Here is a 211,251-nt window from a genome sequence, read left to right as displayed (position 1 = left end):
GAGGCCATCCATCTCCAGAAAATCTCCATTACCCCAAACGGAAACCCGGTATTCATTAAACTATAAGGCCCCCTTTTCTGTTTTACTTGCTACCTGGCAACCACCCATCTACTTTCTGTCTCTGAATTTGACCGCTTTAGGGACCTCATATACGTGGAATTGTACGGCATTTGTCTTGTGTCTAGTTTATTTCAGTCAATATAATGTCTGAAGGTTTACCCAGGTGGCAGCACAGGCAGGATTTCTGACTTTTAAAAAAATATTTCCTTATTTTTGGGGAAGCACAGGTGGGGAAGGACGGTGGGGAGGGAATGGGGGGAGGCACCAAGGAACTGCAGCAGGCTCTGTGATGACAGCAGTGAGCCCGATGTGGGGCTCCAACCCACAAGCCGCTAGATCATGACCTGAGCCAAAGTCATGATCTCACAGTTCAACCGACAGAACCACTTCAGTGCCCCTGGGTTTCCAACATTGTAAAGCTCAGTAAGATGCTGTCATATGTATCTACCACAGTTAGTTTATCCACTCATCTCTAGACAGGCATTTGTTTCCACCTTTTGGCTCTGGTGACTAATGCTACGTTCAGGGGACGACGATAGGGGTATCTTTGAGTCACTGCTTGCATTTCTTTGGGGCATATACCCACAGGTAGGGTTGGCTGCACGCTTTGCATGTCCTTCCTGGGTTTGGGGAATTCCCCTCCTATGAGCCCTGGCTCCCCAAGGGAGAAGTGACTCATTTTCACAAGCTCCTTGGGAATGAGGGCCCAGGCACATGACGGAGTCTCAGCTACTAGGACCTTCGTTTGAAGACTTAAATTTGAAAGGGAATAATGTGGGGGGGGGGGGGGGGGCCTGGGTGGCTCAGCTGGTTAAGCATCCAACTCTTGATTTCAACTCAGGTCATGAGATCTCACGACCTCATGGGATGAATCAGGCTCTGCACTGGAATCTCTCTCTTTCTGTGCCTCCCGCACTAGCACTCTATCTCTTTCTCTCTGAAAATAAGTAAATGAACATTTAGAAAAGAAAGAAAGAGAATAATGTGAAGAAGGACGCGTCATGCAGACCAAATCGGATCTGAGGGTCACAGAGTCACACGGGGCTTCAGGCCGCAGCAGGGGCGAGCTCTCCAAAGCGCTCAGTGTCCGGGGTTCCTGGGCCAGAAGCCTCGGCAACAAAGCGCCGCATCATCATTGGGGTTATTGGCTCACTACCAAGCCCCAACCCTGATTTCTCCCCAAAATTCTCCAAGCCACTTACTCAGTGAACTCCTTTTCTGTTTAAACCAGCAAATGTATTATTTGCAACTGCAACATCAGGGAAGGAGCACTGGATTTAGAGTCCATGGACCCGAGGTCAAATTCCCGCCCAGCTCCCACCCCTCAGCATGACTTCCCACGAGTCAGCCTTACCAAAGCTCAGTTTCTTGTCTACAGAATGATGGTCATCATCTGTACTTCCTCAAGCAGCAGTGGGAAACCCATGCTGTCTTGCAAATGAAATCCCTTGTGAAGGGCAATAGCAACTTTAGCTCTTTTAATGTTTGTTTATTATTGAGAGATAGAGACAGAGCACGAGCAGGGGAAGGGCAGAGAGAAGGGGAGACACACAATCAGAAGCAGGCTCCAGGCTCTGAGCTGCCAGCACAGAGCACAATGTGGGGCTCGAACTCACAGTCTGCAAGATCATGACCGGAGCCGAAGTCAGACTGGGCCACCCTGGCGCCCCGAAATGGGAAGTCTTATCAATGTGATTCCAGTGGGGATCTAAGCTGCCCTTACTTTTAAATGCTAAGAGATTAGAGAAACCGGATTAAGCAGACTTCAGGGCAAAGTCCTGAATACATTTGCACCTGGGGATCTGAATTAATACACTTAAGTGCCCTTTTGGAAACTGATTTAAAAAATTGGTAAAGGAAGGGAGATGAGAGATTTTTATTAGGCAGCACCTGATGATCCAAATGGCCAAATGCAGAGCCATAATGCCGATGGTGAGGATGCTAGTAACAGTTATGGGACAGCAATTTTGTGCCATGCTCTTTTGCTGTCATTTGCATTGGCTCATATAATCCTCTGAATCAGGGGTTGGCACACTGTAACTCATAGGCCACGTCTGGCCCACTGTTTGTTTTGTGAATAAAGTTTTATTGGGACACAGCTATGCCCTTTCATTTACTGTTTCCACGGCAGAGTGGAGTAGCTGCAACAGTGTTCATTTGGCCCAAAGGCCTTACGATATTTGCTATCTGACTCTTCATGGGGAAACGTGCTGATCCCTGCTCTAAATGAAGACTGAGAGATGGATATTATTATTCCACCCACTTTTCAGACTGGGAAACCAAGGGCTAGAGATGTAAAGAGCTCATTCTAAAATCCTCAACCTAGTAAGTCCTCAGTTTCAGGCTCGAGTTCAAAGACCAGGCTGCAAGCACTAACTTTTAAACTTCCAGTCATTTTATGGCAATGATGTCTCCTTTCCATCCCCCATTCTCTCTGGGGAAACTGGTGCGTGACAGTCCCTGCCCACCTCCTTCAAGTGACAGCATCGGGCCTGGATTGAAATGTCCGCTCTCCGCCTCCGGGCTCTCAATCAAAACTAGATGTTACTTCCCCAGAGATCACTTGCTGCATTACTGCTTTCAAAATCAATCCGTTCCCCAAAGGCACTGTTCTGCTACATGGTAGGAAGTCTTTTTTCGTCCATGAGCTGCAGCCAGGAACCCGGAGTAGCACAGCTCTGCCAGGCAGGGGCTTTGTGGCGAGGCTTCCTTCCAGGCACACATGGTCCAGGTCTCAGCACATGTCACCGTGGTGTCCCTCCGGCACACCCTGCACATTAGGGAGCCCTGAGCCCCAGAGTCCATTTCGGCATCTGCTCTCATTCTCCCCTGAGTGCCCCACTTACTTGGGAGGGACCAGTCCCCGGCCACACACTAGGTGGCCACCACAATGTGCTGCCCTGGCGGGGGGCTCTCTGGGCCAGGCAGCTGCTCGCTGCGTCGGCGCAGAACTGAGCATGGAGGGAGCCAGTGCGCAGCCCCGTACAGGGACGAGCGGTCCTTGGAAGCGCCTACTCAGTTCAGTGGCTTCCTCACCTCTGTGCTTTTCTGTCAACTTTGTCATCTCTGTTTTGGTGTCTGCGTGACTCATGAAACATTCCAAGGGGAGACAGGTGATAGGCAGCGGTGTGGAAGCCCAGGCAGACCCCCGTCCACACGAAGCCTGCGAGAGGGGGCTTGTGGCCAAGCTCTGCTCCGAAGCCTCATGCAGGCAAACGAATGCTGGTGGAATGATTTGGTTTTCCAAATGAACTCCCACAGCCCTTGCTCCCGCTCAGAACTGCGGTGTGCCAGAGAGATACTTTGTTGTGCACAACCGTTCCCAAAGACAGACTGCGTGTCCCCAGGGCAAGATCCACGTATGAGACCCTCCTCTGTGCCTCAGCAACCCCGCCTGTAAAATGGGAAGGCAGCTGGTTGCCAGGGAGAACCCTAATTCCAGGGAGCCTGGGGCCCAGCAAACACGCATGGGCTGTGGCAGCACCAGCAGCAGGAAACTTCTGTCTCCAAGAGGGAGGGCAGGGCGCTCCAGAGAGCCTCTCAATAGGCCTTACATCTTGAATAAATTGCATGTTGGAATTTAATTTGGAGTCCCTGCTGTTGCCTTGATGAACGCAAACCACACGGCAATTAGGGTGATGAAGCAGGCCGATGCCCCTCCTGACAGCATCATCTGTCTGAGCGAGGAGGGAGGGGACGGCGGTTGGCAGGTCGCTGGTGGACCTGTGCCAGGTGTGTTCTGTACATTTCCTCCCCTGCCCCACCGACCCGAGAGAAAGGTACCCAGGACCAGAATTGTCCACTCTAACTCAACTCCAGGGACAGGGTAGAGGGAGGGGGTTGGGGGACATTCTTGGTTTGCGCCCCATGGCTCACGACCCCACTGTGGCCCCCTGCTGACACTGGTACAGCAGACTCCGCTCAGAACCCAAGTCTCAGAATCTCACCTCCTTAGCCATCCCCACGTGGCAGGAAACGAGCATTTAGCCAGCACTTGCTCTGTCCCCGGCCCTGGGCTAAGTGCTCCAAAGGCGTGATCTCATTTAATCTGCTCGGCCACTACCTGAGAGAAGCTCTCATCATCTTCATGTCAGACGAGAAGCCCGCAATGCGCAAAGATTAAATATTGCACACAATATTTAATTGTGTGGGAGGTGCAAGGAGACCCAGGGAGCTCCCAGAGCTGGAAGCGGGGGAAGAACAGAAGAGATTCCACCAGAAAGGCCACATGTAGGCGATGGGTCCAGAGCAGTAGAGCAAGTCAGTGGACCCCAGTTCAAATCCTGCCTCAACTCCCAGCTTGCCGGGTGGCCTTTCTGAATTTAACTGCCAGATGGGTAAAGGAAGAAAGTCAAATAAGTAACTCTTAAGGCATTAGAATTCAGTGAGTCTAGTGCGACTAATGGACATATGAAAACCCAAAGCAATAGGTCAAGGGATCCTGAGTGCTCTGGATCCAGAAACAAATGGCAAACATCTTGGGGCTCAAATCCAATCATTCATTCCACAAACAGACAGTAGAGGCCTGCAGTGTGCCGTCAGTGCCTGGAGGTGTGTGGTGCTATGGAACAGGAAAGCTCCTGTTCCCATGGGACCACGGTTGACGGACGGGACACCGCACAGCCCGCCGGGCATAGCCCAGGGTGGGGAGTGCACAGAGTGTAAGCATGCGTGGCTGGCCACATGCAAATGCCAACCCTCTTGATTTTGCTGTGAGGATGAGGGTAGAGGCTTGACTGCTTGACTGAGACCAAAATAACGCATGCTCAAGCAAGGTGGATGTTTATTTCTCCCTGTGTGACAGACAGTCCAAACATAAGGCATCCGGGGCTGTTACGATGACTCCACGATATCAGGGACTAGATGTTTTCTGTCTCGTGGCTCTGCCGTCCCTGTGTGTTGCCCTCAGCCACGTGGCTGAAGATGATTCACCACCATATCCACTTTCCAGACAGCAGGAAACAGGAAGAGGAGGCAAGGAGGGTGTGACCCAGAAGACACATCACTTCTGTTCATATTCTCTTGACCAGAGCTTGATCGGTGGGACATACCCAGCTGTGAAAGAGTTTGGGGAGGGTAGTCTTCTGGGCAGCCACGTGAAGAACCCAGCTGAAGGTCTGGGATTCTACTACTATGTAGGGGAGAATGTAAAATTGAGAACAAGTCACTGCTGCCGTACTTAATTTCCCTTCTTTTAAACCATGACCAAAACCACATGGAGGTGACTTAGCCTAGCATGGGGTCAAGTGCTGCCATCATACTCCCAGAAGACAGAGTCCACACCCTGAGAGCCTGTAGACTGATTGGAAACCAGAGAACGTAGGACTGTCCGCAGTGCCTTTGTAGGAAGAGGGAAGTTGGGAAATTAGCCACTCTAGGGATTTCAAACAAAGGGCAGTTAGTACAAGGAACTGGTTCTATGGATGATGGTAGAGCTGAGAAGCCAGACAACCCAGAGATTAGCCACTACTAGGAAGGCATTTCACTCCCAGGCCAGAAATGAACAAGGGAGGGGCCCAGTATCAGGAACCAACTGGCAGGAGACAGAGTCATGGTGGATGATCCCAGTGGGGCCTGGAACCACAGAAGGAAGGAATTTCCATCAAGAAATTGGCCCAGGAGGAGTTGCGGCCACAGCTGGAGATGCCCCCTGGGGCGGAGTGAGCAAGGGAACTATGGTTTTTCCCCTTTTCCCACCTGTCAGCACTGCCTACCGGCCAAAACTAGCTGGAAGACGTTTGCAAGGAGGTTCTTGAAAATGTAGTTCTCTGCAGCGTGGAGCAGCGCAAGGGAAGGGCGGTGGATAGACTGGAGCGTGAACAGGTTTACACAGACTAGCGCAGGCCTGGAAACGCCCCTGGGACAGGCCTTGGAGTGTATTATTGGAAAATCGTATTTTCTCCGGGCTAGAACCAATGAATGTAACAAAGTGGGTTTTGATGTTTATGGAATAAAATAGAAGCTGAAGTCTTGATTTCAGAAAGGGATAAAGTGAAAGTAGAGGCCCTGGTACTGCATTAAGAAACCTTAATGCTGATGGGCTTAGTGGCTTATCTTACAGTACTGGAGATCAGAGTCTTAGTCTAACTGAAGTGGCCTTCCTAGGCTAATGTCAAGTTGTTGAGGGGACTGCATTTCTGCTCATGGATCCAGAGGACAGTCTATTCCTTTTCTAGCTTTTAGGGGTTGCCACATGGTTTGTCTCATGGCTGCATTGCTCTGACCTCTGCTTCCGTTGTCTTTGGAAAAGCTCGAGACCTCACTGTCCATCCTTGGTGAAACCAGGGGCCCAACAGGCTTGGACAGGGGGAGCTGCCTAGGGACCCAAAGCATGGATGGGATGATTGATGAAGGTGGTGGTCATGATCAAAAACAGATATATAAGGTGAGCTCTATCCTTACTCCCATTTTACGGAAGAGGAGACTGGGATTAGTAAATATGGCCTCCTTCAAAGTGAGACCGCTACTAAGAGCCTGTTTGGTCACAACGCCTTCCCACCTCCTGGAATTCACTTTCCAAGATGAGACCATCCAAGAGCACATATCTCCAAGGACTAAAGGCTAGAGGAGGAATGTTCTGAGATCATTTATCCAAGTGATGCCTCCACTCTCCATAATCTGCTCTATGTACAGGCTCAGTGGAGTTAAAATGAGCTCAGGAGAGTCAACAGGCACACCGCACACTTAGCTTTGTCTCATAGTTTGTTAGTCACCCCCAATCCAAAAGCACTTGTCATTATTAGATCCAGCCCCGCCCCTGTGGTAATGGGTATTTTTTTAAATAATGCAAATAGAAAACTCCATCTCTCACTTTCTATGATGTAGTTTTTCACTGTAAGAAAAATTTTAAAAATAAATAAAAACAAAATACTCAGAAAAAAAAAAAAAGAAAGAAAAGAAAACTTCATCTTCCCTGTGGCTTCGATGGGTCAAAATTTGGAGGTCAGGGCCATTCATTCATTGAACAAATATTTATTGTGCCCCTACTGTGCATCAGGTACAATTCTAGCTGCTGGAGATCCAGTAGGAATAAAAAAAAAAATCCCTGTTCTCATGAACTGTATATTTATGGGAAATAAGATGTCACAAGCCTAAAGAAAAACAGGACCTACTCAATAAATGGTTGTGAACATGAGCGGCCTTGAAGAGACCCTCCGAGAAACTGGGGAAGCAGGTTGTTGCGAAATGCAGAGCCCCTGTTGGCCAGCTCAGACCCAAGTTCAAGTGCGCCATGCTGGTTTCTTCAATCTAGTGCAGTGGTTAGACATAGAGGCGTGGGGTTCCACGCATCGGGGTCTGAGTCCTGTCTTTCCTACGTACCCACTCTGAGAGCTTGGCTCCATTCCTTCACCACCCTGAATCCCATTTTCCTTACATGTGAAGCATGGATAATAATACTGTCTCCACCAAAGGGTTGTTGTAATGCAAGACACCTGATGCATAGGAAGTGCTCAGTCATAGTGGGTGTCTTTGGGGCATCTTTTTTTTTTAATGTTTATTTTTGAGAGAGAGAGTGTGAGGGAAGGGCAGAGAGAGAGGAAGACACGGAATTGGAAGCAGGCTCCAGGCTCTGAGCTGTCAGCACAGAGCCCCATGCGGGGCTTGAACTCACAAACTGTGAGCTCATGACCTGAGCCGAAGTCGGATGCTTAACCGACTGAGCCACCCAGGCTCTTCTGGCATCATTTAACCCACGTCAGAATCAATGTGAAAAACTCCCCTGGCTGGACCGGGACTAAGACATGCTGGCATTTTGTGGCTGCTGGCGCGCGGCCTTTTCGAGCCTTCCAGATGTGCTTGTCTGCCCGGCTCTCTTGTTAATCAAATACACAACTGCCTGCCGGGAGCTGCCTTTCCCGCCGAGTCGGCCTCCATCTGGATATCACAGGGAGCACCGAGAAGGGGCCATTCGCCAAGGCAGGAACAGCTGGGGCGGAGGCCGGGAGCGTCCCGGGCTGCAATCTGTTTGCTGCACAGTCATTTGAGATGCATGGCTTTTGGCTGGGAACAAAATAGCCTCTCAGGATACAGCCAGCCACCATCTGCCCTTCTCCTCGGCGCGCAGGGATCATGGAGCACGGGCCCAGTTTTGACTAGTGAGCGGATCTGTTGGCTGAGTTTTGACCAGTGAGCGGATCTGATGGCTGAGTTTTGACCAGTGAGTGGATCTGACGGCTGAGTTGTCTGCTTGGAGGAGAACTCAGAGAGCAGGGGCCCGCACGGGACACAAGAGGGCGTTTGCACTTGCGGTGCGTGGTTTCCTTCTGGGGCTTCTGACGCCAGATGCAGGAAGGCGGACTGTGAACAGGAGTTGAGTGGGTGACAGCGTTCGTTTGTTCGTTTAGGAAGCGGCAGGCCCTCCCCCGGGCACCAGAACTAACTGCAGAAGACGGAAGCTGTGTAAGAGCGCAGCGCAGGGCTCTCACACCTCAAAGCGGCCCAGAACCACCTGGAGAGTGCTGATTCTGTAGGTCTGAGGGGCCTCAAGCAGTGGCCTTTCTAACTCGTTCCCAGGCGCTGCAGCTGCTGGCCCGGGCACCACAGGCTGAGAACCACTGGCACTGGTGGCTAAGGGCCTTGGAGTCGTGCTGCCTGGGTTTGAGTGGAAACCAACGTCCCTGCTTCGCAGCTGCAACACCTTTGACAGCTCGGTCCGTCTGGGAATCAGTTCCTCACCTGCAGGGACGTACGGGATGGTGATGACAGTAGCCACCGCACAGGGCTCGTGGGAGGGATAAAGAAGCTATGCATACAAAGCACTCAGAGCGGAACCTGCCCTGTAGGAAGTGATTAACACACATTAGCCATTATGATCTGTAATGTTTAAACATTTTACACGGAGAACTGTCACGTGTGTGCTTTTGTGAGCAAGGAGAAGATGAGTTAAGGAAGGTCCCTATGTATTTATGCGTAAACATGTTTGGATATGATCTCAAAGGCTCACAGACCCCGGAAAGCGCATCCTCCTTGATGCCCCTAGTGGACTAGAGTGTAAGAGCCACCGGCTTTTGAATCTCACACTGTTGCGCGAAGTGTGGCAGGTAATTTACATTCTAAATTATTTCATTTGGTCCCTCAGTCACTTTGTAAGGCCGCCGTCATTCCTGTTTTACAGGCGAAATAATTGAGGCTTAGAAAATGTGCCAAGGGAGCACGGGAGACAGAATCTGCACCCAGACCTATCACACCTCTGTCACACGGCCACTCTTCATTTCCTTAGAGCCATTGCATCACCGATTTCTCGACAAGAATATATTTAGTAACGTCCAAGTGCTCAGCCCCATAGGGTAGAAATTAAAGGTTGCTCTTGACCTCAGAGGAATCTCACTGAGGAATGAAGACCGTATCAATATGCAAAATAGCATGTAATTAAAGGCTGAACGACAGATTGCAGCAGAGGGTTTCTGTGGTTCAGCAGTTACTTGCTAGCTCTTCACATTTCCCAGCCTCCCTTACAGTTCCGGCCAATGAATGGGGGGTGGGGTGGGGGGGCATGATAGAACTTACTTCCAGGCTTGACCCTTCTAAACACGTCACATGATCGCTCCTTTGTCTTGCAGCAGTGATTTCGGAAGCCACGTGTTCTAGGTGGCATAGCTCAGAAAATGGAGGAGGACCACCCAACTGGAATCAGATTGAGATGGGAGGGAGAAATGAACCCTTGTGGGTTAAGCCCCTGAAATTTCTGGTCACTGCTGTATAAGCTAGTGTCCAATAACTAGCCAAATGGGAGAGCCACCGCTGTATCCTGACGAGTTCTGGGAATATCTGTGAGTCCTGAAATATTCGGGGGTTATATCAGGGGTTATATTCTAGACCTAGTGAGCCAGAATATTGAGGGAAAGGTCTTAGGAGTCTTTATTTTTAATAAGGTGACACTGGGGGCGCCCGGGTGGCTTAGTCGGTTAAGCGTCCGACTTTCTCCCAAGTCATGATCTCGCGGTTCGTGGGTTCGAGCCCCGCGTCGGGCTCTGTGCTGACTGCCAGCTCAGAGCCTGGAGCCTATTTCAGAGTCTGTGTCNCAGCTCAGAGCCTGGAGCCTATTTCAGAGTCTGTGTCTCCCTCTCTCTCTGACCCTCCCCTGCTCATGCTGTCTCTCTCTCCTAGAAATAAATAAAACATTAAAAAAAAAAAATAAGGTGAAACTGAAGATTGGCCAGTTTGGGGAGCCTGGCCCTGTGGTCTGCTCAACATCCCCTGGTTAATCCCCCACAACAGAAGTGTCATAAGGTGACCATGCAGAAGGCAAGTTTTGGGGGGAGAAGGGTGTGCCTGGGAAAAATCCTGCCTCCGTCTCCTTCTGGCTACATCACTTTGGGCGATTAAAGTATCTACTTCATAGAGTTTTTGTGATGATTAAATGAATATTAGTTATCTATTACTGCGTAACAAATTACCCCAAAACTTGGTTGTGTGAAGTAGCCATTTATGATCTCTCACAGTTTCCCTGAGTCAGGAATTCAGGGGTGTTCCACCGGGCAATTCCGGCTCAAGAAATCTCCTGAGGGTACAGTCAGATGTTGGCTCCCACTGCAAAATCTAGAGACTTGCATGGGGCTGGAGGACCCATTTCCAAGATGGTGCTCTCCCAGAGCTGCTTTCCACACAGTGATCCAGGACACCAAAGAGGAAGCTGCAATTCTATCACACATTGTCCCTTCCGTCGTATGATTTCCTGGTCACACAGGTCAGCCCTGATTCAGTGCGGGAGGGGGCTAAGCAAGGGGAAGAATATCAGGAGATGACATGGGGGTCACATGTAAGGCTGAACAGCATAAGCATTTCGATTACTATCCCAAATGCCCCAAATGATGCCCACCCTATGAGTAGTTTGTAATAAGCATTAGCTATTTTGTATTACTAACAGAGTGATCAATAACCTATAACTTGCAGCCCCAGCTCCTCTACCGTGTTATTGTTCTTCACTCATCCCTCAGCAGCTCTCCCGAGTGGACCCCAACTGCATACCCATCTCTGTGTGGCTGTTATACCAGGTTAAGGGCTGAGCACTGGGCTCCCAGAGGGCAGGACTTCCATCTGGGTCCCTTGGTATCCCTGGAGCATAAGTCCTGTCCTACGGGCATGAGTGATGCTGGAAGCCAGGAGAGAAGAGGTTGATTAATAATGAATTATTAAACGGGGTTGTCACATCTAACAAGCCTTCATGCTGATTACCTTGCTTGAGAGCCACACGGTGGGGTGGTGCTGTGCATAGTCTGGAATGAGACAGCCTGGAGCAAAAACTCTCGTTCTCATTTTTATTAGCTGTGTGACTTGGGCAAGTTACTGAAATTCCCTGGGTCTCAGTTTTCTTATCTGTCACAAATGAGAATAATAATAGATCTTCCTTCGCGCGATTGTTGTGTGAATTCAACATCCTAAGCATTTAAAGGGTTTGGAATAGTGTCTGGCTGATAGATGCTCAAAAATATGAGCTGCTATTCTTCCTTCTCAAGCCATCCAGGGATGGAGGTCAAGGACGAGACAAAGCGACAAGGAAATAAAGAGCCGTGTGACCTGCTCAGACCCCTGCATCCCTGACTCTTCAACAATTCCGAGGCAAAGCTAGTGTTCAAATGTCACTTTCGTTGCGGGACTTTCCCCCCAGCCCCTCCAGCTTGGCTGAGAAGGCCGGCCACGCGTGCAAGCTTGCCTGAGCGTGTGTCGTGCAGCTGTGAGCACCAGGCCAGGGCTGGGCACCCTCAGAGATCCCTGGCGCAGTCTTGGCTGACTTCTGCGGCTGGGCCTCCGGGAGTGCTGTTACCCATCCCTCCCCGTTCTCTGCCTTTGTCTCTCTTGTTCCTTTTGTGGATTTGTTCCTCAGTGGATCTTGCCCTCCTTTGATGGGGGAGTGGCAAGCAGATGGGGCTGGGGCTCAGCAGGCAGGTGGAGGAAATCAAAGGGCTCCACATCAAAGGAGAGAGGGGCCGATCAGCTGGAGGATTCTCCGTCCTCTGAGACTGGATCTGCGCTCTAATTTGTAAATTTTAGTTAAGTTTCAGAAGCCAACACTAAGGGGCTGCCGGACCTCCTGCTTCATGAAGGTGTTTGTTGAAAGGCTCCAGGGATGTGACCACGACACAGCTTTTGTGGGGCTCCACGGAGGAGGGAGTGCGAGTTCTAGAAGGTGGGGACGCCACGGTGAACTTGACACACAGGTTCATACGGTGCCAGAGCACGCCCTCCACGGGGAGGAGACGGACGGCACAGGCCAGAAGACTTCAGTGAGCTGCCACGGGACGGGGGAGTCGGGTCCGCTGTGGGAGAAGCCTCGGGGAGCGGGCTGTGTGGGGCTGAGCGCTGTGAGCAGCTCGTGCTGGTCTGTGGGGGAGCATTCCAGAGAGGGATGAGCTGGTGCAAAGGGCGCCTTACGGGGAGGAGTTCGACGTCATTCAGGGGGGCATGCAGGCTGGCCTGGTTGGAGCAGACGGACGGAGGGTAGGCCCCACAGAGAAGGGGACAGGCTGGGGGCTGGGCCGAGGCATTGCCGGGATGAGCCCCCGCGGCTGGCTTAAGTGCAGAAATGACGGCCCCTGATGGGTTTAAAGGGATCCCTTGGCCACCAGGAAAGCACTGTCTTCACGGGGCAGCAGCAGAAGCGGAGAGACCCGTTAGGGGACCCTGAGGAGTCCTAATGAGAGACACTCCCATCCTGATTTACAATGCATAGGACACTGGGAACTGAGGAAGCGGGAGGTGGACCCAGAGACCTTGCTGGACCCTGCATGTGGCCAGCGAGGAAATGGACAAGTCGGTTAGACTTTGAGGATTGGGGCTTGAGTCCAGGGGGCTGTGCATCCGCACCGGGCCTGCCTCTGGGTTCTTCTCTGCCCTGTGAGCTAAGTAAGCAGTTGGAGCCCCAGAATGACAGACATGAGAACCTCTGCTTACAGCTCCGGGGGACAGGACGCTGAGGCCCCTCCCCCGATGATGGCACAAGGTGGAGCTCTGACAGAAGGGCGCTGGTGGCAGCCCGTCCTGCACTGTCCAGAGCAGAAAAGGCTTTGGGGAGCGTCCCTGCTTCCGGCCCCTTCCCCAACACGAGCGATCTCCTCCATCCTGGGTCCCGGCACATGGCAGGTTTGGGCGGCCTTTGGCCTTTCTGGCTAGTACTTCTCTCATTGGAGCAGAGCTTGGAAGTGAGCAGCTTTGCGAGGATGGGAAAAGAGACATGCGGTCAAGGGGAACTGGGGTTCTGTGCTGTTGTAGCCTCTGGGCCCTGGCAGCCCCCGCCCTGGGGAGGGTTATCCATGCGGCTTCAGCCCCTGGTCTGGATGGAGTGCCGAGAAACCTCGAAGAGTCTGTTCACCTGCAGCAAAGTCCAGAGGGGTCAGGTACCTGGAGGCGGCCTGAAGGAAGTGCAAGGGACCTGGGGCTCACCCATCTTGAACATCTGCCTCCTCAGGGGGAACAGCAAGGGGGCCTCCCCAGACCACAGGTGCTATGGAGGCAGGGGTCACCACTGGCAGAGAGGGCGAGGAAGGGAGAGGAAGAGGCCGCATGTCTGGCACCAAGACCACCGGAGACTTGGTTTTCCTCTGGCAACTGTCTCCAGACTGGACTCTCCCCCCAAATGCTCACTCACTCGCTCACTCACTCAACAGTATTCAAGATGCCAGCAATATAGCCAGGAGGAAAAATGAGGAAAGACGGAGGAACAGGAGAGAGAGTGGGAAGAGGGTGGGTAAAGGAATAGAGCACAGGCTACAGACTGAATGTTTGTTTCCCCCTAATTCATACGATGAGAACGAATGCCCGAGGTGAGGGCATGAGGAGGGGGGGCTTCTGGGAGGTGCTTGGCTCATGAAGGTGGAGCCTCCATGAACGGGAGCAGGGGCCTCAGACCAGAAACCCCAGAGAGCCCCCCTCGCCCCTTCCACCACGGGAGGACACCCCGAGAAGACGGTCCTCTGGGAACCAGGCAGCAGGTCCTCACTGGACACCGAATCGGCAGGCGTCTTGATCTTGGACGCCCAGCCTGCAGAGCTGTGGGAGACAAATCTCCGTGGCTCTAAGCCGCCCAGTCTGTGGGGTGGTGATGGCAGCCCCGAGCAGGTGGGATCTATTGCTGCACAGGCTGTAACAGCAAAAGGCTGGTGACAACCCAGCTGGCCATCCACACAGCAGAATTCCACGTGCCTTGAGTCATGAATGTAGCTGCTCTGATTGATACTGATAGAAAGAGGTCTTCGGGATTGATCAGCGAGTGAGTAATGGATTTGATTAAATTTTGACCAAACTTTCTGTAAAGGGCTAGATAGTAAATATTTTAGACTTTGCAAATCACAGGCCACCTCTGTCTCATATTCTTCTTTGATTTTTTTGTTTGGTTTTGTTTGGTTTTCTTATAATCCTTTAAAAATGTAAAAGCCAGGGGAGCCTGGGTGGCTCAGTTGGTTGAGCATCTGACTTCGGCTCAGGTCATGATCTCACGGTTCGTGGGTTTGAGCCCTGCATTGGGTTCTATGCTGGCAGCTCAGAGCCTGGAGCCTGCTTCAGATTCTGTGTCTCCCTCTCTCTCTGACCCTTCCCTGCTCATGTTCTTTCTCTCTCTGTCTCAAAAATAAACTATAAAAAAATTTTTTTTTTTTAAATGTAAAAGCCAGGAGAGCCTGAGTGGCTCAGTCAGTTAAGCGTCTAACTCTTGACTTTGGCTCAGGTCATGATCTCACATTTCGTGGTATTGAGCCCTGCATCAGGCTCTGAACTGAGATCAGGAGCCTGCTTGGGATTCTCTCATTCTCTCTCTCTCTCTCTCTCTCTCTCTCTCTCTCTGTCTCACAAAAAAAACAAAAACAAAAACAAAAACAACCCACTTTTTAAAATGTAAAAACTATAATTCCCTCTCAGGTTGAACAAAAACAGGCTGTGAGCTGACCTTGGCCTTGGGAGGGAGCTGAGCTGACGTCGGCTGAGCCCTGGATGAGGGGAGGCTGTTTGTACAGGCAAAATCTACATGAGCGAGAACCCCATACCATCCGTGCCCATGGAGAGGAGGCCTGGGGACTGGGGTGTGGGAGGGAGTTTTCATGTGTGCACTTTTGTTCCTTTTGATAGTTTTGATCATGTAACATGTTACCAACTTAAAGATAAAATAAAATACAATGAAGCTTCCTGCCGGTTCCAGCCTGACCCTCAGCGGCCTGAAATCACATATATCGGCTTCGAGGAGAGCGCCCTGTGACGGGGGTCCCCCATTCCACCACCAGGGCACATGCCGGCCATTGGCTGGCTGCAACACGGTCTGGTGCCCAGCGTGAAAGTGGAGGTACCCCCCCCCACCCGTGGCAGATGGACCCAGTGGGCTGGTTGGAAACAGATAGGTTTCTGAGTTTGCAATAGAGAGGCTCCCGCAGCTCCGGCCTATGGCTGGCAGAAAGGCACCTTGATACCCTCAGCTCCTCCTGGACACCTCGCTCCCGCCTCCCTCCCCTCGTGGAGGCTGGATGTAATGTGGGGCACAAGGCTGGGCTCGGAGGCCGTCCCCAGAGCCACCCACACTTAATGCCTGCCAGCAATGCTTCCTAGAGGGACTGACCCGGCTGAATGCCTTCCGGCCTGCAGGTGCCTAGTGGGGGCTGGGTGCGGGGGAGGAGAAGCCCCAGCACAGGGCATCTTTGCAAGGAGCCGGCAGAGATGGGTTTGGTCTGGCAGACAAGTGTCTCGGCGTGGGGAGCAGAAGAGAAGCTGGGCCACCAGCTTTCACCTGGGGCAGTGGGGGTGGGGTGGTGGTGGTCGTGGGCAGGTAGCCCCCTCCCCTGCTACCTAGAGAGGCTTCTCCTTCAGAGGGACCAGACCCCTGGGGGCTTTCTTGTGTTCTTGCTGGACCTCTATTGTGGCCAGAGTGGGAACAGGCTTGCTGGTCCCCAGCACACGTGCTTTTACTCTTCTCTGGGGACAAATGATGTGCCAGGAGGTGTTGCGCTCTGGGGCGGGAGCCAGATGGGGCTCGTTCCCTGCTTTCAGATCAGCTCATGTTGAGGACTTGCTCTCTTGCTATTTGGATGCAGCCCGGCCGAGTCAGCTATGGGGAGTCTGACCTCGGTGCGTCCCTTTCAGCCACACCACAGCAAGGGCTGCCTGCTCGGATCTGGGCTGACTCCTTTGGCTTCTTGGTCCCGAGTTGAATCCTTATAATGGTTTGAAACAAAACAGACATCACACAGTTGAAGCACTGCCCAGGGTCTGGAAGATCATTTGTCCAATGTCCCCTTTACTTCACTTTTCTTTTTTTTTTTTTACCTCCTTGTCCAATGTTCTTGTTGACACCATGACTCCTATTCTGGCTTAACCCCTTCCACTTGATTGACAGCCCATAGGCTGGCAAGGAAGCCAGAAAAAAATCAGCTCAAGCAAGGTGGTAATGGGGGCCCTGGGGCGTTCGGAATGTATCCTGAGGACAGTGGGGGAACCAATGACAGATGAAAACAGGACAGTGACATGGTGGGTCTCCATTTGCTTATTACATGTGTTTCACACGTATTAATTGAGCACATACTCTGTGCAGGCCTGTCGTGGGCCCTGGGCACATCGAGTTGAACAAGACAGACAAGCTTCTCACCCTCATGGTACGTTCTCATGGGGAAACAATGACAAGTTAAATAAACAAGTAGACACATACATTCATTAAATTAATAAGACTTTTATACTGAGGAGCGGGAAGGAAATAAGCAGGATTCTGGGATCGAGAATACAAGGTAGAATCCTCTTTAGAGAAAGTAGGCTACCAAAGTGACTTCCTAGCTGAGCCCTAGAAGGTGAGAAGAAGGCATTCTCATGAAAACTAGGGGAAAAACCATTTCAGGAGGGGTTGGAGGAGCAGTCAGCGCAAAGGCCCTGCAGCAGGAGATTCGGGAACCGATGGAAGGTTGGTGTAATGAGGAAAGTGACAGGAGACCCAGAGGCAAAGGCTGACGGATGTCATCACGGGTAGACTACTGGGAAGCAGGTGGCCATGAATGACGTTGGTGCAGTGATGGAGAGAAATGGGTCTGTGTGAACTCAGAGCCAGAGCCAGGGGGTTGCCAGTGGATGGGATGGGGGTGAGGATGCACGTGGGCTGCACTGTGGGGAAGGAGGAGGCAGTGGTGTCTCCCACATCTCTGCTTGGAGCTGTTTGTACTCGGATGAAGCCTGGGAAAGGGGGGTCGGGTTCGGAGGCTAAAACAAGACCCCTGTGAAGGCTGGATTAGGGGAAGATAGGCCCCGGGCAAGGGAGCCAAGTTCAGGGCTGGTCTGGTATTCCAGGTGGGAGACTGGGAAGAGGGCAACCTGTGGGGGGCGGGGGGCAGTAACAGAGAGGAGGGTGGGACACCCCATGTCCCTGCTCAACAAGCAAAGAGCTTTCTGCTTCTCCAAAGGCTGTGGCCTCCATCCAGCCAGAGGGAGGAGTTCGTTTTGGAGAACCCTGAAGTGAAACCATAGACGGAGAAGAGTGGAGGCCGGTGACGTGGAAAATGGGGTCACAGGAGGGACAGAGGCAGAGGCTGCAGCAATGCGGCGTCTTCCAAACACCGGACGCGCCCCATGTGCACCAGGGAGAAGGCCGCCCCGGGAGACAGACGCCAGGCGGCCATGCCCAGGACGCTGGCTAACGGGAGCGGGGGGCTCAGGGGGCAAACGCAGGGTGACCCTCTTGGGAAGCTTAGGGCAGAGCATTCAGAGAGGCTGTGGGCATAACGGGCTCTGAGATTTCCGCCCTCGATGCCACCGTACGTCCCCCCAGACAAGCTCTCCTCTCCTTGGCCTTGCTGTCCTGTGGCACTTCCCCTTCCAGCCTCGGAGGTTAGTCAGTGAGGGACGGGGCTAGCCTGGCAGCTGCCGGGGAGAAGGTGGCGTGGCCTCTTACGGGCCCAGGGCAGTGTGTGGAGCACCCCAAAGGTGGTCCACCCTGGACCCCGTCAGGATCCTCGCTCACCTGCTCACCCACTCATGCCTGCGTCCCCTCAGCAAATACTGACTGAACCGTGGCAGGCAGTGTGCCGGGGGCTGGGGACAAAACGGTGAGCACCCTCCGGCCTGTGTCCCCGAGGAAAGGCAGATGAAGAACGGGCAGCGCTGGCTACCAGCCCCCTCACTCCTTCCTTCCTCTCCCTGGCCCCCCTTCGGTCTCCGGGCTCAGCCACATTGGCCGTCACCCAGGGCCCACTCCCTCCAGCCCCTGGACTCCAGCCACGCTGTTCATTCTGATTTAAACCCCCTTCTTTGGAGCTCCTGGTGGCTCAGGCAGCTGAGTGTCTGACTTCGGCTCGGGTCACCATCTCCTCGCCGTGGGTTCGAGCCTGGAGCTTGTTTTGGATTTTGTCTCCCTCTCCCTCTGCCCCTCCACCGCTCATGCTGTGTCTCTCTCAAAATAAATAAACATTAAAAAAAAATTAAACTCCTTTCTTTAATCTTGTTTCTTTTTTTTAAAAAATTTTTTTAATGTTTTTATTTATTTCTAGGAGAGAGAGAGACAGCGTGAGCAGGGGAGGGTCAGGGAGAGAGGGAGTCACAGACTGAAACAAGCTCCAGGCTCTGAGCTGTTAGTCAGCACAGAGCCCGACGCGGGGCTCGAACCCACGAACCGCGAGATCATGACCTAAGCGAAAGTCGGACGCTTAACCGACTAAGCCACCCAGGCGCCCCTTTAATCTTGTTTCAAGAGACCAACACAGGGGTCAGAATATAAAGAACGCTGAATGGCATTTTTCTGAGTTTGGCATTTATTCTGAGAGCATTTGAAAAGCCTTCTACGGCATGTTTTGGGCAAGGGGATGGCCTTGGATTTCAAAGCACCTACCCTGAGGAGGGAGACAGGAGAAGGTCAGGAGAGAGGGTGCGGGCGCCAGAGGCGGGGGGAGCAGGCAGGGGCCCTTTGCAATAATGGGGCTGAGAGAGAACAGAGCTCCTGGGCGCAGCCAGCCCTCACCGCCGACCCCCTCACTCTCCAAGGAGAACCGGGGAGCCTCCTCCCTGCAGAAGGGAATCTGTGAGTTTCAAGTTTACCCAACGTTGGTGGCCGGCTTCCGCTTCTCAGACGCCTTCGTGTAGGATTAATCCCCTCCAGGCTGTGTTGTCGGGAGACAGGACACTCAACCTCTCTTCCTTAGAGACGAAGAAACCGAGGCTTGGTTTCAGGTCCACCTGAACTTGAGTCCTCACTCGGACACCCGCCCGAGGAGTACAGCTAGACAGTCACACCACACGGGGCCCCTTGTGGAGTGCTGCACCTGTGGGTGTGTCTCTCACAAAACCGGTTTCTGGCGTCCACCAGCCTGGGGTAGAAGCCAGGAGGAGACAGTGGGTGCTTCTGAACCTGGCAGCTTGAACAGGCCCCCTGGGAGGTGGGGTTGGGGGGGGGTGTCTGTCCTGCCCCACCTTCCTTCTCTCCTTTGTCGCCCTAGGCCTGAGAGGGACGGTTCTGTAGGGGAAAGGGCCTTGGCAGGAAGCCTCTCCCCTCGGCGGGGTCCTGGGAGAGGCCCGCCGGCCCCCCCACCTTGCCCACTCTCTCCTGGCCTTTGTTCCCACTGTCAGGCCAGGGAGGGACGATAAGGAGAGAAACCGCGCCATCTGCTGGCCGTTCTGGGCAAGCTCCAGCCACGCCGGGGGAGCGGCAGGTGGAGGCAGCTTGCCTTCCGCGGGGGCGTGGGCATGACAAGGGACGAGTGACTGCTTTTATAGGAGTGACCCTGGGGACAGGACCCCACTTTAGACGGCAGCAGGAAGCTCTAATGACAACAGGGGCTGCCTATGATCTGTGCACTCAGGGGATGGGGATACAGTGAACAGTATGTGTGTCGGTGGGGGGGATACAAAGACAATTACAGTTGTGTTAATTACAGTGCAATCTGGTAAGAGGAATGATGGAGAAATACAGGCGGAGAGGAGGGGCCAGTGGAGTTGACTTCCTAGGCCCCCGATATGTGCTGCTCCTGAATCCAGACGGTGAATAGGAATTAAACCAGGGTTAAGGGAAGACATTTCAGGGAGAAGATAGAGCAAAACCTGCAAGTTTGTGCTGCCAAAACCAGCGTGCTTGGGAGACCGCCCTGGGCAGGCATCCCCGCCCCCACAGATCTGAAGCCAGTCTAGGCTGGAAAGCATGGTGCACGATGGGAGAATGGTCCTGGTTGGTGACTTAGCGCCCACCACCAAAGGTCCCTCTGCAGGTGTTTGAATGAACTGATCTGGGGTGAAAGGGGGCACTGCTGAGCTAGGTTTGGGACAGGTTTAGGAAGAGCAACTCAAGTCAGCGTTCATTCCATCAGCCTGCATTCTAATCGATTCGGTATAATTCAGCCATCATTTACTATACAGGTCAAATCCTGTGTAGGTTTGTAGAAGAAGGTGGGACACGAGTGAGCATTTATCGGGCAGGCTGCTGTGTGCTGGGTAGGCGCTGTGGTAGCTCCTGTGGAGAGCTAGCAAGGAGACATGGTCTTCATTCTCAAGAAGTGCCCCCATGACCACCATGGTCATAAACACCCACATAGCCTTTTGTTCTCTTTTCTTCCGCCATGAAACCTACCGTCAGGAAAGCAGCTGGTAAATTAGGCCGCACTGAGCAGCTGAGCAGGTGTTTATAACTGGGCCTGAAGTTGTCTCTCACTATCCTTTCTCTCCTTATTTTAGTAACGAGCACCCCACACACACACTCCTTCCCGCCACATCCACCCCCTGGTTTTGGCTAGACATGTGACTGCCCAGCCAGAAACCATATTTCTCAACCTACCCTGAAGCTAAGTATAGACCCTGTTGATTATGACCAATGAAGTATGAGTGGAAATAAGTGGTAACTTTTGGGGTACGCCCTCCGCTTCCTCTGTCCCTGTTCCTGTGGGCTGGGATGCAAGCAGGGAGTATAGTGGTGAGCAGCTTTGCGCCCGTGGGGAGGGCCCACACCTGATGATTGGTGAAGCCACAGGGGGACCCAGGTCTATGGAGCAGAACTATCCTATCTCCTCAAGCGTCTGCCGGCCCAGACTTTGACAGGCAAGAGAGAAACTAAGTTCTTTCACCCATGGAAACTGAGTTTTTGTTGAAGCAGTTTCAAATCCGCTTCCGACTATAGTGAACCGCCCCCCCCCCCCCCCCCCCCCCCCCCCCCCCCCCCCCCCCCGCCGCAGAAGTTGAATACACTGAAGGCAGAAGTTGAACACACTGAAGGAATGCCTTGAGTAGGAGCTTTCTCAGAGTTCTGAAATCCTACGCAGAGGCCACCTCCTGGTCTGGGGTGTCTATAACAATGATCTCAGGGCATCACTCAGTTCATTTATCATCCACTTGTTGGGACAGCAACATATTTCATTGTGTGGCATGTCTAAGGTCACATGGCTAGTGCAACATTGATGCCAATAGCCAAGGAGGTCGCATTCTTCTGTCAATGGGACCACTCCATAGTTTACTGTGAATCTATGACGTGGTACCTAAGGAGTATCTCATCGCCGCTTCCAGAAGAGGCATGAAAGCCTGTCAGACAAGAGCCTGGAGTTAATAGAAACTCAGATTCTCAGACTTACCTTTAAGAGCTCTTGACATTTCCTCAAATTAAGCATGGTTTTCTCTCCTCGGAGATTAGGGTCCTTTGGCACAAGCCAGGGAATACTATTAAGAAATCTTTTTTCCCCCTTTTCTTAAAGTAGTTGTGAAAAGGACAATTAAGCCACAGAAATGCGAGCACTAAAGAAAGCAGGAAGTTAGACTAAAGGCAGCATCATGCGGGTCAGGGGATATTTAGTAATTATTAGCATTTGGAAGTCAGTGGTTACGGTTCAAAATAGTTCTTGTAAATGTTCAACCACTGGAAAGTCTTCAAAATGCCATGTAGCCAATAGTTTCTAGATGAAAGTATTTTTGTAAAGTAATAAAAACTCTCTCTCACTTCTGATAGCATCTCAGCTTACTGAGCGAAATAATGAAGAGCCTTTCACACCACACTGGACCCACTTCCTAGAAATTCGTAAATACCAGGCCACAGAGCGTGGCAAATAACTCCCAGGCAAGATGGCCACTCAGTGTGTTTAGAGAAGCAGCTCGTGTGGGAAAGACCCAGATGCCTGGCCCTCATGTCAATGTCCTTGGACCTAAGAATCACCAGAAATGGAGGCAGGTGGAAGTGGTAAGGCAGGGCCAGAGAGGCAGAAAGTGGGAAGTGGCCCGATTGAGGGGGAGGTTCAGCTGTCCGTGAAGAGTCCAAGCGTCCTCTTCCCAAAATCGAAGCAGGGCTGGGGAAACATGGCCATTAAGTCAAAAGACCCAGATTTGAGTTCTAACTTGGCCCTGGACCTGCAAGCTGACTTCTAGGTAGACACACAACTAGCTGAGGAGCAGATCCCTGCTGACTGCAGAGGTTAATGTGAAGAGGCAGTTAAGATATTTGGGGAAATGTGTCAAGTGCCACACATGACTCACTATTCTTTTGTTTGTAAGTGCAAATCAGTGCAGGCACAAAAAACAAAAAACAAACATCTTTTGGTTCAGGTGATGGTGGGCAGTGGCTCTCAGAGCTGATCACAGCTCCCCATATCCTTACCGGTGTATGAAGGACTGAAGTCCTCTGCTGCCTTTAGTTACGTGTCACCTGGGATTTGCTTGTCACTTCCGGGCAGAAGCCATCTGCCACATCCCCTCATCCTACCTCAGTGATTGTGTCGGGACAAAGTTTCCACTATCCTCAGTGACTATGGGGAGGACACTTGCTCGCTGTCCCGTCGTCATGGGCTGGGTAGCAAAAATCAACTTCTTTTAAAGCTAAAAGCCGCTGCAGCCTTGGGAGTGTTTGTTACTGCCGCATAACATCACACTAACTGCATTTGATTTTCTGTATTCTTGATGCTCTGGCATTTGGGGCCTTGACCCTGGAGACCCTCTCTCCCTGTGCTAATTCCTACCTCCCCTGAGAACGTGACTTTGATACAAAAATCAACCAATCCACAGCCACGCTGCGATGTCTTTTTACCAAACTCTCACACACTGAACAATAGTCCCCCTGGCCCGAGTCACCCCAGGACCAAGTACCGCACAACGAGGGACCAATTCTGTGGTCCGGAGCCTGCCGTAATTGTTCAAACTGGCCAATCCTGCGCTTGCTCGATGGACCTATTCTGCCTTGCCCATTCCTCCCTGTGAAATGCCAATAAAGGCTCCGGGCCATGCTATCCCCTCGCGTCTCTGCCTCCTGACCATCTCCGGCCTTTCCCCATGTGGCCCTCACGCCTTCTCATTCTAGGGATCCCTGTGTATAAACTTCTTCCTTCCTGACAGTCATTTCCAGTCTTACTGTTCCTGATAAAAAGAAATGCCGGGTTCATTGCAACACAGGAGACAGTAGGAGGAGGAAGACGGATTGGCATCAGGCCCACTGGATTTGCCCACCCTCTTCCCACCCTCTGGGCTCTGCTTTGCTCAGGGCTCATCTCTCCCCTTGCACATGGGCTTTCTCTGTGTGGCAGGAAGCAGGACCAAGCATCCTGGCTTCCCTAGCGGCACCCAGAGGCAGGAGATAATTTTGGGGCTGATTCCAGCAGAAAAAGCCATAGGGACACTCAGATTGGCCCACTTTTGAGTTATGTATGATTGTGACACAATCTGCGGGCCAAGCACATTGACTGGGATTGAGCACGCACTCCGCACCGTGGCCTGGTGGGTGGGAAGTGCTGGGCAGCCAGCAACACAGGCACGGTGACAGACCCAGCTCTGCCCTTTGTGGGTGGAGTCTGGACATCAGAACCTTGCCATGTCCTACGGAAAGGACTGCCACTCATTACACAAGGTACTGCTGGAAATTGGACAAGCACTGAAGGAGGGAACGTCCTTTGAGCGTCACAGAAGCTAGGAGGTCTTTCTGAGAGAGATCAGACCAACTAGGAACACGGTACCCACCACAATCCACCCTCCCTGTCGGTGGAAAATAAACCCCTTCAGTGAGCACATGAGGTGAAGGGTAGCAAACATTTGTTGAATTTTCCGGTTACTTATGGAATGCCCTCTGTAGAGACTGCACTCAGGTGGTTCTGTTCAGGTCACCTTGACCGAAGGAACGTCCGACTGCCCAGACACCAATGCTGCTTCAGGTTATTTTCCTATGGATGCCCATGGGAGCCCAGAAACGGGGCTGGGAGATTCTGACTGTGGGTCACAGGAACTAAAAGGGAAACAGAGGGGTTGAAATCACAAGGCTGATTTTAACCTAAGATCAGGTGCTTGCTCTCAATCTGGAAACAGTGGGCTGGCTTCCAGGGTCCATGTAAAACATGGAAGATTCATTTCCTGCAGAAGGGACCCACAGCTTTCATAGACTGTTGATGGGTACAGCCCCTATAAAGTTAAGAACTGACATTTTAATGGGAAGTTTGCTCAGCTTCCAGCAAATGGCCAAGAGGAGCTGGGGATTTTTTTTTTTTTTCTTGAAATTCCTAGTATCTCAGGAGTAAGTTTTCTCATCTTTCCTTCAGTTCCGGTACTTTCCAAATGGAGCCAAAGTCACAGACCTCCACGTCCCTTGCAGAGTCCCGTGTGGTAGAGAGAAAGCGAGACCGATCTGGGCCCAGGTCCTAATGAGGCCACTTCCCAGCAGGTGACTGAACCTCACTGAGCAGATTTCCCCACTGGTGAGGAGGGGGCGTGACATTTGCTGTCCATCGGCCCCGCCAAGGCAGATGAAGCAATGCCGCAGTCAGCTGTCCAACCTCCTTTCCTTTAGTAATCAGTGCTAACATGACCGAGCCTTTCTGCACGAAAGCGCTGCAGAGTGGGTGCTTTAGTTAATTGCCATCTGAGTTTTAAAAATGGGAGGGGGTGGGCTGACACTTGGGAGGTCCAATACCTCGTCACTGAGGCAGAGCTGGCTTCCGACCCTGGCAGCATGTCGGGGGCGCGTCGTCTCCCCACCCCACCCCTGCACTCATGCACACTGCCCAGAAGCCATCAAAACGGGAACTCAGCAGGCGGGCGCTGCCGCCGTGGGGGGAAGGGGATAACGAGGGGGCAGCCTCACACAGGGGCCCCGGGATGTGGCAGGCACGTGCCAGGGATGGCTCCGCTCTAAGGGGCACTTCCACGCTAGCTCTTAACAAGCACACACTGTCAACCTCGCTTTCCTTTGCTCTACGTGACAGGCAAACAGGGAACATGGGGAGGGTCACAAGCCTGGTTTCAGGTCACACCGTGCCCACGGGCTTAGCTGGGAATTAGGAAGCTGGGATCATCTTTATGAACATGAGGCAGCACTGGCCTAAGGCAAGAACTCCGGCTAAGGACAGAAGCTTCGAGAAACAGGACTAGAGTCATAAGGTTGTTAGAACTGTTATTTATTTCCAATCCTTCCCACTGCTTAGTCTGCAACGGCGACACAGCACCAAGGGTGGGCCCTCTGGCTTCGTGCAGGAGGGGATCGGCCCCCCTTTCAGACCCCCTAGGCCGGAAGGAGGGCTGACAGGGTGGAGGGGGCTCGGGGAGGCTCTGGGTGGAGGCTGGGGTGGGCCACACTGCAGTGGCCCCACTCTGGGGACCCGGCCAGCTTCCCCGACGGAGGAGCGGGACTGCCGGTCCCCTCCCTGTGTTTCAAACTGCCACCTCACACCTGCTGCTGGGAGGGAACGTGCTAGATGAGCTCTACCACATGGGCCTGGATTTCCCGTCAGCCACGCGGGGCGGCTGCCGGAGCCGAGTCCCCCTTACAGGTCACAGTACTGGTTACACCTTCCAGCCATGGAGGCTCAGCCAGCTTCAGAAAGAGGAAAGATGGGGGAGGAGAAGGCGTGGGGCAGGGCTGCTTCCTCCCCACCCGCCCAGCCTTCTGGACGGCAGCCCCTCCCCGGCCCCATCAGCGGGGGCAACGGCTGGCTGGGCTCATTTGCTGGCCACGGCGGAGAGCTGGTCTCGGATGCGGCCCAGCCCGTCCAGCATGGTGTCCAGCGTCTCCTTACTCAGCTCCACGGTGACGGCCGAGACGGCGGGCTTGTCTCCGCACAGGCTAGGATCCTCCCGGATCTGAAAAGAGAACATGGCCCAGAGGTCAGAGCCGCCTCTCTTCCCGTGGCGCTGCGGGTGAGCGCTGGACCCGGGACCCCTCCCCAGTTCCCGTGAACCTGAGGACAGGCTCTTTGCTCCACACGGAACCCCAGCCCTGGAGCCGTTTAGCAAATGAGATTCCCTGAAGCTTGGGAAAGTTCTGTCCGTGAGGATGCTCAGGGAGGGTATCAGAGGAGCTAAGGCGGGCTCACCCCTCGGGCCCCTGACTCTGGGCCATGGAGTAGGAAGCCGCTGCTTGACCCACACTGCTGCTCTATGCAGGGGGTGCTAGGGGTACGCGGGACTCACCGGATGCAGAATATAGAGCTTCTAGTTAGGGGTATCTGTTTCTTTAAGAAAAAAAGTAAACTCTACTGATCAAGACTTCGTTGTTAGAGGCACCCCTACTTTTTCATTTTCTTACAGGTCCGATTTCCTGGGTGTGAGGTTAAGTAAACCCAGCATCACTCAACAGACCCTAAAACAGACGTGCGGTTTAAAAAGACTCCCAAGAGAACTGTACAGTGACGGTAACGCCGGGGAGGCGACAGTGTGCGAACAAGAGAAAGAAGGACCACGGCTGTCTGGTTGCTAACAGGGGCTCCCGCCCAGCGCTGCTACACACAGCGGGGGCCCAATCCACAGGACAGGCAGCTGCCCGAGGTGAACCGAAATGATCCCGAGGGCAATCTGAAATATGACGGCAGCCCCCCTGCCTGGTGAAAGCTGAACCTCCCCAACAGTGTGTAAGCTAGACTTCAGGGATCAGCAAACCATTTTTAAAACTTGTGTTTTGTGTCTGACTTACATTTTAAAATGACTACTTTGGGTCTGTGTTTTATTACGTGTATAATATATGAATACAGTCCTACTCTGTAGACTTGACAATAAAGACCCCACCTGGGGGTGCTAGTGTTTCCTGCGGGGTACAGGTCCCAGAGCTGTGGACACCCGTATTTTCGATTGCTGGCGGGGCACCAAGCCACTGCTATCCCGTGGTTCCTTCTTGCGAGCGCGGGCGTACCTTCATCTGGAGCAGGCAGGTGGGGACGGCCATGCGGCTCATGCTGTCAGAGGAGGTTTTGATGTCCACTCTCCAGTCTAGGTCGACCAGGCGCGGCAGGGAGACTGCGAAGGAGATGGCCCCGCTCGGAGTGCACGCCTCTCACGCTCCCCGGCCCTCACTCTGACAGCGCCCCCGGTGGCTGTCCTGCTACCCAGCCACAGAGCAAGTCTCCGCAGGAAAGCCAAGGCCGGGTTCCTGACCTCACAGGAAGGCACGGGCCTTCCCTGCCACCGCAGTGCCGCGTGCGCTTGGCGCTGCTTCAGGGTGGGCGCCCGGCCGGGCTCCTGCCCACACATAGCGCTCCAAGGCAGAGAAGATGAGGCTGGGCCTGAGTCTAGGAAATGTGTCGCTTTGACGACAGTGGAGAGTCGGCTCGAAGACGGGTTCTACCACTTCTCTAAGCTCTGGGCCTGTTCCCTCCTCTGTAAAGTGGGGATAATCTTAGCCTAGTCCCAGGGGTGGGGTAGGGTGGGGGTGGGGAGGACCCAACGAGTTAATGCTGTCGACACTGTGACTGGCTAGCAAGTTTAGTAACCATTCATAACATACCCACTTTTATTCAATCTTTCAAACTAATTCAATTCCATTACTGCTTTTTTCCTAATGGAAATATGATGGGTTTAGGTACTTCACTTTCTGCTGTGCATATTTCCTTTTTTTCATATAAACAATATGCCCTTATTACATTAAGTTTACAATCAGAAAAACAATGAAAAAGTGATTATTAAAAAGGAAAGCACAGTGGGCTGCTCACTGGGATCAGGTTCACGGACGCTGAGTTCTGGTTATAGGCCCGGCCGCCGGGCAGACGTAGAGCCGCGGCCGGAAAGGACAGATTGGTGGGGCGGGGAGGCAGGTTTCTCGGTACTCACTCTGATTTGCCTGGGCTTCCGTTCGCCAAGTGGAGCTGTTTAGAGGGAAAGATGAGGAAAAATTAACGAAAGAGGGATGAGAACCAGTAATGAGAGGGGCCCGTGGACCTGGACCTCTTCCCCTTCTGGGACCTTCAAGCCTGTAATCACTTCCTGACAGCAAAGGACCACAGAAATGTTTGCCGGCAAGAAGCAGTTTTTTGTTTGTTGTACACAACTCAGTGACGTTAAGGCCGTAAGTGTGAGTTTTCATAGGTTAGAAGGGCGCCGGGGTGGCTCGATCAGTTAAGTTTTCAGAGCTTAGGGGGGGGGGTAAGAAAAGGCTTAGCGCACTGCAGTCCTACTGCGTTATCGTTCTCAGAGACAAAACAGGAAGGGTCAATCTGCCGCATCAAGCATCTATTCCACAAAGTTCTGCACCTGGGCAGACACGGCCAAGCAGACCTGTCTAATGCTACCGCACAGGGCGTCACCGTGAGGTGCCAGGCAGTCAGGACAAAATGTGGTCACGTGTGAGAAAGTCTGAATAAACAATAACACCTCTGGCAAGCAGGCAGTATCTGTTATTCCCATCTGAGAATTCTGTTCAAGACTGCTGCTAAGCAGTGGCTATCGGTTCTGCTTAAATTGTATGTACCTAAAGGATTTTCCCAGAAAATGTTTAGATAATTCACAAAAGAAACAAAAATGACCGGTTAGACATATGAAAAAGAGAGGGTGCCTGAGTGGCTCAGTCGGTGAAACATCCGACTTCAGCTCAGGTCGTGATCTCGCAGTTTCTAAGTTCGAGCCCCGCGTCAGGCTCTGTGCTGACAGCTCAGAGCCTGAAGCCTCCTTCAGATTCTTTGTCTCCTCTCTCTCTGCACCCCCCCACCCCTCCCCTGCTCACCCTCTCTCCTCAAAAGTAAATAAATAAAAAAGAATTTAAAAAATATGAAAGAGACTTTTGACATCAATCAGAGATATATACACTGAAATGAGGTGCATTTGGCATCTGTGAACTGGCGAAAATGGAAAACGAACTCTCTCGGTGCTGACGAGGGCATGGGGAGGGGAGCTCTCCGGTCCCGCTGGTGGAAACGGCTGGTGCAGTCTTTCCACCGGCCAACCTGAGACTGTAAAGCAGAGCCTCACTACGGCCTTTAACCAATAAGGAAATGATTAAGCATGTGAGCAAAAGTTCCACAGTAAATTTTTCACCGAAGTGAAAACTGCCATTAGCCTAAACATCCAGCACTTGGGAATTTCTTAACTAAATTGTACACAATTTCTCCACATAAGGAATACATTTCGCCATTACAAATGAGATTGAAGGTAAATATTTACTGACCCACAAATTCACTATGAAAGCGTTACAAGGAGCTCTCAAGAAAAGAGCACTCACATGTGTTCTAGGATGATTTTCGTCAGCAGGTGTTTGAGGTTCTGGTGGAAATTCTCGGGAAAGAGAGCCAGGATCTCCTCGGCAGAGGACAGGTCACGGAACACGGCCAGCCTGGTGAGGCGGTGCAGAGCCCCGAGCAGCTGCAGGGCAGGGTGGTGAGAGCAGGGGCTGGGGGGTGGCGGCAGGGCCCCGTACGCCCCGAGGGCCCGCCTCTCCCTGCCCCGGTCACCCCAACAGCCCCATGGGTCCTGACGCCCACGGGCCTTGGCCCGCCCCTACATCCCTGCTGCTCTAGAAGACGGGTGCAGCCTCCTGACCTAGGAGCCTGTCCACGAGCCAGAAACTTCTGCTTGGGAACAAGGGGTTAGTAAGTCCTCTCTCCTTGTGCACAGAATCTGACCCTCAGTTCACTTTCCAGCCTATTCTCTGGTAACATGAGAGAAGCGGCGAGTTAGTGTGTTGCTAGGTGACACTGCCTCAGGTCACTGCCTGGGGTCACGGCCTCAGACTTCAGTCCGCGGGAACTCCCGAGCTCAGCTTCCGGCTGCCCGCTGCCGCCCCACCGGAAGCTGGGCATTCTGAACTGTCACCAGCGGTACCGGCTCCCGAGGGGTCTGGCCTTCTAATCCAGGGTGTCCCTGTCCCTAGGCTGTCAGCCAGGAGGGCAAAGAGAACAAACGGATGGGGCGGGCTGTGCTGACCGTGCTGGGGAGGAGTGCCCGACGCTGGCCTGCTAGGCCGGCGTGTGCCACCCTCCGCCCTTGCAACCCGCAGCCCGGTGTGGCCCGGGTCGTCCCGGGGACAGGACAAGGCTCAGCTGAAACCAAGGAGACTCTCTGGAGGGAACTGCTCTCGGATGCCCTGGGAGGAGGCTGGGCCGCAGGGCACAGCCAAAAGGTGAGGGGGCCGGCCCTCCCCTGATGAGGGTGCCTGTTAGGGGCCAATGCCCTGCAGGGTCCCCAACAGCCCCGCTGCCACCACAGTACCCAGTCATCACACACCCTTTCCCGGCTCCCTCTCCTTCCCTGCAGGACTGCCCCACTCCCTCCTTTGTGCTTTCCAGACTCACACCTCAGGGTCTACTTCTGGGGAGCCCAAAATAAGTCCCACTCGCTTCCATAATCTGGCTTCTGCCTTTCCCGTTCTATTGCCTTTCCTGTTCTATAGCTGACTTCAATGAACAGAGCTCTGGGTTAAAAATAGCAATAACAGTAACGTAGGTCTGTTCGGATGAACTCCGGTTTTAAAAACAGATGTGCCCTAAAAAGAGCAGGCTGTGAATACTGCATAAAGTCGCTCTTCCTTTTGGCCACCCGCTGAGGTCAGGTGGGGGCCCAGGAGCATGCCCCACCCCCCCATCCCGCCTCACACTCGGGCCTCAGCTCCCTCAGCTCGGAGCCTCTGCCCAGTGACCCCTAAGAAGTCTGTCTGAGCTCTCTGGCTGACAAGCTAACAGCAGAGGCATGTTACAGGGAAAGAAAATCACAGAAAGGCTGGCTTTTGTCCACACTGTCTAGGGAACAAGTCTGAAAAGGAAATGGCCGGGACCTCTGATTCTAGGTATAATTCTCCCATCCAGGCCTCATTTATCATAAGGAAGTGAAGGTTCAAAGACAATAGCTTTTACGTTCACTAGCATTAAAAAAAAAAAAAATCTATTTTAAGTTTGTTATAATGTCAACAGACATTTCAGGGGAAAAATTTCCTTGGATGTGGCAATGACTGGGAAGTTAAGAAAGACACTAATGAGCTGAGAAGCCAGCGGCCAAAGTTCATTTCTGACCATACTTACTTGCTCCGCTTCCTCCTGGGTCACAGACAAGCTGGAACACGTAATATCCAAGAGTTTTTTTGAGCCAACGGCTGAACTGGAAAAGCTCTCTTGGCACAGCTGTCTGACAACATCTTTTGAGGAGGCCTATGAATTAATTCACAGATGGGGGAAGAAACCAATTCAGACTCTGAAAATACATGTTTTAGAACATAATACTGTCTCAGTCATCGTGGGATACCTCTGGGACGCAAGATTTAAAGGTGCATTGGATATTTCCATTTCTGGAAGGATGCAATAGACGGACTGTTCCTTCTGAGCACAACTAAAACCACCGGGCACAATTAAAACCGCATACAGAAAACATAAGCTAACTCTGAAAGGGGGAGGGGAGTAGAGGGACCTGCTGTGGACCTCACGACCAAGAAATGACACGGTGGTAACTTACCGGGATTTTCTTTCTGTTTGTAAATCAGACTTTGAACTGAAGAACAGGGCAACCCAGAATGCTAACAGGTACACAAAAACTCCAAACAAATACCTGCTCTCTTGAGCCAAAGGACCAAAAAAGCTTCGCAAGACAGAGACCTTTTAGGTGATAACTGCTCTACCGCAGCCGAACACCACAGAAGAAAACTAGAGCCCCACTGCTGCCTGTGTCAGCAAAGGCTGGGTGGGGGGGTACAGACTTCCACCTGTTGGAGACTGCAGTGCGGTGTCCCAAGGCGCCCACCAGAGTGGTGCCAGGGAGGACCAAGTAGGAAGCGGGGGCCTTCATCCCACCGACTGGCAACAAGTCCCGGCACCACATGGTATTAATAGGGACCACCTGGGGCCAGAACTCCCACCCCTGCCCAGTGGCCACAAGGAACCCCCACTTTGGATTTCAGTAGGAGCCAGTGCAGAACCTGGAATTTTATCTCCATCTGGAAGTAATGAGGCAGAAATCCTTTCCCCCTACCCAAGCAGTGTCAGAGAGAGCCAGCTAAAACAGAAGATCCAGAATCTTAGGGTATAATACAAGAATGCCCAGGTTTCAACTGAAAACCATTCATCATACCAAGAGCCAGAAAGACCTCAAACTGAATGCAAAAAGACAATCATTAGGTTGTCCACATCAAGGTAAGAGATGTCAAAATTACCTGACAAAGATTTTAAAGCAGCCATGATAAGAATGCTTCAACAAGTACACAGAAAGACACCTGAAACAAATTAAAAAGCCAGAAAGTTCCAGCAAAGAGACAGAAGATACAAAGAACAACAAAATGGAAATTTTAGAACTGAAAAAATACAATAACCAAAGTTAAAGGTTTGGTAGATGGGCTCAGCACCAGAATGAAAGGGGCCAGAGGAAAGAATCAGAACCACTCGACAGTACCCAATCTGCACACAGAAAACAGACTGAAAATAACAACGGAGCCTCAGGGGTCTCTGGGACTATACCAAAAAATCTAGCATTCGTGTCACTGGCGTCTTAGAAGGGGAGGATAAAAGAGGGCAAGGCTGAAAAAGTACTTAAAGAAATAATGGCTTAAAACTTTCCAAATTTAGCTACAGACACAACTGTACACATTCAAGAACCGAAGCAAATTTTCAAAAGGATAAATCCAAAGAAACCCATACCAACACATACCATCATTAAACTCCAGAAAACTAAAGGCAAAGAAAAAAATCTTGAAACCACTAAGAGAGAAACGATATTTTATCTCTATGGGATCATTAGAATAATAGATTTCCAATCAGAACCCACAGAAACAAGAAGGCAGTGGCACAATATTTTTTCCACAATATTTAAAGATATTGAGAGAAAAACTATCAACCTGGAATCCTACACCAGCAAAAAATACCCTTCAGAAAACGAGGAGGAAATCAAGACATTGTCACATAAAAGGAAACAAAGAAAATCTGTCACAAGACAAAAGAAGTTCTCTTAATAGAAAGGACACAATAAAAGGAACCTTGGAACATCAGGAAGATACACAGAATACAACAAACAAAAATAAGGGTAAATACAATAACTTTCCTTCTCTTGAATTTCTAAATTCTGTCTGAAGGATGAAGCAAAAATTATACTCTGTCCAATGTGGCTCTAAATGTATGCAGAGGAAATATTTAAGACAATCATATTATAAATGGAGAAGGGATAGAAAGGAAGGTAAGGTTTCCATACGTCATCTCTAACTGGCAAAATGATGACACTGAGAGATTGTGATGTTATGTATATAAATGTAGTAACTAGAGGAACTGCTAAAAAGATTATAAAAAGAAATATATTTTAAAATGTTATAGATAAGAGGGAATGCCAAAAATATGTTCAAATAACCACAGGAAAGAAGGAAAAAGTAAAAAGAAACCAAAGAACATGAAAGAGCAGATAAAGAAACAAAAAAATTAACTGGCAGACTTAAATTCTAACATTCAATAATTATATTAGCTGTAAATGATAAATTAAATATGAGCTGCAAATATGACTCAATTAAATGCTGTCTATTAGAAATGCTCTTCAAGATGTGGTTTATCTATACCATGGAATACTACATGGCAATGAGTGAAATCTGGCCATGTGCAGCAACATGGATGGACCTTGAGGGTGTTATGCTGAGCGAAATAAGTCAGGCAGAGAAGGACAAATATCATGTTTGCACGTATAGGAGGATTAGGAGGAACTTAACTGAGGAACTTAACTGAGGAACAAGGGGGAGAAGAAGGGGGGAAATGGTGGGGGAAAGGGAGAGAGGCAAACCATGAGAGACTCTTGAATGCTGACAAAAACTGAGGACTGATGGATGTGGGGGGGAGGGGGGGAGGGGCATGGAGGAGGGGCACTTGTGGGAATGAGCACTGAGTGTTACGTGGAAACTAATTTGACAATAAACTATTTGAAAAAAAAAAAAGAAATGCTCTTCAAATATGATAGAGACAGATTAAAAGGACGGGAAAAGATACATCATGCAAATATTAATGAAATAAAATCAAGACTGGCTACATTAATATCAGACAGAGTAGACTTCACAGCAATGCAGTGGTGCTCCTTACCAAAAACAGAAAGGAACATTATATAACGATAAAAGGTTACAGCTCCCAAGAAAACATCCTAAATACGTATGCACCCAGAAAGAGAGCTAGAAAACACAAGAAGTAAAAACAGAACTGACAAGAGGGACAGACAAATCCACAAGTACAGTTGGAGACTTCAACAACTATCTTTCAACAACTGATAGAACTAGACAGACGTTCAACAAGGACGCAGAACATTTCAACAACACCATCAATCAGTCTAATCAACGTTCATGGAACAGTAGCCAGCAGCAACAGAAGATACATTCTTCAAGTGCCCGCTGAACATATACCAAGAGAGATCATATTCTGAGCCATAAAACAGACCTCAACAAATCTGAAAGATCTGAAATCAATAGAGTGTGCTCTTGGTAACCACAATGGAATCAAACTAGAAATCACTAACAAAAAAGACGTCAAGAAAATATTCAAACAGTCGGAAACTTAAATGATCTACAGAACAAAGAGGAGCTCAAGGGAAATTTTAAAAATTACACTAAAGGCATAAAAACGAAAAACAAAACCCAAATTTTGGGGACACAGTCACGACAGCATTGAGAGGAAAATTTACAGCATTCAATGAATATATTATAAAAGAGTAAAGTACTCAAATCAATAGTCTAAATCCCCACCACAAGAACAAAGAAAAAGAAAAGCACGATAACCGAAAAGAAGAAGAAAGGAAACAACAAAGGACAGAAACCAATGAAACTGAAAGCAAAAAAAGAGAGAGAGAGAGAGAGAGAAACCAATGAAACAAAGAATTAGTGCTTTGAGGGGCGCCTGGGTGGCTCAGTCGATTAAGCAGCCGACTTTGGCTCAGGTCATGATCTCGCGATTCATGGGTTCATGTGTTGACAGCTCAGAGACTGGAGCCTATTTCGGATTCTGTGTCTTCCTCTCTCTCTGACCCTCCACAGCTCGTGCTCTGTCTCTCTCTGTCTCAAAAATAAATAAAGGTTAAAAAAATAATAAAAAATAATTAGTTCTTTGAAAATATCAATAAAATTGGCAAACTTTTACCAAGGCCCACAAACTTAAACAGAGAGAAGACATAAATTACCAATTTCAGGAATGAAACAGAAATGTAGAGCACCACAGATTCTAAGGACTTCAAAAGGAAAATAATAACTGCAAACAACTCTTACAACATGTAAATCTGGTAGCTTAAAGTGGAGAAATTCCTCAAAAAACACAAACTACCACAATTCCCCCAACATGAAACTGATCATTTGAATAGCCCTATAATGATTAAGGAAACTGAATTCATAATTTAAAACGTCCCAAGAAGAAATCTCCAGGCCCAGATGGTTTCACTGGAGATTTCTTTCTTTTTTATTAAAAAAAAAATTTTTTTTAATGTTTATTTTCTTCTTGAGAGAGAGAGAGCAAGCGAGCAGGGGAGGGGCAGAGAGGGAGACAGAGAATCTCAAGCAGGCTCTGTGCTGACAGCAGAGAACTTGATGGGGGCCCGAACCTATGAACCGTGAGATCATGACCTGAGCCAAAGTCAGATGTTTAACTGACTAAGCCACCCAGGTGCCGCTTGATGGAGAATTCTAACAAATGTTTAAAAAAAGAACTAACTAGTCCTACACAATCTTTTCTAGGAAACAAAAAAGGATACCATATTAATCGGCTCAGGAAGAAAATCACATGATATCAATGAATGCAAAAAAAGCAGCTGACAAAATTCAACATCCATTCTTTGAGAGAATCTCAAGCAGGCTCCATGCTCAGTGCAGAGCCTGATGTGGGACTCGAACCCACAAACAGTGAGAGCATGACCTGAGCCAAAACCAAAAGAAAGTTGCTTAAATGCCTGAGCCACCCAGATGCCCCTCAACATTCATTCTTGATGAAAACTCTCATAAAATTAGAAACAGAGAGAAGACTTTCCATAACTTGATATACAGCATTTACAAAAACCCTAGAGATAGCAGTATACCTAATGGTGAAAATCTAAAGTCAGGAACAAGCCAAGGATGTCTGCTGTCACCACTCTTTTTCAACATAGTGCTGAAAATTCTAGCCACTGAAATAAGAAAAAGAAATAAAAGATCAGAAACGCAGAAACAAAGCTGCCCTATTTTCAGAAACCCTGACTGTCTACACAGAAAATCCCAAGGAATGTACAAAAAAACCTACTAGAATAAGTGAGTTCAGCATGTTTGCAGATATGAGATACATGTAAAAAATCAGCTGTTTTTCTAAATGTTAGCAATGAATGTGTAAACATTGGAATTAAAAATACAATATCAGGAGTGCCTGGCCGGCTCAGTCAGAAGAGCATGCAACTCTTGATCTTGGGGATTGTGAGTTTGAGCCCCACACTGGGTGCAGAGATTACTAAAATAATAATAAAACTTTAAAAAATAAAAATACAGTATCAGTTGTAGTTGCTCAAAAAAAGAAAAATACTTGGTATAAATCTAGCAAAACATATATAGGACTTGTATGCTAAAAATTACCCAACACAGATTAAAGATATCAAAGATCTAAATAAATGAGGAGCTATATCATGGATTGGAAGATTTAACACACTAAAGATGTCAATTCTTCCCTAAGTGATATACAGGTTTAACACAATTCCTATAAAAAATTTCAGCAGATTCTTAAAAACATAGACAAAATCATTCTAAAATGTATATAGGAAGGCAAAGAAACTAGAATAGCTAAAACAGTTTTGATAAAGAATGAAGTAGGAAAAATCAGCCAATCTGATTTTGAGACTTATGACATAGCGACAGTAATCAAGACTATGTGGTATCATCAGAGGAATAAACAAATAGATAAATGAAACAAAATAGAGAATCCTGAAATAGAACTTATACAAGCTTACCCAACTGATTCTTTTTTTTTTTTAAGTTTATTTTTATTTATTTTGAGAGATAGAGAGCAAGCAGGGGAGGGACAGAGAGAGAGGGAGACAGAATCCCAAGTAGGCTCTGTACTGTCAGTGCAGAAAACAACGCAGGGCTCGAACCCATTAACAGGAGATTATGACCTGAGCTGAAATCAAGAATCAGTTCATGTGACTGAACCAACCAGGCGCCCCCCAACTGATTGTCAACAAAGTTGCAAAAGCAAGTAACTATGGGAAGGACAGCATTTTCAACAAAGGGAAATGGAACTGACCATTCACAGGCAAAGAAATAAATAAAATCAATCTCAAACTGTCTCTCACATGTTATACAAAATTAACTCAAAATGGATCATGTACTTAAATGTAAAACGCAAAACTATAAAACTTTATAAAACACCTGGAGTCCTATGGCTTGGCAAAGAGTTCTTAGCCATGACACCAAAAGCACAATTTATAAAAAGAAAAACTGTTGATAAATCGTACTTCATTAAAATGAAAACTTTTGCTCTGTGAAAGTTCCTGTTATGGACTGAATGGTGTCTCCCTACAATTCATGTCAAAGTCCCAATTCCCAGAACCTCAAAATGTGGTCTCATTTAGAAACAGCATTGTTGCAGATGTAACTAGTTAAGATGAAGTCACAGAGTGGACCCTAATCCAACAGGACCCATGTCCTTATTTTAAAAGGGAATGTAGACACAGAGATGCAAAATGGGAGAGCACCATATGCAGATGAGTGCAGAGATTTACAAGCTAAGGTACACTAACTGTTGCCAGAAACCAACAGAAAGTAGGACTTAGCCTGGAACAAATTGTTTCCCACAGCCCTCAGCAGTAAGCAATCTAGCCAGCACCCTGGTCTCAGACTTCTGGACTTCACAACTGTGAGAGGATAGATTCCTGTTGTTTAACCACTAAATCTGTGGTACTTTGTAAGGGCAGACCTAGCAGTTAATACACCGCTATGAAGAGGAGGAAAAGATAGACACAGACCAGGAGAAAATATGTGTAAACCACGTATCCAACAAAGAACCAGTATCTAGAATGCATCATCTCAAAACTCAAAAGTAAAAAAGCCAACAATGCAATTAAGATGTGGGCAAAAGACATAAAGAGATAAGTCACTGGAGAAGATATACAGATGGTTAATAAACATGTGAAAAGATGTCCAACATCATTAATCATTAGGAACATGCAAATTAAAACCAGAATGAGAGGCGCGCCTGGGTGGCTCGGCTGGTTAAGCGACTGACTCTTGGTTTCGGCTCAGGTCATGATCTCACCATCATGAGACTGAGCCCCGCACTGAACTAGGCAAGTGTGCAGCCTGCTTGGGATTCTTTCTTTCTCTCTCCTTCTCTCTTTCTTTCTCTCTCTCTCTCACTCTGTCTCTCTCCCATTTGTGTATGCGCACACCTGCGCTCTCCCTTTCAAAATAAACAGTAAAAAAAAAAAAAAAAACCCACATATAAAAACAAATAAACCCATCAGAATGGCTCAAATAACACACAGTGATGACCACGAATGCTGCAAGGATGGGGAGAAATAGGACCGCTGATCCGTTGCTGGTGAGAATGTAAAGAGGTACAGCCACTCTGGAAAACAGTTTGGCATTTTCTTAAAAATTAAAAAAACAAAAAACCCCACAAACCATGCGACTACCAAATGATCCAGCAATTGCATTCCGGGGCTTCTATCTCAGATAAACGAAGACTTTCGTTCATACAAAAACCTGTACAAATGTTTTTGGCAACTTTCTTTGTAGTACCAAAAAATCGGAAACAATCTACATGTCGTATCATGGATTACTACCTAACAATAAAAAGAAAATAACTATTGATACTACATGGATGAAGCTCTGGCGAAATGGGCTAGGTGAAAAAGCCAATTGCAAAATGTTATGTGCTGTATGATTCCATTTATATAACAGGCGTCAAATGACAAAATTATAGAAATGATGAACAGGTCAGTGAATGCCAGAGGGCACGGAGAGGGCGAGGGCAGGGGGAAGTGGATTTGGCTATAAAAGGGCAGCATGAAGGCATGTGATGAGGGCAAGGTTCTGAATCTCCACCCTATCAATGTCAATATCCTGGTTGTGATATCATATTAACTGTTTTGCAGGATGTTACTGATAGAGGAAACTGGGTAAAGGGTAAATGGGACCTTCCTGTATTCCCTTTTACAACTGCATCTAAATCTATAATTACCTCAAAATAAAAATTTAAAGTGATATTTACAAAAAGAAAATACACAGAATAATAGGAATGAAAATGAATTAACGATTGCTACATAATGGCAAGAAAAAGCAGCCAGGAACAAAAAATGTATATGCTGTATTATTCCTTTAAACTCAAACATGGGCAGTAATAAATTGATTCTGAAAGTAAGGACAGCGATTACTACCGGGTCGAGGAACAACAGAGATTTCTGCAGCACTGGTCATGTTTTGGTTTTGACAAACGTGTTAGTTACATAGGTGTGTGATAAATCACCGAGATGTGCACTTTTCTGTTGCACATTAATGATAATTAATGACTAATGATAATTTTTTAAAGTTTATTAAAGAAAAAAAGTCCATACGATGAATAGGTAACAGGGTGGTCAGAAGAGCCACAATGAGGGTGGAGAGGCCCAGGGTGGGAGCTGAGAGCCTTGGCTTCCAATCCCAGCTTTGTGACTTCACTCATTGCCGTATGCCAGGAGTAAGGATACTTGCTGGGGATACACTTGTCAATAACACAGAGCAGATGCTTTTAGCGAAGGAGAATACAAGTGCACGCTGATGAGACCAAGGCAAAAGAGTGGCCACTGCAGGAACCAATCAATGACGATGCTGTACCATGAACTGCCTAGTATTATGAACTCAGCCTTCTTCATCTGGAGTTAAGAAAATAAAATTAGTCCCGATTGGATCTTCCACTCTGTAAGAAAGGCAGAAAAGTGTCTACAAGGGAAGAAAAAGCCGCCCCTTCTGCCATAGGCGATGTCAGAGTTAAACAAGTAATCCATCATTTCATTTGGTTTTAAGAAGCCTCACAATCTCGCAAATAACTCTCAGGAGAGTGTTTTGGCCCTTACCCAGGTCAGAGCAACTACAGAAAACTCGGGACTCCGGAGAAGAGAACGCACACTTCACTTGGGGGGCTGTGTGGGCGCCGAGGAGACAGATTTGCCAACTACGGAACGAAGAGCTGCGGGATGAAATGGGGAACTCGCAACGCGGATCTAGCACTTTCCACCGCAACCAATCCCGAAAGCCAGCCCTACAGACTTTTAGTAGGGGGCATTTGTACAGTGCCCGCACGTCCGCTATCTGATTTGTCCCTCCACCATCAAGGCAGGGCGGTATTAATTTCATGCTCACTTTCAAAACTCGGAAAGGCGCAACTTCGGGGTCACCCCAAGAGGTAGTGGCAGAGCTGCGGCTCCAAATCAGGGTCCATTTAGTCTTCCCTTTCCTTCCCAAGGTCCCGGGGACAAAGACTCGCCTCATGCTGTCCCCACCCCTCCAGTTTACCTTCAACAGGCTCTGGAGCGCGGCGAAGTTCTCCACTGTCAACGCTGCCATCTTCCCCGAGTCACCTGACGGCGACACGCGGAGAAACTCGTCACGTGGCTCCGAGGCCGCCGCAGAGCATGCCGGGGGCTGTAGTCCTTCAGTTAGTGGCGGCTGCCCGGGTGTGGCGCTGCAGGATGGGAAGGGGCCAATAGGCTGCGACCATTGGATGGCTCAGTCTGGGGACTCCAGGACGGTGGAGTTTGGAGGGCTCAGGCGCGGGATGATTTTCCCTAGTGGACCTTTGCTTGGCTTGGCTACTTACTAGGTCCAGGAAAACTGATTTTCCTTGACCCATGTGGGTGGGCTGGCTGATTTGGGGAATGCACTTGCAGGAGGTATTCACACCCATATGTAGTCCCCTCCCACCTGTACCAGGATTGGTCTGTGTGGCCAATATCAGGTGGCAGAAGTAAAGGTATGTCACTTCTACACTTATTTATAAAAGACTGCAGCTTTTGGATACCCTGTTTTCTCTGCTGCTTTTTCTTGACCCTCTTGCTCTGGGGAAAGTAAGCTGTCATTTTGGGAGCAGCCCTCTGGAGAGGTCCATGTGGCAAAGAACTGAAGCCTCTGGCCAATCGTCAGCAAGACACTGAATCCTGCCAACAACATCATTACTGAGTTTATAAAGCAGCTTCGGTAGCCTCAGTAGAAGTTTGAGATGACAGTAGTCTTGGCCAACATTTTGACTACAACCTCATGAGAGATTCAGAACCAGAACTACCCAGCTAAACCACTCCCGGATTTCTGGTCTTCAAGAACGGTACGGTTAGAAATGTTTCTTGTTTTAAGCCCTGAGTTTGGTAATCTGTTCCATAGCAGTAATAACTAATACAAGAGGTAATAAGGCATGGTGGGTTTAGGATTTGAATCCCAACTCTGCACGTTATTAACTGTACCTTGAGCAAATCCTGGAACTTCTCTGAGCCTCGGTTTCCACATTTGTTAAATGATTTTGATCACACCTACCGCGGAGAGCAGAGCTGATTGATCGGTGTTGCCGCATGGAGGGTATGCCGCTGTCCTCGCCCTTGTGGGCAGGTATGATATGAGGAGATCCCTTGGGCTCCAGTAAGTAAAAGGCAGGGCTTACAACCCTGGACCATGTCATCCCATTTTGGTAGAGCTGCCCAGACTGTCACTACCATGATCAATTTAAAGGTTTGTCTGTGGTCTGTAGAGCTTCCAGCAATTCCTAACCCGTTAATGTTTTCATAGAAAGGAACAGAATAGAATGTCAAGAGTTTATTTCCATAATTTGGTCCCGCTACTCAGAATTTTCCCCATTTTACATATGAGGAAACTAAGGTACAGAGAAGTTAAGTAATGTGTCCAAGGTCACACAGCTAAGTAGTGGCAGAACCCAGATTCAAACTTGCAAAGTTGGGTTCCAGAGTTTGTGCTGTTAACTCCCAAGCCGTACATGCCTCATTGTCTTCACATAGCTGAAAACTCATGCTCCTTCTGTCTGGATGTCTGACTACCTTCCCAAGGGCGCAAGAGCCATCTCAAGGTGTTCCTGGACAATCAGCCCAGTGGTGTGATGAGACACAAGATGATGGGTGGAAGAGGTACCTTTGGAAAAAGACTCAGGTTCAATTCCTGGCTCCTGTGTGCCTCTGGTAAGTCACTCCATTTCTCTGAACCTCAGTTTCCAAATGGGAACAGCAATTAAAATACTTTTTGACCATGATGGGTAACTCAAGGATGACTTATACCCCAAAGAGGGAAGGGTTATTTATTTGGAGACTCCATTTTAGCCACTGGCAACTCTAAAGGGCAGAGCATTCCTGTGCTATGAGAATGAGTTGCCAGTAGTGATCACCCATCTCAGTTGATCCAAGAATGAGGGATTTCCTGGGCCACAGCACTGACAGTGCTAACACTGGGACAGTCCTGGGCAAACCAGGCTAGATGGTCACCCTCATGTGACCTGCGAGCCTTTGAGGGAAATCATCCTTGGGGAACCTGTGTTCTGCCTTCTCCAGTGGGGCTGATGTGAGGAGAGCAGTATGGATGCAGAATTTTTTTAATAGAAGGTCATTAGGGGGTAACAATCATAGGTTGTGAGTTCTTTTTTTTTTTTCTAATAGCTTTATTGAGATGTAAATCACATACACAATTTACCCACTTACAGTGTACATTTCAGAAGATTTGGGTATATTCACAAGGTTGTATAACCATCACCACAGTGCAAGAACATATTTACCACCTAAGGGGCTCCTGGGTGGCTCAGTCGGTTGAGCATCCGACTTCGGCTCAGGTCATGATCTCACGGTTCGTGGGTTCGAGCCCCACGTCGGGCTCTGTGCTGACAGCTGGCTCAGAGCCTGGAACCTGCTTCAGATTCTGTGACTCCCTCTCTCTCTGACGCTCCCCTGCTCACGCTGTCTCTCTCTCTCTCTCTCTCTCTCTCTCTCTCAGAAATAAATAAAACATAAAAAAATAAAATAATTCATTAAAAAAAAGGAACATATTTACCACCTAAAAGAAAAAACACGCCCTTTAGCTAGCATCCCCCATTCTCCCTCCACTACACCCCAGCCCCAGGTAACCACTAATCTCCTTTCTCTCCTCTCGATTTGCCTGTTCTGGACATTTCATATAAAATGGAATCATACGTGATTGTTTTTATCAATTTCCTCCACTTAGCCTGATGTCTTTAAGAGCCATGCATGCTGTATAGCATGTATCAGTACTTCATTCCTTTTGATTGCTGAGTATTTCCCATTGTATGGCCGGATGACATTTTGTTTATCCACTCACCAAGTGATGGATAGTTGGCTCATTTCCGCCTTTTGGCTATCATGAGTAATGCTCTGCAAACACTCTTGAGCAAGCTTTTGTGTAAATTCATAGTTTCCTTTCCCTTGGGGTATATACCCAGGACTGGCATTCCTGGGTCACAGGGTAACTCTGGGTTTAACTTTTTGAGGAACTGCCAGACCGTTTCCCAGAGCGGTTGCACCATTCATGTTTTCATCAGCAACATCTGAGGGGTCCACGTTGCCCACATCCTCCCCGACACTTGTGATTATCTGTCTGTCTGATTCTAGGCATCCTGGTGGGTGCGAAGTGGTGTCTCGCTGTGAGTGAGCTTGCTTCCAGTTGAAATGTGCATAGCAAGCACATCTGTCATTTAGGCTCTGATGGTCATTTGAGGTGACTGGTGGAGATTATGGAGGCTTAAAGCCCAGCCTACCCTTTGGTCCTGCCACCAAGTCCGATCTGCCTTCTTCATCAGAGGAACGCCTGCAGGAGGCAGACTAGGCCCAAGGGCCTGTGGTCCTTTAGGGAGAGCCCCTCATTTCCCTCATTTCCCTTTTTCTCTCCCCTATTTCATGGACTGAGATGAGGGCAGGTGTCCATGGAGAGAAGGGGCTCAAGGGTGGCTTCACCTGTTCGGTCTGATGCCACCTGCTCTAAGTCAAAGACTGGTTTTGAAGTGGCCTGATCAGCTCAGTAGGAGCCTGCAGGCAAACTGGGGACAGAAGGCCTGAAAATGACAGGTGCACACTGGCGTGGACATGCTATCTGTGTCCCGACCAGGCAACGCAAGCTGCATGGTCTGGGGCTCACTTTTTTTTTTTTTTATAGAATACTCCTTTATTTTATTTTTTTTACAAATAGTTTATTGTCTAATTAGTTTCCACATAACACCCAGTGCTCATCCCCACGAGTGCCCTCCTCCATGCCCATCCCCCCCCCACACATCCATCAGTCTTCAGTTTTTGTCAGCATTCAAGAGTCTCTCATGGTTTGCCTCTCTCCCTTTCCCCCACCACTTCCCCCCTTCTTCTCCCCCTTGTTCCTCCATCAAGTTCCTCCTAATCCTCCTATACGTGCAAACATATGATATTTGTCCTTCTCTGCCTGACTTATTTCGCTCAGCATAACACTCTCAAGGTCCATCCATGTTGCTACACGTGGCCAGATTTCATTCTTTCTCATTGCCATGTAGTATTCCATGGTATCGATAAACCACATCTTCTTGATCCATTCGTCCGTTGATGGACACTTAGGCTCTTTCCATGTTTTGGCTATTGTTGAGAGTGCTGCTATGAACATTGGGGTACATGTGCCCCTATGCATCAGCACTTCTGTATCCCTTGGGTAAATTCCTAGCAGTGCTATTGCTGGGTCCTAGGGGAGTTCTACTGTTAGTTTCCTGAGGAACCTCCACACTGTTTTCCAGAGGGGCTGTACCAGTTTACATTCCCACCAACAGTGTAGGAGGGTGGGGCTCACTTTGTACTAACGGTGTCTTTGTGAATGCAGTATTTCAACACTGGGAAACGTGACATACAAATCCAGATTCCTGGCTTTTCTCTAAAACTGGACAGGCCTAGGCACGCTGCTCCCACCTTGCCACATGGCAGCAGCTGGCTGGGGCTGAGCCCCGGCTGCCCCCCGAAGACGGGCATGGGCTCCCTCTGCATCCCCGCTGTCCCCACTGCTCCCTGTTATGTCACACTTGGCCCTCTGCACACGTGGTCACCTGTCTCATCCCTGCCTGAGAGTATTCATTAGTGCCCAGCTTCCCTCAAGGACCTAACTGGGTAAAGCTAGGCCACAGTCGATGCCAAGGCTGGGTGTGTATTTGTGATCCTGGGGTTCCCGCTATCCGCGTCCTCATCCTGAGTCCAAGCAGTCTGCAGGTGCGGACATCTAATTTCCCATTCGTGCTTCCCAAGTGACTTGTACGGGCCAAGCGCTGGTCTAAGAGCTTCGCATGTGTAAACTCATTCAGTCGTCTCAGGGGCCCAAGAATAATCCCAGCTTACACATGGGAAAACTAAGGGTCAGAAAACGAACTCACAAGCCGTGGCTAATTAGTGGCAGACCAAGGATTTGAAGGCGGGGCAAAAAAGGTCATTGTGTGAGCTCACTCATAATACGGTGCCTGGTCCGGTGCCTGGTCCGTTAGGGGCTCTCAGTGGAGGTTCCCGCTTGAAGAATCACCTGGCCTTGCAGCTGTTGTCTGCTCCCTGAGTTGGGCAGCCCTGGCCAGGTGCCCCTCGGGGAAGCTGGGAGTTGGAGTAGATGACCTATGTGTTTGGACAGATGATGTCTGTGATTCTTTTCAGCTCTAACTTGGGGTGGACCTCTGAAAGCTAGCAAGAGAAGAGGGGAGGGAGGCGAGAGGGGCATTTTGGCAATTTGTGATGCCTGGAAGACTAGCATGCATCCAGTCGGCCACTCCTGAGGGAGTGCCCTGTCTTTCCACTTGAGAACGCCGTGAGCTGGGAGTCCAGAGTTCCTCTCCCGCCTCCAATGACCCTGGTGGGTATGATTAGCAAAGTCCAGAGTGCATGAGGCTGGGAGGGCCCTGTGGCCTTGTTTCTCAGCCTCCGTCCCCAGGAGCAACCCAGAAGTGGCTGGTAACACACAGCATTGTCCTCACACACAGGCCCTCTTTGTTTCCCGATACACAGAGAGGAGGCTGTAACAATGGCCTTGAATGGCACTTTGCTCTCCTTTCTCCAATGTTATACTCTTTTCTTTTTTTTTTTTTTTTAGTTCTGGAATCAGCTAGACAATTATTTCCTGCGGGAGGTATCAGCTTTTCATCTTTTCCGTCTGCTTCTCTGTCAGTCCTTAGTTAGGCCCCAGCTCTGTGGAAACTGAATGGAGAGCTAGACCCAGAGATAGTGGGGCCCATCAAAATGTCACCTTCACAGGAGGCTGGAAAGCGATGGCACTTCACCTCTCCTCTGCAAGGTGGGACCGGCCCTAAAGGAAGGAACCAGACCAGGTAACCTTGGAGACAGATGGGCTGAAAGCTGCTGATGGGGAGGGAGGCCTGGAGGCAATGGCTGAGGGGAATGGGTTTCTGTTTTTAAGATACCCTGTTTGCTAGAGAGCCACTGTCTGCTGGTAAACACATAAATAAGCAAAAGCAACTGAGGTCAGGTTAGCAGCCTCCCAGTTAGGAGAACACTCTGCCTGTCTGACCGTTATTCAATGCCTCTGATGTCTTAGGGTGACAAGAAACTTCAGGGTCCATGTAGAGCTATTGTTCCCTTAATATTAGCTGCCATTATTAAGCTTTTGCTGTATGTACTATATTTGTATATATATTACTACGTGTATCTTACTGTATTGATAGCAATTATAGCAAACACTTATACAATGTGGTTTCCATTCTTGCTTGATTCAAGCCCAGCACTCTGGTCCTAGAGTCTGTGTTTTTCATCACATGCTTCTTGTATAATGTTCTTTACACGAAATCAAGGTTATTCCAAGGTTTAATTTTGAGAGGTAGTGATGTATAATGATAAATGTATATCGAGTCCTTTGCCCCCTGACAGGCAGTGTTCCAAGTGTTTTGTTTCTGTGTCCTTCTTTATTCCACACAGTAACACTATCAGATGGGTACTTTTATTAACTCCATTTTATTGATAAGGCAATTGAAGTACAGAGAAGTCAGGTAACTCTCCCAGGGTCACACAGCTGTCAAGTGGCAGAGCCTGGATTTGAACTTGATTCTCTCTGGAGTGTTATGTGGATCTAAAGCCTGCCCAGCCCTGTGGCTGGTTTGGAGTTAGTGCCCTCCTCTGCGTCATGAGGTCTAGAGGGTGGCATTTTGTCCTGGGCTCTGTAGAGCATGGGTGTGAGGAATACAGAAGATCTTAAATGGCTTGCCTGTCGTGGTCAGCTTTCGCCTTGCCTGACGAAGATGGAATTGCCAGTGGTGGTAGGGAAGGAATTTGGAGTGAAAATCACTCAACAAATGCTGACTTCTACTTTGCCAGAGACTGGGCTCCGTTGCCACATATGTAGGAGAATGTATGTTAAATAAACAGGACTCACAGCACACAATCAGGAAGCCAGCTTCATTTTTGCCTGTTACTGCCCCTCAACTTTTTTCTGTGGTGTCCCTCTCTTTCCTTGCCCCAGGATGAAAGTTAGGGCAGGCCCCTGACTCTTCTGGCTACGTTTCTAGTTCTGACACTGACTCAGTTCAGTAACGCATATGTTCAGGTGTGTGGAATACTCCAGACCTTCAAACTCTGTTCCAAGTGGAGACGGTCTTCCTCCCCCAGCTGGGGCCTGGAGCAGGGAATGGGAGTCCGCAGGCGATTTCCTGCTTCTCACCTATGCTTCTGTCAGGCTGAGGATCCTGACCCCCGACCAGGACCAGAGGAGAGGAGAGGAGGGCAAAGAGGAGCAGGTTATTTGCTAATCCTGCTGTTACCTGGCTGGGCCTGGTGGGTGTTTACACCTGGTTCATTACCTCTTGGCACAATTGTGTAGGTACTTCTGAGAACACCCTCCTTCCTGAACTGCTGAGGCCTTGAAGCTGGCTGCCTCAGCCTCCTTCTCCTGTCCCCAGTGCTTATTAGTTTGGTGGGGCAGCCAAAACAGATACCACAGGCTGGGTGACTGAAACAACGGAAGTTAGTTTTCTTACAGTTCTGGGCGCCGGAAGTCAGAGATCAAGCTGTCGGCAGGCTTGGGTTCTTCTGAGGCCTCTCTTATTAGCTTGGAGATGGCCATCTTCTCCCTGTTCTCCACACGGTCTCCGCTTTGCGTACATGTCTCTCTGGTATCTCTCCATGTGTCCAAATCTCTTGTAATGAAGACACCGATCAGACTGGATTAGGGTGACGCTAAAGACCTCATTTTAACTCAGTCACCTCTTTTCATCTTTTTTTTTTTAATTTCTGAGAGAGAGAGAGAGAAAGAGAGAGAGAGAGAGCATGAGCAGGGGAGGGCCAGAGAGAGAGGGAGACACAGATTCTGAAACAGGCTCCAGGCTCCGAGCTGGCAGTCAGCACAGAGCCCGACGCGGGGCTCGAACCCACGAACCGCGAGATCATGACCTGAGCCAAAGTCGGACGCTTAACCGACTGAGCCACCCAGGCATCCCTCAGTCACCTCTTTTAAAGCCCTGTCTCCAAATACACTTACATTCTGAGGTACTGGGAGTTTGGGGGGCACACCATCCAGCCACACGGTGCTGTCACCTTCTGTCTGTGACGAGCTTGCACTCCTCCTGGGGACCCTCTCAGAGAGGATCTGCACACCCCACGAGGTCGTGGGTTGCACGCCTCTGGCTTATCAGAAACACTCAACCCCTCTTTCCCCGGGCAAACCCCAAAGCCGCCAGGCCCCCTCACCGCAGCTGGCCGCCCCATCTCTCCTCACTTTGAGCTTCCAAAGCACGACGCAGACGTTAGTCCTCAGAGATGTTCAAGCTCCAGGGACACGGTGTCTTCGAGATCACTCTTGGGAGGCGGGGGGTGGGCGGTTAGGGTGCGGAGTGCGCCTCCTGCTCACTCCGGAGCTGCTCCTCTGCACTCCCACGGTCTCCTCACCCAGCCCTCCTTGGCGGCCTGCGCATGGTCCAGTAAGGTGGAACTGGTTTCTTTCACAAGTCCCGCACGACAGTCACATCTCACTTGGACTATGTCATGTAATGTGCTGTGTCTTCAGCACAAACTGAGACTAAAATAGGCTTCCCACCCTGCTACCCCTAGGATGTCTCTAACTTTGATGAAGAACCCTATGAGGAAGATAATAGTGTCCACATCTAGCTGCAGGAGGAGAATCTGGAGCTGAGAGCGGTGCAGGAGCCCCCACCCCCCCGCCCAGGTAGGCTGTTGAGCCAGTGCAGGGGAGGGAAAGGAAGTGGAGATCCGTTTTGAGCCACTTTACTGTCCCTTCCTTAGGCCTTCCCCGCCAGGCTTCTTAGAGCTTTTGACTGTGGACCTTGTTCTGTGCGGGGAAGAATTTCCTTCTTAGCAGAATGTTAACAAGGGTGAAAAAGGTAAAATCCCTGCCTGTGCACCAGTCTGAATGCAGGGGCCGGTGCCAGGGACAGCAGGGCCATGTGAGATGGGTTCCATGTACCAAAGGGATCTTCTTGAACCCTCCGCCCCTCCCCCACCATAACTTGATCCAGGTAGTAATGATAGAGCCCTGGAATATCTTTCTTTGGGCACCAAAGCAAAATGGCGTTCTGAAAATCTTATTTGAAGCAGAAGGGGCCATCTCATCTCATCTCTATGTCTCCCAAAAGGTGCTTTACCTAAAGACTTCAGAATAGAAAGATAGTTTTTAAGCTAACTGTTTTTTGTTTCAGTTTCAAATTATTTTCTTTAGCTATAAAAAGCCCAGGCCTGCCTTTGCGCATCCTTGCACAATGCCCTAGGGAAGTAAGAATGCCAAGTGGGTCTGGCCGCTGTGTGCCAAGGCCGTGCCCACCGTCCATCTGGAGGCAGTGGTGGGCTGGGCTGGGCTGGAGTCTGGGCCCCCGGGGACTGGACAGACCTGCTCCAGGGCTGCAGCTGACTTAGGCCAGAAAAGAAGGAGAGAACACTATTTTTTCTCATCTGCTCAGCAATCATTTAGTGAACACCTATTATGCCAAAGGTTTTTTTCTGCCAGGAAGACACGGGTCGTTGAATGGGCCCTGGAAAAAGTGAGGTCTGAGATTCTGTTTGAGTTCTCAGAAGAAGGTGAGGCACTGGAAGGAGAATGTTTCAGGCTGAGGAAAGGGAGGCATGGAAGAGCATGATGCCATAGGAGACCTGCACGTGGTTTTGAATGATCAGAGATCAAGGGTAGGGGGTGCAGGAGTCAGGCCAGGGAGGAGGAAGGTGGGAGATGCCAGATTAGAACTTGAGGCTGGACGGAGGAGCTGGACCCAGGTGGGGACACGGCAGGGCTTTACGCAGAGAGGGGGCCTTTAAAGAGGTTGCCTTTTAGAGAGAGAGCGCTGATGGGGGCAGAGGGGTACACGCTGGAGCATCAGAGGCATCAAGATTCAAGGGGCTGGGCAAGGAGGGATGAAGGGCTCGACCAAAGCCCTGGAATCTGGAATGTTCCTCTGGTTTCTGACTTGGCCCATTTGCCATTCATTACCAAGATGTGTGTGTGTGTGTGTGTGTGTGTGTGTGTGTGTGTGTGTAAGAGAGAGAGAGAGAGAGAGAGACAGAGAAAGAGAGAGAGAGGAGCACAGCTAGGCTGGGATTGGAATTGGCCGAAGACGCTTTTTAGCAGGAGGAAGTAGGGCATGGAAGTTGTTCTTTCTTTCAGCAATTAGGTACTCTGGGGCCATGGGCTGAGAGCCGGGAAGAGGCAAGCAGAGGGGACACATTCCATTCCACTCAGAGCTCACAGCCCAAGTGAGGGAACAATTCAAATGTAATGTAGCAGAAAGACTGTAAAAGGGAATTGGGGAAGGGCTGGGGAAATTTGGGTACTGGCCAAGCATTTGGCGACATCAGAGAATGAGTCATTGCTAAAAGTGTGATTACGGGTGTTGTATTTTAGGTGGGAGTATACTCCTCAGCTTTTTTTCCTTTTTTGGAGGTGCGAGTTGACTTGTTTAGGGGCGAAAGGTCATGATGTCTATAATTCACTTGGAAATAAAGTAAGTACACAAACAAAGAGAGAGAAAATATGGTAAAATGTTACCAGTTGTTGTGAGTGTATGAGAGTTCACTGGATACACGTGATTGTTTTTTTGGCTTTTGGGTTTTTTCCTGCGAAAACTTTCAAAATAAAAATTTAAAAATACAGAGTAGCAAGTGTGTTGATGGGAAGTAAGGGTGTTGTGGGAACACAAAAAAAGGCCCCTAATTGGAATTGGATGGGTGAGAGAAGCTTCCCAAAGAAAATAGCATCTAAGAATAGAGAGATGAATGGTTGATGGACAGGAAGATAGGGAAGCACTTTGGGGAGAATGTGAAAGGCAGCATGTGTGAATGCTTGGTGGCCTGTTTTGTGAGAGGAACAGTAAGAAAAGACATTTAATGTGACTGTAGAATGTGAGTCAAGGAGTTCCCAAGAGGTGAGGAGGGAAATTGTCACTAGGTGTGTGGATAAGTTTGGGCTTTGACCTGACACCGGTGTAAGCAGGGGGTGTGTTTCAGCAAGGCGAGGCTGCTGTGTGTTGAGCTTTGTGTCTGGCAGCCATTGTTGGAAGCCCTTCACCTGTGTTCCTTCACTTAACCGCCCCCCCCCACCCCGACTTCCAGGCGCCTAGAAATCAGCACTTGGATTTTACAGATTAAGGCAAACTGAGGCTCAGAACAGCTAAGGAATTGTGAAGGTCACAAATATGGAAGATCCAGGATGGGAACCCAGGCACCCTGGCTCCAGAGCACACTTTTAACCCACGAGGCCACCCCACCTCTCAGGGCCAGGCTGTGCTCTGCAGAGAAAGGGTTGGAGGAAAGCAGGACTTGAGGCAGGAAGAACACTTGGGAGGCAGCCGCGCAAGCCGAGATGAATGGCAAAGGCGACTTGAACTGATAGAGTAGCCATGGAGATGGAGAAAATGGACAGGAGGGAGTTGTTTTGTAGTGAAATCGGTAGGACTTGGTGATCAGACAGTTGTATGTGGCGGGAGTCCAAGATGGCTCCCCGTCTGCACCCCACTGAGAACCTGCCCCACTTTGGCATGACAGAGGGGACCTGGTCAGAGGGTGTGGAGCTATCCTCTGCATAGCACACAGAGAGGGTGTTAGTAGATCCCTAGGACCACCTTGTCACACTTTGTGACTCACACTGCTCTTGTCTTGGTCTCTGCTAATTTTGTCACCTGTAGGTCATCCCTGGACCCTACGTTTCCCGGCAGTTAGGCCACAGCCCCTGGCCTCTTTCCTGTGTCTCGTAGCCCACCCAGCACACCGTTAGCAGCGAATGATACAAGGTGGGCACCTGTGCTGTTTCACCAGGAGCCCTTGTTCCTTGGGCCCCCTTCACAGGGCTCACCCAGGACGACAAATTAAACAAATATTGAAAAACAATAAAAAGAAAAATGCTTGGCCATGTCCTTCTAATGCTTATTGATTTTTAAGATCTTCTCAGGCATGAAAACAAGATTCACTGCTGTCATTTTGCCATTGGATTCCTGTTAGCTGGAAGAGTGGCTTATCAGTCGGGGTGGGGGACCCAGCAGGGCCAGTATGGGCCCATCCCCTGACCAGGTCATCAGCCCCAGTGACGGAACTCAGCTGGGAGGGAATGGTACCCACTCCAAGTGAAGGGCATTGTGGCCTGGAAGGGGCCTCATGGCATCTGGGAAGCCCCTGAGGCCACTTTTAGTTTCATGCCAATCTCCAGGGGGCTTGCTTTTTTTGTTGCAAAGGGCTTTCTTTTCGTGGCTGAGTAATATTCCATTGATTTGTATCCACATCTTCTTTATCCACTCCTCTACGGATGGACCCAGGGGTTGTTTACACATCTTGGCTATTGTAAATAATGCTGCAATGAACATAGGAGTGCATGTATTTTTTTGAACTAGTGTTTTTGTTTTCTTTGGGTAAATACCCTATAGTAGAATTCTGAGTCATATGTTAATTCTATTTTTAAGTTTTTGAGAAGCCCCCATACTGTTTAACACAGCGGCTGCACCAGTTTGCATCCTCACCAAAAGTGCATGAGTGTTCCTTTCTCTCCATATCCTCACCAGTATGAAATAATTCAAATAAATCAATCAGAAAAAGGCAAATAGCTTAATGATTTCACTCATATGTGGAATTTAAGAAAGAAAACAAATGAATACATTTTTTTTAAAGGCAAAAAAAAAAAAAAAACAAAACCAACAACAACAACCCCAAAACCCCAGACTCTTAAATACAGAGGAGAAATTGGTGGTTGCCAGAGGACAGTGGATAGGAGGATGTGTGAAATAGATAAAGGGAATTCAGGGTACACTTTCCATGATGAGCACTGAGAAGTATACAGAATTGTGGAATCATTATATTGTACACCTGTAAAATACAACACTGTATATTAATTATACATGAATAAAATATTTTTATTAAGATTTTTTATTTTTAAATAATCTCTATACTCAATGTGGGGCTCGAATCCACTACCCCAAGATCAAGAGTTGCCTGGTCTACCAACTGAGCCAGCCAGGAGCCCCCCAAAATATTTTTTATTTAATATACATATGTTTTATTTTAGAGAGAGTGCGAGTGGCAGAGAGAGGCAAAGGGGGCGAGAGAGAATCTTAAGCAGGCTCCATGCTCAGCACGGAGCCCGATGCAGGGCTCAAGTCCAATAACCATGAGATCATGATCTGAGCCAAAATCAAGAGTTGAACGCTTGACTGACTGAGCTGCCCAGGCTCCCCAAAAATATTTTTTAATTTAAAAATCCAGAACGGGTAATAATTATAAAATATTTTTAAAGTAAAAGTACTCTCTATCTCCCATTCACCGTGGGAATTTCACCCTTTGCAGGCTTTAGTGATTAAGATGGGACACCTTATACTCATCCACCCTAAAAAGACACAGCTCCTTCCCATTGTGAAGGTTTTATTGTAGCAGCGAGAGGACAGTAACATATGGAAGTACAGAAATTGCAGTGATTATGCCAGGTGTGGACTTTCTTGGCCAATGGTACCCAAAATATCATACCTGTGGGTCCTCTGCACCCTTGCCGGACACCAGACACCAAAAGTGTGCAGATACCTCACATGCCTTGTCACTGAACCCTCACAAAGATTCTGCAACATTGGGACTAAAAAAGGAGTTAGAGAAATTAAGCAATTGCCCAAATGCACTGCTAGTAAATGGCTGAGGTAGATATGGGTAAAGATGCCTGTAGGAGGGAGTCCAGAGTCACACACCTGCATCTTGTATTATCTCATCTAAAAGTAAGGATGCAGTTAAGACAACCTTCAGGGGAGGCGGATTCAGTAGTCTGGTGATGTTCTTAGGACACCTGTCCTTTCCAACTCTCTCTTCTGCCACCTTCCTGTTGTTTTCATCTTCAGGAAGAAATAGGACGCTAGCAGGAATATCTAGACAGAGCAGGGTTCAGAGAAAGAGAGTCGGTTTCTTTCTGGGGCGTTCTCTTCAGAGTTAAGTAACTTTTTCCCGAAGCCCATCCCCACTCCTTCCAGCAAACTTTTCCCACAGGAATACTCTGTCTCATAAGCTGACTCTAGGTCACTTACCTATCCCTGAGTCAAACATGGCCAAAGGGAATGGAATTACCTCTTGACCAGTTTGGCCTATCCCCTGGAGTTTGTGTTGCATGGGTCATCGTTCCTTGGGGAAGGGAGGTCCCTGAGCAAAATTAGGAGTGTACATGGAAGGGAAAATGGTAAATGGATGTTGATGAGTTTGGTGGAGGAACCAATGTGATCCAACATAAGGAGAGACTTAGGTTGTCGAAGTCGAGAGTGTCTATTTCTAGTTACTGCACTGTTCTGCATCGTGTTTAAAACATCCATGGCTAGAAATTGATTTTTAAAGGTGAAGCTTATAAATCATGCACATCTACCCCTTCTCTCTGCCTGCAAGTCCCATCCTCTATGAAGGGAGGCTTGGAAGTTTGATTTAGGGCAGATCACTAGGAGTGAAGTGGTGGGTTTTTTAAATATCCTAGAGGAAACTAGGTAATTTCCATCTTGGGGACCTCTAGTATGGGACACTGCCATTTCACATTCCCATTAAGGCTCTCAGGAAAGGTCTCCTCTTGGCAGCTTATGGGACTGACTTCATTAATAGGACAGTGTCAGTTTGTGGATTTAGAGGGTTTCAGAAAGAGGTATTTTGCCTCCCTTCATGGGAATCATGTTTTTAGCTAATGTGATAGATTGAAGTGTTATTTAGCAACTTTTCGTTCACCTCCTTGCAGCTTAGGACAGAGTATATTTCTTGCCCTGCTGACTTTGGGCTTGGCCGTTGACATGCTTTAGTCCATGGAAGATGAATGGATGTGACTCTAGCAGAGGCTTTAAATAGCGTGTGACTGCTTGGCTTCCCTTGTGAAACCCCCATGAGAAGAACACACCTTAGATAGCCACTGCCCCTTCTCTCTGCCCTCCGAGGATGAGCCACACGGAGCAGACCCAAACTCAAACTGAAGCAGAGTCGCCCTAGCCAACCTGCAGACCAGGGTGCAAGAAAAATAAATGCTTAGTTTCCTAGGTCACAGGAGTGTAGCACAGAACTGACTGCTACAAGGGATGTTTCCGAGTGCTGCCCAAAGTGTCTGGGGGGTGTGGCAGACATGAAGGACAAGCTGTGAGAACATGTCCCATCAAAGCCCCTCCTGGAATAGCATGTGTTGAATATAGCTCAGGGAGAGAATGAACTGGAGATATTTGGGTAAGCTTCTTGGAACATCCCAAATTCTAAGAACTTTTATAAGCTGTTCCCTGGCCCCTTCTCAACAAAATAACTTCAGGGTCAAGAAATTGCTAAACCACATGTTTCATCATCAGTGCTCAGTATAGTAGAATGTAGAGGAAAGAGTGCTGGATGTGGTGTGGTTCTGGACCACAGGTCAGCTCATGTGTAGTCCATGACTTTGGGTAAATCACTGAATGCCTGTGAACTTCACTTTCCTCATCTACAAGCTGGGAGTGGTTACAAGAATAAAATGATCATGCATATCTATGGTTTTCACATTGTACTTCTAGTGGGTGAATTTTTTTTAAAACAAAATCAATATATAAAACTAATAACTGTTTTTAAATATTTATTATTTGGCACCAAGTCTTTCATCATTGGCAGAACATGCTGAGGTCTCAGAGCCCATAGGATTCCACACAACCTGCTGCTTCAGAATCACTGCCTTAAGGATATTTCTTCTTTTAAATGCACTTCCCTGGGCCCTATAAGTCATTCACACTTTAATAAGAATTGGTTCCTCAGATTCTTTCTCAAGAGTATTACATGAGTATGGAGTAGTGTGTCTTAGTTTGGGTTCCCCCAGAAGCAGACCCTGGAGACAAGGATTCACATTTAAGTAGTTTACTTGCAAGGTGATGGAAGCACTATTATAAGAGAAGGGAAGTAAAGTGAACAAAGGAAAGTAACCAAAAATGGGTATGCTGTCATTCAAACTACTGTGTGGGTGACTGAAGACAAATCCCACTAGGAAACCCATGGAACACACATCTTACAGTTATTTCAAATCCAAGAGGAAAGGGAGTTGGGGTATTTACACACCAGCTTACTTGGTCACTGGGTAAGAATTGCTCCCAGGGCACTGATTTCCTGACTCTTCCAGCCATGTGCAAGAGCAGAGTGTACCCTGCTAGTCAAAAAATGTCCTTAGGTAAAGAGATGCATCGAAATGATAAGGCTTGAACATGAGAGTGCCAGCTACAGTCCACCCCTTGTGCCATTCTGATCTACCGTGTCATCTTTGGAGTTCTTTCTGTTCTGTCGCTGATTCTTCATGATGATGGCCAATCATACTTCCTTTAAAGTAAAGTAAAAGATTAAAACCAGAAAATTTGTGGGACAAATTCTCATGCTAAGGGAACTGAAGTCCTCACTGCTACAGTTGGTCCTACAGCCATAAGTGATCATCATCCACCCCTGCCCTTCTGCCCTATTCTCATTCCCCTGATCCCCACCATCACTTATGTCGCTCAAAGTTGCTTATACATTGAGGCAATCTAGACCTCCATCCTCAAAGGATCTGAACCTTGGATTATTGTGTCTTTGGCAAGCTGTGGTTGCCCATTCACAGTTATCACTGCATGAGGAAGCACCACAGGGTGCTCCCACTCTCTGAGTTCTGGATATACTTCTCCCTCCTTTCACTAGGTTCCTTATAAAAATCAAGATTGACAGCTTTGCTGAATGGTAACTTCTTTCTTTGCACCCTGGTTTACTAGCAATTAGGTACCACATATTACCAGGCATCAGCTATAGTTTGGATTTAGTGTGTAGTGTGCTTCTTATTGTGTCCTTGGGAGAAGCATTCTCTTCCTCTTGCACCAGGACCTAGAAGTTGGGAGAATGAGAAGTACAAATTCTCTTAGTGGGTCACTGGGAATGATGGCAAGAGAAACTACTCTTACTTAAACTCCTTGGTATGCAAACCCATGTAGTCCAAGCTATAGGAGACACAACACCATATGGTGGCCACTGGTTAAAAGTATATGCCACATCTTAAAGCACCTCATCACTCCACCAAGTGTCATCTCCAAGTTGCATCCTACCTGCATTTTTATGAAGTCATTCTAATCCTACATTAGGCAAACAGCTTCTGGGTGGAAGCTGTAGATCGTGTGCTTATTTTGATACATTCTGTGTTATAAAGCGAGTCTTTTGGCAAGGCAATGTTCTGCAGATCCCATGACAATAAATCAAACATTCTATGAGCCCTCTGACAGTAGAGATAGCTGAGGCACTGAGCCAGGAAACGCAAATCCATATTGGAATACGTTGTCAATTCTAGTACCCCTGTCCTATCAGGACCTTCACTTGAGCATAGAAAACTTGCTGGGGCTGTGAATTCAACATGCTTTGCAACTTTGCTGTTCACACAGTCAGATCCTATGCTTGATTTTAAGCACATCTGCTGTCTGGCTACAGGAGAGTTCTTTTTAAGGGCTTTAATAAGGGCTTTCTGGCTTTTGCACAGTAACTTGAGCTGATAGTTGATGAATTGAGCCTGCCATTCTCTTTCAGTGTTCTTGCTGCACTTAACCTCTAGGCAACCAACCAGCCCCACAGTCCTTATAATTACCACCCCCTCTTTTAAAAAAATAGGCTTCATACCCAATGTGGAGCCCAACATAGAGCTTGAACTCATGACCCTGAGATCAAGACCTGAGCTGAGATAAGGGTTGGATGCTCAACCAGCTGAGCCACCCAGAGGTCCCCGTAATTACCATTAATCCTATATATCTTCAGTCTTACTGCATTCTTCTTCGCCTGTGTCCCAACCCAATTCTAAGACTACCCATAGTCTTAGTTCCTGTGATGCTAACAGGGATTAGCAACACCTCCCTTGCCAGCAGCAGCTGGTCCTTGTTGCCATCTGTGATGCAATTCCCAGAGACACTGCTTCTCAGGAGAACTTCTCTTACCAAGAAGACCTTGAAACAAGGATTTCACTGTCCATAGTTCATTTGGAAAATGAAGGAAGCACCATCAGGGAGTGAGGAAGTGAGACAAGAAAAGGAAGACCAGTAAACGTCATATTATCAAGCAAGTTACCGTCGTGAGCTTAATCCTGCTGGGGGGCACTGGAAAACAGTACAGAATGCAATCCTTAGACTTACCCCCCCTGAGTGGCAATGGAGCTGGGTGACTTACTTATACCAGCTTTGGTCCATCGCTGGTTGAAGGTTGCCCGGGCAGTCGTGGTAGTGGTATTAATTTCTGAGCCCTTCCAGCCCACCTTGTGCACGTACAAAATGGACTCCGGTAGCCGGAGAAAGCCCTTAGGTAAAAGACGCAGATCTCAGTCATTGAAAATCAGACCAGAGTGCCCTAAAATGTTACCACCTGAAAGAATGTGGGTAGGACACCAGCAATATCAATTACAGGTTTGGGGTGAGGGAGGAGGCATGGGAAGATAGCTTGAGAATGTGGGGAGGAGAGGATGTTAGGACAAATCAAAGAGCACCCAGATTGTCCTAGTTCTCATTTTTTAGTGCTAGTATCATTCTAAGGGGTGGCTTCTTGGCACAGCTCTTTTTAGCAAAAACCTTAAAGGAATAGGAGAAGAAACACATACCATTCCTTGGTGACAAATCTGGCACTGACATGACATTTTCACAGCTGCTGGCATGCATCTCCGACTCAGTTGGGGGAGGGCTGGGGAAGCAAATGTCTTAGTGGAGAGGACAAGCACTTAGCCCCTAATGGGCCCAGTCACAGAGGCAAAGGCCACCCTACCTGGCCTTCTCTTGAGTTGGTAGGCGAGGCTGGGTTGAATTTTGTATTATCTTAATGAACTCCTTGAAATCATAGTCTTAAAAAATACTCCATGTGTAGATCACCTAATTCAAGATGTCACTTTTTCTCTGACCTAAAGAGAAATGGAATATTTGGGAAAAGATAGACATGGCAGTCTCTCCTGGCATAGAAAGGTCTTCTTACAGTGAGGCTTTGGCTGAGTGTGTTTTACTTCTTTGTTCTGACAGATTGCAGGGGTGGATAGTGTTGGAATTTGGGGCTGCCCATCAACCTCCCTCCTCACTGAGTTCTAACCAATTGAGATATAGACACAAAGAGTCAAAGCACCACTTATAAATAGCAAAAGGCCGGAGACAATCTGGATGTTCATTAATGGGTGAAAGGGTAAATAAACATGGTATAACCATAAAATGCAATACTGTGCAGCTAAAAAAAGGAATAAAGATGCTCTGAGGATTCGCATGGAAGAGCTCAAAAAAATGGGAAGGAATGAGGGGAGGTAACATAAGTGTGCAGTGTCCTATGTATACATAAAGTTTGGAAGGAATCACAAGAAAATCCTAGTAGGTCGAGCTTGGGGGATGGGCACAGGGCAGGTAGGGGCCTGGGTGGGAGAGAGACTTCTTGCTGAATATTACCTTGGGGAAACATGTACATTATTATCTGTATGAGGTAGAGACCTAGAAAATGACTCAGAAGGGGAGAACATAGATGGAATGGATTAAAATAGTTGTTTTGGGGGCGCCTGGGTGGCTTAGTCGGTTAAGCGTCCGACTTTCGCTTAGGTCATGATCTCTCGGTTCGTGGGTCCGAGCCCCGCTTCGGGCTCTGTGCTGACTGCCAGCTCAGAGCCTGGAGCCTGTTTCGGTCTGTGACTCCCTCTCTCTCTGACCCTCCCCTGCTCACGCTGTCTCTCTCTCTCCTAGAAAAAAAAAAAAACAACAAACATTAAAATAGTTATTTTGCACTTCCTCATAAGTCACCTGGATGTCTTTTGTCATGACTTTGGGAAAGGGAAGGGAGAGTGGTGAGGGGGGAGGGAATACGAGAAGGTTCAAGAGAAGAATGGAGAGTGGGGGGCAGTACTTTTCATGAGGGTAGAGAGTACCATCTGCCCCCGCTGACTACGCCAGTGGTGTGCTCCCCACATCTCAGTTCACTGGATATGCCTTACACTGAACAGGTGCTCAGAAATACAACTGCTAGGGTCTGCGCTTGCCAGGACCCTGAATAATCTGTTGGCACAGCACTTTGAGGTCACCCACTTGGGAAGCAGTGTAGGGTGGTGGTTAAGAGCATGGGATCCAACGTCAGAATAAAACTGTATTCTTGGCTCTGCCACTAAGTAGATGTGCGGGCATGATTGTCTAATCCACCCCTTCCTCACTTGTAAAACAAGCGAAATATTCACACGCACCTCCTTGTTATGCACAGAGTGCATGGGACAGCACCTGGCCCTTTATGGTTGCTCAAGAGCTTCTGGTATTTATTTTTGCCAAGTTAGTCATTTATTTTTGCTGTCAGCAGCACAGATCCTGACTCTGCACGTAAGACTCAATAGAGTCTACACTTTCTTGCATGGGCAACCTGCGCCTTCCCAACGTCACTGGCTGATGCTTCCAGAGAAGCAGCCACTTGGCCTTTCCAGCGTCCAAGGACCTGGTGTGGGGCCCTCCAGGAGAGCTTCTCTGCTGGCAGATGTGTCCTCTAGGATTCCAGAGGTAACGCCAGATGTTGGCATGCAGCTGTGCTCAGAGAGCACCCTATCAATGTTTATTCCCTGTATAATTGCCAAGTAAATGGCTTAATGTTATTGTGGAAGTGACTCTAAAAGTTAATGGCTCCTTTAACAGGAGAACTGTCTTCCCTCCTCCCATCTCCCAACCTCAGCCTTTTTTTCTGTTTCATGGAAAGGAGCAATGGACCGGAGTGCATCCTAGGTCAGAAATTTAGTTGGAGCTCTGTTTGTGATGACGTGCTCTTCGTTGGGGCAAGAAGGTGTTAGCCATGCTATCGGAGAGCTCCCTCAATTAATTTTATGTTTTTACCATGCCTTGTGAAAGAAGTTTTTAAGCCACAGCAATGTCCAAGGTTCAAAGAGTTAAGTGTGTTTCAGGTTTTAAAAATGTTTAATACATCACCGCTAGTTTTGTCCTGGTCCCCATGTTCTGGTCAGAGACAAGCTTTGCTTTGTTGTGTTGCCAAATACAGTCTCTTTTTGTAGCAGCAGGTGAGCAGATGACAGACAAATCTGCCCCTTGGACATAATCAGGCAGCAAAGGCTGTGCTCAGAGCAGAGCAGGACCTGGGGACCAGACATCTGGCTTGTCAGTTTCAGCTCATCCCCAATGACTTTCCTGTATGAAGAATCCAAACATGTCAAAATAGGTGCCCAGCAGCAGCCAAGCGCCCTTGACCTTATCTACAAAGCCAATTTAATGTACCTTGAGGAAGAATACTAGATAGAGTATGGACATTCTGGCCAACTCAGCTACTAGAGATTGGAGGTTAGGGCCCTGCAATTCCCGCCATTCCCCTCCGTGCACTATACTCCAGGCAGCGTGCACTGGGTGGTTTAGTGCAGCAGTCCAGATCATGGGCTCTGAAACTGGTCTGCCTGAGTTCAAGTCCCAGCAGTGCTGCCTACTAGCAGCTGAGTGGTTTTGACCCAGTCACTTAACTTCTCTGTGCCTCAATTTCATTCCTGTAAAATGGCACTCATAACGGCAGCTACTTCTAGGGTTGTGGCGAGAGTAGATGACTTACTACAAAACAGACACTGGGTAATGTGCCTGTTTTGTAGTAAGTGATAGAGAAGTTTGGTCTTTTTTCCTTTTCCTCTTTAGAACCTGGCACTAAAGAGTATTCAATTCAGTTGAATCATGTGGTTGGCAAGAAGGAAATAAGTTCCCTGTAAATGACTTATGGGTGGATGTCCCTAGGCCCCTTGGGCTTGTGCTTTTGCATCTCCTTATACATCACTGAGCAAGGCAGACTTTACTGACAGTATTCTGGTGGGGTGTGAGGAGGAACTGAGGAGAAGAATATTGCAGTGCACGTGCACGCGCACACACACACACACTTGTGCACACACACCACTGTAAACAACTTTCACGTCTCCTTTAGGATTTCTTCCCTCTAAGGTCCCCACTTGGCTACACTTCAGTGATTTCCCTCGGTGCCCTTTTCCCCACACCAGCCTCCAATGTTGTTCTCCTCTCTCTGCCTCTGGGAACTTCAAATCCCTTACTCTTTGTAGTAAGCAGAACTGTTTGGCACGGTCAGTTCCAGCACATACTCACCCTGTCAAATACATGATGGCCCAACATCCCCAACTTGATTCATTTGAAGTATCAAGATGGAGCATCAAAGCATTTTGCACACATCCCAATGCCCAGACCCATGTTGAGTCCCTACTGCTCTGTTATTTACTGACTCTGTGATGGTGGACAAGTTACTCAACCTCTCTGAGGCCCAGGTGACTCATCTGCAAAATGAAGCTAATGATAGGCCTTCAGGGGCAGTTGTGAACAAAGTGAAATCATGCCTGCAAAACACAGAAGAGTGCCTGGTGTTTCCTAGTAGGGCAATCTGTCCTTTTTGAATAAACAATAGCCTCACCTCTCACAAAACCTAAGCGGAATTTCTCCCAGCAGAAGATGGGTATTTATAACTTTTTAGGAGATATGTATAAGGCACGATGGGACATAAAAGAATAAACACATGAGTCTATCTAGATGGCGCTGGGAGCTTTTGCAGGTTACTTCATCACTCTGTACGTTAGTTTCCTCCATTGTAAAATGGGGATAATAATAGTCCCTATTTATATGGCTGTTGGAGGATTAAATGAGATAATGCATGTAAAAACAGAGCCTAGTCCAATTTAAAAGTTTAGAAAACTGTAGCTATTATTATTAAAAGTTTATGCCTTGACTTGAATACTAGGATAGGAACATATATTTGCCTCCTTCCCTAAATTCAAATTTGCAAAGTTCGGATGTAGTTAGGAAATCCCAGTGCTACTTAACTGAATGCTTTCGTCAAGACAGAAATTGATTAAGTTAGCTGATAGCTTTGGTTTTAGAAATTTTAAATCACTACACAATTCATAAACTTACTAATGGCTCTCTCTTGATATTTCATTTTGCAAATCTTAAATTCTTCCTGGGCTGTTAGCTTTGTAGTAGTTTCCTTTCATCAGCTACACATTAAGAATTAATTCGGGGTACGAGCTAATAGCTCAGCGGTTCTGACCGGTGTTCCCTTTGATTTCGTATAAACTGTGAGCAATTGGCCATGTTCCACGAGCAACTGGTTACGAAGATGGAATATGCATGAGCAGAGTTTAGTGTTGGGATCAAATAAGGCTTGCAACAAACTTAATGTGATGTTGTAAAGGATATGCAAAATCAATATTGTGCTGTGGGATAATTAGACATAAATGCAGTTCACACAGATGACTGTAGTTACCTTGCTCCCAGACAAGTAAGAGGGTGGGTTTGGAGCAGAAAGCAGCTTTGGGGCCCCTCACAATTCTTCCGAACCCAAAGCATCCAGACAGCTCTCCTTTGGGATAGGCCCTGGATGACCAGAAAGCTTGCTTTTAAGAACAAGGACGTGATGAATGCAACCTCATCCAGGTCCTTATAGGGGTTTGGCTACAAGGAAAGTTTATTAGGCTAGGCCAGGAGTCAGCAAACTTTTTCTATAAAGAGACAGATAATAAATGCTGTAGGCACTGAGGACCATATGGTCTGTGTTCAATGACTCAACTCTGCCGTTGTAGAGCAAAAGCAGCCACAGTGTATTCATAGACTAATGGATCAAGCTATGTTTCAATAAAACTTTATTTATTTGTTTGTTTGTTTTTAATGTTTATTTATTTTTTGAGAGAGAGAGACAGAGTGTGAGTGGGGTTGGGGGGCAGAGAGAGAAGGAGACACAGAATCCTAAACAGGCTCCAGGCTCTGAGCTGTCGGCACAGAGCCCAACATGGAGCTTGATCTCATGAATGTGAGATCATGACCTAAGCCAAAGTCAGACGCTTAACCCTGCCTGAGCCATCCAGATGTCCCTCAAGAAAACTTTATTTAAAGAAACAGGTGATGGGCTGGATTTCTCCCCTAGGCTTTCCTGGAGTCCTGGTCTAGGTTAAGGCTCTGAATGGGAAACTGGAGAAGAGCATTCAAGCCAGCACTTCCTTGAGGCAGGCTAGCATATGGGTTGATGGATGAAATAGGAGTGTGGGAAGTTGGGGTGCGGGTGGAATTTCAAAACCTGTTTTCTCTTCTTTTCCTTTATAGGGCTTGCCTATCCTAATGTAGGTGATTGGCTAGAAAGGTGGTACATAATGGGTAAGAGTATGGGGACTTACTGGGATCAGGTTTAAACCCTGTCCTGATTTAGCTGTGTGACCTTGGGCTTTTTTAGCCCTCAGAGCCCATCTGTAAAACCGGGGTGATAGAACCTGTCTAATAGACTTATGAAGATTAAATGAACTGTGTTTTGTAAAGTGCTTAGCACACACTAAACAGCAGGTGTAGTATATCTGAATACTGTATGTTATGTGCAATTTAAGAAAGCCCCAAGAATAATTTTGCCTTTAGGGAATTTTTCTCCACCTCTCATACAGACTTTATTTTTTAAACTTTATTTATTTTGAGAGAGAGAGAGAGCAAGGGAGGAGCAGAGCTAAAGGGAGAGAGAAAAATCCCAAGCAGGCTCTATACTGTCAGCACGGAGCCCTACTCGGGGCTTGATCTCATGAACCGTGAGATCATGACCTGAACCAAAATCAAGAGCTGAATGCATAACCCACTGAATCACCCAGGCCTCCCTCTCATATAGACTTTAGAATATAACTCCCCACAAGTTGGGTCTGTGTTCAGCATTATTTAATTAGTTCCCTGATATACCCAGAAGCAGAAATGCTGAGTCATAGGTTGTGCGTGCTCAGCTTTGGTAGATATGAAATTGATTAGTAGATGTTAGGTAGTTTTCCAAAATGGCTATGCCTATTCACAGTTCCATGAGCCTTGTTAGAAGAGCTTCACTTGTTTATCATTCTGGTTTCTGGTGGTTTTCACTGTCGTCTTCCAAGGAAGTCATGAGTTTGTGCACTTGACATCTACATATTAGTCATATGTGTATCCTCTTCTCTGAAGTGCCTGTTTGAGTGCCCACTTTTCTTACTGATTTGTAGGAGTTCTTTCTATAGCCTGGATATGAGAACCTCAGCCTTTACAGATGTTTTCTGACAAACAGAGCCTTGATTTTAATATAGTGCTATCTATCAATCAGTGCTTTACTGTCTTAAGTTCAAGGGCTTAAATAAATTACTTGGTACTATTTAAAAAAATTTTTTAGTGTTTATTTATTTTTGAGAAAGAGAGAGACATAGTGTGAGCAGGGAAGGCGTTGAGTGGGAGGGAGACACAGAATCTGAAACAGGTTCCAGTCTCTGAGCTGTTAGCATAGAGCTCAACATGAGGCTCAGACTCACAAACTGCAAGATCATGACCTGATCCAAAGTTGGATGCTTAACTGACTGAGCCATCCAGGTGCCTGTTGGTAATATTTACATACCATTGCTTGTCATACTTCACACAACTGATCAGTACATACCAGTTAGGACCGCTGGATTAGCTAGCTAATTTCTTTTAATCCTGAGATTTGATGAATCCATGTAACTCAACCAGTTGGTACTAATTTGGGTTCACTTTCAACACACCTGAAAAGGATGGATATGGATGCTTGGAACTATAAATCATTTTGTACATTGAGAGTGAGAAGTGTACGCTAGGGCAGGATTTCAGGGGTGAGGTGAAGTGCTATAGTGAAATGGAAGTTTGAACAACCATGCAGTGTAGCTAGGGGAATGTCCTGGATATCTGAAAAAGTGAAAAATAATTAAGATGGGGTGAGTCACAGGATAGAAGGGAGAGAAGAGAGATGAAAGGAAATGATAGAAATTTGGAAGCAAATGTCAGAGACTCAAATATAACAAAAGAAAGTGTTCATAGGAGGTTGGCTTCAAGCGTGGTTTTCTTAAATTTTTCCATTTTTTTGATTAGAAGGTCCGAATAGTCCAAATCACATAGGAAAGATTTCTTTTTCTTTTTTCTTTCCCTTTCTCTTTCTTTTCTTTCTTTCTTCCCTCTTTTTCCTTCCTTCCTTTTTCCTTCCTTCCTTCCCTCCTTCCTCTTTCTTTCTTCCTTTCTTCCTTTCTTCCTTTCTTCCTTCCTTCCTTCCTTCCTTTCTTTCTTTCTCTTCCTTCCTTCCTTCCTTCCTTCCTTTCTTTCTTTCTTTCTTTCTTTCTTTCTTTCTTTCTTTCTTTTCCTTCCTTCCTTCCTTTTTCTCTTTCTTTCTTTCTTTCTTTCTTTCTTTCTTTCTTTCTTTCTTTCTTTCTTTCTTTCTTTCTCCCTCCATCTCCCTCTCCCTCTCTTTCCCTTCCTCCCTCTCTTCCTTTCTGATAATAGAGGCACTTCATACCCAGCACATTTTTCCTTTCCTGATGGGAAATAAAATGGGTTATTAACTTTTAAGTAGGTGCTGTATAAAATAAGTTATAAAGGAAATTTAGAAGTGGAAGCCAGCACTGCGAAGAATATATATCTCAACCCAAAATTATAGAACTAGTCCAGCCTAAATCTTTCCTTTTCTTTGAGGGTTCTGTATAAATCGTATTGGGAGGCCCATTCTATTATAAAGAACTCTTGTTTACAAGTGACTGAAAACCCAACTTGAAGGCTTTAGTGATAAAAGGAAAATTTTGACTCTCATAACTGAGAAGTCTAGAGTGCATGCTGGCCTCAGTTGAGGCTTTTTCCAGCAGCTTGAATGACGTCACCAAGGACTGGGATTTTCCCCATTACTTGCCTCTATGTTCCCTACTGCTGCCTTCATCCTTTGCTTATATGCATGGTCACTTCCACCCCCTGGTAGCTTCCCACTGCCTCCTCATAAGAGCGAAATAACTAAAGCAATTGTATCCCTCCTCCGGCACTAAACACAGAAATCCAAAGAACCTCTTCTAAGGTCTCTGCTGAAGACCTGGGATTCACAACCTCTCATTGGCCCACAACGGGGTCACGTGCACATGTCTCATCCAATTACGTGGCCAAGAGACAAAGGCAGGCTATCTTTCTTAGACAAGATCCGACCTAAAGTTGGGTGTGGTCTTGGTCCCGTCCAAACCGCAAGGCTGAGAAGGGGGGTCGTGAATTCTGTAATAACAGGAACGCCGCTGATGCCGGGGTGGCATCAAACAAGGCCATCATACCTAGCAAGGGAACCTGGAGCGTCGGGGAAGCTTTGTAGACAAAGAAGAGCTGTGTGATTTAGGAGCCAAAAGGCAACACAGTGCAGCTTCCTTAACGAACTGCCAGAGTTAGGAGACCTTGCTTGCATTTTGACTGCAATACTTAGTGATTAAGTTTCTGAGTCTCAGTTTCTTTATCTGTCCAGTGTGGAAAGGATTTCAGTCCTCTTGTTGCTGGAATAGAGACTGGAAGAAATGAGAGAATGTTTTCAGGCAGGCTTTGGACCATATAAAAAAATACACGGATATGAACCTACAGGTTTTACTACTAAAGGTCCTAGTGGGACAAATAAATCCCAAATGCCGAGTTTCCATTGAAAGTTGTACTTCTGAAGCTAATATTCATGCAAAGTAAAATTTTGGTTGGGCCATCGATAATAACGATCAGAATCATAGTATTGATTATGATACAAGTACCAACCACCAGCATCTATAAGGGCTTCCTGAGTGCCAGGCACTGTTCTGAGCGTTTTTCATATATTATTTCACTTCATCTTCAAATAACTTGATGAGTTAAGCACCGTTATTATCCCGTTTACGGACGAGGAAACTTAGCTGCAGAGAGGTTAAACAACTTGCTCAACATCGCCAGCTAGCAGTGGTAGAGCTGACATTCAGATCCATGTTCCCAGAATCTGAACTCTGAACCGCCATATTATCCATAGCTAAGGGTGTTAAAATCTACCACTCTGCAAGTCAAGTGGAGCCCAATTAACCAACACCATTCTGTGCACGAACAAACCTAGTTAATAGAAAATAACATTAAGTAGACTCATTAGTCTGTGAAAATAAAACCTAAATGGAAGCATCTGTTATGTTGGTATTTTTCTTGGTTCTTCAGCTTTGACCTGCGGCTGTGTGGACACATCCCAAGTCGAGAGCATGTTATTTGTGGGATTACGGCTTGTTGGAGTAGAAAGTTTGGAGTTAAAAGACTAAAGTGACAGGGACAGCTCAGTTACCAACTATAACCACTTCACATATCTTATTTTCTTATTCATAAAGTAGAGATGGTATCTGCTCCAGAGAGGGAACATGAGGCCAAAGTTTTCAAATCCTTTGAAAGCTGTCAAGAAGTGTATTGAATACATTTATTACTTTTCTTATTAAAAGTGCTTCTAGGGACCACTTGAGCTATCAATGAATGATGTTCCCTGGGAAGAGCATTTATTACTTACCTGTATTTCCATGGTATTGTGCTTTTCAACTTCCTTGGAGTCTTGCCCTCCTAAGCGGTTTGATTTCTTTCTGTGGAGCTGTCTGAATCAGCCCTCAATGTGACTTAATAGGTTACTTTACCTATTTCAGGGGCTCACCAGAAGTCAGCATAAGTCGATACTTTATGGAGGCCCTTGAAGGACAATGGGCGGCTATATAAGCACACAGAAGTCTAGCCTCTCATGGCCCAGCCTCTGCTTAGCACTTTTGTTGGATTCGCCTACTGATGTAAACATTTTGTTTCCTTAAAGCCACATGCCATTTCCCATCTTATCTGGTTTATCAGTTACTGTTCATGGCAAATACTTGAATGGGCTTTTATTCATTTGTTTTGCTTACTATTATCTATTTATTTTTAAAGATTTTTTAAAAATTTTAATGTTATTTATTTTTTGAGAGAGAGACAGAGTGCGAGTGGAGACACAGAATCCGAAGCAGGCTCCAGGCTCCAGGCTCTCAGCACAGAGCCTGATGCGGGGCTGAGACTCACGAGGTGTGAGATCATGACCTGAGCCGAAGTCAGAAGCTTAACCGACTGAGCCATAAAGGTGCCCCAATTATCTATTTATTTTTATTCTGGTAAAAGAAGTTCTTATCATGGGTTGGGTGAGTTTAACCCCGTGCTGCTAGGGCTGGCGAATAAGAGCCAACTGTTAAGTATAAGCCAGTGGTCAAACGGCCATTATTAAAAATTAAATTATACAAATGTGTAATTAAATAGCATGCTAAGAGCAAAAGTGACAAATGCTCAAAGTTTATCACTTCCTAATCATTTTGCTACATTTCGTTCTTATTTTTGCCCTTGAGAATGTGTGTTTATTTATCTATGGTGGAAAGACCACAGAATGGTGGCTACCGTGTATCTCTTCCCAACTTTGCGTTCAGTGACATGTGAGGGCTCAAAGTCATGAAAGGAATATTTACATTAGGGAAGTCTGCAAATGTAGCAAATCAGGGCATTCTCCCCCAGAATCCTGGTTTATCCCACTCTCAGTTCCAGGGATGAATCCTAATTGACTTAAACTAATCACAGCTCTCTAAACACAGTGAAAGGCTGATATGGGCTGGTGAGTGGCTGACCTAAGGCATTTATTTGCCTGTGGAGGGGATGAAGCTGTTGTCTCTGCTTGGGTTGTAACCACAGGGGACAGTCAGTCTAAGAATCCCGCTCACTTGGAGAGAAAAGCAGCCAGAAGTTGAGATGGAAGGCCTGGGTTTTGAAACTGTCATTGAGAGGTGCCTGAGTGGTTCAGCCAGTTAACCATCTGACTTCAGCTCAGGTCATGATACTTTGCCTTTTTCTTGCTGTAGCATGAAGCAGATTATTTCAACCTTTAGAACCTTTGTTTTCTCATTGGTAATATGGACATAGTAATAGGATCCTCTTCATGGGATTGTTGCATAGATTAAAGGTACTGCACACAGCATGCTTAGTACATAGTAGATAATCTGGAAAGGGTAATTGCTAATTGTAATTGCTTATAATGATTTATTTGGTTTTTAGAAATAGGCTCCTCCTAGCAAGTTCCTTCTGTTTTTTACTGTTCGTATTATGCAATTTTTCAAAAGTAATTCTTTGAATTTCAGTGCCGTTGCCTGCTTTTAGTTACTTCTCTAAAATTACAAAGGTAAAACATGCCTGTTTTTAAAAACACATTTGATTTTCTAACCATTCAAGTAGGATGCTTTCAGTTAAAGTAACAGATTTATATAAGAAAGGGCATTTATGGTCCCTTGTCATTATAAAGTCCTCTCAACCTTAATACAACACTCAAAAATGTCCTCAAAGATAATTTTCTTCCTCTCTATATTCTGCCTTCTTTGGGGACCATGAAATGGTAAAACAACGTCAAGTCATGACAATAGACTGGAACCAGTAGATTCAGGGGCTGCCTGCTTCCTCCTCCACATTTTATAGAAAGAAAAAAGTCTCTCCAAGTGGCTCTTTCAGAAAAGCAAGAAAGTTGCTTTCCCGTAAACCTCTAACAAAAGTCCTCTCAAGCTTCATTTGCCCACATTGGATCATGAACTCATTCTTGAAAGAAATTGTGCCCATCGAGGTTAGGCATCACTAATGTGCTTAACGCAATCCAGGTGAACCAGTGGAGCTGCCTGAGCGCCCACACAGCACACCCGAGAATGCAGGCGGGGTGTGCGTCCCCAGGAGCCTGCACCGTGACCGAGTGGTAAGGCCAGAGCACTCACTCCAGTCCACAACCTGTTTTAATCCTCTGTGTTGTTTTTAAGTCCCTGTATTAGTCCGCTAGGGCTGTCATAACAAAATTCCACAGACCGGGTGGCTCAAATAATAGAGGTTAATCTCACAGTTCTGGAAGCAAAAAATCTGAGACCAAGGTATTGATGGGTTTGGTTTCTTCTGAGGCCTTCCTCCTTGGTTTGGAGATGGCTGCCTTCTTGCGATTTCTTCTTCTGTCTGTGTGTGTTTGGCCCAAATCTCCCCTTCTTAAAAGGACACAAGTCATATTGGATTAGGGCCCATCCTGGAAACCTCATTTACCTTCATTACCTTTTAAAGGCTCTATCTCCAAATTTAGTCACATTCTGAGGTACTGGGGGTTGGGATCTCAGCATGTGAGTTTTGGGGAACACAATTCAGCCCATAACAGTTCTCAACCTCCAAGACTACTCCTCAGAATAACTTTCTTAATGGGCTGGTACATATGTATGCTTTATAATTGTTCCAAAATGGTCTCTGAAATGAACCTACACTGATATTGCCTCAGAAATTAAGGCCACCATTTTATCCATGAGCATCTCTCAACAGTCAGGAAATCTTTCATGTGCCTATTTCACCTTAGATAAGTTTTAAGGCAGGTGTGACCAGTAATTTAAGAACCTATCTTTAAAAACTATCTCAGTAAAATGCCCACACGAATATACTCCACATAAGTACTTAGTGAATCTCTCAAAATGAATTAGTAATAAATATAACCCTAGAACACTGAATGATTTAACCTAATGATTTAGAGCAAACTATGGCAACTATTATTTTCATCTGCCTATCACACTTTGGTCATACCTTTTCTTTTGGTTCTCTTGGAGGAATTCCTTCTCTACTTCAAGTGAACTTTGAGTATTAAACTGTCAAATCATTGCCCACTACCACTACTATTCCGGCCTCACATGGGGTTAAACATGTGGTTGCATCCTTGGGACATGGTGCTTAGTTGAATCACTGAAAACATGGCCCGAGTCAGGATTTACTGGGGTGTTAGGAACTGGCGAATGAGAATAGCCATCGTGTTGTGGGTCAAATTGTGTTCCCTCAAAAGATATGTTGAAGTCTTAGCCCCCGTTACCTGTGAATGGGACCCTATTCAGAAATGGGGCCTTTGCAGATATAATCAAATTAAGAGGAAGTCATTCTTGGCTAGGATGGGCCCTAATCCCATATGATTGATGTCCTCTAAGAAGAGCAGAAGAGACATGAGGGCTCATAAGGAGAATGCCATGGAAGCAAAGACTGGAGTGATATTACAGCCAAGAAGCACCAAGGATTGCTGGAAGCAGCAAGACCTAGGAGAAAGACATGGGGCAGATTTTCCCTGAACCTTCCTCTAGAGAGAGCATGTCCTTGTAGACATCTTGATTTTAGACTTCTAGTATCCAGGACTGTGAAAAATGAAATTTCTTTTATTTTAAGCAATCTAGTCTGTAGTACTTTTTGTCACAGCAACTCCAGGAAGCTGATACACCGCCCCTCCCTCCATTCTCTTAAATAACAAGTGGAAGCTGAGGATTCTGGGTGGCTACCATCCCCAGCCTGTGGAGGCCAAAATAAAGAGATAAACAGAGATGAGGGATGGACCACTAAGGAGTAAGTTTAATCTGCTGGCCTGGTTCCCACAGCCACTCTTTATTGTGCTACCTGTGACCTACCTCAGAGCTTCTCAACCGGGGCAGCAAAGGCAACGGGGTTATAGGTATCCTAGGAAATTGGTCTCTTCAGGCTCCTGAGTGGTCAAGCTGGGATGAGATGAGCAGGCGGCCTCCAACTGCAACCAGAGTCAACTCAAGTTAGTATTACCCCATGCACTCTATACATATTGTTATTTTCTAACTATACTATGACATGAAAATGTTGAGAAGCATTAACCTACTCCATAGCCTTCCCAGAGACATGGACCAGTAAGTTCCTGTTTTTGCTGATGCTAGTTTGCCCTGGCTTTCTATCACATGCACTTAAAACAGCCCTGGCTAATCCTACATAGTCAGCTATCAATCTGCTTAGCATTTGGAGAATGTCTATTAAAAACTATTTGGGCTAAATTTTAATAGACTGATACTTTGCAGGGTGGGAAAGATGTGTAGCACCTGAAAGTCTTGTTCCATTGTTGGCGGAGAGATAAAATGGTACCACCATCTTGGAAAAACAGTTTGGCAATAGTTTTACTGGTTAAAAGATTAAATAACTTAAAAGTCATGAAAAGTTCGCCCATTATTTCACTCTTAGGTATACACCCAAGAGATATGATCGTATATGTCTACAGAAAGACTTGAATAAGAAAGTCCACAGAAGAATTACTCCCAGTGGTCAGTAACAGCCCAAATACCCCAGAAACAAGATAATAAATATATAAATTATGGTATACTCATATAATGGAATTCTGGTCGGTTAGCAGAAAAGACGGGATCACTGGAGCACACAAAAATATAGATGAATCACTTATATTGTATTGTGTTACAAAAGGCAGACACAAAAGACTATATGCTGCATAATTACATATATATGAAGTTAAAGAATAGCACAAACTTGTCAATATTTATAGAAGCCAAAACAAAGGTTACTTCAAAAGGGAGGTGGTGGGCAATAGACTAGGAAGCTGTGTGGCTTTCTGTGCCAGAATGTTCTAGATCTTGATCTGGGTAGTGGTCACACGGGTGTGTACAGATGTAAAAAAAAATTCATCAAGTTGGGCACTTGAAACTAGTGTGCTTTACTTTAGATGTGTTATCACTTAGACTTTTCTAAAATATACTGATTTTTGAGCCTATAAAACATGGTTATTTGACATTAAAAGTCTTTTTAACTTCTTCTTTTCTTAATTTACCTGAAAACAAATACATACTTGTTAGAATTTTAGAAAATACAGAGCTTAAGAAAAGAAAATAAGTCGTTCACATTCCTACTACTTACAAAATATCGTTGTTTACTTTTGAGATATATCTTCCCATTCTCTCTCTTTTTGAAGTTAATTTATTTTGAGAGAGAGAGAGACACAGAGAGAGAGTCATGAACTGTGAGATCGTAACCTACTGAAATCAAGAGTCAGACACTCAACTCAAATGACTAAGCCACCCAAGCGCCCTATCCATTCTCTTTGAAATCAAGGAAAAATCTGATTATAGGGAACCAATTGTTTTGTTACTTTTTTTTAACCTATTAAGAAACATTTTTTATGTCAGTAAGGATTCTTCGGCAGCAGCTGTTTTCAAGAAGGCATAACACACCAACACATTCCTTTGCAATGATTTATGTAACTCAATTTTAATTTTTTATTATTTTTAATTTTTAACCCATTTTTAATTGATATTCATTATGATTGCTTTCCATGTTCTGACCTTATAACCCCCTCTGGAACACATATCGTCTTAGTCATCTTTACACATATCTGGGATTATTTTCTTAAGATGCCTTCCCAAGAGTCCATTGTTGAAGTTTGCAAAAATGCTGAGACTTTTTTCAGAGGGAAACACCTTTAGTACTTTTGATGTGAATTCCTAATTGCTTTCCAAAAAAAAAATTGTATTAATTTACACTATCAGCAATGATGTGTACTGTCTTCTTTTACTTATTTGAAATCTCAAACATGCAAAATTAGGAGAGTACTGTGAGCCCCCACATCCCTCTTGCCCAGCTTCACTAATCATCATTTCTCTGTTCTTATTTTAATCTCTTGTGCTCTGCCTCGCCCATCTTAATCCCAACAGACCCTCTTTATAATCCTTCTGCTTTGGAAGTGAAGTTCCAAAACATAAGAAGCATCACTTCTTACAAGCTGTGTGACCTTGGGCAAGTTACTTAATCTCTCTGAGTCATAGTTTCCCTTATCTGTAAAATACAGGAAAAACATGATTATTATAAGAATGAAATAAAAATTATCTACTCAAAGCCTTTAGTTTAGTTTTGGGATTTGGGATGGATTATATTTATTTGAGTCCTCTGAATTCCTGCTATGCTGGAATTGGAGTTAAAAGAGGAGATACCCATAGAAATCAATATTAGTAATAATAATTTTATAAGTATTCACAAATATAGTACCAATATGACTGAAAATCTTCACGAATGCTAACATCAGCATATTTACATCCTCCTCGCTCCTCCTTCTTTCTGAAACATTCTCCTCTGCACCAAAACAAAGACACAACTCAGAGATTTGCCACAGTGAAAGCTGGAGCAGTTGCTGGTTCTCCTCCATATGACCTTGACATCTAGTGGACAAGAAGAGTTGTGGTTGAGTCTCTGGCATTAAATGAGCCTGGATTTGAGACCCAGCTCCTCTACCGTGTAACCCAAGTAATTTTATTAACCCTCCATACCTAACCCACACCTAATTTTCTGGTTTTTTTTTTTTTAAGTTTATTATTTTGAGAGAGACAGAGAGTAGGAGAGGGGCAGAGAGAGAGAGAAAGAGTTCCAAGAAGGCTCCACACTGCTAGCAAAGAGCCTGATATGGAGCTCGAACCTGCGAAGCCGTGAGATCATGACCTGAGCTGAAATTAAGAGTCGGACGCTTAACCGACTGAGCCACCGAGGTGCCCTTCCATACCTAATTTTTCTGATCCTAAATCCATCATTTCCTAATTACCTCCTCAATCCAACTATTTCTCTCCATCGCCCCTGGCCTCCCCTACTTTGGCCCACCACCATGCCTTATCTATCTACTAGTCTTCCTCCTTCCATTAGTGCTTTCTGTATTCCATAGCAGTAGCTTTGACTCAGAGTGACAGAAATCTGAAATAACATGGCTTAAACACGACTAAGATGATGATTGTTTTTCTCACATAAAAATTTAGGTAGCCCACTGCACACCCATTAGAATATCTAAAATTTTAAAAGCTGACAATACCAAGTGTTGACAAGGATGTGGAGCAACCGGTCTTCTCATTCACTGCTTGTGGGAATGTAAAATACTATACCCACTTGGAAAAATTGGCTATTTCTCACTTTGCTAAACAGATACCTACCATATGATGCAGCCATCCCACTCCTAGCTGTTTATCCAGAGAAATGAATCATATGTCTGCACAAAGATTTAAACATAGATGTCCATACCAGCTCTGTTCACAACAGCCCCAAGCAGTGAACAACCCAAATGTCCATCGACTGGTCAATGGATTAAACAAACCATTGCATCCATCCAATAGAATACTACTCCACAGTAAAAAGGAAGAAATTGGATGAATCTCAAAATAATTTTGCTGAATGTAAGAAGTCAGACAAAAAAGAGTACATACTATATGATCCCATTATATAAAGTTCTAGAAAATGATAACTAGTCTATAGTGGCAGAAAGCAGATCGGTCAGTGGTTGTCTCATATTGGGGGTACAGAGAGGAGTGGATTGTGAAGAGGCATGGAAAGATCTTTTCGGAATGATAGAAATATTCTCAATCTTAGTCATTATATGAATGTATACAAGTGTCAGATATACCAAATTGTATGCTTCAAATGGATGGATGGCTTTTTTTTTGTAAATATAAACTGTATGTAAGTTGTACCTCAGTAAACTAAAGAGTCAAAGGAACAGTCCGAGGCTGGTAAGCTCTCTACAGTGTCAGGAACCTGGAATCCTTTATCTCATTACTCCTCCATGCATGGCTTCTTCCTCACATCCAAGATGGCAGCATCTGGTTTCCAGGCTGTAGGAAGGAGGAAGGGACAAACAAGAGGGCAGAGAGCACATGCAGTTTGTCTCTTAAAAGAGGATCTTAGAAGCTCCTTCTACCTGACAACTCTGCTTATGTGCCATTGGCTATAATTTAGTCACATGGATCTACCTTGTTACAAGGGACGCTGGGAAATGTAGTCTTTATCTCAGATGGTCACATGTACCTAGAGGAAGGGGAAAACAGAAATAGACAGCGGACTTAGTATTTTACACAGCTGCGTGTATCTTGTCTTCAAAATGTGCCTCTGATCATATTACCCTCTCTGCTTAAAGCTCTGCAGTGACTTTCCACTGGCCTCAGAAGAAAGGCCACATTCCTTGCATGGCCTACCTAAACCAGCCTGATCTGGTTCCTGCCAACTTTCTACCTTACTCTCTTTGGTTGAGGAGCTCCAGATAGTATTTACTGCCTTTAGCCCTTCTAGCGCATCAGCCGGGCTTCATTACTGTTTCCCTCTGCTTGGAACATGTTACCCTCACTCTTTGCCTAGTGAACCACCATATCTTTCAGCTCTTGGTTCAGCTGACAACTCAGCATAAGGCAAACTCCTTGTTTGTTTGACACATATCTTTCCTAGATGGTGCCTCTCACACTTTTTGTAATTTTATATTTGTGTGGCATTATGATCACTATCTTTCTCACACACTAGACTGTGAGCTCCTTTCTGTTCACCTCTGTATATGAGTACCTAACAAGGCTGAATGAGCTAACTACACATTTACTGAGTGTGTAAATGAATGAATGAATGTGCTCTATCCAGTGCTGTTGATCGAAGTGAAGTTACTAAGCCCTGATTACCTTTGTTAAGGGTTGATTTTAAAAGGCTTAATAGTATTTTCTTTGGTCATTTGCTCTGTCCCTCTACCCTAAATGGTCATGTGAATCACCATCGATGTGTTGAGGGAAGATCTTTTCCATAAATGTTGCCTGCTTGAGTGGCAAGTATGTGTCTGGGTGAGGTGATGTGAAATGAATAAAGTTTGTGGAAATAAAAGTTACTGTACAGTCCACTACCTCCCGTCTCCTGGGGTGGGGGTGGGAGTTTGGGGGAATTGGGATTACTGAAGGCAGGAACAGGGGTGGTGTGCAGAGGGTTTGGGGTAGGGCAGCAACGTGCTGTCACATGTGTATGTTGCTCCTTTACCTGGGGAGGTAAGGCTCTGTTGATCTACTGGGGAGGGACAAATTATTCTCAAGTCTGTGGTATTTATTTAGAATGCAGATACTGTATGGTCTGCTTCAGTGGGAGCTCTGACAGCCTAATTATAGGACATTAATAGATTCAGAAAAACAGGTTCTTTGTAGTCCAACTGCAGTTAGCCAACTATATAATAAGCAAAAGTGAAAGTTGCTGTCCTTATAAATATTTTCTTAAATATTTATTTGAATTATTTGAATAAATATTCAAAGTTTCCTTGACTTACAAAGTTTTCCTATAGTTAATCCAGTTCGTGAGTTTTCTAATACTTTTGAAGTGGAAGTACTCTGACTTAATCCTGCATACACCCCAAGACATAGTCCAAGAATAAACAGAAGGCTCGAGATATAAACAGAGGATGCGCAGGGAGCTGGGAGCTGGAGGTGTGGCCATGTGCTTCTGGGTGTAAGTGCCAGTCTGGAAACTCCTTCCAGTGGGTGCTACATGAGCAATCTTGGACTCAGTGCATCCCATGTGTGCCTAGTTTTGTACCACGATGACTATTTTTGCCATATCTGCCTACCAGCCAGGCATTGTGTACTTAATAAGATGGATTCTTTTTTCCAGACTTAAATTTACTTAGAAAGGACAATTGAATTAATTGTAAATGAACTATATAATGTCAGCTCCGGCAGGTCAGGGATTTTTCTGTTTTGCTCTTTGCTGTATCCCCTCATTGGCTAATACAGTGTCTGGTAGATTCTTAAAGGGTGTCTGTTAATGAACAAATGTCATCCTCAGTAGAAAAGCATGTATTTCTCTAAGGTATGTTATCCGTATTTGGCTATTACAACAACTAAAAATGTTCATTTGCTTTCCACATAAAACCTCTTGCATGTCACTAGCAGTATACACGATGCACCATACTTTTCTAAGCCACATAACAATGATCACAAGAGTGACCTCGTTTCATCATTTACTTACTGGCTTACTCGCTAGCTAGATAACCCCATTTTTCTTAAAGGTTTTGTCCATCTCCGTATGCCCAATGCCTGGCACTGTGTGAGGCCCGTAATAGGTATAGTAAACCAAACATCTGTGAATGAATGAGTGATTTACCTCATTTAATGTACACCTCTAGTACATAAACCGTTATCCCCATTGTCATACAGGTGAAGAAGAAATCAAGGCACTGAGGTGTTTCGTATCTTTTTACTTTTTAATTTTTAATGTGTTTTTTTGAGAGAGACAGAGTGCAAGCAGGGGAGGGGCAGCGAGAGAGAGAGAGAGAGAGAGAGAGAGAGAGAGAGAGAGAATGAGAATCTAAAACAGGCTCCAGGCTCCAAGCTGTCGGTACAGAGCCCAACGTGGGGCTCGAACCTATGAACTGTGAGATCATGGCCTGAGCGGAAGTCAGATGCTCAACCAACTGAGCCACCCAGGTGCCCCTGAAGTATTCACTATCTTGCCCAAGGTTGCCGAGCTGGTAGCTGAAGGAGCGAGGTTCTGATCTTAGGCAGTTTAACTCAGGAACCCTTCTTTTTAAAAATTTTACTAGATTATTGGATATTCTCTGGTCCAGACTGAGCCACCCACCATATCAATTTTAGTTAGACCAATTAAAAAGGATGTGCATTTTTAACTTTTTAAAAGTTTATTTATTTATTTTGAGAGAGAGCGCCTGAGTGGGTGAGGGGCAGACATAGAATCTTAAGCAGGCTCCAGGCTGTCAACACAGAGCCAGAAACAGACCTCGAAGTCACAAACTATGAGATCATGACCTGAGTGGAAATCAAGAGTTAGATGCTTAACCTACTGAGCCACCCAGGCACCCTTATTTTTAACTTCTTTATCATCCAATTTTTTTTTTTTTCAAAAAATTTTTTTAATGTTTTATTTATTTCTAGGAGAGAGAGAGAGACAGCGTGAGCAGGGGAGGGTCAGAGAGAGAGGGAGTCACAGACTGAAACAGGCTCCAGGCTCTGAGCTGGCAGTCAGCACAGAGCCTGATGTGGGGCTCGAACCCACGAACCGCGAGATCATGACCTAAGCGAAAGTCGGACGCTTAACTGACTAAGCTACCCAGGCGCCCCCTTTATCATCTGATTCTTAAGATGACTTTCTCTCTAAACAGTTTTCAGCTCATGCTCACTTGTGATGGTTGATGATTTTGTGCATCAACTTGACTGGGCCACTGGGTCCCTGGATATTCGATCAAACAATATGCTGTGTGTGTCAGTGAGGGTGTTTTTTGGATGAGATTAACATTTGAATTGGTAGACAGAGTAAAGCAGATCCCCTCCTGAATGTGGGTGGGCCTCATCCAATCAGTCAAAGGCCTGAATAGAACAAAAAGGGCTGAGTGAGAGAGAATTCACTCTCTCTGCCTGACTGTCTCTGAGCCAGGACATCTTCTCTAACTGTGGACTCACACTGGAACTGTACCATTGGCTTTCTCGGGCTTCCAGCTTGTTGATTAGAAATACTGGGATTTCTCAACCTCCATAACTGCATAAGCCAATATACCATATATATATTATACCATTATATATATATCATATATATATGATACTTATGTGTTCATTTTATTACTTACCAGCTCATAAACCTCCAACATTTGCCTGATATCCCAGGATAAAGTATGACTTGTGTGTCAGTTAGAATTAGGTCTGCCTGCATGTTAAAATAGACTCCAAATAACAGTGGCTTAAATACTACAGCTTATTCTTCTCTCTTGTGTAACCAGTTATGTATGAAACTGGTAGAGTCACCAGGGACCTTGGCTCCTTCCTCCCTCTTCCATCAGCATTAGCCGTCTGCCTCATGATCTAAGATGTCTGCTAAAGCTCCAACCATTGTGTCCCCATTCCAGAATTTGCATGTAGGACTTTCCCTTAAGTCCCAATGGTCTGAACTAAATCAGAACTTAGTCACTGGTTTCAATCCCGCTACCAGTAAGGCTGAGGAGTATAAGGCATCCTGAGCAAATAACTTAGATGTTTTATTAAAAAGGAAGAAGGGAAGCGATCTAGTAATTTTCACCTTAGCGTGGCATTGAAGGGCTTTTTTGATCAAGTATCAACCCAGTTTTCCAGATTCCCTTCATCTACTAGCTGTTCGGAACGTTCTGTCCCCATCAAATTCCTTTGCTCCCTGTCTGTGAAACACACCTAGTGCTTTATCGTCCTGTCTCTGTTCACTCAGCCTTCCTGGAATGCCTTTGGCTTCATTTCCAAGCCACACCTTTGTGGCCATGAGACTTCCCCCTTTCTGCTTGAATCGGAGATGGTTTCTTTTGAAGCTGAGCTCTTCCAGCAATGACTATGTATTTGAATTGTTCAGATATCCACACTCTTGTACTTCAGACTGCTCTTCTTTTGATGACTTGAACAGCATAAGTATTTCCTTGTTAATTTTTCAGTCTTGTCTCCCGCGTGCATCCCTCATTCTAGATCCCTTGAGGACAGGAGCCCCTTACTCAATGAACATTCCTTGGCTTCCTACCTCACATTCAGCATTGTGCTCAGTGTTGGGGAGTTAGTAGTGAATAAGACTTGGGGCTTCTCTGCAAAGTCCTAATACTTCCCTGGAGTCTTACTAAAAAACTTGCAAATGTAGGGGGGCCTGGCTGGCTCAGTTGGAGCAACATGTGACTCTTGATTTCTGGGTTGTGAGTTCAAGCCCTGCTTTGAGTGTGGAGATTACTAAAAAAAAATTTAAAAATAAACTTTAAAAAAAATAAAAACTTGCACATGTTACATGCTTCACAAATTCCTGTTGCATTGTTGAATGATAAGAGAGCTGATATTTATTTAAATGATTATTACTTATGTTCAAAAAAGTATGTAATTAGGATTACTCAATAAAACACATGATGCTAGCCTTTCACATGTATTCACTTCATTTCTTTATTACAACAGCTGTGAGGTAAACATTATTAATTTTTACAAATAAAAATGAAGCACATAGTAAAATAAGTCAGGCAGAGAAGGACAAATATCATATGTTTGCACGTTTAGGAGGATTAGGAGGAACTTAACTGAGGACCATGGGGGAGAAGAAGGGGGGAAATGGTGGGGGAGAGGGAGAGAGGCAAACCATGAGAGACTCTTGAATGCTGAGAAAGAAACTGAGGACTGATGGATGTGGGGGGGAGGGGGGAGATGGGCATGGGGGAGGGCTCTTGTGGGGATGAGCACTGGGTGTTATATGGAAACCAATTTGACAATAAACTATTTGTAAAAAAATAATAATAATAAAACTAGTAAGCCAGTAAAAAAAAAAAAATGAAGCACAGAGAGGTTACATTACTTATTCAAAGTCACACAGCTGGGAAGAGGTGGAGCTAGGATTTAATTCAGGCTGCTTAATTCCAGAGCCAAGGCTCTTAGTCAACCCTGTTAAGAAAATAGCTAGAATAAGGGTTATCTCATGATTTGAAGATGTTGTGGCATTATTTTAAATTCCCATCCACAATTTGGGTATTTACCTGTCACCTTGTCCCAGCCAGAAACTTCCCTAGGCTGGAATGCCCTTTCCCTGAGGAGCATCCGCCAGGCTGGGCACTGTAACCTACCACTCCCCTTCTGAGTCTCAGCTGTGCACCCCATGTCCCCTCTCTTCCCTTTTGATTATCAAATCCTACATTACACACAATATGTAATATTGTGAATCATATGAAAAAATGATTCATCACTTTTGTATTTCGTGGTCTCTAAGTTGCTTTGCTCTCACCCCTTCTGCCTCGACAGGACATTAGTGAGCAGAGGCTGCAGTCTGGAAACCCCTGGCTGGATCAGGCCTGCCGACTCGTCTTGTTTTGTGCGCCTAGTGTTTAATAATGCTTTTTACATTTGTCATCAGCATTTACAAATTAGGAGACGTCGTGCAAAACTCTGGATTTTTGGCGCGTTTGGAATAACTGGAAGGTTTTGGACACACAGGGCCTATGTGCCCACAGGCCCAAGCTGCCAGGTTCAATGAAGGCTGTCACTGGTAAATTGGCACAATGTCTTCCTCCCTGGTACCCGGACACCTACTACCACATTCACGTTTCTTACCAGTCTGCAGTGAATAATACTAACCACACAAAGCGCGTGTGTAAATACCCGTCCCCCCTCCCCCCCCAATCAGACAGTGTATTAGTGCTTCCCATCACCTCCGTCACCTCGGGAAGAGGCACTACTACGGTGTCCACTTTATATACAAGGACATTAGGCCGATACTAATAGTAGGTGAAGGGCGGGACTCACCCAGGCATTCCGGCTCCGGTCTTTGCCTTGAAGCCCTCCACCACCACCCCGGCACCTAGCATTGCGATTTGTAGCCCTGCTCTGAAAGGAGAGGAAAGCAAGAGGGGACCCGTCCCTGTCCCTCGTGCTGCCTAACGTTGACACTTTGGAAACACAAACCCACAGAGCCGATGTCCTATACGATTAACAGGCAAGCAGAGGAAGGCTCTGGACAAAGCTGAGCCTGCACCAGAGGAAATGAGGGCAGTGAAAGGAAACCAGGTGAGTACCTGGAGTGTCTTGTAGGCCATCTCAGAGCCAGGTGTGGTGGACAGCCGTCCTTATGTCTGATTCTGTCCCTCTGGGAAAAGAGAATTAAGTGATTCTATGAAGCCACCAGCCAACTGTCACTTGAAATGTTAGCCCATAAACAAGTGTCGTCCATCTCAGCCCCGCCGCTCCCGGGGGGGTTGGTGCTGATGGAATATGATGCCGGCTTGAGCAAGCATCTTGGCCTTCATGCTGGTGTCCTCCGTGGTGTCCCACCCTGCCTGAGCCCCGCTGGGCTGTAGAGTGGGTCCTCGGGAAGATGGATGGAGCCTGCAGCGCAGACAGGGATTAGTGGCATTAGGTTGCCTGCCTGTCGGCCTCTGGAAACTCAGCCCTTTGCAAGCGCTCTGAGGCAGAGGCAGGGGAGTGTGGCTGGTTCAGGTGGTTGGCTTGCTGTGCCAGACTCACCAGGGACAAGCATATCTGATGCTATTTATTGAACATGTCTGTGTGCTGGGTGCTGAATGCAGAGATGGACAAGCCAATGGCATAGTTAGAGTGACCATAAGATTGCAGACGGGAGCACTCTGGAAGGTAGAGAACACAGGCTTAGCGGGCCTTGTGGGGCTAACTGGGCCATGTGGTCGCAGCGAACAGAGCCTTGAAGACCACTCATGGCTCTGGACAAGTGATGTTGATGTGGGCAAGTTCACCTCTGAGCCTGTTTCTTGCTGTGTAATGGGGATAACAATCCTGAGTTCTCTGGAATACTGTGAGGCTTATACCAGCTAATGTGGCCAAGATGGACCCCTCCACACACACACAAAGGAAGGGCTGGAGGCCCAGTACTTGGGCTCTGGGGACTGAGGTGGCTTTGTAAACTGCAAAGCCAGTGGGACTCTGCAAGGTGAGTGCTAGTGCTTAATGGCTCTGGAAAATGGAGGGAATTACAGAGGCTGAGTGTGGGGGTGGGGAACAGAAAGAGGAGAAGTAAAGAGACAACTGGAAGAGGAAAGAAATTTGAGGGTAGGGGTTAGGGTTTGTGGGGAGGAGAAAGGGAATGGAAAATCGTCTAAGTTACTACTGGTGGTGGGCACGGTGATTCCCCGTCTGCATGCCCCTCTCTGCCTGAAGTCTTCAGTGGAAGGACCATCGCTCATGAATCCTCGATGGGGGAGATCTTTTGGGAGGGTGCCAAAGACTCAAGGTGGGAGGGCGGTGAGAGCTGAGACCACCCCCTCACGAAGGCCTGCTCCATTGGAGTTTGTGAATTCCAAGTTCTCAGCCTTGTGTGGACCACAGGGAAGGCGCCACAAATGTGATCTCCTGCTCTTAGTACTGAGACTGTTCTCGCGCAGGCCAGGTTCAGTCTCTCAACACTGACCTGGAAAAGCAAAGCTGAAAACTGGGGTGGGGGATGGACAGGAGGAAAAAAATGGCCCATGAGAACAAAGGGAGGTTGTTCTATAACACACCATTCCTAGAAAAGCCTAGCAGGCCTCAGAACCAACCTCAGGAAATCCCCGGCCAGCGGCCAGCTTCGTGCAGCTCCAAGGCTGCCCCATCCTCCCTCGGTGAGACTGGAGCGGCACTCTCACTCCCAGATGGGTTGTTTGCAGAATGAGAAGAATGTTAATTAATCCTGTTATCGGAGCTCAACGCTCTCTGGTTTAATTTCTCTGATAAAACCACCCTGAATGGAGAGCTCTCAGAATACCAAAGGAGGCCTTTTTATGAGATTCCTGAGGTGCAATGAGAGCTGGAAGGGGTGGGGGTGGGGTGAGGGTAAACTTTCTGCCTGGGAACCTTGGGTTCAGCACTGATTCTCTCAGTATTCTGACTGGAGACCCTTACCATACAGCCTACCTCCCCATCAAACATGGCCACACTTCAGAAAGGGATGGGAAGAGAGAGAGAAAGAGAGAGAGGAAGAAAGAAAGAAAGAAAGAAAGAAAGAAAGAAAGAAAGAAAGAAAGAAAGAAAGAAAGAAAGGAAAGAAGGAAGGAAGGAAGGAAGGAAGGAGGAAGGAAGGAAGAAGGAAGGAAGGAAGGAAGGAAGGAAGGAAGAAGGAAGGAAGGAAGAAGGAAGAAGGAAGGAAGGAAGAAGGAAGGAAGGAAGAAGGAAGGAAGGAAGAAGGAAGGAAGGAAGGAAGAAGGAAGGAAGGAAGGAAGAAGGAAGGAAGGAAGAAGGAAAGAAGGAAGGAAGAAGGAAAGAAGGAAGGAAGAAGGAAAGAAGGAAGGAAGAAGGAAAGAAGGAAGGAAGAAGGAAGGAAGAAGGAAGGAAGAAGGAAGGAAGGAAGGAAGAGAAAGAAAAGAAGGAATAAAGGAAGGAAGGAAGGGAAGATGGAATGCCTCATTCAACATCTATAAGGGAACACATGTAGAATATGCAAAATTCAGAATATGGTGTTACCTGGACTTTTTGCACCAGATTTAATAGTCACTAATTGTTGTGTGCTTACATGTCAGGGACTATTGGTATCACTTTATGTCTGTGATTTATTCTGCATCGCTTCAGCACAGACTGTGTGATACTTATGTATATTATCTGAGGTGACCTCCCAGGGCAGCTCCCACTCTGATCAGGCATCCCTGCTCCGAGAGTGGTCAGCTAGCATTATGTGAGAAAAGTCTAATTCCCAAAGGATCCATTTTAAGTGCTTCAGCTTTACCTCTGAGAAACACCAAATGTTTTGCCAGTTAGCAGGCTGAGTATCAGAAGTGGGTTTTCATTGGTGAAGTTAGCAACATGTATAACAGACGTTAGAAATGGGCTCTCAGTTATTATCAGTGAGTGTTACTTGAGATCTGTAGATTGGCTAAAACATTTTATTATTGATATCCCTACCTTTGTGTGAAAAGTATATAAGGATATAAGAATTCAAGTCTTGACCCCTACATAATCCTCTATCGATTTCAAGAATTTCTTGGTTGTTTGGGTGGACTATGAGAGTTCCACAGTCCTGCCTCTGAAATACAAAAGCCCCTTTCAAATATTAAAAACCAGATGGCAGACCCAAAATGGAGTTCCTTATGCCAACCTCCCTCCCCATCACCAAACCAAGACTTAACTTATTACAGTTTCAGCTCTACTCAGAAATGGAATCCTAAACGAGTCAATCAGGAATCTCCCAGTCAGTACTAGTGCTCTGCCTGACAGACCCTTGCAATCTCCTAAAGCCAATCCACTTTTTTTTTTGGGGGGGGCCTAGTGTAATTTCCGTATTCCTGCTTACTTCTGCCTATAAAAGCTTTTCATTTCATATAGCTCCTTGGAACCCTTTTCTATCTGCTAGATTAGATACTGCCTGATTTGAGTGGATTTTGCCCAAATAAACTCTTAAAATTTTTAAATAGGCCTCACTTTATCTTTTAACATATGCAAGGTGGTGGTCGGTCTGAACAGCCAAAAGAGACAACAAGGAGAGACTTCACCTGGGCATATAGCACAGGTTGTAGGAGCCACATTATCCCTGCCACTACAAAGAGTTTATCAAATGGGGTGCCTGGGTAGCTCAGTCGGTTAAACGTCCAACTTCAGCTTAGGTCATGATCTCACGGTTTGTGGGTTCGAGCCCTGCATCGGGCTCTGTGCTGACAGCTCAGAGCCTGGAGCCTGCTTCAGAGTCTGTGTCTCCCTCTCTCTCTGACCCTCCCCTGCTCATGCTGTCTCTCTCTCAGAAATAAATAAGACATTAAAAAAAAAAGAGTTTAGCAAATGTGGGTGGTGTAGTGGGGGAACAACATTTTCCTCTACCTTATTAGGTTTAGTATCTGGGGACTATGAATTAAACTGACAAAAGACAGCTTAACAGGAACAAAGGTTTATTTTGTATGCACAGGGGTGTGAGGACTCACAGAAAAGAATGAAAACCCCCAAAAGTGGTTAAGGGTAGGAGCTTATACTCCCCCCCTCCATTTTTAAGAGAGAGAGAGAGAGAATCTTAAACAGGCTCCATGAATGACCCCATGACCCCGGGATCGTGACCTGAGCCGAAATCAAGAGTCAGATAGATGCTCAACCAAACAAGCCACCCAGGTGTCCCTTTACATACCATTTTTTAAAAGGGTGAAAAGCTTTGGGGAAATGATAAGACAAAGGAAAGAGGGTTTGAGCTTCCAGAAGTGGGCAAATTGTGCAAAGGTAAATATATGGGCAAATCAAAGGGAAGACGGTTTGCAATGCAGGTTCAAGTTTTACAATAATTCTGTGACGCAGGCGCTGTCACGACCTCCACGTACTGCTGAGCGAACAGGTCTACAGAGATTGAGTCCCTCATCCAAGGCCACGGAATCAAATATAAATCAGGGTCATTTGACTCAAAAGCCTGTGTGCTTTCCTCCATGCAAAAATCAGATTTATGATTTTTTCTTGATTTTACAAATATCACATGCTCACAGGAAAATTGGGAAGCATATGAATATGTAGGATAGCCTAATGGCACTACTTACGCACATTTAGTTGAGATGGTACAGTGCTCATGGTTTTGTGTCCTGCTTACTTATTATGTTCTAAATATTTCTTCATATCATTAAAGATTATTCATTCTTGTCATTTTTAAGGCCAACACAATATCCCATCCTACGACTGTGTCACACCACCCATTGTCAGACATTTAGCTTTGTTCTGATCCTTTATACCATCAAGAGGAAGATGGCCATCTCTGAAGACAATCTGATCTCTCGTTTACATTTCTTACTATGTCTTGGGGGTGGGGGGAGGCAGATTCCTGGGAAGGTAATTTCTGGGTTAAAGGGCAAGAATGTTTAATGGACATTATGAGGCATTAAAATAGTGCACTCTGCTTTTGTAAACAAGGAAGACCAGCATTACTTTCTAAGACTCGGTTTAAAAATCAAGATAAAACGGTGAGCATTTTGCCCAAGAACAACTAACCGGCCATTGGGTTTTTTTAGTGCTGCTTTTCTAGCCAGTAGGGGGCAGCACAAACAAATACCAGGGGAGAGCCTCCTTGGCCATGAATTTGACATTTTTGTGGTATTTGTCACCAAACTTCTTTTGTTAAATTTAGGAACAACAAAGCCACCAAATTTACAGGCAAGAGCCAGAAAGGAAAATCTAGTTTACTTGAAAGATTTACAACTTTCAGGAATGTTCCAGAAGACTGATCCCGATGGCAAAGGGCTGGAGGGAAAAGGCTCTTTTTGAGACATAGGCTTGCATGGGAGGCTAGGAAAGCAGGTCACGGTGGGAGCGGCAGCATGAAGAATGGTTCTTGTCAGGAGAGCTGGTCAGCAGGCACTTTGTGCCAGGCAAGAGGTGCCTGTGGGCCGGGAAGTGAGTTTATCTTGCCCAACAGGATAGCCGGAGGAAGGAGGCACGTGACTGCCAGCCTTTGGAACGGCAGCCACAAGGTCAGCGATGCAAGGAAGGAAGAGTTAATGAATCACAGAGAGATTTGCTGTGTCAAACTGATGACAAGGGGTGGGTGAGCCTCTGTAAGAAGTGGATGGCAGTGTACTCGGGGCAGGGGCTGTCAACCTGGGCATCGTGGGCCATGGATGGCATCTTTAAGAATTCTGCGCATACTCTGAATTTATGCCGCATTTATACAGAAAAAAACACAGGTTTTTCCAGAGGCGGGAGGGGATGAATCTATAGCTTGCAAGAGTCTACAACCCCCACAAATTAGGAACAAGTGATCTGTGTGTACTCCCTCCATTTCTAGGATCAAAGGCGACTCCCTCCCCAGAGCCAAAGTCTGTCTGTCTTGTTCCGAAGGGACATCTCACCCTGCAAGTGGCAGAATAGCCTGCCTGGATGGAGAGGTGGGGTGCCCCAGGCTAGCACCCGGGTTGTGATGGAGGGCTTGGCAGGTGGTTGGCTGCTTCAGGGGACAGAGACTGACACTCAGGGAGAAGCTCTAGGGATAGCAGAAAGCAGAGAGCATCCAGTGAATCTGTCTGGGCATTATTTCTGTTTAGAGACATTTTCTCTTTTCTACGAGTTCAATTCCTCCCTCGGGAGCCTGGCAATACCCAGGGCTGTTTACAACTGTTGCTTGAAGAGGCTTATTGGCACAGTAGGCGTTTCACACTGGGGCCCTGTGATCTCTTTGTCATATTCAGGTTCTTCTGAAGGATTAAAAAATAGGAACTCGTTATGGCATCGTCCATGGTGGCAGAAATCTGAACACAATCTGAGGGTCCGTCAATGGTACTACTGCTGTGATCTGCTTTTCACCCACATTTTACTTCTGACCAACGTGCAGATTTTCCACACCAAGGAATTCTCTAGCTCTGTGGACACCAACTGGGTGTCCTACATGTCAGTTGAATTCTAACACTAATTACCAGAGTTAGCCCATGTCTCACAGGTTACGGGGCCCAGTCCCAAAAGACTGTCCCCCTCACTTCAGATGCCAGTCACAAGTAGTGGCTGACCTAGCACATTATCCACACTTCTGTCTGACCTGGCTACAGATTGGGGGTTCCCATGATATCCTCCTCAGGTGAGATCATTTTCTTATAAGGACTCACAGAATCCAGGGAAACACATTAATTGCAATTACCATTTTATTGTAAACAATATTATAAAGGATACAAATGAAATGAGGGATCCTGAACACAGGAGTCTCTGTTGCTGTGGAGTTTGGGGGGCATGGATGTGCTTACCAACCCAAGTAGTCTCCAGACTCCTCGATGTAGGGTTTTATGGAGGTTCCTATACATGGGCACTCTTGATTGAATCGTTTGCCAGTGATTAATTCAATCCCCACCTTTCGTCCCCTCCCTGGACGTGGGGTTGGGGGTGGGAACAGGGTTGAAAGTTTCAAGCTTCCAATCATGTGGCTGGTCCCTCTGGCAACCAGCCCCCCCCCCCCGCCCCGCTTCCTGAAATCATCTAGGGGACCCTAAGGGTCACCTCATTAGCATAAACTCAGGTAAGGTTGACAAAGGCTTTGCAGGGGTGCCTGTGTGGCTGAGTCCGTTGAACATCTGACTCTTGATTTCAGTTCCAGTCATGATCCCAGCGTTGTGGGATCCAGTCACGTGTTGGTCTCTCTCACTGAGCATGAGCCTGCTTGGGATTCTCTGTCTCTCCCTCCACCCCTCTCCTTCAGCTCATGTGCACTCACCCTCTCTTTCTAAAATAAAAGAAAAAGAAAAAGGCTTTGTAATGAATAATAAAAATGCTCCTCTGGCCCATTACTCGGGAAATTCCAAGGGTTTTATTTATTTATTTTAAATTTTTAAAAATGTTTATTCATTTTTGAGAGAGGGAGAAGGAGAGAGAGAGAGGGAGAGAGAACCATCAAGGGAGGAGCAGAGACAGAGGGAGACGTTGAAGCCAAAGCAGGCTCCAGACACTGAGCTGTCAGCATAGAGACCAATGAGGGGCTCGAACCCATGAACCCTGAGATCATGATCTGAGCTGAAGTCAGACACTTAGCCAACTGAGCCACCCAGGTGCTCCCCAAGGGTTTTAGAAGCTCTGTGCCAGGAACTGAAGAGAAAGACAAAATGTTTATTTCTTATTATATCACACGATCACAAAATAGTGAAGTTATAGAATAAATTTTAGTTCATCCATATTATGAAATATTAGATAGCTTTAAAAAAATGTAAGATCTATATGCTGTGACCTAAGAAGTGTTCAAGACATTTTCTTAAGTGAAAGGTTAGAGTGTAGTGTGTAGGGCAGAGATGGGCAAACATTTTCTGTAAAGGGTCAAATAGCAAATATTTTAGGCTCTGCCATTGCAGTGCAAAAGCAGCTGTAGACAATATGTAAACAAATAGGCTTGGCTGTGTTTCAATAAAACTTTATTTACCAAAGCAGGCAGTGGGCCAGATTAGTCTGTTTGCCATGGTTTGCTGACACTTGACACAGGGTCTTTGAAAAGAACCTTTGTATGTTTTGTAAAGACAGGCTCAAAACTGTTAGTACTGGTTACCTTGGAGAGAAAAAGGGTGAAAGAGGGAGGAGGAAGATTATTCATTTTTTCTGTATTCAGTTCTCTTTCATTCGACTTGAAATAGAACGCATGTATTGCTTTTGAAATTTCTTTTCCAGATTCCTAAAATGGCAAAACAAAGCATTTGTATTTTTCAGTTGTACAGAAGTGCCTCTGCTCATGACATTTGGAATATTTTTGATTTGATTCAAAGAGGTTTTAGTTGACCACAAGCTGCAGACAAATCTGCAATTTCTTAAAATCTAGCACGGCTTGGAAAGTGATAATGAAAATGTGATGTTATGATAAATAAAGGAGATGGTCTCAATGTTCTTTGTACCAGTCAAGGCACGTGTAGGGCTGTCTTTTGAGTTTGGGATGCTGTGTTGTAAGGCAGGTGCAGACACACTAGATTATTGCAAGGAGACAGAGCCTGGAAAGGTGAAGGGTGTGGAAGTTCCGGAAAGAGGCACGTGGTTAGCCTAGAGAAGAGAGGGTGGGTGCAGGGAGGCGATAATCCTCACCCAAAGGAGAATGGAAAGGACCCGCTCTCCCAAGCTCCAGAGTCTGTACCTGAATCACTGTGATCCATCATCTCCTGTCACGCAGAGGATGGTCCAGCCACTGGGGGAACTGAATGAGGCTAGATGTTCCTTCTGTGGCCCCTTCCTGACATACCTGAACATGTGCTAGTCTCCTCAGGACTAAAGGTGGTTCGGTCCCCCAGCTCTGGTGTAGACAGAGCTGGGTTTGTGGTTGGCCTTGCCAGGCGGAGGGCCCAGCAACCTCAGGGAAAGTTTCTGCACCTCTCTAAGCCTCTGCGTTTCTTATGTAAAGGAGAAAAAGTTAATAATAATAATAATAATAATAATAATAATAATAATAAGCACCTATTTCATAGGGTCACCATGAGAACCAAATGAGTCAATACACAGCATTTTCCATGATGCCCGCACAACAGATACGTGCTTAGTAACTGCTAAGAGTTTGTTGTCATGGTTATTATTGCTCAGGTTGTTACTATGACAACTGCCAGATTACTTTTCGTTTCCTCCCGAAGTTTCTCTCACAGGCCTGCCCCCTTGACCTCACAACTCTCTACCCCATACTCCACTGTCTTCTTTGGCAAAATCAAGCTGATTAGGGCTTGGCTGCATGGCTTTCTCTGGGTGGCAGTTTTCTCATCTGCTGTGGCTCCCCGGGAAGGCGGGTGCTGCCTGAGGGATGCCAGGGATGTGCACGGGGAGGGCACAGGGAAGGGGACAGGATACCCCGGGCAGAGCTCCACACCTGGGCTTTCTGCACACCCCAGTCCCACTCCTCTGGTCACGTGGGTTTCTCCCTTCACGGAACATGCGGCCACTTCTGTCCATGCGCCCGTCTGGGCTGGTAATGTTTTGACACACTTCCTTGTGTCATTAAAGCGTCATTTCCAGTGTATGCGTCACAGCTGCAGCTGAAAGCAAGATCTTGGAGAGCTGGGATCTGTCCTATGTATTCTCAAGTGATAACTCTTCATAGGAGATGAATTAAAAACTAGTAATAGACGCTGAACTCAAGGAGATTGCTGAGTGTCAGATATGGGCCTAGATGCCTTCACATAGAATTAAGATGTAATATATCACAGCAGCCCTGCAAGGGGGCTTCCGATGTTCCCATTCACTGATGAAAAATGGGGTTCGGGAAAGTGATTGAACACCTTCAGGGAAGAAGAATCATACAAGCACATTAAGAGGCTGACTCTGCTTCTCTTTGAGTGCTAAGCAGAGTGTCAGCACATAGTAGGTGCAGGGTGAACAGGAAGGAAATACTTTAGTGCCCTTTTGATGAATCAGAGATGTTAAACATTGTTCTTTCTTTCTTTTTTTTTAAATTGCTTACATTTATTTATTTTGAGATAACAGAGAGTGAGCAAAGGAGGGACAGAGAGAGAGAGGGATAGGGAGAACCCCAAGCCGGCTCCACACCGTCAGCATGGAGCGGGATCCGGGGCTCAAACTCACAAACTGTGAGGTCATGAGCTTAGCTAAAACCAAGAGTCAGATGCTTAACCAACTGAGCCACCCAGGAGCCACTAAAAATTGTTATTTCCAAAAGCATCGGAGTTAAAGTTAACACACACACGCGGAATGAGTGTGCCCTTGGTCCTTTTCTGGCATCTGTTTCCCAAACAGGCAAAGACCTCACCTGGAACTGAGCCAGGTGCAACGGGGTGGGGGGGCGGGGAAACAGGAGGCCCCGCTAGGGCCGGGGTTTCCTGCGGGGAAATCCAGGGGCTGAGCGTCCCCGCTTCCTTCTGGTCAATTGTTCATGGGAAGGAAGGCCAGGGGCCTCCCGTTCCTTCTCCGGAACCCCGTGATGCCCACTCTTTAAGCAAGCGAGGATAACGCCCCTCCCCCCCGCCCAAGAGGTCTCCACATCTTCCCCTCCTTAAGGGGCTGTGGGAATGGGGGTGCAGCTTCCTTCAGCTCTTCCTTGATGGCGAGGACGTGAATGTTTCGCTTATCATTTTCTTAACACTCATTTTCTGAGCCCTCCAGTACCTAAGGCATCTTGGGGGCTCCAGATGTAACTGGGCTCATTCTCTCCTCCAACAATCAGGAAAAAAAAAAAATACTCTGAGACTTGCGCATCCGCACAGAGGACTCAGGAGAGGAGAGAGACCCGGGATCGCCTGCTGTCTACATCCTCCCCATCACCTCTAGCCCCATCCTCACTGATGCTGGTGGCTACTTTCAGCTCTGTGCACCACCTGGCCCCCAGGGTAAACAGGGTTTATTTAGTTCTCTCTCAGTTTTACTTCCCGCATTTTTCTGGGCTAACAGAATTCCCTCACAGAGCAAGCACACTCACCTGAATTCTCTATAAAGTAGTTGAAAGCGCGACTCTTCAAGTCGGACTGCCCAGGTTCGTATCCCAGTTGTGCCGCCTACTGGCTGTGTGGTGTTGAGCAAGTCACTTAACTTCTCTGTGCCTCAGTGTCCTCATTTGTAAAATGGAGATAATAAATAACACCAGATGAATTCTTGTGGGGATGAAATGACCCGGTACATGTAGGGGGCTCAGAACTATGCCTGGTGCATAGTTAGCACTACATAATCAGTTACAAAATAATTGTCATAGCCTCTAGGATGTCTCTGAGTTTGACCCCGTCAGTTTCTGTGTTGCTGGGGCCTCCGCCCCGCCTTGACTCTGGGGAGCAAGTGCTTTTCTTTTCTTCCCTTATAGGATTCCTGGGCCCGTCCAATATGTGTATGGCTTGAGATACAAAGGGAAACCAGAAAATTCTTGTTACTAAATTATGGAGAACACTTTCCGCTTCCTTTATTTCTGCTTCCTCATTGTGGTCTGAGCTCTTTTATATTTTTCTATCACCATATTTTTCTAAATAAAAGATCAGTCCACTCCTCCCCTCTCCCACCTCTGGGACAATAATGAATATCCCTAAATGTGCACACGATGCAGAAGCTGCTGTGGCCAGTAGTTTAATAATACTTTTGCCTTGGGAGGCCTGGTTAGCTCAGCTGGTTAAGCATCCGACTTCTGATTTCAGCTCAGATCATGATCTCCCAGTTTGTGGGATCGAGTCCCGTGCCAGGCTCTGCACTGACACCCCCTCCCCACTGCCTGCTTGGAATTCCCTCTCTCCCTCTATCTCTCTGGCCCCCCTCAAAATAAATAAAAACACACTTAAAATAGTAATAGTAATAGTAATAATAATAATAATAATAATAATAATACTCTTGTTTTTGTAGGGGAAGGGACACTTTTCCTCTACCCTCTCATGTTCTAAGACTCAGGACTGTGAACTCAGCAGACAAATCACAGACTAACAGGAGAAAAGCACACACATTTTATTCGATGTTAATATTTTTATGTAGAACGGGGATCTTCATAGAAAAATGAAAATCTCGAAGAAGCAGTGCGATTACGGGGGTTAGTTGCCACTTTAACATCTAAGGTCGATAAATCTCTGAAAAGGGATTAGATGAAGGAAAGGGCTTTGGGCCTCTGGGGGTGGCACATTCTTGGACAACGACTAGGAAATAAATGGGGGAAACTGATGCAAGATAAGGGTTATTTGTGGCACAGGCTCATCTCAGCATCAGCTCCCCATCTTGGGCAATAAGAATGTTCTTTACTTCCTGGTACCAGGAGGAGGGCATCATTCACAGAGGAAATTTATGCCCTGCTCTTAGGCAGAGAGAGGTACTGGAGTGTGAACAAAGAAGAGGCAGTTCTGCTGACTTTGGGGAAATTTCCATGAGGAAGGATTCTGAAGCATCTGCTGGAGGCTGGAGAGCAGGAAGAGGAGACAAAACATGACTTAGGTCACCTATCAGGGGTTGCTGGGAATCCTGGTCAGGTTCCCGAATCGCCCAAGGATTTACCCTGGAGAAAAGGGGGTGGATTAGGCACAGCGTCCTGTAATCCAGGAGGAGACAGTGAGCGCCCAGGGGGAGGAAGTGTGTCCCGTGGAGAGGCGACTGCAAGAGGGTCTCAAAAGTGAACATAAACTGATAAAGCTTTGGATTGGATGTGACTCAGGAGGATAAGTTTAGGAAAGATGTTTTTGGAATTTGTTCAAATTAGAGTTATTTTAGAGCTTCTAGTAGAAGGGCTCCCCCCCCCCCAAAAAACACACACATTTTACAGACCAAAAGTTGGACCCAACAGCTTGTCTGCGGCAGTAAATCATGTTAATTCTGGGTCTCGGGGCCAGAAGTTAAATCTCTGGATTCTCAAGCTGATTCCCCGATTTCCCCTGTTCCTTCCATGCAAATAAGAGGCCAATGCCCGCTCTGGGTTTCAGTAGTTGGTACTCGGATAATCACTAGAGCTTGTACATCCCTGGCCCACCTCGACCACCAGGACACTAGTTTTAGGACGACAAACACATCAGGTTTCTCGGCCTCAGCAGTTATTGACATCTTGAGCCAGATGGTCCTCTGTTGTGTGATGTAGGACCTTGCCATTCGAGGCCATTGGCAACCTCACCCTTCCTCCCCACCCCCAGTTGTGAGAGTGAAACATGCTTCTAGGGGCGCCGGGGTGTCTCAGTCAGTTAAGCTTCGCACTCTTGATTTCGGCTCAGGTCATGATTTCGGTTCGCAGGTTCGAGTCCCGTGTTGGGCTCTGCACTGGCAGCGCAGAGCTGGTTTGGGATTCTCTGTCTCCTTCTCTCTCTGCTCCACACCACCTCCACCACCACCACCACCCCTCACCCCCACTCATGTTCTACCTCTCTCTCTCAAAATAAATAAAACAAACATTAAAAAAATGTTTCTAGACATTGCTGAATATCCCTGGCAGGGTGCAGGCAGAGGTACAAAATTGCTCCTGGTTGAGAAGCAAGGCCTCGTATCAATGTGCTTCCAACGAGCTTCAGCATTGCACGGGCCAAAAAACATAAAATCTTAAAAGATGGAGCTCTTAGATCATTCACTAAGAATGAAATGATTCCTATTTTCCAGATAACCCTTACAAAGGTGATTTGTTCATTCATTCAACAATATGTACTGTGTACGTGCTGGGTGCCAGGCGCTGTGGAAGTGTTTGGAGAGATGGGGTGAACGTGATGGCTTTGAGGAGTTCACAGGCAAGAGCGGTGATGCTGTGAAAGTAAACGCTCAGCTCGAGGACTGAAAGAGTCCCACAGGGAGTGGGAGAAGGGGGAGAAGCTGGACAAGACCTGGGCCGTCAGATGTGGACAGAAAACGGGGAGAGCACACTGCTGCAGAAATCAGTCTATACACTGAGCCCCAGAGAGCTTGGCCTTTGAAGTCAGATGCACCTGTGTCTGAACCTCAGCTTAGTGTGACTTGGGCAAATGTTTTCGTAACCTCAGTTTCCTTATCTGTAAAATGGAAATAATAACAATACTCAGTTCATAGTTGTTTTGAAGATTCAATAAGATAATGCATGTACAGCTTTTAGCACAGAGCTCGGGACCTGGTAAGCACCCGGCAACACTAAAGAAGTTTCACTAATCATTTCAGTTATGGTATTTCATAATTATTTTTTATGCAATTTTTTAAGGAGGTTCCACACCCAATGTGGGGCTTGAACTCACGACCCTAAGATCAAGAGTCGCATGCACTACTGACTCTGCTGGCCAGGCACCCCTATTAGTTTATAATTAAGAGCAACGCTGCACTCTAGGCAGAAAAGGACATCCATCACCCCCAAAGAGAGGAGTAAGTCATTGGGCAGTAATTTTAGCTTCAGCCACTCAATTGACTCTTATTTATGGCTTCTTCGTTGTACGTGTGCTTGGTTTTGAGGTGTCTTACAAACAATATTACTAAGTCCTTCCTTTCCTATATGCACAAAAGCAGTGAGATTGTTGAACATGCTACTTAAGAGATATATCCGTTCATAATGGAAATGAAAGCAAAAGTCATTGTTTTGAAGTTGAAAGTGAGAAAATGCAGAAATCTGCATGTGCATTTTAGGCAAAGCATTGGAAAGAGGGGATGATGATATGTATAAAGTGCTTAGAAACAACCTTTGCACATAGTAAGCACCCAAGAAGTGTCTTCCACTCCCACCACTCCCACCACCACCACCACCACCACCATCACCATCATCATCACCATCACCATCATCACCACCATCATCACCATCATCACCACCATCATCACCATCATCACCACCACCACCATCATCACCAGCATCACTATCATCATCACCATCACCACCATCATCACCACCATCATCACCATCATCACCATCACCTTCATTATCACCATCATCATCATCACTATCATCACCATCATCACCATCATTACCACCACCATCACCATCATCACCATCATCATCACCATCATCATCATCGTGCAGAACAAGGAGGGAATCATATAGTACATGGAACATTTTGAGCTGAGTCACTCTGTACTTATCAGCCAGAGGCAAAGAAAAATGAGGAGCAAATTGGAGAAAATCTCAAATATGTGGCTGCAGCTGGGCACCAACCTTGGTGACCTCGTGTGAATTTAGGGGCCTGCGGGGGGACTGGAGAGCACAAGGGCTTAGCTTATGGGAAGTGGAAAGTGCCATTGGGTGATGTTTATTGCAAACCATGGATGTCCCATGGATTTAAGATTTACTTAAATTTGTTCCTCATTCAAATGAATCTTGGATTATTGGGGTATGGATCCCATAAGGTCTCTGAGACACTTAGGGAGACCATCTGGGGAGGAGGTGTCATTTGCCTGAACAGATTTCCAAACTGCCCAGGAGAGGGATGTATGAGAGCAGCAAGGAGGAACATGAACTTCAGAGCATAAACTAGTACTTGTACATGGTGACTTTGCGAATATGTACTGTGAATGTAAACTCTTCTTGGTCACCTCAGATTCATAAAATTTTACAGCAACGACTCACCTTTTTTGAGCACATATGATGTGCCAGACTGTGTTCTAAGCATATGTCATGGACATTAACCCAAACACTATGAGCGAGATACTGCTGTGTTCCCATTTTACAGCTGTGGAAGCTGAGGTGCAACTCGCTTAAGGGATTCAGTCAGTCAATTTTGCAAGCAAGAGGTGAATCAGGCAGTCTGGCCTGGAAGCCCAGGCTTTTACCTAACTTACTTACAAATGGCCTTTTAACATGACCTATTTTTAAATATAAAAGTCTCCACATTATCATGACATCTATCACTATTAGGGAAGCATGGTTGTTGAAGGCAAGAAGAAAGCCATTTGATTTAGAAAGAAGCACATCATTGACCCTTGAGTGGGTGGTTTCTGCAAAGTGCTGGGGTGGCAGCCAGACTGTAAGAGCTTACCAGAGTCCGTGGAGGTGAGAGAAGGGAGGCCTCCATGTATATATCACTTATAGGAGTTTGGAGTTTGGCAGTAATAGGCAAGAAGGAACTAGAATTACAGTTACAGGGAGCAGCCGACCATGTGAAGGCTTGGTTTTTTTCTTCTCTCCGAGGTGATGAAGACACATTGGAATGAAGGAGAGGGTGCTGGCGGAGGAGAAGAAGATAAAGATGTTGAAGAGGAAGGCAAGATGTTTCCAAAAAAATCTGACAAGGGATAGCACTTGGGGCTTGAGAACAGAGGGTGTGAAGTCCAGCTGAATTTGGAAGAGATGTTTTGGGCCTTACTTGTTAGCGATCCCCTGATGAATCAGTGGTTAAATTTTCAGTTCTCCGGACTCAACTTGTCCTGAAAGCCCACGTTCTCTTGGTGTGGATGGTCCATTCTCTAATGGTTAGGAGAAGTGGGTGTGTGTCCCACAGCTGTTACTTGATAGCTGTGTGTTCTTGGACAAATAAGTCACTTCTTGTCTCTGAGCCTCAATTTCCCCATCTGTAAAGTGGGGAAACTCCATATGTGGCAGAGTCCAACCACATATCCTGGATCCTTCCACGTGCAGCAGGATGAACTTCCAATATGAATAGAAAAACAGCCTGCCATTTTAGGGAGGAGATTAGTTCCCTCATCGTGTGATTTGTGTTTGGGCGGGAGAAGCAACCACAGTCCTTCCCTCTGCAGGGGAGAGGGTTGATTTGACCAGAATGGTAAATGGGTCTGCATTATTTGTAAATGTGTGTAACGTTCATTCAAGTGGATTAATTTGTTACCACGGTTCTAAGGGCATCATTCTAAATACTATAAAAATGTAGGTCCTTCATTAGCCAGACACACATCCAGAGCCTCAGGAGGATTGTGCCATATTGCTCGCTCGTTGCTGGAGAGTGGTGCATTGTCATTTGAACACACAAGTCCACCCACAGGTAGTGGGATTGCTCGTCTCTCTAAGAGCCTACTTCTCGGGAAGGAGGACAAAAGTGTGTACTTGCGTTGCCAGCCATCCACTCTTACCAGCATTTAATGAGTAGAATTCCCCCAGCCACTAGAACTGTAACTCAGCAGAGGCATAGAGTGCCTACTGTGTGTCAGGCACCAAGCAGGAACATGGGGACTGGAGATATCAGTCTTGCTGATCAAAGCCTGTAACCACAATAAAAACACGAAACAGGAAACCATAGCAAGCATCTGACTCTGGTGTGCAGCCATTTGGAACACAAGGGGTGCAGCATGTCAGCTGGAGGTGTGTGTGTGTGGTCAGTATAGGACGACAGGCTGACGAGAGTAGAAGGGTTTGCAGCAGGCACCCAGCGAGACACCTGCACAATTATGCCTTTATCTCATTATGGATAGATTATTGCTCAAGAACGCTTACACCTTAGGATCCAGCAGCTTCGACAACACACACACACACACACACACACACACACACACACACAGACACACACTCCTCTGTCTCTAGGACCTTGGGGTATACAATGGCCCCAAGCCAGCCCTTTGACTCAAAATGCAGGTAGTGGTCAATAGTAGCGGTTCTCAGACTGTGGTCTGGGGACCTTTGAAGTTACCCTCAGAACCTTTGCAGTCACAACAGGCCCCAGGCTCAAGGGGCCCCTTGTTCAATGTTAATTAACACTCTGCTGTGGCTGTCTTGAAATTCTCACTAACTTTTGGACAAGCGACCCCCATATTTTCAGTTCACTGCAGATTGTGTAGCAGATCTTAGTGGTTTGGGGTCCTTTCATGGGGTTCATGAGCTCAAAATTATTTTCATCATCATAATAATGATACACTATTCACCTTTTCTTTTCTCATTCTTACACAAGAACAGGGTGGAATTTTCCAGCAGCTACAGGATGTTTCCAGCAGCTACTGCAACAGACCAAATGCAGAAGCAGGTTTGAGAACCCAGCTCTTTTCTCTGAAGCCAGGCATGAAGGAGATTGGCAGAAGTGAAAAGCAATGCTAACTCTTCTCACTGCACAGAGTTTGCTTTTGGAAAATATAGCTGATTTTCACAAAAATGTTATCATTGTATGATATGCAAGGAGTTTTTAAAATTATTTTGAAATGAATTGATTAATGACTTCTTTTCCTCAGTTTTAGTTTTTGACGTATTAAATCTCAATAGATAAAACTCACAAAAGTTTTGGGAGATTATCAGTAAGTTTTAAGAATGTGAAGGGTGGGCACCTGGCTGGTTTAGTCGGTAGAGTGAGTGACTCTTAATCTCAGGGTTGTGAGTTCAAGCCTCATGTTCAGTGTAGAGATTGCTTAAAAATAAAATCTTAAAAAAAAAGAGAGAGTATAGGGGCGCCTGGACGGCTCAGTAGGTTAAGCGACCAGCTTAGGCTCAGGTCATGATCTCCCAGTTTGTGGGTTCGAGCCCTGCGTCAGGCTCTGTGCTGACAGCTCAGAGCCTGGAGCCTGTTTCAGATTCTGTGTCTCCCTCTCTCTCTGACCCTCCCCTGCTCACACTGTCTCTCTCTCTCAGAAATAAATAAAACATTAAAAATTTTTAAAAAAGAGTATAAAAGGATTTGGAGTTCAAAAAGTTTGAAACCCATGGCTCTATAGGTATTTACTATTTCTGATGGAGGAAAGAAACCATTGAGGAAATGTGATTGGAAGTAGTGTGTTTGTTTATACTTGTATTAGTCAGGATCCTTCAGAGAAACAGAATCAACAGGAGAGATATATCTATATAGCTGTCTCTATATGTTATATCTATATCTGTATCTATAGCTATATCATCTGTATCTATATCTATGTATCTATCTAAAAATAGAGATTAATTATAGGGATTCATTCATACAACTTACGGAAGCTGAGAATTCCCACAATCAGCTGTCTGCAAACTGGAGACCCAGGAAAGTTGATGATGTAATTCATTCTGAGTCCAAAGGCCTGAGAAGCAGGAAGGGCAATCACGTAAAGCCTAGTCTGAGTCTGAAGGAGACGCAGGAGCACCAGTGTCCAAAGGCGTGAGAAAATCCCGGCTTAGGCAGAGAGCAGATTCACCCTTCCTTTGCCTTTTGTTTGATTCATACCTTCAATGGATTGGATGAGGCCCACGCACACCGGTAAGGATGATCCTCTTTACTCGGTGCACCAATTCAAACGCTTGTCTCTTCCAGAATACCTTCACAGACACACTCAGAAATGTTTCACCAGCTATCTGGGGATCCCTTACCCAGTCAAGTTGACACATAGAATTACCTGTCACACCTGTGCATAGATGCAGGTAAATCAATGACTCTTAAAAAATGAGGCAAAGAAAGACACAATCTATTCCTTACCGTTGAACTTCTGCAGGATTTCCCAAAGTGTCATCCAATGCAAATCACTTGCTTTACTTGATTTTCTCTTTCATAAAAGTTGCAGACTGGCTGGTTCTGGGTCACATCTAGCCACTGGAGCGTTCCAAGACAGAAAAGCTGCTTCAAGAGGCAGTGAACACCTCTTCCGTCAAAGGGACCAGGCAGAAGCCAGCTGTGCACCTCTGGTTGGGTTGCTGCCCCCATTCCTGTGGGTGATGGAGAGGGTTTGATGTGAGGCAGAGTTGGAGATAGTGACCCCTGAGGTCCCTTGCACTTCTGGCTTGTTAGATGAGAGAGTCCTTTGCCTTACCAAGTCCAAACTCACAGGTTGACGTGATAATGAATGGGTCCGTTCTTAAGAGGAAGAGAGAGAGAGGGAGGGAGGGAGGGAGAGAAGGGACATTTTGTCAGCATCAAAGTCGTGGTGTAATCACTGGAGATTCCAATCTTGCTTATGAGACCAAGGTACCAGCTGGAGTCTGAAGAGAGAGAGAACTTCCTCCCAGGGGTGTGTGCAAGGGAGTATGGGGTCGGCAGGGCAGAGTGGGAATAGGAATTGTGTATTCTCACCTGGAGGACTCTGACTCACTGAGCTGACATTTTTTTTTAATTTCTTTAAATTTTATTCAGTTTTGAGAAAGAGAGACAGAGTGTGAGTGGGGGAGGGGCAGAGAGAGAGGGAGACACAGAATCAGAAGCAGGCTCCAAGCTCTGAGCTGTCAGCACAGAGCCCGACACGGGGCTCGAACTCACAAGCCGTCAGATCATGACCTGAGCCGAAGTCAGCAGCTTAACCAACTGAACCACCCAGGTGCCCAGAGGTTGACATTTTTGAAAGTCACTGATATCTCCCTTCCCCTGTTTGGGGCCCCTTTTCCTTCACTTTTAGCACCAAAGTCCTGATGGCTTTTTCCCCACTCGCCTTTTGAAAATCCATCTAATAAACGAATGCTATGGTGCTTGGCTATTCATAGTTTAACATATTACCCTTGGAAAAGAAACAAAGAGACCCTGGAAATAATATCTCTACCCTGAGGAACAAATCTCCTTCAGCAGGAAATTTTAGATGCTGGGCAAGCTGTCCAGACATTTGGGGGAAAGAACATTTTCCTAGTAATTCTCAAACCATGCCTATTGCTTTAAAGGGGTAATCTGTCTGTCCTCCCTTCCTCTCTGCAACTGTCTTTCCTTTTTCATTCCCACTTTTCCTCTCCCCTACAAGCCTCTGTTACATCTGAGGAGTAGCCTAGGTATTAGTATTCAGAGATAAATAATGTGGTGTCATTGACTGTAACCGGTGAGTGGAGACAGGTGAGCTGATCACAGTGACGCACTCAGACAAGGTTGCAGGGGAGGGTGTCCTAAGTGTTAGCACAGCTGGCCTGGGATGCAAGGGAATGATGATCCCTTGACCTGGCTCGTGGAGGGGGGCGTGCGTGTTTATTAGGGGAAGCAAGAGAGCAAGGCGCTCCCCGCCCAGAGGGTCAAGTAAGGGGCCCAAGTTCACACTGGTTATGTTGCTGGATCAGCCCTGAAACCTGGTTTGGCTCCACAGCCTGCACCCTTGACCTGTATGCAGTACTGCCTTTTCCCAAACCACCTGCCACTCAGTGTGACCCGGCATAGGGGGAGGTGGGGGGAGACAGTGGCCAGGAATGAGGCCATGGTCAAGGTTCCACACAGCATCTCTTTAGTCGTTTGGGGAAGCAGAAAAGGATAGCAAACATTTATGGACCGGAGAAAAGTAAGGCCCAACTCTTCGAGGTGTTGTTAACTCATATTCATGCCCAGACATAATATTCGTTGAGCACCTGCCCCGCATCTGGATGGAAATCACTCCCTCCCTCTTGAATTCATGCCTTGAGTCTTCACAGTGTAGCTGAAGACAGTCTTACTGAGCTCAGCAGGATTCACTGTTGAGGGTTCATGGTCATTTCCACTGATGCTGTGGATGTAGCTCTTCCTTCGTCACTTCCTTCAAAGACCTTTTGCCCCTTCTAACAAATAACCTGATGCGTCTTTTCGTTCTTCCTTTCCTTCCTCTTGCTCCCTGCATCTGAGGTTCAGAAGAGATGTGAATTGACCCCAGGGCAGGTTTCCTCCAGCTGGGAGAACTGACAGGCTCCTAGACCAGCCGAATAAGCAGGTGTTGGCCCCTTGGTGCCATGCGAATGGTCTCCTTTACCTGCCTGATGCTGGCTGACAGCTTACTCTTCCACAAGCAGCGGCCCAGGACAATGGCCCACCCCTCCCGCAAGAATGCAAGGGAACAATCGGCTATGAATTTCCAAGGGGCGAACAGGAACCCATTCAGCCAGGAAATCTAAATTGAACAGTGATTAAGTCACCCAAGCTCCCTGGCCCTGGCTAACTTCCAGGACTGTGGATGATTCTGTGTTCCTGTTTGCAACTGTTTTCGCAGCGGCTCTCTGGAGGGTATCTCACTTTTAAATGAGGTGCCTGCTTGCTCTGGGCAGGCGCCACTCCGTGGTGATTCAGCCCAAGGACGAGGAAGCCAGCCAGTCTGGGTCTGAATCCTATCTCTTTCACTTGCTGTGTGGACAAGTTTCCCATCTCTGAAAACTATGCCTCAGTTTCCTCAACTGTGAAATGGGAATCATAACAGGACCAGCCTTATGCTGTTGTTTCATGGTATTATGAGAATTAATTGAGTCAGTACTAGTGATGTGCTTAGAACTATGCAGGGCAAACACTTTTAAGAGTTGAAGTAATGAAATAAATATGTTTAATTATCCGGCTTTGGGTGGCACTTGCCTCTGTCTTCTCTTTCCTTCAGGATGTCTGCCATTGAACAGAGGACACGGATTTAGAGAAGAGGCTAAGAGCAGGGATTTGAGGGTTAAAATGCCTCCATTCAGATCTTCCTCCACCACTTAATTAGGGGCTGTCACCTAATCACTCTGTTCCTCAGTTTTCTCATCTGTAAAATGGGGGCTATACTTGCATAGCCTGTACCTATTTCTCAGGAGGGTCATGGGGAACTAATTCTGTCAAGTTCTTAGTGTAGTGCCCGGCACAAGTAAGGACTCAATGCATTTCAGCTGTTATTATCAGGCACTCCAAAACAAATGGCTTATAAATGCACCGATTTCGATTGCAAAGCAACCACAATGCCAAAGCTAACGCCATGCACAAGGGTGGCCAGCTGCTCAAGCCAGCTCCTGGGGGCTGGCTGTGTGCTAGTTGGTAAAGAGCCTGGCCACTTGGCAAGGCTGGAAGACCTCAGCCGGCTCTCCTGCTTGTGAGAGGTGTGACATCGTGGGGGCAGTTACCATCTACAAACCTCAGTTTGTTTCCTTCCTCCCTCCCTTCCTTCCGTTAATAAATATTTATTGAGTGTCTACTCAGCAGAGGCACAGTGCTAAGTGCTGGGTATCCCCCAGTGCACAGGCCAGTGGTGGATCACGGGCCGAGTGCATGCCGGCCTGGGCACCTGCGGCCATGTGAGTGCGCAGTAAACACGGCTGCTCATGCCAATTTACCATCAAATATCCCTACTTCACCTCTTTCTCCGATCTCCTCATCCTTTCTCATGAAGAAGGTGACTGGTTCTGACTCTCATCTCCAGCCCAGGCGAGGTGCTTAGGCAGGTCAGGAGAATGATTGTTCAAGGTTACTCATTTTGTTTCTGCGGTGGAAAGTGAAGCAGGGATATCCCCCCCCACCCCCCGCCCCCAGTAAATTTAGGATACTATCAGTAGATTAGCCATCCAAGAAATTAAAAATCAGAAAGCAGAGTCTACTGAGTAGACTCAATTAAGATCTCCCCTTGATCTTATTTAGTCCTGGGCCCTTTTCAAAGCAAATTCGACCGGCGTGCAATCCTTCCGTCTAGGACAGCATTTCCCTGGTTGTGTTCTGTGGAACTCCATATCCTCAGACTGTTGATAGGAAATGAAAAAGGAATGAAAGGATTGAATTCCTTTCCTGCAGACCACCGGCAAGTTCTCCATACACTGACGCATGTTATGCTACCGTATGCAGCACTTCCCAAGATGGTTTGGTCAAGGAACCTTTCTCCGGTAACAATAGCTATATCTTGTGGTATTGCCCTTCCTCAGAAAACAGCCCAAGAAACCCCCATCCACGAGATCTCATGAGCCGGTCTGCGCTCCTGTCAGACCAGAACTGGCTCATTTAATGCTTGAGAATGAACGGAGAGTTCTTCTTGACGGGTGCCCATCCACTTGCTGGCTTGGCTGACCTTGACTGAAGGAGCTGCTCAAGCACTGCGAGGTACCGTTGTCCTAGGGGACAGGGCATCCTTGCTCCGTCACTTTCTGCCACTGCAGAGTTCTCCTTACTTCCTATGTCCAGCAGAAAACCTCCCTGCAGTTGGTGGTTTGGATGAGAATATTTATCTTCCCCAAACAGCTATGCAACTTCCTCTCCCCGAGCTGGGAGGTCAAGTTGACTAAGGGGAGGGAAGCGCTTACAATGGGAAATAAAACCTTGTGGTTATTTTTATTCCTGACAAGCGTGTGACTTTGAGACAGGACTAAACCATTCATGTGAGCCTTGATTTCCTCATCTGTAAAATGGGAATAATAATAGTACTCATGTCATGGTGTTGCTTGAGGAGTGAGATACTGCATTGAAAGCACCTGGCATAGGATCAGCAGAACATACATCTGCAATCAATATTAATGTTGATTGTAATCGCTGTTATTGTTGATTCTGCATTTGTGTCTTCCTGTGTGTGTGTGTGTGTGTGTGTGTGTGTGTGTGTGTGTCTGAGAGAGAGAGAGAGAGAGAGAGAAGATGGAGGAGGAGGAGAAGGAGAAGGAGGAGGGAAAAAGGCAGAGGAGGAGGAAGAGGAAGAGGAGGAGAAAAGTATATGCAATGCTTAGGGTATAGTGGGGATTCCATCTTGCAAAGGAATATTTACATTAAAATGGAAAATGAACAAATTTCCTATTAATGCTGACTCTTTCACCTAAAGAGATTATTTATCAACGTGATCCTAGGCAGAGTCCTAGAAACCAATATTACTGATTATGGATTAACTAGTATCTTAGTTTATACATTAGGCTCTAGGGAATCTTATTAGTAGGGCTCAATCCCAAAAAGCTTACTTTGTATGCAATGTGCCTTGTGGATATATCGTGGTACCCAGGACATCAAACTCATGGATAGGGCTGTGAACTGGGTTCTGACTCTGAGGAAAGTGGCCTAGATTGCCTCAAGGGGTTTTTCATCACATCTCTTGTGACCATAGCCTAGATGAACCATCCTGGCCAGGACTCTTTCTCTGTCTTTCTCTCCCTGCCTCCTTCTTTCTTCTCTTCCCATTGCTCCCCTTCCCTCTCCTCCTCTCCCCTCCCTCACAGACAGGAATGAATAAGCATAAACCCATTCTTGCTTATTCCATTTGTTTTTGTATATATCCAATGCAGACTACTGTCTTAGCACCATTATGTTAATGTGGTTATGCCCTTTATTTTTATTTTACCTGTTCTCGACACGGGGAGGGTATGAGTGTCAGGTTTTAAGGTTACCATTTTGCTTCCATGTTCTTGGACCACTAGCTGAAGTCTCCCTTACATTCAAGAGCATGTTTAATACAAGGGTATATCTGCGCTGTAGTAATATAATAAACATTCAAGTGTAAAAGAAAGGCTAAGACATATGTGAACCAAATTGGGAGTTGAAGATAATGTAAGTCTTTACCATGAAGGAATCAGGATTATCTATCTAGGGAAACAAACATCATGGACAAGAAATACACAAAGATCTTTTATGTTGAATGCGATGTTTCATTACTTTTCTATAGCCACTGAGCATATCGTACAAGAGTGCGGCAAGCACCATACACATATTTCACATAACTCTCATAAATCTCACTTAAACCTTACAAAATCCCTGAAAACCAAGTTGTGTCTGCAACTGGGATTCCAATGGATTAAGGACCTGCCCCCAAATAGTGCCATGAGGTCTAAACCAAAAGTAGAGGCTTCTTCCCCAAAGGAAATATTTCTTGTTCCCCAAAGGAAATATTTCTTGATTACAGGGCTATGCTTATACTAGCACATGTGTTAGATCCAGACATGTGTTGCAAAGGACAGCCTTACCCGTGCCTGGTACTATCTCAAATGAAAGAGCCAGGGCCTCTCATGGGGACAAGGACAAGCTGGGTTTCATGCAAGCTGGAGTCAAAGGGAGTCTTACCACCCCTCCCCTGCCTCTCTCTATCTGTGTGTGCGTCTGTGTATGCATATGCACATGTAGGTGTGACTCTTCTATTGTGAGGTCCTCACGATCTGAGGACTCATTCATCCATTCCTTCCACAAGTATTTGTTGAGTTCCTATGTGATGTGGAGATCACAGATAACCTTGACAGTGATTTCATCAGAATGCGGAGGATGAAAGCCTGATTGGAGAGAGTCAAAGAAAGAACAAGAGAAGGAATAGTAAGACAATGAATATGGAAAACTCTTTCCAAGTGTTTTGCTCTACGTAATCAAAGATGGTGGGAGTGGAGGGATGTCCCCCAGGCCCCACAAACAGATGAGGAATGTGGGCGCTGGGGGCTGGTGCACAGTGGAGGAATTAGCCTCAGGTTCATCTCCAGCAATAGGAGGGAGGCAGAATAGGGCTGTGAATCCTGGCAAGTGGGTTGGTTCGGCAATGGCAGCGTATGCGTCTTAGCTCAGGGGCTGCTATACCAAGTACCCCAGACCGGGAACCGAAACAATGGGTGTCATTTTCTCACAGGTGTAGAGGCTGAGGTGTTCAAGGTCAAGGTACTGGCAGATTTAGTTCTTGGCAAGGACCCTTTTCACGGCTTGCAGATACCCTCTTCTTGCTGGGAGCTCACATGACCTTCCCGTGGTAGAGAGATGGAGAGAGGCAAGGAGAGAGACCGAGAGAGATGAACAATCTTGTGTTTCTTTCTCTTTTTATTCATTTATCATTTATTTAAAAACGTTTATTTATTAATTTTGAGAGAGAGAGAGAGAAATTGAGAGAGAATGAGCAGGGGACGAGCAGAGAGAGAGGGATAGAGAGAATTCCAAGCAGGCTCTGCACTGAGCATGGAGCCTGACATGGGGCTTGATCTCTTAACTGTGAGATCATGACTTGAGCCGAAATTAAGAGTCAGACATTTAGCTGATTGGGCCACCCGGGTATCTCTCTTTCTCTTTTTATAAGGGTGCTAACTGCCCTCTCCTCATGACCTTATCTAACCCTAAACACCTCCCAAAGGGCCCACCTCCAAATACCATTACACTGGGAACTAGGGGTTTGACATATGAGTTTGGAGGATACAAACATTCAGTCCATAGTATTATGGAAATTACCTTTCCATGCTCTTGCTGAAAGAAGGAGAAAAGGTTCTCAGATGCAAGTGGGGATACATGAGAGAATTTGGGAATGTTGGAGACAGTGGGACAGTGACTAGACTAAAGTCATCTGGTGTGGGTGCTGAGAGACATTAGAACCCAGGAGGATGGTGAGCGTGAATTTAAAGTAAAATCAGGCATCATGGCTGTATGTTTCTCCAGCCACGTTCAAAGTGATGCAGGCATCGAGTAGGAAGAGAATTGGACTCAACAACCCTGACCTAGCAAAGCAAATACAATGAAATGAGAAAGGGGCCAGGGAGTCTAGGGTGCATGCAAGGAAGTTAATATAATAATGGAATTTAATCTGGGTAAGGAGGGAAGTGACATGACAGGCCTTGAAAAGTAATAGATTTCAGGGTGTTGCAGGATTATGGGAGTTCGGGTACTGGAAGGGGTGAACTGGAAAGCTAGAGAGTGGGAGAGGGTAGCAATAGGAAATGACAAAGTTAAGGCTGACTATGAGAGTGAGTGGCCATGGTAGGGTGGAGAATGAGGTCATTGGAGCAGAGGTCAAGGAACTCAGCTGCCAGGACATTGGAAAGATTTTGTCTATAAATATTGAAATCATCGGGATTTATGACAAGAAGATTAGTTAAGACAATGGCCATGAACCAGGAGTTAAAGCATCAAGGAAAGAGGGGAATAACCCAGGAGTCTGCAATGATCACAACAAAGAGGGGAAGTGAGTAGACTAGTCTGATGGTTCAATGGGGATTTAAAGGGAGGGAGTGGGTCTCAAAAGTGGTGCAATGAGCAAAGAAAACAAGCAATCTCCCTCACACTCCACTGATAGAAGGAGGGTTAGAGAGAACCTGCCACCATTTGAGAGGATTTTGGGGGAGGGAAGGTCCTCAGAGGGTTCAATTAGAACAGTGATTCTTGGGGCACCTGGGTGGCTCAGTAGGTTTAGTGTCTGAATTTGGTGAAGGTCTTGATCTCATGGTTTATGAGTTCTAGGCCCGTGTAGGGCTTTCTCTTGTCAGCTGAAGCCTGTTTGGATCCTCAGTTTCCCTCTCTCTGCCCTTCCCTATCCTCTGCTCTCTTAAATAAACATTTAAAAAGAGAGAGAACAGAGATTCTCAAAGAGTAGTTGTAGTTTAGGAATCCTAGTGGGGCGCCTGGGTGGCTCAGTCGGTTAAGCCTCCGACTTCAGCTCAGGTCATGATCTCACAGTTTGTGGGTTTGAGCCCCGCATTGGGCTCTGTGCTGACAGCTAACTCAGAGCCTGGAGCCTGTTTCAGATTCTGTGTCTCCCTCTCTCTCTGACCCTCCCCTGTTCACGCTCTCTCTCTCTCAGAAATAAATAAAAACATTAAAAAAAAAAAAAAAAAAAAGGAACCCTAGGGAGTCTCTGAGTCCCTGTCAGAGATCCACAAGTCAAAAACCATTTTCATAGTAAGATTACAATATTATTTGCCTTTTCACTCTCATTCTCTCACAAGTGCACTGTGGAATTTTCCAGAGGCTGTATGATAACACCACAGACTGGATGCAGAAATGGATGGGAGAGTCCAGCTGTCTTCTATTAAGTCAGAAGTTAAAGAGATCTGCAGAAATGTAAAACAATGACATTCTTCCCATGACTTGAAAAAAATAGTTATTTTTCATAGAATATTTGATGGCTTTATTAGTCATTTTAAGATCAGTAAGTTGATTTGAATGTTTAATTTCAAACCCAGTATGCATTGATTGACATAACCCACACAAACAAAAGTTCTTTGGGTCCTCAGTGATTTCTAAGAGTGTCCTGGGACAAAAATATTTGAGAACCACTGAGTAAGGGCATGAAAGCTAATGGAATGTTCAGAAAAGAAGCTGAAGATATAGGGGATTTTGCTGATGATGGACTGTGGGTTCCAGAGTGCACAACAGAAGGTTCTAAGGAATGGGGAAGGGCCAGGAGACAGGTCAGAATGGAAACTGTCATGTGGTGATGACAGTCTGGAGGATTAAGGGTAACCTTGAGCCCTGCCTTCTTGTATTGATGGCCAGAGATAAGGTGTGAAGGCCATAGGGAGGCCAGTCCTGAGTGCGTAAAGGCAGAGGGTAGTGATGAGTTTGTGGGTGCTGCCAGGAAGCCAGGAGCACATGGAGCCAACTCCTGCTGGGAGAAACATGGCTCCAGGAGACCAGCCGCCATCTTGCATAGTCTTTGAATTCTTAAAGAGCATTCTGGCTGGTGCTCCTCACCTGCTCTTGTGTCAGGCGCCCTCTCCCAAGACCAGTCACCTGTCACAAGTTGCAGGATGATCTACTGCCCCATCCTGCAAAATCTGAGGTGTGTGATGGTTCCAAGAAAGGACGGTATGGTCTGGGCAGGCATTCCCAAATGCCTACTACGATGATGATGGAAAATTTTAAAAAACTTTTTTTTGACAACGATTCTGAATATTTATTTGGAATGTTTCCCATTTAGTCTTGCCTGAAGGTACAGAGCTGGATTGAGCGTGTGCTCATCTTACGTTGTGACACAAAAAAACTGGGGTACATGGTTTGCTATGAACTTCCATCGCCTCTGGATGCAAAAAGCCTTCTGAGAGGTGAATCGGGCAGTACAACGTCAGCATCTTTGGATGTGGCAGTGGTGAGTGGGTTGATGTACACAGCACAGCCAGATTCCTACAGCAGTGGAGAAAGTCTGGAGATGGACTGGTACCAGTGGTTGGCTGGTGGAGGAGCGAGCCTGAAGAATCTTTAGGTCAAGTCTGCCATTTTGCACAACTTCAGAAGACACTATTCATACTGTAATTCAAGCGACCGATGTCCCTTGTAGTTGTGTAATCCAGAAGTCCTGGCATGAGAACCCTCCCTGCATGTGTCAAAATCTTACTTTGACAGTGTTCACCCTGACACCCTTTCATCATAGTCTCAACACATGAATGTATTGCATTTAAAAATGTTTAAATCTTCCAGCCAGATCAAGACAATGTCATAATCACAGGAAAGATAAAACAGCTTGCAAGCATAAACATTCAGTGAAGAAAAAAAACAAGATGTTAAATAATGTGTTTAAATGTGCCATATTCGGAGAATGGGCTCAAAAGAGCATTTACTTCTCCTACCCTGTCCCACCAAACTGTGAGTAGGGACATAAATCAATTTCCCTCCCCGCTGGATAATTCCCAACAGCCTTCGAATCATGCCTTAGTAGTTATCACCTATTTGTTTCTTTGTTTGTTTATATATTTAGAGAAAGAGAGCGAGCCAAGCAGGGGAGAGAGGCAGAGCAAGAGGGAGGGAGAGAATCTCAAGCAGCCTCCCTGCCCAGGGTGGAGGTGAGGAGGTGGAGGCGACAGAAGGCCCAACCACGACCCTGTGGTGTTTTCTAAATTACTTACCAATATGTAAAAATCACAACACCTCGTGCAAAAGTATGGCTTTTCAGCTTGCCCTAGAAAATCGGAAAGACCCGGCACTGTTCATGCTGTAGCCGGCACAGCCACAACGGGCTCTGATGGAATGCTTCCCCCTTGAGACGGCCATGCAGTCTTCAGTTTGCCAACCACGCCCACTCCCACCTTCTCCTGACCCCAGCCTGCTTCACCTGCTTCCCTGCTAGGGAAGGGACGCTGGCCCATAGGAGGGGCTGGAGCCAGGAGTAAGCAGAAACGATGTAATAGAACGGCATGGGTTCAAATCATTTTTCTCCCTAGCGAGAGAACCTTTTCTTTAAAACCTTGCTTGAAACTGTATAACTTGAACACCTCTGAGGTGAAGGCAGCTGTAGGATAGATATGGAAGCAAGTGGGCATCCAGACAGGGAGCAGCAGGGCCCTCCTTGGGGCCGCCTTGGGATCAAAACCACCCTCCAGTTCCCGCTCTTCCAGAGGTGTATTGTGCTCCTTTTCCTTCGTTCCGGTAACAAGGCTGCCCAACCCATCTTCGTAACTCATTGCTACCCCCCAAAGTCTAATCAGGCCAAGTTCAGAAAGGGCAAGGTGACTTGTCCGAAGTTATATACGAGGTAAAGATAGGCTAGGGCAGGGATTCCCTGACTGCTCTATCCTCCCTCTCGGTAAGCTTAACTGCGTCTGTCTCTGAACAATAATTAAAGTCACTTCGATTTACAAAATCGGAGTATTTAACGCCTTGAGGATCTGTAGTATGCAATGGGTGTAAAATAAACATAGCTGTTTAAGTTGGGTGCCTAACCCACTGAGCCACTCAGGTGCCCCTGTCCTCGTTTTAACTTCCACAGCACAAACATGGAGGAATCTGAAGTTTGTTTTTCGAAGAGCGTCGGATGATACAAACAAAAAAATTGTTTTTGTCTTCTTCATCCTTTCCTCGGCAAACATGGGGTGCTTCCGGTATGTTGGTTTTAGTCTGTCTTTCGTCTTTTGGTGTGGGGAAGGATCTGGCCTCCACTAAAGGGGCTGGTATTTATTTTGAGATTGTATTTTAAGAATGACTTGAATAAGCAAATCTTAAAAGTGAAAAGAGTCTGGCAACCCTACATGAATTTTTCCTGGATAATCTGGATTTTAATTATTCCTTCCCACAGTTTCAAGTCAGTCAGTTGGTTGGCAAATACTGAAGGGTCACTTGTGAGTATCAAGTACTGGGGACGCCACAGTGGGCAGGACAAAGACTCTACCATCACGGGGCAGAAAACAAGCAGCCAACATGCAAATGAACACATAAAAGAGACCATCTCAAGGACTGGTCCGTGCGTGAGGAAGATAGGGTATGGGGCACTGGAGTAACTTCGGGGAAGAGAACTTCTGAATCCGTGGTCAGCAGGGATGGCCTCTCAGCCCAGGCAGCTCTGACGGTGAGATGTAAATGATGAAAAGAGGAATCCATAGGAAGCGAGACATGTTCCAAACAGAAGACATGGCCAATACAGAGACCTTGAGTCAAGAAGAAGCTTGGCAAGTAAGAAGGACAAAAAGAAAACCGTTATGGTTAAAGCATAGCAAAAAGGTGGAGGGGGAACAAGATAAGGTCGAAGAAACAGCTCTGGGTCAGATCATAAAGGAGCTGGTAAGTCAGGGTAAGAGCTTGGCCACAGTGGGAAGTCATCAGAGGGTTTTAGGAAGGAAGTAACATGATCCGATTTCTGCACTAGAAAGATCCCTCTGGTTGACGGGCTGTAGATGAACTAGAAAAAAAGCAAAAGTGAGGGTTGGCAGTCACTTTGAGGAGGTGGCCTCGGTAGACCAAAGAAGGGATGATGGTGCTTGGATTCATTCTGGAGCAATTCTATTTATAAAACATGGAATTGGGGATGATGGAACTTTTTGATGGATTTGCCATGTGAGGAAAGATACGTGTCATGGGTGAGGCTTAGGCTTTTTTCTTTGAGCAATGGAATGGATAGTGATGCCATTTACTGAGATGGGAAAGACAGAATAGAGTGCATTTAGAAGGAGTATCCATAAATGAATGTTTACAAAGAATGATCTGTATTGGTTTCTCCCAGCAAAATCCTGTTTGTTAAGAAAAGGCAATGTTCCAGGAGCACCTGGCTGGCTCAATCGGTTGAGCGTCTGGCTCTTGATTTCAGCTCAGGTCATGTTTCACGGTTTGTGAGTTCGAGCCCCACATCGGGCTCTGCACTGACAGTGTGGAGCCTGCTTGGGATTCTCTTGCTCTTGTTCTCTGTCTCTCTCAAAAAAAAGTAAATGTTTACAGAATATTTTTTTAAAAAGAAAAGGCAATGTCCCATTGGCATTTAGTTGAAGTTTTGGTAAAAATGTGGGTGGTAACAAGTAAAACATATTGGTGGTAGTAAGCGTTATTAGACAGAGGCTCTGATCTACACCAGTGTTGGCTACTTCTCATTTTAAGAAAATTCAGGTTACAAAATTAGCAACTCTTAAGTTTAGAAAAGACTTTTTAACCTCTTTAAACCTCCCTTCCAGTCTTTGAATACTTTTATGGCATCCCCACCAAGCTGGCATTGCCTACACTGTGGGTACTTCTCTTTACTAGGGAGCACACTTCTTCCAGAGGCAGTTTCTTATACTAGGATAGGCCTAGTGATTATGTTTTTTTTTTCTTATTGCACAGTGCCCAACCCATCTTATCAGCACAACATCAATTTGCTTACTGAATCCATTCATGGATTCATTCATACACTATTTACCGGGTGCCTTCTGTGTGCCCGGCATGGTTCTAGGATCTTGGGCGGTATCGGTGAACAGAATAAATCCATGTTCTTGGAGATCTGACATTATGGCCTGGAAGTAGGTGGCGGAGGAGAGAGAAATTTTCTTTAAAGAGTAAATTCTGTAATATGTTGCAAGGTGATAGATGCAGTGGACAAAAGAAAAAAGTAGAATCCAACGAGGGGGCTGGGAGGGAGGACCAGGTGAGTTACAGTTTGACGCAGAATAGGATGGGCCTCACTGAACAAGGACTTGACGGGGATGAGGGAGTTAGAGATGTAGAACGAACACTCCCAACTAGGTCTTCCTGCAGCCGGGTAGAAATCGCTCCCTTTTCACTTCCCTGACCTGCGGGATAATACTGTAATAATAATGGTTCAATATCTATTGAATCCAAGCAGAGATTCTAAGTGCTTTCTCCATATGAATTTATTACATCTCATAACAACCCTGTGATCACTACTACTTTCCTCCTCGTTTTCATAGGAGTAAACTGAGGCATAGCACATCTAGGTAACTTGGCATAATATCCTGCCCCTAATTACAGCAGGAGGTAGGATACAAACTTTGACCTTCTGGCTCTAGGCTTCGGTTATTAAGACCTCAGCACAGCAGCCCTGAAGGTGTCCCAAGTCACTGGCCCTCAAGTTTTCTTTCCCAGGCACGTGCCTGGAGCCTGGTTCTTCCCTTGCGTGTGCTTTCTGGGCTGAGATTTCATCACCTTGGGGCTTGTATTGAGAATGCTTTAATATTGGACAAGTGAGGCTCAGGGGGCTTCGTCAAACCCCTTCCCCTGGGCACACCCTGATCAGCAACCCTTCCTGAATCATAAGTTTTTAAAGGTCACAGTGACCAAAATAAACACTTATTTTTTTTCTCAGTTTTGACATAAAAAGACACACGCATCTTTTCTTCAGCAAATGTCACTGTGGTTTCTAAGCCTAAGTGTGATGTTTGAGCGGGCAGCATTTTAAAAGTATTTCCTGCTCAACCGTAGGGTGAAATTATACAAGCCAGTGAGTCCTGAAAACAGCTGCCTCAAATTCTTGCCACCTGCAAAAAAAAAAAAAAATTTTTTTTTGAAAATAATTTTAGTGGTTTTTAATTTTGAGTTTGGCTGGCTTTCTGTTGTTTCAAACTCTGAGGGACCCTCCAACTCTCTAAACCTGCAGCTGGAGGGAGAATTTGGGAGCTTTAAAAGGGTTTTGCAAATCTGAGGGAGACTTCACCGGAATTATATTTTCATTAATACAGTTAACACAACTGTTCCTGGAATCGGCCTGGGGACTGTTCCTTGAAACAACAAAAGTCCCTGGTCTCTGGGACTCTAGTGAGCCTTAGAATCACCCCTTGGCTTCTGGGTAAAGTTTCCCAGGGTGGGGGGCCGCGGCGGAGATCCCTTGGTTGGGGGGGGTGTCGTCTTGTGGGAGCTCCCTTGACCTGTTGCATCCTCCCTTGCTTTTCAAGTTAAGAGTTGGATTTCCTGAAATTGTTGATCTGGATGAAAGTGCAGGCGCCCCCTCCCCCTCGCTCCCCTCCCCAGCAGAGTGCGAGTCGCGGCAGGGGAGGAGTGGGAGGGGTTGAGGAGGGGTGAGGTGGGGTGAGGTGGGGTGGGGGCCGCAGGAGAAAAACTAAAGCGATGAGCACAGGACAGGAAAAGTGGGAGGAGGAGGAGGAGGAGGAGGAGGAGAAGACGAAGTAGGGGGAGGAGGCGGCCTTGAGAGGAGAGAGGAGGGAAACGTGTCACCCGCCCGGCTCGGGGAGCTCCGCGGCCGCGGCGTTTGTGGACCCGCGCTGGGGAACCGGAGGCCGGACCGGACCCCGCGGAGGCCCGCGCTGCGCAGGGAGGGAGGAGGGAGAGCTGGGCAGAGCGCGGCGGGAGAGCCATCCAAGTCCCTCGTTGCCCTCTGGTGAGAAAACTTTCTCGGGAACACCGGAAACTGTCCTGGGCGCGCAGAGGCGAGCTGCGGGTGTGTGCGACTCGAGGTGATTCAGCCCCGGGACCCCAAGGGGGTGAGTGGGGAAGTCCCCGGGAGGGGCTGGAGTTGTCGGCTGGAGCGACCGCACAGGATTGCGAACGCAGTCGCCGTGGACTACGGTCACAGACTGGCGGGGCACCGGTGGGGAGGTGGGGGGGGGAGGCTTGGGGAGAGCGTCATATTTGGGGGCAACCGGATGGGGACCCCAGTGTGGTTAAGGATCCTCCGATCCCACGCGGCAGGCGGACGTAGAGGCCGGGACTGGCAACCCCGGAGTTGGGGCGGGGGCAAGCGGTGCCCCGCGCCTGCGGCTTAGCGAGGGATGGGGGGCGAGTGGGGGGGGGGGCATGCGGCCGACCGCGGGACCCAGGCTGGGCCGGGAGATCGAAAAAGAAAGTTGCTTGTTTGCCTCTCTCGTTCTCCCGCGACGCGAGGGGGCAAATCTAAAGAGCTGCCCCGGCTGGAGCGCGGGGGCTGGAGCGCGGGCGCTTGAGAGCCCCGAAACAGCCCATCTTTCCCTGCGGTCCCCCTTTTGCAGAAGCAGGCGTGGGAGGGAGGGCAGCCGCTTTGTCCCGCGCGCCACTGGGCTCCGCCGGCTGGGGCGGGCGCGGGGGGGGGGGAGGGGGCCGGGGCGCCGCCCGCGGGACACCCGGCTAGGGCGGGCGACACCCCGGCTCCGCGCCGGCTTTCCAGCCCGCCCTCCGTTCGCAGAGGCTTTCCTCTGCGCGCCTACTGTGCGCACGCGGGGTGCCCACTGCGCGCAGGGGGGCGCTCTGCAGCCCGGGCCCTCGGGGCCGCGACCCTCCCTCGCCGCCCTCTGCCCCTGTTCCCGGGCGCCCCGGGTCGGATCAGGCTGTGCTTCAGGAATCGGTTTGGGGTGCCTCCCTGGTTGGCAGCAGGGTTTTTCCCTGGTTGCAGCCAGCCGCTGGCCTCGGTCACATGCCGCCGCCTCTTCCTCCGCAGTGCCGGGAGCCCGCGTTTTGTGTGTCAGCAGTAAGGCGGTGAGTATTTATAGACGCCGCTGCAGCCCTGTGGTGTGTAAGGTTTCAATTACTGCGATGCGCCGCGCAAGACGGGAGGCTCGCGCGCGGCAGCTCAGAGGCGCGTTTGCTCCGGAGCCCCGCCTGGAAAACGCTCTGGGCGGGCGTCTCCGGGCATCCCTCCTGGGACGGGGTTCCGGACCCGTCGCCCGCACGATGCGTGCAAATTCAAATGGCCCTTGGGAAGGCGCAGAGCAGTCACGGACGCCGACAGTCCACACTGCCCCGCTTCCCCTCAAAGGGTGCTCGCTGATCAAGCCTCGAATACTGCCTTTTTGATTTCCCTGTGGTGATCCTGACCACCGTGGCTTGCTGTTGTGACATTTCCTGGGCCTACACGCTGCAGAATTTCCCGGGGCTGCGCTCTGGAAAATTGCTCTCTGGTGGAAGGCCGTTCTTGACACCATGAAGCAGCAAGGGGGTCAGGAGGGGAAATGGAGCTTGCAGAAGCTAATTTAGCCCCGCTTTGAATTTAGCCCCTGGTGAGGTTCACTGTACGACTGAGAAAGGGGCGGTGGGGCCGCCCTCTCCGTGGAACCTGGCTGGTCGTTTTCTCTGGTTGCAGTGGGGCACCCTCCTAACCCGCTAAGGGTGCTGTTCAGAGTCTTTTCTGTAGGAATCTAGCAGACAAAGGAAACAATGCTTGATCAATCCACAAAATCATCTTTAGTGTTTCCAACCCTAGCCATTGCCCTTTTGGGGTTTTATTGATGCTTCTAACATCCAGAACCATGAATAGTGTAAAAAAAGAAAGGCGTTAGAAATGAGCTAGTCTAACTGGTTTATTTCTCTGGGGGTGAGTTCAGGCTACCCTGTTTCTTTAGCAAGAACTCATTTTGTTCCCATCCAGAGGTTCACACATATATATTTATTTCAGTGGGTGAGATTTCAATAATGGCTGTTATTTGAACATTACACAAATGTTCCTTTTTTTTTTTTTTAAAGAAAGGAGGAAGAGGACAAACACCTTTTGAATTCTTATTATGTCTTAAACTTGGCCCTAAGAGACATTAATAATGGTATATAATCTGCACCCAAACAGTGATGAGGTAGGTACCATTATATCTCCATGACTATAATGATGAGCCTACCGAGGATTAGAGAACTTGGGCAGTTTGTTCAAAGTCACACACATGCAGGGGTGGAGCTTAGGATGGGTTCTGGGTCTGCCATTCCAGGCCTATAGTGGCAGCCAGTATTCGAGATGTCTTTCCCTTCAGTTCCTCAGTTGTTAATTAGATCAACTTACATAAGATTGAATAACTTGGTGGCTTCTTTCTTATTTTTTCTCTGCATTGCATAATATCACAGAATGGCTCAAGTATTGAAGAAAAAAGAATCCTGATCATGTATTTTGAAGACTGTTACACTGCTATTGACAATTTCAGGCTGGTAGTCCGGACCCAAGTGTCATAACTTCAGCGTGTTCACTGACAGTGTGTGTGCAACAATTAAACCATTTACCTGTGGAAAATTGAATTGTTAGGGGTTTGTGGGTTTCTTAATTATTTCTCTATCCTAATTATTTCCTGTGGTCACTCCTTCTGTAGTGCCCTTGTACAGGATCAAGTATGCTGAAATCTTTCTTGAATTGCAGATTGAACTGAATTCACTTTTTCCTTTTACTTGTTTTTGCAGAGCTAGACCAATACAGAATTGATTAGAGAAATAGAATGTGGGCCCCTCAAAGACCCCTGCTGTGTTTAATGTTTGCCATTTAAAGTTTGTTCTCTAGAACTGCCTCTCTATATGCACGTGTTAAAAGTAATGCTGACTGAAAGTATCTTTGTCGTGTGAATATCTCAATTGCTGAAGTTTGAGAATACAATAGTTGGTGGATTTTGTGTGTTAGGAATTTGAGAACAGAGAGAGTGATATCCTGATAAGCAGAAAGCAAGGTTTTCCAAGGGAAGATTCCACTTTGGAACCAAGAAGGAGGTTGAGGATGTAAATGATACAAAGCAGTGATGAGACATCAGAGGTGAACTTGAGTTAATTAACATTTTGTCTCTGACTGGGGATCCAAGGTTTACTTGCAAACTTCTTCAGTTAAAACAAACAAGCCAACTTATGTACTGGGCAACTATTATGAGCCGAGTACAACCATGGTAATGCCATTTGAGCCTCCCAGCAACATAAGCAGGTGAATATTCTTTTCTCTATGTTAAGATGCGAAAATAGAGGCTCAGAGAGGTTAATTACTTTCCTGATGTGACACAGCCATTAACTGAAGCCGCTTGTCCTCTGCAGCAGGTTTTGTGATTTATCCTTGAAGGCCTTCTGTGACGAATCCAGGCTGCCAAGTACTCAAGAAAGTCCTAGCAGTTCACATGGAAGTTTCTGGATCAGAAGTGGATACAAGAGCAGTATGGAGGCTCTAAAATGAGGGGTTAGGTGGTGGGTGACCAGTGGAGGAACTGAAGGGACAGTCTGGATCATTCCGACAGTAGTTATTCCATGGAAGAAGGAGAGAGGCCCTGCAGATACTTTGAATAGAAAGAATTAGTAGCATTGGTCTGGCAGCGGATGGCTGTCACACTGTAAAGCAAGACCTGGAAACTGACATACCACACGAGGTCCCCAGAGGGAGGATTCCCACCTCCCTCAGCGCACCTTTTGCTATGATGCTGCCCGGTGAGGAGCCCTAGCTTGGAGGCAGTGTAAATTAGGGAGCTTGTACGACCTGTTTCCATTTTAATTGGACTTGGCCCTTTGTGCTAATAGTCACCCAATCTGCCTTAAAAATTCTTTTCTTATGCTTTGCCAGTTTATGGTCTTTGTAGATCAATCCTTGGATTCCATTTAGAGGAAAGAGAGGGAGGAAAAAACCAGCAAAGGTTAGTGATTACCTAAATTGGATTAAGTTCTGTCTCTCAGCGTTTAAAGAAATACTGCTTGCTGTCTAATTACCATCAACCAGGAATTTAAACGGTCTATTAAATTTAAGCTGACTTTTTTTTTTAATCCATGATAGTTCTAGTTCTAACATATTCTGGGGTTTTGGAGGCTTTTTAAAAAATATTCTTTAAATGTGGAGACGGCGTTCTCTTCCACCCCACCTTTAAAAAATAATACATTTCTGCAGCAGGATAATGAATGATGTTATTATATACGTGCTTCATTGAGAGGCAGACTGACAGCCAGATTCATCCAGCTCTGTCAGCCTCTGGAAAGCAAGCCAGTGAAGTGAGTTCTTTGTCAGAAATTTAGGGGTGCCTGGGTGGCTCAGGTCCGACTTCTGCTCAGGTCACGGTCTCACGATTCGTGAGTTCGAGCCCCGAATCAGGTTCTGTGCCGACAGCTTGGAGCCTGGAGCCTGTTTCAGATTCTGTCTCAGTCTTTCTGCCCCTCCCACGCTCATTCTCTCTCTCTCTCTCAAGTATAAAAAAAGACATAATTTTTTTTTTTTAAATAAAAAGAAGCTATGGACACCTATGTGAAGGATGGGGTCTGGCTTGCTCCTTTATCTCTGTAGGGAACGGATAGACCTTTGATGCAAATCAGCCGCCTTTACTCTGTGCTTGAGCTTTGAATAGAAAATATGAGTTATTCTTTGTCAGAGTGTGTGGGGTGTGCGCTTTGGGGCTGGGACTAGGTAGGCATCGAAGCTGTGACCTTGAGGGCATGACCCTAAGAAATAGGGCCTTACTTGCCTTTTCCTCTTGTGAGCCCTGGTGTGCTTAAAGACGAACTGTACTCCCGAGGGCTTCAGTGAGTGGTAGAACTCACCAAAAGATCTCTCCCTCTTTTGACCGTGGCCTGTGGGAAGACAGGGTCAACATCTAAATAACCTATCATGCATATTTGTACAATTGATTTTGCGTATAATCATACGTTACCTAAGAGCATGAATTTACCCCTCTAGGCTTTCATTCTCTTTCCCTCTCGGTTTTGGGGTATAAATAGGTGATGTTTTGAATGCATTCATCAGTGTTCTGGTTTTGCCTTAGCTCCTTGCCAAATGCCAGTGACATCTCCGGTATCCCGTGTCTCCTTACCTGTCACAGAACTTTCTCCAGCTTGGCTGGTTCCCTTGGGTGCAGGCTGAGTTCTGTGTCTTGTTGAAGGCATCTGTGACCGCAGTTAGGTTCTTAGCAAGTACTAGGAGGATGGGACCGCTTTGGGCTCCCTCGTTCAGGAGCTAGAGTGTATATATGTCAGCCTGAGCTGAGCCCAGGAGGGCACTTGAAAGAAGCATTTGTTTTTGTCTTTTTCCCAAAGACGGGGGGGTGGGGGGGTGGGCAGAGTCCAGCAAGCGCTGGGGTGTGTGTGTATTTTTCTGAACTAAGCTGTCTCACACCCTGTCACAACCTGCTCGTGACCTCAGCCGCCTAAATCCTCCCTGGAAACCCATTCACGCTTGGTGTTTAATTCCAAACACTCCCTTGGAACTGGCTCACCGTCATTCCTTAGACATCTTCGGGGGAGGTCACGTCAACCGCGCCGTCATTTTGGGGAATTCAGCCCAGTGTGCCAGCTGCCGGAGTCCACCGCTATGGGGGCATATGGCCCCTTTCGCTGTAAAGTATCTGGAGGCAAAATCAGTGGGGAAACAGGGTGATCTTTTGTGGTGTTCTGAGAAAATTAAAAACAAAAGTTCTTGACCAGCAGGACAATCGATTCCTTTCAAGACACCTCGAAAGGTGTCAGTGTCAACTTTGCAGGGAGGGAGCTGATGAACAAGCCCACGCATTGATCCTACCTGGCGTCCTGGAGACAGTGCAGGTCAAGGAACTGAGATCTGGACTCTGATCTCCCCTCTGCGGCGTGCAAAGCTGTATGACTGTGGGCAAGTCACTCAGTTGCTCTGGGCATCAGTTTTCCTACCTACAAAATAATGGGATTGATCCACTGCTGGTTAAAGTTTAAAAATTGGGAGACTTGACATCTAGACTCAGGTTTCCAGCTTTACAAAAAAGAAAAACGACTGGCTTCTCTAACGTGGTGGCCTTCTCTGCCTTGGCCCCCTAAGAATTGAGTTTACCTTGCTGGCTTCAGGCCAGGTCTCTTGAATCGAGACCAACTTCTTATTCTCTCTCTTTTTGTTTGTTTCTTTATTATTGGTAAGACTATCCCTGGCTTGTCTTTGGGTTTGGTGTAGTAGGCGCTCATGAAATATTTGTTGAAATGTGATTTTTTTCACTCCTGTCCTTGTCTGTCACAAATGAAACAGGATACGCCAGCATTGGAAGTGCTCACCTATGGAAGCTTGTGTTTCCTTCCCCAGATTTCCTTTCTAGGCTCCAATGTCCATGTTCTTTACAGTAACAAGAAAATGGAGAGCCTGTATTTTTCAGTTGACTGCTTATTAGCATTGCTTCGTAAACTGGAGAAGGTGATCTAACCTTTCTGCCTCAATCTTGTCTCGACAGCCAGTCTTCACTCATAGTCGTCAGCTTGCATTTATAACGTTAACTTCTGAGTGTTTCTGATGAGACCTACAGAAGCACGTTATTTTATTCTTCTTTACCCTCTATGCTTCCTCTTCTCAGATATGGCACACATCAGACCTCCTAATGTTTGGTTGTTGAATGAACTTGAACTGACCTCATGATCTCCGTGAAGTGATCAGATGCTGAGAGCCTCTTCAGTTTTCTGAGTCTCTAGTCAGTGCTCTTTACACCTGGCTATGTGACAGGAAGAGCCGTTTCCCTTGATCCTGTTTTCTTATGAAAAAGCATTTCATCCATGGGAGGGTGAAGCTCATTTAGAACAAATAGCACAAGTTCATCTGGAGCACGCTCCCCCACACGGAGAGCCCCGGTCTGCCAGACGGTAGCTTCTGACCGCTGTGTCACCCACCAGGGTTTTAGAGGGTACGTGTCAGAAATGTGATTGCTCACATAATGGTCAGTCTCAGCCACTGCTTGCGTCTAGACTTCTCACTGTATCATCTGGTAGGCCCTGTGGAATCGCTCCGGATGGCATTTATGGACCACACCCTAACAATTTGCACTCCAAGAAACTCGATGCTTAAAGTAAGGCTTAGAGATGAGTAACTAAGATCTTCTGTGGCTATTCCCCACAGTTTGCTTGAGTTGTGCCAGAGGAGGGGATTTTTCTGGTGATTATACAGTGGTTTGCAGGCCAGGCTGGTGGTGATGATCTGATGAAATAATTACTGCTAACTGCATCTGCATCGTCAGTGCTTTGAGCCCTGTGGGCATTAAGAGAACCACTAAGCAAAGATAAAGGCTTGAGCTTGCATCCTGTTTGCGCTAATATGTACTGTTACCTAAGTTCAGATTCTCAAGATTCTTGTTTCTGCATTGGTGTCCGGTGTGAGCGCTGAGAAAATGGTCTCATTCTTCCTGTGGAGTCTTTTCCATAGTCCAAACTTGACCCTTAACATTTTCTTGCTTGTGGGAGTGTCTGTTCCTCAGCTGGCTTCTGTGTCCTAAGAGTTGTGAAGTTTGGTCCTTAATCAAAACAAACGCTCTGTGCTATGCAGCAGGGCACCTGTCTGTAGGCTCCACTGACTGGCACACAGACCCAGGATTCCTGGCCCATGTGGCCAAGGTCCACATTCCTGCGGACAGTGATAACTTAGGTGGACTCCAGTTTGGTCATCTGGGAAGGGAGAAATGGGAAGACTGCTCTGTCTGGTGTCCTGGAAGCCCACGTGTCATTCCATCATTCAGAGCTGTGGGCTTTTTTTTTTTTTTTTTTAATTTATGTATTTTGAGAGAGTGAGGGACAGAGAGAATACCAAGCAGGCTCCCAGCTGTCAGTACAGCGTCCGTTGTGGGGCTTGATCCCACGAACCCTGAGATCATGACCTGAGCTGAAATCCAGACTTGGAGGCTCAACCAACTGCGCCCCCCCCCTGGCGCCCCCCCAGAGATGTTTACCTTGTATGTACCCAGCACTGTGCTTGCAGTGAGACACGGCAGGGAGCAAGACAGGCCAGGTCTTGGACTTTGAGGAACTTACATACCAGTGGGGCTGGTCAGTGAACAAGTAAACAAGCACGATGACCTCACACGCTGGTAAGAGCCTGAGAAACGAAGCCTCTTTTCTGTGAGAGTTCCTGATGCCTGGGCCGGGTGAGAAGCTGTTGGTGATGGGTGACGTGCATGATGGGAAGCCATGGGTGGTGGTCACCTCTGATCTCCATGTGTGGCAGATGTGAGTGTTGTTTAAAACAGACAGTTTAGGAGCTCGGACCCCGGAATCAGGTAGGATCTGACTCTTGGTCCCTCTTACTAATCTTCTGAATTTGGACAAGTGAGCCCCCGTGCTTCAGTTTCTTCATCTGTGAAATGGGAAGAATTAAACCTACCTTGTTAGTTTCTAGTGGAGATGAACTGAGATACTGGCTGCAGATAGAGGGTTGCCAACATCCTGACCATCCTGGCCAGCCCTTGATGAAAAGTAGTATATTCCTTTTTTTATTTATTTATTTTGAGAAAGAAAGAGAGAGAGAGTGCACGAGCAGAGGAGGGGCAGAGAGAGAGGGAGAGAGAGAGAGAGAGAGAGAGAGAGAGAAGCCCCAGCAGGCTCCACACTTGTCAGCATAGAGCCTGACACAGGACCACGAACCGTGAGATTGTGACCTGAAGCAAAATCAAGAGTTGGACGCTCAACCAACTGAGCCATCCGGGCTCCCCAGTAGTATATTCTTTTCAGTAATAAACATGATAAAATAGTCATGGTAGGTGATTTGCATTCTTGAATGCCTCCTTCTGACTTGGTTGCCATCTGGTGAGCTGGGGTGCTATGTGTGGGGCTCAGATCTACTTTCCTGGGCTGGTGTGGTGGCTTCTGTTTGCTGTGTGTTCCTTCTAGAAATGCCTCGCCTGCTGCTGGCTGGCCCTGTTTGAGGAGTGCGTGTGGCTATGTCTAGACTATGGAGGGGTACTTGCGGCTCCAGTGTGGACAGGGTAGGACTGAGTGATAGCTGATTTGGTAAGAGGCTGGCCAACTAGATGACGTGGTAGGTGGGGGCTGAAACACCGGAAGAGGCCAGTTCTGGGTCTGTGCTGTGTCAAGGTCAGTTGCTCCCACATCTCTTACAGGTGCTTGGTTCTGTAGGGCAGTGACGGTAGGGTCTCTTTATTTTTCTTTAATGTTTAATTTATTTTTTTATTTTTGAGAGATAGAGCATAAGTGGAAGAGGAGGGGTGGGGGGAGGGGCAGAGGATCGGAAACGGGCTCTGTGCTGACGGGCTGACAGCAATGAGCCTGACGTGGGGCTTGAGCTCATGACCGCAAGATCATGACCTGAGCTCAACCGACTGAGCCGCCCAGGTTCCCCAGGCCAGACTCTTAATCAACAGATAAGCCAGCAAACCTCGGGAAGGCCGCTTGTGCGCCCACGCCCACAGTGGCTGGTTTGTGGGGGCTTATGTTACCCCTGATTCAGGGCCTGCGGAAAGGGTGTGGGAAGGCTGGGGGTCACAGTTGTGATGGAGAAAATAAAGGTCCCAAACCTACGTGTCAGGCCCCTAAAGTGCTAGCCGCCTTGGTGAGTTCGTTTGCTAACGCGTCTAAATCACATGATTTTGTATTTTAAACATCTGGATTCTCGGCATCTCTTGGAAAATTCGGATCTGGCAGAACTGAACTTGTGCCCTGAGGTGGCAAAAGCCAGGCTGGATTGAGTAGGACTGCCTCCTTGAGCCCAGCAGGTCCTGCCCACTCTCTGTGATGTTCCACAAAGTATGGCCAGCGAGTGGTGCCTCGTGTTGTTTTTCTGGTCTATGTGGCCCTGTGTATACGAGGCAGCTCCTGTGATAGGATGCGTGTTAAAGAAAGAAAGTTGTGGGGGCGCCTGGGTGGCTCAGTCGTTTACTCATCCTCAGGTCCTCTGTCTCTCTCTCTCTCTGTCCCTCCCCTGCTTGCACGCGTGTGCTCTCTCTCAAAAATAAACATTAAAAAATCATTAAGATGGTAAATTAAAAAAAAAATAAATTTATGTCGAATGAATGAACTATAATTGATAAGAGCACTGCATTTGGGATCAGAAGCCAAGTTTGAATCCTCACTTCTTCCGAGCAGCTGAGGGACTTTGAACAAATCAATAACGTTTTTTTTTTTTTTTTTGGTCTTTCTTTTGAGGGGCTGGGGGAAGGCATCATTGCTGTTTTTACTTATTTCCCTGAATACGTCGTACGTGTTCATGTTTCAGAATTCAAAGGCACAAACAGGTTTATAGAGAAAAGCCTCCGTACTGTGTCCCTGTCACCCAGCTCTTTTCCTTGGGGGAAACGGGTGTTCTCAGAGTCCGATTTGTCCCTTCCAGAGATACTCTGTGCAGTACACGAGATAGGTAAATGCTCTCTTCCATCTGTTTTACCTAGACTGTGGCATACTGCACACAGTTCTCTGTTTAGCACACTCTCCTTCTGAAGGGAGGGCACGCCAGTCAGTACACAGAGCCTTCCCTTCTCTCTTAGAGCCGCGCCGGCTTCCAGAGTGCGAGAGGTTCAAGTTCACGTAGCCGGTCCTCTGTCGCTGGGCATTTAAGATATTTCCAACCTGTCGCTGTTGTAAAGGAGGCCGTAGTAAAAACCCTGGTTGTGCAAGTCACTTGACGTGCCTAGAAAAAAATTTCTGGAAGGAGAGCTGCTAGGCCAGAGAGCACAGCCTTTGTCACTGCGGCAGATCCTGCCCAATGCCCGTCCACAGCGGCTGCCCCAAGCTGGTCTCCTCCCAGCCACATGAGAGGAGGCTTTGCCTCACACCCTAGTCATCTGTCACCTCTTCGAAACTGTGGGGGTTTTGTGTGTTATGAAAATATTAACACTAGCTGTGATTTTGGGGGCCCCTTCGGTGGGCCAAGCTGTGCTCTAGATTATCTCGTGGAGATGCACACCCCACTCATTTGTAGATAAGGAGACTTTGAGTCATTTACTTAGGTCACCCAGCTAATAAACTGTAGAAGCTGGATTCCAACCCAGGCTTGTCAGATTTCAGTACCAGGATATTTTCATATGCAAAAGCTTTATGTAGTTTTGGGGGCTGGAATTCTCAGCTGACACACGCAGATGGTTCCCGTGCCTCCCGCTAGTGCCTCTCAGGTGGCTGATTCATTTGCTCAGTCATCAAGTGTCTGCAGAATTCCTGTACTGTACTAAGCACCTGAGAGCAAGGTAGACATAGTCCCTGACTTTATGGATCTCACGAAAATAATAAGAACTAATTCTGTAGTCATTTATTGGATGACAAGACAACAAAAGGGTGAGGGGTCACAGGGCCTACTCAGGAGTGAGGGGAAAGGGAGCTCTGTGAGCAAGTGCAAGATGGGTGACAAAAGGTCTGTGGGTTCGAGCCTGGAGAAGTGGATGGGAAGTATTTCATGCAGAGGTCGTTGGTACGTGCAAAGGTCCTGGGGCAGGGAAGAACTGGTAGTGTTGGAGGAAAAGGAAGATGAGTGAGCCTGTGTCCGAGTAGCAGGTCGTTGGTGAAGGTGGGAGGATGGAGTGTGGGGGTTTATTCTAAGAGCTGTGGGGGAGCCTTTGAAGGCATTGAAGTAACAGGAGCACCAAGAGCCTTGGGCTTTGGGGCTCTTGTCATGGACTCATGTCAAGGGGCTCATGTCAAGGACTGTATGACCTTAGACAAGTTAAACAGTGGGCACATCCAATTTCTTCTCTGGGAGAAGCACACATGGTCACAGCACACAGCGGCTTTCAAACATTTTGAGTGTTACATACCGTATGAAATATGCAATTCATTTAGACTCTGTACACACGAGCACCTGTGTAATATATGTGCGTCCCCAGAGTGTGATGCACTCTGATAGTTTCTGTCCTAGCCTATTAACGGTTTTGGCCAAATGCATTTTAGAAGCACTGAGATAATATATGTCAAGGGCGTGTTTCACAGCTGGCACTCAGTCACTGGTGCTGCCACTCATCACGGGTGTTATTATAAAGACGATGCTCGTTGCGGTTAGAGAACGGGTCAGTGCAGTGAAGGGACAGTATCCAAATCCAGCCCGATGCTGAGGGACATTGACTCTTCACCTCTGTGTTCATGTTGCAGGGAAGGAATTGCACATGGGGCCTCTTGGCTGCCTGAACTGCTGGGGGGAACGTGGAGATCGCAGAGTCTGTATGGCTTCCCTGGGAACCGGTTTCTCCTGGCTTTCTGGGCGATCGTATCCAACTCGGTTTTCTTTGACTTCTTTGTTATTTACACTCAGAATGGCTTTTTCCTGGAAGCCTCAGAGTCATTATAAGCCACTCACTTCTTTATTTTGAGTGGTGCCATGGTTCTACTTCCCTTTTCAGAGTTAAGGGTTGGAGCCTTAGTGGAATTTATTTGCATTTTCCACCGAGTGTACCGCCGCCCTCTGCCCGCTGGGCTGGTGTGCGGGGCTGTGCCCCACTCCCCGTGCCCGGGGCCCTGGCCGCTGGGAGAAGAGAGGCACCGCATTTTTTTTTTCTCTCCAAGAAACAGATCCTGGGTCCTGTGCGTGGAGGTTTTCAGAGAAATCCCTGTGCGGTGAGCCTGGGAGGGCAAGGCCGGTGATGATGCCCAGGAACCCTGTAACCGGCACAGCCCCCCCCGCCTGTGTCCAGGACCCCGGCTTTCCAGATCACTGAGTTTCAGCACCCAAAGCCAAACTATTTAACTTATTTTAGATGCACGTTTCTCTAAATGTCAACTGCATTGGTCCTTCACAGGCGAATATCCACCAAACACTAGTTTCTTTAACTCAGAGACATTATGCAAAGAACTTTTGGTGACGATGATGGTGGGGGTGGCTGAGTTGTGTCCCCCACAGGACCTTAGAACGTGGCTGTATTCGGAGATGGGGCCTTCACGGGGGTGATGAAGTTAAAATGAGCCTGTCAGAGGGGCCCTAATCCTGTCTGACTCGTGTCCTTGTAAGAGGACATGTGGACACACAGCAAGGGAGGCACGAATACAGAAGGGCCATGTGAGGGCACGGCGAGAAGGTGGCCACCTGCAAGCCAGGGAGAGGCCACAGGAGAAACCAAACCTGCTGACACCTTGATCTTGAGCTTCTAGCTTCTGCAACAGTGAGAAAATTCATGTCTGGTGTTGACAGCATGCCGTCTGTGGTCTCTGGTTACAGCAGTGTGAGCAGACTAGTACACCGGTGGTGGCAATAGGAGTAAACCACAGGTAGTGTCTATCCAGCACTTACGCTATACCGGGACTGTTTTAAGCCTTGCTTGAGTCATCTCATTCAACCCTCAGACCAAGCCTACGTCACCTGCCCAGGTCACAGCATATGTGGTGGCACTCAGCCTGGCTCTGGCTCCACTGTACCTGTGTCTAGTGCCCAGGAAGTTCCCTGCCCGGGCCTTCCTAGGTCATCTTTCTCAACACCGTAGCTCTCCAAGGTGACACTTCCTGTTCCCCCTTTTTCAGATGTCGAGACTGCAGTTCAGAGTGGCCCAGAGCCGCACAGTGAGTGTTTATTTCTTGGAGCTGCAATATGACATTACCACAGCCTTGGTGGCTTAAAACAACAAAAATTTATTCTGTCGTAATTTTGGATGTCCAGAGTCCAGAATCAAGGTGTCACGGGGCCGTCCTCCCTCCAAGGGCATGATGGGAGCATCTGCTTCGTGCTTCTAGCTGCTTCTCATGGCTGCTGGCATTCCTCGGCTTGTAACAGCGTCCCTCCAGGCTCTGCCTCTGTCTTCACATCACCCCCTCCGTGTGTCTCCTCTTCTGTCCCCAGTCTCCTTCTGCACCCATCCTGTAAGGATATGTGTGATTGTATTTATGGCCCACCTGATAATCTAGGTTGAGCTCCATATCTCAAGAGCTTTCACTTACTTGCATCATTTGCCACCTAACATAATATCTACAGGTTCTGGGGGCTAGGAAGTGAGTAGGTCTTTGGGACACCAGTTTTTCTGCGTCATAGTCAGGGAGCAGCAGAATGAGCATTCGTGCTGGGGCTTGCCTGCTTCCCAAGCCACCCGTCCTTCAGAGCTACAGGCATGAGATCTCTCGACTCCCTTTTCCTGCGGTGCTGTTTCTGGCTGCCGCGGCATTGGGTGTAAGAGGCAGGGTCCCCAAGACTGGCAGGTATGCTCATTCTTTGCAGTAATAAAAAACCAGAAACTACCAAAATACCCATTCCTAGGGGACTGGTTAAATCAAATATGGTGTCCCCTACATGGAATAAAGAAGCCATTAAAAAGAATGAAACAGATCAATACATGGTGCTGTGGGAAGGAAGCCATGAAGTGTTAAGAGGTAAGAACACATTACCCATTTTTATTAGAATATTGTGTGTACACATGTATATGACATTAAAATTACATTAAAACAAAATAAAATTAAGGTTCACTTTCTCAGCCACACTAGCCACATTTTAAGTGCTCAGAAGCCACGTGGCTACCACAGGTAGCTACTACATTAGACAGCATAAACACAGGACATGTCTGCCATCTTAGAAAGTTCTCGGCAGAGACCTTCTCGACATTCACTGGCCAGACCAAGAGGCCTTTGTCACTTTGTATGTTACGGGCATATGTACGTGTGTACCTTTGTTGTGATAAATAAGTAAGTGTGTTATTATGAGAAAAGTAGGAGCACATGGGGTTTCCAAGGTAACATTCTTTCTTAAGCAGGTGGTAGTGTATTATTGTTCATAATACATGCATTTGATTGTTTTTTAAATTAGGCTTTTCATCCAGCCTGCAGTCCCATACAGGGCTTGAACTCTTGACCCTGAGATGCAGACCTGAGCTGAGAGCAAGTGTGGGATGCTTAACTAACTGAGCCACCCAGGCACCCCTAAGATCCATGCATTTGTATGTGTCTGTGAACTCCTTTTTACGTATGTTTCTTAATGAAAATATTTTAAAATATATGGGAACAAAAGAAGAATTTCCCCGCAGGGCAGGCTTGAAGTTGGAAGCTTTTGGGTGGGACCTGGCTCCCTGACCGAACGGCTGCCCAGCCACGGCCAGATCATGGAGCCTCAGTGTTCTGATCTTACGGAATCCCTACTCAACCTGCCTTGTGGGGTTAGGTGAAGACTTACAAGTGTGGGGCTGTGTGGAAACACTCTGAGACTGTCCACAGAGTGTCCACAGAGGGATGTCCACACGGAGGTGGAGGGTCAGTAAATAAGTGAGTTACCCAAGGCCCGATAATGCAAGGCCTAGGTACTCTGTGACCACAGAGGCAGCGTGGAGGCCTTGCGTCCTCCTGAGCAGAGTATTTTCCAGATGTTGCTGAGGTCGCCAGAAACAGGGGGAAGTGTTCTGGTATTTCCACTGCTGTCATTGCTTGGAGATTTAGAAATAGCAAGGTGTTTCATTTATTTCACAAGTACTTACAGAGCATTTACTATTTGCCACGCACTGTCCTATCTAAGCCCTGTACACACATGTACTTGTTTTATCTTCACGCATCCCTGAGGCAGGCACTGTTAGCATGCCCCTTTCACGCAGAAGGATGGCAAGGCGCAGAGAGGTCAAGTAACTTACATAAGGGCACACAGCTAGTAAGGAGCGAGGTGTCTAACTAAGGCGGTCCACACTCTCTTCTTCCCTCCCTTCTCCTCTCTGCCCTTCTCACTGCTGTCAAATGTGGTCATAGAATTCCTTATGTCAGTTTATCTGTCTTGGGGGACATGAAATTTAAATCCTGATATGAAATCTCGGGACTCGGAGATGGCTTCTGGTTCCTGGCTGAGCGTGGAGGCATACCGAAGTGGAGATAGGCTATAGAATTAGGTCAGTCGGGATGCCCGTCAACAATTTGCAACTTAGCTTCGTGACTTCTGGCAGATTACTTTGATCTTTAAAGTGTTCATTTATTTATTAAAAAAGTTGTTTGAGGGGCGCTTGGGTGGCTCAGTCAGTTAAGCATCCAACTTCGCCTCAGGTCATGATCTCAGTTTGGGGGTTCAAGCCCTGTGTTGGACTCTGTGCTGACAGCTCCGAGCCTGGAGCCTGCTTTGCATTCTGTGTCTCCTCTCTCTCTGCCCCTCCTTTGCTCATGCTCTGTCCATCTCTGTCTCTCAAAAATTAATAAACGTTAAAAAAATTTTTTTTTAAGTTTTTTTGAGAGAGCGAGAGAGGGAATGAGTCGGGGAGAGGGGCAGAGGGAGAGAGAGAATCTCAAACAGGCTCCACGCTCCGTGCAGAGCCTGATGCAAGGCTCGATCCCACGACCCTGGGATCGTAATCTGAGCTGAAATCAAGAGTTGGATGCTCAATGGACTGAGTCACCCAGACGCTCCGATTACGTTGATCTCTAAGTGGGGTTTTGTGAGGGTTGACAGTTTACCTACTGGGACATTGTCTGGGGCCACGATAGGCAGGCAGTCGGTGCCTTCGTTCTGTCCTTCCTTGGTCTGTATCTTAAGCAGTGAGCTTAGGCCTGAGGGTACAGAGACGAGTGAGCGCTGGTGCCTCTGAGGAGTTTACAGAATGGCCTGGGTGGGGCCTGGGGAAGTTTCTAGATTGGGAGCCAGGGAACCTGCGTTCTGGCCAGTGCTGGCCCTCCTGCCTCAGAGACACTGGACAGGTGAAGCTCTGAGCTTCACTTTTGTCACCTGTCAACCGGCCCCACCTGCCTTGTCATTTTCTGACTTGTCGCATTTAGGTCAGGACACGCCGGTGCCTGAGGGGCTGGCGTGGTAGCCGGTGGGTCCGGTGCACCGGCTTTTCCCTCGAGGCCGCTCCTGTCCTGGCTGCAGCCCCTGTCGGCAGGGCCCTGGGGAGGCCTCGCGGGTCTGTCCCGAAGCAGGAGTGGTGGAAACAAAGGCAGCTTCTGATTCTCTTCAGCCGGTCAGGATCCGAGGGTGGCACGTGGTGTGGGTGAGAACTGAGCGGGAGGCACCTCTTCTCGTGTGTGACTCCACACCCAGGGACAAAGTCACGGGCGCTGCGCTCCTCGTTCGCTTGCTGAAAATTATCCTTGTTTAAAAGGGGATGCAGGCGGATGGAGCTGCCTGTCGTGTGTCTTGCTGGCTGAGTGGCTGAGGGGGACAGGAGCCGGCCCTGGGGTCCTCAGTGTCCCACAGCCTCCTGGGGAAGCCGGGAAGTAAACACCTGGATGAACCATTCAGCCCCCCTTTCCCCTTCCCCACACGAGTGCCTCTGAGTGGGAGGCGGTCCCTTCACCTCAAGTCTAAGGTCCTCGTAAATGGAGTTAATATCCTGTAATTACGCGGATGTATTGCACTTAGCAGGCCGGTTTAAAGAAGGGTAGCAAAATGGGTCCTCTTTTAACAGTATGACCTTTACGGGGCAAGTTAAGTCCCAAAGCCAGCCAGTGTCAGGACTCTGAAGAGGCTCCAGGGTTTTATTTCTTCTTTGCCTCATTCGCTGGTTTGCATGGATCTTTCCACATTCTAGTGGCTCTTGCATAGCCCCTGAGACTCTCTGGAATGCAGCAGGCCTGTTTTGACTTACTGGTAAATTGGTCACTGTCGGTTCACCCTGAGAAGCAGGTGGAGGGGCAGAGCACTCTAAAAGGAAATGGTACACGAGCCTGCTTTCTTTTAAAAAAAATTTTTTTTTTCAAGAGGTAGTCCAAGCCAGTCCTTTTTTGGCTCTTGGTCTTGCAAGTTCATTGCCAGTGTGGCCGCTGTCTGCAGACAGCAGCTGGTATCTCATATGCCCTCTTGATGGGTCGCCTGGGTGCCTGTCCCCAAGCCCCGGGCTTCTGCTGATGGGGACAGCGTGTGTAACTGGGGGCGGCCCCTTGGTTCCTCCTTCTTCAGACGCCGTGGCTGGGGCTGCAGCATGTCTTCCCCTCCGGACCTGGAGACTGACACGTACGGCTGGAGTCCGTCTTCTTCTTTCAGTATTGGTTCGCGGGAAGCAGCAGCATTAGCTGGAGGGAGACGTGACAATGAGAATACGTCCTCGAGAAAAAAGTGACTCTAACCTTAGTGCTGTTCCCTTCGTCCTTTACTCTGACCAGCTCCCAGACTCGCTTTAACTCAGTGATTTAGATTTTAGGTTTGCTCAAGAATTAGAGACTGAAATGATAGGAACAGAGGCTCTGAGGAAAGCGAGCTTTGGGTGCCAGCAGAAACGGGACCCCACTTGAGGGTCTTGGGTCTGCCGTTCTGCTGGGCACGACCTCATGTCGTCTCTTGTCAGTCCTGTGCAGTCAGCACCGCTAACAGCCGTGGACGCTTGAACTCAATGTGCCCCGTGTCACCCAGCTGGGGAGGGGCTGTTAAGACTCGACCCCGGTTCACTCCAAAGCCATTGCCATTAACCACAAAGTGATTAAGTCCTAGGAACTGCTCAGGGGACAGTATCCTTGAACCCATTCTGCAGGGTAAGTTAGATTTAGATAAGCAGAGAGGAAGGAAAAGGAAGGGAATTCTGGGGAAAGGGAAGCAGTAAATATAGTCAGAAGGTGGGGAGACGGAAGAAGCATGGGCTGGAGCCGTGCCTCCTCTCTGGAAGCCCCACAGGGCAGTGTCCATGGTGTCCAGAGCCACCATTATATCCCGGATACCTGAGTGAGTGGCTGTTGTGTAGTGTGTGGTCAATAAATATTTATTGCTTAAAAATAGAACTACCCTACAATCCAGTAGTTACACTACTGGGTATTTACACACACAAAAGTACAAAAACACTAAGTCAAAGGGATACAGGCACCCCAATGTTGATCGCAGCATTATTCACAAGAGCCAACCAAGGAAACAACCCAAGTGTCCATCGCCTGATGAATGGATAAAGAAGACATGGTGTATACCTATGTACAATGGACCACTGTTCAGCCCTAAAAAGAACAAAATCTTACCGTTTGCAATGACATGGATGGAGCTGAAGAGTATAATGCTAAGTGAAGTAAGTCAGAGAAAGACAAATATCATATGATTTCACCAATATGGAATTTAAGAAAACAAATGAGCAAAGGAAAAAAATGAGGGAGGCAAATCAAGAAACAGACTCTTAACTATAGAGAACAAACTGATGGTTACCAGAGGGGAGGTGGGTGAAAAGTAGGTGTTAGGGATTAAGAGTACACTTCCTGGGGTGCCTGGGTGGCTCAGTCAGTTGATTGTCACACTCTAAATTTCCTCTTGGGTCATGATGTGAATTTGAGCCCCACGTCAGGCTCCGTGCTGATGGTGCAGAGCCTGCTTGGAATTCTCTCTCTCTCCCTCCCTCTCTGCCCCTCCCCTGTGTTCTCTCTCTCAAAATAAATAAATTTTTAAAAAAGTATATACTTCTCATGATGAGTACTGGATGTTGTATGGAAATTTTAAAAATTTTTCTTAATGTTTATTTACTTTTGAGAGAGAGACAAAGTGAGAGTGGCGGGGGAGGGGCAGAGAGAGAGAGGGAGACACAGAATCCGAAGCAGGCTCCAGGCTCTGAGATGTCAGCACAGAGCCCAATGCGGGGCTCGAACTCACAAACTATGAGATCATGCCCTGAGCTGAAGTTGGATGCTTAACCAACTGAGCCACCCAGGCGCCCCAGGAAGCATTAAATCACTACCTTGTACACCTGAAACTAATTCAATGCTGTGTGTTAATTAACTGGAATTAAAAGTTATTAAAAAACAAAATCAGGAAAGAAAATAAATATTGGTTGTGTGTATGAATACACAGATAGCTGTTTCCTCAGTAGACCTTGAGCCTCTTGAGGGCAGGGATCATGTCTTAGAAATCTGTGAATAAGGGGCGCCTGGGTGGCTTAGTCGGTTAAGCGTCCGACTTTCGCTTAGGTCATGATCTCGCGGTTCGTGGGTTCGAGCCCCGTGTCGGGCTCTGTGCTGATTGTCAGCTCAGAGCCTGGAGCCTGTTTCAGTCTGTGACTCCCTCTCTCTCTGACCCTCCCCTGCTCACGCTGTCTCTCTCTCTCTCTCCTAGAAATAAATAAAAATATTAAAAAAAAAAGAAATCTGTGAATGCTCTACAGCTCTCAGTGGTTAGTAAATAATGAGCACTCAGTAAATATACTCGGATGGAATGAATGAACGAATGGCGGGTAAAGGATGGTGAGATGTACCTGAGTGAGGAGGCAGTGATACTCTGGAAAATACTGAGCAATACACAAGGGCTGGCATGCCAAGGGCATATCATGGAAGGTCTTTAGTGCCAGCAGAAGGAGCTTTTGTGTTCTCCTCGAGGCACTTTTGAAAAAGCCATGTCTTTAATGCACAGTGTCACAGGGTCTACAGAACCCCAGCCAGTGGGGTTATAGGCATTTGTAACCTATAGGTGGTTATAGGCATTTATAACCACATTGAGGCACAACTTAGAAATCACTTTTCTGTAGGAGTGACTTAATCTGTTCCCATTGTCGCTGCCGTCCCCCTTAGGGGTGACCGATGGAGCCCCGCCAAGATGCACGAGTGGGAGCGTGTAGGGTGTTGATGTTATTTCAGGATACCGGAGTTGTTTTTAACACAGTGCGGTGGGAAAATCCCAGCCAACCTCCCCTAAGAAATATTCTGCTTAACCCGGGAGTTTTCAATAAAAGCTGCCATCTCTTTTCAGGTGTGGGCTGACTCTGTGGCTTTAAGAAAGCCCGAGGGCCGGAAGGCAGCCCTGGGAGAAGCCCCTTCCCGTGGGCAGTCGGAACCTTCTGGTGCAGACAAGAAGCCGTCCCCTCACCTGGACTTATGACCCGTGGCTTCGCTCCCAGTCTGCCCACCGAATTCCACAAGATGGGCTCCTTCCGCAGGCCCCGGCCGCGCTTCATGAGCTCCCCGGTGCTCAGCGATCTGCCCCGATTCCAAGCCACGCGGCAGGCTCTGCAGCTGAGCTCCAGCTCGGCCTGGAACAGGTAACGGGGCCCGTAGTCCTGGGGTGGAGGGCGGCCGAGGGCCAGGGCAGGGCCAGGGGACTGGCTTAGCGTCTGCTCCTCCTGAGAGCGCTGCTTCAGAAGGTCGTGATTATATACACGAGCATGTCTTCCTGTGGAGAGCGTGTCCGCTGGCCTTCCTTGTTTGGGTAGAGACGAGGTGGGCCACTGGGCTACCAGAGTCTGTTAAACAGCCTGGGACAGTTGGGTTGGAACTTATCAGTTACTGTTCATGCTCGTTAGTCACACCCCAGACTACTCGAGTCCCCAGGGCTGGGGCCCTGTAAGTAACCTCAAGTCACCTATAACCTATTTGGGAAGATAAGACATATATCTGTGAAAAGCTAAGTGAGTGGTATAAACCAAGGACTAGCAGTACCCGTGAGCCCCAGGTGGACGGGAGGGAGACACTGTGCTTGTCTAAGGTGTCTGGCTGACTGTTGGTACACCAAGCATCAAGTAGTGACTGAATTAACACTGTGTCTTGTGTTTCTGTGGGCACCTACTTTTCAAATCTAGCAGTTACTCTTTGGATGAATTAAATGCATCATGATTTTAAAGCATTCCTGAATTCTTTGTACTTTGCATTGTTCTGGATTTTCTCAGTGAATGCACAGCTCTTATGATGGGGAAGGAGAGGGGTCTCTGAAACATTCTGCTCTGGATCGAGCCACGTTCTTTCAAAAAGGCTTTGGGGCACCTGGGTGGCTCAGTTGGTTAAGCGTCCGACTTCGGCTCAGTTCATGATCTCATGGTTCGTGGGTTCGAACCCTGTGTCGGGCTCTGTGCTGACAGCTCAGAGCCTGGAGCCTGTTTCAGATTCTGTGTCTCCCTCTCTCTGACCCTCCCCTGCCCATGCTCTCTCTCTCTCAGAAATAAATTTAAAAACAAAACAAAACAAAACTAAACCAAACGGCTTTGGATCCTTGATCAAGACAAGATTGCAATCTGCTCCTTGCTGAAATACTGGGCTGGAGGCCCAGAGCACCCGGAGTTAAGGCTTAACTGTGGCTTCTCGAGGGACTAACCCCCTACCTGCCTGTACACCTCACAGGAGGGGGAACGGAAGGGGCAAGAGAGGCTAGCCGTGGTGAAACTCTTTCCAGGAAATACTATTGAAAGGCAAGGAATGAGCATTTCCTATATGCCCCAGGCATGGAGGCTGCCTTGTAAAGACAGGGACCTTCTAGGTGAAGGAACCCCAGGCATGGCTGGCTCCTGCTTGCTGCGGGCACCATTTTGGGTTCCTCCAGACGCAGTTTCCTGAGAGCAGATCCCACTGCCTGCCCTTCACAAGTGCTGTTTTCCAGCAGGGCCACCAGGAAGGAAAGTGAGGAAGACCTGATGGCCTTTGAAAGAGCCAGGGGAGAGGAGTTGCTATTGGATCCTCTTGGCCTCTGTCTTTGTTTCTCTCCAAGGGCCCTGGGAAGGAAATGATGGGTTCCAGGGATGGAAAATGGGGCCATGTTTGTGCCATGCGCTCCCCGGCCCTTGCACCTGCCTTGAGCCCTGAGCTGCTTGTGAGTTTGCCCTGGGTAGGCAGAGCGTCTAACCAGGGGTCGTTTCTGTTTACCCCGTAGCGTCCAGACTGCCGTGATCAACGTCTTCAAAGGGGGTGGCTTGCAAAGCAACGAGCTCTATGCATTGAACGAAAACATCAGGTACGTGGATGGCCAGGTCAGGCACTGTTCTCCCCCAGTGGGCCTGTGCTGGGGCAGGGGGACTACCTTCCACCGGGAGCCCTATCTTAAGGTGTTTGTCTGCTTGGTTCTTGTTGCTTCTGTTGACTTTGACGCGGCTCATGTGGCTCTTAAGTTCCGAGATCCTTACCTGTCTAGACTTCTGCTCCACAGATGGTTCATCCATTTATTCTTGTGTGTAGCATCTGCAGGCGGGGGGGGCAGAGGGTTCATACACAGGCAGATATCACATACTCTGTAAAGATGGATTGTGCCCTCCTTAGCCATTCAGCACCATGTTAGGCAAGATGGTCTCACGGTTGGAACCAGACTGCTTGGGATTTTGTCACTCGTGACACTTCTACCAAGTGACTTACCAACTCCTTTGTGCCTCCGTTTCTTCTTACGTGAAACAGGGATGAGAAATGTGCCTACTTCCGTAGGATTCTTACGAAGGTTTAAATGGAGTTATACTATAAATGACCTGTTAGAACAGGGTTGGAGCATACTGACTACTGGTAACTCATTACTGTCTGTGTTGTCACTGTCATTTCTGTTAAGTCTTGGTGATACAGCCCTCAATAGGACATGGTCCTTGAGGGGTTTATTGTCTTCCTGAGTCTTCCCAGTAGAATAGTGCCAGCTTTTCATAAATTTATTCAGTCGTTCAACAAACATTTGGGTGCCTCCTTATTGGCCAGGCACTGAAGAGACAATGTGGGGCTAAGATAGAAGTGGACTCAGCTCCTCTGGAATTTACATCCAGTCAGGGAAATAATCATTAGTCAACTAATCATGCATGTAAAATGTAAAAGGGCCTCTGTGACAGCTGCTGTGACCCAGCTGATGGGATGAAAGCATGTTTAGGTGACTTGGCCTTGCCAAGGCTCCGAGTGGTGATGCTCTACCAATGCTGTCTTCTGGAGGATCAGTGGGTATTAACTAGGTGAAGAGGGTCCTGCTGGTGGGAACTGCAGGTGCAAAGGTCCTGTGGTGGCAATGAGCAAGAAGCCAAAAGAAGGCCTATAAGCATAGAATACCAGAGGCTGGGGGGGCGGGGGGGAGGTGTGGTTGGGTTTGTGTCTTAGTGAAATGAGGGCAGAGATGCAGGCAGAGCCCAGAGCACTAGGACCTCTTGGGGACAGGGTTGCACATCAGCCACTTAATGCCCTGGTGTTCTTTCTTCCTTCTTTCCTTGCTGGTGTGTTAAGGGCAGAACATCAAGGCTAAAGCTCCAACCCTGGAGCAGTCAGAACAATAAACAAGGCCATTATTTAGTCCTGTTTACATTTAGTTAAGACCTGTGTTAAGGGTCAGTGAGGTGTTTTAAGAGCTCTGCTTTCATTAAAACCTTTAGGGCTCAGAAATAAACCAAGGTGTGTTGAATTTCTACCCAGGAGCTGGAATTTCACATGATAATTACACAAATATGGGAAGAGACAATAGGGCCTGTCTAGCCCAAGGCCTTTTACAGAGGAGGAAACTGAGTCCCCACGAATTTGAGTGACAGGGGCAAAGCTAGGTCAGCCAACCTCTGGGTTGCAAGAAATCTATTTTACTCCAAGAACTGAGATCCTGGCCTCTCCGTCAGGGTTCTTCAGCTCACAGTGGAGTATAAACAAATAAAACAGTGACTCAGGAATGTGCTAATTGTTCCTCACTGTGGAAGGCTGATCCTGAAATTGTACTTAAAATCTTTGTTTGTGGGCAGCGAGGAAAAGTACCGGCCACACCAGATTCCGCCAACCCCTTGAGCCCAGGGGCTGCTAACTCAGAAGCCTTCAGGTGCCAAGTGGGTGCTCAGAGGTGAGAGTCCACCCACTGTCAAGGGGGAATTGCCCTGGCAGGACGCAGGGCCGGTGACATGAATTTCCTGTTTTTAAATGTTTTTAAACATAAACATGTTTTTATGTTTTTAAACATAAACATGATTTTAAATGTTGACAAAGAATCCAGATTTTCCCCCAAACATTAGTATAAGTCAAACAAAACACATCTGTGGGCTGAATGTGACCAGTAGGCTACCCATTGGCAACAGCATGCTTCAGGGCCTTGCTATTGGGGACTCTTCTAGAAGGCACGAAGGCTACAGTAAAAAAAAAAAAAAATTTTTTTTAAATCTGCACGTGGGTGGCTTAGTTGGTTGAGCATCCAACTTTGGCTCAGGTCGTGATCTCACAGTTTGTGGGTTCAAGCCCTGCATTGAGCTCTGTGCTGACAGCTCAGGGCCTAGAACCTGCTTCAGATTCTGTACCTCCGTCTCTGACCCTCCCCTGCTCATGCTGTCTCTCTCACTCTCTCAGAAATAAATAAAACAGTAAAAAAAAAAATTTAGAAGGCACGAAGGCCACAAGTGGGGGAAGGGGGTAAGGAGCTCCCTGGGATGGAAGTTCCAGAAAAAGCACTGGGCACCTTTCACATTCCTCGGCCCATTTGAGCCTCCTCATAGGCCTGTGAGGCAGCCATTCTTCTCCTAGTTTATCCATAAAACTGTGGGTAAGAGAAATCAAATGACTTGTTCAAGGTCACCCAGCTATGTGAAGGGTGGAGTCAGGATCTGAAGTCCTGGCTGATGCAGGCACCTGGATTAGTTTGCCTGGGCTGCCATAACAAATACCGCAGCCTGGGTGGCTTAACTAATAGACATTTATTTCTCACTGTTCTGGAAGTTGGGAAGCCTGATGTCAAGGTGCCAGCAAGTTTGGTTCTTGCTGAGACCCAGTCCCTGGCCGCTGGCTCACCGTGCCCTTAGAGGCCTGTCCTTTGTATTCAGCAGCCTCTCTGTGTTTCTTCTTATGAGGCTGCTAATCTGATCTTGAGGACCCCACGCTCATGACCACATTGAAACTGAATGACCCCCCGGAGGCCCTGTCTCCAAATATCATCACGCCTGGAGGGGAGGCCTTCAACATGGATTTGTTAGCAACACCTGTGTTCTTTGTACCATATCGTAGAGTCTGAGAGGTTTTAGGCTGGAAGAAAGGTTCACCCGATGGTCTTGGCCTTTTCTTCTGCATTCCTTTCACAAGGCCTCTGGGCAGTTTTGAACAGTTTTCAGGCTGGTGAGAAGTATGTGTAGTTGGGGTTTGACACTGATTGCCCCGATATGAACTGAGCCCAGAATAAGTCAAAACTATCAAAAACCAGAGTTTCAGTTACCACTATTCTCTGGTCTTTTCTAGGAGACCTTCTATTCTCTGGTCTTTTCTAGGATAGTGATTAAAATAGAGATGGGTTTTCACCTCACACTCATAGCTCTATGACTGAGAATGTGAATCGCATCCTGGACGTGTGTGTGTGACCTGCTCCCAAGTTGAGTAAAGTGAGTTGGCCTGCACGTGTGCCCACATCTGCAAGTGCCTGCACGGAAATAAACACCACTGTCCCTTATTTCAGCAATTAAAATGCCAAAATGGACATGCCACTCTCTGGTTATGTTAGGGTAGGCATTTGGGTTTTGATTTTCCTTTTCTTTGTTCTTTTTGAAGACCTGTTCACAGAATAGGTCCATAAACTCAACAGGGTTGAGGCATGACTGGTGGGGAGGGTGTGTGTAAGGGTCGGGGCACAGGACAGTAGGCACGTAGAGAAGAGAATGTGGAAGGAGGGAAGACCAGTGATTCTCAAGCCCACTTTGCAAACAGTTGTGATATGTCTTTGTGCCAGAAGATGTGTGTGGGTCCAATAGAATTCTTGAATGTGTTAAGAGAGTAGCATCCTGATTCAGAGACACTGGGGATCAAGTTTAGACTAGGTGTGTGACCTTGGGCCAGTTACTTCGTTTTTCTTGGTCTCTGTTTTTTCCTTTTATAACATGTGTATAATAATAGCATCAACCTGATGGTGGTTTGGGGGGATTGACATAATGCTGCACACATTAGTCCAGGGTCCAGTGCATAAGAAATATTAACCATTATTAGGGCTCCTGGGTGGCTCAGTCGGTTAAGCATCTGACTTCGGGTCGGGTCATTTATGATCTCATGGTCCGTGAGTTCGAGCCCTGCATCAGGCTCTGTGCTGACAGCTCAGAGCCTGGAGCCTGCTTTGGATCCTGTGTCTCCCTCTCTCTGCCCCTCCCCAACTCACGCTCTGTCTCTCTCTGTCTCTCAAAACTAAATAAACATTGAAAAAAAGTTTTAAAACAAATATTAACCATTATTATTCCTATTGTTGTGAGATTTTAGCAATAATAAAGTGATGAATGATGGGTGAGAGCACAGGAGCAGTGTGGTGACTCATGAGTGGTATTGTGTAAAGATTTCTCTAGCAGTTTGGATGTGCGGAGCTGACTTTGAATGAGAGCGGTCCAGGACAGGCCCCTCCAAGAATGTGCTGGACGTGAAGTTTGGGTGAGCCGGAGCTCTGACAAGGAGCCAGCTGTTTCTCCTTCCGCGGAGAAAAGAGCGAGAGGAAATGATTCTTTCTGTTCTCCATTCTACTCAAGCCAAATGGTAATAAACTTTGATGGACTGTCCAAGTCCAGAGTCAAAGCCTAAATCAGCTTCCTGAGGCCACCCTGACCAGTCCTGGCCTTCTTCCTAATGGTGGAGTTAGTACGTGCCCAGGAAATGTGAATTCCTTTACACACTAGCCGATGCAAAGGATGATCAGGAAGGTAGAGGTTTCATGTAAGTAGGTTTTATAATGCAGTTACCGACAATTGGTCTTTCAGTCATTGAGAATGAACTTCAGTTTAAATTTTAGCAGGTAGACTTTGGGGTAGTTATGAGGAAGAACTTTGGTAAGGATGGGCAAGTTCTCAGACACATTACTAGATCAAGATAAGATGTGGAGACCTTTTAAGTACAAATTTATCAGGAATATCACACCTCAATAAAGCAGCATATTTTTCTCAAGTAAGTCCAGGCATATGGTCATTCAGTATGAAGACTATAAATCAGAGCTGCCTTAAAGCAGGGCTTGCGTATTGTTATATCCCCAAAGGCAAGAAGATGACCCTTTAGAATAGACCTATTCTAGTGAGGTCCCTGGTCATCACAGTTCACAGTTCTGCCTGCCCTGAAACTCTCTGCCCTGAATGGGGCTAGCTCTGTGTGTCCTGCAGGTTTAAATTTTCTCTGGGGCATTGACAGGGTTTCTGTTTGTTTGTTTTTAAAGTTTACTTATTTATTTTGAGAGGGAGCAAGTGTGAGTGGGGAGGAGCAGAGAGAGAGGGAGAGAGAATCCCAGGCAGGCTCCACACTGTCAGTACAGAGCCTAACTCAGAGCTCAAGCTCACAAACCGTGAGATCATGCCCTGAGCCCAAATCAAGAGTGGGACGCTCAACCGACTGAGCCCCCACAGGCGCCTCAGTGTGGTTTTTAATACCCTCCCCAGCTTCAATCCCCATGTGGCTGCATCTTGGCTGTGGGGGTACCTCTGGGCTTGGGTTTCCTGGGTTTTCCCAGGGACAAGGCTGTCCCAACCTCTCTGACACAGGAGCACGCTCCTTCCTTCTCAGCCACCTCCTCTACCGATTGTGTGGGACTACGAAGAGTTAGAGACGTATGAGAAACCTATGATTTACATTTACTGGTTTTTGTAAGAACCTGTACAAGTAGATTCTTTATTTTTTTTATTTCTAGGAGAGAGAGAGAGAGACAGCGTGAGCAGGGGAGGGTCAGAGAGAGAGGGAGATACAGACTCTGAAATAGGCTCCAGGCTCTGAGCTGGCAGTCAGCACAGAGCCCGACACGGGGCTCGAACCCACGAACCGCGAGATCATGACCCAAGCGAAAGCCGGATGCTTAACCGACTAAGCCACCCAGGCGCCCCAGAACCTGTACAAGTAGATTCTTAAATGTGCTTTCAGTTTTTGATTGGTGAGGGGTGTGTGTGGAGGGAGAGGTCACTGGTTCTTTTATTCACGTAGTCTGTGGATGCTGGTGGATGCTGAACCAGATATGGGCCAGGTTTGGGGGAAGCCATTGAAATAGGTGGTTCTAGCTCTTGGGGAGCTTCCTGTAGAGTGAGTGGGGGCCCCTGCATAGGTGGTGACTGTACCATGTCTTGAGTGGGATGCTAGTGGAATCCAGCGTGCCGGGGGGAGGGCAGAGGGTGGACACATAATTATTTGGGGGAAGGTGACACCTCAGTTGAAATCTGAAGGATGAACAGGTAACAATGAGAGGGGAAGGGCAACTGAGGCCGTGACCTTCTTGCCATACTGCCGTCTCCCGGGCCTCCTGCCCCCTGCTTCTCCCCCAGGAGGATTTTTTCCCCCTCTGCAGAAACAAATGCTCAGAGATAAGGTTTCCGGAAACCAGAGATGAGTTATCTGCAGCTGGCCTGAGGCAGGAAACTCACATTTTCCTTCTCTCTCCAACCACACCGTTTCTGTTCTTGTTGGGAGGGAGGTGGTGTGGAGGAAACCCCAGAGATTTTCAAGGAAAGAGGAGGTTCCAAGAACTGTGCTTGGTCTTCCGTGGGTCTGAGTCGAAGCGCCCTCCTTCTGAGTCATTTGGCTGCCCGAGTGCCCCGAAGGGAAGCGCACCTCGGGCTTCCCATCTCTGTGAGGGAGCCTGGTGACTGACAGGGCCCTCAGCCCCGGGGAAGCGTTGGAGGAGCTGCAAAAGGAGACTTTGGCCTTGGCCTCGGGCCCGCAGGCTGCCAGAGGCTGAGGCGAGACTCCCTGAGGTGACGATAATAGCACACATTTGTGCTTAGTCCTTGCCAGGCTCAATTCTGAGTACTTTAACTATGTCAGTTCTTCTAGAACTCACCACACCTCTCCCCCGCCTTAGGGGTGAGGACGACTTGCCTGGAGTCATATGGCTGGGATTTGAACCCGAGCCTCCCGTGTTCTTAAGCTCCTAGTAAGTAGGCTACAGGAGGCACACAGACATGGCCTTGTCCATCTTTAGGCCTGACGTGCCAGGGTGCAGAATCGTTACCACATCAGAGGTAAGCGACGCACTGTCTTCTGAGGACCCTGCTTTGCAGGGGCTTGAGATGAAGTCTCTTTTCAGCCCAGGTGGCCCTGCCTTAGTGTGTATTGTCGTTCTGTCTGCTCTGGTTGGTAAACACACTTGACTTTGGGGGTGGGAAAGGTAGCCAAAGGGAAGTGGCAAATGAGAAGCCTCTGGGGCTGGCCCCGTGTGGTGGTTGGACTGTACAGTGTTTAGAAATGTGGGTATCTCCCCTGAAAATCCAGGCCTCTCTGGAAAGTTCTCATCAGGTAGCACTGGATGTGTAGTCTGGCCCGGACCTGATCAGCTACCCTCCAGGAGCCAAAGCCTGGCTGCTGACTTTAGAGGAAGGCGCCACAGCCCCCTGCTATTCATGCCCGCCTGCTTGCCTCACCCACCTCGCCTACTTGCCCCTGTGAGCACGTGGGATGCCGTGGCCTGACTTTCAGGCTGGCCTTGTGTTGAGTGGGGATCTATGTGTATGGCCCTGGGCAAGGTTCAGAGCATCAGATAAATTCCTACCACAGAGGCATTGGAGAATTAGCAGTGCTGTGTGCCAACTGCCTAGCAGCGTGCATGTGACATAATTAGAAGGTCAATGCAAGCCCTTTGTTGGCTTTCTCCATCTTTTTCACTGTCCCCATTGCCACCCACTGGGGTGCAGGAAAGCGAGATGTATGGGAGTCCTAGCATTTTACCTGAGTCATGGATACCACTTCTAGTGGGTCCCAAGAGACCAGACCCAAGGAGGGAATGGGGCATTTCCATGTCAGTGCTTAAAGATACCACTTCCTTGGGGCACCTGGGTGGCTCGATTAAGCGTCTGACTTCAGCTCAGGTCATGACCTCATGGTTTGTGAGCTTAAGCCGCCCCGCTTCTCTTCCCCCCACCCCACTTTCTCCCTCTCTGTCTCTACCCCTTCTCTCTGCCCCCTTCCCACTTGCGCTCTCTTCGCCCCTTGCTTACTTGTGCCCTCTGTTTCTCAAAAAAAAAAAAAAAAAAAAAAAAGATGGCACCTCTGTGAAACATGTCCTGTTGCAGAAGTGAGGGAGGTGATCTTTGGGGGATTTCACGGTCAGATTGGAGGGGCCCTGATCGCCTCTTGCATCGGTAACCAAGCCTGGAGGTCCCCTGCTGTTCCTGGATCCTGAGGAGGTGGGGTTGGGCCCTGCCAAGGGGCCAGGTTGGAGGGCCTGAGTATGTGGGGCAGTCCCTGATTGCCAAAGGGCACAGAAATGGTGAACAACTCATCTGGCTGTCCTGACACGTGCTGGTTAAACACGAGCCCCGTGGCGCCTGTCCCCAAAGTGCTTTGTCACCCCTCGGGATTTTGCCGCTTCGGGTCTTTGTGCACGTGCAAGGGAGATAGATCATGGCTCGTGCCCAAGCTGGTTCCTCTGCATCCTTCGTGCCCCCCCTGCGCGGACTGTCACCCCTGCGGTCCCCACGCCCCTCCGCCAGCATCCAGCTCCGGCAGGGCCTTGTTTACGTTCGAGTCCCCAGAAGTGGGAAGTTGACAAGACAGTGAGGGGCGAGATGGCGAGTCTGTGTAATAACAGGAAATCTTGTCATCTGGGGTGGTGTCTCGCCCAGTCAGCCTGGGAGGGAGAAGGAGTGAGATAATACAGACCAGCGAATGCTTCCCCATTTTCTTCTCTATTGTGGCCTTTTTGGCTTCTGACTGAGCTTCATGCCCTGTTTCGCTTTGGGGCTGGGTCCGCGTAAGCGCCCCTTTGCCATTATTCCTGAGGCCCCACTTCCTCGTTCGAGCTTCGTGGCTGCAGCTGCTGCGAGCTGCGGTGGTGGTTAGCAGCAGGATTCGGTTTCCACATGCAACCTGGCGTGGAAGCCCTGTACGCGAAACAGACGAAGCAAGAGGCAGCTGTGCCTTCTGCCTTCATCGTAGCCACCTTTTCACCAAGTATGGCCCCACTGTCCTACCTTTTTACCCCTTAATCAGTGAGGTCCAGCCCCCTTCATGAGTCTCACCTGTATCCTTAATGCCAGGTCTGGGAACTGCTGGCCCGGCTGTACCTTTAAGAAGATGCTGGAGTGCCTGGGTTGGGGGGGGGGGGGGTGGGGCTAGGTTGAGCTTTGGACTCTTGATTTCAGCTCAAGTCATGATGCCAGGGTGGTGGGATCGACCCCATGTCGGGCTCTGTGGGGGGGGTGGGGTGGGGCTAGGTTGAGCTTTGGACTCTTGATTTCAGCTCAAGTCATGATGCCAGGGTGGTGGGATCGACCCCATGTCGGGCTCTGTGGTGAGCGTGGAGCCTGCTTGACATTCTGTCTGTCTGTCTGTCTCTCTCCCTCTCCCTCTGCCCTTCTCCCTTGCTCAAGCATGTGCTCTCTCTGTCTTAAAAAAAAAAAAAAAAAAGATGCTGAGAAGCAGTGGCATCGAGTCCTTGGGAGTGTGGGCCCTAGGGTCTGCAGCCCTGGGTAGCGTGCACCTGCTGAGGCTTGCGTGTGCCAGGCTTCTTCTGGGAACGAGCTGGTCTACAATGGACTCCTTCAACCCTTGCGATATCTGCGGAGTAGGTATCTTCATTCCCCCTAAACTCCAGCTGGGGAGCAGATACAAGGGGGTAACCTGGGACGCTGACGTGCAAAGGTTATCGCTAACCATGGGTTTCAGAGCCAGGAGCTGCCTCTAGGTCCTCACACTCCGTGGGGCTCCTCTCATCTCTGCCCTGTGCTTGCTGCACACCCTCCTGGGTGACCCCTGACATTGGTCCTCTTGTGTATAAAAAGTGGAGCCATCACTATGACCGTATGGCTTCATTTTCAGCTCACGGGAGGAAACACATGCTGTGTGTGTTGTGGACAACAGTGCCTGGCACCTAGTAAGTGCTTAGTAAAACTTCAACTGGGGACAAAGATCGTCCAGCTCCATCCTAAGAGCAAGTTTATTTCTTCTTCCATATTTATTTGCTTCAATAAGTAACTACTTTCCTGTTTTTGGGGAAAATGCCCTAGGAGAGGATGGAAAAAGTGGAAGGGGGTGCTGGGTTCTCGGCCCCCATGCTTTAGCCAGAACACACATCCTAGGATCAGAGATTTCCTCTCTTGTGCATCTGGGGAAACCATGGGCTCACTAATCCTGTTGCCTTTCTCCTGCTTTGCTCTTCTTTCTTGTGGTTTTACAGCCTAAACGAGCCAAGTTAGTGAGGCAGTTACAGGGTGAGTTGTTTCTCTCTGAATGGAGGTGTCCGTACCTCTAAGGCCTTGATACTTACACTCTCTGTTTTTGGAGAGGTTGGTACACCTGTGTCTCCCGAGACCGTGGCCCCGAGGAGAAGAAATCCCCGTCCGAGCCCTGCATGGCCCTTCTAGTGTCTAGTACTGTGGCTGGTGCACAGCAGGTGTTCAGGAGATGACAGTGATTCAGTGAGTGAATTCGTGGATCTCTCTTATCAGTCACCCTGGAGGGAGGCTACTGGTGAGTTCCCCCTGGAGAGGGTGCATCATGACAGAGGGGTGGAAAATCCCTCTTTCTCTCAGTTCAGCTAAGATTGTGTTTTTCAGAAGTACTCTTTCCTTGTGAACCCAGTGCAAGCAGAATAAACACCGACTACAGAAACAGGTTGGAGATTTTGTGGTATGACTCAGCTGCCGTCTGCTTCCCGATGGCTGGGCCAGCTCTGGCCTTTCCTGGCCGCTTTTCTCTCTGAGCTGAATTGTCAGGCTGCCAGGCTGAGGAGGGTTTGGGTTGGCAGGTTCCTTGCTTGTGGGATTCTCCATTCCTAGGACCACCTGCTTCCTGACGTCATGCCCTTGATGGGAACTCACTCCCAGAATTCCTTCTCAGCCGCATTTCACGGTAACCTCAGTGGTGGTTCTTGTTAATTAAAAAAAATTTTTTTAGTGTATTCATTGGACTTTGTTCACAGTGTACAAAAATTTTGTATAATGAGGTGTGCCGTGAAGAATCTCCCTCTCCTGTACCCCAGAAACCCAGTTCTCATTCAAGTTCCCCAAAGATAATTATTAGAACAGCTGTTTAGTGGACATTCTCCCAGACCTTCCTTATGCATATATAAGGAACATCTATATGGAAAAGCAGCTGGGGATATTCAACACTTCATAGGAGGTCCACAGACTGGGGAGGTCTGCAGGAGAATATTCCCCAGCTTCAGGGAATAAAGGTTGCAAAAGTGTTTTGTTGCCCTGCTGAATTTCCAGCAACAACTTCCCCTTCCTCCATGTCCCTACTTGGGGAGATGGAGAAGAGGAGACACAACCCAGTATTTACATATCATTATCTATATAATTTTTTAAATGCATACACGCTTCATGCGTTTAAAAATCAAGGTGCTATCTATTTCAGTTCAAAGGGCCTGTTGAAAACCAAATCGCATAGATCTTGCAGAACAGCAAGAGAGCAGATTTGACAACGAATTAATTGGTATTCTGTAAATAAAAATATGTATTCTTCTTTTTCTCTTATCTTTTCGCAAGGTAGCATATTATACACTTCTGTATCCTGCAGTTTTAAAAATTAATGTAACCTAGAACTTTTTGTATCATTAGAGTTCTTCCCTCTCTCTCTTTTTAACAATCGCATAAAATTCCCTTGTATGAATGAACCATAATTTTTTATGAGCACTCTCTTGGTGCCCATTTTTGTTGATTCCTTATTTCCCTGCAGCAGAAACTCTGTACACACATGCAGTGACCTTGTCTAACGCATAACGTGCCCAGAAGTCGGACAGGTTTTGCAAGGGACAGAACAGCTTACTGACTCGCTGCCCCTAACCCCTCCCTCTCCACCACCCCCCCCCCCTCAGCTGGGACAACAGAATGTTGGCTTTGGTGATCAGATGGGGTCAGTTCTGTTCAGCTAAGTCTAACTAACAATACTTAGTGGACAGGGTTTTTTAAACTCAGGGTAGAGGAAAAGACCAGGGTCTCGTTCTCTTCCCATACCTAGTTATACGTGGTCCATTATGTTTAAGGTCTATAAAGCGGGTTGTGCGCATTCCTGTGTCTGGTTCCTCCTCAGTAAAGGACTAATGGTCAGCCTCATCAGTGCGGTGGAGGGAGCTCTCTATGCTCTGTGGCTTGATCTCATCCATCACCCTCTCATCGCCCCTGGCGTGGCTGCCTGTAGTTTCAGAGTCCTTTCTGCCATGCCTTTGTCTTGGTGGTTATGTCAAGTTCAGTCCTTAGCCTCTGCCCCTTTATCAGCTGACTTCTGCCCCACGCTTTGTGTCCCTGTAACGCTCTGCAAAATTCTGGCCTTGGCCATGGCTTGTTGCAGCCCTGGCCTTACCATAACTTGCTGTACCTCCCACTCACTTGAGGCCCCAGCCTTTCTGCCTGCCCTGATGGGTAGGGGGAGATACTTCTTGGATTCGTCACTTGGGTAGCATCAGGATGCACCCAGAGTACCACTGTGAAATGTCCCTGGGCAGTCATCACCTGTTTACCCATGTCTAGCCTCCGTTAACAATGGTTACATTTGCATAGGTCCCTCATCCAACGTGCTCCAGCAGGGTTTTCCATGGTTGTTGACCTTGAAGGACTACCCTTACCACTGACATCTTCCTTTTTGCATTTACCCAAAGCATCTTCATGAGCACAGTTTCCCAGCACAGATTCCTTGGAACACCAACTCCATAGCATATTATTTGGTCTCAGAGCCATGTCAGCCCCTCAGTGTCATGAGTGCCTGAGATGTGTGTAGGTAACCCATTATTAGGACTTGGTTTTCCACCTTTTGAGGAAGCCCAGCTTCTTCAACTATGGTTTTGAGGCTTCCCAGTGGCCGTGAAGACTTCCCAGTGGCCCCCAGTCAGAAGTGCCCTCTCTGACTCTTCCCGTTTGAGAGCCTCCATCTGGGGCTATCTGCCGGGTTTCTGTTTTCTGTCTGAGAGACACTTCTAGCCTCCAAGAGCAGCGATGAGCAGCCTGCCCTCAGCCTTCTGATGGATGAGGGTTCCCCATTTCTCTCAGGTCTGCCTACCATCTGGGGGAGCTCCTGGGTTGTGTTGATGGGGCAGCCTTCCGGGAGGCTGCCATTACATTAGATCTCAAAACGTGGCATCCACCACAGGTACATTGTCTATCTTGGGGAAAAGATGGTATTTTCCTTGCAGAACACATGTTTGCAGCTTTCCAGGGCTCTGTCTGGTGCAAGAATTGAGATCGTGGGTGTCTCTTTTTCTTGTTTGACCCTGTTGCATCTAGGATCTGCACATAATGCTACCTCACTCTCCCTTCCTGTTTCTCCAGGATGTGGAGAACATGTGAGAACACATTTTGGCGGGGGAGTTGGTACCCAGCAGGTGTTGTCAGAAGCCTGAGCATTTCTCCTTCATGACCATGACTGGTGGGATGAAACAAATCTGAAGTCATGAGGAGGGTGCCCCCTAGGGAGCGCGCCGCATCTGGACGGCCAGTTATTCTTGGTTTTAGCTTCATCGCCTGCCTTGTTTGGATCAAATTAAAGAAAGATCAGCAGGGCAGTCCCATGATTTGTCACAGGAAGACAGGGACCTGGTGCCAACACCTCTATTTTTAAAATTCTTTTTTTTAGCTCTTAAGACTCTTTGAAATTACAGTGAGAGTGTATTTATTAACACGCTATGGATCCACACCACCCTGACCTCATGTCTTGGTTATTCACTTCTGTACACCCGGTGCTGGCCTGGGTGTCTGGCACATCAAGGGAAGCTCAATAAACATTGCCGGATCAATAAAGTCTGTTTCCCCTCTTGTAGTTCCCTTTGAACGACTGCCTCAGTCACTTGGGGGCGGGTGGTAAGACCATCCAAACTGTGACACCACGTTGAATGTCTCTGATGGAATTGGAAGAAAGACAGGGTGGGATGATGGGGAAAAATGTTGATGTTGCAGAAGGCCTGGGTTTGAGTCTTCACTCTGCCACTGGTTTATTTTGGGGACCTCTCTGAGTCTCTGTTTCTTTACTTATGTTGGAGGGATAATAGTTGTCCTCCTCTCACACATACTTTACAGTCCTTCAATCCTTGGCTGAAGAATGTGTGAAAAATCTGTTTTAAACCATAAAGTCCACAAATATGGAGGATTATAAAATTATGGTCTTTCTTTTCTTTCCTTTTTTTTTTCTCTTCACATGAAGCCAGAGTCCCTTAGCTTGGTTCTACAAACTCTGTTAGAATCTTCTGTGACTGCCCTCTGGCGATGGTCATCTTTGTAGAGTGAACTAACGAACAGATACCCCTGTTGGATTTCCATTGCCTGAATCCCCTAATAACTTTGGTGTAGAGGTATTATTAGAGCCTAGCACACTCCCTTCTTAGACCTGGCCCTGGTCCCTATGCCATGGGTGAGCACTCTCTCATTGTCATGCATCCGTGAATTAGCCTCCTACCATCAAGGGCTACTTGACAGTGTTTCTCTCTCCCCAGGAGGCTGCTGAAGAGTGAACTTGGATCATTCATTACAGACTATTTCCAGGTAAGCTGTGTGAGTCTGAGTATCTGTCATTATAATGCATGTGGATATATGTAGCTAAAGGGATGGCCAGTCCTGTACACCTGGGCATTCCTTCAACATCCAAAATTATATGTACAGAGTCCCTGATACGCACAGGGCCAGTGTGGTCCCTGCTTCTGTGGAGAATACGGTCTCGGGCAGTGGTTCTCAGGCCTCGTGGTCTTCCTTACACTCTTAAAAATGATCAGTTATTGGGGCGCCTGGGTGGCTTAGTCGGTTAAGCGTCCGACTTTCGCTTAGGACATGATCTCGCGGTTCGTGGGTTCGTGCCCCGTGTCGGGCTCTGTGCTGACTGCCAGCTCAGAGCCTGGAGCCTGTTTCAGTCTGTGACTCCCTCTCTCTCTGACCCTCCCCTGCTCACGCTGTCTCTCTCTCTCTCTCCTAGAAATAAATAAAACATTAAAAAAAAATTAAAAAAAAAAATAAAATAAAAAATAAATAAATAAATAAATAGCATTTTTGTGAAAAGTAACTTTTTCGGAATAAAAAAATAGAAGAGAGGCATTATTTTACATTTGCACATCTCTGCGCCCTCTGGCTTCATAGAAGATAGCTGGATGGACCCTCCTGTCTGTTTCCCATTCAGTCTGTTGTGGGATTGCACATCATGTACTCTCTGGAAGCCTGCACGGTACACGGATGGAAGATGCAAGGAAAGGGGCAAATTGTGGCTTAGTGTCATTCAGAAGAAGTTTTGACCATGTGGAAAAGGTCTGGGGATATGGGACCTCAGACTACATTGTGGGAACTGCTGCTTTAGCAACATTCGCTCTCTCCCCCGTGGATGGCATCTAATTTGGGGTAACTATATGTACCCTTCGGCCAAGTGGCTTCTTGTCACTAAGCCTCCTGGTCTGTTCTGTTAAGGATAATTGGATCAGGTAATCTGACATCCCTCCTGCCCAAACACTGCTGTTATGAGGCTAATGAATTCAAGGTTCCAGATTCACTTAGAGGATGGTTTATTTATTTTTCTTCTTCTTTTTTTCCTAGTTTATTTCTTTATTCTGAGAGTGAGAAAGTGTTTGTGCATGAGTGGGGGAGGGGCAGAGGGAGAGGGAGAGAAGGAATCCCAAGCAGGGTCCGTGCTGTCATTATAGAGCCTGACACTGCGCAAACTCACAGACTGCGAGATGATAGCCCGAGCTGAAATCAGGAGTCAGAAGCTTAATCACCTGAGCCACCGAGGCACCCCTCAGAGCATAGTTCCTAACCCACTGACATAAGTTGTTTTGCTGACTCCACTCAGAGGCACATGGGGGAGGGCATGGGGACATGTTTGACAGTGAGTAACTGATAGTGTGATAGACTGAGTGAAGTCAGACTTTCTGCTTTTCCCCACTAGTTAGCTGAGTGGTGTTGGGCAAGATGCCTCATTTTCTCCGTCTGTAAAATGGGAACAAAAATATGACCTACCTTAGAGGTCATCGTATGGTTTATATGAAATAACACGCGCAAAGCATTTAGCACATAATGCGTGTGTTGGGCAGGGGACAGAGTAGGGGAGTGGTTAAGAGTATGTCCCTTAAAGCCAGACTACCTGAGTTCAGTGCCCAGCATAGCCACTTACCAGCTGTGTGAGCTTGAGCAAGTTGCTTTACCTCTCTGTGTTTTCGTCTTCTGTTCTATAAAACCAGGGGTAATAGGACCTAATCTTCTAAGTTGTTTGAGGACTAAATAAATTGTTATTTGTCAAGTGCTCAGAGCAGTGATTAGCACAGAGGAAGACAGAGTCATGTGGTTCTTAAATTTATCTGTATGCATATTTATTATTCTAAAGTCATCCATCTCTTTCAATGGGAAACTAACATAAAAATGCATAACTTCTTGGTTTCAGGTTGGTGGTGCTATTCTGTATCCAAAGAGAACATACTTTTATTTAAGAGAGTTTTAAGAATTTTTAGATCTTAAAAATAATACTAGCATTCTTTTTTTTCTTACCAAGATTCGGGAAGCTTAAATTTTTATGTGCACTTTTAAAGAATGACAGATGGTAGTCCTTTAAAACACACACACACACACACACACACACAGCACAGAATGGCCACTATAAATATGGACAAAACAAGACCCAACAGAAGCCTGGAATTTAGTCGGGTCAGATGTCTCAGCTGCTTGAAAGAAAAAGCCCCTGTCCAGGGAGAGACAAACATAAAGATTAAGAAAGAGGTAATTAGTTACAAATGTGAATCATCTCAGTTGCCCTTGACTCAAAGGTCAGCCTTGTCCTTGGCCTCTTCTCTTGCTGTCTGTAGTCATTGATTTTTAAATCCAACTACAGAGAAGTGGTTTTTCAATCAGTCCTGGAGAAAGCTGCCAGCCCGCCGCCTTCCTCGTTGACATTTAAAGTAGACAGAGTTTGGTGTGGTTTCAATCGGGTTTTAAATGTCAGTTGTCTTTTGGCACGGGGGCTACCCCTAGCATGGGTGGGGAAGGGCACTTGGGTGGGGACTTGTTTATCTGGGAGGCCCTGAGGTTTTGAGGGGCGGTTAATGCTGCTTACAAAGTATGCCAAACACTTAACTAATAACCACATGCCCTTTTCTATTGAGAGCTTCATCAGAGAAACTTCTGGGTGAATATTGAATCTCTTTCTGGGGGTGGGAATTGAATCTGGGGTTTTCCTTAGTGCTAGACTGGAGAGAAGCTAGCCTGGACACTATTTAAATGCAGGCTTTAAGTCTCCTGTGGATGCAGAGCCCTTTTTCACTAAAAAACTAATAATAAAAAATAAAAATAAAAAAGGTGTTTGGCCCTCTGGTCCCTGGAAAGTACCTGGAACAGAGGGGATGCCCGGTGAAGCTTCTTGGGAGAGAGGAAGGGGCTGTCTTACCCCAGATCCAGGCCATGATTTTAGGTGATGTGCACAATGGTGTTAAATCAGATGGGTCTTTGTGGCTAGAACGTATTTTCCTTTCTTTTCCATTAGCGCTTCTCATTGTGCCCAGGGAGGGTCTTGCTTTATCTGTATCTTTGACGCTTCTGCAGGATTTGGTGATCCCCTTGCTTCAGGAAGAGAGAGCAGGCCTCGAACTTGGTGTCTTCAGCTAGGGAGACTAATTAGGATTTCATAATTTTTTTTTCTTTTGCATCGTGTTGATGGTTGACTTACATTCTATTCATGGCAAATGATGTTGCTACAATTTCCTTTGTAAACATATTTATGTTTTTAAAAAAGTGGATCGATGTAAGAAAAAGAGTATGCAAAGAATAACCATTTAGGTGGCCCTGGCTACAGCCAGGTGGTGAAGGGGGTTCGGGAGAGGTTCAGGTTTGGAAAGTGCTGGGCACCGCTTGAAAGTGTGCTGGTTCCCAAGCCGTGCGTGAACTGTGCATGACGGAGGACGGAAGCGGGGACGGAAGTCCAAGAGGGAGGGCGACAGAGGCTGGCCTCCACATTCATCTAGCAGATGTGCTCTCAAGAAGGAAGAGTCTGAATGAGCTCCAGGAAGACCAAGCATCCAGCAAGGAGGAGGGAAGAGGTCCTTGGACAAAGACCAGAACCCAAGGGCGCAGGTGACAGCCCAAAGCCATGGATGTGACTGTTGGAGAGGATGAGGAAGGGGCTCTTTGGGCACTGGGCTCCTCTGTGTGGAGGATGGGATGGTCCCTCCCTACCCTCTGCGTTCAGCAATGAACTCGCGTCTCCTAGGACCCAGGCCCCCAGCTACTTGCAGAACCTTCTCTGAGGCTTTGCTTTTGAAGGTGAACATTCGCACTTTGTCACTTTAAGGAAAGACTCACCGAAGAGTATCTTCAGTGAGGAATAATGAAAATGACCTGAGGTGAAGGCAGAGGGGAAGCAGGTAGAAAAAGAGTGCTTATCTTGTGTCTGCACACAGAGAAGACGGGCCATTTGATCCCCAGAAGCCCAGATAGACTTCCATAAGACACTGGCCAAAAAAAAATCTGACATTTCCAGTGTTGAATTTTCTCTTTCCCTCTGTTTTGGGCCGGGAAGGAAAGCTGGGGTTTCCCAGGGGAGCTCTGCATCCTAGAGACAGCTCTGTGGGGGTAACTGTTTCCTTATAACTTTGGAAACGATGGTAGGAAGTGCTCTACATTTTTCTGTCACCTAATTAGTGGTTAACCATGTTGATGGTGCAGGGCATGGGGGCGGGAGGGGCCGCAGATAGAGTTTTCTGTGTTCCTCTATCTGCCGGCTGTGTTGTGTTTGTTATCAGCTTTTACCCCAAGCCCCGAAAGTTGAATTCCCTTTTGGCGAAACTAGAGTTTTGCTTGATACAGAAACTGTTTCTAGTCAGTGGCTCTGAACAAGACAGTACCTAGGAAAAGGGGAACTTTAGTCACCGCGATGCCGAGAGGTCACGGATGGCCTGGTAGTGTTTGGTATAAAGACTTCCACCTACCGCTCGTGTCTTGGGAGAGTCCCAGGAGGCCAGTTTCCTCTTTGCTCATCGTTCTCAGGGAAGATTCATCAAGGGCTCATGGCGCATGGCAGAGCCGAAGGAGGAGACCCATAGAGATTCATGGCCACTGTGAAGTTTGACATTGAAGACAGAGCAGGGAGCAGGCACCACACAGCATAGTGTTAACTGGAAACCTCAGTGGATGGTAAAGGCTTTCAAACAGGCCCAAAATAAATATATTTTGTAGGGACAAAGATGGGGGCTTTATCTGTGGGACTTATAAGAATCCACAGATTCTTACCAGGTGGAGCGATGATAAAGATTGGGGAAAACCACTTTGATGTGATTTTTTTTTTTCCCCAAACCCAAATTGACTAGAGGCAGAAAGTTTCAGCTCCTCTTTGGTCAGCCTGGGACGTCTTCCCAAACATGTGGGATTTGCCAAAAGGAAAAAGGTGATTAGGTAGACAGAGAGTAGCAAGAGATGGGGCTTTGAACAAGGGAGCTGAGCTCCAGTGAAAAGACAGGGAAGAGGGAGAGGCTGATGCCCTTAGGGGAGAAGATGGTTAAGAGGTTGCATTGTGGATTTGGCCAGTACTTGGAGGGAAGGCCTCGTGGAGTCTGTAAATTTGGGGTGGCCTGAACTGTCCTGGGGTGCTGTGAGGGGAGGGAATGGGTGGTGCCTGGCTGGGGGGCTGCAAGAAGGACCCCTGGATGTCTCAGGCTACACTGTGTGGGAGTTCCCGCCAGCCAGCCACGTTCCCTGCCAGCAGACCCGCCATACTTAATCGCCTCAGCAATTACCCGGAATCTGTGCAATTATTTGAATATTTTTATTGTACTTTTTCTCACACTTAATGAGGATAAATGGAAAAATGGATCTCGAAATTGATAACCATAGGTCTTAATATAATTGAGATAAAGATGAAAAGCAGCAGGCATGCTGAAATGGCAGATCTTTAGCCTCATTGGACTTCGGTGATTGCACATTCAATTGTTAAAGAGGGAACACATAGGTGCAAAATGCTGAAAATCGATCACCCGAAGATGAGCTCCGAAGGTGAGGTGTAATTAGGGATTTTATAATCCTTCTTAGCTCCGTGGGAACAGAACTCCTCCAAACATCATGTTAAGTGTCTTGTTCCACACGAGTACATGTTCTTAGGAATCCATTATGTATGAAATTGGGTGATTTCCTATAGAGCAGGCAGGGGATGGCAACAGCCAGGTTTAAGGCACCAGTGGAGGAAGGATGGAAGGCAGGGGTAGGTGCGGGGAACACGCGGTGTTCTGGTAAGTGGGAACGTTCAGCAGGTCAGTGGCCATGAGGGATAAAGACTGAGCTGGAAGGGCTGAGAAATGGTTGTTAGGCATGGGAAGCACCGTGGCAACTTTCTTAGAGGCTGCCTAAGAGCTGTATGGAGGGGACGACTATATAAGTGTCTGACTTCGGCTCAGGTCATGATCTCACAGTCCGTGAGTTCGAGCCCCACTGTGCTGACAGCTCAGAGCCTGGAGCCTGCTTCAGATTCTGTGACTCCTTCTCTTTCTCTCTGCCCTTCCCGCCCCCCACCCCAAATAAACATTTTTTTTAAAAAGAGTTATACGGAGGACAAAAACAACCATAGTCACGACGGCGAACATCTTCACGCATTTACGCACCAGGCATTCTTTGAGGCTGACGGTTCTCCAAGTGTGGTCCCCGGACCAGCATCATCGGCACCACCTGGGAGCATGTTGTGAAGGCAGATTTTCAGGCCCCGCCTCAGCTGCACAGACTCAGACACCGTGGGGACAGGGCCCAGCACTCCGTGATTCTGCTGCCTGGTCAAGTCTGAGCAATGCTCAGAGCATGTTCCCCGCGCCGTCACTTTCTCCTCCCGACAGCCGAGGAGGAAGCCGTGGTTACTGCCCTACAGATGCACTGCCCCAGCTCTCAGAGCTGATCCAGGATCTCAGGGCTCGTGAGGAGCTGATCCACGATCACACGGCTCGTAAAAAGTAGAGCAAGTATCAGACCCAGGCCCTCTGGCCATGGAAGAAGAATCTTCTGGATTGTACTCTAAATGCTAAAATGCCCGTAAGACGTCCCCTGAAAAACTCCAGGGAGGAGAAATTTCGGTGTTTTAAATATTTATTTATTTATTTACTTACTTATTTAATTTATTTTTGGTGCCCAGAGAAACAGACAGGGACAGTTTTTCTGGCTTCCTTGTAAAATAACTTTTAAAAGCTGTAGTTCACCCTCTAAGTTACCTCTGCGATGGTGCTAAATGAAGAATTCGCATACATACCAAGTCTTTTGTCTTCTTCACACTCCCATCTGGGGATTTCTGTCTGGTCTCATCACGCCCCCACATCCCCTCCCCGCCGCCCCTCCCCACACCGGGACTTGGTGTATTAGGAACTCTCTGGGCTTGGGGGCCAGTCATGTTTATAAGACTCTTTGTTGCTTATTCAGGAAGGTGTCCAGGTTCGCGGAAATGCAGACATCCTTAGACATGGTGGCTGCACTTCCGAAGTTGCAGAGGGGAAAAAAGGAGGTGGCCTGTAGTTTCCATGCCTGGCTCGGGGCCCATGCCAGGAACCACTGTGGATCTTGGTGTCACTGGAAACAGGCCTGGAGGAGAGTTGTTGGCTAACACCAGTGCACGGTAGGCAGAGTGGCGTGCTTCTAGGTGCCTCCGGGGCAGGAAAGAAGGTCTCATTTGGGAATGGAACCCACCTGGGAGCCCCGTGTGCGCCTTGCTGGACAGTGAGCGTGTGTGGACAGTGGAGAGGGAGGCCCTGAGGAAGTACTTTGGGAGAGGCAGGATTTGGGAAGCGAGTAGCAGGGTTGGGCAGTGGAAACGACCTAGCTGGATAGAGGCTTTGAGGTGGAACTCTGTCCTGTCTCCCGAGATTTCTTAAACCAGCTGCGCCCCATATGTGTGATCCTAATGCAATCTCCTTTACTTTCCCCTGAGGGCAAGGGCATAAGAAACCTTTCCAGACGACAGGGCTGAAGAACCCGATGGCTAAAAGCACCAGCCCTTCTTCCAGGGGGCTCTGGATTCCAGTCCTTGCTGGAAAGCTCACTGGCTGGGTAACTGCAGGCGCCTCACTGAACTTCTCTGAGCCTCATTTCTCTTAGTGATATGCTAGCCGTGATCATGGTACCTACTTCAAAAAGTTGATGTGGTTTGTAGATGGGACAATGTAGATGCAGAGTTCTTGCTATCTAGGGAGCGGTCAACATACAGTAGCTATTTGTATCTATCTATATATATATATATTTTTATCATTGCTAAAATAAACCAGGGGAATATAATGGGGGAAAGGCCTGGGTTCAGATTCAGACCAATCTGGGTGCCAGTTCTGGTCTCACATCTGCTAGTTGTTACTCTGATCCTCGGTTTCTTCATCTGTGCAAAGGGCATAGTTTGTGGCAAAGGTACATGAGCTTGAGCATGCAAAGGGTTTAATACAGCGCCTGACAAGAGTAAAAACCAGTGACTAACTCTCCTGTCATTCTTCCATCGTCATCGTCGTCGTCGTCGTCATCGCTAAAGCAGCGGCAGGCAGCCTTAGCATTTACAGGATTCCTGATGTTGGAAAGTTCTTTCCTCGGGGAAGATGGGCTTAGTGTCCTGCTCCCCACCACCACCCCTAAGCCTGTGGGTTCCCTGTTTTCCTGAGTCCCTGTGCTGGGTTTGGGGAGGTACCTGCTTGACAGGAGGCACACACTGTTGACAAGCCCACCTTCTCCTCTGCCCTCCCCGCCTCCTCCTGCGTGTCCTCCGCGGTCACCTAGGATGAGCTGAACCTGTCCTGCCCACTCAAGGTTGGGTGGTTTTGGACGCCTTTCCCCAGACAGCCTTGCTGTTTTGCATTTTTCCTAGCTGAGCCTCGTTTTTCTGTTGGCGGACTATGTTTTGACGTCTTAGAAAAAATATAGACGTGTCGGCTGTTTTTCACGTCCAGGCTACTCTGCCGCTTGATTAGAGTGCCGTGCATTCCACATCTAAGTTCATTTACGGGGCGGGACACTAAGTAACAGCGAGCCTCGTTCCTGGTCCCAAATCATTTCCTAGGTGGCCGCTATTTAATGCAAGCGGTGTTTGGCTTGAAGCCATCAGGCTGGGGGGGGGGGGGGTGATGCGGTTGCTGCCATCGGGCAGGGAGCGGGACCAGAGAACAGCCGGGTTCTTCCCAGCCCTGGCACCCCCCCAGCCCCGTCACCATGGCCTGCAGCAAGCATGTCCTCAGCGCCTTCCCGAGTCTTGCCTTTGTCAAGGGCTGGGAATGCGGTGAGGGGAGTTCCAGGGAGAAGAGATGCTTAGGCGGGCAGACTGTGCAAGATGGATGCCCGAGTCAAGGCTGCTTCTTTTCTTTTTCCTTTGTGCCTTTTTTGGGGCGTGGGAGGGGGCTTTCTCGGCAGCCGTAAGCCCCGCAGATGTCCGGTTGGCGTATCCTGAGGTGAAGTGAGCAGCACACAGGGTGGGCTTCCTAATTTCCAGGGCCCGGTTGCAAAATGAAAGTTTGGCCATGGCCATGGTTGAGGAGGTCAGTTTCCCCTTCCCGCGGGCCCGCGGCTGCAGCCCGTGGTGGACAGGAGACCCCCCGAGAGATGGCCACCTTCACACCCTCAGTACACACATCCGGGACGGCCAAGAGGTCCTCCTTGAGTTACCAGCACTCGAGCCGCAGCTCGGCCACCCAGGGCGGGGAGGGCGGCCCCCGGGCCCCTCCCCAGGCGCTGTGGGGCATGCCCCCAACCCTACCCTCCCTGCATTTGGGCCTGGGCCCCCCAGCATCTCGGGGAATAGGAGGACAGCGCAGGGGGGCAGGGTGAGGGAGACCCTGTGAGGCCAGCGGGGTGGGGAGCGGGGGTGGGGAGCAGGTGTTGACAAAACCCTCCTGGGGAGGTGGTAGGAGGCAGGGCCACAAGGGAGCCCTATCCGATTTCACTTATAAAATGCAAGGTCAAAGATGAAAATATTAAGAATTGAAATGGCACCTGCAGAGCATTCACCCCTAAGCAGGAAGCCCTTCAGACCATGAGGCCCGGAGGAACATAGGACGTTTTGGTGGGCAGGGGCCCGTGTGACTGCAGATTCCTAGGAGAGAAGATTATTGGCTCAGGTTGAGACCTGGGTCAGCAACGGGGTAGGAAGCAGGCCAGTCAGCTAAGCCAGAGATGCAGGCTGTGATCAAGGGGTTTGAGCTTGCACAGCGAGGCACAGGTCCATTGAATGGGAGATTCTCTAGAGAGCGGGGGGCTGGGGGCTGGGCTGGCCCCAAAGATCCTTCCTCTGCATGCACATGACAAATAAAAGCTGGAGACCAGTTATTCAATGGTGGAGTAAGAGCAAAATCTACAAATGCCCAGGGATAGAAGAATCTGCAAGATGCCTTTGAAAGGTGCTTTAGTTTCCTGGAAGAGGAGTCCACTGAGATCTCATCCAACCTATGGTGACCAGTGGACTTTGACCACAGGGCTGGGAGGTGGCAGAATTGCTAGACTCTCCTTAAATCCCCTCCTGAGCCCAAGTTTTTGTGGCTCTTATTTTGGTCTAAGTTACAGAATTGCCATGTTGTGTATCATGAGAATTTTATTGTATTGTATTGTATTGTATTTTAATGTTTTATTTATTTCTGAGAGAGAGAGAGAGAGACAGCGTGAGCAGGGAAGGATCAGAGAGAGGGAGAGAGACAGAATCTGAAACAGGTTCCAGGCTCTGAGCTGACTGTCAGCACAGAGCCCAATGCGGGGCTCGAACCCACGAACCGTGAGATCATGACCTGAGTCAAAGTCAGACGCTTAACCGACTGAGCCACCCAGGCCCCTTTCATGAGAATTTTAAAAAGAGTATTTTCTTTTCCTTTTCTCTATCATACACAACTAATTCCTTTTCATTGAAAAAAAATGGCTTCTTCACCCCAAATATCTCCTTGAAGGAGGAAGAAGTAGGAGAGAGAGGGAAGAAGAAACTGGTCCATCTTTTAAAGTTTACCCTTAAGGTACAGATCCAAGTGATTTTTATCAGCTAAAGAAAACGTCATCAGGTTTAGGGACCCTGTATCACTTTCTCTCCTCTTCTACATATTCTGTCTCGTATCTTGATTTCTTAAAAGTTCAAAATGGTCTTCAGCACCGAAACAGGCAATATATACACTCAGCCAATGTTTATTAACATCTGCTGTGTTTGGGGCACTGTTCTCAGAGCCATGGGCACTGAAATAAGAAATGGCCTTCACCTCTGACGACCTGATGCATATGATACAGGGTTTGAATTTGTTCCTTTGATTAACTCATGATATAGCCTGGACTAGGCTTTTCTGTCTCTGCTCTCAGTACTTCCTGTTCTCCCCTCCCCCACCCTCACCCCTGCCGTTTAAAATATAGACATGATGGGGCAAAGTCACGAAAATGCATTTAGAGGGAGGCTCGATCACATTCACAGGTGCACTACAGAAGCATTACCTTTCGGAGGGCTGTAAAGTTGTTTTGGAAGAAGCCTGGGACATCCGTGTTGGCATTAGAGGAGGTGACAGAGTGCTGGCATCAGGAGCCCTTGCACAGAGAGCCCAGGGGAAGTTCTGAGAACCTTGCCTGGACAGGTGAAAGGGACCCACACAGAGACCTGAGGCCCAGCTGCTCAGAAACAGGCAGATGGAGCGATTGCCTCTGGCAGCACCTCCACAGTCCATTCCGGTCCAGCCCAGCTGTCACAGAGCCTTGCTTCTGACAGTCTAAATTTGGTGCTATGGTGTTTTGCTGCTTTCTGACCCGGAAGCTGCTGGGACTCATTTGCTTGGCTGGAAGGTGGAGGCCGCAGGCGGGGTTTCGCCATAACCACCTCTCTGTTCCATAGTTCTTTGTAAAGGAATTGATTTTTGTCTCCTTTAACAGAGTTGGTGTTTCCCTAGAAGATGTCATTCTAACTTTGAATTGGGGTTCCGTCTTGACACCACTGGCCAGCTACTTTTTGAAGTTAGATCATATCTTGTGAATTTTAATAGGGCTTCTGAAATTTGGCTTATATGTATGAGTCACAGAAATGTGACAGTTCCTTTGACAAAATATTTTAATATATTTGATGTAGGCTCATTCATTACTGACTCTGTCTTCCTCCCACTCCTTTGTGAAGATAGATGGGCTAAGAAAGCAACTATTATCATCATTGCCCATTGCCACTGAGTACTGAGCACATGAAATACTGTGTGTGTGTGTGTGTATGTGTGTGTGTGTGTGTGTGCGTGTGTGTGTGTGTGTAATGACTGAGTCTTATAAGAACTCTATGATGTTGCTGGTATGGTGCTGTTTTACAGCTGAGGAACTTAACAATTAGAGAAAGTTGGAGATCATACAGCTCGAAGGTGGCTGAGCTGGGACTTGAGCCCCCATCTGATACCAAATTCTTTCCTCTCTGCTATGCATGCTCTTGTTATCACTGCAACAGGGTTTTAGGGTTTTGTAAAGGAGAATACTAAGAAATGCATTCGGTTTTCTGCAAGATACATATCACCATGGGCTCCCTACCCCGTAAGCATAGGCCTTTGATAATCCGATAATGTGAGGTGAGTGGAAAGGCTCTTGGAGCTTCCGTGACCTGCGGAGAGGCCTCTTCACTTCCTAGGGGACCAGCGCCAGCCCTTCGAGGGAAGGAAGGGGTCTGGGTGGGGAGACCTGCTGGAAGGGGAAGGACTGTCTCCTGTACGCGGTCACTGACCGTCAGTCAAGCGAGGGTGATGGCACCAACTGGATAGGAGTGTTGGGAAGGTTGCAGTGAGGTGAAATGAAGGATAGAAACCCTCTGACACATGCAGCACACTCAACAGGTGTTAGGTGCAGTTGTAAAAGGACTTAGCCTTACTCTCTTTCCACACCTTTCTATGCTCACACTCACTGGTGGACACATATGGCTGCTTCAGGTTTTGCACACAGTCTCTTTCATGCTTCCCTGAGAAACCCTAAATTCATCTTTAAAAAGTATATATTATCTCTGCACAATTTCCCATTCCCTCAATGCTCCCTTTTCTGAATTTAGATGAAGGGCTTGGAGGCCATTGGGTGTCCACCAGAGGCCTGCCGTAGGACCCGGCCAAGCCTGTGGCATGCCTCTCCCCCGCTTGGAGGGATGGAATGGCAGTTGGGTTTGGCAGTGGCAGTTGGGTTTGGCTCCCGGACCCCTCGTTTGCTCTGGGATGCCTTGCTGACTTCTCCCGAAGCTTGGTCTTCCTTTTTTTTTTTTTTTAATTTTTTTAATTATCTATTTCTGAGAGAGAGAGAGAGCGCGTGTGAGCAGGGGAGGGTCAGAGAGAGAGGGAGACACAGAATCTGAAACAGGTTCCAGGCTCTGAGCTGTCAGCACAGAGCCCGATGCGGGGCTCGAACCCACAAACCGCGAGATCATGATCTGAGCCGAAGTCGGACGCTTAACCGACTAAGCCACCCAAGCGCCCCCCGAAGCCTGGTCTTCCAAGAGGTCAACAGGCTTCTCGTACTTGGAAGCCTGACTGGCATACAACTGCCTAGAACCCCGTGCCCTCGCCCGTCGGACGCGGAAGAGGCTTTGTCACTGCGCGAAGTAGCCCAACCCTTGTGTTCTTTGTTCTCTCCTGACAGAACCAGCTTCTTGCCAAAGGCCTGTTGTTTGTGGAGGAGAAGATTAAGCTGTGCGAAGGCAAGTACAAGGCAGCTCTCGCATAGTGGGCCCTGTGACTCAGCCTCTGCTGTTTGGACAGCTGAAGTGCTTCTGTCCAAGAGCGGCTGGCTCCAAGTGAGTGACTCACCCCGTCTGCCGCTCCTCCAGCGAGCGGCCTCCCTTGCTTGGAGCCAGCCACTTGTGGCTGTGCCAGTCAGATCTGTATTTTGAGAAATGAGGTGGGATGGGGGTGGTCCTTTCCGAGAGCCCTCAGTGAGGGTGTTTCACAGGATGTGTGCTGGAGGTCTCCTGCGAAGGGATGGATTCCACTGTGGATCCTGCCGTGCTGTTCTCTCTGGCCTGAACCAGGCTACTTCTAAGTGGTCTTTTTCATCTTTGTTGGGGTCCTGGATGATGGGAGACCTACCTGCTTGGGGGCGGGGGGGCATTAGGCCAAGCAGGCCCCTGCTGAATGTGGATGATTTGATAAGCAATGGAAGATTTCCTGGCCTTAAAGGATTTTAGAGCCCAATGGGCAGAATAGAAAGGCACCGAAAGGAAATGGGAAAGGGGACCAAGGCAGGAATTGGCCAACCACACGACTCTGTCAAGGGCTACCTCTCAGCTACCTCCAAGGTGGATTCTGATCGTAGCTTACCACCTACTACCTGGGTGACTTTGGGCAAGTTTCTGGTTTCTTTGAGCCTTGGTTTTTACTAATTATTTATTTAAAAATCTTTTAAGTTTATTTTGAGAGAGAGAGATAAAGATGGGGGGAAGGGGTAGAGGGAGAGAGAGAAAAATAGAGAGAGAAAGAGAATCCCAGGCAGACACTATGCTTAGTGCAGAGCCCAAGGCAGGGCTGGAACTTATGAACCGTGAGATCATGAGCCGAAATCAAGAGTCAGATGCTTAACCGACTGAGCCACTCAGGTGCCCCGGTTTTTATCATTTTTAAAATGACCAAATGAGCTAGGGGTTATAGGAAGTATAAGGAATGTAACTGGCATAGCACCACCATTCTCAGCACACAGTAGGTCCACAAACTGGTTCCTTCTTCTTCTTCTTCTTTTTTTTTTTTTTTTTTTGCACTTTAGCCTAAAGACCTCTCTGTAGGTCAGATTTACTGCTAGACCCAGACATTTCAGGCCATAGAGCATCCCTCCCCCATTCCCCAAGAAGGAGACTCTTGTCCTGTGAGGCGTCTCCTGGAAAGACAAAGTAGGAGACAAATGCGAAACTGACCCTGGAAGGTTCCAGTGCCTGGCACACATGCAGCGCTCAGCAGGCCTTTGGAAGAATAGAGATTAGAAGTTAACCTCCGCATATGTGACAACTGACTGAACCTATAGCCCTGTTTTCCTTCCATATAGCCGCATTCAGGGTTTTTCAGCCTTAGGAACACCCAGCGGCCCAGGGCCTTAGTCTGGAGAGAGTGGCTTTGACGACTATCTTGTGCCTTTTTGCTTGGGGAGGGGAGGGAAGCGTGGTGTCTGGGGCTACTATGCGCTCCTGCAAATGGGGGAAACCAGCTTCGTGAAAAAGACACCGAGCAAAACCCGGGATGTAAGTATTTTCAGGGAAAGGTTGAATACCTCCCACTGCAGTGGCCCGCGACACGGATACATTTGGAGCGAAAGCTCAGGAATGGCGCTGAACGGGGTCAGTGAAGGTCGCCCAAGGCTCTGTGCCTCTGCCCTAAAGCAGGCCACGGGGCACCGGTCTGAGGGTTCTCCCCGGGTCTGTGCTGGCCCGGGGGTCTGCGTGTCACCTTGGCACGGGGAAAGGGCACGTGGAGAACCTTGAAGGGTCTTTCCTGTCTTCAGCCAGAACTTCTGCACCTTTTTGTTTCATGAATTACAACCCCACGGAAGATTTAATCTCACGGAAAGGATTCTCTTGCTATAGGATTCATCCTATTGCTGAACAAACTACTCTGTGGACCTAATTGTTTTATTGACACATTGTATGTGTGTCCCTTATGGCTGCAGCAAGGACAGAGGCAGCTCTTGTCCACGTGTTCATCTTTTGTGGGCGGGATCTGCCATGCTACTTCCAGGGACCTTTTCCAGAGCTTTAGTGGCCTTGACCGTAAGGAGTTCCCCATTCCCCTTCCATACTCTTCTGGTGATTTAAACTCCTGTGGCACAGAGGACAGTTTTTATAGGGTGGTTGTCTAGAACCTTCCATCCAAGTCCCTTCACCTTTGCAGGGAGCTAAGTCCTTACGGGCTGTTTTTGGAGGTGAAGCCACCACCCTGTGACTCTTTCTTCCCCAGGGCTACCCCATTTTGTGAGCCTGTGTCAGTCTGATGTTCTTCTCTGAACACTTTACAAAACCTCCATTACTCTGTGAAGTTTGAAGCCAGCAATTAGACCCGGGTTCCCAGGAGAGGTGCCTTCCTGCTGCTGCGTTGAAGGATTACCTCATGTGCCGACGAGCCTCCCATCCTGGCGGTGAAGGGGAGTGAGCGGGCGCCCGCACAGACCTGCGGGATCCTCCTCCCGTCCTGCGCGTCAGGAGGCCTCTGCCGGTCTTTGTACTGGAAGGCTTAGCACACAGGCCATCAGTAAAGCAGCTGGAAGAGCCTTTTCTCCTGTGAAGTACGTTCCCCAGGTGTTGGGTTCGCCTTGGTTTCGGGTCCCAGGATGGCTTGACGTGTCAGATATTCCTTTGGAGCTCCCCGGCTCCCCCCTGCCGTAAACTAGCCTAGCCTACGTCTGAAAAGATTTGTTCATTCAGACACTGGTTGATTATCAGCTATCTGCCAGGCACTTTGCTGGGTGCTGGGGACACAGTGGTGAACAAAACCATCCTAGGGATTTCAGACCTTCGTGGATTGGCTCACAACCCAGTGATGGAGAGAGAGATGAATCAAATCATTATGAAATATAACACTGTAACCACGGCAGGTACTGAGAGTACAGTCTGGGGCTCCTGGGTGGCTCCCTTAGTTGGGCGTCCAGCTTCGGCTCAGGTCATAATCTTGTGGTTCATGGGTTCAAGCCCCATGTTGGGCTCTGAGCTGATGGCTGTGATCCTGGAGGCTGCTTTGGATTCTGTGTCTCCCTTTCTCTCTGCCCTCCCCCTGCTCGCACTCTGTCTCTCTCTCTCTCAAAACTAAATAAATATTTTTTTAAAAAAATAGTCTGTAAGAAGGAGATTTGTCCCATGGGCAAGACTTTGCTGTAGAAGCGATGCTGGAGCTGTAACTAGGAGAAGAGGCAGATGTAGGTGAGGCAGAAAGAGGGGTAAAGAATAGTCTAGGCAAAGGGACTGGCACATGCAAATGCCCTGTGGTGTGCAGGAGCATGGTGAGCGTGATGGGCTGAAATAAAATCCATACTTAGGGGACTAGAGAAGGAGAGTGAGGACATGGAAGAAGGAAACACCCTGACCCTCCAAATTGCCCGTATTGTGGAGGTTTTATTGATCTGAGAGCAAAGGAGAAGGTTGGAGCTAATTATTAAGTCCTGTTCTGTCCTGTCCTGCATTGGGGTTAAATGTTAACCGCCCCCCCCCCCACCTTCACTCACCAGCCATAGCATCTGCATGAGCCTGTACACTTGATTCTTGCCATTCATTTACTCAGAGATTTCTAAAAATTGATTTATTGATCTGTCTGGCAATATGCCAGGCACTAGAAATAATAATGGTGAGCAGGACAGACAGGGGCCCATGCTCACCCCGTGCCGGCGGAAGAGACAGAGAAGTCCGTCTGTGATCCCAACAACGTGTAATTAGCACCCGGTTAGGGAAATTACAGGGTGCTGTGGATTTGCATCCCCCCCAGCATGTTTCTCTCTGACCTTTCAGAATGCGCACATCTTTGGCCCTGCTAGCTGCTCATTCTGCCCTTGTTCTGTTCTCTCTCCCAGCCACTGCTTTTATGGTCCATTAAATTAATAGGCAGAAGATGCTAAATGAATCTTTCAAGATCCGTTTCAGTGGAACTGGCAGCGTTTTGCCAAACGCATCTTTCAGTGTCTAATCTTGGCCGACCCAGTTTCTCTGCCTCAGATGAGCAAAGACAGTGCCCAGTCAGCTCTGTTATCTAGGTCATTAGAAAGCAGCCACCGTGCCAGCTCCTCTCTGCCAGTGCCAAGTTCCTGGCACGGCCTTCCGTTGGCAGTGGGTCACCCAGTGGGTCGGTCACTCATGTCACCTGGGGGGCGGGGCCTGACCAATGGCTCAGGATCACAGGGGTGAGAGTAAGTATAGCATCAAGAGGCAGGGCCCGAGTTCCGTGGGTGGAATCGGTGGGTGGAAGTGACAGTTTCCAGACCCTTCTCTCCACTTCCCTGTCCTGACAGCTCAAACCCAGAATGAAAATCCAGTGTCACAGTGATTAGAAAATCATAACAATGCAGAACTGTGGACCTGATCCTCCCAGATGATGTTGGTCAAGGGCATGAATTCAGGATTCCCAGCTCTGCCTTCTAGCTGTGTGATGTTAGGCTAGACACTTGGCCTCTCTCTCCGATCCTGTAAAATGAGGGGATAGAGTTTGTTTGTGAAATGTAGACCACGAGTTTAGTACAGTGCCTGAGAATGTTGTGACCGTTCTCACGACAGCAGCAATTGTTATGTGATTTCCAGACTTCAATTCCCTTTTCTGGATTGGGGGATAGAAGCCATGTTTGCATATTTTCGGTTCAGTCTTTCCACCCATTCCCACATTTATGTGTAGCCATGTCTCCTGGATGAAATGTACGTCGGGAGCTTCACTACCTGCCCCCATGCTCCCTTTGACACGGAGCCGTCCCTAGCCTCTCCTGCAAGTAATGACCAATTCTTTTCTTTCTTTCTCCCCTCCCATCTTCTCGCCCTCGTGTAGGTGAAAATCGCATTGAGGTTCTGGCTGAAGTGTGGGACCACTTCTTCACTGAGACTCTCCCCACCCTGCAGGCAATATTTTATCCAGTTCAGGTCAGTCTCGGAGGAGCTCTCCTGCCGGCCTCAGCACTCTGTCTCATTCCTTGGCCTTTGCCAACTCGGGCCTCCTGGCAAACGGGGGAGAGAGGCAGGACATTGGGCGCCCAGAGTCGGCCAAGGACCTCAGGGCTCTTTGAAGGGCTCTCTGGTCTATGTTTAGCATCCGACCTCAAGCAAAGAGAGCGCGCCTGCATAACTAGCAATTTGTAGGCTCTCGTCAGCCTCTTGGTTTTGAATATGCCTTGTATATTCTTGGAGTGGTTTGTTTCTTCCAGCTTTTCAGAAGTAGAGAAGATGGGGCAGGGAGACTGTTTTCTTTCCTGTCCCTTTCTTTCTGCCACCCCCCCTCAACTTTCTTTGAAGCACGATTTTAAGGCAGGGGTCCTACGGTCCCAAATTGCAGGAAGGGAATAATGTTCCTCACCCTCCTTAAGGGATTCCCAAAGAAGTGATGTAGCAGGAAGAACACAGGACTTGCAATCGGTGGCTAGGCCCTGGGCAAACTCATTTCACTTCTCTGAGCACAGCTCGGTTGCATCTGCAAACTGTGGGATTGCGTGTGAGAAGTGAGCAGCATCTCTTTGGTGTTACTGTGTGACCTGAGCGCCTCCTAACACTTGAGGTGGTTCCCTCCCACCTTCCCGCAGAGTCTAACAGCAGGACGAGGGAGGCATTGCCAGCCCGGAGCGGATGCCCTCGAAGTCAGGCTGACCAATCGATGTTCCTCTCCAAGACCCACCTCTTTGTCCTGCATGAACACTGCCCCCACTCCACCCCTGGGCTTAAGGCCCCCGTCTCCCCCGGCTTTGCAGAAGTGTGGGTGTGGGGGGTGCCTGGGTGGCTTAGTTGGTTAAGCGTCCGACTTTCACTTAGGTCATGATCTTGCGGTTCGTGGGTTCGAGCCCTGCGTCGGGCTCTGTGCTGACTGCCAGCTCAGAGCCCGGAGCCTGTTTCGGAGTCTGTGACTCCCTCTCTCTCTGACCCTCCCCTGCTCACGCTGTCTCTCTCTCTCTCTCCTAGAAATAAATAAAACATTAAAAAAATTAAAAAAAAAAAAAAAAGAAGTGTGGGTGTGGGGCCCAGCGCCTGAACCATTAGCAGTGGTAGGAATTACCCTGGGACCAGACCTAAGGCCCACGTGCTTTGTTTGCTCTGAATGGTGTTATGTGAGAGCTTGGGATTGTTTTAACTATGTATCAATATTTAAACATTGGGGAGGTTATGCCTCCAGAGTTCCTTTCCATTTCCAGCCTGCCCCTAACAAGGTCAGTGGAAGCCTCTGGCCTGCACAGCTCACTGCTCTTTTGAGTCCATCCTCAGCTCCATCCTGTACCCCCATGAGGGAGTTTGCAGCATTTAGGTGGACAGTCCAGCCTCCATGCCCTGTAATAATCACTTCTAGGCCAGCACTGGGTCCTAAGAAGACAGACTGGGGAGGTAGGGTTCCCAGATTTAGCAAATAAAATGACAGGATGCTGAGTTAAATTTGAATTTCAGAAAAACAATGAATAATGCAGTATTTGAAACATTTCTACTAAAAAACATCCCACATTCAACTGGACATCCTCTGTTTTATTTGGCAGCCGACTGGCGGGGGTGTGTAGACCCTGGTCTCTCTCTAGGGACCCAGAGGGCATGGAATTTCAACGTGTGGGTGTACCCAGAAGGGTTTAGGATGGGAGCGTCATATCTGAGCGGGCATGACCCCGGGACAACAGTCAGATGGCCAAGAAGGGCCCTCGCTGGCCTACATCCAGGCAGGAGCCCAGCTATGCGGGTCTGAGGATGTTACTGTCCTTCTCTTGAAGAATCATAAGCTCTGGTGACGGTGGATACTGCCCGTCTGTCCCCTTCCCTGCACAGTTTCCCAAGTGCTGCTGCTGCCGCGGCTGACCCAGACACCCCACCATGGGAAGCCCCGAGCTGGGGGCTCTCGCTACTGGTAGTAACACGCCAAGGTGTCTGTTTGTCCAGCCAGATCCTTCTTAGAGGCCCCTGGCTGTATAGGTGTCTGACACCTACTGCCTCGTTGGACAAGTGTGATTTGACTACCTACTGTGTTCAAGGGTGTGGAAGCCTGCCTTCGTTTTCCTACCTTATAAAGGGAAAGGAACCCTCGAGAGGAACTAGGCAGTCAGTGCTGCGTGCTGGCATGTGGGGCAAAAATTAGAAACTATAGCACTTTAAGGCTGTGGGGGAGGCAATCAAGGGGGGGAGGGTTGGCTGACCCAAGCCTGTAAGGCACTGGCGGTGGTTGTGTGCATCTCTTAGGGTGGGATAGGGGAGGGTACAGGGATGGTAAAACCACTCTTACCTGTGTTTCTGCAAAACCCTTAGGAGTTATGGGAAATCTAAAACTTCTTGACCTTGGCAGACTTGTGGGATGGAGAGCTTCATCCTATTTGGCAGGTACCTTGATGATCTTCAACTTCAACCAAGAGTAGCCCATTTTTGGTGTGTGCTGTGTATACACATGCAAATGAGAGTCTAGGAAAGAAGCCCTCCTTTCTCTTTTGGGAAACTTTGGGAGCTCGAAAATCACATGGGTAATGTTTGAGATCCAGCTCTACCCTGGGTATAGTCCCGTAAGCCTGTGTTTTAGGGTTTTCATCTGTGAAGTAGGTTTTATAATAGTCCCTATCGTAAATGGTGGGGGACTAAATGTGTTATTTCCTTCTAAAATATTTAGAGTCGTGACTTGCACACGAAGCTTAGGAAGTGTCCGCTCTTAAGATTATCATCTATTTTCATCCTCTGCCCGCACCCTACATGGCCAAGATGAGTCCCTGTGTTTTCCTCCTTTGCCTGTCATGTGCTAGGTCCCTACATATTGAGCAGACAAAGTTGGAGGAAGCAGCCTTGAACGTGGGGGGCAGGGGTGGTGTTGATCTTTTCTCTCTCTTCCCCCTATCTTCCTTTCTTCTTCCTTCCTGGACGCCTCTTGCCCCTCATGACAGCATAGTCATGTATCTTGTACTGTCCTGGGTCACTTAGGCAGATTGAGTCACACCTTATCTTTTTTTTTTTTTTAAGTTTTATTTATTTTTGAGAGAGAGAGAGAGAGAAGTCGGGGAGGGGCAGAGAGAGAGGGAGACACAGAATCTGAAGCAGGCTCCAGGCTCCGAGCTGTCAGCACAGAGCCTGACGTGGGGCTCAAACCCATGAACCGTGAGATCATGACCTGAGCTGAACTCGTACACTTAACCAACTAAGCCACCCAGGAGCCCCTGAGTCACACCTTATCTTAAATGAAACTTTCATTCGGAAGGACAGGGGTCAAATCTTCGACTCTTTGGCTGTCTGCCCGCACCTCCCACCCCCCACCCAGGTTTGCAGACTCCTCATCCCGGCCCATCCTGGTGCTCTGTACACACTGGTCGTCCTGGACCCCTTGTGGTTGGTGGCATATCCAGCCGACTCTCACCTCCCAGCCCTGCCCCTTCTCTCCTCTCCAGGGCCAGGAGCTGACCATCCGCCAGATCTCCCTGCTGGGCTTCCGCGACCTGGTCCTGCTGAAGGTGAAGCTGGGTGACTTGCTGCTGCTGGCCCGGTCCCAGCCGCCCTCATCCATTGTCCAGATGCTGCTCATCCTACAGGTGGGTGAGGCTCCCGTGGCGAGGTGGCCACCAGGCCCAGGGAGGAAGACACCCTGTGGGACGGTGGAGGGACCAAGCGGCCTGCACACCCTTAGCTGAGCTTGTGTTCTTCAGTGTAGCCGTTCCTTTTCCTTAGCTCATTTGTTCATTTACTGTAGCTTCACTGACCACCTGTGAGGCCTCTGGTGCCGTGCTCCATGTGCTGTGCTCCATGCTGGGATCCTGGTGGGGGCCAGAGAGGCAGGGTCCTGTCACTCGGGAAGCAGCAGCCTCCCCCCCTCCCCCGCACGTCAGCGATCCGCAAGTCACACGCGACCACAAGAGCCCACTGCAGCCTAGCCCAAGACCGACTAGGAGCTCACTGGAAGGTTCCGGGGGCAGGGGGGCATCCTAAGAGACTGCAGCCAGAAGTGAGACCACACCAGGCCTCGAAGCTGCCTGCCTTTCACCACCTATCAGTCTTGCTGGTTTCTGTCTGAGGCGCCTCCCCTGGCCCTGTCTGGTGTCTGTCTCTCTCCTTCGCCCTCCGTCTGCAGAATTGCGGTCAGTACTTTGGTCTGCACCTGACCAGGCGTGGCCTCCCCCACACGGCTCCCGTGTTTCCAGCAAGAGATGCCCCAGAGGGCTGTCTCGTAATCCCAGTTCTGAGTCAACAGTGGGAAGATGAGCCACCACTCCTGGTTCCTCGCTATATGTCAGGCACAGGCCGAGGCCTTTGTGTGGTGTTTTCTGAATCAGATAATCCAAACGGCCACCTTATGAGGTAGACAGTGTTGTTCTTTCCATCTTACAGATGAAGAAATGGAAACCCGGGAAGTGTGTGCTTGTCCAAGCTTTCTCAGCAAGAGATAGTAAGATTCAGAGCTAGGTACACTCAGGGGAAAGAACTGGATTTGTCTAGCTCTGGCTGCACAACTCCCCTCTGCCAGTCAGCCATGACCTTGGGTTGAGGACCATAAACATGGCGTCAGGGAGCCCAGTCCGATGGATGGGGGTGCATACTTCCCAAGGGAACAGAGCTGCGGCTCAGGGACAGCCCCAGAAGATGGCCACTCTGCCTCCACCTCTGTAACAAGTTCAGCTGCCGCAGTGTCAGGTCCGAGTCGTTCCCGAGTGTAGCCAGTTTCATCCTTTGTCAGGCTGGTGGTGACCTTTCTGCCCTCTTGACAGGGGTAGAACAGCAAGCTTGGGGCCCTGGTCTCCCTCTCCCCGGCTAAGCGGGGCCATCCTTCTGGGCATTCTTGCCTTTTCCTGAAGTCAGAGAGGAGCAAGAGCTGCCTAATAGCATGGGGGGAGGGGGGCACTTCAATGGCTGGGAAGCCGGCTCAGGCATTTTTATGGCAGGGGAGGAAGAGGGGGGCTCAGGGTGTGTGTGCAGCTCCTCTCTGAGATGCATAAAGTAGAGCTTGCGTCTCACGTAAGGAGTCTAGAAAATGAGTCCCTTGAGGTTTGGATAGGAAGACTGGGAAAGAGAAGCTGGGCTTCCCTCCCCTTATTTCCAGGTATAATATTCTAGGGATGGCAGGTGATTCTTCTGTTGTTGCTGCTGTTTGCTTTTTGTTCTTTTGGAGGGAGAATTGGGGTGGGGCCCCCACCTGCTGGCAGTAGACCAGGAAAGCCTGTCTCTGTGCTAATGAAAAACACCCCCATGTTGTTCCCACATTGGACAACCCAGGAACCACATGAGAAAGCCACCGTCAGACCCCTGAAGCCCCGTAGGGGTTAGTCTGCTTGCCTGGGGACTGTCTCCTTCACCGACCCCAGCCCCCCGCCCTCGCTGCAGTCCGTGGGGTTCCCGGTGGGGTCTCAGGAGAGCAGCCCAGTCTGTACACCCCCCTCGGTCCTCCCACCTCCCCACCCGGGACCTCCGGCCACACTGGCATCACCTCTGTGTCTCCCTGCACAGCAGGGTCTCCCGGGGCCCACAGCCCCCTTCCGGTCAAGGCAGGTCTGTTTGTTTTCTCCTCCATCTTGCTCCTTCAGCACCCAGCACCCAGCACGCCCAGGGGAGGGGTTAGCCAAACACGTGCTCAGTAAGTGATGGCACAGCCATGAAGAGCCTGAGTAGGACTGACCCCAGGTCTCTGGCCTCAAATCCCCTGACGGTGACTGTCACGTAGTGGGGATTTCTCTCTTGGCAGAAGGAAGTACAGTCGGAGAGACCCCATGGTCGTGACCGAGGTCTGGGAAGTTGGGCAAGGAAACAGTCTGTGTCCCTGTGTTCTCAGATGAGGCGGGGTTTCAGAGGGTTGGCTAGCCGGCTTAAGGTCACGTCCTAATTTGTAAGAGTGGATCTGTCACCCGGTCGTCAGCGCTTGGCTCTGTCTACCCATCCACCCAGCTGTGCTCAGCTATCACTGCCTGCCCCAGCAGCCCCCTGGGGTCCTGGGAGACGCCACGCAAGCTTCTAAGATGGTCCCCGTTGATGCTGGGCATTTGGCGTTATTTCCCTGAGGGTCTCGTGGGACGAGCTCTGGCCCACGTTCTTCCTGGCCCTGGGAGCTATAACGCCCACGGCTGTGACAGGGATGAGTTGGGGTCTTTGGCCAGCCCGGGTCTATCGTCTTGAGCAGGGTGGCGGCTGCTGGGTCTGAAGGCCATCTGCAGGTTGCACGACCCTGGGATCATTCCACTTGCAGGAAATTTGGGCCCCGGTAGTTAGAACTGCTCCCTTCTCTCCCCGGGCGCCCACTTTCCCCAGTACCACGTGATCTGGGGCTGGTGTTTCCCTGCCTGACTCTCGTACAGAGAAAAGAGCCATTTCTCAGGCCTCCTTTCCCCTTTCCAGTGCTCTTCCAAAATGTCAGTGAACAAACCCCTGCGTCCCCCAGATACAAGGGGCTCCAGCTTCCCTGCTGTGGGCTGTATGCTTCTGTCCCCACGCTGCCCCAGGGAGAGGCTGACCGGGAGATTTTGACCACTGTGGAGATCTGGTTCTTCCTGCCAGGTGCAGACAGGTCCTGAGGTCATCGCAGAATAGTGCCTTCCGAGGGACACCTGTGCAGTCACCCAGGGGCCCATGCCCAGCAGGACCACGTGCTTGGTTTAATTCTCTCCTGTCACCATCTTGAAATTCTTAATAATTTTTCAGCAATGGACGCCACACTTTCATGTTGCACTGGGCCTTGCAGACACATAGCCAGCCCGGCGCCAGGCTGAGGGCTACGTGCAAGCTAGGCTGTTTGGCCGCCCCCCCCGGGGGAAAACCACCCAGCTCCAAAGCATGCACTTGTTGCCCGTTTTCTTCCCACCTCTTGCCTCCTCTCCTTTCTCTGCTGTCCCTCTCTGTTAAGCATTTTATTTTATTTTTTTTATTTTTTATTTTTTTAATTTTTTTTTTAAATTTATTTCTGAGAGAGAGAGACAGCGTGAACAGGGGAGGGTCAGAGAGAGAGGGAGACACAGAATCTGAGAAACAGGCTCCAGGCTCTGAGCTGGCAGCACAGAGCCTGACATGGGGCTCGAACCCACAAACCGTGAGATCATGACCTGAGCCGAAGTCAGATGCTTAAATGACTGAGCCACCCAGGTGCCCCTCTGTTCAGCATTTTAAATTGTAGTGGAGGAAACACTTGGGGATGGGGGAGAAGGCAGATGAGAAATAATGAGGAAAAAAATGAAAAAGAAAAACGTTTCCTCAGCTCTGAACACCAGTCAAGGTGGTTTGGGGGCTAAAACTGCTCCACTCTTGAGGCCTGGGGAGCACGAATAAGGCTCCGCTCTCCCTTCTGGGGTCTTGAGGATTCCCTTCCTGAGGGAAGCCATCCCTGTGCTTTCCCCTTTGTTTCCACTGCCAGATTACTGCCCTCCCCACCCCCGCCAGTCAGAGGCCTCCAGGTCTTCCGCCCCCCCCCAGCCCCCTGTCGCCCCCTTCTGCAACCTCCTTTGTGTTTCCTCAAGCCACGCCCTCCCTGTCACCCCCCCGCCCCCAGCCACCCTTGTCTCCATGAGGTGGAGCTGACAAGGGGGCTAAGTCAGCCTGTGTGCAGGGGAGCCCCCACCTCACCCAGCCCCCCCCCTGCAACCTGTGGGATGGGTCCTTCCCGCTTCACCCCTCCACCTTCTTCTTCTCCAATCCCTGAAAACTTCCCAGCACAGTGGGGAGTTTTTACTTTTTAGGTGAAGGCGATGTAACATCGACTCTGATTTGAGGATTTGGTGGGACATCCTGTGGGGCCGAGGGGAGCCCCCAATGGGACCTTTTGTCTCTGCTCCCCTGCAGCCCCTCAACACAGAGCAAGGCTGCGAGCCCTTTCCAGCGAGAAACTGGGTTCCCTGGGAGTCTGCTGGTCTTCTATAGAGCCTTCATCACTCTTTGTCTCCTTTTTGGTTTTGACCACCGTCATTTGTGTTAGTTGGGGTTTGTTCGGGCTTAGCCCTGAGGATTCCTGTCCTGTTGGGCTTTTGAACTAACTCTTCTTCATCATGGTGCCCAACATCTGTCTAGCTCCACAGTGACTCTCCTTTCTTCTACTCTTCTGGATTTTTCCATATTCTGTCCCCCTTTTCTAGCCTCCTTAACAAGTGGCAGTAAGATGGTTCAGAGCCAGAGCCGGCATTCCTGGCCCAGGGTTTTTGCCACTTAGCAGCTGAGTGCTCCTGGGCAAGTTGCTTGAGCTCTCTGGTGTCACCTCCTCATCTGTAGAAGGTAGACGATGAGGGAGAGCACCGGCTCCTTGAGTTGCTGAGAGGCCCCTGCTCTGGGCCGTGTAAAGTGCCTGCGTGCTGGGTGTGAGGGACTAGGATGGCAGGGTGGGCTTACTGGGGTGGGACCAGTCCGACCCCAGCCCTGGAGCTGGTGTGGGGGCGGTGCCACCTGCCCTACACAGTTCTGAGACTGTGGCCCATGGCAAGTGACTCAGGCGTCAGGCCTCGGTTTCCTTCATCCCAGTCACAGAAATGCTGGTATCACTGCTTTGAATGTAGTAGGCGGGCCATCCGGACTTGGTGGCTGAGTGCCGGCTGGTCCTGGCAACTTTTGACTGACCCTTGTCTCTCTTGGATGTTTATTTCCAGAGTGTTCACGAGCCCACAGGCCCCAGTGAGAGTTATTTGCAGCTGGAGGAACTGGTGAAGCAAGTGGTGTCTCCGTTCCTCGGCATCAGTGAGGACCGCGGCGTCTCGGGCCCCGTGTATATGTTGGGTAAGGGGCGAGGCCCTCCAGCTGCCGGGAGACTTGGTGATAACGCTGCCGGCTCTGTTTTCCTGAGCCCAGATTCTGTACCAAGCCCTTTGCTTCAGATGTGGGTCCGTGCAAATCCGTGCCTGGCAATCACTCGTGTTTCCTGCTGGCCTCTGTGGCGGTAACCCTCCCCGCTCGACGACTCGTCCCCAGGGACTGGGCCTCTGTGGTGCTGCTTGTCTGATCCACATCTTTGATCGGTGGCTTCGATCTTTTCCGTGTGCCTGCGATGATTTCCGTGTATCTGATCACCAGACACTGTGCCGTATTGCACGCTCCACACACACTTGAGTGGAAAAACCACCCCGTGATGGATTTTCCCTTGAAAGCAGCTTGAAATGTGAAGCCAACTCGTTTCGTGTGCAGTTGAAATTGAGCGGCTGTTAGCCCCTCCTTGTCTCTAGGTACTGCCAGGCCCCACATGCCAAGGAAAGGGGCTCGTGTTGGTGGCTGTAAAGCCAGCATTAGTGCAGGCTCTGCATTTGGCACCCTGGAGAATCTAGAGGTGAATGGTATCTGTTCCTTCTCTCTCTGAAACCACAGTCCAGATGGGGAAATAGCCATACAACAGGCTTATCATGAGAGACATTCCTCAGTGACTCTTTGAAAATGAAAGTCCCCCAAACGCAGGGATTTTTCTATCCCCAGTGACTTTAATGGTGGTTGGCTCTAGTAGGCACTCAAAAAATATTTATTAGGTGGATGACAGGCAACTGCACCCCAGGGCAGGGCTGACCGGCCCCCGTGCAGAGGTGGAAAGGAATTCGTGTATTTGGAATCTTTTGCCTCCTCTCCTTGCTTTAATGGAATCGTAGCTGAGCAGCAAAGAAAAGGACAGAGCGACAGCCTCCAGCGTGGTTCCTGGCCCCTCCTGGGCCTCACTGCTGTGGGAAAGCAGGGCTTGGCTGCCAGTTTTCCTGGCCCCTCATGGCTCCTCTGGGGATACCACCTTAGCCACGGCTGCCACACCTCTTGGGGTGCTGGCCCCAGCCTGCCCGCCCAGTCCTTCCCCCCACTTCCACCCTCGCATGCTCACTCATCCCACCCAGGAGCCGGCACAAGCCAGAGGAGCCGTGGCAGCTGAAGGAAAACGGTGCCCTGCCTCTCGGGCCGTGACCGGGGAGCCATGTTGCCATGCCCTCCCGGCAGCCCCCCTTCTTGCTTCAGCTCAGCCCACTGGCTTGCAGGCTCACCCAGTCTGGGGCGGGAGGATCTGGGTGGATGTCAGGACACCAGCAGGTGAGCTGGGCCATGACAGGGACTTTGCCAATGGCCGGGCCTAGAGCCAGGAACACGGACAGATTTGGAAGTTTGCTCTGAGAGTACTCCCTCTAAGAGGCGGTACCTGTGGCTTCGCAGTTAGAATAATACATACTTTTGTCAAACTATAAAGCAAAGGCCTGAGGGTTTTTTTATACCAAGGACAATCCTTGTCGGTGGCATTGTCTCAGGAGGGACAGAAGGGGAAGAAAAGGACTCTTTTGGATTGTTTTATTATGATTATTTTAGCAAATGTATACTGAAACCCTACTGCTGGTACCTTATGAAGTGCTTCAGGTATACCCATGATGATAACGGACCCATCTCTGCCCTGGGGTGCACACGGTCCAGTGAGGCGGTCTCAGACAATAGATCGTGACCTACTCATTAGCGAACAAGTTCTCTGGGTGGGGAAGGTACATCGGCCACAGGGCCCACGGCAGGGGCACTTGACCTGGACTGGGGGAATCAGGGGAGGCTCCCCGAAGGAAGTGATACCTGTGATGAGTCCTGTAGGATGGACTTGAGTTAGTCTACCCTCCCTGTTTACTAAACTATCCCAGGCAGAGGTGGGAGGCCTTTGGGGTAAGGAGACTGGTGGACAGGAGGCTGGAGCATTTGAAGAACTGAAAGACCTTCAGAGTTGCAAAGGGGCTGGTGGCCGGGGAAGGCACAGGCCACAGACTACATCCTGGGCATGATGCCAGGTGGGCTGGATACCGTATGTCGGAGTGGGCAGTGGGCACCATCGTTCCCATTTTAGAGGTGAGGCAAATGAGGATTAAGGTCACTTGGCTACTGGAGCTGGGATTTGAAAGCCCGAGGTTGTTTGCACTTTACCGATTATCCTACATGCTCCACCCTCACCCCAGCCTTCCCCTACCCCCATCAGTTTCTAGAAGGTGATTGTGATTTTACTGAGGGACAGCTGAGGAGGTGATCCTTCCCCCTCATTCCCTAACTCCGCAGGGCTCTGGAAGTTGGAATGGCCACAATGGAGCCCTTCCCTGTTGAGGACACCCCTTTGCCAGATAAAGTGAGGATTCCCTGTGCCTCGGTCTCCCCCCTCAGTAAAACATGGAGACCATGACGTTTATCCTGCCTGAAGGAGAGGAGTGTAGAGACCACCAACTGAGGTGTGAAGGCACGGGAGTGTTTTGCTGTGGTCCACTCGGGGCTGGGAGGCAGGGGACAAGCAACTGGGGGTGCAAGCGGTCAAGGGCAGCTGGAGCGCTCCAGCGTTCATCCCCAAAGCCACCACTCATCAAATGCCTGTCATGCTCCGGGTACTGACCAGGCACTTTTCCTCTTTGCAGAGCCCGCTGAGGGGTGGGGGAGTGCTGTTGTTGCCTCAGTCGGGAAGACACCTCCCCAGGGCCGCATGGGGTAGATGACCAGACCCGGAGAAGTGGCTTCTCCAGGGGGCGCTCCTCTGCATGTGCCTGTCCAGCCATGTCTGACCCCATGAGGATTCTGGGGCCGTCTCTCTTCCTGTTAGCCAGGCCAATGGGTGTGAGGAGTGAGCCTCAGTCCCTGATATACGAGGCTTGGCAGAGAGAGAGAGGACCCTGAGGCTCGTGTTAGAAGAACTGTGTGTGTGTGTGTGTGTGTGTGTGTGTGTGTGTGTGTGTGCGCGCGCGTGTGTGCGCGCGCGCGCGCATGTGTGGCTCCCCTCCAAAGCAGTCACTTTTCCAGAGCCGTGGGGATGTGTTGGTGAGGAGTGAAATCTTTAACCAAAACCAAAAACAAAAAAACAGTTTTGTCAGAGGCCAGGCCCACATCCTACCTTTCAAGTTCCCCAAGTCTCCAAGCTGCTGCCCTGGCTGCCTCCAGGGCCCTCCGAGCAAATACTGAACACTCAGCTGGCTGTGTTTCTCCCACACAAAAGCCCTCACCTCCCACAGATCTTCCTCCATTGTGTCTCCAGGGGAGGGCCCTTTCCCTCGAGATATTGATTTTAACTTCTCCTCGTGACAAGTAGGCATTCATGGGCTTTTAGGTGCCTGGGCCTGGAGAGGGCCGCTCACAGTGGCTTGGCGTGCAGAGGTCACAATGCCCGCATTATGGCCGCCAGTCCTTCGAGCCTGGGAGATCAAAGGCCTGGGAAGTGAGTCCCCCACAAAGGGCCTGAGGACTGCCTCATCCAGGCTTTGCCTCTGGGGGTTTGAAAGGAGCTGCCATTGCTGGCTCTGGTATAAGGGGCTGAATGCCAGACCTCAGTGGGGCACCTGGGGAGTGATGAAGGAATAAAGGCTCCCCTCACCCCGCCCCGTGTGAAAGGCAGGGGGAGGAGAAGGAGGGCTGGAGGTGGGTGCCTGCTGAGGTGCCAGGACACACCTCCTCTCCCAGCTAAAGGGGCCCCATTGCAAGGAAAGGACCCATTTCAGCCCCCAGGAGGTGCCTGCAGCTTCATGGGCCTCTTAAAGGGTGATTTCCTTCTCTGAGTGGCAGGGCCTGGCTTTCCCTGGTACAGGTAAGAAGGCCAGAAAGGGGACAGGCGGGAACCGCGTGGGCAGCTGTCTCAGCTCCAGGCCTAGCATGCGGCCTGACCCCACGGGGGATGCAGACGACGCGCTTGTCTGAGGTTGACTCCAGAGTCTGCAGGGAGCTTGTCGAGGAAACAGCCTGCCCAGGGGACTCGGCACAGCCCGGCGGCCCCTGTGGTCTCCGCTCTGCCCACGCCCAGTCTTGGGAACCAAAACATTCCACCCAGAAGGCAGAAGGAAGAGTCCCAGGCCTCTGCTGTGAGTCACCAGCAGGGAACAGCCATGAGGAGAGAGGCAGGGCCAGCCGCAGAGGCAGCAGGGCCTTGGGAACCACAGGGCTTGGGCTCCAGCTATATGGCCTGGAGTCAGTTGCTTGGTGTCTCTGAGCTGCAGGGGGCTGAGCACAGAGAAGAAAGGCGCCACCCCGTCTCAGGGCAGGGCCCAGGCAGAGCTGCTACCTGCTGTGATGAGGGCCCCAGCCACAGGCAGCCTGGCCCCCTTGGCATCCCTCCCGATGAGAAATCGTAGGAGCCTCTCCCCTTGCTGTGCTGCGGCCGTCGTGCCTGATTACTTGTCTGTCTGAGCCTTAGACTGTTAGCTCGGTGAGGACAGGGAGCATGTGGGCCCCTCGTACCCGGGCCCTTGCGTAGGTCCCTGCTCTGAGTGAGTGAGTGAAGGTCTTGGTTCCGTCTGTCAATCACTCCGGAACGGGCCCCTCTGAGGTGACTCCTCTTCAAGGCTTCTCCTCCTCTGACTCCCGAGAGAGCTCCTGCCTAGACCTCTGCCCTGCCGTTTGTTGACCTTTTTTTATAACTCCAGTAGAGTTAGCAGGCAGTTGTATGTTAGTTTCAATGTGCAGTATAGTGATTCAACAATTCCATGCTTGTTGACCTGGTTTTAACCGTTACTCGTGGGTAGTCTTCCCAGTGGGCACGCAGGAGCCCTGCTTTGAGTCCTGGGCAGAATTAGCCGCTGACTGGCTGGAAAGTTATTTCACATCTTCACTTCCGATTCCTTTTCTACTAAATGGTCAGAAGACGACCATGTCGGTGAGGCACCTCCTTTTCTGATACAGTACCCGGCACATACCAGATACTCATTGGCCCAACCCCCTACCACACACACAAGCGCACGCAGACACACACACACACACACACACACACACACACACACACACCACATGCAGTGGGCTCAGGCCCCTGAGGCGGGCCCCATGTCAGATCGACATTTCGCCCTCTCAGCAGCGACCACAGTGTTTTTGCATGTTGCAGCTCAGAGCGTTTGGGGCAGGAGAAGGCAGCGTCACGGAGGCCCCCTCCTCCATGCTGGCCACCCTCACTGTGGCTCCAGGTCACAGCAGCAGCTGAAGTGGACTTTCCTGTCTCTTCTGCCTGTTAAACCCCCCAGGACTTTGGGCTTCTTGGCTAACAACGTGAGAGAAAGATGGAGAATGTCCAGGCACCCATCTGAAACACCTTTCCTGGCTCATTCTACTGGGGTAGGGCCCCTGGAAAGGATCAAACAATCCTCATTTCCTCCCGAGATGCTGTGTGTGTCCACCCTTCAGCCCCCATGCCCTCACCTTACCCTGTGTCCTGGGCCCAGCCCAGCCTTTGCTCTAGCTCTTTCCCCTTCCTGGATCTGCACGTAATAAATGCTCACCAAGCAGCCTAGCCCAGTCTCCTGCCCAGCTGGTTGAAGGTTTGGGCCACAACACAGATTTTGCAACTGCCAGTCGTAGGCGCTTGTTTCCAATAGTGGGGGACCAATGGGCGGTTTTCAAGGGCATTCTTTTAAGGACGGTTCTTTAATGGGATCCTTGCTTCTTTGAACTCTTCTGGTGCTTCTCTCTTATAGTTATCGATATTTGTGATCATAAAAGTAATACATGGTTATTGTAAAGCTGTGGGAACATTGTAGAAGTGTTGGCGGAGGATATGAGCACCCATGCTTCCCAGAAAACCTCGGTCAATGCCTGGCATGGATTCTTCCTCCTTGGTTGCTCCTTGCCACCTGGTCTCTCTGACTCATTCTTCCCCAGAGAGAAAGGCCGCTGACCCAGCCTCTCCCAGCCAGTTCCAGCCTCTTGTTTGGTACCTCAGGGGACAGTGTTTGCTCTTACCTGGTGTCAGAGAGGAAGGTGTCTTCCAAGGGCAGCATTGGAGCCCTGAGACAAGGTAGCATGCAGTGGGGAAAGTGTAGAGCCTATGAGAGTTGGGCTGAGCCTCAGTCTTCCTCATCTGAACAATGGGAATAATGAGAGCAGCCCTGGTGTTTCAAAGGGAGATTGGGACTCAGTGGTGAGAAAGTGGATGGGAACACAGTAACATCCTACATAATATTGTTTGGTTTTGAGAAATGATTATCATTACCTGCCAATCATCTCCCGTTGGGCTCAGAGCCAGCAGACTTGGTGACTCGGTCCTAAGGCTTGGGATTTCATTCTCCCGTCACTGCACGTGCATAAATGTGTATATATGGACGGGCAGCACTGTCCAGAGACGGCAGCTGCTGAGAGCTTTGCAGGCGGACATGGCAGGTCTCACTGTAATGCCCGTTTAGGAGCATGAGCTCTGGAAGTGATGCCAGCGTGTGTCAGGCCCCTCCAGATCCACGGGAAGAGCCGAGAGTAAACTAAAGCAGCATGGGTCGCGTGTCCCCAAGGACAGTCTATGAGCAACAACGTCTGCTTTCTCTTTAGGAACTAAGTCCTCCCCTGTGCTCCTTCCGGTGTTCAGGAATCCACCCCTGTCGCACTTCTCCATTGCTGCCTGCTGCGTCCCCCTGCTGAGAGAGTGAGTGTTTCTTTTGGGGCCTTCAGGGGCTCAAGGACATGGGAGCGGTGGAAAGCCGTGAGAGGAAGACGGGGTGGGTGGCTGGAGGGATGGGAGAAGTACATCCTGGTAGAAAGAGGGGTTGAACAGAACCCACTTGGTGCTCAGCCCTCCATTCTCAGTCCTGTCTCTCGCTGGGGTCCTTCGTCGCCGCTCATGACATAGATGCGGAGCTCATGTGAGAGAAGGGGTGGGCTGCCTCTCCAGGAGCGTGGGGAGGAGACCTCCCCGAGACGGAGCAGTTGGAGATTTGTCGTGGTCCTGGCTTCCCTCGCTTCTGGGCCCTCAGGCCCCACCCCGGGTGGCTCCTGGCAGGTGCGTCTTCCTGGAGCACAGCCCCCATCTGCCCCGTCCACCCTGCTTGTCTGGCCACAGCTGGCTGCATCTGGCTCTCAGGGGCCCTCCCGTAGGACCGCGGGCCCCCCCTGCCTGCTTGAGCACGCCTCCCCTGTTTCACGCATGCTGTGTCCTGGCCAGGCTGGGGCCCGATGGTACGCCTGTCTCAGAACCTTGCTCAGGCTGCTGCCGTTGCTCAGAGTGCCGTCGCGTCTCCCTTCTGGGAGTGATGCTGCTCTGAAGGCCCGGCTCCAGGCCGCATCCTCCCTGACGCATGGGTATGCCTGTCCCTGCCTCTGAAGCCGTGCACTTGGCTTGTCCTTCTTTTCCTGGCGATACTCTGCCTACTGTCGTCACGTGTGTGTTGTGTGGGTGTCCAGGAAGAGCAGGGTCTGCAGGGGGCCCTGCCTTAACGCCCAGCTGTACTGCTTCCTAGCTGTGTGCACGTCTCTGGTACTCCGTTTTCTCATCTGTAAAGTGGGAGCCAATAAACCGATCACGACATAAGCTCAGTTTTTAGGAGGAGTCAAAAGATGAGTGCAGGTCAAGGCCTGGCGTAGTTTCTAGAATGTGGGGAGAGCTCAAGTGGCAGCGGTTTGGCGACAATTCACGTCCAGCCCTCCTCTTCGTGTCTGCCTCCGCGGGCCCATCTGGGAGCCCAGCCCGCTCTCTGAGGGTGCCACAGGCTGTTGGAATCGAACATGACTTGAACAGCACGTAGGTCTTGGGGTGGGAAGGGAGTGCTGTAGGCCTGGGCCGGGTGATTTGGAGGACGTCCCACTCCCGAGCTTTAATGCGGACACCCCCTCGGGTAAGCTGGACTTGAGCTCACGGGGCCTTTTCCGCTTCATCTGCTGTCACTGGGGAGGCCATGTCCTGCTCCACGGAGCTGGAGGGTTTCTTGTAGAAGCGGGTCCAGCCCGTGCCCAGGCCTTTGGAGGAGCCTGGTTAAAAGGAGATTTAGGGCAAATGCAGTGAAGTCCAGGCAGCAGCTGGGAAGGACGGGAGATCCCCTGGAAGCTAGTCTGTCCTGGAAAGCCCTTTGGTGACCCCTACTCTGCTGGGGCTGTCGGGCGGGCAGCATGGCGCACACGGGGGAAGCTGCTAGGGAAGCAGGGAGACGTTTCTGGTCCCTCCCTTGCGCTCGGTAGGACCGTGCCTAAGCTGTTCCCGAAGGGGCAGCCTCCACCTCCCTCTTCCCCACCTGGTCCGGAGGAGCGTTTGACCCTGTTGTCCCTCCCCACTGACGGCCCTTGCTGGTTTCTCTCTTGCAGCCAGACGCCACTCCAGGGTCCGGCCCAAGGTCGCTGTCCTGAACTACGCCTCGCCAACGAGCCCCGTCAGCCGGCCGCTGAACGAGATGGCCCTGAGCCCTCTGACGGAGCAAGACGGGGAGGCCTACCTGGAGAAGTGCGGCAGCGTCCGGCGGCACACGGTGGCCAACGCCCACTCGGACATCCAGCTGCTGGCCATGGCCACCAGGATGCACTCGGGCTTAGGCGAGGAGCCCGGCGGAGAGGACAGGTGCCTGCTTCTGCCGCCCAGCTTCTCCCCGCCCCACCGGCAGTGCTCCAGTGAGCCCAACATCACCGACAGCCCTGACGAGCTGGAGGAGGTGATGGGGGCCGGCCAGGAGGACTCCGAGCTGAACTGTGCCTCCCTCGGCTGAATGCCCACCTCTCGGACTTCCCAGCTCCGGCCTGGCAACCAGCGCAAGGGCCGCTCCGTCCCCGGGGGCTCACCAAGGGGCTCTTCTTGTGGGCGACGCTGCCCGTGTCTTCTGGGTGCAGGCCCAGTCCAAGTGCCCGAGGGGAAATCCCGGTTGTGAACCCTCCGTTTTTGTGACTGTGACCACCTCTTTGCAGCCACATAGACCCAATTGCCTAGTGTTCACTTTCTGCTTGCCTGACTCCAGACCCCCCTCTCTGGGCCTTTCCCCCAGACAGTGGACTGTGCGACGCTCCCAGGGCCCCTGGCCTTCCGATAGCAGGAGGTCAGCTGAGCCACACACAAAGCCAGCAAGGGTGCGTCGGCCTCTGGAGTTCCCCGTTAGGTTCTTGTGATGTGGGGCTCACAGGGGAGGAGAGGTAGTGGGGCGGTATCTCCCCCCCAACCCCGCCACCCCCTGTCCTGTGGGGAGTGGAAGGAGGCAACAGCCTTACAAGCTCAACTCTAGGAGTGTGCCTTCCTTATTGTCGCTTCACAATTACTGGAAGGAGTTGCCCCCCTCGCACATGGGTGAGGGCCAGTCTCACCTATATCCAGATCCTACCTGCCACCTTTGCCTTTTGGCCCAGGAGGGCTGCAGGGCTGGGGGAGTCCCGTCTTTGACAGAGCCTCAGCCTTTCCCTCTCAGGCCTCCCCACCAAGCTCAAGGAACTAACCTCCCTGGTGGAGTAGCTGGTGCCTTCATTCTGCTTTCATTTCAGACACTGATCATTTTCCTGTTGCGGGTGAGGGGCCAGCTGATAACCAACCCATTAGTCTGTTCCTGGATTTGACTTGAATTTTTTAAATGTGCACCGTTTCAAAAAAAAAAAATTGTTTGCAAATATTTGCACGTAGGATCCTGCACTGCTCATTTCCAATGGGGTAGGTCTTCAAAATAGAAAATAGTCCCCCCACCCCCACCCCCGGCTTAGGAACGCAGCCTGGAAGGGGACCCGTGGTGGGTAGAGCTCATCGGCTGCAGAGCGCTGGAAGCCTCTGGTCCTGAATCCAGAACGGCCTGTGTTTGTGAGTGTTTGTGTCTATACCCGGATATAGCAAGTGGGATGTCTCGGTGCTTCATCCAGAGAGAGATGGGGTTAGGTGGGGGCAGGGCCTTTTGGAGACATGTTCATTCCCTGTGGTTAAAGAAATGCCAGAAGTGCCTGGAGTTTCTAACAGCTGAGCTCTCAAAGTGCTATTTGGGTCAGCAGGCTTTGGTACTGTGCTGAATCCTTAACACTGGTTCCCCCAGGTCTGGGCTTTTTATCCACCTGCGAACCTTGTTCTCTTTGTATCTTCTTGTTGGCCTCACTGATAACAGCTCCAGAGACACGAGAAGGGTTTCCTGAACCTTCTGGCACCTTGTAGGTATCCTGTTGGTCTTTGGAAACTGGTTATGAAATCTCAGAGCCAGGAGCCGGCTTGGCTTCCAATATGGCAGGAGGAGGCTGGGAGAGGAAGCTGCCAGCAGGGGAAGAGGCCTTCTAAGCACGTCGAAGCCTTGACGGTACATCCCTTGTGGGTGAAGATCTGGAACATGACCAGAGTCATGCTTTTGATGGCTTGTAATCTGGAAAGTTTGTTTAAAAAGTTGTCTCATTTTTATTCTTATAAGAATGGGTGGAAGAGAAATGTCCAAAAGAGACGTTTGGAGAATTTTGAACAAAGAAGATTCTCTGTGTATGTGTTGGATAAAGTCCACAAATTGACTAACGTGCATTAGCGAATAGAACAGCACTAAGTAACAACGTGATTTATTTAACTGATGGTGTCTGTCCTTACTGGTACACTTAGCACTTGGGACTAGTATTTATTGATCTAGGCAAAGTAATTAATCATGTTGGGTTTGCTTTTTCAGTTTACAATAGTAATGATCTATATGCTTTTAAATGCCTTGTCCACATACTAACTGCCCCTGATGAGGCCAGCAGTCATCGGTTACACATGTCAGCTCTTAGGATAAACACAGGAGTATCATTGCAGACCCAGTGTACTTAGCTGCTGATGACTGTTAGCTAGTTTACAACTTCACCTTTGATTTACCTGCCTGGTATCGTACAGTACCTATTTCCGACTGTACACACACAGTTTTGTTGATGTGTCTGGGCATTAGCCATCCGACCTATGGCAGGAGTGATGGCTGCAGTGTTTACCACCCCTTTGTTGCCCCGTTAGAAGATGAAGCTAGAATCTTCCGGTGGCCGAGTTCTAATGACAGGAAGCTGTCACCACTCCAAGCTCCGAGTGAGCTCACCACCAAAAGCCTTTCATGTTTGTCTGTTTCCAAAATAGAAGCCAATAAACATCATTTTGTACACGTCCTCCCTGTCCCTGTGCTGTGTGGCCTGACTGAATGTGTAGGCTCCACCGTCCCAGCCCTTCGTGCGTCCAGCCCTCACACTCCCTGTGCTGGCTTTCCCTGCTTCCACTCCAGGGCTAGGCAGCAGCCTTTCCTCAGCCAGTGTCCCCTGGGTTTTGTTCGCCATCCTCGGCTGGATTGGCAAGTCATTTCCTGGAGGGGCAGCCGAGCTTGGAAAACACCGAACAAAGTCTGGGAAGGCAGGTCCTCTTCTAAAACCAGCTTGGGCTCTTCCCGAGCGCTTACCCTGGAGGGGGACACTTAACCGGGTCTACTCGTGGACTCCCTCGTCCTATGCTCCCCTCTGGGCATAGGGGGAGGGAATCCCTATTTTACTCTGCCCGTGTTTTCCTAGGAGGGCTGGAACAGAGTTGGCCTGAGATTGAAGGCTGATTAGTGAGAGCATTCAAAGAGGTGTGACCTGAGCTGAGCATCCTGGGGGATGGCGGGGGTGGGGGTGGGGGGGGCGTGTACATTTGTGTTGAGCCTTCAGAGGCTGTACTGTTGGAAAGAGCTGTTGTGCGCACTTGGCAGAGCTCACGTCGCCAGCGCACTGTCGCACTCGCTCATCAACCCACCAAGTGTTTGTGGAGTGGCCACTGTGTCACAGGCACTTGCCTTGGTGCTGGGGAGGCAGTGATGTTCAGCCAGGCGAGGTGCCCGCCCTCCTGGAGACGATCTAATGGGGGAAGGGGAGCAATCAGGTCAACACAGGCATTTCAAATAACAGAAGACACTGGAGGAAATCAAATGACAAAACTCGGGCTGGGGGTGTGATGAGAGGGCAATCCTGGGTCAGGTGGCTACAGACGTTCTCTCTGAACCGGCCAGCCTTATGATCTGCTTGTGTTTCCTGTCACTGCCCTCACAAATGGCCACAAATGGTAATGGTGTTGAGGGCCTTAAAACAATACACATTCATCACCTCGGGGGACTGGAAGTCTGACCGGGGTCTCACTGGGCTAAGAGCCAGGCGTCGGTAGGGCTGCAGCCCTGGCTGGAGTCTCTGGGGGAGAGTCTAGACCCTCCCGTGCCAGCTTCTGGAGGCTGCCTGCATTCCTGGGCTCATGGGCCCCTCCTTGGGTTTCCAAGCCAGCGACCGTGGCCCTGGGATTCCGCTGCCTGCCCACCCCGAGACAACACAGCATAACCTTCATCTCGAGATGTCCTGGGCACTGCCTCCACTGTCTCCACTGTCAGCCTGTCCACAGTGTGCTGTGGAGGAGAAGAGCCACCAAAGAGTGTGCTGCGGACCCTGCAAAGATGAGCCTGCAATGGGGAGGAGGGGGCCTCGGCCCAGACTCCCACGCTGATCACGATTCTGGAGTCTCTTGCTCCAACCTTTCTCTGATTTCTAATCGCATATCCTTGTCAGGCCCTCATCCTTCCCCGTCTGGACCCCTATGACTGGGGACTCCCTGTATTTGTCTCCAGATTCCCTCTCTCCCCATGCACGTCCCCAGCAGATTTTTCTAAAATGTAGCTAAAACTTCCCCCTGGCTTCCAATAAAATCCACACTTGAACATGACTTCAAGCTGGTCCTCCTCTGCCTTTCCAGCCTTCTTTGCTGCCCCCCGACTCCCTGTGAGGTGTCCTGGAGGTGTCCCCCGCCTGCACGCACCCCCACCTTGTCCCTGCTGCCCCTCTCCCTGGGGGCCCTGCCCGCTGCTTCTCCAGGTAGACACTTCTGCCTCTACACACGCGCAGGTGCTTTCCCAGGAAGGCAAGGATGTGCGGGCTTGTGTTTGCGTGCCTAGGGCTTAGCAATACAGAGAAAGTTCTAAGTCAAGTGCGTTGGACAATGAGATGGTGGTAATTCTGACGGCCACTCCTTCCCTCCTACGTATTCCTACAAAAGACCTTCACCCCTTTTCCTTTCTCTGGAGGCAGAGACCTTCCCCATGCCGCTCTCTAGAACCGTGTCCCAGCTGAGGCTACGTGGCCAGGTGACCTGTGGACGCCACTGGGGGCCAGGACTGGGCCCCTGCCTGGAGCCCCTCCCCTTCCTGCTCCAGCCAGTGGCTGCCGGTCCCCGTGGAGCCAGCGCAGGCCGCGTCCACCGGGCTGCTGCTTTGCTCCCGAGCCAGCTGCTTCCTTCCTCGCCCGTCCCCTTTCTGTCTGTGGTGAGAGATTCCTTCAGGGCCTGGATCATGTGCTTATTGTTGGCAGAAGGCCATCTCTTTGAAGAAGTTCTCCTGCCAAGAAGTAAGCGGGAGTCTTCCCGGCCAGTATGCTCAGGCAAGGACCCCCCCTCCCCGGCCCTAATCCGAGAAAGGCCCAGCACAGGGGAGCTTCACACTCTGCCCCGGTGTACCAAGCACTGTGCTGATCCTCATGACAGCTGTGCACGGCAGGGATCTCCCCCATTTTGCAGATGGGGAAACTGAGGCTTGGGTTCTTCTACCCCAGGTCCAGTGGCCATCCCTCCTGTATTCCACGAGGTGTCCTGGCTATGTAGAGGATGAAGAGGCAGAAGAGCGAAGCCAGGGGCATATTCCTTCAGCCTGAGACACAGTGGGATAGTCTCAGGGCTTCTGGAGAGTGGGGGAACAAAGCTGCCTCTCTTGCTCTTCTCTGGCCACTTCTAGAAAACCTTATGGCAGAGGGGTGGGGGTAGAGGGTTCTGTTGTCCTGAACAGCTAATTTCCTGTGCAGGAAACATTTCAGTGCGTTTTATTTTTTCTTTAAAAATTAGTAACTTTAAATTTGGATTTAAAAATAATATTTTAGTAAGCTTAATAATTAGTATTCATTTAATAAATAATTCAGGCAATAATGTCTTCAAAATCAATATTCAATTTAAGATAAAAATTTAAAAGTCTTTCTTGGGCTTTTAAGTTTAACTTACAAATTTCATTATTCTATTTATAAGTCTAGCAGATTTTAGCATCAATTTTAGAGGAGCTTTTGAATAATGCTTGCTCCTATTTACAAGCTTAGCTTAGCACTTCAAACGCTTTTAAATACATTTATAAATTTCATATTTCTTTTTTAAGTACTTCACTTTTTCTGACGGCATACAAAAATCTTCCCCAACCCTAAATTCTTACAGGAACTCATAAATTAAACTTATAACTAAGGGAAACTTTAAATGTTTTTGTACTCTATTTAAGTTTAGATGACACCGTAAAAAAATCATAAGTCTTAATTAATTACTCAATTATACATTTTAAAGAGGAATTCTAAAACTGTCACTGAACAGGGCCTTTTTCTCTTAATTATCACGTGTGTAAAATACCAAATATGCACAGATTCCTTCCTAACATAAAAGTCTTGGTGCTCTAGTTTGTTTTCTTTTAAATCTTCCTACACTTGAGTCTAAATCTTCCTGGTATGTTGGTCGTTAAGCTGTTGTCTCTCAGATTCCAGCCTTTTCTGTATTTTGGGATGCTGGGGCTGGAAGTCTAAAACCACATTTCTGCTTTGACGGCTCTGCCTGTAGGAGGCGCTGGAGGGCGGCTGGAGGGCGGCTGGAGGGCGGCCTTTGTCAACATGGCTGGTGCAGGGGCAGCGGCTAGGATCAGTCTGAAGCTTTTCCTCACTCCCGGAAGCAGCCCCCGATGTCTCCCTTCAGAGGCAGCAGCACCAGACAGCCTGGGCCCCTCCTCCAGCCCTTTCAACATCAACCACCCCTAACTCTGCCTTTTGTGTCCCTGCTCGTAAGGGTGGCTGCTGCTCTTACCACTTCTGCGATTCCTCTGTGTCTCCCCTGCCTTCTGACTTGTCCAATACCTGATGAATAATTTTGTGTGTTAAATTCTCTGTTTGAATGTTTGGCATGGCTTTGGCCCAATGAATAGACCCTAAAGAAGACACTGATCCTCTCAGTTAACCCAGGTTACTCATGACCAGAAATTTCCTTTGGGTATGCAACCCAGAGCTACGGACACATACAGTGATTCTTCTCACCCTGACCTAAGGACACTACAACATGTTTTCAAGTAATTTTGGTGACTGTTCCTCAGCATCCTTGAGTTTACTGGTGAAGCATATTTGACTCTTGTCAGAATCCCCAAGAGATGCAGGTGCTATTTAGGATGGCTTACTCAACGACTTCATAACCCTAAGAGAAGTGGTCTTGTAGGCAACTGTCTTATCCAGTTGCCTAGTTTTTTGGTCTCCCTTCAGAAATATGACCCCCTCACCAAGCTGCTCATTAAATTCACTCTTATTTTCCATGGTCTTTTGGCTGAGATCTGGTCCTCTGAGAAGAATCCTAAGCAATGTAAATACCTTGCACCTAATAGGCTCCTGAATCCTTGCATATTCTCAGGGCCACATAACTAAACTTCTCCCCTAAACTTCAGTCTGACATCAATGAAACATCTCAGATAGCTTTGTCTGGGAGCCAACTTACAAGGTCATTCCACTCCCCATAGACTGAACTAGGATCGAGTCAGTTGCCTGCCCACAGAAACTTCTGGTATCCACTCTAAGGCAGTGGTGAGAAGGGCTCAATAAATGAAAGTAGTGTAATACTTCTGCTTCTGACCAGAGAGGAATGGCTTGCATCAGATTAATCTTTCTGTCAAAATAATTATAAAAGCTGGACACGATGCGTAGGGCAACTGTTTGAAGGAACTGGAGAGCACCGGGCGCAAGTCCACGTGGCTGTGATCCCTGAGAGAAGCGAAATGTACTGTCGTCCTAGTTTTTCCCAGAGGAGTTTTCCCAAATCATGGATGGGGTGGTGGTGGGAGGAGTGGGTGATAGAAAGCTGCAGTTTTCCTGGGCTGAGGCAAGAGGTGAAGACCGCCAGAGGAGCTGGAAGGGAGAAAGATGGAGAGGGGCGAGTGAGAAATCTGCAAGCGTGTTTCCCTCAGGTTGTTGTCCGACTCCAAGCTGAGCATGCAGTGAGGATTCCAGGGACCCAGCTGAGAACAGCAGCTGCGAACTAAAGAGCTGAATGCATTTCACCTGCTGCGTAATCCGGAGGCGCCAGAGGCCTCTGTCCCACCGAGGCAGGGGTGGGGGGAGCTTTGGCAAACCTCCTGGACTTTTGGTTGAGACCCCAGAAAGGCCAACACAGTAGCAAATGGTAGACTTAAACACAACTATAGCAGTAATTATGTTAAATGTAAATGGACTAAATACTCCAATGAAAAGACAAAGATGGTCACATCATATTAAAAAATAGTAAGAGGCTGTTGATAAGAGCTACAACTTCAAATACTGGGACACAGAAAGATTGAAGATCTAAAAGATGGGAAAACATATACCATGCAAACACTAGCTAAGGAATCTGGTGTTGCTAATTTAGAGTCATGCATATTTCTTTTTTTTAAAGTTTATTCTGAGAGAGAAAGAGTGCATGTGCATGTGAGCAGGGGAGGAGCAGAAAGCAAGAGGGAGAGGGAGAACCCCAGACAGGCTCCTCCCTGCCACCTGTGCAAGCCTGACTCGGGGCTCGATCTCATGAAATTGACCTAAGTGAAACCAAGAGTCAGACACTTAACCGACTGAGCCACTCAGGTGTCCCTAGAGTCATGAGCATTTCATAAAAGGTTGATTCAATAAATGATAATACATAAATTATCATTTATTGGTCATCAACGATATGCCAAGTACCACCCTAAGTATTTCATTCATTGTTGTGTGTAATCATCTGAGTGGTTTTATGAAGTAAATGTTATCATCCCCATTAGACAAGGAAATTGAAGCTCAGAGAGACAATTTGCCTAAGGTCACACAGCTAGAAAACTATAGAGAAGGCTCAAACCTAGTTCTGTCTGACCTCTTGCCAAAGGGCTGACTCACAGCTCTGCTGCCCATGGTGTCCTTTCTTGAACCAGTTGGAGAGCCCCTCGGGGCACAGGAGGACGTTTTAACACAAACGGATTGTACAGTGTGATGCTGGATGGAAACCCTGCAAGAACTAAGACCCTTAGATTGTCTGTCTGTCTGTCACACACACTCACACTTCTGTGTAAATGCTCTGCTCTTCCACACACAGGATCTCCAAGCCGTAGAGAGACTTTCCAATTCGTGGGCTACTGCAGTCTGATTCTTTGAATTTCTCAGTCCAAATTCTCAAGAATCTTGCATAGTTTAAGAATCGTGTATCCACTCCTGATGTGATCAGCTGGCTGCCGCTAAGGAGTGCCATCTTATCTGGTTTTGTGTTTTGTTCTTTACAATCCTTTCTTTGGAGTTGAAGGGGAGGGTTCAGCAGTTTTCAGAGGAGAGACTCACCTACTCCATAATGAATTCATGCATATGTGGATGGGTGGGAATCACAGCAGAAAACCCCCCAGAGAACCCTTCCCAAGCCACCACTAGCTCTGGTCGTCACCTAAAACACAAAGATGCCTGGAGTGGGGGATGGACAGCAGGCTCAGGCAGAAGAGCCTGGAGTAGCCCCAAGAGAGAGTGGGGGAGTGATGGGCCCATCATCCGGGTGGGAGGGGAAGCTGGAGAAAACTATGAAATGAAGCATTCTCTGAAGTGGGCAGTCTGGGTGGGACCCCCACCCTCAAGCTATCCGGGGGTATTTCCCTCAGAGGATATTGTCACCAACTGCCATTTCCCTTACTACCTGGGCAGGCACATCTGGAAAAGCCTACAGAGAAAACAGGCTGAAGTTTGGGGCATAATGTGCTGTGGTGATGGAGAGTCAGGATGACGCAGGGGCCCGAAGTGTCTTCTAAGCTCCTGGGACTCCAAGGATGAGTCTATGGCAAGTAATTATAATAACTTCTAGTACTTATCCAGGGCCTGCTATGGTCAGGTGCTAGTGTAGTCTTTGCTCTCTATTATCTCACTTTTTAAAATGTTTATTTTTGTAAGAGAGAGGGAGAGAGAGAGCACAAGCAAGGGAGGGATAGAGAGAGGGAGACACAGAATCTGAAGCAGGTGTCAGACTCCTAGCTGTCAGCTCAGAGCCCGACGTGGGGCTTGAACTCACGAACTGTGAGATCCGAAGTTGGATGCTCAACCTACTGAGCTACCCAGGTGCCCCTCTCTATTACCTTATTTATTTAATGTTTATTTGTTTTTGAGAGAGAGAGTGAGCAGGGGAGGGGCAGAAAGAGAGGAAGACACAGAATCCAAAGCAGGCTCCAGGCTCTGAGCTGTCAGCACAGAGTCCGACGTGGGACTTGAAACCACGAACTGCAAGATCATGACCTGAGCTGAAGTCAGAAGCTCAACTGACTGAGCCACCCAGGCGCTTCTCTATTATCTCATTTAAACCTTACAACAACCCAGCGGGGTCAACACCATTATGATTTCACATTCTACATGTAAAGAAGCTGAAGCACAGAGAAGGTAAATACCTTGCCCTGAGGCTGCAGATCTAGAAATTGGCAACAGCAGAATGTGAACTCAGGTCATCCAGCTCCAGAGGACTTGCTTTTAACCGTAGTACACTCTTCGTCTACTCTTTGAAAAATGTAATCTAAATTACCAAGCAGAGGGCACTTGGGTGGCTCAGTCGGCTCAGAGTGTCCGACTTTGGCCCAAGTCATGATCTCATGCTTGGTGAGTTCGAGCCCTGTGTCGGGTTCTGCGCTGACAGTGAAGAGCCTACTTGGGATTCTCTCTTCCCCTCAGTCCGTCCCACTCTCTCTTTCCCTCCTCTGCTTGTACGATCTCTCTCTCTCAAAAAAAAAAAAAAAAAAAAGGCTGAAATTACCAAGCAGAATTACAGTCACTGAGAAAAGCAAGAGCCTGTGAGGCGGCCCCTTGGACCTCCCGGCTTCCCGTAGGGAAGTTGTTCTGCCCGAGGGCAATTCCCTCCTTGAGGCTCCCCACTGGCATGTGACAGGCACAGTGCAGGGAGGCCTCCCAAAACTGCTGCCTGAGATCCAGTGAGCACATGGGAGGGGCCAAGTCCACAGGCAACCCAGAGGCCACCTTTTACAGTTGACACCTCTTTCTCCTCTGACACCCTCCTGTCTCTGCTGTCAGTCAGACCTTTGTCGACGCCCAGCAAAGCCAGCTGGGTGACCGTTCACAAGTTACTTAACCTCTCTGCTTCTGTGAAATGCAGCTAATTATGCCTGTCTCACAGGATTAGAGGAAAATAATAATAACAGATAGATATATACATATCCATACACACCCACATGTACACACATACTTACACATACATGTATGTGTCCACAAGGCATAGAGAAGGTTGAGGCTGTCTCTGCATTAGGAGAAATCATGACTGTTCTTGGCAGCCTTCCTGTGTAATAACCCAAAACCAGAAACAACCTAAACATCTATCAATTGATGAATGGGTAGATGAACGAGGTGTATCCATGCACTCAAGTTCTATTCGGCAATAAAAGAGGAACAAACAATGGACGCGTGCTACATCACGGACAGCCTTCAAGAACGTTACGCTATGTAAAAGACGTCAGACCCAGAACACCCCATTTTGTGTGATTCCATATATATGTAACGTCCAGAAAAGGCAAATAAATGTGTAGAGAGAGAAGGTAGTCAGTGGTTGCCTGGGGGTGGGCACCAGGGAGTCTACCGCAGAGATGAAAATTACCTAAAACTGGTCACTCGCTACAGTTATGAAAAGTAAGCTGTACATCCGAAGTTGCAGTTCTTTTTTTTTTTTTCTTGTGGCAAAATATATAGAACATAAAGTTTGCCACTCTAAGAATTTTTGGACGTTCAGTTTGGTGGCTTTAAGTACATCCACATCGTTGTGCAATCATCACTACCATCCACCCTCAGAATGTTTTCATCTTCTGAGACTGAAACCCTGCCCCAGTCAAGCAGAAACTGCCCTCTCTCTGCTCCCCACAGCCCCTTACTTTCTCTCTCTTTGAATCTGACAATCTAGATACCGCAGGTCAGTGGAATCATAGGGTATTTGTCATTTGTGACTGACTTAACTTTGCTTAGAATAATGTCTTCAGGGTTCATCTATGCTATGGCATGTGTCAAATTATCCTTCCTTATTATTAAGGCTGAATAATATTCCACTGCCTGTATAGACCACATTTTGTTTACCCAGTCATCCAGTGATGAACATTTGCGTTGTTTCCACCTTTTGACTAGTGTGAATAATACTGCTATCGACATCGATGTATAAATATCTTGACATGTGTGGACTTTATTATATGTAGAACATATCTCAATAAAGTTATTTTAAAATAAAACTTTATTTTTTCTTTCTCTCTAAGATAAACATTTAAAAAATTTTTTGTAAAACTTTATTTTTTCAAAACTTAAAGAGCTAATAAATGGTAGGTGCTGTTATTATCAATAACTTAACGAATGGTAAATTTGACCAATAAAGTGAGTTTTAAGAAAATAATGAAAAAGGTATGTTGGCTTTTTTCAAAAAGGAAAAATGCAAAAAAGTACAAAGAAAAAGAAATCTCTGTAATCTCACTTAGAGAAAACCGCTGAAAGGCTACTTTACAAAAATTACTAAATTTTAATTTTACCTGAAATTAGTAGAAGGAAGTGAAATTAAATGAAACGCTGCTGAACCTCAGATGTTTATCCACAACAGAGATACATTCATTCCTAAACTTGCCCTCTAAAGGCAAAAGAAGTTATGAAAAACTATAGAGGTTGAGTTGGGACACACAATACTTCCATTTCAGTTCTTGTTTCTTGAAGCTCAAAGTTTAATCCCTGAGGTGGACAATTGTTTCATAAAAATTAGAGGATATTTCTGATATTTAAACAAATAAAGTGCTTGAATTTTTAGATTAAAAACAAAAGAACAAAGCTGAAAACCTTAGCAGGCTGTTCAGAGAGACTTCTAAGAAATTATTAGGGAATGACAGTTGTAAGTCAGATAACCAGAAAGAGGACCACTTTATTTACAAAGCAAGAGGAAGTGACTGTGGCCAGTGTCTGAAATAAATCCGAGGAGGTTATACATGAATTCTGAGTATCAGTCAGTTTTCTCCTCCCTCTGAATCAAGTGGTTCTTGTGTTTGAATAGATCTGCTCTACCCTGAATTTTCTCACTGCTCCTCTGGGAGCAGAAATCCACACATTTCATGTTGTGCTGTCTTCATTCACTGTAAAAAAAAAAAAAAAAAAGAATTAAACTTGGAAATAAAGCAGAAAGTTGGGCTGTATGTCCTTTCAAAGTCCTACTGGGGAATTATTTAACTAAGTCACCCCAGGATTATTTAATTTTCTAGCAGAATGTGTCTGTGTTTGACTTTGCTATTTATCATTTGATGATAGCCAGATACTGAAAAGTTACGGGTTAATTTGTATTTTTCTATCTGGTAGGAACGATAACCCCAAAGGTTACGGTTGTATTAGCCTGCAGGATATTAACTAGCTTCTTATTTAACCTAGCAATCTTATTCTAACATTCTTTTATTTTGAAATGCTTTTCCTGGTGGATTATATCAACTCTTTTTCCTCAAATGCTCTTGGAATCAGCCTTACCATCTAATGGTTCTGTTGTAAATTTATGAGCTGAACAAAACCTTTGACACGTGTCCATTCTGTATTTGAATGAGAGCCATGATTTTACCATTTTAACAATTATACTTCGATTATCACTGACTGACCTCAGCTCATACTCTCTCCTGTCTCCTGTGATTACTTACTCTCTTGTTTTGCTAGTCACCTGGGAGTCTATTTAGGATGCAGATTCCCTGGCCCACTACTTAGTCTAATTCTAGGGTTTGGCAGGGGGCCTAATGATATGCATTTCCACAAGCACCCCCGGGGAGAATCTGAAGCCAAGGTTCTCAGATCAGATGAGGAAGCTCTCCAGTGCACCGGCTAAGGGGGTGATCGTCCTAATGCCATCTTGGTTTTCAGCGTTCAGAGTGGCCAGAAAAGGCTGGGGTTAAACGTCTAGGCCTTGGGATGGACAGGAGTCCAACAGTCCATTTTCCCAAACTTCAACCTGAAGATGGTAGTTGATCTCAGATGTTCCACCCATTGGCTGTATCACTGTGAGGGTGACCAGGAATCCTGCACCTCGACAAGCTGCCAATATTCATCTCTTTAGTGAGCTTATAAAAACAGCAGTTTCATACGGATCAACCTAATAATTCCTCAGATGTTTCTAATTTGAAGTAGATTTGGCAACTAAGTTGTGACTATAACAATCAGGACACAGAATTTCAAATATTTGGGGAAAAGTGCTTTGTGGCTTCATCAGACTTAACGCAGAAAAAGAAAAAAGACTCTCCTCCCAGAAAAATGCACAATGTACAACTTTCTGCACATGATCTCTGAGGGATTTATGGACTCAAAAGTCCATGGTCAATCCTATTTTACAAATTTCTTTCCCAAGTCTGCAATCTTTAGGGATGGAGCTTTGCTGCCCCCTACTGCCATGTGGTTCTTAAGCTGGGTTTGCTCTGCTTGTGACTCCCAGTGTGGAGCTTTGTAGGGCTAGACCAAGCTGTCACCTCCCTGCAGCTGTCAAGAGTAGTTCAACTCTAGGTAGGAACGGGTAATCCAGACATATTTACTTATAATTCACATGTTGCGATGAATTATTATTGGACAATAAGCAATATTGTCCTATTATTGCTAGGACAGGGGTGGGGGAATTTTGTTTTGATGGGACACTGCATTATCGTGTCTAGAGCACACCCTTCATTCAGACTCCAAGCTCTTTTTCAGCTTTGTACTTTAGATAACTGAGAAGATGCAAAATAATTCTTGTTTTTAGAAGTGCAAATTATATCCTTTGGGGAGGGGTTCCCTTGACATCCCTCCCCTAGGGAGGGGGAAGCTAGTTATGCGTCCATTTGGACATTCGTTTAAATATTCCTGGCCTGTGTCTGTTCTTTGGATTCTCCTAGTTATAACATTCACCTGGTTCCCTCATTAAAAATTAAATCAAAAATTTAACTTGTGTTCACCTGATATCTGTAGGTATCTCTTTGAGAGGGCCAGGATCATATTAGAGAGTAGAAGGGCTGGCCCTTCTCTTGAAAGCTCACTCAGTCTGATGAAGGAGACAATGGTTGCCAGTAACTGACAAAGCAGGAAAAGTCGACCTCTCCTCTTTCCACCCTCCCTCCAGCACCCCTCCCTCTCCCCTCCCCCCGTATTCAAACAGGTAGCACCCTACTAGATGGAGAGAGATGGTATGAATATGAATTTGGCCTCCAATCTGGGCTATTTTAAATCCTCAGATCTTGACTCAAAGACAAGTTGCATTCTGATGAACTCATATGGGTTCTGGGGCTACATTTAAACAAGAACAGAAATTATCAGAACTCCTTGGATGGAGTAAAACAAGAGTTTCAAACACCTTTTGTCACAGTTAAGTCAAGGTACATATTATTTATTCATCTTACCTCTATTATTTATCTTTCTATATCTATCTATGTATCTATAATTTACTGTGGTTCCCGAGCCAAAACAACAAAGGCAAAAAACAAAAACACACAACAACAAAAACCATTGCAAACCACTGACCCTAGTTGTATCCAGAAAATCTGCCTTCTTTCTTCCAATGGCTCCAAAAGAATATCAGGTTAGGCTTGAAATAAACTTTACTTTCAAGCTCGTAACTATTCTAAAGGGAATGACAAGTTAGCTTTTGCTTTCTTAAGATGGGGCTAGACACTTCAGCACTGGACAGAGGGAAACAGAGCTGGGCTCACCAAGCCAGACCTTTCCACTGAGGGTTTGTTGTTGTTGTTGTTTAAATCTACCTCTGCCAATCAGGGTGGAGCATCCAGGAGAAAGTCTGGGGCAATGATGAGGATTAGTTTTTAGGAATTCAAAACCATCTTAGCATGGTGTTATTATTTAGCTTCCGGAAGTATAAATCCTGTGAAGCTCAGACTTGCTGACTCGCTTTTACATTAAAATGTGCAAATCCCCACCCAGACCAAGCAAAAATTACTGTGATTAATGCATCATTTCCTTGGAAGATTACAACTGTCACTTCATAAAGTCATCCTGCCCCTGCTGGTCCCCATGCAAAAATTAATTTTAAAAATGTGACAAGTGTAACAAGACATCCACAAGAATGGACTAGAAGACAAGTGTCAAGAAACTAACCCAAGTTAGAGGTGGAATGTTTAAAAAAATTTTTTTTTATTGCTTATTCTAGGATTAATAACAGTATTTCACTTTTGGAACTTTAAAAATCAAGGTGGCATTTTATATTATGTGTTTGTATTATGTATATACATAACGTATTTGTGTTATGTATATACATTTGTATTATGTATTTCATATCCCACTTAGGGAAATTGAGCCTCATTTAGAAGAGACCAGGACTGGCCCACAGGAAGCTTCCTAAACATGCTTTTTCGCAGTATGATAGAGGCAGCCATCACTTACAAACGTGCCTGGAGTTTGCCAATGGGGATGGGGGTGGGGGTGACTGGGAACAGCCACAGCTTGGAATTGCAGCTTCTCGTTCATCTGTTGGGACTAAGTTCATGCCATTTCTGGTTTCATACTGTTTACCTGGTTTTCTCACTGGGCCTAAGATGGTTGTGGAAAAATTTTTCTCTTTGGGCCTAGTTTTATTTTGCAAAATGAAGCTTTAAAAGCCCTAGGAAGAAACCACAGCCTCAACCAAGGGCTAGAATGAATCCTCATTTACCATTTCCTGGAGGAGCCTTAATTGTATTTCATGTGTAAACTAGTGCCTGGGATCATTCTTCCCTTCCAATATAGTGAGTTACAGTCTCCAAAATAAAACAAAGAGAAACCACAAATTAAAGCAGTATATTTTATTAAAACAAACACCCAGAATACCAGTTATATTTTAATATGTATACTTCATTTTAATTAAAAGTACTCCTTTGGTAAAGATGTTGGTGCTATTTACAGGCTGACAACACCCACAACAGGTGGGAGCAGATAGGCAGGCCAGTCTGGCATGTTTCCTTTAAAAAAAAATTTTTTTTTAATGTTTATTTGAGAGGAAGAGGCAGAGTACAAGCAGAGAAGGGGCAGAGAGAGAGGGAGACACAAAATCTGAAGCAGGATCCAGGCTCTGAGCTGTCAGCACAGAGCCCGACGCGGGGCTCAAACCCACAAACTGTGAGATCATGATCTGAGCTGAAGTCGGACGCTTAACTGACTGAGCCACCCAGGCTCGCCCAGGCATGGTTTCTTCTAAGTTAATACCCAGTAAGGTGCCATTTCAGAAACACTCTTTTGGTCATACTCTTGTAACCACTACTAAGACATGATCTGCCGTAAAATCTCCAAGAGACTTTGTAAGATACATGTGAATCTATATGCATAACCGTGGGCTGGAAAAAACAGGTCACACTTATCTACTAACGGAGTAGAGAGCCTGCTTCTGCTTCTCCCCCCCGCCACCCCTGCCATCCTGAAGATCACCAGAGGCCCAGCCGGGGCAGCAGCAGGGCTTGCTCTCTCTGTTGTGCGTGGTGATGGGGGTGGTTGGCGGGGGGGGGGGGGGGGGGGGGGGGGGGGGGGGGGGGGGGGGGGTCGGTGGAGGCCGTGTGGCAGTGAATGTTGGCAGTGTCTTTACGGAACACCCTTCCCGCTTTCCCGCTCAACACTGTTGGTCTTTCTGTGATTAGCGTCCCTCTGCCACCTTCGCATTCACTTCCTCTCACAAAGCACACTGAGTCCGCGTGGATTAACAAAACTGCTCGCAAATTCCAGAGCAAGAGTAAATTCTGAGCAACAGAAGGCTTTTTGAGAAGATATTCTGACCACGGCACATGCTTTAATTTTCAAGTCGGCTTTCATCCCATGGCTTATCATATAGTCACACATTTATAACAGCCTCCCCGGGTTCATAAAGCATCTTTCTTAACAGATCCAAGCATCAATAAATGTTACCTGTTACTTAACAATATCCAAATTTCAAATTTTATCCCCCTCTTTACAGTGCACAAACAGATGCAAAGACAGAGAGAACAGATTTGCCCGTGATCAGTCAGCAGTCCTAATTTAGTGGTATATATGTTAAATTACACTGCCTCTTCAGCCTTCTGGGAACATAATCCTGGAACCCTGTGTAAGCAAAATGGGCCCCAAATTACATTCTCACCAGAGAAATTAATTGGATAATTTATCAAGTGTGAAAATAACATTAAAATATTCTGCACAATTGATCAAGGACTTTCAAATAAATCCATTATAAAAAGGATCCCTTCAGGCAAAATAAATAAGATTAAAATTCAATAGATTTACAAGTTGAAAACTAGCTGAAAGCGGGGACTAAAATTCCAGCTACAACTCACATATCACAAGTTTGCCCAAAGAGTTTAGGATGACTCAATAGAGGCTAATTATCTTAGTGAGATTTTTAAAGAGAAACCAAACTTGAAGAAGCCTCGTTAAAATGAACATGTACTAAGTAAGAAAGCAAATATTCCAAAATGTTATTGGTAGATGCTATCGGTGGTGGTTGTTCACTATACAATTCATCCAACATTTCTGAATGAAAAATTTCATGAAGTGCTGGGAGAAAAAAAACAAAAAATGCAAAAACCATCTATATACTTCCATCCAAAACTTATGCGACAAACTACTAGAGATGGTTGAGCTGGAACCAGAATTTTTGTTAGCTGCTCGTTAGAAGTCTGCGGGTGGGGACTCGTACTCCATGCCAGGCCCCGCACAGTGGCACTCATGGCTTCAGCGGGGACATAACAGTTCCCTGTCCCTCAACGCTACATTCCCCGGACAACTGGAGTAAAACTCATCATGTGCTTCTAAGACTGGCAGCATTTCTTTCTTGCAATCCAGAATCCACTTTCTTCTCCCCGTTGGCACTCTAGCTTGTACCCTGACGTCCATGGGCGGGAGCTTGGGGTGGACGCCGGTGGCCGGTGGTCGGCAGAGGCACGGAAGCCCCAGCAGGTTCTCCCTGTCAGAAACCCCGCTGGGCAGCCCAGCCATGCTGTGCGGAATTCCAGGACAGCATTCAGTGCCGCAAGCCCTGAGGGGGCAGAAGAGGTGGCCTCTCCTTGCCTCTTGTCCTAAAGGCAGTGCTATGGCCTGCTGAGAAAGCACTTTGAGAAAAAAAAGAGCACCACATCTCCTCACTCTACAGAATATATGCCCCATCTACAATTATTTTTCAGTATCTTATAAATTTATAGTAACAATTTTGGGGGAGGAAAAAGCTTTAAAGCGTTAAAGGCTTAGGTGACATTTAGAGAAAACAGCAGTCCTCTCCTTGCAAGCGTGTGACTGAAGGGGATGCTGGAATTGAATATTACAATCTTTAGAGATCCATTAACCGGATCTCTTCAAATCACCTTTCTGGATACTGGGAATTTGGAAGTGTCAACCCCATAGATGCAATGGTATCAGCTGTGAACCTGACTATAAGCTGATCATGTGAATCTGGGAAAATTAGAGAAAAATGTATGTCGAAAGAAAAGTACAAATGACTATTGTCCATTTTTCATTTTCTTTAAGGCACTGCACTGCTTAGGCTCTGTAGAGCTAGGCATCGCAAAAAACACCTAAAGGCATTTCATATAAGACGATGAGTGTAGTTTAATCGAGGCAAGCCAAAAAAAAAAAAAAAAGAGAGAGGTATCAGAATTAAAGTACATTGCTTTGAAGTCTCAAGTTAGAAAAACCTCTCTACTAATTAAAAGTGTTTTCTGGTCACCAGAGACCTGACAGTGCCCTGGAAAACTGCTCCTCTTTATTAAGAATGTAATCTAACTGCATGCCTAATTCCTAATTCCTTCCTGCTTAGTTTAGCTAAGACTTACTGGGACAGAAACAGTCATGGAGAACATCATTTTACACCTGTCACAAAACTGCCTGGTACCATCCAACGTCTCTATGTTAATCCATTCTTAGAGGAAAAAACGTGCCTCTCATTCTACTTCACTTTCTTCGTCCCCACAACAAAAGCTGCATCGCACCGTGGCACAGCCAGAAACCGCGACTGCTGCAACGGCCTAGGGTCGGTAAAAACTACCAAACTACCAATCGACATCCTGACTCGTTTTCCTGCAGCAAAACACATGACTTGTGGCAAGTCCCATCCAACACTGGGTTGGCTATCTCTGGGAAAAGAGGAAACAATTTCGCTAAGTTCAAGAATGATGTCACAAAATATACATGTGCAAAGGTCAATAAAATAAAAATACATGGCGCCAACACTGGTAAGCCGATGGAGAGAAACCGGCACGTGTGAGTGGGGCAGAGCTGAAAATCCTGAGACCTGCTTTTCCGCCCCACGCTGGATTCTGAGTTGAAGTCTTAAAAACAGTTTGTTTGGAATGATGGTTTGACCATTACTTTTATTCTATATTCACAGTGAATGACCGGTATAAAATAAGCGCCTGGTTTCTTACAAAATGTTTGGGGGTTAAAATTGCTTATTTGAATTCAGAGGAGACCCAGCTGATGGACACTACATTTGAAGTAGAATATCATGTCAGCAAAAAATAAGGTAAGGCCATTTCCTCTGGCAAACTTCTTTAATAAGTATTGTCAACACTCTGCTGGTTACGACTTCATTTCTTAAAACCAAATTTGATGGCTGGAGTGGACCTTAGAAACATCTAAACCAACTCAATTTACAGATGAGAAACCTAAAACTAGAAGTTGAAATCAGGCAAAAACCTGTTTTTGTTTGGATTAAGTAGAGTTAGTAGGAAAAAAATAACACAACCAAAGCAGGAAATGACTAGCCTCAGTACCTAAAGCACAGCCATGCTTTTAATAGAAATTTGACCAGGAAGCTTTTAAATAGCATTTCCTTTTTTGGTAGGGTTGAATGTTTTGTGGCAACCCCTTTTTTTCCCCCCTCTGATAAAAGTCTATGTTTACTGCAGAAGATGTAAAACATATGAAGAAAGCACAAAGAAACAAGTGAGTCTTCAAAAATAGTTCAGTATATTTCCTTCAGGCTTTTTCTGTGTAACGAAAGTAAGTACCATTTACTTCTTAAATGGAACTCAACAGTTATTCACTGAAGAAGTCACAAGGGCAGCAGTGCGGGGTTTCGAACCTGGACAGTGGTGCTGCAGCGTTACTCGGGAGCTAGACTGAAGGCACAGCGGCCGAGGGACACAGACTGCTGGGAAGCAAACTGGGACCCGGGGATGAGCAGGGGGTATGGTTGGTAACTCTGGGGAACAGGATCCCTGCATGAGCTTTGTTCTTACTCTAGAACATAAACCCATCAGAGCAGGAGCCTAAGTGGGGGGAGGAGGGACAGAAACACAGGGAAAGGGAAAGGTCACGATGACACCTGCTGGGTCAGCCTGGAACCAAAACTATTGTGCGCCACAGACAAGGTCTCTTGGCTTTCTCTTGAAATTAAGGCTGATCTTGAACGCTCTCATTTGGCCCCTCTAAAGACACAGTGCAATCATCGCTCATGACCAGACAGCACTAAACAATCTTGTGTAAACAGCAGAGTGTGTGGGTCCTCTCAGATTCTTCTAAGAGCCTATACTAGCTGTGGGACTCCCTGAGAACAAGATTTCACCCTAATATTTAACATCTACAGGCCTTAATAAACAGATGGCCTAGAAACCATCTCCCTATTAGTAACAATTACTTAGCCATTTCGACACATTCCCTGACCCTCCTCAGGGAAGTACTGTTGGACTACAGAACCTACTCACGCTCCATCCTGATGGAACCAGTAGGATCTCCCACCCTGGTGTGATGACCTCTCAGGTATCTCCGAGGATCTCCCAGGTATTAAGAAATTCTGCTTTTAGGAAATCCGTTTTGTTCCATTTAACTCCCAGAGGGTGTTCAAAAGAGCTGAAAATTTCTGGCTCAGATTGCTTCTGTCACCAACAGGACAGAAATGTTTTAATGTTTATTTTTGAGAGAGAGAGAGAGAGAGAGATTGAGAGAGAAAGAATGAGTGGGGGAGGGGCAGAGATGGGAGAGACAGCATCCGAAGCAGGCTCTAGACTCTGAGCTGTCAGCACAGAGCCCAGC

General features: G+C 48.0%; 2 protein-coding genes across 7 annotated transcripts; one reads left to right on the top strand and one right to left on the bottom strand.

Annotated features, from left to right (window-relative positions):
- Positions 1–25,332: 25,332 nt before the first annotated feature.
- On the bottom strand, positions 25,333–40,668 carry COMMD9 (COMM domain containing 9). The gene is made up of 6 exons (XM_039233342.1): positions 40,589–40,668; positions 31,167–31,292; positions 29,375–29,514; positions 27,991–28,025; positions 27,077–27,180; positions 25,333–26,031 (listed from the first exon to the last, which is right to left on the bottom strand). The coding sequence occupies exons 1-6, from the start codon at positions 40,637–40,639 to the stop codon at positions 25,891–25,893; spliced, it is 597 nt and encodes a 198-aa protein (XP_039089273.1). The 5' UTR covers positions 40,640–40,668; the 3' UTR covers positions 25,333–25,890.
- Positions 40,669–40,722: 54 nt separating this feature from the next.
- Positions 40,723–192,387, top strand: PRR5L (proline rich 5 like). 6 transcript variants are annotated; one of them, XM_039233336.1, is made up of 11 exons: positions 40,723–41,393; positions 42,124–42,252; positions 46,312–46,385; positions 138,353–138,641; positions 140,240–140,320; positions 154,640–154,688; positions 167,709–167,766; positions 172,565–172,656; positions 176,118–176,258; positions 181,275–181,401; positions 189,631–192,387. In XM_039233336.1, the coding sequence occupies exons 4-11, from the start codon at positions 138,478–138,480 to the stop codon at positions 190,023–190,025; spliced, it is 1,107 nt and encodes a 368-aa protein (XP_039089267.1). In that variant the 5' UTR covers positions 40,723–41,393; positions 42,124–42,252; positions 46,312–46,385; positions 138,353–138,477; the 3' UTR covers positions 190,026–192,387. The 6 variants fall into 6 exon arrangements, with proteins under 6 accessions (XP_039089267.1, XP_039089268.1, XP_039089269.1 ...); XM_039233337.1 differs by lacking the exons at positions 40,723–41,393; positions 42,124–42,252 and having other exon boundaries at positions 46,183–46,385; XM_039233338.1 differs by lacking the exons at positions 40,723–41,393; positions 42,124–42,252; positions 46,312–46,385 and adding an exon at positions 117,667–117,820.
- The last annotated feature ends 18,864 nt before the right edge of the window (positions 192,388–211,251 follow it).

This window comes from Hyaena hyaena, unplaced genomic scaffold, assembly GCF_003009895.1.
Source record: "Hyaena hyaena isolate Hyena2069 unplaced genomic scaffold, ASM300989v1 scaffold_74, whole genome shotgun sequence".
Lineage (NCBI taxonomy): Eukaryota > Metazoa > Chordata > Mammalia > Carnivora > Hyaenidae > Hyaena > Hyaena hyaena.
Note: the sequence above shows the minus strand (reverse complement) of the source record. Positions and strands in the feature narration are given on the sequence as shown.

Excerpts from the sequence above, each read along its gene's own strand:
- COMMD9 (XM_039233342.1), bottom strand. The coding sequence starts at position 40,639 with ATGGCAGCGTTGACAGTGGAGAACTTCGCCGCGCTCCAGAGCCTGTTG. Across the intron at positions 29,515-31,166 it reads CCCAGGAGGAAGCGGAGCAA|CTGCTCGGGGCTCTGCACCG; the intron begins GTAAGTATGGTC and ends CCTGCCCTGCAG. Across the intron at positions 28,026-29,374 it reads AAAATCATCCTAGAACACAT|CTCCACTTGGCGAACGGAAG; the intron begins GTGAGTGCTCTT and ends CCCTCTAAACAG.
- PRR5L (XM_039233336.1), top strand. The coding sequence starts at position 138,478 with ATGACCCGTGGCTTCGCTCCCAGTCTGCCCACCGAATTCCACAAGATG. Across the intron at positions 138,642-140,239 it reads TCCAGCTCGGCCTGGAACAG|CGTCCAGACTGCCGTGATCA; the intron begins GTAACGGGGCCC and ends TTTACCCCGTAG. Across the intron at positions 167,767-172,564 it reads GAAGATTAAGCTGTGCGAAG|GTGAAAATCGCATTGAGGTT; the intron begins GCAAGTACAAGG and ends GCCCTCGTGTAG.